General features: G+C 38.3%; 4 protein-coding genes, 2 long non-coding RNA genes and 1 pseudogene across 14 annotated transcripts; 3 read left to right on the plus strand and 4 right to left on the minus strand.

The window, feature by feature from the left end:
• The first annotated feature begins 12,105 nt into the window (after positions 1-12,105).
• On the plus strand, positions 12,106-106,447 carry LOC148845123 (Early-responsive to dehydration stress protein (ERD4)). Of its 6 annotated transcripts, none has more exons than XM_088956062.1 (10): positions 12,112-12,649; positions 14,994-15,140; positions 17,424-17,487; positions 40,680-40,892; positions 44,462-44,591; positions 44,685-44,760; positions 62,574-62,853; positions 70,422-70,700; positions 84,993-85,226; positions 106,094-106,447. In XM_088956062.1, the coding sequence occupies exons 1-10, from the start codon at positions 12,366-12,368 to the stop codon at positions 106,247-106,249; spliced, it is 1,863 nt and encodes a 620-aa protein (XP_088812188.1). In that variant the 5' UTR covers positions 12,112-12,365; the 3' UTR covers positions 106,250-106,447. The 6 variants fall into 6 exon arrangements, 5 of the variants coding, with proteins under 5 accessions (XP_088812186.1, XP_088812188.1, XP_088812191.1 ...); XM_088956061.1 differs by adding an exon at positions 17,227-17,266 and having other exon boundaries at positions 12,303-12,649; positions 44,462-44,760; XR_016102546.1 differs by having other exon boundaries at positions 12,106-12,649; positions 44,462-44,760; positions 70,422-70,725.
• Positions 106,448-113,049: 6,602 nt separating this feature from the next.
• On the minus strand, positions 113,050-166,979 carry LOC148845124 (uncharacterized). Of its 4 annotated transcripts, none has more exons than XM_088954954.1 (20): positions 166,337-166,979; positions 163,243-163,427; positions 163,068-163,147; positions 161,837-162,242; positions 145,463-145,868; positions 145,281-145,352; positions 145,125-145,187; positions 143,635-143,847; positions 139,059-139,664; positions 138,181-138,936; positions 133,258-133,539; positions 129,436-129,591; positions 128,080-128,222; positions 126,835-127,315; positions 125,874-126,206; positions 123,044-123,830; positions 122,399-122,457; positions 115,595-116,083; positions 114,767-114,805; positions 113,050-113,330 (listed from the first exon to the last, which is right to left on the minus strand). In XM_088954954.1, exons 4-20 carry the CDS (start codon positions 162,217-162,219, stop codon positions 113,148-113,150), a joined length of 5,451 nt encoding a protein of 1,816 aa, XP_088811080.1. In that variant the 5' UTR covers positions 162,220-162,242; positions 163,068-163,147; positions 163,243-163,427; positions 166,337-166,979; the 3' UTR covers positions 113,050-113,147. The 4 variants fall into 4 exon arrangements, with proteins under 4 accessions (XP_088811080.1, XP_088811078.1, XP_088811079.1 ...); XM_088954952.1 differs by having other exon boundaries at positions 127,789-128,222; XM_088954953.1 differs by having other exon boundaries at positions 127,789-128,222; positions 161,837-162,363.
• On the plus strand, positions 166,964-168,149 carry LOC148845125 (uncharacterized). Its single transcript, XR_016102217.1, has 2 exons — positions 166,964-167,319; positions 167,697-168,149. It is a non-coding gene; the product is annotated as an uncharacterized LOC148845125 (long non-coding RNA).
• A 14,162-nt stretch (positions 168,150-182,311) lies between these two features.
• Positions 182,312-184,651, plus strand: LYC (lycopene cyclase). Its single transcript, XM_088952734.1, has one exon. It carries the CDS (start codon positions 182,937-182,939, stop codon positions 184,449-184,451), a length of 1,515 nt encoding a protein of 504 aa, XP_088808860.1. The 5' UTR covers positions 182,312-182,936; the 3' UTR covers positions 184,452-184,651.
• Positions 184,652-201,733: 17,082 nt separating this feature from the next.
• LOC148845127 (uncharacterized) lies at positions 201,734-202,748 on the minus strand. The gene is made up of 2 exons (XR_016101824.1): positions 202,140-202,748; positions 201,734-202,036 (listed from the first exon to the last, which is right to left on the minus strand). It is a non-coding gene; the product is annotated as an uncharacterized LOC148845127 (long non-coding RNA).
• A 4,033-nt stretch (positions 202,749-206,781) lies between these two features.
• Positions 206,782-218,132, minus strand: LOC148845128 (pleiotropic drug resistance protein 1-like). Its single transcript, XM_088956295.1, has 20 exons — positions 217,577-218,132; positions 217,391-217,479; positions 217,194-217,281; positions 211,999-212,158; positions 211,836-211,912; positions 211,696-211,749; positions 211,145-211,537; positions 210,775-211,056; positions 210,357-210,673; positions 210,113-210,273; positions 209,906-210,009; positions 209,699-209,831; positions 209,535-209,612; positions 209,312-209,409; positions 208,772-209,104; positions 208,372-208,662; positions 207,817-208,262; positions 207,544-207,715; positions 207,173-207,427; positions 206,782-207,089 (listed from the first exon to the last, which is right to left on the minus strand). The coding sequence occupies exons 1-20, from the start codon at positions 218,081-218,083 to the stop codon at positions 206,820-206,822; spliced, it is 4,308 nt and encodes a 1,435-aa protein (XP_088812421.1). The 5' UTR covers positions 218,084-218,132; the 3' UTR covers positions 206,782-206,819.
• Positions 218,133-233,524: 15,392 nt separating this feature from the next.
• On the minus strand, positions 233,525-235,731 carry LOC148845129 (protein CUP-SHAPED COTYLEDON 2-like; annotated as a pseudogene).
• Positions 235,732-246,451: the final 10,720 nt, after the last annotated feature.

Genomic DNA, 246,451 nt, shown 5'->3' on the forward strand with positions numbered 1-246,451 from the left:
ATCCCTGTGAATTGTTCAAATGATGATGCCTCCAATCCTTGTACGCATCTTCTTAACTGTTGTAACCAGTAGAACGAAGGCCAAAGGCAAAATCGAAGCTCCCCAACCTCTTAATTATCGTAATCAGTGGAACATTCAGAGTGTCGACCTCTGCATTTGCAACAATTCCAAAGAAGAGAACAAGAGGGGCGTTGACCTCCGCAGTTGCAGCAGTTCTAGAGAAGAGAATGAGAGGGGTGTCGTCCTTTGCAATTCAGGAGAAGAGAGGTGGTTCCAGAGAAGACAATATATTGCTAAACTTGATGTCATGATGCAGAACCACTTGGTTCCACCCATGATACAGGTAACTCAAGCCCTCTGCTACACGGATGAGCACCCTTTGCCATCCCTCCCACCCCAAGAGTTGGTTCGGCTTGTCAACGATCCAACTACTAAAGTTGCCATTAGGCATGTAATCGTAGACCAACATTAACTCGTTGCCTTTCCTGCACCACCCTCTCATGTGGACTAAGTTCTTGTGTTGCAGCCTGCCCATGCTTGAGATCTTGGCCCTGAACTCTCTCAATCCCTGCTTGGGTTCACAGTTGACGCATTTGACTACAACCTCTGTGTTGTTGGGTAGAGTTCCTTTGTATACTTTTCCAAAACCACCGAACCCTAGAAGATTTTCTTTTGAAAATTCATTCGTTGCTTTGTTAAGCTCTTGAAGGATAACTAGTGGGGCTAGTACTCAAGCTCCCATTCTTCGATGTTGTCCTCCTCTTCACTTTTCCTCTTCCTTTGCCAAAACCAATAAGATCCAGAAAAGATTAAAGTTATAACAATGAAAGAAGAAACAACGATTCCTAATATAGATCCCATAGAATATGACGGTTGCGAATGTGGAAGATGCGGTGTAAAGCTTGGCAATTCTGTTGTGTTTATGTCAAGCAAAGAGTCAAATCCTTTATTACTAAAGCTACAAGCTCAGATCCCCTGGGCTTCTCTTGAAGCGTCCTTTGATGCAAAGAACCCAACAAACATCTTGTTGCATATGTACTCACCTATTCCATTGGCATAATAATTGAATAGAGTTTTAGATGGTCGAGAAACACTTGCAGTAGCAAAATGTTAGCATCCGACCGCTACAATTTCGGCAATTCCGATGGTTCTATAGAAGAGAATGAGAGGGAAAAGGAAGAGGGGGAAGGTCGTAACTACAACTCCCTATAGCATTTGACTTTTGCAATTCTAGCATTTCTTGAGAAGAGAATTAGAGCAAATGGGAGAGATCATAGATCTACGGTGAAAGAGGGGGAGGTCGGAGGTGGAGGGTAAAATTGGGGTAGAGTTAGTCAATTTTCAGAAACAATAGGGGTAGTGTTAGTCAATTTTCAAACAGTAAGGGTATACTTGGTAAATTAGCTAAACCATAAGGGTAGTTTAAGAAATTTGCCCTAGTATTATATATTTGATTCCATTGGAGTATTTTGGAGTGGGCGTTTCAAGAAACAACGTTTAAAAAGGCACTTGTCTTCATCAAATATAAATGTTTACTCAAATTTTGAGGGTGTTTGGTTCCGTTTTCGTTTATGGGTGGCCATTTATTTGTGCTTTTTCACTTTAAACGTTTATTTATACTTTTTCACTTTAAACATTTTTTACTTTAAACATTTCCTGTTTTTGTTGTTTGGTTGAGCTTTATTTTAAACATTTTTTATTCTTCATCTCAGATTGGGGCATTGGGGAAACAAGAATTTGGCATTTCCCCAAATGCCCCATGTACAAAAATCAAAGTGTTTTAGTTTTTTACCGTTTATTTGATAAACGGCGAAACCAAACAATTGTTTCATTTCACTTCATATTTTATAAATGCCAGCGCCTATGTGACGCTGATGTGATGGTATTTTTTCAATAAACGCCAACAGAACCAAACACATACTTTGTTGTTTGGAAGGGCATTTCAAGAAATAGGCATCTATGTGATTCAGTGTGGCACATTTCCTTGATATTTGTGTGCCATTAAATCGATCCAATGGTCCAAACTACATTTGCTTGCATATTTTGAGATCCAATGGTTGATTTTGGATGAAAATCACATCCAACGGTCAAAATGACAGGTATAGGGGTGTATGGGTGCCATTGAAGTGATCCCATGGTCCAAACTACCCTTAGCGCATCCAACATATCTAGGATATATCCCAATAACAAATAAATGTTTCAAAATCTTTGATTTGTTAATACACATCAATCTAAGCCATTTTTTGGCATTCCTCTTGCACTAATTATTCCAAAGTGGCCCATGGTGCCAAATTCATTATTGATTGAATATTGTGTAAGGGTTGCTTTTGGAGCTATTACTTGTAGATCCTATAGTTATATGATCTGGTGCCGTTACTTGCTTATCCTAAGATCAGGACTGGGTCTACCATGATATGGACTTGACTTGGCCCTTGCTAATTTGCGTCTGAGGTAATATATTTTAGAACTAATTTGAGCAGGCCCTCGATGGTTGTTTTATCTCCTTTGTGACTTTCATTATAATTTTAATGCGGCAGATAAAGAGTCTAATGTCCAAGAAATTGTCCTGTAGGCAAATTAAATTTTCCCTCATTTTCCCTCTGTTTTTTTTTTTTTAATATTGATATCTTTCCTTGCCAAAGAGCTATAAAGACCTGGCCTCCACTTTCTCCTTGTTTTTCTAAGAAATTTTCTTTTCAACTGCACTGTTAGACCCAAGTTCTTCAAGGTCAGAGACACCTCATAGCTCTGACTTAGCTAATGGTTCCATAGACAGGATAAGCTTCTCCCCTGGGAACAATTTAATGATGGTGTATATAATCTGATTGGAAGGCAAGATTCAATTGGTTCCCCAAATAGTGTGCCATATGCAACTTATCTTTCTCGATCCAATTACTCATCATTTAATTCAAGGACCTCAAGTTCAAGCAACCATCACCAGAATCAGCATCCAGTGCCTACAATGTCATTCATGAAGAATGCTGGTTCCTCTAAAGAATTGCTTGATGTTGTAGAAGAAACAATTGAGGAGATCCGAGTGGAACCTAGGATGTGGGGAAGCAAAGCCCGAAAGTTATGTTTGAATTGTCACTATGGCACTATTTATTTATACAAGGTAGCATCTATGATGCTGAAAAGATATGATGCCGAAGAACTTAATTTGACCAATCAACCCCCGGGGTTGAATTTTGATGAATACCTGTTAATTGGTTACTGATGTAACCGTTTTCGGCCACGTACCGATGTTTTGTGATGTAAAATTTTTTGGCTAAGTACCTCGTTATTTGACCAGGTGGTGGCGTGCCTTAGTGATGAGCTACTTGGTGGTGAACTGCCTACTGGCGAACTGCTCGGTGGAGAACTGCTTACTGGTGAACCGTCTGGTGGCGAACTGTCTGGTGGCGAACTGCCTGGTAGCGAGCTCCCTGGTGGCGAATTGCCCGGTGGCGAGCTACTCGGTGGTGAACTGCCTGGTGGTGAATTGCCTGGTGGCAAACTGCCTGGTGGCGAATTGCCTACTAGGCGACCGGTGACTTAGAGAATGCTGGAGCTCTCTGGTGCGGCGCGATCCGACTGCCCTCAGCATGAGGTGGTCTTCTTTCCTTTGTAGGCTGCGGGAGCTGAGGGACCTGCGAGAGCTTCATCTTTTCCTCCTCTTTGTAGATGGCGGGAGCTGAGAGACTTGCGAGAACTCCATCTTTTCCTCCTCTTTGTAGGTGGCGGGAGCTGAGGGACCTGCGAGAACTCCATCTTTTCTTCCTCTTTATAGGTGGCGGGTGTTGAGGGACCTCCGAGAACTCCATCTTTTCCTCCTCTTTGTACACGGCGGGAGCAGAAGGACCTGCGAGAACTGAATCAGAGGTCTTGGGGGTATTTTCCTGGCGGGGGCTCTCCGACGCTTAAGTTAGCACTCTTATTGTAGAGAGCTTTGAAGATAATATGAGAGAGCTAGAGAGCATGGGTTACTTCCCTTTTTTCATCCCCCTCCCCTTTTGGGGGTGAGGTCTTTATATACCGGAGTCCTCGCGGGTTAGGTGGGTGAAAAGCCTCCAAACGGTAAGACTCGTCGCATCCTGTCAGAACCGGGGTACGGTGGTGAACTCCTCGAGGTCGTCAGGCTGGCGCTTGTGTCAGGTGGCCAGGTCGGCGCCTGGGCCGGGTTGTCAGGGGGGCACCTGCATCAGTCGGCGAGTCAGTGTCTAGGCCAGGTCGTCAGGTCGGCGCCTGTGTCAGTCGGTGGGTCAGTGTATAGACCAAGTCGTCAAGCTGGCGCCTGTGTTAGTCGGCGGGTTAGTGTCTAGACCAGGTTTGTCGGTGGGCGCCTTATGGGCGGCTTGGCCAGATCATGCGCTAGGCTGGTCCAGTTCGGCCAGGTCGTGCAGGTCGCGCGTAGTTCGTGCAGGCCGCGAGCTAGGCCGCACGCCAGGCCGCGAGCTAGGCCGCGCGCAGTTCGCGTAGGTCTCGTGTGTCGTGTGCAGTTCGCGCAGGCGTGCATCAGGCCGCACGTAGGTCATGCTAGGCCGGCTAGACTGGTGCCCAGGTGGGTCACCAACTTCGTAAGTTTGTTGTTGGGTGCTTTCCTAGTTGTCACGAGGTGCCACGTGTCACAATTTCTCTGGAGGGCCAAATCTGCCCTCATCAATAGCCCCCCACTCCCGAGTTGATAGTAACTCAGCAAAGGGAGTAGATTTCTTTTGGCCCGTAAGTCGATGAGCTAGTAAGTGCTTATTCAATTACTAGTGTGGCCCGTAGGCTTTGGGAGCGACTCGTAGTCTACTCTTCTTTGACTTTTGCCCGTGCCGGAGAGGCGACCGGGTCTTTAGTAGTAATGTGGCCCGTAGGCTTTGGGAGCGACTAGTGGTCTACTCTTTTCTAACTTTGCTAGTGCCGGAGAGGCGACTGGGTCTTTAAGTAGTAATGTGGCCCGTAGGCTTTCAGAGTGACCAGTGGTCTACTCTTTTCTAACTTTGCCCGTGCTGGAGAGGCGACCGGGTCTTAAGTAGTAATGTGGCCCGTAGGCTTTGGGAGTGACTAGTGGTCTACTCTTTTCTAACTTTGCCCGTGCGGAGAGGCGACCGGGTCTTAAGTAGTAATGGGCCCGAAGGCTTGGCTTGCATCAGCTTCGTAATGCCAGTCACCTACTCCTACAAGAAGCTACTAGGGGCTCGACCTTTGGGGGCAGCACTACTAACTTTAGGTTGCCAGCTCACACAAGAGCCTTGGAAGGCTCGACCGGTAAGGGCGCCTATGTAGTCAGTTGGCCGCCAACTCCCGCGGAAGCCACGAAGAGCTCATCTTTGTAGGGGGGACATTGCGGAGAGGACTGATGTGGCATTATCTGAATTGAAAGTAAAGTTGGTAGAGCTACTTAGTCCGTTAGCTCCCTGCATAGTCTCTGAGTTCATAAAAAAACGTAAACTATAAAGCAATAGCTTCAATTTCTAAAAAGTGAGGATTTAGCTTTGGCAAGATGAGAACTTAGCTTTTGTAGGATAAGAACTTAACTTTTTGCAGTGTGTTCCCACAGACGGTGCCAATTGATGTAACCGTTTTCGGCCACGTACCAATGTTTTGTGATGTAAAATATTTTGGCTAAGTATCTCGTTATTTGACCCGGTGGTGGCGTGCCTTAGTGATGAGCTACTTGGTGGTGAACTGCCTACTGGCGAACTGCTCGGTGGAGAACTGCCTGGGGGCAAACTGCCTGGTGGTGAACTGTCTGGTGGCGAACTGCCTGGTGGCGAGCTCCCTAGTGGCGAACTGCCTGGTGGCGAACTGCTTGGTGGCGAACTGCCTGGTGGTGAACTGCTTGGTGGTGAACTGCCTGGTGGCGAACTGCCCGGTGGCGAGCTGCTCGGTGGTGAACTGCCTGGTGGTGAATTCCCTGGTGGCGAACTGCTTGGTGGCGTACTACCTGGTGGCGAACTGCCTACTAGGCGGCCGGTGACTTAGAGAATGCTGGAGCTCCCTGGTGCGGCGCGATTCGACTGCCCTCAGCATGAGGTGGTCTTCTTTCCTTTGTAGGCTACGGGACCTGCGAGAACTTCATCTTTTCCTCCTCTTTGTAGATGGTGGGAGCTGAGAGATCTGCGAAAACTCCATCTTTTCCTCCTCTTTGTAGGTGGCGGGAGCTGAGGGACCTCAGAGAACTCCATCTTTTCCTCCTCTTTGTAGGCAGCGGAGCTGAAGGACCTGCGAGAACTGAATCAGAGGTCCCAGGGGTATTTTCCCAGTGGGGGCTCTCCGACGCTTAAGTTAGCACTCTTATTGTAGAGAGCTTTGAAGATAATATGAAAGAGCTAGAGAGCAGGGGTTACTTCCCTTTTTTCATCCCCCTCCCCTTTGGGGGGTGAGGTCTTTATATACCGGAGTCCTCATGGGTTAGGTGGGTGAAAAGCCTCCAAACGGTAAGACTCATCGCATCCTGTCAGAACCGGGGTATGGTGGTGAACTCCTCGAGGTCGTCAGAATGGCGCTTGTGTCAGGCGGCCAGGTCGGCACCTGGGCCGAGTTGTCAGGGGGGCGCTTGCGTCAGTCGACGGGTTAGTGTCTAGGCCAGGTCGTCAGGTCGGCGCCTGTGTCAGTCGGCGGGTCAGTGTATAGACCAGGTCGTCAAGCTGGCGCCTGTGTTAGTCGGCGGGTCATTGTCTAGGCCAGGTTTGTCGGTGGGCGCCTTATGGGCGGCTTGGCCGGATCATGCACTAGGCTGGTCCAGTTCGGCCAGGTCGCGCAGGCCGCGAGCTAGGCCGCGCGCAGTTCGCGCAGGTCGCGTAGGCACGCGTCAGGCCGCGCGCAGGTCGCACCAGGCCGGCCAGACTAGTGCCCGGGTGGGTCACCAACTTCGTAAGTTTGTTATTGGGTGCTTTCCTAATTGTCACGAGGTGCCACATGTCACAATTTCACTGGAAGGCCAAATCTGCCCTCATTAGTTTCCATTTACCACTTTTATGATACTGGTTGAGTGGTTATCTGATTTTTAGATATGATGCCTTTCCAATATCATAGTTGGGCTCTTCATACAAGTATACTTGTTCAACAATTTATTTGAAGAAGAAAGACAAAGGTTCTTGCAAGGTCAGGGATAAGCTATTGTAAAAAAATTAAATAAATAAAAGATCATTTCCAATTCTACATGCCACCATTTATAGACTATAAAGAGAGTGCTAACCATGTAACTAGGGATCTAATATATTGGATAAAAGGCTTCACCACATTCTTAATATGTGTACAGTTCAGCTGTGAAGCATTTAGGTTCAAACAGATTTTTTCCCTTTTTCCAATTTCTTTTCTTTCTGTAACGTAAGGAGAAATATATTGACATCTAAATAAAGGATGTATAAATGTGCAATGGCATCTCCCTACCCTAAAAAAGAAACTAAGATAAAGAGCTTTCACCATAAAATCTCCCTCTCTTCCCAGAATCTAGCAAGACCATATATCATATTGTCCATATCTGAGGATCCATCTGATAAAGATTGAAATTAAAGGGGGTGTTGAGAAGCAGAAACATAAGATAAGTCTGCCCAAAATCTTGAGCTAGTAATACCTACACTTTTGTCATGCAAAAATGTAAATCATTTAAAAGGTACAAGCATGAGAGGAAAATTTTCAAAATATTTGATGTAAATCTACTAACTAAACCTTAATTTTGTGTGTATATTTGCAGAGTAATAGATGGGCTAAGAAGTATCCAACGAAGGTTTATCATCACTGGGATGAATTGCATTATATCTTTGAGGGGGCACATGCAACCGACGAACACAGGTACAATAATGCTGAAGACCCGAACATTGTGATTGAGCAATCACAACGTGTGAACTCTTCACCCACCGTTGGCGACGATGATCATGGCACACCGTATATATGTGAATGTCAAGCTAGTCCCGACATTGTAGATGTTGGCAGCAATGCCACAACTCCACAAGGGGGAGACAGACACAAAAGAGTTGGCAAGCCCCCCTCATTCATGAGGAAAGGAAAGAATATTTTTCTGCCTCCGTCAATTGAGAAAGCCCTTGGTACCTGGGCGGAGGCTAGTAAGCTAAAGTATGAGATGTAAAAGGAGCGCATGGAGAGGGAATGCATGGAGGCACGTGTGGACATTGGAACCTTGGAGACATGCATACAGATGCTTAATGACATGTTCCGGGTCCACGTCTTACCCCCTGCTTGCTTTGTTAAGGCAACAAAGTTGTTTCAAGAGGACCACTGGACGCGGACATTCATTCCAATGAATCCAAATTTGAGAGCTAGTTGGCTTAATGCCTTGGCTAATGATGAGAGCTGAGAAACGAGTTGCTTTGATTAGTTTTATTAGTTCACATGTCTTTGTTTGTTGTTTTAAGACGAAAAAACTTCGTAACCTCATATTACTTGGGTTGTGATGCCATCTTTGTTTTTTATGGTGGTTTTGATGAACTTTTATTACATGGAATGCTTGATGCATTATGGATTGCTTTTTTTGGTAGTAATATATTGCTTTGATTCATGATTTGCTTCATGCTTTATATTGATTTATGGATCTTATGGTACAGCAATGCCTACTTGTAGTGGTCGTGAAACAAGGGTTGAAATTAACTCATCATCGGATGATGATGAATTGATAGTCAACACGATTGTTATTCCATTATTATTAGGGACATATGCATCGAGATTAACTAAGCAGCCTTGTCGCACCTCATCCCTGACTAGACACAATTATATGTGGCAAGAAATACTAAGTGACCTTGAAAACCCTAATAGGTGCTATTGTCATTTAGGATGGAATGCCATGTGTTCAAAAACTTTGCTGACCTGCTTAGGGATAGGGGTTTTCCAAAAAACACAAGATAGACCACAGTTGAGGAGTCTCTTGCAATGCTCCTACTCATCATAAGTCAAAACGATAAAAACCATGTAATGGCAAAGCGATTTCAACATTTAACATGGACCATTAGCACCCACATAAAGAAGGTTGTTATAACAATATGCAAGTTAGGGAATGAGCTCATTACTACACCATCCTTTACAGAGACACCATCACACATCAGAAGATAGGATAGATACTTTTCTATGTTTAACATATTGAATTAGCATATATATGCTTATACCAAATCCTTTTATACCGGTGGAGTAAGTGAATGGTGTTATTTGTATCTAGGATTGTGTGGGGGCTATAGAAGGCACCCATGTCTAAGCATGTGTACCATGTGACAAGCAAATCCCATTCAGAGGCGGGAAGAAGGTTTGCACATCAATTGTCTTGGCCTTGTATGACTTTGACATGATGTTCAGATTTGTATACACTGGATGGGAGGGGTCAAAGCTATTTCTAGGCCAAACATCCACTTCCCAATAGCTCCCCCAGGTAAGACTATTCCATCATTATATTTACTACATTTATTAGTAGAATTCATTGTAATGGCTATTTTCTTCATTATATGCATGCAGAGAAATACTACCTTGTTGATTCTAGCTTTGCTAGTGCACCCGACTATCTTACACCGTATTCAGCTCAGCCCTATCACTTGAGTGAATTTCATGGGCAATGGGGTAGATTTAGAACCAATGAAGACATATTCAACTATACACACTCATCTCTACGGAACGTAATAGAGCGATGCTTTGGTGTACTAAAGGGTAAATTCCCAATACTGAAGAATATGCCATGTTATGATCCGTCATTGCAACCGTTCATAGTTATGGCATGCTTCATTACTTATAACTTTATTAGGAGAGAGGCACGTGGGAATGTACATCTAAACATATGGGCCGATGAACAAATGATGGACAATGAAGTTGATGAAGCAAATGGTGGGATGGTGGGCACGACGGTGAACATGCTTCTAGTAGCAACTCTGAAATCAACTTAGTGCGGGATGAAATTACCAATGAACTATGGGAGAAATATCAGATGACACAATAGCATGTTTGCCGTCTAGTGTAGATTGTGTTCAATTTGTTTTTTTTTTTTTTTTTTGTACATGCATTATACATTGGTCTACTTTGATAACATGCCATTAGCTTACACTACAGGACATGTGCACATTGCTGTTGTTAATTCTATTTTTATGTTACCATTAGAATATTCATGATACTTGTTTTTACAATTGCCATATAAAACTATATGTAGATACTATGGACGGAAGGAGTTTCTTTGCCAATGTGCTCATGTGGAGAGGGAAAAATGGCAGTGCATATGGCCATGACCGGTAAAAACTATGGACGATGGCTCTTCCGTTGTCCATTAAGAGGGGATCACATTGGGCATGGGTATGCTTGGTTGTTCTTTTATTCCTCTTATGAAATAAAAATGATAAAAATATGGAACCTGTCTAGTAGTAGACTTTTTTTGAATTTAACTATGTACAGAAAACTGAATAGATTTCACAATGATGTAGGTTTATATACAAAAAATTATCTGACTTATTAATTATCATTGCAAACTTGTTAGTATAGAATATATAAGGGTTTTGTGCTTTTATTTTTATTAATTTTATTGGAAGCAATTGAGAGAGAGGGAGAGAGAGAGAGTAAATTGAGACGTAAAATTTACTTGAATTTGGGCTTTGGTGGGCCCAAGCCAAGCTCAAATTGATCTACCTTGCCAATGGTATCTTTGTTATTCAAAAAAAAAAAAAGTGGTCCGATAAAATGTTGGAAAGAAGATGGATATTGGCAACTTTACATTTCATAAATGTAAAACAATTGCGTGTTGTTTTGCTCAATTTTCTTTTGAATAACATTAATAGTCATTATAATAATAGATAATATATATATATATATATAGAGAGAGAGAGAGTCAAAGTGAAAGTGTCATATATCCACCGTTGGATGTGGATTATAATATATTAACTATTGGATTTGAAAATCGGTATTCAAATTGAAGCACATGTAATTTAGACCGTTGAATTGACTAATGTATCTTGATGGTGCACAATCCGGTCACCCCTACCTGGCACTTGCGTGACCCCCGAAAAGTACATGAGATGGAGAAGAAAAAGAAGAAGAAGAAGAATCCCCGGGGGCTTGCCCAGCGGGAATACTTCGACGCTTAAGGTAGTATTCTATGGAAGAAGCAAGGAGAGAAAGATGGCTAAGAGTGCAGATAGCGTGAGTGGTAGAAGATACCTCGTTTATTGAGAATAGGCTCCTTAAAATAGAATTCTGTTGCATCAGGCCCACTGGCCTCTAACAGGGCAGGTATAACCGCCACTGTCAGCCTGCCGCAGCCGTTACAGGCAGGGCTGAGGTGGCATGCGCGGGGCCGTCATTGCAGAGTACGTGCCTGTCAGGTGTAAGGCACCCTCTAAAGGTGGCAGGCACGACGCTGCCTAATTAGGGACACGGCTGTTGTCCCCAGATTTGTCGGGTATCGTGGTCGAGCAGGAGATCTTCCTGCGATATGCCAAACTACTCTTTCACGAGTTACCCTGTGCCGGGCTATCCTGTAAGCGGCGAGCTGCCTGTGGCAAACTATGTCGAGCTGTCTAGTCCGAGGTGTCTTCATCTCAGGGTATCTATAGGCGAATTGGTGTGTTCCCGTCTGAGAATGGCCCGAGGTCCATTAGGAGGAGCTCGGGTATTAGAAAAGGTCAGGGGACCCCGAGCTCGGGGGCAGCTCGAGGTGCCTTAGCCCCAGGGAGGAGGTACATGCCAGGCGGCTCCCGACGAATAGTCTATCCCACCGAGTTGTTGGGCTGAACTCGATGGGACCTTCCCTCCGAGTTGCGGCTGCGCCTGCTGTACTGTCACGATGAGTCATTGCTTGAGCAAGGTCACGCCCATATGTACCCGTGCTATGAGGTCGGGCCAAATCACCCTCCATCATATGTTATGTTATAGATCACAATGAAAGTGTTATACTGAAACATTTATATGGCTGTTTCTTGAAATGCCTCACCAAATAGCATGAAATGTAAAAACGTTCAATGTTGTTGAAGTATAAAAGGGCATTTCAAACCTAACCAAACATCAGACAAAAACGTTTAAAATGGGCGTTTATTACATGAAGGTTTTTCAGATAAATGCCCACCCAATAAACATAAATGGAACATACTTTGTAGTGACGGCGGGGCCCTCTGATAGATTCGAGGCTATAATGTTTCCCTCGTTGGCTGGTGTGTCGTTCGTTCGAGGAACCAAAATAAATTCTTTGCAAATTTGCAATATGGCATGCAACCAACGAAGGCCGCTGCTGTGACGTTCTTCCGTTTCGCGCGCCACGTACCCATGTAGCTTGATAGGTGGCGACACCAGTCACCACTCCCATGTTTTTTTCCGTATTCGTTTTCATTGCCCTTCTTCTTCTTCTTCTTCTTCTCTCTCTGTATGTTGGGATGTTGCCTGTTGTTCTCAGATGAATCGATGAACAAAAAAGTTCTGAGATGCATCCATACAGCTTACTCGCTTCAGCGGCTATTAATATAAGCCTAGCCTGTATTGTTGTTTCACTCTTCTCCATCTTAAAGAAACAACCTTCAAATGCCTTATTTTACTATGCTCGTCGTCTCTCGGAGCAAGAAAGCGTCCCTTTCGATCGTGGCTTCACTTTTGCTCGATTCGTCCCTTCATTTTCTTGGATTCAACGTGCTCTTCGGGTTTCTGAAGAAGAAATTCTCGAAAACAGCGGCCTCGATGCTCTCGTTCTCATCAGACTCTTCAAACTTGGGTCCGATTCTCTATTTTATCCTTTTCTAGTTTCAGTCTTTCAGACTCTCAGCTATTCCATGTTCATCTCTGTTTGCCTTTACCATTAAACGACGATGCTTATTTGATTTGAAATTTCCGATTTACGTTTTTATTTGATTTTGTAAGGAAGCAGTGATACCAGATACCTATGAGGCTATGATAGAAGATGCCACAAAACATTTTCAAGAAACAAAATGAATTCGGTGAGAGGTATTGCGGGATCTAACACAGTAAAACTCTAGAACTCACCAAGTTGAAACTTATCCTGTGAAGAACATCCGTTTATATATAGAACAGTGTGGTAATGTTTTTTGTAAGGATCACGATACATGTGGTCTCAGTCACCCCTTCCGTACTTTGTGCGTGATAAGCTGCACCAAAGTCATCTGAAGCCTGTGAGGTTCTGATTTTATCAATCATCATCCAAGTCTTGTCCCAACTGTATGTGGTCGGCTACATTAACCTTGTTTCTCCATTCCGTCCTCCGTCCTGTTGGGTATCATATCGATCGTTGAATTATGGGAGCTTAAATAAATTTCATGTGTATACCAGTTGGACAAGGTTTGGCCATTAGTTATCACTTATGAGGATGGTGATTGGTGATCTATGCCCTTGACCAGAATGAATGGTACTATTTAACATCTAAGTTGAAACTGTTCCCCTCGTATAATCATAAGTGCCCAGGAAAAAGACATAACATAGGCCTTAGTAGATTGTCATATGGCCAGTAAAAAACTTTGTGTTGATGAGTTCTGGGAACGTTAGGGTTATCGATTATCAGAGGTGATTCTTGAAGAAGATAAAGATATTCTATATTGCAATGGAAAGAGATTAACAATTGAAACCATTTAAACCATTCCCATAGCCACTAACTAGTGACAAATATGAAGAGACACACGAATGCAGGTGTGGAAAAGAGAAATAATTCTTGGAAGAAAAAAAATCCGGTTTCTTTAAGTTCCTTAATTAGTGGCAATTTCATAGTTTTTGGGTGATCTGGATTTTGGTCAATTTGAGTTTTTTTGGCTTTTAAAATTATATTCTAGTTTGTTGGAGTCAAATTTAAGGAGCCAAAACTTTTTTTTTGGCTTAATTTTGGTATAGATTTTTCATTTACCTATCCCATTAGACCAAGAAATTGTGAATCTAATGCATTTTGGGAAAGTTATATTCATCTTATTAATAGGATGTGAGTCTATGATAGGATCAGAAAGTTTCTATGTTTTGGATGTATCTTGAAGATATGTTTCTTTTGTTTGGTTTTAGTATGATTGGTAATTGGTATTTAGACTTGGTTTAGGATTTAGGACCAATATTTGATTTTCTTTTATGTGTTATATTTTAGTTTGCTTAGTTCTGTAGCAATTGGTAGTTGCTTCTGGTCTTTTTGCTCAATTTCCTAGTCCAAATTGAAGAGTTGATATGATGAACTTGGTTTAGTGAATTATGGTTGTAACCAGGTCCCCCCCCCCCCCCCCCCCCCCCCCCCCCCGTGTTTCCACTTCCAATTCTCCAATCCAAACACAACCTTGCAACCTTGAACAATTTTCAACTTTTGTGTATTTTTTGATAATAAATTAATAACTCAAAATTAAAGAAAAAGGGAGCTAGAAGAATCATACTAACATTGTGTTCCCTTCAAAATAAAAGCCCAAAGAGATGTACAATTATACAAAAAAAACAAAATTTTTGAACCCTAGAGGTATATCAATTAACAATAGGCAGAAGTTTATTGTCAAAGAGGGGAGCTGACCAATCCTATCAAGAGATAAAAATATCAACTCCCATCCTTGTACCATGATACCACATGACAAACCTGCCCATCACCAACAGTCAAACCAACCACCTGCATTTTCTTCCTCTAGAACACATGCTGCTAACTCTAGAATTTCTGGGGTATCATCTCAAAAGCTTCATTGCCATAAGCATCAACTTAACTAACCTAACCACTTTCTTCTCCCTTCTCCTCTGCTTCTCCAGGAACAATTACCTCACAATCCAAATCCCTGGCAAGGGTGTCACCTTCATCAACCAAAGACCTGTAGCTCTGATGAACCCGACAACCTCCAAACATCTCAGTCAGTATTAAATAATACTATTTTTATTTTATTCTTCTAACTATAGTGGAGACAAACTCAGTCTAATCCCTTCCTTTTTTTGCTGTCTAACTACTATGGTTACATTAGTCAATTATTAATTTTTTTTTCTGGTTCTAGGCTTCTAGCATGGTCAGTAGTAGTGCTGAGACCTAGTTCAAGAAAGGACATAATTTGAGTATAGTTTAATTTTCCATTTCACAATTGTAAGTAAGATTTGTTTTGCAGAATCATTTTCTTCTTGGGTTGTTCCATTGTTGGATTGGCTATACTTCTCCCTGTCAATTACACCTGCAAACGAGATTCTTCTACAATCAAATTCTCACACACCATGGATTCTTTTACAATATCTAATATTACTAGAGGCTCTGATAGGTGAGGCTTTTTTATTCTGTAAGTTCATCCATATTTGCATTGGGAAATATTGAAAAACAACAGGTTATGCGTGTTATCGCAAACTATAGTCTATTGTTGTGATTTTCAACTTTTAAGTGCTGAAGTTCTACCTGGCTTAGTTGGTAAGGTATCTGTCTGGTTCTAGTAGAGACCTGGGATTGATTCCCGCCTTAACCAGGGTTGGGGGTGTTATAGATTTTGGGGATTTATGTAACTTCATGGAATAAAAAGAAAACAAAATTTTTAGGGTCCATTTGATTACAGCTGGAGTTGTCAAACTGAACAATTTACTGTTTTGAATATTTTATTATTTAATTATTTTATCCACTAAAAGACAAAGGTTAGTAATCTATCCAGATTCAGATTTGACCATTTAAGGAGCTCACGACCCACTTAAAAACTTATTCTCCAAAACACAAAGTAATGAGCTTTTCAGTTCAGCCACTTCAGCCATTATCAAACAGTCCCTTAGTGGCTTGGTCTTTTTTTTGTCCATTCAGACTGAAAGAAGTAATGCTGAATTATACTTCTATATGTTTGTTTATAGCCAAAATGAAAAGATAAAAGAATTCAATGCCCTTTGATGATTAAAGAGGCACCCATGAATTACCAATGTATGGAATTAATAGTTCCAAACAAAACCTGATTCCATGGTAGAAAAACAAAATTGTAGTTAAAAGACAGTTGCTGAGGATATTTATTTATCAGATTATTCAATCACCTGAAGCAGGTCTTGTAGCCAAATTAATTTACATGTAGTATAGGCTATAGTCCTTTACTTGATGACTTCAGTACTACTTCATGCATACACTATGTTTCCTACTTTTCCAGGTGACTATTTTCTCCTAGAGAACGTATATACCCTGTAGTGGACTTCCTATTGGAATACAACTGGCTTAATCAACATCTATGTGTACTCTTTGATCTCCATGTGATGATTGTCCTTGTATAGCACACCAAATCCAGGAGTATTGATATATTCATCCTTGAGTAGATCAAATACATAATTCCTTTGTTTCTAATTGACGCCTTTAATTGATGTAGCCACTTTGGTTTAAAAATTCTATTGTAGAAAGTGTTTGAGCTTCTCTATGCTATGGACATCACTCCCAATGACAATATCATCAACATTGTAAACAATACCAGTTATTAGAGAGAGAAGTGGAAACTGGAGAGTCGAACAAACATAGGGAGAGAAGAGAGGAAAGAGTCAGTCCCTAGCCTGTTGACCTCTCTCTTTATATTAATAAAAAGGTGATTACAATTATTTTCCTGATTACAGTAATTTTAGGATTAGAGTGTCCTTATAACAAAGACTGAAATTGCCCAGCTGCCCAAATACTTTAAGAATAAATGATAATTCCAACACCCTCCTCAGGCTGGAACATATATTATCACATCGACCCAGCTTGCTGCAAATCTAGTCCATCTGACTTTTACCAAGACCTTTAGTAAACAAATCTGTCAATTGGTCTTTTGATTTCATGTAGGGCATCACAATGTCTCCACTTAGAACCTTCTCTTGTACAAAATGACAATTTACCTCATTATGCTTCATTCTTTCATGGAAGAGAGGATTGGAGGCTATAATTTTAGGACTACGATGCTCTTATAACAGAAAATTAAAAGACACAATTTCCCAGCTGCCCAAATTCTTTAAGAATAAGGGACACCTCTAACAAGCATAAACTACTAGCATAATGTTTTTAGAGTCTGTGACATAACTGAACACAAAATGGTTAACCAGGTTCTGTTTCATCCTAAATTTCTTTATTACTTTACTATATTTTTCAAATCAATCTCTTAGCAACTGCTTCAGCCCATGTATTATTTTGCAAATAGTTTTCACATCATATTTGACTCCCCCTTTAGCAATAAACCTAGGTGGTTGCTCAATATACATCTTTAGTCCTCATGTAAAAACACACTTTTATTGTTAAATTGGAATAAGGAACACCCAAATTAGTTGATGAAGAAATAACAACCCTAGTAAAGCTAACCTTATCTAAAAGAAAAAAAGGTCTGAAATAATTTACTCCATACATTTTGGTGTGTCCTGTTGCAGCTAATCAAGCCTTAAATTATTCAACAGTGCCATTTGGAAGGTATTTCATTTTATGAACCCAATGACACCCACAACATATTTCCTTCTATAATCACTTGTTTCCCACATGCCGCATTATAATTTCTATGAAATAAATAATTTTTTCCTTTGGTGGAGTGGTTCTTGAAAGTACTTACTTAGTCCTTTTTTCTTTACAGGCTCTGGGTGCATTTTTCATGCTTGTGTTTCATATCTGTTTATGGATTATACTTACTGTATAAGGTGATTTTTTTTACAGTACTCCGAGAATTTGCTTTATATAACTGTGTCTATTCTAGAATATTCTTTCCAAGAGATTAGAGTTGTGGTGAAATAATTGGAATGTTCAACTAGTTCCTCTGTCAAGTTTATGAAAAATTTCAGGATACTTTGTCAAGGTGAATTATTTGTATCATACAGAACTCCATTTTTAGTCTCTGGTGATCTTCTTTGCATAAAATGTTCTCTGAATTCTTTTTTAGCCTGTGTATTACACCATTCCTCATAACTTTTAAATGATGTTAGATTGCTTTGTGCTTGCTTCTATGTTACCCAGATATGTCAAGGACATGGATGGATATGGAATTTACACTAAAAATTGAAGTATTTGACACAATATAGCACCCTTGTACAGGTATATGGGCATCATAGGTTTCCTTCTACTATGTGTGTGTACAAGTGTGTCTATAATCAAAAGCAGCAGCACATTGCACCCTTGTGGCATGCTTCTCTACCAGCTGAGGGATTTGACACTAAATTAATTTTTAGCACTCTGTGGTTAGATGATAAATCAGGCTAAGATAAGGTTTTCATAAGAGCATCCTCACAAACTGGGACAGACCCATGGTTCAAAGTATTGATACACCCAATATGCATAAACATGCATATCAGGCATTTTGGGTGAGTCATATGCTATTTTTTTTATATTTTTGGTTTTGTGTTCTCACAGCGGGGTTATAATACTATTATTTAACGTTAAAAAAAATCAAAATTCTCAAAAGCCTTGAAATAGGTGTTTTTGATGACCTACTGGAATGATATGATACACCTGATATGGGACGTATTGTATCGATACTTTGAACCTTGAATAGACATAGTACAGAGAAGCAAAATTGTTTCATTGAAAAGAAAAGCTATTGTAGTATCCATATTAACCTTTGAGGAGAAGTTCCATCTTGCGGTTGAGTAAATGAATATTCACTCAACTGGTCACTTTCCACTAAATATACACATTTCTAGGAATATCTTCTAGCCCTTTTTGTACTTTATCAACAGTAAGACCACAAAAACATAACCAACATATAAACATATAGATGAACTTTAAGGTCCGCTATAAAAATTCAAAATTAAAACGTTGAAAAGTAATTAATATATCGCTGTAAGGTTGGTTAGACTAGGAACCTTCCTGAAACTTTAGTTCATTTGATGTTTGACCCAAAGGCCTTTTTTTTTTGAGAAGGTAACTTTTATATTCAAAAGGAGTAAAAGGGGGGGGGGGGATGTACAAACAACTCAAACAGAACAAAGGGCTTAAAATCTTGTGGAATATTCAGCACCTAGGTTTGCTTGGTCCAAGGACCATTTTGAGCTTTTAACCAAGATCTCACAATACATAAATTAGCTTAGTGACAATCCTACTAACAAGACATTCACATTGTATGCTTATCTTGTTCTCTTGTTTATTGGTTCTTGTTGTGGGTTGCTCCATGGATATGAATCCTATTTCCCTTCTGTAAATTTTCCTCTTCTGATAAATTTTCATTTTTTTTAATGAAAAACTTTTTGTATTTGCTTTACTATAAAACTTCAAAAGTCAGGTATATGATTGTAAGATATTTTAAAGGACGAAGTATAATGACCAGAAGTATTTATTCTTGAATTTACAGTATTACAATTGTTTCCAGGAGATTCTTGCATTTTAGTTACTTCTTGTTTTCTTTTGATCTCAGTGTAGATCCACAGGCTTGCATCAGATAACATGGCCATGCATTATAACCCTATATAGTGAATCATCCTTCAGTTCATGCCTTTAAGAGAGCAATTAACTTGAGATTTATGAATGACATGTTCAAGGTATAGAGTCTGGTGCTGGTTAAATCACAATCGTAAAAGTTGAATCGTTGGTGTTACCCATTGTAGAAGTTGGGGATGTGTTCAAAATTTGAATATTGTCCCATACTATTTTTTGAGAAGCTTTGTGATGCTTGGAGGAGCAATGGTGTAGGACGGAGTAGGGGTCCTACCAATTTCAGATCTGGTGGTGGGCTTTGTAAGGTGGAGGGGTTTGAAGTGATTAGGAATGAAGAATAGTAGAAAAGCAACTAGAAAGCTTGCTGTCCACCAAGGAATGAGAGTAAGAAATTATAAGAGAAAAGAACTTTGGATGTCATTGTTGTTAGAAGTTGTATATATAGGTGGCAGGGGCAGTTTAATCAATATACATCACATTAGAATACTAAATAAAGATGGTCGGTGGTTAGGAGATAAGTTCTGTTTGATCTCCTCTGCTTTTAGCCCTATTTTATTATTCTCCCTTTCTTCTTTGCCTCTTCTCTTCTTGTTCTTTCAACTTGCTTTGATTTGATACTTTTTTCTCTTCTTATTTTCTCTTGTTCTGAGATTTATTCCAGGCTGGTTACTAGATATCAGAGCACCATTACTCACCTGGATCAATTTTAGTTATTCTTCAACCTTGAACATAGGTTACTCTTACTTCTATGAATAGGGGAATCACCAATTGACTTTCTGGACTGATCACATCAAGGGATGGAAGCTCTGAGAACCCTCTATTTGACAGTTCAAAGAGGTACAGATTGAAGTATGTTTCAGGTTAATTACTTTAGCAGTTGAGTATTCTATATGTTGCAGTATTTGGATGATAGAATGAAGTGTGGCATCAGGAGATTTTGTTAAGTTTTTGAGGTTAGCCATTATTCCAGATTTGTTTTGTTGAGTTTTATTGATTGAGAACTGTTTCTTATTGAAGTATATTGCTGTTAATTGGTGTTTCTTGTGGTATAAAGATAAGTCATGCAGGTGACAGTTTGTAAAGGCAACTTGATGTGTTTGTGAGAAAACAGTGGTGGTGTTAGGTGTTTTCAGCATTGATTTTCTTATCATGGCCTCATTTAGTGGTATGAATAAGTCTACCATGGTGGGTAGCCAGATTACATGGTAGTGCAGATGACTTCAGTCAAACTTAATGGTACCAATTATGTACTATGGGCGAAATTTGTTGAAGTGTTTCTCACCAGAAAGGGGAAGTTACAGTATATCAAGGATCCAAAGCCAGAGAGTGGGATTGATGGTTATAATGATCGTGTAGAGAGACTGGGCTGAATGGGCCCTAGTATTTACTTTTTATGTTTAAGAAGTGTTCCTTACGTTTTATGTGTTAATGGGCCTTTTCTTCATGGGCCTGTTAACCTCTTTCTATTTTTTCTTTTAGTTCTTTTTTAGCTGGCCGCCCACTTAAAGGGCAGACTTGTAATTTGTTAGAGTTAGCCGAATAAGGGTAGATTAGTCATCTCACCTTGGTTAAGTTATGAGCTTATGTGGCAGTCTTATTAGAGGTTCTCTGTCCCATACTTAAGTAGGGGCAATTTAGTCCTTGTACATTTAATTAGAAGCCTAATCACTATTAAGAGGTCGACTGATAGGGTTTAGCTATCAAGTTCGACAGTTCTTTCATCTTCTTCTTCTCTTCTCTTTCCTCTTCTCCTTACTGGTTCGGACTACAGTAGCTACAGTGAAAACATGGTATCAGAGCGTGACAACTTCAGTTCGTGACAACTTCAGTTCTCTCCTTTTCTTCTCTGGGCTGTCAATGGAGAAAAGTGATTTGTCCCAGGCCTGAAACATCGCAGTTTTTTTCTGGTGCACAGAACCTTCATTCCTAAGAAAACAACTTCAGCAGTGAATGGTTGGCTGAAGCTCTCAAACGAAGGTTGGATATCTCTCCTCTGTGTGCTGTTGGTATTTCTGGGTTGAAAATCTTCAAGAACTTGAGAGGACTGATCAGAACCTAGAAAACTAAGTTGGTTGTTGCCCTGGTTCTTAGAAAAATTCCAAGAACAGGCTGTGTTTACAGTGACCAAATGGTGTAAGGGCTGCTACTGTAGGTGGTCGAATGGTGCAAGGTGCAATGCAATGGTACTAGTTGAGTTTTTTTTGTTGGTATTGTGGTGCCCTCTTAAAAGCGTTAAAGCAGGTCTGTATTGTGTGTGACAGCTATGGCTGTGTGGTGGTGCTTGTAATGCACGAACTCTTGACAGCAGTAGTGGTGTGACAGCTAGTTGAGTTTTTGTTGAGTAGTTGTGGTGGTGCTTGTAATGCACAAACTCTTGACAGTAGTAGTGGTGTGACAGCTAGTCGAGTTTTTGTTGAGTAGTTGTAAATGAGCTTACATGTGGTTAGTAAGTGCTGAGTTATTGTCGGTGTAGTTTGTGTTTTTTTTGTGAAATCAGTAGTGGTGTGGATAAGAACAAAGGCGTGTGTATCTATCATTGTGTTTAGGGACTGCTGTAGGTTCTGGAACATCAAATTCTTGACAGTAGCACTTAGTTGGTGATTGGGAATTCAGATTAGAGGCAGCATTGAAAGAGTATCATGGCAGCAATGGGAGATGGCTATAGTGATCAGAAACCTAGTGTGGTGGTTTTCTCTGACTATCTAGGTGTACAGATGACCTCAATTAAACTGAATGGTGAGAACTATGTTCCATGGGCCAAGTCGGTGGAAGTTTTTCTCAAGGCAAAGAGAAAAGTGAAGCATGTGAAAGAAGATAAACCACCGGCTGACTCTCCAGGGTTTGATGATTGGGAACAGGAGGATGCTCAAATCATGACATGGCTATGGAACAGTATGGAACCCAAAATAAGTGCCAACTTCATGTTCTTAGATACAGCTAAAGACATATGGGAACATGCCAAGAAGCTGTATTCTGGGCAAGATAATACTACAAGGGTATATCAGCTCTATCAGGAGTACTTTGGTCTGCAACAAGGAAATAAAACCCTAGAAGAGTACTATGCCAGTATGAAGAACCTCAGAAATGAACTTAATGTCTATCATCCTCTCACTCCAGATGTTAAAGTTCAGCAACAACAGCGGGAACAACTAGATGTCACAAGGTTCTTAGTGGGGTTGAAATCAGAGTATGAACTAGTTAGAGCCCAAATATTGGGGGGCTCTACCCTTCCTACACTTGAGGAAGTGTTTGCTCGGCTCCGCAGGATTTCTTTGGGACAGATAGAGAATCCCACACAGTCTGATAGATCAGCTTTTGTAACAGCCAGAGGAGGTGGACGTGGTATGAAAGGGGGAGGACATGCCTCCCGAGGAGGTCGTGGTGGTTCCATATTTGGCCGTGGTGGTGGTCGTGACTCAGGGGGAGGCCGTGGCAAAGAAAAAGGCAGCTCTACAAGGAAGTGTACCCACTGTGGCAGGGAAGGACATTCCGTAAATTTCTGTTATGATCTTCATGGCCGCCCTCCCTCTAAATGGGCCAATCATGCTATTGCTGGTGGGGTTGGTGTCAGTGATAATCAACAGGCAGACCTAACTCCTTCCACATCTACATCTGTTTCTGGAAGGGAGATGGTGAGTGTACCGCGTGATGAGTATGAGCGGTTCCTTCAGTCCACTTCATAGCACACTACTGCTACTCTTGCCCACTCAGGTATAGCTTGCCTGTCATCTAAAACCTCTCCTTGGATTATTGACTCTGGAGCCTCTGATCACATGACCGGGACTCCAGGTGTGTTCTCTTCTCTCTCAGAAACTTCCACATCTCAAACTGTTACCCTTGCCAATGGTTCCTCCTCTCCCATCTGTGGTGTTGGCAATGTTGACATGGCTTCTCTTTCTTTATCATCTGTTCTATATGTTCTTAAGTTTCCATTCAATCTTATGTCTGTTAGTAAATTAACCAAGACTCTTAACTGCTTTGTTACTTTTTTCCCTTCCTCTTGTGTTTTTCAGGATCTCAGGACGGGGAAGAAGATTGGTGGGGGGCATGAAGCTGGTGGATTGCATTACCTTGACGGTGGTGGATTGTTAGTTGCACTTCAGACTTCACTTACTCCTCTACAGTGGCATTGTCGACTGGGACATCCTTCTCTCAAGGCACTCAATATACTAGTTCCGTCTTTGAGTCATTTGTCAGTGTTACAGTGTGAGTTGTGTCAGTTTGGGAAGCATTGTTGTGTTTCCTTCAGTCCTAAAGTTGAAAGTCGTATGTTGAGTCCTTTTGCTTTGGTTCATTTAGATGTTTGGGGCCCGATCAAAATAGTCTTATAATGGTTACAAGTATTTTGTCACTTTTATTGATGATTGTTCAAGAATGACATGGATTTATTTAATGAAAGAAAGGAGTGAATTATTTTCCATTTTTCAAAAATTCCATGCTGAAATACGTACACAATTTGGTGTTCCAATCAAAGTTCTTTGTTCAGATAATGGTCGTGAATATTTTCTAACTTCCTTTCAACAGTATTTAGAACAGCATGGCATCATTCATCAAACTTCTTGTGCATCCACTCCTCAACAAAATGGGGTGGTTGAACGGAAGAACCGTCATCTCCTTGAAATAGCTCGGTCTATTCTTCATCATATGAGTGTTCCTAAACGGTTTTGGAGTGATGTTGTACTTACTGCGTGTTTCCTCATTAATCTGATGCCCTCCTTTATTCTTCATGGTCGGTCTCCCTTCTCTATCTTGTTTCCCACCTTGTCTCCCTTTCCATTAACACCTCGTATCTTTGGCTGTGTGTGCTTTGTTCACAATCTGAGTCCTGGAATAGACAAGTTGGATGCACGCTCCATTAAGTGTGTCTTTCTTGGCTACTCTCAGACTCAAAAAGGGTACAAGTGTTACAATCCCATTACTCGGAAGTGCTATGTCTGTCCTGATGTTACCTTTTTTGAGTCTATTCCCTTATTCTCAGGAACTGAAGCATCTTCATCTCCACCTTTACTTCCTCTTCCTCTTCCGGTTAGTGATCCCGTTTCGGGTGTTCCTGTTGGAGTTGACTCGTCATCTCATCCAATGCAGATCCTTACTGAATGACCACCAATTCGGCAAGTGTATACACGTCGAACGACACCGGCCCCTCCTCCAGCTTCTACCTTGTCCGCGGATCCTGTTGTTGCTCTTGTTGCTGAACCTTCAGGACTTGACCTACCCATTGCCTTATGGAAAGGTAAACGTAGTTCTACTCTCCATCCCATTTCCAATTTTGTTTCAGTATCTCGCCTTTCCGCCTCACATCGCCAGTTTGTTTCACTATTTTCATCTATTTCCATACCTAACAATGTCCAAGAGGCTCTTAGTTCATCTGGGTGGAGGTAGGCAATGGAGGAGGAACTCTCTGCTCTTCAACATACTCACACGTGGGAGCTCACTACTCTTCCCCCTAGTAAGCATGTTGTGGGTTGTAAATGGGTGTATACTGTTAAATACTTGCCAGATGGTAGTGTGGAGTGTTTGAAAGCCAGACTTGTTGCTAAAGGGTATTCACAGTTGTATGAAGTGGACTATATGGAGACCTTCTCTCCAGTGGCTAAGATTAGCTCTGTCCGTGTGTTAATTTCCCTAGCAGTTATGTATGATTGGCCCTTATTTCAACTTGACATAAAAACTGCCTTCCTTCATGGTGACCTTATAGAGGAGGTATATGGAGCAACCACCTGGGTTTGTTGCTCAGGGGGAGGCTGGTAAGGTGTGCAGACTGAAAATGGCAATTTATGGGTTGAAACAATCGCCTCGTGCTTGGTTCGGGAAGTTTAGTGAAGTGGTGAAGAATTTTGGAATGAAACAATGCCAGGTTGATCACTCAATGTTCAGCTATGACTCAGAAGTTGGAAAGATTTTATTAGTGGTCTATGTGGATGATATTGTCATAATTGGCAGTGACAAATTGGGGATCGACAAACTCAAGGTCTTTCTGCAAAATCATTTTCAAACAAAAGACCTTGGGACATTGAAGTATTTCTTGGGTATAGAAGTTGCTAGATCAAGACAAGGTGTAAACCTGTGCCAAAGAAAATATGTTCTCGATCTATTGGACAAAACAAGATTGTTAGGTGAAAAACCGGCTGAGACTCCTATGGAACCAAATGTTAAGTTGAGCGGTGATATAGGGGGAATATTTGATGATCCTGGAAGGTATAGACGACTAGTGGGGAAGCTGAACTATTTGACTATCACGAGACCAGACATCTCCTTTGCAATCAGTGTGGTGAGCCAATTTATGCAGAACCCTCATATATCTCATTGGGATGCAGTTCTTAGAATTGTAAGATATTTGAAGGGAGGTCCAGGTCGTGGGCTATTGTATAAACCAGGAGGAAAACTTGAAGTAGTTGGGTACACGGATGCAGATTGGGCGGGCTCTGTGTCTTATAGAAGATCTATTACAGGTTACTGCACATTTCTTGGAGGAAATCTTGTGACGTGGAAGAGTAAAAAGCAGACGGTTGTGGCTAGAAGCAGTGCTGAAGCCGAGTACAGAGCCATGGCACACACTACATGTGAATTAGTGTGGTTGAGGAATCTCCTACAAGAAATCGGGCTCCACATGGATAAACCTATGAAGTTGTACTGTGACAATCAAGCTGCACTCCATATCTCATCCAACCCTGTTTTTCATGAGAGAACAAAGCACATAGAGATTGATTGCCACTTTGTGAGGGAGAAGGTTCTTACTAGAGAGATAAGCACAGAACATGTAAGCTCAGGTGATCAGTGGGCAGATTTGTTTACAAAAGCCTTGAGCTCAGGGAGAGTGAACTATATATGTAACAAGCTGGGATTATATGATATATATTCTCGAGCTTGAGGGGGAGTGTTAGAGTTAGCCGAATAAGGGTAGATTAGTCATCTCACCTTGGTTAAGTTATGAGCTTATGTGGCAGTCTTATTAGAGGTTCTTTGTCCCATACTTAAGTAGGGGCAGTTTAGTCCTTGTACATTTAATTAGAAACCTAATCACTATTAAGAGGTCGACTGATAGGGTTTAGCTATCAAGTTCGACAGTTCTTTCATCTTCTTCTTCTTCTCTTTTCTTTCCTCTTCTCCTTACTGGTTCGGACTACTGTAGCTACTGTAGCTACAGTAGCTACAGTGAAAACATAATTAATCATTTTAATTAAGATTAACAAAAGATTAGAGGGGGAAGAGAGAAAACTATTAACCTCTCTTCTTCCTCTTCTTCTTCTTCTCCATCTTCTCTTCTATTCTTCTGTAATCCTTTTTCTCTGTCATTCTTTTCCTTTTTCTCAGATTTTATTTCAGATTTGATTGACAGACTTGCACCTTGGTATCAGAGCAGTTCTTCATTTTTCATTTTTCGCTTTTTTTCCCATGCACCCTTCGATTAGAAGAGTGTATGGAGAGATAAGTTCCTGATCAGTTGAAGGACTGTTTTTCCTAGTTGGTAGAGGGTTTGGGGAGTGTGGATCTGGCTGAAAATTGCCAAGAGGTGAAGCTATAATTTTTCTGCCCAAAACCCTAGCTGACTAGAGTTTTTTCAAGTTACAGGTTAAGGAGAAGGATTGGGTGTGGCGCTCAAGGCTTGGGAGGTGTGTTTTGATCCCTAAAAGGGTGCGGTTGAGATTTTAAGGAGTTTGGGAAGCTCTAGTAGGAATGGCTACCTCTTCTCTCTTTCTTTTCGACAACTGGGTGCAGTGAAACTCTAATTTTTGAGTCTCCGGGTACTGTACTGACATTTGCTAGGTCTATAAAGACTGAAAAACTAGTTTTTTTATTTTCGTTTGATTAATGGAGCAATCTGAAAGTGAAATGAAGCATATGCCAATAATTGGGGTTGGTCCGGTATATTCATTTTTGACTGGAGTGACCACAATTAAACTAGATGATGGAACCAACTATCTTGTTTAGGCATAGTCTATACAGATTTATATTTGTAGTAGAGGGAAACTAGGGTACCTCATAGGCAGTAAGGTGAAACCTGCATAGATGGACCCTACATATGAGAAATAGATGCAGGAGAATTACAAAGTGATTGGATGGTTGGTTAACTCTATGCAGCCCCATATAATTTAACATTATCTATGGATGACCTCAGCCAAGATTTGGGATAGTGTTATGGAGACATATTCACAAAAATTGAATATTGCAAGAGCCTATAAGTTGAAGAGTGATGTGAACAATCTAAGACAGGGGGAGAAGAGCATAGTAGTCTACTATTCCATGTTGAAATCACTGTAGCAGGAAATTGATGTTATGGAGACAATTGTGTGGGAGAGTGCTAAGGATGCAAAACAGGGTGTTTGAGTTTCTTACAAGACTCAACCTTGAGTTTGACATTATTAGGCAAACCATCCTAGCCAAAGATGAGGTTACACTTGCTCAAGCATATGCTTTGGAAAGTAGTGAAGAGAGTAGGCGACAAGTACAGTTATAGGGACCACCTACAGAACACTTTTCACATGTCAGAATAAAGCCAAGGGGGCCGAATGAGAAGAAAGAATTGATATGTGAATACTGCAAGAAACCAAGGCATACTAAGGATCTTCTCTTGGATAGGTTTTAGAACAACAATAACAGAAACTTTAATAAGAAGAATAGTCAGACTGGGAAGCTTAAGAATGCTAATGTTGCCATAGTGCCTAAGGGTGGAAATAAGGAAAGTGAAGAAAGACCATCTATGGAGCAGCTGGCAGCAGTGAAAGCAGAATTTGAGAAGTATGGGAGGTTACTTAATCACTTGGAGACCACTGCTTCAGTTTCCGACCCTTTAGGCAACACCTCATCATCCGCATTTGCTCACTCAGGTACTCGTTCTTCTACAAATCATGCTACTGTTTCAAGTAATCATAAATCCCATGGATTATTGATTCTAGTGCATCAGACCATATGACCAGTTTATTTAACCTCTTTTGTATATATCAACTCCTCTCTAGTAGAGAAGATATCCCTTACTGATGGGTCTCTTGCTCTCATCTTTGGCAAAGGAGATATCAAAGCCTCTAAAGCACTTGTCTTATCCTCTGTTCTTCATGTCCCCAAGCATAGTTGTCAAGGCGACTAGGCGACCACAGGGTGCTCAATCACCTAGCCGATAGAATTTGAAAGTTAAAATATATATCCCTACCCCTCTTAAGCTATTTTTTTGGTTTCTTATACTAACCAACATACCTGTATGCTAGCTATTAGCAATAAAATCATTCGAATAAAACATAAAATGCCATAGCTAACATCCAAGCCAACAAAAATGGGGGATTGTAGATAAGAACAGAGTGAAAAATAAGGGGGTGGAGCTCCTGTTTCGTTTCCAACATAAGTTGTCCAAGAGGATGATGTGGACTGTGTTTAAGGGGGTGGAGATTTTTCAGGCTAGAAAATGGAGGAGGATTGTTAAAAGTAAGAAAGGAGTACCAATGTGATTTTAGGAAGGAGGAGGAGGAGGCAGAGCCCCTGTTTCATCCCAAAAATAATTCAAGAAGAAGAAGGAAAAAACGTACCTGGAGGTCTTGGACTACTTGGTCTGAACAATGGAAACTTCCTAGTCATCGTTTTCTCTTCTCAGCTCTCAATCTCAGGCTTGAACCCAAAGAAACTTTCGCAGTTTTAATGTAAAAGAGAATTACTTTAATAAAAAAATGATAATATACAACATGGTGTATTCTAATAAGATAAAACAAACCAATAAAGTGATATAATACATTTATGCACATTCAAAAAATAGTATAGCATATATATGGGTGAGAGCCTAATACAAAAACACCTGGGCGTTGGGCGAGGTGACTTCTAAAAATTGCCTAGCCGCCTAGGTGTCGCCTTGACAACTATGTCCCCAAGCTTAATACCAACCTTTTATCTGTTAGTAGCTTGACTAAATCCATGAACTATAGCACAACCTTTTTTCCTACCCATTGTGTTTTTCAGAACTTGAAATCCTAGAGGACGGTTGGGAGTAGCCATGAGGCGAGTGGAATATACTTGTTGGACACACTTGATAGAAGTCTTGGACCACCTAATGGAGTAGCCTTGGAGTCTGTCTTATCAGAGTCTATCGATAGAGTCATGTTATGTCATTTTCGGTTTGGTTATTTACCTTTTTTTGCTTTAAGTCAATTGTTTCTCAATATGTTCAAGGGAATGTCTTTATCGAGTCTTCATTGTGAGTCTCGTGAACTTGCGAAGCATTGTGGACATTCTTATTCAGTAAACAATAAAAGATTTATTTCTCCTTTTCATATGTGCACTTTGATGTGTGGGGGCCATATCATTTGCCTACTATGGGGGTTTACAAGTACTTTATCCTCTTTATTGATGATTATTCTTGTTATACATGGATTTTCCTCATGAGATCCCAGGAAGAAGTACCAACTATTGTGCAAAAGTTTCATGAACTTGTTCTTACCTAGTTTAACATGGCTCAAAACATTCCAGTTTGATAATGCTAAGGAATATTTTTAGAAGAACCTTTCATCCTACTTTGAGACTTTTGGAGTTATTCATCAGAATTCTTGTTCCTACACTCCTCAACAAAATGGAGTGGCGGAAAGGAAGAACTGCCATGTGATTGAGGTTGCTAGATGCCTCATTTTTGCATTTGATGTTCCTATTAAATTTTGGGGGGATTCCATCCCTACTGCCACATATTTGATTAACTATATGCCCTCCCAGGTTTTGGGTTTCAAAACCCAATTTGGCCTTCTCTTTCTGGATGAAAATATCTTTTCCCTTCCCCTTGGAGTCTTCGGACGCACCTACTATGTTCATGTTTATAATCATCAGAGACATAAATTTGAGCCTAAAGCACATAAGTATGTCTTCTTGGGATATGCCTCCACACAGAAGGGACATTGTTGTTTTGATCCGGTTCGTGGCACCTGCTTTGTTTCGAGGGATGTCACATTTGCTGAGTCCGAACAGTAGTCCGAACAGGGTCTGTCGAAAATCTGATGGTTAACCCATTCAGTCAACCCCCTTAATCTATATTAGATTCTAATAATGTTTACAAAGACAGAAATGCCCTTACTTAAGTGTGGGGCAGAGTAACTTTAATAACACTGCCACATAAGCAAGTTACTTAATAAACAAAAGAAGACTAACTACCCTTATTCGACACATCTTAACACTCCCCCTCAAGCTGGAGAATATATGTCATATAATCCCAGCTTGTTACATAGATAGTTCACTTTCCCTGAGCTTAGAGTTTTGTAAACAAATCTGCCCACTGGTCATTGGAGCTCACATGTTCTGTATTTATCTCTCCAGCAAGAACCTTCTCTCTCACAAAGTGGCAATCAACCTCTATGTGCTTTGTTCTCTCATGAAAGACAGGATTGGATGAGATATGGAGTGTAGCTTGGTTGTCACAGTACAATCTCATAGGTTTATCCATGTGAAACCCAATTTCTTGTAGGAGATTCCTTAGCCACACTAATTCACAGGTAGTGTGAGCCATGGCCCTATATTCGGCTTCAACACTGCTTCTGGCCACAACCGTTTGCTTTTTACTCTTCCATGTCACAAGATTTCCTCACAGAAATGTGCAATAGCCTGTAGTAGATCTTCAGTCATTTACTGAGCCTACCCAGTCTGCATCTGTATGCCCAACTACTTCAAGTTTTCCTCCTGGTTTATACAATAGCCCACAGCCTGGAGCTCCTTTCAGATACCTCACAATTCTAAGGACTGCATCCCAGTGAGGTATACGGGGGTTCTGCATGAATTGGCTCACCACACTGACTGCAAAGGAGATGTCGGGTCTCGTGATAGTCAGATAGTTCAGCTTTTCCACTAGTCGTCTATACCTTCCAGGATCTTCAGATACTTCTCCCGTATCACTGCTCAACTTAACATTTGGTTCCATAGGGGTCTCAGCCGGTTTTGCACCTAACAGTCCTGTTTCTTCCAATAGATCAAGGACATATTTCCTTTGGCACAAATTCACACCTTGTTTTGACCTGGCAACCTCTATTCCCAAGATATACTTTAATGTTCCAAGGTCCTTTGTTTGAAAATGATTTTGTAGAATTACCTTTAGTTTGCCAATCCCCAATTTATCACTACCAGTGATGACAATATCATCCACATAGACCACTAATAAAATCTTCCCAGCTTTTGAGTCATAGATGAACACTGAGTGATCAACCTGGCATTGTTTCATTCCAAAACTCTTCACCACTTCGCTGAACTTCCCAAACCAAGCACGTGAAGATTGCTTCAACCCATAAATTGCTTTCTTCAGCTTGCACACCTTACCACCCTCCCCCTGAGCAACAAACTCAGGTGGCTGCTCCATATATACCTCCTCCACTACATCACCATGGAGGAAGGCATTCTTTATGTCAAGTTGAAGGGGAGGCAATCATACATAACTACCAAGGAAATTAGGACACGAACGGAACTAATTTTAGCCATCGGAGAGAATGTCTCCATGTAGTCCACACCATATAACTGTGAGTAACCTTTAGCAACAAGTCTGGCCTTCAGACGCTCCACACTACCATCTAGCAAGTATTTCATAGCATACACCCATTTACAGCCCACAGCATGTTTGCTAGGTGGGAGAGTAGTAAGTTCCCACGTTTGAGTATGTTGAAGAGCAGAAAGTTCATCCTCCATTGCCCGCCGCCATCCAGGTGAACTAAGAACTTCTTGAACATTGTTAGGTATGGAAATAGAAGACAAAAGTGAAACAAACTGGCGATGTGAGGTAGAAAGACGAGATAATGAAACAAAGTTGGAAATGGGGTGGAGTGTAGAACTACGTTTACCTTTCCGTAAGGCAATGGGTGGGTCAAGGTCTGAAGGTTCAGCAATAGGAGCCATGAGAGGATCCGCAGATGAGGTAGAAGCAGGAGGAGGGGCCGGTGTTGTTCGACGTGTATACACTTGTCGGATCGGTGGTCGTTCAGTGGTGACCTGCACTGGATGAGATGATGAATCTACTCCAACAACATCCTCTGGAACTGAATCACTGACAGGAAGAGGAAGAGGAGGTAAGGGTGAGGACAAGGGTGCTTCATGACTGGAGAAGAGAGGGACAGACTCAAAAAAGGTGACATCAGGGCAGATATATCACTTTCGGGCAATGGGATTATTAAACTTGTACCCTTTTTTAGTCCGAGAGTAGCCAAGGAAGACACATTTAATTGAGCGTGCATCTAGCTTGTCTATTCCAGGACTCAGATTATGAACAAAGCACACACAACCAAAGACACGGGGAGTTAATGGAAACGGAGATAAATTGGGAAACAAGATGGAGAAGGGGGACCGACCATGAAGAATAAAGGAGGGCATCCGATTAATGAGAAAACATGCAGTGAGTACAGCATCACTCCAAAATCGTTTAGGAACATTCATGTGGTGAAGCATAGACCGAGCAATTTCAAGAAGGTGACGATTCTTTTGTTCAGCCAGCCCATTTTGTTGAGGGGTGAAAGCACACGAGGTCTGATGAATAATGCCATGCTGTTCTAAATACTGTTGAAATGAAGTAAGAAAGTATTCACGACCATTATCTGAACGGAGAACTTTGATTGGAACACCAAATTGTGTGCGTATTTCAGTATGGAATTTTTGAAAAATGGAAAATAATTCACTTCTTTCTTTCATTAAGTAAATCCATGTCATTCTTGAACAATCATCAATAAAGGAGACAAAATACTTGTACCCATTATAAGACTATTTTGATTGGACCCCAAACATCTGAATGAATTAAAGAAAAAGGACTCAACATACGACTCTCAACTCTTGGACTGAAGGGCACACGACGATGTTTACCAAACTGACATGACTCACATTGTAAAACTGATAACTGACTCAATGATGGAACCAACATCTTGAGAACCTTGAGAGATGGATGTCCCAGTTGGCAATGCCATTGTAGAGGAGTAAGAGAAGTCTGAAGTGCAATTGAAGATCCACCACCGTCAAGGTAATACAATCCACCAACTTCATGCCCTCCACCAATTTTCTTCCCCATCTTGAGATCCTGAAAAACACAAGTGGAAGGAAAGAAGGTAACAGAACAGTTAAGAGCTTTGGTTATTTTACTAACAGACATAAGATTGAATGGAAACTTAGGTACATATAAAACAGATGATAAGGGGACAGAAGCCATGTCAATTTTATCAACACCACAGATGGGAGATGAGGATCCATTGGCAAGTGTAACAGTTTATGATGTGGAGGTTTCAGAAAGAGAAAAGAACACACCTGAAGTCCCGGTCGTATGATCTGAGGCTCCAGAGTCTATAATCCAGGAAGGAGTTTTAGATGACATGCAAGCAATACCTGATTGGGCATATGTGGCAGTGGTATGCTATGAAGTAGTTTGAAGGAACCGTTCATACTCATCACGTGGAACACTCACCATCTCCCTCCCAGAAGTAGATGTAGATGTGGGAGGTGTTCGGTCTACCAGTTTACTGTCACTAATAGCAACCTCGCCTGCTACAGCATGATTAGCCCATTTAGAGGGAGGGCCATGTAGGTCATAATAGAAATTCACTATGTGTCCATCCCCACCACAATGAATACACTTCCTTGTAGAGTTGTTTTTTCCTCTGCCACGGTCTCCCCCTGAGTCACGGCCACCTCGACCAATCATGGAATTGCCACGGCCCCCTCTGGAATGACCTCCCCCTCTTGTACTATGTCCACCACCTCTAGCTATCACAAGTGCTGATCTATCAGACTGTGTGGGGTTCTCTGTCCCAAAGAAATTCTATGAAGTCTTGAGAATACTTCCTCAAGTGTAGGAAGAGTAGAGCCCCCCAATATTTGAGCTCTAACTGGTTCATATTCCGACTTCAGCCCCACTAAAATTCTTGTAACATCTAGCTGCTCCCTTTGCTGTTGCTGAACTTGAATATCTGGAGTAAGGGGATGATAGACATTGAGTTCATTCCTTATATTCTTTATGCAGGCATAGTACTCTTCTAGTGTTTTGGTTCCTTGTTGTAAATCAAAGTACTCCTGATACAGTTGATATACTCTTGTTGTGTTATCTTGTCCAGACTATAGCTTCTTAGCATGCTCCCATATATCCTTAGCCGTATCAGGGAATATGAAGTTGGCACCGATTTTGGGTTCCATACTATTCCACAGCCAAGTCATGATTTGAGCATCTTCTTGTTCTCAATCATCAAACCCTGGAGAGTCAATCGGTGGCTTCTCATCTCTTACATGCTTTACTTTCTTCTTTACCTTGAGAAAAACTTCTACTGATTTAGCCCATGAAACATAGTTTTCCCCATTTAGCTTAATTTAGGTCATTTGTACCCCTAGGTAGTCGGAGGAAATTTCTACACTAGGTTTCTGATCATTGTACCATCTCCTTTTGCTGCCATTGTACTTTTTCCCAGTTGTCTCTAACTTTACTTCTCAGCTACAAGCTAATTGATGTTGTTCACAGTTTGATATTTCAGCACCTATTGCAGCCTCTAAACACAACAGTGGAAGCACACAGTTGTTTTTATTCACACTACTGCTAACTTCACACACTTACGTCACACATAAGCATCAGTTTACCATTCACTAATCACAAGTAGGCCCTCTTACAAGCATCAAAACAAATTGTGCATCACAAGCACCACAACACAGTCAAATCTCAAAACAAATTGTGCATCACAAGCACCACAACATAGTCAAATCTGCTGCACCCAGTTCAGACTTGTTTAACACACTTAAGAGGGCATTACACAACCACAAGGAGTTCGGCAAGGTCACTGCATTCCACCTTACACCACTCGGCCACTTACAGCAGTCCTAACACCACTTAACAACTTACAGCAGCCCTACACCATTTAACAGCTTACAGCAGCCCTACACCATTCGACCCATCTTAACAATGAACCTAGTTCTCACCATTCGGCTACTGCACACATAGCTTACAGCAGCCCTTCACCATTTGGCTACTACACACACAGCCCTTCCTAGGGCAACAGTTAACCTAGTTCTCTAGGTTCTAATCAATACTAACAACTTCTTGTAGGGTTTCTACCCAGAAATATAAGTAATACTAGAAGAAGAGAGAACCGACCTTCCTTTGAGAATATCAATCAACCATTCACTGCTGAAGTCACTTTCATTGTTGAAGAAGGTTATGCGCAGCAGAGAGACAAGCTGTAATGTTTCTGACCTAGGGTGAACCAGTTCTCTCCATTGACTGACCAGAAACGAAGGTGAAGAGTCACGAACAATGCTGAGGTGCTTTACCAACTGATGTAGGTCAGGAGCATGGCTCTGATACCATATTTCAACTGCTGCTACAGTAATCCGAACAGGAAGAGGAGAAGAAGAAGAAGAAGAAGAGGAGAAGAAGAAGGGTCTATCGAAAATCTAATGGTTAACCCATTCAGTCGACCCCCTTACTCTATATTAGATTCTAATAATGTTTACAAAGACATAAATGCCCTTACTTAAGTGTGTGGCAGAGTAACTCTAATAACACTGCCACATAAGCAAGTTACTTAATAAGCAGAAGAAGACTAAACTACCCCTATTCGGCACATCTTAACACTCCTGAAGGGGAGCATTCCGAGGAACCATTTTCTATGTCTCCAGTTGTTTCTCTTCCAGTTTCTTGTGTGTCTTCTGTTGAGTCCTCTTCTCCTAATGTCTTTCCTTCCACTGTGCCTTCCTCACATGTTCCTCCTCCTCCTCCTCCTCCTCTAGTTCAATCTCCTATTTTTCCCTCACACCCTTTTGTCCAAAGGTGGTACCAAAGACAATGGTTCAGGCATGGGCAAGTTGTTTCCACTCCTTCAACAGAGCCTCTTGCACCTCCCATCACTATTGAGGTAATAGGTCAGCCTTCTTCTGACCCATCTTCTACCTTCCCAGACCTTGACCTTCCTAGTGCCTTTCGCAAAGGCAAGTAGAAGTGTACAACACATTGTGTCTCTAAACACCTGCCCTATAGCCTTCTATCCCCTACCTATTATTCTTTCCTTGCCTTTGTTTATACCCATTTGATAGGGCTGTTCATAAGAAGGCCCAACCCGACCAACCCGGCCGACCCGAACCGACCCAACCCGAGTCGATTGGGTTTTCATCAGCACCAGTCGGTTTCGGGTTGGGCAAAATCATAAACTGATATATCAGGTCGGTTTTAGTTTTCACATAAGAAAACCGAAATTGACCCGAACCAAACCGAACCAATTAGTTTTCTAGTTTGGTAGTTCCTAGTTTCCTACTTAACTAGTCTTCTACTAGAACTAGAACATCCCTATCTTCTAGTTCTTATTTAACTAAATTGTATCTATCCTAATTTCTATAGTCTTTTACACCAAATAGGCAACCCATTAGGCAATTACAACTAGAATTAGGTGTCCTTCTAGTTCTAGGCTTCTCTATCATTTTTGTACAGGAGCAAAACCGAAACCGACCGAAACCGACCCAACCCGACTCAAACTGACTAGGTTGGTTTTGCCTATCAGTGGGTCGGTTTCGGTTTCCACCTCATGTAACCCGACCAGGTCGGGTCAGTTGGGAAAACCCTTGTAAACTGACCCAACCTGACCCATGAACAGCCCTACCATTTGATTTCTAGGTCTGTACTAGAAGCTTTGTCCAAACCTGAATGGAGGGATGCTATGATGACTGAGCTAGATGCTTTGCATAAAAACCATACTTGGGATATTGTGGACCCGCCTAAAGGGAAGGAACCGGTAGTTTGTAAATGGGTTTTCACTATCAAATATCATTCTGATGGCACTATTGAGAGGTTTAAGGCTCGATTGGTTGCTAAAGGCCATACTCAGATGTATGGTATTGATTACCTTGAGACTTTTGCTCCTGTGGTTAAAATGACTTATGTTCGAGTTTTGTTGTTTCTAGCTGCTACTTTTGATTGGCCTCTTCACCAGTTTGATGTTAAAAATGCCTTCTTAATTGGAGACCTACATGAGGAGGTCTATGTGTTTTTACCTCCAGGGGTGTATGGAAAGGAAATGCAAGGGAAGGTGTGTAAATTGAAAAAGTCCCTTTATGGTCTTAAACAGTCTCCTCGAGCCTGGTTTGAGAGATTTAGAGCTGCCCTTGTTTCTTTTGGTTATATATAGACTCAATTTGACCATACTTTGTTTGTAAAGAGAAGTAACTCTTTAGTGACTTTTCTGATTGTTTATGTTGATGAAATTGTGGTTACGGGTAATGACACCTAGGAAATGATTAAGCTCAAAAGGTTTCTTAACACTGAATTTGAGATCAAAGATTTGCGGGATTTCAGATATTTCTTGCAAATTGAAGTTGCTAGATCTAAGGATGTCATCTTCATTTCTCAATGCAAGTATGTTCTTGATCTACTTGTAGAGACTGGTAAACTTGGTGATAAAGTGGCTTCCACTCCTATGGACCAAAACCATAAGCTTTCTGCTACTGATGGTGAATTGTTGTCTGATAGGGGTGTGTTCCAGAGACTGCTTGGGAAGTTGTTATATCTCTACATGACTTGACCAGATATTTCCTATGCATGACTGTTATTAGTCAGTTTATGCATTCCCCTAGAGATACACATTTAGTAGCTGCAAAAAGAGTTTTGTGCTACTTGAAGGGCACTCTAGGGAAAGGTATTCTATTTTTCAAGCATGGGCATATGAAGTTGGAGGCATACACTTATACTGATTGGGTTGTGTGTATTGATGACAGGAGATCCACCTCAAGATACTGTGCTTTGGTGGCAGGGAGCATTGGTTCCACCTATCATAATAGCTTGGGAAGTTGTTATATCTCTACATGACATGACCAGATATTTCCTATGCATGACTGTTATTAGTCAGTTTATGCATTCCCCTAGAGATACACATTTAGTAGCCGCAAAAAGAGTTTTGTGCTACTTAAAGGGCACTCTAGGGAAAGGTATTCTATTTTCCAAGCATGGGCATATGAAGCTGGAGGCATACACTTATACTGATTGGGTTGTGTGTATTGATGACAGGAGATCCACCTCAAGATACTGTGCTTTGGTGGCAGGGAGCATTGGTTCCACCTATCATATTCAGCACTTCCATTCTTCGGTTCCTTCACTTTCCCATTAATATATCCTTCCCCCTAGCAGTGATGTAGAGTTTTATTCTCCTAGACCATTCAAGGTAGTTTAGTCCATCGAAGGGGATTACAGCCATAGGAAAACTCATATCCATTCCCCCACAGTCCATTTTGACTTCTTGAAACCCCCAAAGTAGTAGAATTCTCAGAGGACATGGTCAAAACAGAATTTCAGTCTCAACACTCAACTTAGGATCCCTCCTTACACCAAGAAAAAAAATTGCTCCACGCATGTACTCAGTCCTCTCACACACACTTCGGTTTGGACTCAATCTGAGCACAAAACAGCATCAATTTCCAGACAAAAGAGGCAAGATCAGACTGATTTCAGACCTGTACAGGTTAACAGTCCCAACCTACCAACCTTCTAGAATGTCTAAGAACATTAATCATCAGGAGAGATCCTTAACACTTATAATCAAGCCAAAAACTGGAGATAAAAGGTCATCCGTGACCTACAATCACCTTTTTTTAGGTACAGGATCACACGATCGAAAAAAAAGGAGTTATAAACCTCACAAAGGTCTGACAGCATTCAGCAGCCCAGATTCATTTGATTTTTCTCTTGGTACACGACCAAGGAAGGTAAAGAAAGAAAAAGATTGGTAGGGTCATATCATTGATTGGTAGGCCGGTTGTTATATTTGAGCATGACCGGACCAGATATGTGTGGTGAGTCAATACATGCATGCCCCACATTTCAACATTGGAAATCCATTGATAGGATTCCTTGCCTATCTAAAAGGACATCCAGTTAGAGAAATATTGTTTGCCGACCATGGACATTTGAAGCTGGAAGTTTACATAGATGTTGGTTGGATAGGGTGCCCAGATGACAGGAGATCTACATCAGGAGTGTGTACTATTGTTGGAGGTTATCTGGTTTGGGAAAAGTAAGAAGCAATCAGTTGTAGCTAGGTCGAGCGTAGAAGCTGAATATAGAGCTATGGAACTTGGTGTTTTAGATCTTTTTTGGGTTCGGTCCTTATTGGGAAAGATTGGAGTTGATGCAGAATAACCTATGATGTACTGTGATAATCAAGCAACAATTAACATTGCTCGTAACCCAATTTAGCATGATAGAACAAAGCATATAGAGGTGGACAGACATTTCATAAGAGAAAGGGTGCCTACCATATGTTGCATCTGATTTTACAACTAGCTGATATTCTCACAAAAGGAGTTGCAAGAAATAATTTTGAACATGATCTATACGAGTTGGGAATGTGTGACATCCACTCCCAACTCGAGGGGGGACACTCAGTAGTTTCTAATGTTTTTCTTGTTTATAATCTTTAGTTAGTGTTATTGGGCCCAAGGCCCATTAGTTTATGTTGTTTTTTTTTTGAGCTGTTTTTTATGTTATGAACAGTAGCTTCCCCATTAAGGGCACTATAGTCTTTGTTATTAATATTTTTTATGAGTATATAAGATAATGGGTGGGGTGGCCAGATCATTATTGGCTTCTCCCCATCTCTTCTTCTCTTCTCACTAAGATCTCTCTTTCTCTCTTCTTTTTCACTATTATCAAATCGGATTATTGTTTTTTCCTTTTCTACTATCTTTTCCATTGGAGAGTCCTTGGTTCACACCCGAGGGAAATTTCAAAGCCCCCATGCATAGAAAAGTGAAGTATATTGGCATGGGATAAAGTGGTGCATGTAAGCATCACCATAATATTTAGATCTACATGGGAAAGTGTGTATTGGTATACAGGAAATAAGTGTGATTTGTGACATAACTTCCCTACGAGAAGCTATCATAACCTGTACCAATGGCATAGCTAATGGTCTATTGTAAGTCTTTTTCTGTAGGAGCTGGATGATGAAAAGCTGACAACCAGATGCTTCCCTGTAGTAAGACAACAAAACTATTGATTATAAATGCCTTTAACCTTGTCAGTAGATAATGTCATAAAATCTAAACAGGAATTAGAACATCATAATAACTGCTAATGTTTTTAATTGACCATTTCTATGAGGAATATAATAAGAAATATCATATAATCAATAGAATGTTTTATTATTCTTTTATGTTGTGCATAACAGTTACCGCCCTTGATAATATTAGTGACATTTTCTTGTTAGCAAAAACTATATGTTATTTAATTTACTGGATTATTTTGATGAGAAGAATGAAATTTCTGTGGTTCTTGATAATTTCCAGTTGCGTTGGTCTTTTTGGATGATACTTTTAGCGTACAAAAATGTATCTTTCCCATTCATTTTTATATGTAATCCCAAAATTTATGCCTATCTCCTTACAATTTGCATGACTTTCTCTTGCTCAATTGGACCATCTGTTTTGGTTGAAAAATTTTTGAAGATTTTTATATTTGTTGCTCATTTGGACTTTCTATGGTTTGATATACATGGTGCCTTTTTGTACTGTTTCATCTTAGGAGTACAATGAGATATCGGTGAAAAGGATTAAACGCCTTTGCAATGTTAGGAATCGGCCTGAGCAGTTCACAGTTTTAGTAAGAGAAATTCCATTCTGCACTGAGCATAAGTCTCATGAATGTTGTGTAGAACAGTTCTTCTCCAAGCATCATCCATATTCTTATCAATCTTATCAGATGGTCTACTGTAGAAAAGATGTTGAGGATTCACCAGTAAGTTAGATAATTCTAGAATAAAGCAGTTTCCTACTTTGGATTAGTTTCATTTTATAGTTTTTTGTCTATCAATGTTACATGAGGAGAATTTTCTATCAATTGTGGTTCTTTCCTTATTTTAAAAGTCAGTTTCTAGGTATATTGAAGTTACTTGGTTTGTTTTTCAACTGCTTATGTGCATGTCTTATAAAAGGGCTTGGTGCAATGGTAACATCCTGGACTAACAAGCATGAGAATGTATTTTGAGTCTCTGACCACTTTTTGCAAAACATCTGGTGTGTATACTTTGTGCGGAAAAGCTAGAGTTTGGGTCCATAGTTACAACATAAGAATTTTGAGAAATCAATAGTTGTGCTTTCCTCATTCTAGAAGTTACTTTCTAGGTACATTAGAGTTATTCGATTGATTACTGGTTACTTCGTCTTATTAATTGAGAAGAAAGCCTAATTTACGTGAAGAAGTTTCAGCACCCCAAGCAACTCTGGTTTACATCATATATTATTACCATGAGCATTTGGTTCCCCAATTGTCATTCCTCAATACAAATTTTCCATGTTGATCCTTTATTTGGATAAAAGGTCAGCTGAGCAGTTGGCCTCCCTTTTTATCCACAGAAGTTGAGCTTATAAGTCTCGTGCAACTTTTCATCCGGTGATGCTACAGCTAAAGTCTTGGGTTGTTGTTTTACAAGAAGCTTACAATGACGCTTAGAATCACCTTCCATGATTAAATCATTAAAATTTAGGGTCTTCACCAGCTTCATACCCTGGTATACAACTAAGAGTTCAGCCCACAATGACTATTCTTGGCCTATAAGTCCAGAGTACAAATCTTCACCATCACTGTTTTCTTAACACCCTACTGATGCTTGAAATTCCTGGATTTCAGATTTTTCAATGCTGCTTCCATCAAAATTAAGCTTTACATGATTTCCGTTAGGAGCCTTCTAAAGGGAAGCACTTACTGTCCTTGTAGTGGAGCAATTTGATACATTGGACCATCCTTTTTATGTCATCAATGAAACATACAATGACAGTTTTGGCCAAGGAGGCCATTCCTATCAAAATATTTTGTTACCACTTCCGTTGAGTGGGAAACTTCCCTAAAACTTGACTATTGCTGTCTTCCCATATTGACCATAGGAGAGCCCCTCTAAGACAACCCCTGTGACTATCCCTCTCTGTGTAGAGGGTTTAAAGGAGGAATTATCATAATCTCCCCATGCTATTCAGTGGGGCATGTGATTAGTAAAAGAGTAGTAGTCGCGCTGCTTGCTTTATATAGGAACCACTTGTTTGGAATAAGACAACCATTAGGTTTTTTCCTTTTCAATACCTGAAAAGTATTAATTCTCCAATGTACCACCTCCCAAGAACAAACTTTTATTTTAGGTGGCTTTGGCCATTTCCAAATGGCTTTTACTGGAAAAAAAACATGGGAGGTTGAGATGAAGGGCTTGGAAAAAAGAGGTGCATGAGAAAGAACCATGTTTGTGAGACTAAAGGAACACAAGAACCCAAGAATATCATGTCCCCTGGCAATTTTTGACATATAGCACCATCATCATCTAAGTGTTGCACTAACTATATGTGGTTGGCTACATGAATCCTGTTATGCTAGTCTGTTTTGTTTACTACCATATTTATCGTTAAATTATGAGCCCTTTTATCATTTCTCATTACTTCAACCTATGTCCTTTTTGGTTTGTGTATGTGTGATATGTACGGGTCATTGCTTGGCATGATAGTAAAATCTTTGGCTGATAAGCATGAGAATGCCGGGTTCAAGTATGAGAGTGATCACTTTTTGCAGAAAAAAGCCAGAGGTTAGACCCTTATACTGTCCACCAAATAGCCCAGACCAGCAGTGGGTAGTGGCCTTATTTTTTATGGATGTGTAATGTGGATACGTGCTGAAGTTTTATGTAGGTAATTGTTAATTTTCTCTTTATCATCTTTACATTGTTAATGGGGTCTAACTTTAATTGTTATTAAGGAAAAGCTTTTTCTATGATCTTTTTCTGTAATTGTCTGAAATAAGTGGGAAAACTTATTGGCTCTTGTTTGTGGTTTTAAAACCATATGAATGTAGGCTAAACACTAGCTTCTATTCTTACTATCATGGTAACCTATGTATTGAATAGGATTTAATGGAAACTTGGTAAGATGCTATAGGAGAAGATTATGCCTAATTAGGGATGTTAGAGAGTTGATTTTGTTATGGGTTTGCCTGCCCAAACTTGACCCCAAGGCACCTGCTATTGAATTCAATCCAACTTAATGAATTACAGAACCTGCCTCGACCTTACACTGTCCCAATCAATACCAACTCCACCCACTCGATTAACGGTACTACTGTTGTTAGTTTCCAGATTATTCAATGTCACTGTCACATGCTATAGATGTTTCATGAATATTTCATTTTAATTATATATATATATATATATATATATATATATATTATGATAAAATAAAACCAATCCCTCCCAGGGCTTTTACCAGAAACAACAGAAAAGCTTAACCAAACTGCAAATAAAACCAGTAAATGTCAACAGCTTGACCCTCTATCAAACATTGACTACAAAAAGGTCTCTCTTCTATTCCAACCAGGATAAGATGGACTTGAAACAAGACCTTGAAGGAAGAAAGACTAAACCATGCACCAAACCGAGACTTCTGCCAAAACTCTTAACCTCCCCCCTTCATTTTTAATATATGCCACCTGTTGGTAAACATAGTTTCAAGTTTCATTTAGAGAAATGAAAGCATGGAAGACTTTCTATGGAACCGGCAGGTCAGAGGACTTAGTAAGAGGGGGAAGTAATTTGGTGAATAATTCCATTGACTCTGGTCTGGATGGTATGGTCAAAAAGGAAGTGCAAAGATTTTTGAGAAGATTAATGTGGCAGATTATGTAGCAAAGGTCTTATGGGAAGGCTATATTCTTGGTTGGCAGTGCACAGATGCTTTAAGGGTACCTCTTACAACTCTTTTTTTTGGTAACTAATTTTTTTTTTGAAATATACTTATATGGAAAATGTATACTTTGATACTTTCCCTTAGCACTATACCTTGTGGTGTGGGGATTGAGTTGTACATTTAGAAAATAGCATAATTTTATGGACATCACACATGAGCCCTATGGGGTTAGGAAGTACCCAATGCTAAAGGATGTAAAACAAATAGAACTCAATTAAGCATTCTGTGTAAGTACAATTCACTGTAAGCGTAAGGTTCTTACAGTCCATTTTTGTGCACTCCGTCCTTTGAGTTGACAGTGTTATATTTTCTGCATGATTGTATGTATGCAGGTATATCTTATCTGTTCAGTTCATATTTTCTGCACTGTATTGAAATTATCTGATATGTTCTCTTCGAATGAAAATGAATTGCAAATTTTCTTATATACGGTTTGTGAGCCTGTTCCTCAACAAATATAAGTTTCTGTAGAACATAGTTAATTATTCTCTTTTAATCATATAGTGTCATATTTTCCATTTTCAGTTTCTCTTTATGGTCTTAGATGGATCAATATTTTTCTAACCAATTATCACCTTTCATTTCTAGGAGTTGCCTGTTGCATTTGTGTCCTTCAAGACACGGTGGGGTGCTACACTTGCTGCCCAATCTCAACATCATGCAAATCCACTTTCATGGATAACAGAAATGGCTCCAGAACCAAGGGACGTTCTATGGAGTAATTTGGCTATCCCATATGCTCATCTACCACTCTACAAAATTGGAGCCTTTCTTGCAGCAATGGTTCTGACAATTTTCTTTGCTATCCCAGTCACTGCAGTTCAAGGAATAGCAAAATTTGAAAAGCTAAAGAAGTGGTTCCCTCCGGCTATGGCTGTACAATTGATGTAAGTATCTTGCCATTTGTTGCTCTTTGTAGGTTATGTGAATGAATCTAAGTTACCAGGATAGTAGGGACATGGATGGATATGGTATTGTTAAAGTTTGATCTGCCCTAGAATTCTGTCTTGTTCGCTGACTGTAAAGTAAAGTAAAGTAAAGTAGGAGAAGAAAGAAGAAGAGGGAAAGATGAGAAAAGAGAGAAAGGCTGGTTCGAATTAGAAAAAGATAAATCTCTCTAGATTCGGCCAGACCTGTTATTATATTATTAACTAAATGGAAAAAACTTAAGTGCCCTTCTTTAAGTAAGAAGCACTCGAACTGACATAACAGTACGCATCAACCTTCTCAACAAGTACAAAGACCGAAATACCCCTTCACTAACACCACTAACACTCCCCCTCAAATTGGTGAGTATATATCATATAATCCCAGCTTGTTACATATGTAGTCCACTCTCCCCCGACTCAAATCTTTTGTAAACAGGTCTGCCCATTGGTTTCCCGTACTAACATATGCAGTTTCTATCACCCCATTCAGCACCTTCTCTCTCACAAAATGACAGTCAACTTCGATGTGCTTGGTTTTTTCATGAAACATTGGATTGGAAGAGATATGAACTGCTGCCTGATTGTCACAATAGAGCTTCATTGGAGTACTGATGTCATATTCTATCTCCTGTAGAAGGTTCCTCAGCCACACTAATTCACAAGCAGTATGTGCCATGGCCCTATATTCTACTTCTACACTGCTTCTTGCCACAGCTGTTTGCTTCTTACTTTTCCACGTTACCAGGTTACCCCCTAGAAAGGTGCAATAGCCTGTGGTGGATCGTCTGTCAGACATAGAACCTGCTCAATCAGCATCGGTATATCCTTCTACTACCAGTTTTTCACCACTCCTGTACAACAAACCACAACCAGGAGCTCCTTTCAGATACCTCACAATCCTTAGCACTGCATTCCAATGTGGGACCAAAGGTTTCTGCATGAACTGACTCACCACACTAACTGCAAATGAAATATTTGGCCGAGTAATGGTTAGATAGTTTAGTTTGCCTACAAGCCGTCGATATCTGCCAGGGTCTTCAAATACTTCACCTATATCACTGCTCAACCTCGTATTTGTTTCCATAGGTGTCTCAGCCGGTTTAGTACCCAACAACCTTGTTTCTTCCAATAAATCGAGCACATATTTCCTCTGACACAAATTAATGCCATGCTTAGATCTTGCTACCTCTATGCCCAAAAAGTAATGCAACTTGCCAAGGTCCTTTATCTAAAAGTGTTCCTGTAGGAATGCCTTCAATCTGTCAATGCCCATTTTGTCATTCCCAGTCACAACGATATCATTCACATACACCACCAATATTATTTTGCTTGCTGAAGAGTCAAAACTGAAGACAGAGTGATCGACTTGGCACTGTTTCATACCAAACTTCTTGACCACCTCACTGAACCTACCAATCCATGCTCGAGGGGACTGTTTAAGTCCATAAATAGCCTTCTTAAGTCTGCATACCTTACCATCCTCCCCCTGAGCAACAAACCCTGGTGGTTGCTCCATGTAGACCTCCTCGAGCAAATCACCATGCAAAAAGGCATTTTTGATATCTAGCTGATGGAGAGGCCAATCATACATAGCTGCAAGAGAGAAGACGACACGAACTGATCCTATCTTAGCAACCGGGGAGAATGTCTCTGTGTAGTCAATGCCATAGGTTTGGGAGTACCCTTTGGCAACCAGCCGCGCCTTCAGGCGCTCAACACGACCATTTGGCAAGTACTTAACACTATACACCCACTTACAACCGACAGCCTGCTTCCCAGGAGGAAGAGCGTTGAGATCCCAAGTGTGATTATGATGCAAAGCAGAGAGCTCTTCTTCCATAGCACGACACCACTCTGGAGAGGTAAGGGCTTCCTGGAAATCCTTAGGAACAACCACGGAGGATAACAAAGAGATGAACTGGCGATGGGAGGCAGAGAGGTGGGTAAGTGAAACAAAATTGGAAATAGGGTGAATGGTGCAAGTACGTTTACCTTTCCGGAAGGCAATAGGGAGATCTAGGTCGGAGGCTGGTGTTGGAGCCGGAGCTGGATCTGTTGACGGTGATGAAGCTGGAGGAGCTGCAGCCGGTACACGCGGGCGATGTGTATACACGAGATAGATGGGTGGATGTTCAACCGACGGTGGCACCGGAGGCAAGGACGTAGGCATGACTGGAACCAGAGGAGGTGGATCAACCACAGGAAGAGGAAGAGGAGGTGGTGATGAGGAGGAAGCAGCAGCACCGGACCCGACGAAGAACGGAGTAGACTCGAAGAATGTAACATCAGCACATACCAAGGAACGACGAGAACTGGGATGATAACGCTTGTACCCTTTCTGAGTTCAGGAATAGCCAAGGAAGATACATTTCAGGGAATGTGCATCTAACTTGTCAGTCACGGGACCCAGATTATGAACAAAGCAGACACACCCAAATACCCAAGGAGGAAGCGGAAACGGAGACATGTTGGGGAACAAGATACTAAAAGGAGAACGACCATCAAGGATAGACGTGGGCATCCGATTAATTAAGAAACAAGAGGTGAGCATTGCATCACTCCAAAAGGTTTTGGGAACATTCATGTGGTGCATGAGGGAGCGTGCCGTTTCTACAAGATGACGGTTCCTTCTCTCAGCCACCCCATTTTGTTGCGGAGTGTAAGTACATGAAGTTTGGTGTATAATGCCATGGTGGTCCAAGTATTCTTGAAAAGATGAAGACAAGTATTCACGTCCATTATCAGAACGAAAAATTTTGATGTGAACGCCAAATTGATTGCGGATCTCAGCATAAAATTTCTGGAAGATGGCAAATAATTCACTTCTTTCTTTCATTGAATAGAGCCACGTCATTCTTGAACAGTCATCAACAAAAATAACAAAATATCGGTATCCATTATATGACATCACTTTATAAGGACCCCAAACATCTGAATGAATTAAAGAAAAAAGACTTGACACACTATTATCGACCCTAGAACGAAAGGGAACACGATGGTGTTTCCCAATTGACACGACTCACAATCTAAAACAGAAAGTTGACTCAATGAAGGGACTAAGGACTGCAACACTCTCAAGGAAGGGTGACCAAATCTACAATGCCACTGGAGAGGAGAAATGGATGACTGAAGGGCCGTCGACGTTCGTCCACCACCATCAAGATAATACAGTCCACCGGCTTCATGCCCTCCACCAATCTTCATCCCGGTCTTGAGATCCTGAAAAACACACATAGAAGGGTAAAATGTGATGGAGCACTTAAGGGATTTGGTCAGCTTACTAACAGACATAAGATTAAATGGAAACTTAGGTACATATAAAATAGAGGATAGGGATACAGGGTCTAGGTCAACATTACCAACACCACAGATAGATGATGTGGAGCCATTATCGAGGGTAACAGATTGTGATGTTGAGCAATGAGTGAGAGATGAAAACACACCTGGAGTTCCCGTCATGTGATCGGAGGCTCCAGAATCAATAATCCAGGGGTTGGGTGTGGATGCCAAACGAGCCATACCTGAGTGTGCAAAGGAAGCTGTGTTCTGCTGTGACTTGGATTGAACAAACCTCTCATACTCATCCCGAGGAACATTCACCATCTCCTTGCCTAGGCCATCTGAGGGAGTAGAAGGCAACGGGTCAGCTGACCGGTTCTCCTGTCTAGAGCTGAAACTAGTGTCACTAGTCATGGCATGGTTGGCCCACGTCGAGGGAGGACCATGTTAGTCGTAGTAGTAGTTAATGGTATGTCCATCCAATCCACAATGAGTACACTTCCGTGGACCCGAGCCACGTCCTCTACCACGAGCTCCCCCTAGATCTCTGCCTCCAGTATGACCACCACCACGGGTATGTGTAGATCCACCACTACCACTTCTGCCAGGCTGGGCTCCTCGAGCCCCACTTCTGCCACCACGGGTATGTGTAGATCCATAGATCCAATGGAAGCCCTCCGAAGACGGGCAAACACCTCCTCTAAAGATGGAAGAGCAGATCCCCCTAGTATCTGAGCTCGTACTGGTTCATACTCAGACTTTAGCCCCACCAGAAACCGTGTCACATCAAGCTGCTCTCGCTGTTGCTGTTGAATTTTGACATCAGAAGTGAGGGGATGATAGACATTTAACTCATTACGGATATTCCTCACACTGGCATAGTACTCCTCAAGGCTTTGACTTCCCTGTTGCAGATTGAAGTATTGCTGATACAGTTGATATACCCTAGTGGTATTATCCTGACCTGAATACAGTTTCTTAGCATGATCCCACACCTCTTTGGCTGTGTCAAGAAACATGAAGTTCACACTGATTTTGGGTTCCATACTGTTCCACAACCATGTAATGATCTGTGCATCTTCCTGTTCCCAGTCTTCATACTCTTGAGAATTAGCAGGGGGTTTCTCCTCTCTTATATGCTTCACTTTCTTCTTTGCCTTCAGAAAAACCTCTACAGACTTGGCACAAGGAACATAGTTCTCTCCATTCAGTTTAATGGAGGTCATTTGGACATTCAGGTAATCAGTAGAGATCATGACACTAGGTTTACTATCACTGTTATCTGCCATTGCCGAACTCCTTATCACTGAATTCTGAGCACTGATTTCAACAGTAATAAATGCTGAGAACTGCAACACCACAAACCCTACTCACCGAAATCTGCACACTGATTTCAGCAGTATTAAGTGCTGAAAACTGCAACACCACAACCCCTACTCACCGAAGTCTACACACTGATTTCAGCGATATCAAATGCTGAAAACCACACTTGTAACACCACAAACCCTAATCCACAGTTATAGGGAGTTTCACCATTAAGTAGACACTATTGCCCTTCGATTCACACACAAACCAGAATAAACCCTAGCATAAACCCAACCATAAACCCTACCATACTGCAATCTGAAAACTCATCATGCGAACTGTACTACACCTCTCATGTATTCCATAACAGATAATAAAAAAAACTTTACCTCATTGCCTGAAGGCCAACCACACGAAGGGCTGAGACACCACTGCACCACACTTACCAGCCCTAACTAGGGCTTAGAAACCACAGCAACCAATCACCAACGACACAATTGGAGGCATTGGAACCTCCTAGGGAAGAGGGCGATCACTCCTTTTCAGCCCTTTTCCCAGTCTCCAACTAATAGCTGAGAAACCCAAGAGAAACCCTAATTCGAATGCACAAAAGACAGAATTTTAGCAAGTCTGATTTGTTAAACCTTGCTCTGATACCATGTTAAAGTTTGACCTGCCCTAGAATTCTGTCTTGTTTGTTGACTTTAAAGTAAAGTAAAGTAAAGTAGGAGAAGAAAGAAGAAGAGAGAAAGATGAGAAAAGAGAGAGGCTGGTTCAAATTAGAGAAAGATAATTCTCTCTAGATTCGGCCAGACCTGTTATTATATTATTAACTAAATGGAAAAGACTTAAGTGCCCTTCTTTAAGTAAGAAGCACTCGAACTGACATAACAGTACACATCAACCTTCTCAACAAGTACAAAGACCGAAATACCCCTTCACTAACACCACTAACAGGTATCAAACAGCTCCAATACGGATACAAATATGAATACACTTGGGAAACACATGGGTTTTTTTTTGAGAGAAAGGTAAAGTAATATATTAGACAAAAAGCAAACCAAATCTGCACAAGGAGTTGTGCAGTTCCCAATTAAAAGCTGTACATCTTCTGTATTGTTTACCCTGTGTGCATAGATACAAAAAGATCCCCAGAATTATAAAAAGAGTTATATGGTCTATTCCTGAATCATTTATGTGTTCCTACCCATGAGTACATCCTACCCCAAAAACGTTTACATAAATTTTCCTCCGAAACACATGTTTTCAAACAATCTTTTGTTTCTTTCTGTCCATATTGTCCAAACCAATAAAGCTGGTCCTACCCACCAAATAACTTGCCTTCTTTAGAGAGACCCTTCAGATCAACTTGTCACACATTCAGTTTGTACAAGAGAGTTTAGGGTGAAAACAGAATCAGTCGACCCCACCCTATAGATAGATATTACAGAAATGCCATTGTGGGGCAAAGAAGAGAAAATGAGAAAGAAAGAATACATGATAGTGTACAACAAGGACTATGGAAATATGGATGGGCTCCATCTTATGAAGATTAATATTGAGTCCTGATACAACCTCAAACCACGTGAGAATCATATGGAGGGACTCCATCTTGGGAAATGCATGGATACAACAAAAGATATGGAAACGGTTGGATATGCTAGGGAAATGCATACAAATCACAAATACATTAATAACACTAAATCTAAAGCTAAAATATCTATGAATAAGGTAAAAAGACATGATAAATCATAAATGCACACTTTAATAGGTATATAATAATTGTCATTCTATTTCAATTTTTATAATTATAGTTTTCAATTTTTTTTTATTTTGTGGGAAATTTATTTAGTATTTTATATAATTAATAACTATATTTTTTCAAATAATAAATATGTTTTCATTTTTAACACATAATTTATATGTAAAATAAAACATATGATTCATTTAAGGTAGGCAAAATATGATTCATTTTTTATAATTATAATTTTCAATTTTTATTAAAGTCCAAAAACAATTGAAAAGCGGTCGATGTACAATTTTGTGACTGGTACGCTTCTATATCAATGCGCGTCGGATTGTAATCACAACCGATAGGGCCCGATGCAGAGAAGTATTGTGCCGGTACGCATGAGTCATGGGATACATATCTAATCGCGTTGTATCCTGTATCCCTGGCCATGGACACAGAGATTATATGCCCTGTATTGCGAGTATCATATCAATCATTTCGATACTTCAAATCTTGGTATTGGATACAAAATTTACGCTAAAAATTGAAGTGTCTGATATGACAGTACCCTTCTACAGGTATCTGGGTATCATAGATGTGAATGAGAAGGTTTTCATATTAAATGTATTAGATTTCCATTCACAAACATTCTTTGCTAGAGGAAGTATGCTGCTTTTCTTTTGGGTATTGAAGTCCTATGTTGTTCTTTCTCTAGTCTGGATTAAGTTTCATGATTTTGATATCCTTATAAATACTACCATATGAAGAGGTTATCTCTGGATATTTCACAAATATAGCTTTAAATATTAAGTTTCTAGGAAAATTTGCAAAGTATTTGTAATACGGGGGAAATTTTAGGGTCTTCCCAGGGAAAGTTAAAGAAAATAGGATATTGGTATATTTTCCCAAGGGGAAAAGAATGCCTAATTGTTTACATTTAGTGCTATAGACCATTAATATCATCAAACAATATGAGGATTTATGAACAAACTAATTTATTTTTGTGATAAGATAAGAGTTCCTAATAATTTCAGGCATAACAGATTGGTAGTAAGAGTTTTGGGGAAGATAAGTGTAACAGCTATACTGTAATGGTGTGTGAGCATAGTGTCTGCTGAAATATGACTTTAGGTGGATAAATGATGGTTAAGTAAGGTTAAGATCTGAAATGGAAATGAAAAGACAGTTTATAGAACTTTCAGAGTTGAAATACTTAAAAAAAGAGCTGTTATAATGTATTTGGGTTCCTTTTTACTTGGGGAGTTCTTTTTTTTTTTTTTTCATTTATCTAGGATGGGAAGGCTGTAGTATGACCATATATGGTTTTGTGATCCTTTTTTTTTTGGTATCTCTTTTCTTCTTGCATGATGTATTCCTTTCTTCGTCTCCTTTTTGAGACATAAATTCATTGAGCTTGTTGTCAATTCAAAACCAAGCAGTGCCAGCACTTACCCCTATATGTGAGGGGTGATCATTCTTGGCCCGGCCTGACCCAGACCATAAATTTCCAGGCCCAGGCTCTACCTGAAATACATTTATAATTTGTACATGTTTATTTTCTTATTTTGGTGGAGTTTGAAAGGCCCTAATCTGAAGGCATGGCGGCATGTATAGGCCCTATATCTTCCTCATTCTAACCACTGCAATCTCCCTGGAAACCGGCATACTATCAATCGAAGTCCCTTTTTTCTGGATCTCTCTCTTCGTCCTTTACTTCCCCTTGAAAAATTTCTTTCTCCGTTCTCCTAACTTTTAATACCAGCTCCCCTGGAAAGTTTGAAGTTTTTTGTGCAGAGGTAATGGAGGCAGCATAGCTAGCCATGGAATAAGTGTAGGTGGCAATGATGAGTTGAGTTCTGGTTATAGTGGTAGCAGAGATTCTGAGGATCAATCAGCATCATCACCATCATCTTCATGTTTAAGAATTCTAGGGTTATTTTTGAACAGATGGATATCAAGGGTTGCTGCAGGCCTGCAGTTCCCCTTCAAGGTTTTTATGGAGAAACTAGTTGGAGTTGGTGCATATTTGAATCAGGAGTATGCAGTATCCTCAGTAAATTTGGGACATTTGTGTACAGTGGAACTCTGTTTGCTGCAATTGGACTCATGGGGACTGTGATTTTGAATAGATTGATTAGTATACGGAAGGAGATGGATCCCATTTTTAAGATATGTATGCCTCTGCAATTCTCAGTGCTCTTCCTTGGGAAATTCATGTGATGCGAGAATAATTTAAGATATCAAACTTTGAACAGGAATGAGTTTCTGTGAGCAAGGGGGCTGCTGCTGTTGGGATTTGCAGCAGTCACTTTTGATTTGTTTAATCTTTTTTGCTACTCAGTTTTAGAATAGAAAACCAAGGTATGTGCTTTTTTTACTTTCTTCTTTTGATAACTAAATAGGAAGATAAGACACTTGTTTAGACTTTAGAGTGGGTTTTATTTTATTTTCTCAAGGCTGTAGAGTGGGTTCCAGTGAAGGATGGATTTTACTGTGTGCCTCTTTTTCTATAATTTATAAATGAATATATGAAAAGGAAAATAATCTTTTTGTGGTGGATCAGAAGAAAAAGGAAAATAATATGATGTTTTTTAAAATCATGGCCTGGAACCTGGTCTGGCCTGGACCAGGCCCATGTAACCCCAGGCCCAGGCTTATATTTCAGACTCGGAGTGTGGACCAGGCTGGGTTCAGGCCTGGAATAGAGTCCTTGACATATGTGCTAAGCCCAGCCTGGGTTCATCCTGGCCTGGCCCATGATCATCCCTATCTATATGTTTGCATTGGTAATTGGATAAGTTAACTAAGCATATTTAAGATGAGGTTCCGTGGTGTACATTGTTTGTTGATGGCATGGTTTAGCTTAACAAACTAGAGTAGATTAAATACAAAACCAAATCTATGGAAATATGCTAATCAAGAGGTTTTAAGATGAGTGCTAAAATAAAATATTTGCAGAGATCAAGAGATGCCTCAATGTGACCTCATGCTCCCTTGGTTCTTTGCTTCTTAACAAGGAAGAGATTGAGGATGTGGTAGCACATAACGTTAGAGCAATTTGAATGGAGGGCTGCATTTGGAGTGTTGCATGTGATCAGAGACAGGAAGATGAATAGTGTTTTATGAAATAGCCATAAGGCCAGTAGTGTTGCATGGAGCAAAGCTTTGTGAAGTTAAGAAAAAATGAGTCAAAAAAAAAATGAATGAGGCAGGTAGGAAACTTTTGATATTGATGATGATAAAATGAGATTGTAAGTTAACATCTTCATGGCCTCATGGGTATATAAGAGTTACCCCTGTAGGTGATAAAATGAAAGAAAGTAGACTAAGAAGGTTTGATCATGTGCATATAAAGGATCATTTACTGCACCGATAAGAAGAAATGATCCGTTTCAAGTTGAATGGTCTAGATCTAGGGGGACCAAAACGGACATGCCCATTTTGTTTTTTTGGCAAAAAACACATTCCATTAAACAGGAATGTACATAGCATTGAATAGCATAGAATTGTCGATCAAGATTCATGTGACTCAATATGTTGGGACAAGGCTTTGTTGAGTTCAGTTGAACTGTTGAAATTTATGGGTACTAATTAGAATTATAGAAGAATACAATAGAAAATGACTATTTGTAAATACGAACACTTATGAGAAGCCACCTCGGAGAATATCATTGTAAAAGTGGCACATTGAGTGAAGACCTTGGATGCTTTTTCTTCTTTTACTACTGATGATGTTGTAAGGAATTCATAGACTGTGGTATCTTTATCTGTTAAAAACTCCTCTGTATTCCATGGACCCCCTTACTCTAAGCAAATAAAGCCGAAATTTTGATGGCTGAAGTGTGGGGAATCCAGGACCTAGTGGAATAAAGCGAGTTCTCAGAAGGTTGGAAAGAAACTGTTAACTATTCCAGACTGATTGAGTTTGGTGATTCAATTGGAGCAGAGTCGTTAGGCTATACCTCATGGCTTAAGGATAACAAAATTCCCAAGTTACAAATATATTATGATTGATAGAGATTGTTATGCAATCATAGGATGGTTAAAAAGAGATTACATTGGTTCAAGGGGGGAGGATTGAATCAGGTGTTGACGAAGCTGCACAAGTTACATCCCCCATTGTTGAGGGAGCTAACCCCACTAGGCAGCACTGTTTGGGGGATAGTACGGAGGGACAGGAATCCCATGTGGCTGATCATGGAAGACCGGAAAGGGAGTTATGGGAAAAAGGTCCTATCATAGCAAGATCAGATGGGGATGTCTATCTAACCCAAGACACTCCACTGCATTGTCCGGATAAGGGGAAGTATATGGCTTCAGCTGTAATACCTCCACTTCAAAATCCAAACAGTCCTCCTTTGTCTGGTGGGTGCCCAGGTATGAATGCCCATTTGGTTTTTGGTACTAACTCGTGTGCTGAGGAGCCTTTTTCAGGTACTCTGGCATCTCATCCTGAAGGAAGTAGTGTTGATTCTAAGGATGCTGAAGGCAATGATAAGGAGTTGAAAGAAAAGGTAGGGTATGAAACCAGGAAAGGATTGGGCGAAGTAGAAAGAATATGGAGATTGGTAGTGATGGACTTTGAGGAGTTCAGATTAAAGGAAGGATACATGGAAGAGAACAATGGGGTGGGGTGGGGGGGGGCAGCTAGGAGGGAGGTAGAGGCTGATATAGGAAAAGAGAGCAAAAATAAAGAGTCGACATTGGTAATTGACAAGAGGAATAAGAGGACTGGTCTTGATAAGGAGATGGAAGAATTGAAGAAATACCATGGGAAAAATGAGAAGAAAAAGGGAAACCAAAAAGAAAAAATAATTGAAGTGGAAAGATTAATGACTGACATTGAGGGGGACCTAGAATTTAGTGGAAAGGGAGAGAGGAGAATTACTCTTAGGTAAGGAGAGGAGAAGGAGATAAGAGGGGCTTTAGAAAAGAGTTAATGGTGAAAATTATGAGTTGGAAATATGAGAGGTCTAGGGAGTGCAAGAAATAAAAGAGTAATAAAAGACTTAGGAGGGAAAAACCTGACATTGTAATGGTGCAAGAGACGAAACTGTCTAAAATAGATGGAAGATGGGTTAGAAGCTTTTGAAGATCAAGGGGGATAAGTTAGGCTTCAGCTCTGTCATGGGGAGCATCAGGAAGAACAGTAATGGTCTGGAAGGATGAGATAGTGGAACCTATAGAGGGACTGATAGGAAGATTCTCTGTTTTTATCAAATTCAAAAAATGTGGAGGATGGCTTTACTTGGGTGTTAACTAATGTGTATGGACCCAATTCCTACAAGGAGAGAAATGAAACGTGGGAGGAGTTGTGTGCAATTAATGGCTTATGGGATGGTCCTTGGTGTCTAGGCGGGGACTTCAATGTAATCAGATTCTCTAATGAAACTAGTAATTCCCAATAGGTAATTACAATGAGCATAAGGAAATTTAATGGTTTCATAGATGAATGCTAGTTGAAGGAAATCCCACTCTTGCAAACCAAGTTCACTTGGTCTAACCTCCAAGAAACCCCTTTGTGTTCGAAATTGGATAGGTTCCTTTTCAACGTAGATTGGGAGAGTTATTGGGGTAACCTGATTTCTAGATCCTTTCCTAGGATCACTTCTGATCATTACCCAATTAAGATAGGTTTGGAAACCTTTGTAAGTGGCCCTTGACCCTTTAGATTTGAAAACATGTGGTTAGCACACCCGGAGTTTGAGTCTAAGGTGAAGGAGTGGTGGAATGAAGTGTTAAGTGAGATAAAATGGAAGGGAGTGAGACTCCATAAGAAACTATAGAGGCTAAGATACAGACTGGAGGAATGGAACAAAGATCAGTTTGGTAGAGTGGAAGAACAAAAGGTGAATAACTAAGATAGAGAGTTGAGAAGACATCTTAAAAAGGAACTGGAAAATGTGCTACGAAGAGAGGAAATGTGTTGGAGGTAGAAATCAAGGCATCAATGGATTAAGGAAGATGGTGGAATACCAGATTTTTTTTTTCTTGATTTGGCAAATGGACGTTGAAGAAAAAAATTTGTAGCCAAATTAGAAGTAGAAGGGGAGGTAATTACTAATCAAGAGGAAATAGCCAAAACTTTTGTCAATCGCTTCAAATATTTTTATGGTAGACCTGTGAATGAGAGATTACCTTTGGAAGGGTTGGAGTGGGCAAATTTAGGATGGGAAAAAACAAGCTGGTTGGAAAGAAGCTTTGAGGAAGGGAAGATTAAAAAGGTAGTGTTTTTGATGGGTAGCTAAGGCACCGGGCCCAGATGGATTTACAATGGCCTTCTATCAAGATTGTTGGGATATACTAAAAGATGACTTTTGTAGGGTGTTTAGAGAATTTGCAGATAATAACATAATGAGCCTGGGAGTTAATATTTTATTACTCGAAAAATATTTTGTGTTTTATATTATAAAGTAATTAATTTATTCTTTTGTTTTTATTTTTTGTCAATTCTTTTATATAAATATTTTTATTTGAAATATTAAATTGAAATTATTGATGGAATAATTTATATTGATATAATGTATTATATTAATATAATATACTAATATTTTATATTATTAATGTACATTAGTCGACATCCTGTCGACATAATAGGAAAAACTATCTTTTTTTTTTGGTTATTTTGGCCGATTTGGTCAACATTTCCGAAATATAGGAAATGTCGACCGAAATAATGTAATTTTTATATTACCATCCATTTTCATGTTGGTGAGCCTTGACATTGACATATGTCTGGTGACATTAGCGAACTGTTGCAACATTTGAAACCATGCTTCTAGGGAAACCAAGAAGCTAGAAAACTTAATGAGGGATTTCCTTTGGGAATTGGGAGAGAGTAGGAAGAATCATCTAATCAAATGGGAAGTGGTGTAAAGAGGAGGGAGGTTTGGAAATAGGAATTATTGTGCAGAAAAATACAGCATAATTGGGGAAATAGTTGTAGAGATAGCCAATATAAAGAGAGAGACTGTGGCACAAGGTGGTGGGAAGTATCCATGGTCAATCAGAGATTGGATGGGATGCTGGAATATCTCGGCAGGCAACATTGGCAACACCTTGGAAGTTGGAAGGCAATTCATAGTATTCTTCCTCAATTCCTTAACTTCGTCATGTATGATGTGTGTGGTGGTCATTCAGTCCGCTTTTGGGAAGATCCTTGGGTTGGAGAGGCTCCTTTGAAGGACCTTTTTCCATCCTTGTATACTGTCTCTCAATAAAAAAATGGGCCTGTTTCAAAACTTATTTTTCCCTTTGGAAACTCCTATGTCACCAATTTGGGATTTTGGGTTCCGTGGAGGGTTAAGGGATGAGGAGATTGAGAGTCTAAATCCCTTTGAACCAGACAATAGAATCTAGACTTTTTGGCCCTTTGGTCTTTTCTCTTGTTCTTCTTTTTTTAAATCCCTTTGTTGATCTTCTTCCCATCAGACGATTCCCATTAAGGAGGTTTGGTGCAGGTCTATTCCCCCCAAGGTTTTGGCATTTTGCTGGGAAGTGTTCTATAGGAAAGTAAACACCTCGAATAATCTACAAAAGAGAAAACCTTTTCTCTGTATCTCTCCTAACTGGTGCATTTTTGCAGGTCGCATGGTGAGGATTGTTATCATGCACTAATCTCTTGTTCAGTTACTGCAGAATTGTGGGATTTGCTTTTCTTGATTTTCGGGTGCAGGTGGAATAGGCCAGCAGAAGTAAGAATGCTTTTTGATCTGTCTACCCTTGCTTGGCGACATAGAAGAGGAAGAATGATGTTGAGGTGTGCAAGAGCAGCTCTAATATGGATAGTGTGGGAAGAAAGGAACACAAGGATTTTCCAAGAGAAAGAGCGAAGCCTACAAGAACTGAAGGAGTGTGTCTTGTATAGAGCCATCTTGTGGCTGAAATCTCTGTATCGTTTTCATCAATTTTTCCTTTAATGAAATTTGGAGGAGTTGGGCAGCAGTGGCAAGCTCCTCCTTCCTTAAGAAGAGGTTGTGTTTGAATTGGGCAGTCCTGAAGGCTTTATGAAACTAAATTTTGATAGTAGTAGCCAAGGCAATCCAGTTCCTTCTGGGATGGGAGGGGGTTACAAGGAATGAAAGAGGAAATGTGGTTATATTATACTTGGGCCTCTTAGGAGTCGGGGACTCCACTAGGGCAGAATTATTAGCTGCCCTTCAAGGGGTGAAGTTTGCAGTACAGCTAGGACTGGAACATCTAATAATAGAAAGATACTCCAAGGTGATTGTGGTATGGTTACAGAAACCAGAGTTGGTGGTGTGGTGTTAGGAATGAAATTAAGAAATTCAAGTGGCATCACCCTGATTGTGTTTTCCTCAAATTAAACTTTGATGGAAGTAGCTTTGGCAACCTAGGTATATCTGGAATTGGAGGGGTGATAAGAAATGACAAAGGGACTGTGGTGGGGTTGTTCTGAGGACCTATTGGAAGAGGAGACTCCATTAGAGCTGAACTAAAGGCAGTGATGTTTGGGATACAAAAGGCTATGGAGTTGGGAATGAGGAAGCTGGTTGTGGAAGGCGATTCCAAAGTGGTTATAACCTGGTTAAAGCAAAATGAAAAGACTCCCTGGCTCTTCAGAAATGAAATTAAGAAGTTTAAATGCTTTTCCAAGGACATGCAGTTATTAATTCAGTGGACTCCAAGGGCAGCAAATGGCTTTGCAGATCAGCTATCTAAACAGGGGGTTAACAGGGAATATTGTTTCTGGGTTCAGTTGTAAGGCTGGAAAGTTAAAAGTCGATAGTTGGCAAATTCTAAATTCTAGTGGGGTAGCCGAGGCTACTCATTTCTGTAATCTTTCTGAATTTCTTAATGAAATCTCCTTTACTGATAAAAAAAAAGAAAGAAATTCAAGTAGCTAACAAGAAGTCTGTGTATTAGAATATGTTGGGTGGGGAGATCAGCAAATGCTATGGCTGATAGCTTAGCCAAGAAAGGGGAAAACAGGGAACACTTGTACTGGGCATCTCTGTAGTAAGCTTTTGTTTTTGATGCCTTGGAGAAGTCGCAGCTCATGCCTCTCCACAGGGCACTTGTGCCTGTTCCATACACTTTATAGTAAAGTCTTTCTTCATTTATCAAAAAAAAAAAAAAGAAGCTAGCTTTGGAACTGGAAATAAGTCACAAAATGAACACTGCTCAGTAAATTGAAGACAAAGATGCACATGAGCTGGGTACCTCCACGTGAAGGCTTCTTGAAATTAAATTTTGATGGGAGTAGCCTGGGCAACCCATGCCTTTCTGGGATGGGAGGGGTTATAAGGAATGAAAGTGGTTCTGTGGCTCTTCTATTTTCAGGCCTATTAGGTGAGGGGAACTCCACAAGGGCAGAACTATTAGCTGCACTACAAGGGGTACAACTTGATGTATGGATTGGAGTGAGGCAGCTATTAATAGAAGGTGATTCTAAGGTGGTTGTGGGGTGGTTACATTATCCAAGACTGCAGTTTGGTGCTTCAGAAATGAACTTAAAAGATTCAAATGGTTGACGAGAAACTTGTATGTTAGAATACAATGGGTAAGGAGATCTGCCAGTGCTATGACTGACTGCTTAGCAAGCAAGGGGAACCGAGGGAACATTTGTATTGGGCTCAAGCTGTAATCCTTTTTAGTGTTTGATGGGTTGGAGAGGTTGCCTCTGCAAGTGTCTTCTGTAATAGTTGCTCTTGGTTTTTTCTAATAAATTCTTTATTTATAAAAAAAAAAAAATATATATATATATATATATATATATATATATATATATATATATATATATATCAGATGTATTGGGGTTTAATTCCCCAAGGGGGGATTTGTAAGAGGAATAAAGAAGTGGCAACTAACCTATGCTAGCCTCCTATTTTGGGTGCTTAGCGCACTATTGTATTTCATTTTGTTTATAAATGTTAATAAATATTGAAGTACGACCAATTAAAAATAGGATTGTGTAAAATTTAATTGAATGAGTTGGGCTAACAACTTGTTTCTGGACTAAATGACAACTGAAAAACTACTGAGTATCTAATTAATTCGCGACAAAACCAAGTCAGCCATTGGCGACCTACAAATAAAATGACTGTTACTTTTTCATAACACACTTGATGCATGAGATCTCAATCTTTTGTTGATAAATATCTGAAAAATCTATTTCATGAAACCAAAATTAAAGTCAAACCAACAAATCTTGACCCCCAACAAATTTTAACTTCTCTAAATTCTAAAAACTACAATTGAACACATTCCTTTGACCATGATAGAACAAAAGATAGCCTAAAAAATGCCAAATTTGACTTAATCTAGGAAAATAGTAAAATATGTAATGTAACTAACATTGGGGTAGGAGGAACTGGAAGAAATTTGTTTTCTTTCCCCATTCTTTCTTTCCCTTCAAATACTTGTCAAGCAAGTTCCTTCTTGTCAAAGCATTCTTTCCCTTGCCTTCTTGTAGTCTTGAACTTGATTCCCAACTATGAGAGAAAAAAGTTGGGACCTATCTTTTGATAAATTTCTTAAACATGATTTTTTTTAATCAACCCTAAATGGTGAAAATTAGTTAAATTTTTCTTGATAAAGTTAATGTCTTTTGTGTGGTCAAAACCATGAATTAGAATTTCATCATTGTTGAAGATTGTCTTAAATGAATAGCATGAACTTCCCCACTTCTTATGTTTTATTATTGAAAAAAGCTTCACCTATTGGTCAAAATAATTGACAATTCACCTCTTTATTTTTTATTCGTGAACTACTAGTCTACAACTTAATTTTCTAACTCCTTTGCTGATACTTCAGCAAAACAGGGGGTGAGAAGGGATAATTTGTTTTGGTTCGTTTTGTAATCCTGTAATCATGTTTCCTGGGTGAGGGAGAGTTAAGAAAATTTATCTTTCCCTCTTTCCTCTTTGTACATCTTTAATATTAATGAATCAGTTTCTGTTATTCATAAAGAAAAAAACTTAATTTTCTATGCTGTAACTTTGGGAAATTAATTACCTGAAGTTTCATTCCCTAATACTTCAGAAAAGTGCATGTCTGCAAATTTTGATAATTCTGTCCTTTGACCCATGAAATGGATCTACAAGTAGGTTGTATATACTATATACCAAGAAATCAAGATATTATGTTATTTGAAGCTCTAATATTTATTTGAAAAACATCTATGCTGTCGGAAAGACATGATACCGGAAGGCTTTGACCAATCAAAGCCCCCTTGAATTTGATAAATGACCACCTGATTGGTTACCCCTTTTAAGATGCCGGTTGATTGGTACAAGTTTTTCCGGTATCATGTTCAAACCCTATTGAATTTGTTATTTTTAAGTTTTAAACTATTAATTTTGTTGTAGTTCTCTTGATTTCAATTAGCTGTCTTGTTATTTCTTGTTTTTTTTTTTTTCATTTTAGAAATACCTATTGGTTGTAATTCTCTTGATTTCAGTTTGTAGTTTTTGGCTAACATAGTAACCTACAGACCAGGTTTAAGATCTATTGTGACAGGATATCTTCCAAGTGCCATTCTTAACATCTTCATTTACATTGTTCCCTTTGCCATGCTCTTAATGGCTAAACTAGAAGGCTGCATCTCAAGGAGCAAAAGAGAGATAAAAGCTTGCAGCATGGTTTTCTATTTCCTAGTGGGAAATGCTTTCTTTTTGAGCTTGTTATCAGGGTCTTTACTGGACCAAATTGGACAATCCTTCACTCATCCCAAGGACTTTCCTAGTCATCTTGCAAGTGCTGTCTCTGATCAAGTAATCTTTTATTCTCTTGATCTTGCTGGCAATTAATATGACTTATGAATTTCCATGATATTGGGGAAGGAATGGATATGGACACTATATGCTTTAGAAAACGAATGGTTAGTTGCTTGTATTTATTTTGTATGGTAATATGAAGTTTTGGTTAAGAGATGATAGAACTTGGCCTTCATGCAGAATAACGATTGTTTTTGTACAGTGGAAATTATTAATTAGAACAACAACCGCCTTTGTAGAGATGCAGTAGATTGAGTGGGCTATTATGTTTCTTCCCTTTCAGTTGTTTATATCTTTTCATTATATGTCTATGTTTTATGTTTTAGTTGGAAGGGGTATTTTGGTCATTGTAATTTGTTCATAACATCAGCATATAAATACTAATGTATGGGGTGACAGAACTGAATTTTCTGTTCCCTCCTTTTCTTCTCATCGTGTATCTCCTCCTATTCTCTTCTTCCTTGACTTTTCACCTTTCTCTTCTCCTCTTCTCTTGCTTTCTTTTATTTTTAACAGAACCTATTATTTCCTGCTCAACTTCTTGGTACCAGAGCAAGGTTTCTTCATTGGTTTGGCTCATGGGAGCTTGTTTGGAGTAGTCTGGTGGGAGCAGCTGCTGTTTTCTCTCTTCTCCAAGAGGTGGTCTAGGGTTTTCCAAGGTAATCAGGTTTAAAATCCTTGTTGGTAGTGATTGCACAGGTCAGTTCTTTGTTTTTGGATTATCAGGGAAATCGGATTACTCCTGGAAGAGTATATATATATATATATATATTGGTTGAGGGCTATTCTACCCAATCGAAGTGGTGAATAGGGGCAGCTATTTTCTCTTTTCTTGAATCTGTTTTCCTTAAGTTTGGAATTGTAAATACTACAGAGACTGCTGGAAATGGACCCAAAACTAATGGAGAAGGTTCTTCAAGGGCTGGAAGCATAACAGGTAAGAACAACTTCCAAATTCAATAGTTAAGCTGGATATGGCGAACTATTTGCAATGGGCCCAATCAGCTATGATGGCAATTGGTGTAAGAGGCAAGATTGGTTATCTACATATGCTTCTCACAGTTGAGGGGTTCAAGACAAATTACATGGTTATGACATGGCTATTCTCTACTCTATGAAGTTTCGTATTAGTCGTAACTACTTATGGGTGAATTCTGCAAATGGAATAATGCAAAAGAGACATATTCCCAATCACTTTGGTAGTGTCAATGTCAGTTTTTTTTTCTACTCTAAAATCACTTTGGTATGAGATTGATCATTTGGAAAATATAGACTGGAAAAGTTAGAAGGATGCAGCTACTAACAAGAAATTGAGAGGAATAGGTTTTTTGAATTTCTTGTTGAACTCAACCATGACTGAAATTGTTGAGTCCTTTGCTGTTTGCTCCTACTGTCCCAATGCTAAAGTGTAATAATGATTGAAAGGAGAAAGAAATAAAGAAGGAAGAGATGAAATATTTTTTTGCAATCATCGTAAGAAGCTGCAAGGGATACCTGCTGAAAGCTTCACCCACACCTTGTACTGGCTAGACTCAAGAATAAGAAAGGAAATTCCAATGCTTCCATCGCCTTGGATATTTTTTTTTTTTTGTTGTTTGTAATGGGTAATTATCTGTGAGCCTTTATCTCTTTATGTCTCATACTTATTTCTATAATGGGCCTGGATTAGTTTGTGGCTGAATGTGCCTTCACTAATTAGGGGCATATTAGTCTTCTTATGTACCATTAAACACTTAATATAAATTATATTTGAGGACTGGATGAGAATACACTTGCGCCCATTCATTCTCTTCCCTCTTCTCCGTTCTCTCTTCTTCTTGCCCTAAACTCCATTTCGGGTTTGCAAACATTGTATCAGAGCTGTAATGATCCAACTTCTGCAAGTTCCAACTTCAATAATCCTCTCTTCTTTCCTCTATTCTCCTTTTTATTTTTGTCTATTGATTAAGAAGCCCTAGTTCTGGTCGTTACACACTAGACAGTCTGTAACTAGGGTTTCTCTTTGGAGTAGGGATCAAAGAGGAAGTTTTTCAGCCCAGTTCATGCCCTGCTAGATTGAAGTGACAGCCAGAAGCTATTTGGCTACTAGAAAGATCTGTTTTTTGAACAGATCTAGAATGGCTGAGTAGACAGCCCTAGATTTGTGCTGGAACCAAAGTGCTGGTGTAGCCGATTGAGGTAGAAGAGTTAAGGTGGTCTGAAAAGAGTTTTGTAGCTGTTTATTTTTGTGACTGAGAGTGTTCTTGCAAACCTCAAACCTGAGTTTCATCAGTATATAGGTCGTTTTTTGTGTTGGAGCGGCTATTTGTGAGCGGATAGATGGGAATAATGTCATCAATTTCAGGAAAGTGTCTTTTAAGGACAACCAATCTGCTGGAAGGACTTTCAACCTTGATAATCCAAATTTGCACAGCTTATTGATAACCATGTGTTGATAGATGAGTAAAATTTCAGGGAATGGTCAGTCTCAGCCAAGTTGTTCATCACTTCCCAAGATCTCATGGTGTATATTAATGTAAAGAAAAAGGAACCTAATGATGAAGATGCTGAATGCTCTACCTGGTGTAGATAAAATGCAATTGTTATGCCTTGGTTCCTTGCTTCTATGACTCCAAGAATTGCAAGGATGTCCATCATTTCCCTACTCCCATCAAGATTTGGGAGAAGGTATCTAAGACCTGTGGACAACGAAAGAACAATGCTAGAATCTATAGATTAACACAAGGTATTGCTGCTCTAGAGCAAGGAGACATGTCTGAAGCCACATATTTTGTTACATTGGTTGTGGGAGGAATTGGATCATAACTTGATAATTGACTGTGATGACACAAAGGACTAGGAGAAATATGACAAACAAATTGAAGGTAGGGCATTTAAGTTCTTTATCAGGTTAGATCCTATATATGAAGTTATTGAAGGGATGAGAGATCCATCGTATGGACACCCAAATCTTGCGGAATAAAGGGGTGAATTTCAAAAATTTTTCTCTCCCTTTCAACTGGGAATCACATTCCCTATTTAGAAAATCATATTTTCAATGATCAATCTTGAACCATAAACTGAACCAGATCTGAACCAAAAGGAGTAGGAGAGGATTATACCTGATACGGAGAAAAAGTATCTCCCAACGAAGGTGTTCACGCCCAAGGAATGATCCAAAGACTGCTCCCACTGAAGATGGCGTAGTGCAGGATGGAGCAGAATCAGTAGTATTCTTCTCCAAGAATTCTGTCCTTCGCAAGAGACAGTAGGATGGCACGTGAGCACAACTTCCTATCAATTCTTTCTCAAAGAACTGATGTCAAGATCGAATCTTGACTTCTCCCACAACTGGAGATCGAACTAGATGTCTGATAGCTGCAGGAAGGAGCTGGCAAGAAAGATCTTTGCAGGGATTGCAAAAATCTTTCTTCTGTGATTTTAGCTCTGAAGAGGATCTGATTATGTGATTCTTCTCTAGGCTGCCGCCCCCTCCTTTCTTTTGTAACCCTAAAAGATCAGCTCCTAATTCAATTAGGAACTGCTGATCCAAATCATATTTGGATCAGACCTCTCTTTAGGTGATAAGGATAAACCCTTATCTTATCTGCAGATTAGATCAGCCTTCTCCTAATCTCATTAGGAGGTTTCTAGATCTGAATCATATTCAGATCTAGACTCTCTGAGTGGATAGGGTTAAGACCCTATCCTATCTGCTGATCCATCTCAGAATTCACCCATATTTAACTTATTAAATAAGTCTAGTTCGAAATGGGCTTTAGGCCCATTAAGCTTATGTGCTCACTTAACCTTCCTAACTGTTGCCTAGTTGGGCTTCCTTGTATGGCATGGGACCCAAGCATTGATCTACACATCAGCCACATGGGTTCGGCCCAGCCTTTGTTACAAGGCCTGGCCGAATACACTGTTATGGACAGTGCACCCCTTGAAACCCATCAAATGGGCTCTATGGGCCCAACACTTACCCTAAATGGTCCCTGGGCCAAGCTACCTTGTAACACCCAGGGACTGTGGGCAGATGCAAGATTAGCCCATCAGGTATTATCCTCAATGGTCTTACACTTAACCTCTCAGCCCATAATGATGAAACACTACCCAACAAGAGAGGACCTCTCCCTCAGCTGCAAGGAACAGTGTTGCACTCTCTACTTATATGGATCCTGGGAATTAAAACCTTTTTGCAAACATTTTAGAAACCATAATATATATACTTTTATATAAAATATGCTTTGCAAAACAAATCTCAACGATTGAAATCGGCTACCGGTAGTCTTGGTTTCCATCAGTGAGAGTGCATCCCCGACCATTAACTTTGTCCAACAAAGGGGCTGATCCTGTCACTATGATCACCCACTCAGATGAATTCTCAGACTGTCCCAACATACCCAGGTTTTGACCCCCGCTAAGGATCTCACTGATTGGTACATCAAAAACAGCCCAATCCGACACCTAGTGCAGTATCATAATCGAGTCTAGGGGTCGGGTGTAACTTTCCAGTTTTGCCCATCAATCTCCAAGGTCCAGGGCAATACTAGAAATCTGGTCCAGTTCAAAGATTCAATTAATCCTATACTGTATGTGCCTAGGGTCTCACCCTGGTAGCTGAGACAGGCCACCCCAACCGACTTTGGTGGCACAACAGTGTCAACCTTATCAGGATAAGTCTCCCCAGACCGACCCACTGGCTGTGAACATTCTAAACTAGCACGAGTCTCATTAAGTGTCCAGTTTAAGGGTATTACACAGAAACATACCAAGGGAACATGAATCAGATATGCACTTTTATTCATTTACAATAAACTCATAAAGTACATCATTCTGATTGAAGCTAAGGGCATACAAAATTGTCCAACAGTTATAAGGTCCCAGATATTGGGATGGGATAAACATCCAAATCTATAGCATGTTTATTACCTCATAACGAATGAGGTAAGAAGAAAAGAGATGCAAATTGATACATAGCTGCAGCCACCTATTTAACACTCAACCCTTGTTTCCTCTAGCCCAAAGGGGGGAAGAGTTTTGACAAGAGGAATCTTAAATGTACTCATTGTGAGGGTGAGAGACACATCGAGATTACATGCTAGATTTTATATCCTCATTTGAAACCAACAGCCTTGAGGAAGGATAAAAACCCACAGAAGGGTCAGACACCAAGTGGGAATGTTTCCATGTGTAATAGTGCAAAGGGGTAGAAGAATACATCCATAATTTCTCCATCATTGATGGGATAGACCACTAGTTCCCTTACCTTAGGGTCTTACCTAGATTTCACAACTGATAAGGTAGAAAAGGGGGGAGGTAAACCTCAGCAACAGTGTTTTTGAACTACCATTGACCCGAATGGTCGGACCGTTTGAGCTAGGAACTATCTAGGCAATTGGTTCTATTTTACCCCAAACCTGGTCTTTGGCTTGAATTGGTCAGCCACCTGCTGACCCAAATGGTCGAACCGTTGACACGTTTGACCCATTCAATGGTTTTTGGCCATTTTTTATTTTAGTTATTATTTTTAAAATTTTTTAATTTTTTTAGTTGGAATTGGACATTCGAACTGTCAACCCGGAAACCGGTGGCCAAAATGGTTCCAGTTCTAGATCATTTTTTAAAACCTTGCTCAAAAGGGGTCTCTCCCTTAATGATTGTTCTTTATGTTCCTAGTTTTGCTTCAAATTTGCTATCAGATTTGATTGCTTGCATCAGATTTTAGGTTTCTTTATCGTACCCCTTACATAGGGTTCTCTTTTTCACTTTTCTATCATGTACTTGTATGCTATTGGTCATTGTGGAATATGTGGGTTTAGAAGATGGTCCCCTTCATTGCCTAAAAGCTATCAGAATTTGAATACACCATTTTTTGGTGGGAACTATAGAACCATGGGAATGAATCTACAAAGCTTGTTTCTTGCCCTTTTGTTTCATATATCTGGTGTTGTTTTTTTTTCTCTATTTGGTTCTAGGTGGACCTTCCCTTCTAATGTGCAAAGCTTGTTTAGCTCGACAACAGTGAGGGGATTAAAAAAGAGAAGGAAAATATTGTGGAGTTGTTCTAGAGCTGCTGTTTGTTAGACGGTTTGGGAAGAAAGAAATCAAAGAGTTTTTCATGATAAAGAAAAAAGTAAGGAAGCCATCATAGAACTTATTTATGTTAGGGTGGCTCTTTGGGTCAAGCCTTTGAAGCTCTTTGAAGATTATTCAGTAGGAGACATCATTAGAAAGTGGGATGAAGTGTCTCGGTCAGCTCCCATGTTCACAGCTCTTAGACCTGTTTGGACTCCACCAGATCCGGGTTTCATCAAATTGAACTTCGATGGTAGCAGTGAAGGAAATCCAGGCCATTCTGGTATAGGCGGTATCTTCAGGGATGAGGAAGGTAGAATCATTGCTATGTTCTCAGGGCCTATAGGCTGGGGGGACTCATTGAGAGCTGAAATCTTGGCAGCTCTAGAAGGGTTTAAAAGAGCTAAACAACTGAATATTAGTAAGTTGTTGGTGGAAGGAGATTCTCAGTTGACTATTAAATGGTTGCAGAAGGAAGTGTCCAGCTTGTGGAAGTTCTCTAATGAAAGAAAGAAAATGACTCAGTTAACTCAGAATATGTCTGTAAGGGTTCAATATGCCAAGAGGTGCACTCCATGGCTGATACCTTGGCCAAACAGGGGGTGGGAAGAACAAATCTTTTTTGGGCTATATTGTAATATGTTTTTTCAGTTTGTTAGGGAGGGTTAAGTCTTTTTACCCCTCCCTCCTAGTTGTAATTTCTATATCTCTTTTTATAAAATTTCTGTTATTGATCAAAAAAAAAAAAAATCTACAAACCTATCTATCATCTTCTCTGGCTAGATCTTCCAACCTTGTCAAGATTACAGCTCACTCTGTCTAGGTGTCACTCAATTTAGAATGCTAGCGTATATAGTTGCCACCTGAGAGTTGTTGCAGAAAAAACATAATAGGCTAGCTCAGCTCTCTTTGATCTGTAAGCAGAGCTTACTGCTTGATTTGACTAAGTCACACTTTCTTCTTGTTGATTTATACACTTTCTTATCCACAACAATTTGAATGATGGCTGGTGGATCATTCCATATATACATGTGAGAAGAACTGGGTTTTCTATTCCATCCCTACCTCATACGAGCAGGTATTGTTGTCTTCTATGGGTATGTGTTAGTTGATCCAGTCCTTTGATTTTATGTAGACATAATTTTAGAGTGTAGCTTGCTAATAACCATGGAAAAAATATCTGGTACAATTAATTTGCACTCCAGTTAATTGACATGAGATACCGTTTTTGGTGCTTATGCTGTAACAGATTTAACTTGTTACAATGCTCTGCAAAACCAACAGCAATGTTCTATTATGATATGAGTAAAATTGAATCTTGATCTAAAGAATCTAAGATATTTTGAACTCTTTTTTATAAGCTTCATGTATAGAAACAAGTATTCCTTATAACACTTTTATGAAGGAATGGAAAAATCCCTGTAGCATGTTTCTGCATATGACATCATACAGAAAATGGATTTTGCATTTGTGATTGTTCTTACCTTTTTCTTCTTTTATCTCAGGCGGATTTCTTCATGACATACATTTTGACAGATGGACTATCAGGGTTTTCATTGGAAATTCTTCAGCCTGGCTTAATGGCATGGAATTTTTTGAACGTTCATTTATTTTTTCGAAGAAAAAAGAGGAAACCATATATTTATTCTTTTCCATATTACAGAGTTATTCCTATTGTCTCACTTTCAATATTAATTGGGACGGTATATGCATTAGTTGCGCCATTGCTCCTTCCATTTCTTGTAGGATACTTCATCCTTGGATATATTGTATATATCAATCAGGTCAACCTTGCTTCTCAATTCATTAGTATGTTCTGAATTGATCCATCCTAGTTTTCTCTATTTTTTATTTTCTTAATATTTGTTACTAACACCATGTAAGTAATTGCTCTGTGCAAAGATGTTTCTGTTTTCACTTTGTTGAAATAGTTTATTTCATATTTATTTTCTTATTCTTCTTAGTTAGGGTCTGTTTGGTCTGTTTAAAGTAGTTTTTTTATTACTGTTCTTGTACTTTAATCTTAGCAGGGGCACAACGGTCTTTTCCCTTCTAATTATGGTTGCCCTATAAATATTAATGTAATCTGGTGCCGCCAGACTATGATTGGGTTCGCCAATCTTCTTTCTTCTCTTCTACCTTCTCTCTTCTCTCTCTCTTCCCTTCTTGTTTACTGCTGTTCGTCCATTGTTAAGATGGTATCAGAGCAACTCTACTGGATTTGAGAGCAGATTGAACAAGTCTTCTCCTTCATCTTGCTGTCTTCTCCAGACTGAAAACAAAAAAGAAAAAAACTGACCTACGACTGATACAAGTCTTCTCTTTTTCCTTCTTTTCCTTCTTTTATCTTGGTCGTGTACCAAGGAAAAAACTCGATAAGCTGGCCTGCTGAATGCTGTCAAAAAAATTGTGAGGTTTAGACCTCTTTTCTTGGATCGTGTGGTCCTGTACTTGTGAAAGGGATGCCTGTAGGTCACGGATGACCTGTTATTTCCCAGTTTTGGTGTGACTACAATATTATGAGGATCTCTCCAGTTGTTAATACACTTGGACACTCTTGGAAGCCTGGGTAGACTAGAACTGTTGATTCTGTACAGGTCTGAAATCAATCTAAGCCTAATTTTTTTTTTTTGGAGAATTGGTGCTGGTCTGTGTTCAGTTTGTGTCCAAAACGAATTGTGTGCATGTGGACTGCTTCTAGGAATTTGTTTTTGGTGTTAGGAGGGATCCTAAGTTGTGTGTTGAAACTAAATAGTGTCCTTAACCATGTCCTCTGAGAATTCTGCAACTTCTGGGATTTCAGGAGGTCAAAACGGAATGAATAGGGAGATGGATATGAGTTTTCCTATGGCTGTAATTCCCTTTGCTGGACTGAACTACCTTGAATGGTCTAGGGGAATTAAACTCTACATTATTGCCAGGGGGAAGATAGGATATATTAATGCTTAAGTGAAGGAATCTAAGACTAGAAATACTGAATATGACATGTGGAACCAAGAACATAGTATGGTGATGTCATGGCTCTTGGTTTCTATGCTGCCACAACTAAGGAAAACATTCATGTGGGCTGAAACAACTTGTGAAATATGGGAGCAAGTGAAATATACCTATTCGGAACAAAGGCACTTTGCCAAGATATATCAATTGCAAGCTGAATCCTCCACTTGCAAGCAGGGGGAGAGAAGTCTCTCAGTGTACTACTCAGATCTGACATCAATATGGAAGGAACCAGATCATTACCAAAATGTGAATTGGAAGTGTGATAAAGATGCAAAGGCCTACAAGTCACTTGTTTCCCAGCAACGAGTATTTTATTTTCTTTTGGGGCTGAATCCTACATACGAGTCTATTAGGGTACTCTTGGAAAGTAAATACTCCCCTTCAGTTCAGGAAGTTTATGCCTTAGTTCAATCTGAAGAGAGTAGAAGAAGTGTGATGAATTGTGCAGAGGGAGAGCCAGTTGCTCTAGCTGTCAGAGGAGGAACAAATTCAAATGTTGGAGGCTCTTCTAAGAAGGGTGATTTACAAGAGAGAGTGGATGGCAAAGACAAACTTTGGTGCACTCACTGTCTGAAAGACCAGGCACACTAGAGACACATGTTGGGGACCTCCATGGTAGTGTGCTCACCTACCTCTTCAAGTTTACCAAAAATTTTCTTAGGCATTGTGGACACAAGAGTAGTGTTCTCACGTACAGACACTTGCATCCTAGCATTCCTCCTACTCTCTTCATTCTACATAGGAGAATATGCTATGGAAAGAGACAAAATGTCAGCACTTATGTTATGTTTGCTGGTGAAGTCATAATCGTCATTCAGCCCAGCAGGAAAATCAAAAACTCGGTTTTTTCAATGTACTTCTTGTACCGTTCTGCATCAACAGGACCCTTCCACTCCAAAGCCTCTAAATGATCAAATTCTTCCCAAATTAATTGTAAGGAGGAGAAATACATAGCCACTAATTTCTCCTCCTGTCGCATATTACATGCTTCTCTTCGCAATTGATAAATTCTAGCAGTGTTTTTCGCTTGAGAATAAGTTGTAGTTAGTCCGTCCCAAATATCTTTAGCTATTGGAAGGGACGTATAGTTGCAGGCAATGTGTGGCTACAAAGAGAATACAAGCCAAGACATAACCAACATATTATCTTGCTCCCATTTTGAATGGTTTGGATCTTTAGGCTTTGGCTTGGCTTCCTTACCAGTAATAAATCCAAGCTTACTTACCTCTGCCACCGATTGTAAGCTTATCTGATTGAGATCATTCAAGAAAATTTATTCCATTAAGTTTACAGTAGTAATCTGCCCTCCAGCATTGTCATTACTTCCTGAGAGGACATAGGTAGGTATGCGAACATCTTTGTGTGAGTCCATCGAGCACAAACCCTTCAAAAACTCCTTTCTCACCAAAACCAGAGTATCCAACACCGGCTGAACTCCCAAACACCTTTCCCATAAAGTTAGACAGGAGTTACAACCGTAAAATTTGAAACAAAAAGGTACTAGGGGAAAAATAGGGGAAGAAAAAAATTCCCAAAAATGTTTTAGGGCTCCAAAAAATCCAAGACTACTTGTTGCAGTTCCAGGGATTTAGTACGACTCAATCACGAGGTTTCAACAACAACCTGACCACCATACGAGCATGCAAGCCCTAAGTAAGGGCATTTCTGTCTTTGTAAACATTATTAGAATCTAATATAGATTAAGGGGGTCGACTGGATGGGTTAACCATCAGATTTTCGACTGACCCTTCTTCTCTTCTTCTTCTTCTTCTTCTTCTTCTTCTTCCTCTTCCTGTTCGGACTACTGTAGCAGCAGTCGAAACATGGTATCAGAGCCATGCTCCTGACCTACGTCAGTTGGTAAAGCACCTCAGCATTGTTCATGACTCTTCACCTTCGTTTCTGGTCAGTCGATAGAGAGAACTGGTTCGCCCTAGGTCAGAAACATTACAACTTGTCTCTCTGCTGCAACCTTCTTCAACAAGGAAAGTGACTTCAGCAGTGAATGGTTGATTGATATTCTCAAAGGAAGGTCGGTTCTCTCTTCTTCTAGTGTTACTTATATTTCTGGGTAGAATCCCTACAAGAAGCTGTTAGTATTGAGTAGAACCTAGAGAACTAGGTTTATTGTTGCCCTAGGAAGGGCTGTGTGTGCAGTAGCTGAATGGTGTAGGGCTGCTGTAAGTTGTTGAATGGTGTTAGGGCAGCTGTAAGTGGCTGAGTGGTGTAAGGTAGAATGCAGTGACCTTGCCGAACTCCTTGTGGTTGTGTAATGCCCTCTTAAGTGTGTTAAACAAGTCTGAACTGGGTGCAGCAGATTTGGCTGTGTTGTGGTGCTTGAGTGGTTGTAAGAGGGCCTCTACTTGTGATTAGTGAATGGTAAACTGATGCTTATGTGGGACGTAAGTGTGTGAAGTCAGCAGTAGTGTGAATAAGAACAAGTGTGTGCTTCCACTGTGGTGTTTTGAGGCTGCAATAGGTGCTGAAATATCAAACTGTGAACAACATCAATCAGCTTGTAGCTGAGAAGTAAAGTTAGAGACAACTGTGAAAGAGTACAATGGCAGCAATAGGAGATGGCTACAATGATCAGAAACCTAGTGTAGTAATTTCCTCCAACTTCCTAGGGGTACAAATGACCTCAATTAAGCTAAATGGGGAGAACTATGTTCCATGGGCTAAATCAGTGGAAGTTTTTCTCAAGGCAAAGAAGAAAGTAAAGCATGTAAGAGATGAGAAGCCGCCGGTTGACTCTCCAAGGTTTGATGATTGGGAACAAGAAGATGCTCAAATCATGACTTGGCTGTGGAATAGTATGGAACCCAAAATCAATGCCAATTTCATGTTCCTTGATACAGTTAAGGATATGTGGGAGCATGCTAAGAAGCTATATTCTGGACAAGATAACACAACAAGAGTATATCAACTGTATCAGGAGTACTTTGATTTACAACAAGGAACCAAAACACTAGAAGAGTACTATGCCTGCATGAAGAATATAAGGAATGAACTCAATGTCTATCATCCCCTTACTCCAGATATTCAAGTTCAGCAACAACAAAGGGAGCAGCTAGATGTTACAAGATTTTTAGTGGGGCTGAAGTCGGAATATGAACCAGTTAGAGCTCAAATATTGGGGGGCTCTACTCTTCTTACACTTGAGGAAGTATTCTCAAGACTTCATAGAATTTCCTTGGGCCAGACAGAAAACCCCACACAGTATGATAGATCAGCACTTGTGACAGCTAGAGGTGGTGGACATAGTACAAGAGGGGGAAGTCATTCCAGAGGGGGCCGTGGCAATTCCATGATTGGTCGGGGTGGCCGTGACTCAGGGGGAGGCCGTGGTAGAGGAAAAAACAACTCTACAAGGAAGTGTACTCATTGTGGTAGGGATGGACACAGTGAATTTCTGTTATGACCTACATGGCCCTCCCTCTAAATGGGCTAATCATGCTGTAGCAGGCGAGGTTGCTATTAGTGACAGTAAACTGGCAGACCGAACACCTCCCACATCTACATCTACTTCTAGGAGGGAGATGGTGAGTGTTCCGCGTGATGAGTATGAACGGTTCCTTCAAACTACTTCATAGCATACGACTGCCACATATGCCCAATCAGGTATTGCTTGCATGTCATCTAAAACTCCTTCCTGGATTATCGACTCTAGAGCCTCAAATCATATGACCGGGACTTCAGGTGTGTTCTTTTCTCTTTCTGAAACCTCCACATCACAAACTGTTACACTTGCCAATGGATCCTCATCTCCCATCTATGGTATTGGTAATGTTGACTTGGCTTCTGTCCCCTTATCATCTGTTTTATATGTACCTAAGTTTCCATTCAATCTTATGTCTGTTAGTAAAATAACCAAAGCTCTTAACTATTTTGTTACCTTCTTTCCTTCCACTTGTGTTTTTCAGGATCTCAAGACGGGGAAGAAGATTGGTGGGGGGCATGAAGCTGGTGGATTGTATTACCTTGACAGCGATGGATCTTCAATTGCACTTCAGACTTCCCTTACTCCCCTACAATGGCATTGCCGACTGGGACATCCATCTCTCAAGGTTCTCAAGATGTTGGTTCCATCATTGAGTTAGTTGTCAGTTTTACAATGTGAGTCATGTCAGTTTGGTAAATATCGTCGTGTGTCCTTCAGTCCAGGAGTTGAGAGTCGTATGTTGAGTCCTTTTTCTTTGGTTCATTCAGATGTTTTGGGTCCAATCAAAATAGTCTTATAATGGTACAAGTATTTTGTCTCCTTTATTGATGATTGTTCAAGAATGACATGGATTTACTTAATGAAAGAAAGAAGTGAATTATTTTCCATTTTTCAAAAATTCCATGCTGAAATACGCACACAATTTGGTGTTCCAATCTGTGAATAAACCCTAGTTGTTTCTAGGTCAAAGTAGAGAAGAAGAAAGAAAAAAGGGGAGGAGAAAAGTGTTCGGCCAGACTAGAAGAGAGGATGTACAAAAAGTCGCTCTCCTAGCCGACCCACTTAACTTTTATTCATGAAAACTTGAGTTACAAGAAAGACAATTTTGTCCCTCATAGAAGATGGGACACATAAACTCAGATACAATAGACATTTCACTTTCAGTAAGATACTAGAATGACCAAAATACCCCTGACTCCAGCATTCTAACGCTCCCCCTCAAGCTGGAGAGTATATATCATATAGTCCCAGCTTGTTACAAATGTAATCTATTCTTCCCCGAGACAATCCTTTTGTGAAGATATCTGCCCACTGATTTCCTGTGCTCACATGAGATGTAGTTATTACCCCACTTATCACTTTCTCTCTCACAAAGTGACAATCCACCTCAATATGTTTAGTTCTTTCATGGAAGACAAGATTGGATGAGATGTGAACAACAACTTGGCTATCACAGTATAGTTTCATGGGTTTGTCAATTGAGAAACCCATCTCCTGTAGTAGGTTCATCACCATACTAGTTCACATGTGGTATGGGCCATAGCCCTGTACTCTGCTTCCGCACTAATTCTTGCCACCACTGTTTGCTTCTTGCTCTTCCAAGTTACAAGATTGCCACCCAGGAAGGTACAATACCCTATGGTTGACCTCCTGTCTGATATAGAGCCAGCCCAATCAGCATCTGTGTACCCTACTATCTCAAGAGGTTCTCCTTTTTGGTATAACAAACCATGACCTGGAGCACCCTTTAGGTACCTAACAATTCTCAGAACAGCTTCCTAGTGAGGAACCTAGGGATGTTGCATAAACTGACTCACCACACTCACAGCAAATGATATATCTGGTCGTGGTCAGGTAGTTCAACTTTCCCACCAACCTTCTGTATCTTCCAGGATCATCAAACTCTTCACCTGCATCCACACTTAACTTGGCATTGAGTTCCATAGGAGTCTCTGCTGGTTTAGCACCTAACAACCATGTTTCTTCAAGTAGATTAAGAACATATTTCCTCTAACATAGGTTGATCCCCTGTTTTGACCTCGCAACTTCTATTCCTAGGAAATACTTTAGCTTCCCTAGATCTTTCGTATTGAAGTGGTCCTGTAAAGAATTTTTTCAGCCTGTCAATTCTATTGTTGTCACTTCCAGTTATGACAATATCATCCACATACACGACTAGCAAGATGTTTCCATCTTCCGAGTTATAGCTAAACACAGAATGATCAACCTGACACTGTTTTATCCCAAAGGCCTTCACCACTTCATTGAACCTGCCGAACCATGCACGAGGAGATTGTTTCAGTCCATAGATTGCCTTTTTGAGCCTGCACACCTTACTAGCCTCCCCCTGAGCAACAAACCCCGGTGGTTGCTCCATATACACCTCCTCAACAAGATCACCATGTAGGAAGGCATTTTTTATGTCAAGTTGTAGGAGAGGCCAATCATACATAGTAGCCAATGAGATCAACACCCGAACTGAACAATTTTAGCCACAGGAGAGAATGTCTCCATATAGTCCACACCATATAACTAAGAATAGCCCTTGGCCACTAACCGTGCCTTCAATCGTTCCACACTGCCATCAGGAAGATGCTTCACTGTATAGACCCATTTACACCCAACAGTGTGCTTACCAGGAGGAAGGGTGGTGAGTTCCCACGTATGATTATGTTGTAGAGCAGAGAGTTCTTCCATGGCTTGCTGCCACCCTGGAGAGACAAGGGCTTCTTGTATAGTCTTGGGAATGGGAACCGATGAGAGTAATGATATAAACTTGCAATGGGAAGCAGAAAGGTGAGCAGTGGAAACATAGTCTGAAATGGGATGAGAAGTACAAGTACGTTTACCTTTCCGCAGAGTAATAGGGAGATGAAGATCTGAGGGAGAAGGGGCAGTAGCAGGATCTGTCGACGGGTGCTGAAGTGGAGAAGGAGCCGAAGCACTTCTGCGAGTATACACTTGAGTAATTGGCAGCCTCTCTGTAGTAACCAGCTAATGATGTGCATCTGCAGTAGGAGTGGGAACCACGGGAAGGGGGTCCATGACTGGAACAGGAAGAGGAACCACAGAGGGAGAAGAAGAGACCTCGACATTGGAGAAAAAAGGAACTGATTCAAAGAAGGTGACATTAGGACACACAAACGATTTATAAAACTTAGGGTTATAACACTTGTACCCTTTTTGAGTCCTTGAGTAGCCAAGAAAAATACACTTTGTAGCCCGAGCATCTAGCTTGTCTACTCCAGGCCCCAAGTGCTGAACAAAACAAACACAGCCAAAGACTCTTGGGGTGAGAGGAAAGGGAGACAAAGTGGGGAACAACACGGAGAAAGGGGATTGACTTCCAAGGATTGATATGGGCATCCGATCTATCAAAAAACAGGATGTAAGAACAGCATCACTCCAAAAATGCTTTGGGACATGCATATTGATCATCAAGGACCGAGCAGTTTCAAGAAGATGTCTATTTTTCCGTTCAGCTACACCATTTTGTTGTGGGGTGTAGGTACAAGAAGTTTGATGAATTATTCCATGATGTTTTAGGTATTGCTGAAATGATGAGGAGATGTATTCTTTGGCATTATCGAAGCGAAGTATTTTCATATGAACACCAAACTGAGTGCGTATTTCAGCATGAAATTTCTGAAAAATAGAGAACAGTTCACTACGGTCTTTCATAAGATAGATCCATGTCATCATTGAAAAGTCATCAAGAAAGATTACAAATCACTTAAACCCATTGTATGACACCACTTTAACTGGACCCCATACATCAGAATGAACTAAAACAAAAGGACTTGAGACACGACTATCAGTTCTTGGACTAAATGAGACTCGATGATGTTTTCCCAACTGACATGACTCACAATCTAATGATGAAAGATGACTTAAGGAAGGAACTAGCAGCTTCAAAGCCTTGAGAGAGGGATGACCAAGTCTGCAGTGCCATTGGAGAGGAGTAAGAGACGACTGAAAAGCCACTGGAGGTCTACCACCATCAAGGTAATACAAACCACCGGCTTCATGCCCTCCACCAATCTTCGTCCCCGTCTTGAGATCCTGAAACACACAAGAAGAAGGATAGAAGGTTACAGAACAATTAAGGGACTTGGTTAATCTACTAACAGACATAAGGTTTAAAGGGAACTTAGGAACATATAAAACAGATGCTAAAGACAATGAGGAGAGATCAACATCACCAACACCACTAATAGGAGCTGTAGAACCATTAGCAAGTGTAACTGTCTGAGATGTGGAGGTGCGAGAAAGGGAAGAAAATACAACGGGAGTCCCAGGCATATGGTCCGAGGCGCCAGAATCAATGATCCAGGGTGAAGCTTTGGAAGCTAAACAAGTCATACCTGAATGGGCAAGTGTAGCTGTGTTCTGCTGAGTTGTTTGAAGGAACTGCTCATATATTGCCCGTGGTACACTCACCATTTCTTGCCCGGAAGCACAAGTGGGTGTGGAGGGGGTTGGTGCAGTTTGCTGGCTTTCAGTAATTGTGCTACTTCTCTTAGATGTAACATGGTTAGCTCAAGTGTTGGGTGGACCCTGCAAATCATAGCAAAAATTAACCGTGTGCCCCTCTAAGCCACAATGTGTACATTTTCTCTGAGCATTACCCCTTCCTTTTCCACGGCCTCCCCCTGACTCACGGCCTCCAGTCTAGTCACTGGCCCGGTGAAACATGTGCCCACCACGGTTGCTTGGAGGGCCATTGCTGCCACCACCACTTCTACTTCCACGACTACTCCCTTTAGTCACTACCAAACCAAATCTATTAGAGAAGGAAGAATGTTCCATTGGCTCAATGGATGTCCTCTTAAGACGGGCAAAAACTTCAAGTGAGGGGAGAGTTGATCCCCTCAATATCTGTGTTCTGGCAGGCTCATACTCAGCCTTCAAGCCCACAAGAAACCTAGTCACATCAAGTTGTTCACGTTGCTGTTGTTGGATCTGGACATCTGATGTGAGAGGGTGATACACATTTAGCTCATTGCTTATGTTTCTCAAACTTGCATAGTACTCTTTTAAGCTTTGACTTCCTTGCTTCAAATTGAAGTACTCTTGGTATAACTGATATACCCTAGTTGTATTGTCTTGTCCAGAGTACAACTTTTTAGCATGATCCCAGATCTCTTTGGCTTTATATAGGAACATGAAATTCACACTAATCTTTGGTTCCATGCTGTTCCAAAGCCATGTCATTATCTGTGCATCATCTTGTTCCCAATCACTGAACCCAGGAGAATCAGAGGAAGGTTTCTCCTCCCTCACATGTTTTACTTTCCTCTTGGCCTTCAAGAACACCTCCACAGATTTTGCCCATGGTACATAGTTCTCACCATTCAACTTGATGGATGTCATTTGAACACTTATATAATCTGAGGAGAGCATGATGCCTGTTTTGTTGTCATTCCCAACTACAGTTGAAGCCATCTCAATTATGTCTCCTTTGAATATACACCACAATCTCACACTTATCACAAGACTTATCTCACTTACAATACCACCAACCCACTTTCTTCAACTACACATTACACACTACACTCTAAAGCTGAAATCATTCAGTCAACACATCAAACACTTGGACTGCACACTGCAAGACCATTTACCACCAACACACCACTACTGAAATTACTCAGTCATTTCATCAAACACTTGTTCTCCAAACTGCAGAACTGATTACACACAAGGTCTAGGGGTTCACTTTTAAGCATTTAAAAACATATATATGTCAGCCACCACAACACAATCAACAGCACACCACTACTATCGTGGACATCAGCAGTCTACCACTCTTCTTTCAGCACACATGTGAGCAAGAAAACACACAAAAAACAACATGACTGATATGTGTATCAGTTTCACCCAGCACCACAACAACTAACTTTCGAAGCACACAAAAAAAAAATCAGCATTCACAGTCCATTTCTGAACACACGACAGCAGTGTCCATACCTGTATACGACTAGCCCTCTTCGTACACTGAATAGAGGGTCTAGTATACCACTTCAACGACCACCACAGCACCGGCCAGAGGCATTCTCACCTCCAGGCCCTCAAAACGACAACTCCTTTTCAGCCCTTCAATCAGATCAGTTGTAGGATGATGAAACCTACTATGAAGCTGGAGGCGAACCCAGGAAGAAGACAGCAGCAAGAAAACGAACACCAGACCTTAATGCTCTGATACCATGTGAATAAACCCTAGTTGTTTCTAGGTCAAAGTAGAGAAGAAGAAAGAAGAAAGAAGAAAGAAGGAGAGGAGAAAAGTGTTCGGCCGAACTAGAAGAGAGGATGTACAAAAAGTCACTCTCCTAGCCGACCCACTTAACTTTTATTCATGAAAACTTGAGTTACAAGAAAGACAATTTTGTCCCTCATAGAATATGGGACACATAACTTAAACTCAGATACAATAGACATTTCACTTTCAATAAGATACACCAGAATGACCAAAATACCCCTGACTCGAACATTCTAACACAATCAAAGTTCTCCGTTAGATAATGGTCGTGAATACTTTCTTACTGCATTTCAACAGTATTTAGAACAGCATGGCATTATTCATCAGACCTCGTGTGCTTTCACCCCTCAACAAAATGGGGTGGCTGAACGGAAGAACCGTCATCTTCTTGAAATTGCTCGGTCTATGCTTCACCATATGAATGTTCCTAAACGGTTTTGGAGCGATGCTGTACTCACTGCATGTTTTCTCATTAATCGGATGCCCTCTTTTATTCTTCATGGTCGGTCCCCCTTCTCCATCTTGTTTCCCACTTTATCTCCATTTCCATTAACTCCTCGTGTCTTTGGTTGTGTGTGCTTTGTTCATAATCTGAGCTAGATGCACGCTCAATTAAATGTGTCTTCCTTAGCTACTCTCGGACTCAAAAAGGGTACAAGTGTTATAATCCCATTGCCCGAAAGTGGTATGTCTGCCCTGATGTCACCTTTTTTGAGTCTGTCCCCTTCTTCTCCAGTCATGAAGCACCCTTGTCCTCACCCTTACCTCCTCTTTCTCTTCCTGTCAGTGATTCAGTTCTAGAGGCTGTTGTTGGAGTAGACTCATCTCCTCATCCAGTGCAGGTCACCACTGAACGACCACCGATCCGACAAGTGTATACACGTCGAACGACACCGGCTCCTCCTCCTGCTTCTACCTCATCTGCGGATCCTCTCATGGCTCCTATTGCTGAACCTTCAGATCTTGACCTACCCATTGCCTTACGGAAAGGTAAACGTAGTTCTACACAACATCCCATTTCCAATTTTGTTTCATTATCTCGTCTTTCTACCTCACATTGCTAGTTTATTTCACTTTTGTCTTCTATTTCCATACCTAACAATGTTCAAGAAACTCTTAGTTCACCTGTATGGCGGCGAGCAATGGAGGAGGAACTTTCTGCTCTTCAACATACTCAAACGTGGGACTTACTACTCTCCCACCTGGTAAGCATGTTGTGGGTTGTAAATGGGTGTATACTGTGAAATACTTGCCAGATGGTAGTGTGGAGCGTCTGAAGGCCAGACTTGTTGCTAAAGGTTACTCACAGTTGTATGGTGTGGACTACATGGAGACATTCTCTCCGGTGGCTAAAATTGGTTCCGTTCGTGTCCTAATTTCCTTGGCAGTTATGTATGATTGGCCTCTCCTTCAACTTGACATAAAGAATGCCTTCCTCCATGGTGATCTAGTGGAGGAGGTATATATGGAGCAACCACCTGGGTTTGTTGCTCAGGGGGAGGGTGGTAAGGTGTGCAAGCTAAAGAAAGCAATTTATGGGTTGAAGCAATCTCCACGTGCTTGGTTTGGGAAGTTCAACGAAGTGGTGAAGAGTTTTGGAATGAAGCAATGCCAGGTCGATCACTCAATGTTCAACTATGACTCAGAAGCTGGGAAGATTTTATTAGTGGTCTATGTGGATGATATTGTCATCATTGGAAGTGATAAATTGGGGATTCGCAAACTAAAGGTATTTCTACAAAATCATTTTCAAACAAAGGACCTTGGAACATTAAAGTATTTCTTGGGAATAGAGGTTGCCTGGTCAAAACAAGGTGTGAATCTGTGCCAAAGGAAATATGTCCTTGATCTATTGGACGAAACAGGACTGTTAGGTGCAAAACGGATTGAGACCCCTATGGAACCAAATGTTAAGTTGAGAAGTGATACAGGAGAAGTATTTGAGGATCTTGGAAGGTATAGATGACTAGTGGGAAAGCTGAACTATCTGACTATCACGAGACCCGACATCTCCTTTGCAGTTAGTGTGGTGAGCCAATTCATGCAAAACCCTCATATACCTCACTAGGATGCAGTCCTTAGAATTGTGAGGTATTTGAAAGGAGCTCCAGGCCATGGGCTATTGTATAAACCAGGAGGAAAACTTGAAGTAGTTGGGTATACAGATGCAGACTGGGCAGGCTTAGTGAGTGACAGAAGATCTACTACAGGCTATTGCACATTTCTGGGAGGAAATCTTGTGACATGGAAGAGTAAAAGGGCAGACGGTTGTAGCCAGAAGTAGTGCTGAAGCCGAATATAGGGCCATGGCTCACACTACCTGTGACAACCAAGCTACACTCCATATCTCATCCAATCCTGTCTTTCATGAGAGAACAAAGCACATAGAGGTTGATTGCCACTTTGTAAGAGAGAAGGTTCTTGCCGGAGAGATAAATACAGAACATGTGGGCTCCAATGACCAGTGGGCAGATTTGTTTACAAAAGCTCTAAGCTCAGGGAAATTGAACTATCTATGTAACAAGCTGGGATTATATGACACATATTCTCCAGTTTGAGGGGGAGTGTTAAGATGTGCCGAATAGGGGTAGTTTAGTCTTCTTCTATTTATTAAGTAACTTGCTTATGTGGCAGTGTTATTAGAGTTACTCTGCCCCACACTTAAGTAAGGGCATTTCTGTCTTTGTAAACATTATTAGAATCTAATATAGATTAAGGGGGTCAACTGGATGGGTTAACCATCAGATTTTCGACTGACCCTTCTCTTCTTCTTCTTCTTCTTCTTCTTCTTCTTCTTCTTCCTGTTCGGACTACTGTAGCAGCAGTCGAAACAGACTCTATAACTGTGTGTAGTGCCTTATGCTTACCTTTCTTGGGAGGCTGAGTAGGGCCTTCAATGATAATATGCCCCTATTGCTTTTAGTAGGTACAAAATTCTTTTTCTTACAGTGAGACTAGACTGTGAGAGGCCACATGCCCAAACTCTTTGCATTCATAACACTAATTCTTGGAAAAGTCCTTAAAAGGCCAAGGCCATTTTCTTATACACTTTACAGCACAAGTTCATCATGTAAACTGGATCCATTCTCAATTGTCTATAAAATGATGGAATAAGGCAGCAATTTCTTCTGTTCTTTTTCTTTCAAGTTAGATCATTTACGATTTTTCTTAAGAACCTGCAATTGATTAGTTTCAACTTTCAAATGATAATTGGGAGGGTCCAAATTCAATGGAAAACATGAAATGATTCCATTTTATTGGAATTCGTGGCCCTTGATAGAGTGAAATGGTAAAATGGGATTTTCTAGCTACAACAGATAGTAGAATAAGGATTTGTTGAGTTGAATTGAGTATAATTGGTGCAAATATTGTTTGCAGATTGAAAATGTATATGAATTTGTTTATGAGACATGTGGACAATACTGGCCATACATTCATCATTATATTTTCATGGCCATCATTCTTATGCAAATTACTATGATTGGTCTCTTTGGATTGAAGTCAAAGCCAGCAGCATCAATTTCAACAATACCACTCCTCTTGTGCACTTTCTTGTTCAATGAATATTGCAAGATCCGCTTCCTTCCTACATTTTGCTGTTACTCTATCCAGGTATCTTCGAGTCTATATGTGCATTTATGGTAAAGCCTTACAGTGATAATCAGTAAATGGAAGTTTATTATTTCTTGGTTACATTTTTTTTATCGTACAATGTTATTAATGAGGGAACCTCTACCAATTGAGGCTCCATTGTCATTTTCATTTTGAGCCCCATTGCAGAGATAGAAGTTAGCAACTCAGATTTAGAACATGTCATGTGGTTTTGAGTTGGGCTTCCAACAGATAGGATTGAACAAGATATACCTAGATCCAGATTTGATTCATTAATATTCAGATTTGAATCAAATCTCACCAGCAGATTTAGATCAATCATCAATATCAGATCAGATTGAGATATCGAATACCTCTAATGAAAGGCCATTATCCAATGTTAGTCCTAGCTATCTGGGGTCGTGGGAGGGTTGGACTGGATATGGACTTAGCCTTTTGTCTTTTGTTGTTTTTCTTTTATCTTTTTCTTTTTTTTTTTTTTTTGATAAAGGCAAAGTATGGTAAATTGAATTAATATCTAAACCAGGTCCTTTGTACAATTAGTAACTATACAAGATAACCCATTAGGTACCTCCAAAAAAATCCACCATCAAGAAAGAAGCAGCCTACTGCTGTGTTAATCACCACTGCTTCTGAAACTAGCTTCTGCTAAAAAATTCTTCTATTTCTTTCTAGCCATATGGCCCACAAAATTGCTGCTGTGACAGAGGACCAGCACAGCTTGCCTTTCCTTGACATACCCTGAACCTGCCAGCCTTTTAGTAGGTCCTCCAATGACCTCGGAACACACCACCTTATGTTTAGAGCAGCAAGAAAATAGTTCCAAATTGAAGCACTGAAACTGCAGTTCAGGAACAAGTGACTAGAAGTCTCCATCTCTCTATTAGAGAAAACACACAGCAGATCAGGAACACTGAAGCCCTTCTTCACTAGCATGGTCTTTGTCAATCATTTGTCCAGCACAGATACCCAGAGAAAAAAATTTACTTTAGAGGGGGCCGCTGTTCTGTATATGGATTTACTTGGAAAAGGTATCTCTCACTTCTCCTGCCAGACCCATATAGAAGGATTTGACAGAGCCATTCGGTCCTTGTCTACTTCCAGCATCTTGTGTCTTGGGCTTGCGGGTTCAGCCATTGACTTTGAAAGGACTTCAAAGAGATGGGCTACCATGTCCACCACCCAATCATTGAAATCTCTCCTTAAAGCTGGTGACTAGCCCACTTCAAAGAGATGTGCTACCATTTCCACCACATAAGAGTCAGCTATTAATGCTGATCTATCTGCAGCCACTGTAAATAGAGCTGGGAAGACATCTTTTAGGGCAGCATCCCCACACCAAGGATCCATCCAAAAGTGCAATTTCCTACCATCCCTCACTCTGAGTTTTAAGCCTTCAGAAAACTGATCATAAGCTCTGGAGATACCCTTCCACATTGTGCACCCGCAAGACTGGTTAGAGTTTGAAGTATCCCACCCATTGCTTCTCAACCCGTATTTCTCCTCAATAACCTTTCTCCACAAACTATCTAGTTCGGCAGTGAATCTCCAGAACCATCTTCCCAACAGGGCAGCATTGAACAGTTTAAACTTCCTGATTCCTAAACCTCCTTGACTTTGAAGCTTGCACACCTGCTCCCAATTGACAAGATGGTACTTATTTGAATCCTTCCAGCCAGCCCAGAGGAAATTTCTCATTTTTTCCTCGATTTTGTCAGCCACATTTGAGGGCATTGAGAAAATGGATAAAAATAGGCAGGTAGGTTGGCCAAGATGCTTTTAGTTAAGGTCACCTTACCCCCTTTTGATAGGTACCAGGCCTTCCATGGGGCCAATTTTGAATCTAAACTTGCAAGGAGTGGGTCCCAAATATTTGGAGGGAAGTATTCCCACTTTACACCGTAACACATCAGCCAAATCCTGTATGTTTGGCACCTCTCCTACTGCCATCATTTCACTTTTTAGATAGGTTGACCTTAAACCCTGACACCACCACAAACCAAAACAATAAGTGCTTAAAACAGCTTACCTGATCCACTTTGGCATCACAAAAAAATAGTGTGTCACATGCAAATTGCCATGAAGGTACCTTAGTCCATTGTTGCTGACCTCAAAACCGTCTAAACAGCCTGAAGTCGAGGCTCTTTCCACCATCCGGCTCAAACCTTCCATTACAAAGAGGAAAAGTAATGGAGATAGAGGGTCACCTTGTCTTAACCCTCTTGAGAATTTAAATTGTTCTTTCATTGTCCCATTGATCAAGATTGATACACTTGGAGTTGATATGCACATTATCATCCAATTCCTCCACTATGACCCAAAGTGCATCCTTGCCAACATATAATCTAGAAAGGCCCAATTCACATGATCATAGGACTTTTCCAAGTTGATTTTACAGACCAGCCCCCTTTTCCCACTTATTTTTCTTGAATCAATGATTTCATTTGCAATTAGAACTCCATCACGTTTCGCTCCTTGGAAGTCAGAAACGAGAGAGTCCATCACTCCTCACAATCTAGATGCTAGAATCTTTGCCATTATTTTATAAACACTTCCAATTAGGCTGATAGGGCGAAAGTCTTTTAACCAAGCTGCTCCATTTTTCTTAGGGATTAAAGAGATGGAGGCATTCAGACTTCTCTCCAAAGCTGCTGAGCTATGGAATTCTTCCAGGACTTAGAGCAGATCTGATTTGATTAAATCCCAAAAATTTTTATAAAATAATACTGTGAACCCATCTGGTCCAGGAGCCTTCTCCCCTTCCATTTCACCATTTCATCAATGGCCTTTTGACCTCCTCTTCTGAGAAAGGCTTTTCTAACACGACAGCCTTCTGATCTGTTTTGTTTTTTTGGGCATGAAGTGACCTTTCTTGCATTAATGGTATCTATAATACCATCAACAAATTATTAATCTATCAATTATCAGAATACTATATTATGAATACAATGAACTAAAAGCGACTTGTATATTGTTTGTGATGAATAAAATGACTTGAAAATAACTTCCGAGACTTGAATCTATAACTTTACTAAGCATACAACAATCAAAAGAAATTTAAAACATACATATCAATTTTGTAAAGATATAAGCATATATATTTAAATATCAGAGAGGATCATATTTCATTGTACTGAGGTGGATCCATACTTGATCAAGTAATAAACAGATCAAATTTGGATTGCTTATGTTGGATCTGATCTGAATTTGAATTTGGACAAACAGATACCATTTGCAGACCTAGTCCTGAGATGCTAAATTTGTATCAAATCCATGGTCATGTAAGGAATTTATCAATGACTTGAATATCCCCTGGAATGCATTGGGCAGGCTTGGGTTCAGCATTTGTTAAAATTTGAAAGGGCCTGGCCATACACTGTAGTATAAATTCTTTTAGTCAGGTACCTGACTTGCAACCCTATATATTCATCCTTTAAAAGATACATTGATTACATATTTATTCTGGATAAACTGATTATTTTCTTTGAAAAGAAGAGTGTTATGCATTCTCTCATAATACTCTCAACTTGGTTTCTTTTTCTTTTCCTTTTTTTTTCCTTTTTCTTCCCGGGGAGAAGGGGTGTTATATGGTGATGGACCAGTTGCATAGCTCTCCTCAATGATTCATCATTCATGTCATAAAATTCATACTTTCCTTCTTGGTATTGAGCAATTAGTAGCTGTTGTAAGGTGCTTTTTATTATGTTTTCAGGTGCAGGGGATCTTTTTGTTATTTTTTCTGTTCTCAGGGACTTCTCTGTAGTATTTATGTTTTATTTATATAAAAGAGGTCAGAGGGGTCCTCCCTCTGCACGAACTAAATTGAAAAAAAAAAAAACCTCACATTCTGCTGTCTTCTTCTCTTCTCTTTTCTTCTATTTTGTTTCTTCCTTCTCACATGGGTTATCCTTGACAGATTTTACATGGCATCAGAGCATAATCTGTCCTAGGAAACCCATTTTGCCCTTCTAATTTTCTATAGCAATCTGGTTTCTTAAAGGGTGCAGCACTGTAATCTTGGACTGACCGGATCTCATCTCTTCAGCTTTTTGAGCTTTGGTTTTTCTTTTTTTCATCTCTTATTCAGATGTTGGTGTATTTCCTGGAATTGTATTATGTGTGATTGGTTTTGTGACCTAAAGGTGTGCTGTTAACAGTTTGTTCAGCCATGTCAACTAATAGTTCAGTCACATCTAATCCGCTTGGAGGGCAAAGTAGTGCTAATAGCAGTACGGAGAGTGTTAGTTTCCCAGTCTCCATCATCCTTATTGATGTGGATTAAATTACTTGGAGTGGTCTAAAAGTATAAAACTGTCTGTTGGAGCCAAGGGAAAGTTGGGGTATCTCACTGGGAAGACCAAGAGACCTACTATAGAAGGAGGTGACTGTGATAAGTGGAAACAAGAGAACTATTTAATCATGTTCAATGTTTAAAAACATGAGGCGTTGCACTACCTAGAGGCATGAGGCGTAGTTTAGAACGTAAGAAGCCTAAGCCTCCTTGAGAGGAGGGAGAGGAGGAGGAAGGGGAAGAGGAAGAAAGATCTCATTTTTCTTTATTTTTAATAAAAATATTTTATATTAAAAATAATGAAGATGAATAGCACTAGTTGAAAGAGGGGTCCGGGGTAAAGCCCCTGGTCCACTTTCTTTCCCCTTATCTATTCTTCCCTTCCCTTTCCTTTTCCTTTTTTTTTCTTTTTCTCTTTTTTTTCTGGTCTTTCTTTCTTACTCTTTCCCTTCCTTTCCCTTCCCTTCCCTTCCTTTTTTTTCTTTTTTTTTCCTTTTTTGTTTTTTTTGTGATGTGTGCATGAGGCATATGCCTCTAGCATGCCTCATGAAAAAAGCGTATAAGGTATATGCCTTTGGTCTGCGCCTTAGGGCGTTTTGGGGGCGCCTCGCCTGGAGGTGCGCTTCCAGGTGTATGCCTCCCATGCCTTTTAAAACAATGATCATGTCTTGGCTTGTTTCTTCTATTCAGCCTTCACTTAGAAAAAACTTCATGTGGGCTGAAATGGATAAGGAGATTTGGGACCAAGCAATATCAACTTATTTTGAACAAAGGTATTTTGCTAGAAAGCCTAGAATCTATCAATTACAAGTTGATTCATCAACTTATAAGCAAGGAGACATATCTCGTACAGCCTACTATTCTTCTCTCACATCTATGTGGAAGGAGTTAGACCGCTATAGGATCATTGATTGGAAAAATGATGATGATGCTTCTGTCTATAGAAAATTACTTTCCCAAGAGTATGTTCCTTTTTGGTAGGTCTAGATTCCATTTATTAACCTATTCGAGTTCATATTTTGGGTAGCAAGGAATTCCTAGATCTTGAAGAAGTCTTTGCTTTGGTTCAATCCGAGGAAACTAGGAGGATGGCTATGAATCCTCCTGAGGGAGAGCAAGTTGCATTCATAACTAATGGTGAAAACAAGAGAGGTGATTTTGATAAGGATAAATTATGATGTACCCATTGTAGAAGGTCTGGACACAATAAGGATTTTTGTTGGGATTTACATGAAAACATAAAAAGTTCCAAGAGAAGTAGAGTAAAAAACCTAATGTAGTCAATACTGCCTCAACTATACCAAATCAAGAGACCCATCAATAGTCAAGTAATGGTAGTTCCTCCATTGTTCAATCTACAGGATCTGCATCTAAGGAAGGTCTTCTAAGTACCACGCGTGATCAATTTGAATAGTTTGGGTGTATTCTTAGACACAGGTAATTTTTCTTACTCCCTCCACTTCTCTCTGGATCCTTGATTCAAGGGCCACAAATCATATGACCGGTAAGTCTTCTCTTTTCTTATTGATAAAAAAAAAAAGTCTTCTCTTTTCTCTTCTTATCATGTTTTGTCTGGAAAAGATAAAGTTAAGCTTGTTAATGGCTCATTCTCTTCTATTACTGGACAGGGTGTTATCTCCCTTCCTATTGGTTTAAACTTGTCTAATGTTTACCATGTTCCAAAAATTCCTATTAATCTTCTTTCTATCAATTGTATTGCTAAGTCATTAAACTGTTTCGTAACTTTTCTTCATGATTCTTGTGTGCTTCAAGATTTTACATCGGGGAGGATGATTGGTAGAAAGAAGAATAATAGGCATTTTTGGAACATGGTAAACATTAGACAAGTTTAAACCAATAGGAAGGGAGATAACGCCCTATCCAGAAATAGAAGAGAAAGAGCCATCTATCATTCATTCTCAATAAACTAGAGCAACCCTATATCCATCCTTTAAAAGATACATTGATTACATATTTATTCTGGATAAACTGATTATTTTCTTTGGAAGGGAAAATGTTGTGCATTCTCTCATAATGTTGTGCATTGTTTCTATTGTTTCTGAAGGTGGATATCGATATTTCATTAGTTTCATTGAAGATTATTTGCGCTACACATGAATATATTTGCTTTGTTCTCGTGATGAAGTCCCTGAAGTTATAAAAAAGCATCCATTGTATGATATACTCAATTCCATGTTGATACTCATATCATTAAGACAATGAAAAGGAGTATTTTACTAAAGACGTCAATACTTATCTTTTGAATAATGGTATTCTACATCAAGGTTCTTGCCCTAAAACAACACAACAAAATGGTGTTGCTGAAAGGAAGAACAACCATTTATTAGAAGTGGCTCATGGTTTACTTCTCCAAATGAATGTTCCAAGGCATTTTTGGGTTTATGCTACACATGCCATCACGTTTGTTACAATCCTGGGCCCCACATCAGTTGTTTTTTTACCCTACTACTCACAAGGGGTATAAGTGTTTCGACCCTTTGTCTCATAAGGTCTTTATCTCTACGGATGTGACATTCTTTGGGTCTCATCCTTTTTTCCTTGTCTCACCTGAGGGGAAGAGTAATGGTGAGGTGAGACACATTATTTCCTTCTCCACAGCCCCAACCTTTGCCGCCTCCACCCCTATCCCTGATCCCTGGTGGAGGTGTGTTCCCAAATCTCTGAATTCTTTTTTTATTTTTATTTTTTATTAAAAGTTTTCTTGGGAAAAAATATTTACTTAAAAAAGAAAAAAATCATTAATCTAAATTGGTTTAATTTGAGTTGAAATGAATATAAATCTATTTAAGAACATATATACAAATAATATTTTAGAATATTTAATATACGCATATATATTTTCAAAATTTAAAATATTACAGTCAGGATTAGGTTAGGGTGGGAACTTCACTCCCCATCCTGATCGTGTACCTGAGTTAATCCTCATCCTCATTCCCGTCCCTGCCATAGTAGTTTCCATACCCAACCCGATTGTTGGGGAGGCCGGGCAGGGGAAATTGCCATCCCTTAGTAGCTATGCATGTTTAACCATGCTAGTAAAAATCGAAATATGCTCATAAAAGCCTTGGGGTTGTTGGGTGGAGTTAAACTGCAAAGGATCTAAGCTAGCTTGATTTACAATTGAGATCTTGAGTGATTTAGAGTGTAAAATAAGATAAAGAAGAGAGAAAGAGGAGGATGCAAGAAAAAAATTTCGGGGAGAAAAGTGGTATTGGAGATTGTAACACCGTCTGTTCATTTATATATCTCAATTACTAGAATGTACCAGAAAGATAATTATATCTCTAATTATTATAAAATAGGAAAAGACATAAATACCCTTATTTCATTATTATCTACACTCTCCCTCTAGTGGAGCACAGATATTATTATCTACACTATGCCTTCTATCAGAGAAAAAAAGAACAAAACAAAATTGTAGAGAAGATGGGCCGAATGGCCCATAGGCTGTTACTGCATATTATCTTTATGTTCTTCTCTGTAATGGGCTTTATTCTGGGCCCATACTCTTTTATGTTCCTCTTTTATAATTTCTTGTCCAACTAAGGACCTCTCTTGTAATTACTAAAATATTAACTTAATAAAAGTGTATTAGAGAGTTAGAGGGAGGTTAAGTTCAAATACCTCATCCTCTAACCCTTCTTGCCCTAGCTCTCTCTTCTTCTCTAATCTTCTCTTACTAGTTTTCTTTGTTTCAAACACAGTTCCTACTTTTAGGACTATTTTTCAACTTGGTATCAGAGCAGGCCATTGCTTGGCGTGTCCCTCATGTGGTTCTAGTTCAGCCAACTACATGAGGAGGTTCTAGGGCTGAAAGTTTACAGTCATCCGCCTAGTTCTTGGAGGTCATTGGAGGGTGCCCAAGCTTCTACACACTTGGAGAAGGGTTTGGTGACCAGGAAGAATCAGAGAACAAGTTGTTTGGCCTGATTTGGAATCAGAGAAAAGGGTTTTCGAAGTCATCTTAGAGGACAAGTGTTCGGCCTGGATTATAGTTCAAACCAGAGACTCTCTTACTGTAAGTCTTTGCTCAGTTGTTTCTGGGTTTTTTTTTTTTACTGTTCTGGACTGTTAAAAGTCCGAAGTTTCTTTGGAAACAGTACATCTATTCGGCTATCCTTTGGTCTGGTTTAATCCAGAGATTTCTGGGTTGTTTTTCATTTCTTTTCTGGACTGTCAAGTAGCCGAAATACCTCTGGAATCACTACTGCTGAGACTGCTTCATTCGGCCCACTGTTGTTGGACTGCTTCTACTCAGAAATTTATGGGTTGCTTTGGAGGTCCTATTCGGCTGATTATTGGGTTGGGAAGCTGCCGAGACTGTTTTAAAACTAAGTGATACTAGTCTCATCTTCATTCCAGCCTCTTCTTGGACCTATACTAAACACTTTGAAGTGGGTTCTTCAGTTAACAAGTAGGCTGTTAAGTATTGCACACTGATTGTTCAATAAAAGGTCTCTTAAGGACTGTGGTCTTTTTTCTTCCTCTTTGGGACAACGACTGTTAGAAGCTGAAATACCTTGTGATTGGAGGTTGCTGGGTGTCCTTTGAAGGCTGAAACAGTAAAGAAAGAACTACCACCGAACTTTGCATGATGGATTTCTCAGACCTTGAAAACAAGAATGCTGCTAAATATGGGCAGATTTTGGGAACCCCAACCGATTCTATGCTGGCTGTAACTACAGTCAAGCTTGATGGGACCAACTACTTGGCTTGGTCACAATCAGTGAAAATCCACATTTGTAGCAAAGGAAAATGGGGTTTTATTTCTGGGAGAAAGAAAGCTCCTTCAGAGGATGATCCATCTTATGAGAGATGGATACAAGAAAACTACACTGTGATTGGGTGGCTTGTGAACTCAATGCAGCCACAGATCAGTCAACATTATATGTGGATGAATTTGGCTAAAGAAATCTGGGATAGTGTTGCAGAGACTTACTCCCAGAAGTTGAATGTTGCTAGAGCTTACAAACTGAGAAGTGATGTGAAGAATCTAAGACAGGGGGAGAAGTCACTTGCAGCATACTTCTCAACCTTAAAATCTCTATGGCAAGAGATTGATTTGATAGAGGCTGTGACATGGGATACCCCTAAGGATGTTGAAACATATAGGAAATTGGTTGAACGGAATAGGGTCTTTGAGTTCTTGACAAGGCTGAATTCTGAATATGATATTACAAAGCAAAACATCTTGTCCAAGGAAGATGTTTCATTGTCACAAGCATATACCTTGGTCAGCAGTGTAGAAAGTAGAAGGCAAGTGTAGGTTCAAGGAGTTGGTATCAATGATCATTTTGCAAATATGGGAATTAAACCCAAAGGGGTTACAGAAGCTCACAGTGGCACAGGAAGGAAGGAAGTGGTGTGTGAATATTGTAAGAAGCCGAAACACACAAAGGACAAGTGCTGGAAATTGCATCCCAATCTTGTACCTATCAGATTTCAGAAGAAGAATGATAGTAGAAAGACAGAAAGTGCACATGCAGCCACAGGCACAGATATAGAGGTTGAGTCTACCAGTGCACAGTTGGCAGCCATGAAAGCTGAATATGAGAAGTTTGGAAAGATGATCCTTCAACTTGAAGGTGTATCTTCATCATCCATCCCTTTTGGAAGTCCAGCCACCATTGCATTTGCCCACTCAGGTATAAGGGCTTCCGCTAACCATGCATCCACCTCAGGTAAACACAAAACCCCTTGGATCATAGACTCAAGTGCTTCTGATCACATGACCAACCTTTCCACTTTATTTGTTTCATATGATTTACTTCCTGGCCGTGACAAAATCACCTTAGCCGATGGTTCTCTTGCCCCTATTTCCGGCAAGGGAACTGTCAAGGCTACAAACTCCTTACTCTTATCTTCCACTCTTCATGTGCCTAAATTAAATACCAACTTATTATCTGTAAGTAGCCTGACCAAATCATTGAATTGTTGTATAACATTTTTCCCTTCTCAGTGTGTGTTTCAGGACCTGAAGTCTCAGAAGGTGATTGGGAGTGGCCATGAAGCGAATGGAATATACTTGCTCGACACCCCTGGCCAATGCTTTGATCATCCCAAGAATGTTGCTTTTGGTTCTACTTTTTCGAGTCTGTTAGTCAAATTATGTTGAGTCATTGTCGGTTGGGTCATTTACCTTTTTCTGCTTTAAGCCATTTGTTTCCAAAATTGTTTAAAGGAGTCAGCGTGTCTAGTCTCAATTGTGAGTCCTGTCAGTTGTCAAAGCATTGTAGAAAAAATTACCCTGTAAGCAATAAAAGATCCTCTTTTCTTTTTCATATTGTGCACTTTGATGTGTGGGGGCCATACCATTTATCCTCTATGGGGGGTTACAGATATTTTATCTTGTTTATTGATGACTTCTCTAGATTCACCTGGATATACTTAATGAAATCCCGGGATGAAGTCCCAAGACTTGTGAGGCAATTTCATGAGCTTGTTCTAACTCAATTTGATACCAGAATTAAGGTTTTCAGATCTGATAATGCAAAAGAGTATTTTGAGAAGAGTTTATCCTTGTATCTTTCTAACATGGGGGTTATTCATCAAAGCTCCTGTGTTAGAACTCCTAAACAAAATGGAGTTGTTGAGAGGAAAAATAGACATATTGTTGAAGTTGCAAGGAGCCTTTTGTTTGCCTCACATGTTCCCACATGATTTTGGGGTGATGTTGTACTTACTGCTACCTATCTCATAAATCGTATGCCATCTAGGGTATTAGGGTTTAAATCCCCCTTCAGTCTTCTTCATCCAAACAAGGATCTCTTCCCAATTCCTCTTCGTGTGTTTGGCTGTACCTGCTATGTTCACATTCCAAGTGTGCAAAGACACAAGTTTGAACCGAAAGCCCACAAATGTATCTTCCTTGGTTACTCTCCCACACAAAAGGGTTATTGTTGTTTTGATCCAAAGACTAGCACCCGACATGTCTCTATGGATGTTACCTTTAATGAACTTTCTCCTTTTTATGGTTCCTCTTAGGATGACATTGTCCACAGGGGAAGAGTCTGTCACAAGTTTTTGCTCTTCCACTTCCTGTCCCAGTTGAGTCTCTTGACAAACCTGTATCCTCACCAAATAAGTCAAAGGAGGATCAATCACTTCATATCTCTTGTCCTAGGGACCCTATTTCTTTACCCCCTCGCCCTATCCATAATCCCAAAATGTATCAAAGGCAGAGATCCAGGAATGAGCAAGTGGTTTCCTTTACAACAAATGAAGTTCATGCATTCCCAATCACATATGAGATAGCAGGTACTGCTTCAACTCCTTTGGAATCATCTTTCCCAGACCTTGATGTCCCCATTGTTGTTAGGAAAGGGAAGCGGAAATGTACTGCACACTGCATTTCCAAACACCTTTCTTATGACCTGCTTTCTCCTTCATACTTTGGCTATCTCTCTTCTGTTGCTTCTAACCCAATTCCTAGGTCTGTCTCAGAAGCTCTTACGATTCCAGAATGGAGAGATGCCATGGAAACCGAAATGGATGCTCTACATGCAAATGGTACTTGGGAGGTGGTGGATTTGCCTGAAGGGAAGGATCCGGTTGGGTGCAAGTGGGTTTTTACCATTAAATACATGGCTGATGGAACTATTGAGAGGTACAAGGCTAGACTTGTTGCAAAAGGCTACACACAGACATATGGGATTGACTACCTGGAGACTTTTGCCCCTGTTGCCAAGATGACATCTGTGAGGGTTCTTTTATCTCTGGCAGCTCACTTTGATTGGCCTCTCTATCAGTTGGATGTAAAGAATGCATTTCTGAATGGTGACTTACATGAGGAAGTCTACATGTGTCTTCCCCCAGGGATGTATGGGAAAGATATGCAAGGAAAGGTATGTAAATTGAAGAAATCTCTTTATGGTCTTAAACAATCTCCTAGAGCCTGGTTTGAGAGATTTAGAGCTGCACTTGTTAAATTCAGCTATGTTCAGACACAGTCAGATCATACTCTGTTTGTGAAGAAAAGTAGATCTTTAGCAGTGTATCTCATTGTGTATGTTGATGGCATTATAGTGACTGGTGATGATGCCTCAGGCATTCTGGCTCTTAAGTCTTTCCTCCGTACAGAATTTGAGATTAAGGATCTGGGGGAGTTGAGATACTTCCTTGGCATAGAAGTTGCCAGATCCAAGGATGGGATTCTTATTTCCCAAAGGAAATATGTTCTTGATTTATTGTCTGAAATTGGAAAACGGGGTGCAAGACCAGCTGCAACTCCCAGATATTGCATATGTTGTCAGTTGCATTATCCAGTTCATGCATGCTCCTAGAGATACTCATATGGCAGCAACAGAACGGATTTTGTGCTATCCAAAAGGCTCTCCAGGGAAAGGAATCCTATTTACCAAGTATGACCACTTGAAACTTGAAGCCTATACTGATGCTGATTGGGCTGGAAATATGGATGACAGAAGATCTACTTCAGGATATTGCAGTCTGGTGGCTGGTAATGTTGTCTCTTGGAGGAGTAAGAAACAATCTGTTGTGGCCAGATCCTCTGCAGAAGCAGAGTATAGAGCCATGGCACATGGGGTCTCGGAATTGTTGTGTCTAAGGTTCTTAATGGAAGAACTTGGGATTGATCATGACATACCCATGATGTTGTACTGTGATAATCAGGCTGCCATCAACATCGCTCACAACCCGGTACAACATGATCGAACCAAACATATTGAAGTTGATAGACACTTTATTCGAGAAAGAGTCTCCTCCGGAGAAGTGTGCCTTCCATTCGTTACTTCTGAAGGACAATTGGCAGACTTTCTCACCAAGGGCATTTCCAAGGCAAGACTTCATCATGACACTGGCAAGCTGGGCATGATTGACATCTATGCTCAGCTTGAGGGGGAGTGTAGAGAAGATGGGCCCAATGGCCCATAGGCTGTTACTGTATATTATCTTTATGTTCTTCTCTGTAATGGGCCTTATTCTGGGCCCATACTCTTTTATGTTTCTCTTTTGTAATTTCTTGTCCAACTAAGGACCTCTCTTGTAATTACTAAAAGATTAACTTAATAAAAGTGTATTAGAGAGTTAGAGGGAGGTTAAGTTCGAATACCTCATCCTCTAACCCTTCTTGCCGCAGCTCTCTCTTCTTCTCTAATCTTCTCTTGCTAGTTTTCTTTGTTTCAAACACGGTCCTACTTCTAGGACTGTTTTTCAACTAAAATCAGCAAGCTGATATTATATTTATATCTTTATATAGAACAAGCAAACCTCCTTGGAATCAACTTCTTTTTGATGAGTGTCTACCTACTTCCATGTGCTTGGGGTGATCATGTTGTATGGGATTATGAACCCTGTTGATTGAAGCCTTGTTGTTGTAATACTTTGAAGGACTATCAATCTGATTACCAACTGCTAGTGGTAGTTTCAACCACGGTAAGTCTGCCACACCATGAGTCATGGTCATGACTCTCAACTACTTCCAGATATGGTATCATGTATGTACTGATTGATGACTCCCACAACCTAAGCAATGCCATCCTAATTAAAAATATGCATAATAACTTCCTAATTAGCCCTGGAATGTTGCTTTCTCTTCCACCAGTTTCCCTTGATTCAACTGAGTCTGTGATTTGGATGAATTGGTGCATCTATAACTCTACAAGTTGTCCAATTTATTAAGCAAGTCGACAAAATGTTTGCATTGTGAGATACAAATGTCTTTGTTTGACCTTGCCACCTAAAAGCCCGAAATGTACTTGAGATTGCTTTAGTTCTTTGGTGTTAAAGGCAGTGTTAGAATGCATGTATGTGATTACTGATGAGTTGAGTGACTTCTCTGTAATTTTCAGAATGTTCTAAATATACGATCTGTGTTAATAGGAAGTTCTCTCTCTCTCTCTCCATATATATATATATATATTCTAAATCTTCTTCATCTAGAATCTCAACCATTGTTACGAAGCATCTGTTCTGATCCATCTTGGACCTGGTTTCAGTTTTTCATTCTTACAGTTTAAAGCTAGAAAATCAGGTGGATATTTTACATTTGTTCTGATCTGGTCAGCTTCTAGAAATCTACTTTCTTTTTATTCCAGCGGTGGTGTAATAAAGATTCGAATTGATATTGTACATGTAAACTGTTTGTGACTGAAACTATTTGAGTGGTTGGCTGTGATCTGATATGGTGAATGACCTGTCCCAGCCACAGCTTTATATTATGTTGAATTATGGGCAATTTACAATTGTAACTTGTGAGTAGGGCTGCAACTTGGGCTGGGTTGACAATTGGATTAGGGTTACGGATGACCCCTTGGAGAGCCCGACCCAATCCGAACCCGACTACATGCATTATAGTCCCACTGCATATTATTGATCCATTTGCCTTAATTCTTAAGCCCAATGCAGGTTATTGGTGATTATTCCATAATTTTATGTCTCATTATTGATGATTTCATGATTTTAGATTTTTAATTGGAGATCTATCAACGTTGATAATAGACTAGTAATTTGAAACATTACATTTAGGTCTCTTAATCAAATATTAAGAGTAACCTGAAGTCATCTTTGGGTTGAGTTAGGTTGGTTAGGGTTAGGGTTTACTAGATGGGGTTGAAGGTCAGGTTGGGTTAGGATTAGGGTCAGTCTAGGGTTGACCAAAACCAGACCTAACCCAGCCCGACTTGCACCCCTACTTGAGAGGTGATGTATGTGTAGTGACTTTATAATTGTGGCTGTTGATTTCTTTGTTCCAAGAAAGTGATCAGAAGTGGGTTGTGAACTTCTGAACATATTTCTTGTGACATATGATGGAAACCAAGGAAGCTATGATTTTACCATCTGATTTTCTCCTTATTCAGATGACATCGATTAAACATAATGAGAGTAGTTATGTTGTTTGGGCAGAATCAGTTGAGGTATTTTGATTGCAAAAGGGAAATCAAAATACGCAACTGATAAGTGCATAAAAACCCTATTCAGGGACCGCACCTAACAGCTTATGATTTTAGGTTGAATGGGTTCCATGCTAAGGTATCGGAGCCTATTTGACCAACTAGCATGAGGAAGTTTAACAGGTTTGTCTATGCCTTTGAGCTCAAGGAGATACCTCTAGCCCAGAAGACTTTTACTTGGTCAAATCTCTAATCTAGGCCTATATGCCCTAAGCTGGATAGGTTCCTGTTCTCTTTGGACTGGGAAGAACATTAGGGGAACTTGGCATCTAGAGCTCTACCTAGGATGACCTCGGATCATTGGCCCATAGTGATACGCAAGGAAGAGAGGAGTGGAGGACCTGCCCCTTTTAGATTTGAAAATATGTGGTTACTCCATCCCGGGTATACCAATAAGAGTAAGGGAGTGGTGTAATGAGTGTAACCCAATGGTGGAATGGGAGGGTATGAGATTCCATAAGAAACTACAATTCTTGAAAGCGAAGATCAAGGAGTGGAATCTCTTGGAGTTTGGGAGGTTAAAAGAAAGAAAGAGAGCTCTGGTGGACCAACTTGAAAGCCTTGACTCTAAAGAAGAAAGGGGAGAATTTGGAGAGGAAGGCAGTGAACTTAGAAGAGGTTTGAGAAGATAGTTAGAGGATTGCCTACATAAGGAGGAAATAAGCTGGAGGCAAAAATCTCAGTGTAAATGATTGCAAGAGGGAGATAGAAATACCAGGTACTTTCATTCTTTGGCAATGGAAGGAGAAGGAGAAACTTCAATTCCAAATTGGTTGTGGATGGAGTTGAGTTAACTCAACAAGAGGAGATAGCTGTGGCATGTGTAGAACATTTTAAATCCATTCTAAGAAGGCTTGTAAGTGGAGGGGTGTGGGTAGAAGGATTGGACTGGCCAGATGTAGGGTGGGGGGGGGGGGGATAACAGGAGAAGATTGGAAAGAAAGTTTGGCTTGGAAGAGATTAAGGAGGCTGTGTTTTCTATGGATAGAACAAAAGCTCCAGGGCCGGATGGGTTCACAATGGCTTTTTATCAGGACTGTTGGGATATTTTGAAAGATGACTTTCTGTTGGTTTTTGAGGAGTTTCATAGGAGAGGAATTGTTAATCCGGGTGTGAACACTTTTATAGCTATGATTCCCAAAAAGAAAGAAGCTTCACACCCAAGGGACTTTAGACCAATCCGTTTGGTAAATAGCCTATACAAGATTATTGCAAAGGTGTTATCTTTGAGATTGAAGGAAGTACTGTTGGACATCATTGAACAAAATCAAGATGCCTTTGTGAGTGGAAGATAGATTATTGATCAAATCCTCATTGCTAATGAGAGTGGAGAATTTCAAAAAGGATAAAAAGAAGGGAGTGGTTTGTAAGTTGGATCTAGAGAAGGCTTATGACTTGGTGGATTGGGAATTTTTGAGGAAAGTTATGACCAAATTTGGGTTTGGGGCTAGATAGTGTAAATGGATCATGGGTTGTGTTCGGAATTGTCATTACTCAGTGCTAGTGAATGGGACAGTGGTAGATTTCTTTTCAGCCATTAGGGGTATAAGACAGGGAGACCCCCTATCTCCTTTCTTGTTCTTACTAGTTGCTGATGTTCTGGGGAAACTGATTCACAGAGCAGACTCTAGGGGCCTCATTAGAGGTTGGAGGGTTGGAAGGGAGGACATCCCACTCACTCACAATTTACTGATGATACGATCTTGTTTTGTGAATGAGGTAATGTGAGTTTCATCAGGAACTTGAAACTGGTGATTCAACTCATTGAGCAAATGTCAAATCTGAAGGTGAACTTTGGGAAAAGTTGTGTAGTGGGTGTGAATATGGAGGAGGGAGAGATTAGGGAGAGTGCAGAAGTGCTCCGGTGTGAAGTTTCAAGATGGCCATTAAGTTATCTAGGGTTTCCCTTAGGTGATAATCCTAAGAGAGAGAGCTTCTGGAACCCGGTGGTGGAAAGATTTGAAAAAAGACTTGTCTCTTGGAAAGAGATTTCCTTTGGGAGCCGGGAGAGGAGAAGAGGGACCATATAGTTAGCTGGAAGGTGGTGACAAGGAGTAAGATCTATGGTGGTTTTGGGCTTGGGAACATCAAGAAAAGGAATATGGCCCTTCTGGGGAAGTGGTTATGGAGGTTTCCTTCGGAGCAGAGAAGCTATGGGCTAGAATAGTGGCAAGCATACATGGGATAGAGCAAAATGGATGGGATGCTGGAATCAGAACTAGGACCACAAGCACCTCACCTTGGAAAGCCATTCATGATTTGCTACCAATTTTCTCCCCTCTTGTCAGGTATGATTTGAATTCAGGTAATTCCATAAAATTCTAGGAACAAACTTAGGTGGGGAATGTTCATCTTAAGGACCAATTTCCCTCTTTGTATGCTCTCTTAGATTTTAAAAATGAGCCAGTTTCTTCTTTCATCACTCCTTCCTCTTCCAGTTTTGGGTTTGAGTGGAACCTGGGTTTGAGGAGGGCTGTGAGGGACTCAAACCTCAACAGTATTTTGAACCTCCTTGAACTTCTCGATAATGTTTTCTTAGACCCCTCTAAGGTGGACTCTAGACTTTGGACCCCTACCCCCACGGGCTCTTTTCCTTGTGCTTCCTTCTTCAAAGTCTTATGCCAGTCCACTAGTCCTGCAACCTCCCCTTTCCCGGTTAATGAGGTTTGGTGTAGACCAATTCCTCCTAGGGTTGGTAATTTTTGTTGGGAAGCCTATCTGGAAAGATTCAACACTGGTGATTTGTTCCAAAAGAAGAGACCCAATACTTGCTTGTCACCTCATTGGTGTGTTCTTTGCAAAGCGGATGGAGAGACTGGTTTTCACTTACTGGTGTCTTGCCAATTTGCAAAGTCAATTTAGGAATGGGTTTTTTCTCTCTTTGGGCGTAGGTGGAACCCTCCATCAGACATGTAGAGTCTCTTCTCCCCTTTTTTTTTCAGGTGGTGCATGAAAAGGGGAAGGACTATGTGGAGAGGACTGAGGGGTGTAGTATGTTGGTCATTATGGGAAGAAAGAAATTCCGGGATCTTCTCAGAAGTTGAGGGGTTGAAGAATTGAGGGCTGTGATCCATATAAGGAATGTACAGTGGCTGAAATCTTTAGAGCTATTCACAGACTACACAGTGGATGACATATTGAGGAAGTGAGGTGAGATTGCAAACTGCACACAAACCAAATCAGTAATGAGGTTGTTTTGGACTCCCCCCCTGCTGGTTTCTTAAAATTAAACTTTGATGGGAATAGTAGGGGGAATCCTGGACAATCAGGGATTGGGGGTGTTTTTAGGGATGAGAATGGGGATCATTTCTGCCCTGTTCTCGGGCCCAATTGGAGTGGGTGACTCCCTTAGAGCTGAGATCTTGGCAGTTATGGAAGGAGTCCAAAACCCAAGGATATGAATATCAGAGAACTCATAATTGAAGGGGACTCGGAGGTGGTGATAGGGTGGCTGAATAAAAACAACAGTGATTTATGGAACTATAGCAATGAGAGGAGGAAATTCAAGTGGCTGGTGCGGGAGATGGAAGTCAAGATGAGTTGGGTTAAAAGATCAGCTAATTCTGTAGCTGATGGATTAACTAAACAAGGGGTAGAAAGGGAATCAATGTTTTGGGCCAAGTTGTAATTTAACTGTTCATTCTTTTCCTTTTCTTCTCTTTTCTTGAGGGCTTAAGTTATATTAGGAAGATAAGAGTGTTTGTCTTCCTTGTTGTAACTATTCTTTTGTTGTGTGTATATATATATATATATATATATATATATGGGTGGACCTGTGTTTGTCCATGCTTCGAGATAAATGGCCTTTCACATGAGGGGGCATGTCAGAGAATAGAAACCTATTTAGGGACCTTACCTAACAGCTTAAGCTTTTTGTTGAACAGTTCCCTGCTAAGGTATCAAAGCCTGTTTCTCCAAGTGGTCTAGTGATAAATTCTTGTCACCTCCATTATAATTAATTAAGTTTCAGCACAAGGTATGGTGGCCCTGTGCTTGTCCATGCTTCAATCCCGATGGGATTTCATATGAGGCGGCTTGTTAGAGAATAAAAACTTATTTAGGGACAGCTTAAGCTTTTAGGTTTAATGGTTCCTTGTTGGGCTTTTGTGCAAGGGGATGTGTTAGAGAATAAAAACCTATTCAGGAACGGAACTGCCTATCTGGGGAGACTTCTTCGAGGGAGACTCTACCTCCTTACAGAAGAGAAAAGAACATAAGAAGAAGATACTTGCTAAGGATCTGATATTTATATTATTCTCTCCAGGCTTATTTACATGTAGTCATCGGCTCAAATAACAGCTCAGTTCATTCTGACATTAGTTGTAACTATTTGCTGATGTGATCTTCTAGAATTAGTCTGCTTGTATGGATGTAACGAATGCTTGGAGGTAGGTTTGGCTGGACCACTGGCTGTAGCTGGGGTTGGCATGGGCTGGTTCAAGCCTTGATCTTCAGGTCCATATCCCACCTAACAGCTTTGCTTTTAGGTTGAACCGTTTCTTTGAGAATAAGAAACCATAATCTGGCACCTGTAATTATTCTAAATTGCTCCAAAATGATTCAAAATTAAGACTTAGTTATAGAATTAATTGGAACCTGGGATTAGCAGCAGTCTCATTTTTATCAATACGACTAGAGAATTTTGAAAACAAGTGAAGAAAAGGTAATCTTGGTCCAATAATGTAACTTGAATTTATCAACGTTTGAATTCTTTTTTTAGCATTCAACAGGGTGGGAAATGTCTCCATGATTATTATTCTGAATTTATGGTTTTATGTAGAGAGTTGAGTATACAGAAACCTGTTTCATTTTATGTGGATGCGATGCTGAAGTAAAGAGATGTCCGGAAGGGTGGATTACTGCATCTCTTCTTGGCTGCAATGAGAGTTGTCTATTTTAAACAGTTAGCAATGCCATTTTACTGAATTGTGTTAACCTAGATACTTTGTTGCATTCCTCATCAAGAAACGATTTATAGCATATAGTAATCCTTTATAAGGATGATGGAGAATCTCTACATTGTTCTCACCCTTTCTTCATTTCCAGAAAATGTGGAGGCTTTTCTTAGGGCCTTTTGGGGCTGGATGGAGGAAATATGTTCAATTGAATTGAGATAGAAGTTCTAATCATTTACTACTGAAAAATAATAGCTATTGTCAATGCTTAGTGCCCTTTGTGCATAGTTGAAAGCAATTGGTGCTTATTTCCCCTTGGAATCTTTTAGGCCACTACAAATAATGTACAGTATATAGTTCATTCCTATTATTAATACAACTTCCGCCCGATTTGCTTCTCTGTGAGTGTGGTGGTACTTGATTTCCTGCTAGAAGCTTCTAGTTGGTATCACATTGAGTATTTTACGTCAGTATATTGGCCCCTGTTCTGTATACTTAAAATCAGTATTTTTCTTAATTTTAGCGACAATTGTTACCAAATCATATTAGATTTTATAAAGAACTCATAAATAGTACAAAATCAAATTATTGTAAAAATATGCATTTAACTTTTGGCTACTCTGGGTGATGTGCTAGTTGTCATTGCATGTTGACTTGCTTATCTAATGGTGATTATAGTAATAGTAGAGCTTCTTAGAATTTGTTGAATGAACTTTTCATGTGTTCCAGTAATGTATTTCTTCTGTTCAGAATGCGGTGGAAAATGATGATCGTGATGAAAAAGTTGGTACATTGGAAGTCAACTCTGAGCATGCAATCCTTGCATACCGCCCACCTTGTATGCAGCCTGCGGATATCACTTCTTCAGAATCAAGCACCACACAGCCTTTGGTTTCGTCGACATGATTTTACCACTTTACATTCCTTTCTTGAATTTTACTTTATCCTCACATGATTGTATTAAGAATTCTTTTTAAAGTTGTGTTTCTCTATATTGGAATAATGATGTCAAGTTCTGCTATTGTGCCTTACTGGCTTATAATATGGATTACCATAAAAGAAAAAAAAAAAAAAAAAAGAGAGAAAGAACTAGCTTTACTTCCATTCTTTTGGGAATTTAGTAGCTGGGGTTTTTCCACGTACTCCGTCAATAGGTAATTTTGTCCTCAAAATAGAAGCACAGTTCCTAAGCTGACTGCTGACACCCCCCTCAATTGTAAATTCGCTGACTGAGGCACATGCATACTTCTTTTCGTCTGATGAAGCAGGTTGGTTAAGTCTTTTTTATATGTTGAATTCGCTGAAAACTAGATCGGACCAGCCCAATTTTAGGCATTTGTAGACTTTGCTCAGGGAAGAGATTGAACTGCCAATGAAATTAATTAAGGATAAACCAGCTACGTTCTGTATGTATGGATGTTTACTGGATCTTCTCAACAGTAAGCTTGTCCACTCTGAATCACTCTTCCCATGGTTCAAGCCCTTAAATTGAATATCCACATCATCTTTAGTCTCCCATGAGGGCGAGGTGCCGAACTGTGTACAAAGGGCAACCAAACAGTTTGCACTTTGCACCTTGGCTCTGTGTATGGTGCAACTTGGGCAGGCCCAATCTAAGCCCGGACTAACCCAGCCTCAATTGTAAATGCGCTGGGTTTGGATATTTCGTACTCGGGCTGGGCCTAGGTCTAAAGTTTATTTGGTATTTTTTTTTTACTTTTTGCACTAAGTAGCACTTAAGTAAATCGAATCCAGTGTAAGCCCAACCCTACCTTACCCGAACCTGAGCCTGATCCGGCTATATATATAGTGTTTTTTGTGATAGCAATTACACTAAAGCTATGAATGCCCTAACCCCATGTTTTCAGTCTTGCAGTAGTTTACATTGTTGGAAGTCATGGATGTTGTGAGAAATTGAAGAAACTATCTTGGCTTCAAAGGATCAATTTGAAAGATACAAAGAAAGCAAGACGATCAAGTCTACTCCAAGTCAGTTTAATTATGGTGTCTTAGGCTTATCGTATAATCGGCTTCAGTGAAATAGAACTTGTTTGCGTTTGGATGAGAATGGACCTTAGGTGGTTTAGTGGTTTCACTATTCCTACTTGAACCAAAAATATTAGAATGGTTTGAACTCACTCTTGGTTTAGATTAAATCCACCGTAAGGAACATCTTCAGGCTAGTTATGGGGGACATGCCCAGCATCCCAGTCGTGGAGCTCATAAAAGTTGAAAATTTGACATATACAAGAGATGACACAAAGTGGTATTGAGGCATCCTTCACATCCTGGCTGGAATGGTCAAACCAAGGGTTTAACTTCCAACATTTAAATTAGTAATTAATGCTCTTGGTTTGTGGTTCTTTCTAGTTTTGTGAAAGAGACAGGCAAATCCTTTATGTAAGAAGATTCATCATTTGTGAACGTGTGAAAAGCACAAAAGTAAGATTGTTTGTTTCAAAAAAAAAAGGCAACTCGTGAGTCTAAGAGACATTAGAACCCTCTTCTTTTGAACAAAGGGAGAAAGTGAAGAATTTTAGAAGATAAGAGTAAATTCGAAATTGGCATCTCATGAAGGCATCTTTTCTGAACTAAAATAGATTCCTTGCTAAGGTGATCCCCATAATGTAAGCAATGAAATTCTATCTTCGCATAGAGCTAAATAGTTTGAGCTGTATTGGCATATTCTATCTAAAAGAGATATCCCATGTATTTGTGAATTTGCATCAACAGTCAACGAAGTTTTAAGGGAGAACCAAAACAAGATGTGTTTTTGCTGGTAACATAAAGTCATAGGTTTGAAGGCAAAGGTGTGGTGTCAAGTCTTTTGTGAACTTCATTTGATTTAATGTACATGGTATTGTTGGCATTGTGAAGTCCAATTAAGTAATGGATTGAAACTCTCAAAGGGGTTGTGTTCAAGATAGGATGCAGGTTTGGAAAGGGCCGAACCTATATAAATATTGGTCTTCATCTCTTTTCTCAACTCCAACAAGCAACGTTCAATTCATTTCAGGTTTGATGAACATATCTAAATGTTTCGATAGTTGATAAATCTATACCTTTTTGAATGTTTTAGTTAATTTCTATCATAGGTTGATTATTTATTATTATGTAACTTACCTAACCCTTTTGGTAGTTTATGAATTATGTTACCCTTGAATACCCTTCTTTCAAATCATGTCCCCTTAGAGAACGGCTATATAACTTAAACATGGCCCAACCCACCCCAACCTGCACTCCTAGCCCCATGGTCACTAAATGTTGAATTTTTTCAGCTATTGGAGCTAGGGATTAAACATGGAGATATAATTACCATATGCATGTGTGTGTATTTAATAGAGAGAGAGAGAGAGAGAGAGAGAGCGAGGAGCCTGGATTCACATGTCTGTTATTTATTTTTAAATTAATTTATTATTGAAAAGGAAAAATTCTTTTTATTAACTTTTTAAATATTTACATAGGACACTTTTAGATCTCCTAAAATGATTTATTCCTAACTTTCTTTCACACATTTCCTTACTGATTAGCTTTCTCTCTTTCCACAATCCACGTAGTTAATTACCATTAAAATCTCTCCCCTAAAACATTTCCTAAAATGCTTCTCTCTCTCTCTCTCCAATGAAAAAATGAAAATAATCATTTTATAAAGTCGAAAAAAATATATTCTCTAACTAAATTCTCCTTTACTCTTTCTCATATGTGCACAGTATCACTCTTCTTATTAACGAATGCTGTGTTAACAACTTTTCAATGTTGAATTTGGTGCAAGTTAGATCAATGTTCATTCATTCTTCCTTTTTTTAATTGAAAATTGGAGGAGCCTTAAACCGCCCCCCCTGAACCGGCGGTTTTGAAAAAATATAAAAAAGGACCGATACTGCCCAATATGCCCCTATCGGCGTATCGGGCATATCGATATTCAGAGCCTTGGTTGAAACCTCCCCTGGAGTTTTTCACCATTGCTAAACCATCCCTTAAGTTTGGTAATTATAATCACCTCTTCTAAACTTTCTGACATGGTTGTAAGTAGACTTCCTTTATTAAAATCCTTTAACAAGAAACACGGAAATGTCCAAAATGTCTATGCAATGATTATTGAAACTGGTTTCTACAGTAAAAACAATACAAACTTTATGAACAACAACAACAAAAAAGAAAAAAAGAGTTTAAGATTGTAGTTTACCTTTGAGCAATTGATATTAAAGGCAAATTTGAAAAATAAATCAGTTTGGAAAAAAGGATTGGAAAGGCTTGAGGTAGCAGTTGATATGAAAACAAGATTTGGAAAATAAGCATTTTAGTCAAAGTAACTACATAGGTATTTTAGACATTTTCATGCCTCTTAGATGATTCTGACAGAGGGGGACTAATTGTAACCATGTCAAAAGTTTATGGGAGATGATTGCAGTTATCAAACTTCAAGGGAGACTTTTACAATTTACTAATTTGATAGCTTAGGTTGTGTTTGGTACCATTGCCACTTCTACATACAACGTTTTTTAGTTGGTCAATACAAATTTTATAAGAATATATTTTTTCTAACCATAAATGTTTTGAATTATCATGCAACATTGGATACAATTGCCTGTACTTTTTAAGTGGAAGTGGTTATCTAGTGTGATGTGACAATATAATTTCTTAAAAATTTGTATTGACTAACACAAAATGTTACAAATAGAAGTAGCAATGGTACCAAGCACAACCTTAAACTATTTTCTAATTTTACAAGTCAACCTATAAATTAAACTGAAAGGTTATGAAATTGTACTCTATGTATCTTATTGGCTTTAATTGTATGAATATACATACATGAGCCAAGACGTGTTGGTTTTGGATAATAAGTGTAACAAAAGAGATAAATACAGATACAAAAAATAATAATACAACAGAAATACACTAGATAAGTAGCAGATGGAGTGTTTGAATTAACCACAAACTCTTGTGAGCTTATGACATGATGCGGCTATGCTTGACGGGGAAAGGAATCCCCCCTCCATCCTTGACTCCGACGGGGATGAATTCCCCATCGGAGACCCGAATCCCCGAAACTAAGAGAGAGAGAGAAAGGACCGTTGGGACTTGGGAGAGTTTATGTCGATGGTGATTGATGAGAGAGTCCGAAGGGTGACAGTGACGGGGACGACGGTCGGTGGTCTGCGAATCGGCAATGAAGATGAAATCTCTTCCTCAGTTCTCTGGCCTCTCCTCTGTTTGATGTCCAACGGGCAAGTGGGCAGTGGCAACAATCAGCGATGGCGGTTGGCGGTAGGTGAATCGACGACAAAGATGAAGCTATGATTTATTGGTTTTATGGTTCAGTTGCCTCTCTTAAGTCTTCTCTGTTGAAGAAAAAAGAATGAGGACTGGTAACCGGTTTAGTCGAGGGTTAAGGTTTTTTCAACTTTTCAAGTTTTCTTGATTTCTTCGAATTATGTTTGACTTTTAGTTTTTTTTTTTGTTTTATAAATAAATTAATAATTATTATACTTATATAATATATAATATTAATTAGGGATGGGTCGGAGCCCGTCTTCATCCCCATCTCCGATTGGGGATTCATGGGTAGCCCCATCCCTGACCCCGCCAAGGTACCTCTCATCCCCGACCCCATCAGATCGGGGAGCCCGGGTACCCGTCGGGGACGGGGAAAATTGCCACCCCTAAACCCGATGTCTTGCCTCCTATTAATTCCTATATTCAAAATTAACTTCTCACTAGTTCCTATTATTATGAATCCACTAAACCTCCTATTAACTTCCAGATTTAAGGCGGTTCTCCTTGCTCATTAATTTTATTACCTACCCCAAGTTTCTTAGTTGAACTTGAAAAGGATCAAACCTTGTCAGTAGAGTTGTAGAACGGGACATGCTGGGCCGGCAAGGCATGAAACGACCCAGGCCATGCCTCCCTCCCCTGGGATATTTTGGGGGATCAGCCTGGCATGCCGCACAGCCGGAGCCACAGGCCGGGCTGGTTCATGAGCCAAACCTTAGGCCAGGTCAGGCCATGGACCGGGCCAAAGATATGAATGGTTTATTTAAAAAAATTGAAAAAAAAATCTTAAAATTTTTATTTTATATGAATTCTAATGTATATAATTGTTTATATATACAATAATAAAGTAAAACAGTATAATAAAATTGAATATAATTGTTTATTTTATTAATATATTATATATTATATATAAATATATGAAATATATATTTGGGCATGCTGGGCGAGGCCACAGGCTTGGGCGTACCAGCACACGGGCCATGGGCGGCAAAGCCCACTCGGTTGTACTGTGCCATCCCAGCCCGCAGACCTGAAACCCAAAGCCCGACACGGCCCATGGACCATCATGCTGCTGGGCCAGCTCAAAATCGTGCCAAACTGGGCCGGGTTACACCTCTACTCGTCAGTCATTACCAACGATAACTCATTTTCTTGTCTTATTGTAATTTTTTCTCATTGCTTATTAGTTAAAAAAATTACAGAAATGGTTATTGAAATTTATAATTTTGAGCATGAGATTTAAATTGGATTTTTAAGTTAACTTCACATAAACTCTTGAAATATATTCGTCTATTTATATTTTGTTTTATGATCATTAAAACTAAAGATTTATTGTAATCCATATATTTTTTAAGATTAATTTGGTTTTCCTCATTTCAAAATTCAGTTGATGAATAACGAATGTTCAAGCAAGCATATTTGATTCAAGATGGCTGGAATTTGCAATAATACAACATTAACAATTTATATTTGGACAATATCAGATTCAAGTACAAGCAGCTAAAACTAGAAGGGATTTTTATAGTTCGGTCCACCCCTTTGGTGGAGCTAAGATTTCTAGGGGTGGACTGAATCCTGACCTTAGATTGATGCCAAATCCACAGGCAGGATGCAGTTTATGGGGGGGGCTACCGGGCTACTAGTAACAATGGTTTATCCCAAAATAGAAACCATTGTTTCAGTACAAATCTACATTAAATACGTAAAGTAGTCACCACTTACCAGTACCTTGACAAAGAGGAGCATTTACTGATTAATCATTGAATTAAAACAGAATAGTTTTCTGAACTGATTTACATGCTAATCAAGTAATGGACGTTGTAGGACCATCTTCCAAACCAATTTATTAAAACGGAAAATAGGTTAACATACTCTATAACAAGGTTTAAAGTACGATAATATCAAAAAATCAATTTAAAATATGTTTTGGAATCGACTGAATACAGTGAAAAAGAATTAAGATATGCATAAACATGCTAAGAAAACTTAAATAAATTCCCAAACGATGCAGTAATAACATTACATATGACTTGGATGACTGTAGATGAGGTATCTACAACTCATATCATAATATAAGTCAATGCACAATCAAATTAGAATTTAAATATGAATGCTTTAGACAGAGAAGTTAGATGAGAGAAAATGAGCGTTAATAGGAGTTGATGAGAGATAACAGCAATTAATAATGTGAATTGTTTGATTTTAATAGAATAAAAAGACCACCATATTGATTTGATATGCCCACAGTATCTGGTCTGCATCGCCTGACATGAGATATGGGTGGAATGGAACAAATTACAGCCATTCCACCCATGCAGCATGCCAATAACCCTCATAACCAGTAAGTATCAGCCTGTATTTAAACCTTGCTTATATATATAAAAGTACACTGCAGATAATTAAGATTACGACTAATAAGGAGAAAAGTCTTTTATCCAGCCAAGAGATTTTTCATTAACTAAAAAGCATTATATAATTTACAAAAAGATAAATTAATCATAAACACTTTCCAAGACTTACTCTATACCTAAAGTAATGAAGTACTCATGGGATTGGCAAAGTAATGCTCACGACAAATGGATTCTGTACTTCTGAAATTTCCAAGGAAGTTCCCCAATAAAACAGGAGGGCCATTGGAAATTGTTTGATACATCTTCCTTACAATAAGGTGGCCATCCAGAACCATCAGCTCCAGAAGTCTTTTACAGCTCTGGATAAGTTCAAGTCAATAAATTAGCAAATATTGACATTTATAACTTAAGGAGTAATAGTAGATCGTACAAGAGTAAATCAGAAGTTTGAAACAAAACAACACACAAATAGAGACACACCCATACACAAGAACATTCAAAAAGGGGTCATAAGTCTTAAATAACAGAAAAGTCAGATCCTTTTGGGCCCCTGATATGAACAACATGAATTGATGGATGGCCATAAACTGTCAATGTATCAGACTCAGAGCAGATATACCTAGAAATGAGTTTGGTCAGATAAATATTGGGAATAAAATTATCCTCACCAATTAGATTCAAAGCAGACTCAGGTATTAAATTTCTCTAATAAAATGAACTAATACCTTCTATGAGATTGGATATTAGATATCATTAAGAAAATCAACTTAAAATGTCTTCCTTCCAATTAATGAATGTTCAGTCTAACAATTTTTAGTTAAAAAGCATAAACCATAGTACAAAGTCAAACTTCAGTAGAAACTACAAAATTGCATATCATGTATAAAGTGTTAGATCTTAATTAATCAAACTGTGTTAAATATATATATTTTTGTCATAAACGCCACTTTACATCCATATTCTGGTTAACTGGATTTGAGCCAGATCATGAACTGATCCGTTGACAGTGATAGATGGTCAACTAAGATCACTTATTGCCACACTATTAAATACTTTTCTTCTTTTTGATAAATGATATAGAAATTGTATTAAAATTCAAAAAGGAGGGCAAGTAAATACTTTTCTTAGATGCATATACAAGTAGTACATGAATTTTGAGAAAAGTAAAATGCATATTGACATGTGAGGTTGTAGTATGAAAATTGTAACTTGGGAAGCAGTTTTTGATTCAGGGTGCAACACAAATTACATAATTCTCTTTACCATTTGGTTGGTTTGCAGATGGCATAAGTGTAGCATCACCCAAACAAAGATTGATAGTTTTGAGGAGTTCTTTAAGGCACCACAGGTTTTCAATAGCACTTCTCAATTTTTGGTTTGCATTTATGCATGTGACTCAACTAAGATCGATAGTTTTGTTGGTTTACCTCCTTCTGCCGTTATTTTTTCTTTTTGATAAGGGAAATTTCATTAATTAAACAAAAAAGCTTACAAGGATACTGTTCCAACCATGACTATTCTACGAATAACACACGTCATAAAAAATAAAAAATAAATAAATTGATTTCTGGGCCAAAATATGAGCATCTTTCATATGTGACCTAGACTTATATTATCGAGAATTTTAACTAGAGATAAAATCTTATCAAGCCAACCACCAAAACACAAAAAAATGGTTGACCTCCTTTTGCCTTTTGGTTCTCCATATTTGGCTAATAATATGTTGTTCTAGCCAGTATAAACAGAAGGATACTGGTTTTATTTTTTAACAACTTAATTTAAACTGAAAACATACCTGAGGATTCAATACATCCATGCGGCGTACAAGATCATCCTACAACAACAACAACAACAAAGAAAATGTCAGAGCAGACTATAAATAAATAACAAAGCATTTTTTCCACCCATCAAGAATGCCAAGAAATAGGCATTCAAGCTATGTTAAAGAGATTCTTCAAAATGGGTTACATATTACTGTTAGACATTTCAATGATTAGTTTAGGTGCAATGTCTACAAGTGAACGATGATTGGAAAAAGAATGATAATGGGAATTTTTTGATAAAAAACATCATTTTGTTAATTAACAATAAGCTAACCCAGGTCAAGTAGCAGCCAAATAAGTACAAAGTGAGCAAAACCTTACATCAAGATTTAAACATTTTTCAATATACTGCATTATGGAATGATAATGAGATTTCAAAAATGCCCCAGAAGGTTTCTAGTAAAAATTTAGTCTTCTTTTTCATTCATCAGTTTTTCTTTTGAAAAAACAGAGATTCTTTAAAAGAAGTTACTCGTTGAATTATCTTTCTCAAGAAGTTATATAATTTCCTCAGTGAATGGGTGTGGTAAAAAATGGTTTCCCAATCAAATGATCAATTGCAAGCATAAGTTAAATAAAAAATGCTTTGTGGGGCTGTTTATTGGGTGCACCAAGTAGAGGTCCGAATAAAGGTCAGGATCATCCAACATGCTAATTTCAACTATATCAATCCATTAATCCAATAGGCGGCAAATCAGATGGAATGCCCATAATTATGTCCATGCCAGTTCACTGCAGTAATGGTAATTACCATACCACCTCTTTCTAATGAAAATATGAACAACCGGTCCAATAGATACCTGCAATATGCCAGGATTCTGCATCACGGTACCAAGAACCCGGCGTGTAAGTCCCTTGTACACAATAAGGTTGGTGGTCCCATCGCCATTTATCCATGGCAATATTGGCCAAAATGAATGGCAGTCACGAGATCTTGCACATTTGAAAGTCTCATTCTTGTGAATCCCTTCTGAGGAAGCAACTTTCACCTGCATATGATCTTCAAAACCATTTCCAGATTGGATTTCGTTGGAGGGTTGAGAAACCTCCTCTGGCAGATTGAGAATAGTTACTTTGTGTATGTCATCAATATTAATGCTCATTTCCTTCCCTGAAGTGCCAACATCATGATTTTCTGGCAGGAGGATCAAAGAACCGTTATCATTCATCTCTGAAGAGTTCATCAATGGAGTAGGATTGAGATCTTGATAGTGACCAGCCACTGAACTTAAGAAATACTTGGAACGATATAAGGCATCAACAACATGGACAGAATCATAAGCATTGACCTGCAATAAAAGCACTTGAATATTAGAAAGTGCAGCCTTAATTGGTATACTAGGCACTTGCATAAAGCTGTTTGACATCAAAAAGTTCCTGGTTTCAAGGACTGAAACTTGAAATTCAGGACACAATCATCATTAATATTTACACCAACAGATTTTAAAGAATACACAAGTCCCTAGCTTCACAGCAGATAAATTAAAAGGATCAAGAGCTTTCAGCAGCCAAGTTACCTGCATATGGCAAGGACATGGCTGTTTACGGTATCAGATATAAAACTTGCACTAAAAATTAGTATCAAACACGACATTACAGGTACTAAGATATCATAGTTGAGCAGCCAAGAAGTTTATGGTAAGGTTTAGTCAAAAGATAAAATTTGGATTTTTATAAAAGGACCCCCAAATAAGCTGTTGAACAGGTCTTAGTAAACTATAGCATAGATAAGGGCAGTGAGCTTTGAATTCTTGGGAATAGGCCTTGGTCAAGTAGACACCTCTCAAGTTTCTAAGGTGGAACTACTTGAGTTGATAGGGCTTCCTATGTGGTATGGCACATCAAATAAGGACTTTTTCTAGAATGGCTGGATTTTCTCCAATTTCTGTCAAATATAATTTGAATCTTTGAGAGAATCTTCAAGAGTGTTGGTTTTACACTTAAGAGACTTGTTATTCCATTTATATACAAGTAAAAGACACTTTATTGAATATGAACAGAATACACAACTGGCTTTCTTACAGGGCCGGGACACCCCCAACCCAAACAGTTACAAGGTTTAACCCTCCTACAAATAGTACATCTTCACCTCCATATGATCCGCTTTCACCCTTCCTATTTACCTTGATAGCAAATGTGTTAGTAGATAAATATTGAGAGCTAGTACAATGGATATTTTTAGAGGTTTTAGGATTGGAAATCATGCCTAGTAACACATTTGCAATTTGTTGATGATACAACAATTTTTTGAGGGAAATGATTCCACAACCTCTTGGCTGGAATATTAACTTTGAGCAGTTGTCCATGTTAAATATTAACTTTGAGAATTGAGAAAAGTTGTGTGGCTGGAATGAATTTAGCAAAGGAAGAATTCAACTTGATAGCAGTTCGTTGGATTGTACCATAATCTCTTGGCCTATGAAATATTTAGATTTGCCTTTAGGTGATAACCCTCAGGAGAGTCAATTTTGGAGCCCAATTGTAAAAGGATGTGCAAAAGGGGTTGGCTGGTTGGAAGAGAAATTATCTCTCTAGGGAGTAGGATAACTTTGATAAAATCTACCTTAACAAACTTGGCTATCTATTACCTCTCAGTTTTCAAGGTCCTAGTTAGGGAGGTGGTGAAATTAGAGAACGTTATGAGGTATTTTTTTGTGGGAATTAGGTGGAAGTCATAAAGATCATTTGGTGAAGTGGGGAATAGTGTGTAGGGGTAAATAGAAACCAAGCTTCTTACAAGCTATTCAAGATTGGCTTGTGAAAAGCTCAATTTGGTTCAATCTGAAGTCGAAATTAAGGCCAATGAAGCTCAGTTCATAATGCTTGTAAGCCTAATCAAGCTTATATTATATATAATACATATTATTTTTAACTTTTTATATGTACAATTTTTACATATACATTTTTTTTTTATTTTTTATACAAAGCTTGCTTCACTATCGAGCTTTAGCTGAGCCGAGCTCAAATATATGAGCATTTAAGTGGAGCCAAATTCGAGATCATGTTTCTAGCACAAATCAAGCTCAAGCCCGAACTAAAGCCTCACGTTTTTCCGCCAAGATGAGCTCAAATAACCAATATTCGGCTTGATTCAACTCAAATCCACCCCTAATAGTGTTAAAAAAAGGTGGTTTGGACTTGAGAAAATGGTTGTGGAGATTGGACTCTAGAAAGGAAGAGATTGTGGCACAAGGTAGTGGAAAGTATACATGAGCGGGCTTACAATAAATGGGATGCTGACGTATCTTAACAGGTTACTTTTAATTCACCTTGGAAAGCAATTCATGGGATACTCCCTCGGTTTCTAAGCCATGTCAAGTATGATGCATGTACTAGAGATAAAATACTCTTTTGGGAAGATATTTGGGTTGGTTACTCTGGCTCTTAAGGATCACTTTCCCTCTTTGTATTTCCTTTCACTATTTAAAGAGGAACCTATTCAAAAGTTGGCTTCTTTCTCTTCATCAGTTGTATAAGTTGGGATCTAGGGTTATACATTGGACAAAACCATCAATATTTGGAGAAATCGGGAAGCTATAGCAAAAATTTCATCTAACAAAGGGTTGTCTCATTATGGGCATCTCCTGAAAAAGATTCCATCAAGCTAAATTTTGATGACAGGAATATAGGAAACCGAGGAAGCTAAAGTGACTCTTGTAGCCAAAACAACATCCTTGACATCATGCCATGAATACTTGCCCAAGAGGAGAGTCTTTTGAATGAGGAGTGTGTGTTACTATTCAAACCCTCAAAATGATATTTATATTTTGAGGAGAAATTACAAGAAAACCCTTACTTGAGTGCCCGAATACAAAAAGATAAGAAAAAGACCAAAAACACCCTTGCCCAAGAATTCTCAACACTCCCCCTCAAGCTGAGTATATATGTCAATCATACCCAGCTTTACAAGGTTCTTAACAAACCTTGGATGGTGAGCACCTAAGTGAGGCAATTCGCTAGTTGGTCTTCCAACCTTAAAAAAGGAAGGAAAATTTCTCTGCTAGCAATCCTTTCTCTAATAAAGTGTATGTCCACCTCATTATGTTTTGTACAATCATGCTGAATAGGATTGAAGTATTTGTCCGAATGCCAAAGTAGTTCAGACATCCCATAAGCCATTGCCATGTATTCTGCTGCAACACTAAAATGAGCAACAACTAATTGTTTCTTACATCTCCATGAGACCACTACCTCCAACCAAAGCACATTAACCAAATGTAAATCTTCCATCATCAATGGACACTACCTAGTTAGCATTTGTGTAAGTCTCAATCTTTAAATGACCACGATTGGAGTTCAACATTCCTTTACAAGGGCACCCTTTTATATAAGCTAAAATTCTATTAGCTACTTGCATGTGAGATATTTTGGGTTAGGGTCAATTAGAGTTCATAATGCTTGCACCCCAATTTCCTAATGCCATGGAGCAAGTCAAGAACATACTTCCTTTCTGAAAAAAAGATTCTCCCCTTGGATCTTACAACTTCAATGGCAAGAAAGTATTTTTTTTGATAAATATGGCAAGAAAGTATTTGAGATCGCCGAGATCCTTAATCTCAAATTATTAAGCAAGGAAGGATTTTAACTAAGAGATACTTGTGACATCATCACCCACCACAACAACGTCATCAACATATACTATCAACATTGTTACTCTACCGTCAACTCTCCTAATGAACAAGGTGTGATCTACCTGAGATTGAGAGAATCCAATCTTTAAGATAGCGTTTCTAAATTTGTTGACCAGGTTCTAGCGGATTGCTTGAGCCCTTAGAAAGACTTCTTCAGGTAGCAAACTTTTCCTTCATTGTTAGGAAAGCTTGCCCCAAGTGGTAAATTCATATAAACTTATGCCTGTAAGTCCCTGTTAAGAAACACGTTCTTCACATCCATCTGATATAAAGGCCAAGAGTAGTGGGTAGAAAGAGATATGATCACACAAATAGAGTTCATTTTAGTAGTAGATATAATCACTCAGTTGAACTAGTTGCCTTGTGCTTAATATTTTGCACCCACTTACACCCAACAAGAATCTTATCCTAGGGACAATGAACAATCTCCCAAGTTTAGTTCTTTATTAGGGCCTACATCTCTTAATTCATAGCTTCCTTCTAGCAAGGGGATTGATTGCCTTTGTAACACAATGAGGGATGGAAACAGAGGAAACAACAAATATATAAGCATAATAGGAGGGTGAGAGAGTATCATAAGATACATAGTAATGGGATACTTTTTACATGTCCTCTTTCTCTTTCGGATGACAATAGGAAGATCAAGGTCAATATTAGTAACATAAATATTTGGGGGTTCAAGATTACCTAAGTCTAGCAGATTAGATTGTAATGGGCATTCAACTTTAGCAGGAATAGGAAAAGGGAATCTGATCTTCACTTGCATTCTCCCCTTAAAGAAAAGGATGGAATAACTGGACAAAGAAAGAGGACTCCAAAATGGTAACATACTTTGAAATATATCTCTTTCTAGAGTGAGAATCAAAACATTTGTAGCCTTTCTGGACTAGAGAATAACCAAGGAATATGCACTTGATTGATTTAGGATCAAACTTATGTCGGGAAGGACTCATATCACGAACAAAACAAACACAATCATAGATCCTAAGGGGTAAATTAAAAAGAGGTTAATCAGGGAAGAAAACACCACCCTAGAAATCGATGGGAACATGAGTTTGGAACAATAAACCCCGAGCAACTTCAACCACATGTTTATTCTTCCTCTCAACAATCCCGTTTTGTTATGGAGTATGACTGCATGAACTCTGATAAATAATTCCCCGATCTTCAACAAAGCAACGCAAATGGTTTTCAAAATATTCCTTACATCTTATTATCTTAGCTTTCTCAAATTGTGTCTCAACCATATCCCTTAAATTTTAAACAATCACAGGAATCTCGTCTATGCTTTTCATCAAGTAGATCCATGTATACTGACTATAGTCATCAATGAAAAGAATGAAGTATTTATATCCACCCATACAAGGGATAGCATATGGGCCCTAAACATCAGTATGTACCACATGGGAAGCAATATTACTTCTATTATTAACAAAACATGCGGTTCTACATTGTCTGGATAGATGACAAACTTCACATTCAAGATTCAACTATGACACTCTCAAATGAGAGATATGCCACTATTTACATTCTCAAACTTGATATTTATATTTTTGGGAAAAGTTACAAGAAAGCGATTATTTGGGTGCCCAAATACAAAAAAAAAAACAAAAAAAAATGAAAAGGACCAAAAACACCCTTGCCCAAGCATTCTCACCAACTTACAATGACTTTTTTCCACCTCATTTCCCTATTGCTCCAATATCTGTGATGTTTTTTCTTAATTTAGTCATTTCATTTTTTATTTCTTGATATAGAAAATAATATGTATGGATTAATTAGGATGCTTCTTGACTTTTAACTTTACTTCTGACAATCTTCCCTGTAATTGTAGAATCCATTAAGAGAGGATGTACAACAATACAAGTATAGAAATCCCTCAAGCAAAATATTCGAACAAGTGTATTGAGCACATCATATCATTCCGGCTACACCACTAATACACTAAATACTCAAGGTTTTGGTTTTTTGTTTCAAGAGGTAGTTAGGCCTAAGACCGACCCCTATAAAATTTTGAATAAAGAAAACTTAAAAAAGAACTTGTTTCACCCAATAAGCAAGTTTTGTGTAACTGTGTATCAGGTTAATTGATACTTAGAACTTTGCACCCAAGAAGAACACATACTTGGAGATTAAGGATAAAGGATCCACAACAAAAATGAAATCCAACTCAAGAAGAAACCAATAACCCATAAAGTATAAGTCTCAAGAAGTACAAAAAAACATAAAGCAAAGAAGCATCCAAAGGACAGGACACTGCAGACAAAAAAGTCCCAACCCACTCGGTGACATCGGCAAGGACCACTTCAAAGTTTATCTGTTTGGTACATGAAGAAGAAATAACTAGTGCTCTAACACCAGCTTGGAATAATTAAAACACTAAATAAATAGAAAAGTAGACTAGAATAAGATAGAATAGATAAAAGAGAAACAGTTGGGAGAGTTTTGAGAACTGTTCATAGGCTCACACTAGCAGTCTTTAATATGTACATTTGTGTAGAAGTTGTTCTCTGAATACTTAGCTTTGTAAAAAATACAACAACAAAATTATCCCCCAATGCTAAATAGGTAACGTTATTAGAATACCCTTTTCATCATGCTTTCAAATTAGTACACACCACACTCTAATTCTACAGACAGAGACCCTTTCGACTGTTCTTTAAAAATTGTCAAACAGAAAATCAATCATAATCTTAATACCTGTTTGTTCAAAGTCCCACAACTCAGAGCTGGGTAAAGCACATTTTGGTGCAGCAAGATTAATGAAAAGAACAATACAGCCACTTAGACAAGTAGAAAGCGTGGAAGAAATTGAAAAAGAAACAGTAAAGAGATTCTGGAAATGTGCAGTTGAATGATGGGGTTCCACCGCAACATTAAACATTACCAACACTGCCATCATTAGACAGTTCCAGTGATCTTTATTTCAAATAACAAGGAATTGACACAACTAATGAAATCATTTAATGTTACCTTTAGAGCAAGTCCGAATACTTGAAGCACATCTACAGTAAGTTCAACCATCTTTTCTCCTGAAAAAAAAAACATTTAAATGCATCAACACAGTACATTTTTCTTGATGTAAGAACTTTTTTTAACAATAAATGATATAAGATTGTTATATTAAATATAAATACTAAATAGCTACAAAAAGACCACCCTCTCACCCAAAATGACCATCCCAACTTGATGCTGTCTCCCACTAATTATACCCATGAAAATCCTTAGTATGATTGACAATTCACAAGGGGAATTGGTGACATCCGGAGGAGTCCTAGTCAAAGTACAAGAACTACAAATCCTTTTATTCCTCTCTTAGAGGTCCCAAAAATTGCAACTGGAATCAAATCCCTAAAAGAAGCCAAAGGAAGCAAAATCACACCACCCCCCCCCAAAAAAAAAGACAGGAAGACATGTCTCCTGCCAAAGAGACAAACAAGTACATGTCAATCCAAAAGGAAACCTGAAAAATTCCTTACTGATAAACCACCATCTTCTACTGCAAGAGGAGGTGAGCTAAAAACTCAGGATTTGACATAATACAAGATGCATACATGCCTCAATGTATTACTCTTTTTGCTTGTGTATTAGAGACAGAGAGAGGAAAAAATAAAATACCATGCATGCCCAGGACTTGGGAAACTGCTTCCATGGTTAATCCCTGGTCACCAGCCTTACGAATGGCAGCATAAATAGTCTTGAAAAGTTCAGAATGGAAGGGATCAATTTGTTCCTCTTGATCAAGAAACGTTGACACCAAGTGTTCAGCATAGCTAGCAATGTATTCCCATGTAAACTCATGGGGGGAACGTGATATGGGAATATTACTTCCAAAATTGTGACCTTGAATGAAATGGTTAGAAAGAGATAAATCAGAGGCTGTTGCAAGTACAGATGTGGCCTGGTTTTGCTCACTATGTAATAATGTGGTGACACCCATTTCCTCATTCTTGAACAATTCTAAAGCATCGACTCTAGAAATTTCCACACGACCTACAGACACCATGATACCAGGAAAACCTTTCTCTCGGCGTGAAGTAAACTCTCCATCTTTTGTAATCAAAGAGCGAGGTTTCTTAACCTTGTCACCACCGGATAGGTCCTTTTTATCACTTTTCCGTTTCAGACCTCTCTGCTCCTCAGCTTCTCCAATGCCCTTATCAGGCAAACAAGGTGAAATAAACAATTCTCCAGCATAAACTAGAGCAAGCAAATGAAAAATATCACCACACTGCAAGTCTGGATCAAGATGAATTCCTTCCTCTGTTAGACCTTTCTCTCTTTCGTTGATCCAACTAGAAAATTTTGCAGCTCTCTTTCCAGTGTTTGTGGGAAATGGAGAAGAAGAAACACTATGCAAAAATTGTTGAGAAAGAACAAAAGGTTGACTATCATTACCACCAACCTGCACATAATGGAGAAGATAGTAAACACACAAAATGATAGCGAAATTTATGTCTCAGAGAGAATCTTAGATGTGGCACAATGGTATAGATTGTTCAATCCAGGGCATAGCCATCAGAGACAAGTCTAAATTGACCTAGCCATCTATCTCTGTGGCTTAAAAGGCTATCTTGTCCAAAGAATCCAACAACCACAGAAGACACCCTACAAAGTACAGTGGTCATGAGATGTGAAGCGAACAAACGATTAATATAAGCATACTATCAGGGATAAATTTCTAAGAGAAATACATCAATTGATTGCTAAATTTGATCTAAATGAAATATAAGCTTTGTATTAGCTAGATTTTCTGAATACCAGTTAAAGCTCAAGTAGAACCCAAGAAAAACACCAAGGTCTCAGAATCCTACAGAAGATAAATTTTAGCAATAGTGAAAATTTTCAACATAAAATAGCTAGAATTAGATTTGGTTAAATTTACCAGGAAAAGACAAATAAGAAAAACACAAAAATAACTAAGGAAAGAAAAGAAACAAAAATAAATAAATATACAAAGAAAACGATCAAATTTTTTGTTTTAATTGCATTGCATCCAATTAAGGAGCTCTCACACAAAGGGGACTTTTACAAAAGGATTGGTATCAAATGGGACTTGCATCAATAGAGCATGAATATGGGAGTCGACCAAAACAAGTTTTAATTTAAAAGAGAGAAGTTTCAAATTTAACAATCTAAAATGGAAGGAAATTATAAGGAATAAGAAAGATGGGTAGTAAATTCCCACATCAAATCATTAAGAGAAAGGCTTGAAACAATGCTACTACAATGATATTGCTGTTTTTGCATTGTTTCTTGTTATGCAACAATCTGTAACAGTAAGATGTGATGAAGCAGATACAAGGCAATGACACATGGGACAGCAAAAGTGCTGTGGATTAAAAAATTGCTTACTGAATTGGACTCCCTGTTTCTAATTCAAGCAGAGTACTATGATAACAAGGCAGCAATTATTATATCTCACAACCCTATCTAGCAAGATAAAATAAAAGACAACAAAGTGGACAAATGATTTATTCTTGATAATTTTGAAAAGGATGAAATTTGTCCTCTATTTGTAAGTTGTAAAGAGCGGTTGGCTGATATATTTAATTAAGAGTGAAACTAGCTTATGTCATGCTGAACATTGTGAATACCCCACTGGAGAGGAAATGTTGTCAATCATAGTTTCATGGACACAGGGATATTTTCTACATTATACAATTTAAACACTACAATAAAATGAAGATTGTGGGTGCTGCCTCACGCTATTGATTCTCCTAAAAGTTTCTATTCTCTTGCTGCATTCTCTCATCTCTTATCTTCCTATATAGATTTATGATGAAAAATGATATCTAGTGGACTCAAAGGCAAATAAAGAAGGGCCAAAAGAATATTCCAACAGATAGAACCAACATGGAATTAGTGTGAATAAGCCAAAAAAACATCCATCCTGAAAAAACAAAAATAGAAAATAAAGAAAAATGTAAAAAGTCGCAAATATAATTAATCACTGACAGCACTAAAATCCCTTCACTAAACCTTAAGGATCTCCATAGGATTCCATTAAGGCTCTTCCATTTTCTGCACAAAAATGGTAATTAGAAATTTAAGACAATACTCGGATCATAACCAAAAACAAAAGTAAGCAGTATGGAACTCCAAACATTAAAACAATGTACTTATAGAGGTAACATAACCACACAGTTTAGCTACAGAAATGACAAGATGGGACTGCTATCCACTCTACAAAGTCCAAAATGTCTAGTCTAACTCTTGGATGATATGGCATACAAGAAGTATACCGGGTCTATAAAGAAGTGAACTAAGATTCATAATAAAAAAATGTAGTATTGAAATGTGTGTATATAGTACCAAGTGTAAAAGCATGTCCAAATACCCAAAGGTTTGGGTTAAGAAAGTCCAATCCTGGGCAATATTCATACCCAAGGAAAAAAAATAAATAAAAAAAAACTCCATGAAAGCTGTGGCAGCAACAAATATTTACCATGAATTTCCTCTCTCTTAGGTAGTTAAAAGCTGAAAAAAGGTCATGCTCAGAATAACGCCGTAGAGTCTCTGCCAGCAACTTTGGAACTTCAGGTGCTGTGGAGGAGCTCAAAAATACAAGCTTAAGGAGCTCCACGGCATTAGACACTGCAAGTGATTCATAGGCTCGTCTACTAACATTTATGCCTTCATTTAAAAGTTTAAGAAACTTCCCAGGAAGGCGATGACAGCCCGATCTTCGACCAGAATCTTTTCGACGCCTTCCAACATGGTTCTGAATTTCCTCATCCATTGCTGAGGATGGAATTGATTGGGGATCTTCATGGGCATCCTGGAGATGAAGGAAAATTAATTATTACCAGCAAATCAGCTTCTAACAATTTCCAGAAACGTAAATACTAAATTATATGAATCAAATCATGACAAATATTGAAAACATATATTGTCCAGACTCCAGATACAGAAAGGACATGGCTGGATACAGTATCAGTAATAAAATTAACATTAAAATTGAAGCATCTGACACGACACAGCATCCTTGTACAAGTGTCGAGGTATCATAGCTGATAATACAAAAAAGCATGCATTCATGTATATACATACACATCAATAGTAAACTGTGTATATATGCCCATAGATGTATACACATTCTATATATAAAGAGGGTTTCTATAGTTGATTGCCATTCTCTTAATGTAGCCCTAGAAAAGGGGGAAAATCTAACACAAAAAAATAAATAAATAAAACGAATTTAATGTCAATAACACTTAAAAATATAGCCTATTTGAGCAAGCAATTTGCCCATTTAAACTAGATTGAAAATCCAGAAACCCCCTCCCCCAAATACTCAATATAAATGAATTGTATTGACTTGTTCAGAATTTTGAAGAATCAATTTCTGGGAATTGTGACAACTGGATGGGGTATTTAACCACAAACTTAGTATTATGAGAACTTACACAAGCTTTTGCATCCAAATTTAGATCTGACCACTCCCTCTCAGGTGCTTCCTTAACTCTCCTCAAAGCCTCCATTTTGGGCATCCGGATGCATTGAAGCACCTCATCAAGAGCCATCTTAATAGCTTCATCCTCAAAATCATCCCATGCTTGCACCTCAAAATTGCTTTCCAAGTTATTTACAACATCATTGGAATTACGACAGGCATCTAAAGAAGAATCATGAACCATCTGTCCACAATAATCACGACTGAAGGATTTTTTCTCCTGGGAATTTTTTAGATTCTTGGCATATCGTTCTCCAAGCAAGTTGCAGAGCTTCATTAGCTCTATTCTAAAATTCAGATTGCTATTAAGTAATGCCATCCTCCTCCTGCATGTATCTGGAGGTGCTGGAAGGTCAGGAAGTGAACCCCAATCAGTGCGATTAAATTTGGCTCCAAGGGCTGCACGGTGCCTTACATATTGCATCACCAATTTCCTGTAGGCAAAAAAATATATAATATATATATATATAAATATACATATGAAAACTAAGAGCTAAAAATTAACATCCACCTAGGTAGAAAAGAATTTCAAGGTCCTATCAAAATTATACTTAACATAAGGCGAGTTTGCACAACATTGGGAATCTAGATAGGTATAGCAAAATTTAGTTGATCTCACATAGGAAATCATGTGGATCAATATTAACACAACAGATAGCTGCAGACAACAATGTTACACAGACTCAATCCTTTACTTTCTTTTTTCTACCTGTCAAAAAGATTGAAATAAATGATTGGAAATCAGGTCAGTCTCATAGTGTAGGAAATATCCTACATAGAATATATTCAAATGGTGGGTCCAAATACTATGTACATGACTGATAATGCAGCTATGTTGTTTACCAACAGTTATCATCACTATCATCTATTCTATTTCTATTATATAAGAAAATTTTCTTCTGTTTACCTATCACATGTTTGTGACCAAAAAAACCTGCTTTGACGTGTTGGTTTCTGCCTTAAAAAAGCACACTGGCTAATAAATGCATAATTATTATTGGAATTATTTTCATCTTCTGATGGATCATCAGAAGTTTCATATTGAACATCATCATCACAAGCTTGCAGTTGAATTTCATGGTCAGATGAATTTATTAAGAGAAGTTGCTCTTCTTCCATTTGACCATCACTTGAAATGGGTACAATCTGCTTGTCCAATTCTCCAGATACTAAATATGTTTTCACGTTCTTTGACAACCTTGTTTCTGTATGCTTCTTCCTTTTCCGGGAAGCTGAACCAGATTTACTTGTTACTGGTCGAAACTCCTGCCCTTTGGTTTCTGAATCTCGCTGAAATCTGCTGAGACGTTGTTGCCTCTTATCATAATAAACTCGAAGAACCTGCAAGCAGCATTCTTTTGTTTACTGAAAAGGCTAATAAAATACTATCTCAACAAATAGAATCTCTTGTAATTTTTTATCTCAACATAAATAGTTCTTTTGGAGTGTGAACAGTAACTCACCCCTCACTTGAAATCTTCTTCTTCTTCCTTACACTTTCTTCATTTTACAAGTGCACTGATACCAGCTTGTACAATGAAGAAAAGTATAAGGAAGAAGAAGAAGAATTGCTGTGACATTGCACATAATCCTGTATAAGATGATCAAAATTTAATAGTACTTCCAATGCTTTTATGGAAATTCAAAGAATCTATATTACAAAAATTTAACTGGGTCAAAACTTTCGCATGGACTCCTCCACTTGTATCATAGTGCATAATGTGCATCAGAGTTAGCCAACTTGGTTGCTAAATGCTCATTTGATCTAGCTAATTGGAACCATAAAGAAATAAAATATATTAATTTATATAACATAGGGCCAACAAAATGACATCTGAGATAAAGATCAACCCAAGGACAACAATCTTAGAGAGTTACCAATGCTCATAAATTTTATTTATCCAAAGTCAGGTGCTAAACTGCTATCGTGATCCACCCATCAATTAAAAAAGTTGTATTCATTAAACAGATAATATGGCTTTAAAATAGAATGGATTACCCGAACAGGATTCATGTAGCCGACCCCATATAGTTGGGATAAGCCATGGATGATGATGATGATGATGATTCATTAAACAAGTAGTGCCAACTAGCTCAGTTTGTAAGGTCTCTGGCTGGTTGTAGCAGAGACTTAGGACCGAAGGGTTACCCCCCCACCCCCCGGTTGTGTAACCCCATGAAGCAAAAAACACACACACACACACATTGAAACACTAATATGTAAATCAGTCCTCAAATATTAGGTGTAAATTAGAAGATTAGAAGGAAAAGGAAGAAGAGGAGTAAGAGCAGCAACACAAGAGAAGAAGATGGCGAAAAGAGAAGGAAGAAGAAGAAGAATCGAATTATCTTCCATTTCTCCTCTAATCCTTTTTTTATTAAGAATTAAAGTTAGAGTAATGACAAATTTGCCCTTAAGTGGGCGGCCAGCTAGGAAGTAACATAAAGAGACTAAACAAAAAGAAATAACAGGCCCATTAGCCAACAATAAAAGAAAAGATATTACAAGAGAAGATACTAGGACCCATTCGGCCCAGTCTCTTTACACACTAACCTGTTGTAGTGTAAGATTAAGGTCCTTAGCAATTTTCTCACATTCCCTAAAGGAAAGCTTTTTGTTGGGACCATCCTTTACCACACGCTTGAGAAGTTCAGCACGTTGCTCAGCTGTCATAACCCGAACAGATGCCCATGACCGGTAAAAGAAAACCTATACCAAACAAATTTACTGTTATTCTCTACCATTATAAAACATGTGAGATAGAGAGAGGATATTGAGCATGAATAAAATAGAGTGCAGAGAAGGGTTCGAAACCATAAATGTTCTAGGGACAATGACAAGTCCATTCAGTCAACAGGAAAGTAGGAAATAAAAGAAGATTTATTAAAATGAAAACAAAAGTTCAACAATGGAGCAAAGTGTAGATAACCCCCTTAGAAAAAAATTAAAAGTATCTACCAGAATGAGACTAATGCAGGTAAGGAAGCAACAAAAGAAATGACTTAAGAAATCAAGTTTCTTCATATTCTTGAACTAGTGGCAATTTCATAATCTTTGGGTAATTTAGACTTTGCTCTTTCAGTAGCTTTTCCCAATTTATTTTCTAGTTTATTACTTAGGGGTAGGTTTAATTGCCTTAAAGGGTATTAAAAGTTTAAAGAGTCAAATTAGATGGGTTTAGAATTTTCAAAACTTAAAGATGCAATCATGCCCTTTTTCTTTCATCCTATTTTTCAGGGGGACAAAAAACTTGTTTGTTTTGTGTGAAAGCAAAGATTCTCTTAGACAACATTTTATTCATTAGAGAATTGCACATTGTATTTGAACATCATTGTTATCAGTACCAATGGAAAGAGAAATATATCATAAAAATATTAAGAAACATTTAGACATTTTAAACCATGATTTTAGCATGGTTGTCACTGTACAATATTCTTTCTATACAAGATGACCAGCTTATGTCTACAAAATCACCATTTTATCAAAAGTGGTACTATATAATAATTTCCTAAATCCTTAAATTTATTCTAAGCAAGGTTATGCCCTTTTTCTTTCATCCTATTTTTCAGGGGGACAAAAAACTTGTTTGTTTTGTGTGAAAGCAAAGATTCTCTTAGACAACATTTTATTCATTAGAGAATTGCACATTGTATTTGAACATCATTGTTATCAGTACCAATGGAAAGAGAAATATATCATAAAAATATTAAGAAACATTTAGACATTTTAAACCATGATTTTAGCATGGTTGTCACTGTACAATATTCTTTCTATACAAGATGACCAGCTTATGTCTACAAAATCACCATTTTATCAAAAGTGGTACTATATAATAATTTCCTAAATCCTTAAATTTATTCTAAGCAAGGTTCAAAGTGTCAAGACACCCTGATACACACAAATATCGGATGTTTGCATAATGCACTTCACTTTTTTTTTTTAATTCACAAGGGGGTTGGTCTTAGACTTGCCTACCCCCAGGAAATATCAAAAACCCCAAACACCTGTTAATGATATCTTGAAATGGTGGCTATCTTGAAAATCCTGGAGGAGGTCGCTGTCCTGAAATGATATCTTACACTTTCCTATACCTGGTAATCATATCAAAAACCCCTGGAGGAGGTGGCTTTCTTGAAATGGTGTAATCACATTAAAAGCAACAATTTTATCACTTTATAATGATATAATTACTTAAACAAATAAGTGCTTTTAAAATATGATTAACATTTAAAATGTTATAAAGATTTTAAACAAATCTATGCAATATTTCTGATATTTTCACATATTTCTCATTTTTAAGTGGTTGGTGTGTCCACTGAAACCAACATTTTAAACCTGGCTAATCCACTTGTGGTAACCCAAGTCCCATCAATCCACAACAATGATCCTAAGAACAATCCTTACATGTACATTTCTGATACCTGTCACTAATGCATTATAAAAGGATATGACAGAAAAATGCTTGCATATTCAATCCACAACCATGCATCCTAAGAATAAACTGAAATACATGCAATCCCCAATTCGCTGAAAAAAATACTACACCCATCAATCTCCCTACTCAATTATGCTCTTGCGAATGCTAGACACCACACTATTGGCTTATTTCTGATTTGTGATGTTCCTAGAGTTCAGTCGATAGTATACAACTTAGGAAACAATGTAACCTAATTGTCAACTGGTCAATTAAGGGCAATACCAAGTTACCAACTGCTGCTGCCTCAATAAATAGTCAGTCAACGCCTATGATGCAATTTCCAAGTATGACTAAACATTTAACAACTTACTCCTTGTATGCAGCAGTATTTCATCTGGTGTTCATTTATCTAGAGAAAGCATATGAAAAATTCCTAGAGAGATAATATGAAAAAAGTTCATCTGGACGTCCATAGCAAGTACCTATCTGGGCTTCATACAGCTTATAATCAAGATCTCTATAGTTTGGATTGATCAATGAAAGCATTAAGGACCTAGGCTTTCAAATGGAAAAATAAGTCCCTCGCTCCACAATACCCAAAAGCTGATGCAATACCAGCCATGTCCTTTTGGCTACTAGACATCTCCTATGAAGAACAAATCCACCAAAATCCGTCACCATGGACCTCAACCTATGGGATCTCAAAGGGAATCCCCAACAGAAAGATCCTACAAGTAAAGCTTAACTTCACATCTGAATCAATTTAAGGCAATAAAAGTGTTGGTTGATATTGAAAACCATTACTATTCAAATCATCTTCCTCAACAATAATTCAAGCCACACACTTAATTCCTCTCACCAATATCAAACTCTAAGGAATATTTTCCCACATTCTCACATTGTCAAGTTTCTCCAATTCTAGACATTGACAAGCAACATCTACAAACCCACGACACCCTTGCCGTATGGCTCTAAATGAGGCAAAACACCTTTAGTAAGGAGGAATTCCAATAGATACTGGCCAGCTATCAATGTTTCCTGTTGAAGAACCTGCACAATACTACCATGGGTTTTCACAGATTAAGTGAAAAAGTCTAGCCCACCTAACCTCTAGTAGCGACACTTTAGGAGAATCAGTGCTGCACCTCAGATTGGAATATGAAGAGAGAGCACCACCCCCAAATAACCAACCCACAACCTTCCACCTCTCAGAAAGCCAGTCTTCCACCTCATCTACTTCCAGTTCCTCAGGCTCAAATTGTCCACCAGACAACCATATGAGAAATAGAGGAACACTTCCCCTTCTTCATCAATTTCCAGACAGCTACATCGCACCATCAACATTATGTCATATTTGAAATCACTTGGAACATGCCATACAAATTTAATAAGGAAACACTTTCCATGAACACTCAACAAATGAATAGCCAAAAAACGAGAATGATTTATGTACATGAGATCATTAATGACCCAAATCATGTGAGCCTTGTTTTATAACAGACACATCCTACTTATGGTGTATCTAACAGCTCAATCACTAGGACACCTCTTGGATGGACAACATCCAATGTTTTTTTCAATGTCTTGATAAATTATTTTCTTGTGGATGTTGAATTCTCTAGTCCTTTTTTTGTTGGACCATGGCCATACAAGAGGCATCAACTCAACATCCAACATCATTGATGCTCTGATGGGCCAAGAAATGGTATTCAAGAGACCAAACATCTTTTCAGTCATAGGAGACTAGGGCATTCAGAGGTAGAACCAGAAAACTTTTCTTGTCATACAGAAATTTCTAAACCTCTGACCAGGTTCTTCAAAAGTTCTGGGGGACCATAGCCCCTAACCGAGCCTGAGCCCCTTCGTTACCATCCTTGAGACCATTGTACATTAATGTAAATCAAGTATGAAGCAAAAGGAAATACCAAAGAAAATAACCAGCAACCTAGGAAACACACCTCATGAACAGCAGATCCAGGGAATGCATGTAAAGCAGCAGTTGGATTAGCTGCAGCATAACAAAATTCCAAGGTCTTCCAGTAGGCATCAACAGCATCCTTGTTTGACAGGATAAAATCATGCCGGACTCTTGGTCGTAGATCAATGGAAGTAACACCTGAAGATGGCGGGACTATTGACAAAGGTTCCTCAATGTATGGTTTAAGTTCCATTGCATGTGTAAGAACAGCATGAGGGATTGTGTCTTGTTCTGCACGCCCATCAGTCACTAGCCGAATCAACTGAAGTCAGAGTCAACAATAAGCCAAAGGCAAGGTTAAGATAAAATAATAAAAGTGTGTTATCTGGTTCACTCAAAAAGATTTAATGGCTGATCTTTTACTCTATTTTCCAAGGAGAAAACGTATGCAAGGAAAAGGAGTATTTGTCATTGTTATAATAGATAAAAAACTGAAACATTCATGAGAATAATACTCAATGTTCCATGAATCCCACAAAACGATATCATGGAAATGAGAAACATCAAGATGCAAAAGTGTTTGATGGACAAATAAGTGTTGAAATCAAGAATTATGTCATATGAGACACAGTCCCATTGTTTTACTTTCAGCCTCCATTTTCTGTGCCAAAATATGCCTCAATGCCTTATTTTGGCACCTTTTTTTAATCAATAACAGAATAAAGGATGTGATTGCACACAAATGTATTGAAACTTCCAGAGGCCATAACTTTGCACTTGGTTATCAGATTGGGATAATCCATTTTTCGTTTTGGGCAACTTTTCAAGTTCTAGATATTCCAAAAGGTGCTTTGGCCCACTATTTTTGCCAAAAAATAAACTTTCTTGGCCTCAAATTTCAATTTTTATCTTTTTATTTATAAAAAAATAAAAAATGAAATAAAAATAAAACCTTATATAAACTACATATATACATATATTACATGTATAATATGATTATACATCATTTAACTGATATAATACATGTCTATACATAAATAGCATATTTGGTGAAAAAAAGAGTTCAAGGACATGAAAAAAATTGATTTCAACAGAATTATGATAAGGTTGTAAGGCAAGGGGTTGTAAGGGAACAAGTATTTTGGTTTCAGCTGTTTTAAGGATGTGAATGATTTGATTAACACTAGTTCAGTCCTAGGTCTGAGATAAGAAAGAAAGAAGAAGAAGAGAAAAAAGAGAGGAGAAGAAGAAAGGGTCCAGTCTGAGAAGAGAGAAAGTCAATCCCTCTCAGCCCACCCACCTTATATTTATACTCTTTGTATTAGATTACAAAAGACAAACCTGTCCCTCATTAAGTACGGGACACAGAACTTAAACCTAGACATAATAACTCAACCTTAAATAAATAGACATATGACCAAACTACCCTTGTACTATCGATTCTAACACTCCCCCTCAAGCTGGAGCGTATATATCATATAGTTTCATCTTGTTACAAATGTAATCCACTTTCCCCTGACTCAACCCTTTTGTAAACAAATCTGCCCATTGGTTTCCTAAACACACATGAGCTGTCTTTATCACTCCATTGGTCACCTTTTCTCTTACAAAGTGGCAGTCAACTTCAATATGCTTTGTTCTCTCGTAAAAGACTAGATTAGAAGAAATGTGGACCGCAGCTTGATTATCACAGTACAACCTCATGGGTCTGTCAACTGAGAACCCCATCTCCTGCAAAAGATTTTTCAACCACACTAGTTCACATGTAGTATGAGGCTATGAGCCATGGCCCTAAATTCAGCTTCAACACTGCTTTTTGCTGCCACAATTTATTTCTTGTTCTTCCAAGTTACCATATTGCCACCAAGGAAGGTATAATACCCTAAAGTAGATCTCCTGTTAGACACAAAGTCGGCCCAATCAACATCTGTGCACCACTCTATCTCAAAAGTCCCTCCACTCTTATATAACAGTCCACAACTTGGAGCTCCCTTCAAGTACCTAGCCATTCATAGAACTACCTCCCAATGTGGAACTCAAGAATGTTATTGACTCACCATACTTACTGCAAATGATATATCTAGCCAAGTAAAAGTTACATAGTTCAATTTACCCAACAAACTCTTGTACCTTTCAGGATTATCAAACTCTTCATATGCATAAATACTCAACTTAACATTTAGTTCCATGGGTGTTTCAACTAGTTTGGCATCCAACAATCCTATTTCTTCAAATAAATCAATGACACACTTTCTTTGGCACAAGTTAATACCATGTCTTGACCTTGCAACTTCTATTCCCAAAAAATATTTCACTTTACCCAAATCTTTTGTTTGGAAGTGATCATGTAGAAAGTTCTTCAACCCATGTTAAGTCTGCAAACTTTACCATCCTCCTGAGCAACAAACCTTGGCAATTGCTCCATATATACCTCCTCAACAAGATCACCATGTAAGAAGGCATTTTTTATATCAAGTTGAAAGAGGGGCCAATCATACCTTATTGCTAAAGACATCAACACACGAATTGAACCAAATCGTAGCCACAGGAGAAAATGTCTTTGTATAGTCAACACTATACAACTGAGAATAGCCTTTGGCCACTAACCTGGCTTTCAATCGTTCCATACTACCACCTAAAAAGATACTTTACTGTGTATACCCACTTACATCCAAAACATGCTTACCAGGAGGGAGAGGAGTAAGCTCCCACGTTGATTGTATGCCAGTGCAAACAATTCCTCTTCCATTGCTTGCAACAACCCATGAGAGTTAATGGCTTCTTAAACATTCTTAGGAATGGAAACATATGATAACAAAGATATAAACTGTTGAAATGGGAAGCAAAAGGGTGAGCAACATACATAATGGGAAATAGGATGAGATGAGCAACTACATTTACCTTTCCGCAATGCAATAGGAAGATCAAGATTAGAGGGAGGAGGTACAACTATAGGATCTGATGACGAGGGCTAAACTGGAGGAGGGGTTGGTGCTCTTCTGTGAATATACACTTGTGTAATTGGTGGCCTTTCAATATTAACCTACATTGGAGAAAACGATTGAGACACAACAGGAACTGTAGGAAGGAAGTCATAAACTAGAATTGGAAGAGGAAATATAAGAGCAAGAGGAACACCAAAATTAAAAAAGAATGGAAAAGACTCAAAGAAAGTGAAATCAGAACAAACAAAGGACCGATGAGAGCTAGGGTTGTAACAATTATACCCTTTCTAGATTCTAGAGTAGCCAAGAAATATGCATTTTGTACCACATGCATTTAACTTGTCCAATCCAGGCCCTAAATTCTGAACAAAACAAACACAACCAAAGACTTTGGGAGTAAGAGGGAACAGAGAAAGAGTAAGAAACAAGACTGAGAAAGGGGACTAACTTCCAAGGATAGACATGGGCATCCAATTGATGAGAAAACATGATGTAAGTATAGCATCACTCCAAAAACGCTTTGGAACATTCATATCAAACATAATAGATTGAGCAGTTTCAAGTAAGTGTTGGTTCTTCCGTTCAACCACACCATTCTATTGTGGGGTATAAGAACAAGAAGTTTGGTTTATTACCCCTTGGTGCTCTAAGAATTGCTACAATGGTGTTGAGGTGTATTCTTTTGCATTGTCTGAGCAAAGAATTTTAACATGAACACCAAATTGGGTATAAATTTCAGCATGAAACTTTTGGAAAATAGAAAACAATCTACTTTTGTCTTTCATAAGATAAAGTCATGTTATCCTTGAATAATCATCAACAAAAATTACAAAGTACTTGTAGCCATTATACGACACTACCTTATTTGGACCCCAAACATCTAAATGAACTAAAGAAAACAGACTCAAAACATGACTATCAACTCTAGGACTAAAAGAGACTATATGGTATCCCAAGCTAACACGACTCACAACCCAACGATGAAAAATGACTTAAAGACAGAACCAATAACTTCATGACCTTGTGCAAGGGATGACCAAGTTTGCAATGCCACTGGAGAGGAGTAAGAGAGGCTTGAAGAGTTACTTTTGGACCACCACCATCAAGGTAATACAATCCACCTGCCTCATGCCCTCCGCCAATCTTCATCCTCGTCTTGAGATCTTGAAACACACAAGAAGAGGGATAAAAGGTTGTAGAACAAGTAAGTGAATTGATTTATCTACTAACAAACATGAGGTTAACGTGAAATTTGGGGACACATAAGACAGAGGATAAAGATAAAGGAGTGAGATCAACATCACCAACACCACAAATGATTCGATTAACACTAGTTCAGTCCTAGGTCTGAGATAAGTATGAAGGAAAGAAGAAGAAGAAATGGTTCGGTCTGAGAAGGGGAAAAGTCAATCCCTCTCAACCGACCCACTTCTCTTTGTATTAGATTACAAAAGACAAATTTGTCCCTCATTAAGTATGGGACACACAACTTAAACCCAGACAAAATAGACAACTCAACCTTAATTAAATAGACAAATGAAGAAACTACCCTTGTATTGTTGATTCTAACAAAGGAGAACATGTTAATCTGATCCTGCAGGTAAGAGATGGGCAGGGAATGATTGTATAGGACTTAACTGTTACACATGATCTAAGGGGTACTCATTCCCCGGTTGTATCACTTTCTGTATATTATTATCTATATAATGAAATATTTTCTGTTGCCTATCAAAAAAACAATGATAAGGTTGTGAAACAATGATATAATTTTGTTACAATTCTTGTTGTTACAATTCATGTTACCAATTCAAAGAAAAGAAATTATTATCACTATATAATGTTCAAACTATAGTTGGAGGTTTCATTGCCATCCACTTCTTTTAGATCATTTACATCTAAGTAATGAAATACTTGTTATTCATCAAAAAAAAATCCTAAGATGTTTTAACAGGTTATCTTCAGGATGTGAAATTATATGGATAATGCAGAAAGTGGTGCTGATGATATGGTGATTATACCTTCAACCGGCGTAAAATATCAACTGTGCATGAGAGTCGTCCAGTTGCTAGGGTACTCATCAGACACCTGTACTCCTGCACTGGAAGGTCAGAGAGACGCAAACCACGCTTGCAACTATCCATTAAGTTCTCAAATTTCAGTGTGGACCCTACAACTTGTAGAAACAGCTCAAGAGGCATTGCTTTTATTGCTGCATTCATTGAGAACAATTTGCAAGTGCTGTGAGGGTTCTTCAGGTCATATCCATGTTTCCCAGAAGATAAAGCATCACCCCAGTCAGAAGAACTACTGAGGTAACACCACAAAAAGTTATGCAGCAGCTTTGCACGAACCATTTTTGCCAAAACAAATCCATTAGCACGCATAGCTTCTGATCTAGCAGCTTGGACATCTGAAACTACATGGTTCTGAGTTCTTTGGACACCATTCAGCACAGGAACTGATTCATCTTTTTTTAGTCGAGCTAAACCTTGGCCACGGCTTTGAATGTCAAAAGATCTCATCTTCTCATGAATCTGGCTTAACAGTTCAGGTGGTAAACTTTGAACAGACGGGTGCAAAACAACCTCAGTAGTGCGGCTACGGCCACAATTAGTGACAACAGGAACACTAATGTGAACACATTTACACAGTCCTTCTTGCTGAAGCTTGTTTAATGTGCGGTTTAAAGTCTTTCTAGCCATTGTTGTGGGCTTTTCCTTTTCAAGACTCTCAAGCCACCTATGGAGCTCAGCTGCTAGAACAAATTTCTCCTCCTGTACAGAACCAACAAATGCACACCAAGATCCAATTGACAAAATCAGACAGTATAGCACATAAAAGAAATGACAATTAGAACCAACACAGAACAGAAAACAGTGAAAGAGGGTGGAAAGACCTGTAGCCGCTCAAGTATCCTCCGCTCCCTTTGGGTGTTAATTGCAGCCAAAGTAAGACACGGATACCTTTGACAAGATTGGAGCTTTGTGGGCTTTGACAAAATCAGGGATGATGTTCCTGGTGGAACAATATTTGACTTAGTTACTTTATTCACTAAATCAAGTTCAGCATCAGGAACTGTACAATCAATCTCAAGAGGCAAATCTTTTGGCTGGCTTCCATAAACAACCATCTGATTACTTGTAGCATCACCAGACAGGACAAGACAAGTTTCTGAGTTCATTCCTCCCTCTTTCACTGTTCCAGGAGTTGAAGATTCATTTACAGAAGCTGAAGAATCCAAGTGCACAATGGACGGAGCTGATTTTTCATGGAGAACCAGATCACCCACACTTTGTGAGGAAAGCTCACTTCCATCACGGGTATCTTCATGTCTACTAGGAAAAGCAATCGATGCACCACGATTGAAGTTTTGAGCTGTCCACACCCGATAGGCCATACCCCTGTTATGACTTTCTGCTTGCAATTGCATCCCAAACCTTGAAAACATATTAAGAAGCCGAGTATAATTCCTCTTATTGTTAAGTCCAAGCCGCTTACAAACCTGATTACCATATTTTCCATAACACGTAGAAAATTAATAGTTTGAGCTCATAACAATGCATAAAAACATGGGGAAGAAATTCAGAGACATGGAGGAAAGGGGGAAAAATAAAGTTCAGAATGGCACCTCTCTACTAATAACATAACATCCACTTATCTAATATTCAAATCTACACCTCTACCAATGAAAAAAAAAAAGACTTCAAAAGCTCCCATGTTAATAGTAATTATATATTTACTGCACGGATTTTACAAAGTCCTGAAAATGGTGCTAGCTACTAGAATGAAAAAAGGTTCTTTCACCAAAAATTACAATCTCAAGAAGTATATATGACCCTACCTCCTGGCTTCCATGTCAAGAGTAGTGAGTAAAATGTGTGCCACTTGAAAAATCTTTGTATAGACTGAAGCAATCTCCCAAGGTTAGGTTTAGCATTTATAATAAGATGGTACATCAAGTGCAGTTCAGACAATGGTAGACTTATCATATATTATTTGTTAAGAGGAATCAGGACAAAATTGCGGTTTTGATAGTGTATATGGAAGGTGAAGAGAACAAAGCTGGAAAAGAGTACGTGGAAGAGGGGAAGGGTGAGGTTTGGGAGTAAGGTGAAGGGAGAGAAGATCATGCGGATGAAGAGTAATGGGAGGTTGTTGTAGTGTCTGCAGATGAGGGGAAGAAGGTTAAGAGCTTTAGTAGAAGTTTCAGGATATGGGGGTGTGGGTTCAACTATTTTGCCTTCAAGGATACGTTTCATGTTCATTTTAATCTGGATGGAAAGGAAGAGAGACCTTGAAGTCAAGGATTGGAAGTGGGACAAGCTGATGGTAACTATTGGTTTTTATGTTGCAGTTTGGTTGTGTTTTTTTCCCCGAGTTTTCTCAGGTCGGGTAAGATGACTGGCAAAAGCTTATGTGAGGGGGTGGATTTCAAATCTGTAATTTGGATGTTTGAAAGTACGTAGTTTATGTTTTTGTTGCTGGTGTTTGGTAATATCTTATCACTCACATAGTTTGTATCATGTTTTCCTTTTAATGAATTTTATTTTTACTTACCAAAAAAAGACTAGCAGCACTAGGAGTACAAGAAAAAAGGGCAGGCCAACGCTCAAGGCTCCTATCAATGCAGGATCTGGGGAGGGACAGATGTACGTAGTCTTACCCTCCTGCACATACAGAGAGGCTATTTCCGAGATTTGAACCCTGGTCATCCAAGTTGCAATGGAGAAACCCAACCGTTGCCCCAACTCCCTCCCTCACTATGTGGAGTACAAAAGATAGGATTATAAGATAAGTTGCTGACAATATTGTAGATATGTGAAATAACAATGTTATTGCCTACCTAACATACATGAGTACCACTCTAAGCTAGCTCAAAATTCATCTCAAACATTTAGTTAAATATTAGTTTTTGTTTGTGTATGAGATTATTCGGTTGATATATTACAACCATTTACTTATTTTGAGTTTAAATTTTTCTTTAACTCTCATTGTATCGTGAAGCATTGAATCTCAAGGTTTACAGGGCATCTTCAGAAAGTATTCTTTTGTCTATAATCTTAGTTCCTTAGCTTTGTTCAATGATTTGGAACAAGATGCTAATTTAAAAATTGTACCTATGCTTCTTTTATCATTTCATAAAATATCTATCTATCATTTGCATATTTTACAATGTTTTCACCATGTCTATAATTTTTACAATATTTCCATGACACTTTTGACATTTCTGACATGTTTCTTATATTTGGACGACCACCACCAAAATTTTAAACCTTAGACATGGCCATATATTGCCCATGCAATGGGAGTTCTTATAAAATGCATACTCCCAAAACATCTCACTTTCAAGCAATAGAGAAAATCCTTTGGTACTTGAAGAAGCACTTTGTAAGTGGTGTGTTATTTACTAAATATCTTTTGGTAATAAATAAAAAAGAAAGATTTATTAAAAAAGAGTACATCAGCTAGGGTGATGAGAAATCACCATAGAAAAATTCTAATATAACTCAAAACATCAAATAAGGAAAACAAAGAAACAGAATAACATGCTTTTGTCCAATTCAAGATGAGTACAAAAACCAGCACCAAAATCTTCCTTTGATGCCCCTTCAAATTCTGGAAGTATATGAACCCAGTCCATTATCCTTTTTCCGCATGATAAGAGTGGTTTTTTTTTTTTGAGAAAAAGGTAAAGTGTAACTGTATTAATCAAAAGGTCCTTTGTACAATGAGAAGCTGTACAAAAACAAACCAGAAGGATCTCAAAAAAAAGGCCATTCTCAAAATAGAACCCAGTCCATTATCACTCAAAATAGAGTGATTTGTTCTCTTCTTTAAACCTTTTTTCAAAAGATAACTGCTTAAAGGTGGAGATGTATACTGATGTCAATTAGGTTGGGTCAATTAATGACAGGAGGTCCACTACTAGCCATTATACTTTCGTGGATGGTAACTTAATAACTTCGAGAAGTAAGAAACAAGCTGTAGTTGCTAGATCCAATGCGAAGGCAAAGTACTAAGCTATGGCTCATGGATTAGCTGAGATTTTGTAGATTAAAAACATATTGAGCGTTAGAATTCATTGTGGATCATCCCACTTCACTTCAGTGTAACAATAGGGCTGTTATTAACATACCTCCCAATTGAGTTCTGTATGGCAGAATTGAACACATTGAAGTTGATAAGCATTTTATTAGAAAGAAACTTGAAAAGAGTGAAATTTGTACTTGATTTGTTAACTCTCAGGAGCAACTTGCTGATGTCTTTTAAAAAGAGTGCCAATACCATAATATTTTCTCTCTTTTTTAAGTCGCACTAACATATATATACTGGGCACCACTAGGCCCACTAAGGTTCTCTTAAATCTTAATCTTCCTCATTCGTTCTTCTATATTTTTTCTTTTTGTATTCTTTCTATCTCGTCTCCAAAACACATAAGATTACAATAACATCACGATGGAAATTGTACGCTGGCTTAAAACAGTGAGGTTATTTAACTTCAAAGATGACATTATTAGAGGATGGCATCTTAATGCCATCAAGTATAGGAGGGGCTTTTGGAAATTGTAATGGAGACAACTTCATGTAATTATTTGGACCAGTAGATCATGGTAGTTCAAAAAGTGCAGATGTATTAGCAGTATTAAAAGGGCTAAGGCTGAAAAAAAGAATGAAGTATACAAATGCCCTAATTTTGGGAGATCCCAAAGTGGTGGTATCCAAATGAAAGAAGGAGCTCTTGGCAGTACAGAAATTGTGTGAAGGAAACTAAGAGCTTAAAATATCTTGAACTGGGTCTATAGATCAGAAAATGGGTTGGCAGACAGGTCGGAAAAACAAAGGGTGGATAGAAGGGACCAGTTTTGTGGTATTCTTCTTTTCAGGTCCTCTAGGAGTGGGAGACTCTACAGGAGCAGAACTATTAGCTGCCCTGCAAGGTGTACGGTTTGCAACTCAGCTGGCTGCAAAACCCAGAGTCAGTAGTTTGGTGCTTCAAGAATGAAGTAAAGAAGTTCAAGTTGCTGACAAGGATATATGTGCATAAGAATACAATGGGCAGGGAGGTTAGCAAATGCTTTGGCTGATTGTCTAGCCAAGCATGGAGCAGCTAGGGAACTTCTGTTTTGGGTACAACTGTAGTTTGAATTTGTTTTTTCTTCTATGTTAGGAGAGGTCACAGCTTGCACCTCTTCAAGGGTTGTTTGTACTCGATCATCTTTCTCATCTAATAAAAGAAGTTATTTATCAAAAAAGGTTATCTCAATCTCAGGGATGCCTGTCTTTTGTACATTTTTGTTTCTAGTTAAAAAAAATGATTAGTGTTTCTAATCAAATAAAATTGTTTCTTGTTACTCATCAAAAGAAAATTAAATAGAAGGAAAAATGATTTATGGAGGTCAGATATTAAAAATTAGTAAAAAAAATAACAATAAAAAGCTACAAACTAACAACCAAGAAACATACATACACACCTCAGTAACAGTCAGTCCTTTTGAGCCAGAAGCATCAATCATATCATGTATTTGATGCTCAAGTGGAAGCTCTACAAGTTGGTCAGTAACTTGGCCCCTCTTCCCATGTTTTACCATCTGATCTGTGTCATGATCATCATATCCACATCCAAGAGCTTTTGTTTCAAAGTGCTTTGGATCAAACCTTTTTAGTAAACGCAAACAGGTAACAACCTGCCAAAAGTGCCCAACTATCATACTATGAACTTAACATTTTGTGCTCACAAACAAACACATACATATGACCCCTTACAAGAAACAAATATTATGATCTTATGCTCTTCAAAGTCAAGGGTATAATTTTGATGAATTTGATTCCTTTTGCATTGTCTTGGTGGTTATAAAGTAACAGGATATTTGCAAAACTTGTCCTTACCAAGGGTGCATACAAAGTATGCCACTTGAAATGCTCCTTCCATCTTGAAAGATATATATGGTATCGAAAAAGGTGTGGTACCTAACTGACAACCAATCAATCGGTATTGATTGGTTAGTTTGTTTCAGGTACAGTACCATAGAAATTGCTAAAACTTTGTAGTATGATTTATAAAACAATACTACTTCACAACCTTTTACAAGAGTAAGTTAATGCCATAGAGTATATTTATAAGTGTCCATACAGTATCTATTGTCATATTTTGGGTATACATCGTGTTTGACACCAGTATGCTAGGCAGGTACAGGTATCCAGGCATCATAGCAAGAATTTGTCATTTCCAAACTCCCCACCATTGAAGGAAAAGAAAAGGTACAAAAATAGGTAATACATAACCACTCACAAAGGCTGACATTAGTGCCATGTTTCTCAAACTCCCCACCATCAGCAAGCAATACCCACCATAACCACTCCCAGAAGCAAAATCAAAGACAAAATTGTATATACCAATGATCGTGACTCCATACCGATAATAAGAAATGTTATAACAAAAGTTAGACAACCAAGTTTCTCTCATTCTGCTACTCATATCCACCTACCACCTACCACCACCACAGATGTGCTCAAAACAGACATCAAGCATGTCTAGTACTGTTGTGACTCCTCCTCATTCATCACTGTCTTCTATAGCTCTTTCTACCCCCTCTCCCCTACTCAACTGTTGCAACCAACTAACTCAACCTTACACAAAAATCCTTCTTATTACTCTGTTTTACCATCTCTCATGTCTTCCTTTCTCTTTCCTCAATATACAATTCTTTTGGCTGGCTCTACTCATATATAGAATACACCCATCACCTTCACTATCTCAGATCTCTATCAATTACCTTACTCAACTCCAATTGGACCAACAACTGACCAGACCCTATCAAATTGGACCAGAAACCATTTCAAAATCAATGGTAGTAGTTAACTCATACTAAATATGATTTAAAAAATGAATCGGAAGTGTACAAGCAACATTTCACAGTTGCAAAAGAAAGCTTCTTCCCAAATATAAAAATGAAGAAAGCACCTTCTTGTTGACCTCTGCACGGAATTCTTCCACAAGGTGAGCATCTTTCAATCTGTTACAAATCTATTGACACATGAGACAGAAAAAGATACAATGAGGAGGCAGAAATTGCTCAAACCAAAATTGGGGCAAAGGTAGATGATAATATTAACTTACATGCCTCCAAGCGCGATGCCCCGGAGTCTTCCGATAACCAAGAGCTTGTTTAATATCTGAGACGACAAGGACCTTTGACAAAGAATAGCATTCACAAAGGAAAAAAGAAAGAAAAATAAAAATCAGCATATATCACAGAATACAAAGACTTTGCAAGGAAAAGTGCTTCAGGTGTCATTGACCTTGCCATCAGCTTCTTCAAGTTTGTCACAAACAGCTTTTAATGCAGGTAAATAGTCCTTTATGAGCACATCTTCTCTTACATTTTCTCCAGCAACATCAACACCAGTGATACTTCCATTTGCACTCCCAAGACCCTCCACTGCATCTTCTTTGGTGATTTCCAGTCTTTCGTGAGAACTCAAATGCTTTGCATAACGATATAGATGGATCAAATTCGTATTCACAACAGAGGTATTTTTTAACACACAATCTCCTTCACCATCAGTAGCATGTTCTTTTGTTCTCACAATTGTTGACTGTCTGACAATCAAACCCCGGCATTCAAGGCTCCTTACTATATAAAAGATCTTGTTTCCTTTTAAACCAAATTCCTTGGCAAGTTGACTCTGTGTTATTCCATCCGTTCTGTACATATGTTACATGTATCAATTATAGATAATGAAGATAATAATCGAAGAGAAACTGATCAAGAAAAAAGGTAATCATTCAAGACAATGAAATGTTATGCAATATAGTTTTTATTTTCAGATCCAAATGCAAAATAAATGACTACACATGTTATATCACAAAAGAGGACAACATATGTATGACCATAGAATCATCATGATATAGCTAAAATAGATTATCTTCTATAAATAAAAAATGGTGAAACCAGCAAATAAGCTTGCATTTTATGATACATTGGAAATGTCAGACAGTTTGTCTCCAAATAGCAAGTAAAAGTTCTCAAGGCAACTGACAATATACAACAATTAGAGCTCATTGAAATAACAAAAACAAGGACTGGGTAAGAAATGACAAGGATAGAAATAACTCAATATGATCTTTTCCAGTACCTTGGTTCAATATCAATATGAGGGAGAGATTAGAGGATGTTGCCTATAGAATTAGAGCAGGATGGGCAAAATGGAAGGATGCATCCAAAGTCTTATGTGATAGGTGAATAGCACTTGTTAAAAGGAAATTTCTGTAAAACAGTTGTAAGGCCAACTCAGCTGTAAGGAACAGAGTGTTGGGGCACTCAAATGTCCATAAAATGAGTATGGCAGAAATGTATACTGAGATGGATGAGAGGAAAAACTAGAAAAGGGTCCGAAATGAGGTAATTCAAAGGAACCTAGGAGTAGCTCCACTAGGTGATAAAATGAGAGAAAGTAGACTAACAAGATTAAGTCATGTGCAAGGAAGACCATCCACAACACCTATAAGAAGTAATTTGTTGCAACTTGCAAGTTGAAGGCTAGAAGGGCTAGAGGCAGACCAAAAAAGACATGGGTCAAACTGTCAAAGTAGGAATGGATATGGCAAAACACAGAATGGAATGACAAAACAGGATTCAGGTACTAACCCCATAAAGTTGGGATAAGGCTTAGATGATGAAGAGGAGGAATTATGACAAGCATAGCTTGGTACAACTTCTATCTGCAAAGAAGTGAAGAACAAATATGTGGACTCCATAGATTAGCATAGTTTAAGGCACCAACTTGAAGCCATGTGAAGGGAGTGCCTAGATGACTAGATGTCAAGGTTCCAGCCAGCCTAGACATCTCCTATGTGATGAGTTTTGCAAGTAACAAGAAAAAACAAACTAAATCCTACATTGATTTCTTATTTTGCATGGCAGCCAACAATCGTCTATATCATCAACCAGACCTCAATAACCCCATAATAAAACCCGACAACCACACAACTTACAAACATTAGGATTCACCCAACCAACTTTGAGCGAAGACCAAAGAAAACCCCCAAAAAAAATCCCCATGAAAACATAGACAGCCAGTCCAATATCTGATCAGAAACGCAATCCCTCCTTGTACAAGCTTTGGGAATAGGTTGCAAGCTTTGGGAATCTCACCATTCCTTAGCATTTTTCTTGAATCCTGGGTGGGTAAGCCACATATTCTCAAACCTGAAAGGAATAGGTCCCCCCTCACCAGACCTTTGAAACAAGCAGATTGGCCAATGGTCTGATGTGATTCTGGGTAGAAACTTCCCCCTAAAGCCCACCCAATGTTCTTCCCAATCAGGAGACATTAAGAACCTATCCAGTCTGGAGAAAATAGGATTAGCCTGCAGAATGCACCAAGTAAAACAAGATTGACCTGTGGGAACTCTCAACTCAAAAGTCTCAATAAAATTGTTAAATTTCCTCATACTTTAAGTGACCCTCTGTCTTCCTCCACTTGATTCTCCCATAAATCTGAGAACATTAAAATCACCTCCCAAGCACCATGGGCCATCCCACAAACCTCTAATGTCTGCTAATTCTTCCCACTCAAACCCATCCTGATTGTTTTTCAGCTTTACCAAGACAGAAAATCCTCCCACTAGGCCACGAGCTCTTCACAACAAGTGAACAGGTCTTCCTTCCAGGCTGTTATTATTCCTCCTGATGCACCCCATGCTGGTGCAAAACTCCACTGCACACTTCTTTCTCCCCAAAAGCTCCTAATCCACTTCCTATCAACCTCTTGCACCTTATATTCCCGAATCATAACTATATCTGGCTTTCTTTCTTCAACAACTCCCTAATCAGCCTTCTTTTTGTAGCACTTCCTAGACCCCTAATATTTCAGCTAATGATCTTCATTATGCTTAATTAAAGAATCTCAATGCCCCCTTTTCCTAAAGACCTTTTCTTCTCCCCCCACCCAGCACTGAATTCTTTGTCCCCTTCAACATCATTGATTAGTTTCTCCACATCAATCAATTTTTTCTTCCTTATTCCACCCCCTGTTTTCCAAATCATTTTTTGAGTTGTTACCTCCTTAAATTTCCCTAGGTTAAGCCTCATTCTATTAGTTAGGTTCTTTACTTGATCCTCTTCTGCCTGTTGCTTTCCCCCTAAAGAGTCTCCTTCATGCCTGCAACTCTTTTCTTTTTCTCTCACCAAATCAGGGTTATCCTTCTCCGGTCCCATTTTTTCTTTACCCTTCTCCCCCTCCTCGCTATATTCAACATGCCTCACATTTTCCCCCAAAGATGCTGCTTTCCCCACACAATCAAGTTTTGGATCTTCATTTGGAGATTCCCCCACCACAACTTCAACGTTGTTATTCAAGTCCATGGGCTTAATCACAGCGAGATCAGGGGTTAGGCCATCTGCAACAGAACTAGAAAAGGAGTCCGTAGCAAAAGGAAATCCACAAAGGTTGCAGGGTTACCATTATCCGCAGGAGGGACCACATCAATAGACTGGGGGATTTCGGAACCTTTAACACCCAACTCGGACCAATATTGTTCTCCAAAACAACAGGCTTTTCTGTTTGGTTTTGAGTCATGGCTACTGTGAACTGATCAGAACCTGTACATGTATCCCTTAAAGGTATCACCTTCGAAGCTTTATGGATCCCCTGCACAGACACCATTTGATCACCCTGATTTTGCTACTCACAAGAGAGGGTTTACTCACCTAAAGGGAGCATGAATATCCTTGTTGATCCTGGACCTGGTTTAGTGCCACCTGAGAGCTGGAATTTTCTCTTCCTCCTTCGACCTCAAGAAACTTCTATAAAGGTTCATTAACAGTAGACACTCCTATGTTCTTGGTATCACCGACTTTGTCTACCGCAAATAGCTCTTCAATACTTATGTCCTCTTCATCGTCCAATCGCGCCTGGACTGTCCCATTGATACTTCCAATGCTAGAGTCATCGTCTAAGATGCTCTCCTCTTCAGAAATTTCACAATTGATCCACCGCCTATCATCAATTTCATCCCCCTGTACATCCTTCGATCTTGTGTACCTGGGGTTAGGCTTATCTTGTTTGAAGAAGCACGTTTCTCCCGCTAAAAGTTTGGCATTCTTTTTCTACTGCTGCTGTCAGGGATCGATGGGGATGACGATACACCCAAACTAGCATCCCCCATCGATTCCCCAATAGGCCTACACGTGACTTTTAAGTTGTTACATGACTGCCCCTTAAAACTCAAACCGACCATCTGGTTCGACCCCGGTTCCAAATTTTTTTTCCTTTGAACTCCCACTTTAAAATGTCCACATAAGAAACTACCCCCCTTCTTACTGTGCCACATGACCTTTGCCTTGCTAGGTCATTATCTTCTACTTGCCTCCCACTCTCCCAAATTGACGCAACCCAAACTTGTCTCCACCTTCCGACGGAGAAGAATTCAATCGATTTGGGAATTTTCTCTGGTTTGGAACCACGAATTCGTACTCTTGCAACTTTGAGGTCAGATAGGTCCACTTCCTGTAGGACTCCTCCGCATAGTGCTGCAATCTGGAGGAAGACCTCCTCTACCCACTAATTGAAGGGATGTCCCAGAAGTTTCAGACCAATGTTATCACCTTCAACCTCCAGCTCATTGTAGGAAGGGTTCCAGTTCTCCACCACTTCTAACCCTTCCCATGTATTGAAACGAGTTAAGTTCTCAATATTATTTGGCAAATCCAACACTGTTGCCATATCACCAAAGGGATGAAGAGTTGTCTTTTCTGTGACTGGCAGAACTTCAACCAAGTCCTGTAGCACTCTCTCCCAGTCCACTACTGTTTTGCTCAACCTGAGCACCTTCTTTCTTCTCCACTCATCCAATCTACCATCAGCCACTATCTTTGAGCATATAGTATTTCTGCTCATGCCTCCCAGTTCTGGCAGCTTATCCACAGGACTGATATTTTCATAATATCATTCCATGGCTGGGTATTTCACTGGTTTTTCTCTCCAAACATTCTGACCTTCCTTTGCCCAGAGTTCATAATCGTCCAAAGTTTCCACCACCTTCACCCAGCCCTGTTTTCCTTTTCTAGCAGGAAAGCAAATGACCTACCCTTTACCCAAACCAAAAAAAACTCGATCAGTTGGATAAATTCTCCTTTATCATTTTTCTTCTTTTCTACCAGAAACTTCTTCTGCAGCAAATTTAGTTCAGCTTTCCACCCTATCTCAGTAATGGCAAAAAGGTTACCATCTATGAAACTTTTGAGCCATCCTGCCGCCTCCCTATTTAGAACCACAACAGCCCTTTTGTCTTCTTTGATCTTGAAAGTGGAACCTCCTCCTGTTCTTCAAACAGAAAATTTTTCTCCACACCCAAAGCTTTCTTCCACCTATTCGCCGGGACAAACTTCTCCATGATTCTTCTCAATCTCCAGCTCTCACATTAACAGCATTTTTTTTCATCAACTCCCAAACATCACAAAGAGCATTTGGGAGAGAATTTTGCTAACTTACCTGCAATTTGCAAATGATATTTTTGTCTTCTGTAATGGGGATTGTAGAGATGGAGTGGAAAACTTGAAGTTGATAGTGAATCTTTTTGAGAGGGTCTCCAATTTGAAGATTAATTGGACTAAAAGCTTATTGGCTGGCATCAATTTTGAGGAAGGCGTTTTGAGGGATATGGCAGACTCTTTGTGATGTGAGAAAGGGGATTGGTTGCTTAAATACTTAGGGTTACCTCTAGGTGACAAACCTAGATCACTTAGCTTTTAGACCCCAGTGGTGGAAAGGTTTGGGGCCTCAAAGGCCCTTCTAGCTTTTATTCAACTTCTCTTACCATCTCCTCCTTTTAAACTCCTCAAAGGCCCTTCTAGCAAACTCCTAACCACCCAAGAAAAACAAACCTAGGCTCCAATCAAGACCTCTCTATCCGCTAATTTCTAGAGAGTCACACACACTGAGTCACCAACATTAACATCGTTATTTTGCAACATCCAGCTCGTACTAGAATTAAAGTCAACACCACTCATCTTGTTTTCCTGTTGCTCCTTCCCCAAATGGGAGATCGATGGCTGAACTTGCATCGCCCACCCCCCCTGGTCAGTACCAAATGTCCCATTGCCTCTTGCTCTTTTCCTCCTATAAACCCATTTGTAGTTTTCTGTAGGTCCTGCCCCTACCAGACCAAGTTTTAGCCTAGAGAAGATCTTTGCCACAGGCATGACATTATGGCTTCTCGAACTACGTGATTTCTTACTAACCACCCTGTCAATCTGTTCCTCATACTCTTTAGACTTGCTGCTTCAGCCCAAGTCAACACCCAACCTTCCAACCTTCACCTCCTCGAAATGCAAAAAATCCTTGACGTAGCTCTCATCCTAACCCCCAGCGACTCTGCCATCCCTTGTAGCCCCCTTTCCTCCAATCTCACCTTCATTCTCAAACTCATCACCAACAATGGCACACCCTTCCCCAGCTTCCTCCTCCCCTCCCCCTTCCAACCTCTCTAAACTAGTAGAGAAATCCACTTTCGAGATCAACAGAGCTGGTTTTCCAAAACATCATCGTCAACTCCAAATAACATAGCCTTCAAATCATCAAAGGGCTTAATGTTCACAAAACCCTTATCTTAAATCTCTCATAACTGCCTCCAAAATCCTTCCCTAATCTGTAATTTTTTTTTTGTTGTTGTGAAGATCACGTTCTTCTCCCAAACACCGTTCTCCACATCTAAGAGCATCCTCTGGCTTATGGTAGCACTAGAGACAATAGCTTGTGAAATTCCTTTTTTTTTTTGTTTTTCCTCCTCCATCTCCTCCCTTAGCTCTGCTCGTCGCAGATCTCTGGGCCATTGCATTGTTTTGGAAATTGTCTTTCTTCCAAATTCAACAAAAACTCTTGTAGTAAGTCTGCAAACATCCACCACCCTGCAAGGTTCAAAATATTGATACAGCCGATACGCCAGTATGGGCATATCAGCCTGTATCATGGCTCCCTTTTAATTTTTTTTTTTTTAGGTTTTCTTCTCCAACTGGTTCAGAAGGGTCGGTTTAAGGCCCTTCAACCATGTCAGACCCCAAAACACCGCCTGTAGGGGTGTATCGGGAGGCCACCGATACAATACGTATCAGCAAATACGGCCTGATACATATCAAAATTTTGAACCTTGCCACCCTGTTCTCTTTCTCCCCTCCAGCACACATAGCATCTGTCTTCTGTTATCACCAAATATTCCCATGATCACTACAAACCAATGTTTAACATTTCTCCTCATTTCAACTTTGAACCTTTTTCCAGCTACTCCCACTACACTCCTCCAACCTTATTTTATAATGGAGAGTATCGCCCCATCCATGAAACCCTTCAACCATCCAATCACCTCCTCAACTACAAAAATGGTAGCTTTTTTTTCTTCTCTGATCTTTAACGCCCACCTACCATTGTTTCTTCCTTCTTCAAAACATAATTTCTTAGCTTCGATATCCACTTCTCTCCTCCAGTTCGCTGTTGATGAAAATCCTCTACTTCATATCCACCTGCCATTGAGTTCAACGAATCACTATTCCTCCATAGTCCCTATCCCTCACTATTGATAGATGTTATTATTATTGAAGTTGCCCGCTATGTTCTAGACCAAAGAGGAATTCAGAGACATATCAACAGATGACACTAATAAAGGGCCGGGGGGAGGGGAACCACTCTATACCACCTAAGATTATGGATTTTAGTTGGGAGGTGCATAACCAAAAGAACACTTGTAAAATACCACAAAAAAGGATACCCTTTTGGTGCTTATCTCCTCATGTTTGTTCTGTGTTATGCAAGTGGGGAATCTACACACTATCTATTAGAAGGTGTTGTAAAATTAAAGTTTGAAGGATGTAGCAGGAACAACCGTAGAATATATGGAATAGGGGGTGTTTCTAGAGACCACATGGGAGAACAACTTGACATCCCTCTCAAGACCCATAGGGGAGGATAATTCAATCAAGATTGAGTTGATAGCACAACTGCAAAATCTAAGAATAGCAAGGACTCTAAAATTGAGGAATTTAGTGAAGGGAGGAAACTAAAAGGTGGGGCATTGGCTACAATAAAACAAACAATGTCCTTGGCAACATTAGTGTTGCTTGAAGGAGCTCAGAACCATCCCGATATGGGGCGTATCGTATCGAAATTTTGATCCTTGCTCAGAACATTGGCAATTGAAATGTGTAGGAAACTGTGGACCCCACATTGAGAGTATTCGTGTGACACCCTGAGATGTACTTAAATTTTATTTAGTAGGATCAGCTTTCCTAGTAGGATAAGGATAAGTTTTATTCTATCTTATCTAGGATTAGTTTTATTTTAATCTTATCTTTTATTGCCATGTAAGTATTAAAGTTCTTTTACAATTAGGAAACCATGCATATAAATTAAGGAGTGGGGTGGCTGTTTTAAGCACTCCAACCATTCTCTTCTTTCAAAGCTTCTCCCACGAGTGCTTCTTCTCTATCTCTCTTCTTCTCCTTTTCTCCTTCTCTTTTATTTTTAGTTAAAAACCTAAAGAGTCTGTAGTCTTGTATGACTACTTGGTATCAGAGCCAAATTTAGGGCTTCTCATGTGAGTTGATCCAACCGACCACATGAGAACCGCCTAGAGCTGGAAGAATAGAGAAAACTCCCTTTGGCTGATTCTTGGAGGGTATCTACAGCAACAGTCCAAAGATTTTATCAGATCTTTGATAACTAGGAAGAATCAGAGGAAGAGAAGAGGATCAAGTCAGTTCTTGATCAAGACTAGAGGTGGTGATCAAAGTTTCAGAAGAATTCTGGTTCAAGATCGGTTTCCGCTATTCAAGACTGAAGCTGATTATCAAGATCAGAGTTTCTTAGAATTTTCTGGTAAGCTTTCAATCCTAAACAGAAATCTGCAGCAAGTGTCTCTTGATATAAGAGGTACGGCTAAGAAAAAAACCTTCCTTTCTGCATTTTTTAGGGTTTAAGAGAAAACCCTCAAGTTTCAAGGTTGTTATTGCTTTAGGGAGGTAATCAGATTTGTCTCCTCTCCCTTTATTTTTCTTTGCTCTTTGGAAGATCCAATAGTTCCTTTTAACAGGACTGATACAGTTCAATCTCAATAGGCCGACTGTCACAAAATTAGGGTTTATGAATCAGAACCCTCCTGTTATCTGCTATAGACCCAGTAGGCCGATTGGTATAGTAATTAGGAAGCATTCTAATGGAGTTTAAAAGCCAAGGAGAAGGTGTTTTGGGGGCTGGTTCAGGCAGCATGATTGAAAACACCTTCCAGATTACAACTGTAAAGTTTGATGGGTTCAAACTACTTAGAGTGGGCTCAATCATCCATGATGGCCATTGGGGGAAGAGGAAAACTGAACTATTTGTTGGGCGATGTGAAGGAACCAACCAAGGAGGATCCCACTTACGCTAAGTGGATTCAGGAAAATTATTTGGTGATGACATGGCTGTGCAACTCTATGGAACCACACATCAGCCGAAATTACTTATGGGCAAAAACAACTAAAGAAAATTGGGATGTTGTGAAAGAAACCTACTCTCGGCCCCTTAATGTTGCTAGGGCTTATGAGCTGAAATGTAAGGTCAAAAATCTCAGGCAAGGGGAGAAACAAGTCTCTGCTTATTTCTCAACCCTAAAATCCCTATGGCATGAAATTGACCACCTTGAGACAATTGAATGGGAGAGTCAGAAAGATGCACAGACTTACAGAAAGCAGATTAAAACTAATAGAGTATTTGAGTTATTGGTTGGTCTAAATTCTTAATATGATATTGTAAGATAGCAACTATTGACAAGAGAAAGTGTGACTCTATCACAAGCCTATTCCCTAGTGCACAGTGAAGAGACTAGGAGAAAGGTCATTTTATACCAGCAGCCTTTCAAATTTTCCCTAACAGAAGTTAAACCCAAGCCAGGGGGAGACAAGGAAAGGGATATGAAGAAAAAGGCTAAAAAGGACCTAGTTTGTGAACATTGCAAAAAACCTAAACACACCAAAGACACCTGTTGGAAGTTGCATCCACATCTAGTTCAAGTAAAACTCAGAAACAAAAAGGGTAATGCCAATATGGCTGTCAACACTGATAGTGCAGCCTCAACGACTTCAAGAGGTACCCCTCTTGATACCCTATCTGTTGTCCAAGCTGCTCTGACACAATTAGAAAGTGAAGTCAGTAATTCAATATCATCTTCTCAGCCATCATCAGCTCCTTTAACCTCATCTTTTTCTCAATCAGGTAATCGGGCCTCAGCTTATCATGCTTCAACTCCAGGTAATACAGAACATTCTTCGATAATAGAACCAAGAGCATCTGATCATATGACTAGCTTGCCTTCGCTAGTTTCTACCTATCATTCATCTTCTGGTAAAGACAAAGTGTCCATTGTTGATGGATCTTTTGTTCCTATTTCTGGCAAAGGAGACATCAAGTTGTTTGATGCAATTTCCATATCCTCTGTCTTGCATGTTCCTAAGCTTAATACTAACTTGCTCTCAGTTAGTTGCATTACAAAAAGGCAGAATTGTTCAATAACCTTTTTTCCTGATCGATGTGTTTTTTAGGATTTGGAAACAAGGAAGGTGATTGGGACTAGTAGTGAGACAAATGGAATCTACATACTTGGAGGAAGTGCTCATCAAGAAGATAGTGAAACTAAGAAATCATTTGTTTCTCAGTCTGTTGATCAGGTGATGCCTTGGCATAATAGATTGGGCCATTTATCCTTCTAGGCTTTGAAAAGTTTGTTTCCCAATATATTTGAATCTGCCCAGATGACTAGTTTGAAATGTGAAAGTTGTGAGCTTGCAAAACATTGCAGGACCAGCTATTCATTAAGTAATAACATAAGCAATATTCCTTTTGAAATTGTGTATACTGATGTTTGGGAACCCTATCATACCACTACCATGGGGGGTTACAGATATTTCTTATTATTTGTTGATGATTACACTCGATTTTCTTGGGTTTACCTTATCCCGTTCTCGAGATGAGGTTCCAGCATTAACCCGAATATTTCATCAAATGGTTTTAACCCAGTTTGGGGTCAAAATTAAAATTTTTAGATCAGATAATGCAAAAGAATATTTTGCAAACACATTAGCCTCCTACATGCTTGATCATGGGATTATCCATCAAAGTACCTTCCCAAATACACCACAGCAGAATGGGGTTGCTGAAAAAAAGAATAGACACATATTGGAGGTAGCTAGAGGCATTATGTTTACCTCAAATGTGCCTATACGTTTCTGGGGGGATGTTGTTCTTACAGCTGTTTATCTCATCAATCAGATTCCCTCACGGGTTCTTAACATGAAAACTCCATTTACCCTTTTATACCCTGATAAAGAATTATTTACCATTCCCCTCAAAACCTTTGGGTGCATTTGTTTCATTCAAATCCTAAGCCCTCATCTCCAAATTTGATCCCAAGGCCACCAAATGTATTTTCCTTGGTTATGCCCAAACTCAAAAGGGATATTGTTGTTATGAACCAACTTCTGGAAAAAGATTTGTCTCAATGGATGTCACCTTCTTTAAGGATAAACCCTATTATCCAATGGGTTTCTCCTCAGGGGGAGAATAGTGAAGCCGAGAGTAGCTCATTGGAAGTTCCTTTTCCAATCCCATTAAGTGAAGAACGATGTAATGGGGAAGGATGTCAAAGGTGCAAGGATGTGAGAATCTATCACAGACAATGGAGACAGGTTGATTTTGGACATCAACAGTGCAGACCAGTCCCAGTCCCCACTACAGATCCAGATCCCAATACCACAGTAACACCAGTTCCTTCTGCAAATCCAGATCCAAGTACCACAGATACTACAGATGAGAGACATTCAACCATGGAGCCTTCACCTTCATTCAGTGACCTTGATCTCCCCATAGCAGTCCATAAAGGCAAACGTCGTTGCACTGCAGCTCACTACATTTCTCAGTTCCTATCCTATGATCATTTGTCTCCCTCCTACAAGTCTTTTCTCGCATCCATTGCTGATATTCCCATTCCCAAAACACTATAGAAAGCATTGGAAGTACCAGAATGGAAAGATGCAATAAAAGTAGAAATGGATGCCCTCATCAAAAACAATACCTAGGAGATAGTTGATCAACCAAAAGGAAAGAAACTTGTTGGATGTAGATGGTTATTCACTGTGAAACACAATGTTGATGGTTCTGTTGAAAGGTATAAGGCCCGATTAGTTGAAAAGAATTTACTCAGACATATGGTATTGACTACTTAGAAACTTTTGCACCAGTAGCAAAGATGACCACTATTAGAGTACTATTATCTCTTTCAGCTAGTTACTCTTGGTCGTTGTATCAGATGGATGTTAAAAAGGCCTTTCTCAATGGAGACTTGCAGGAAGAAGTTTACATGCAGTTGCCTCCAGGATTTTATGGTACGGAGACAAGAAAGGTTTGTCGGCTGAACAAAGCTTTATATGGACTAAAAAAGTCCCCTAGAGCATGGTTTGACATATTCAGACGATAGGTTCGGATATGTGCAGGCTCAACCAGACCACACCTTGTTTATTAAGAGAGTGGGTTCCTCCGTAACTTTGCTTGCCATGTATGTGGACAATATTGTAGTAACCGGGAGTGGTACTAGTGAAATTGAGTCTCTTAAGCAACTCCTTCATCAAGAGTTTGAGGTAAAAGATATGGGGGAATTATGATACTTCTTGGGCATTGAGGTAGCTAGATCCAAGCATGGGATTTTTGTCTCTCAACGAAAGTATATTCTTGATCTACTAGAAGAAATAGGAAAGTTGGGAGTTAAGCCTGCGGACACACCTATTGAACAAAACCACAGGATTAGTGCAGAGGGTGGAGAGCCTATTGAAGATAAAGTTATGTTTCAACGGTTAGTTGGAAAGCTTCTCTATCTTTGCCTCACAAGACCTGACATTAGTTATGCAGCCAGTGTAGTTAGTCAGTATATGCACTCTCCTAGAACTACTCACCTCCTTGCGGTTGAAAGGATATTAGCATATTTGAAAAGGTCCCCAGGTAGAGGCATTTTGTTCAAGAAAAATGACCACATGAAGATAGAAGTCTACACAGACGCTGATTGGGCTGGGTGTGTTGATGACTGAAGATCTACCTCTTGTGCCTTTGTTCGAGGTAATCTGGTCTCCTAGAAGAGTAAGAAACAAAGTGTTATTTCTCGTTCAAGTGTTAAAGCTGAATATAGGTTCATGGCAAATGGTGTGGCTGAGATTCTATGGTTGAGGTAATTACTAGAGGAATTGGGTATTGTTTATGAGAAACCCCTAATGTTGTACTGTGATAATCAGGCTGCCATCAATATAGCCCATAATCCAATACAGCATGACATAACTAAGCATATCAAAGTGGACCAGCATTTTATCAGAAAAAGGGTTGCATCTCAAGAAATATGCCTTCCCGACATGCAACTTGTAGACCTTCTCATCAAGGCTGTTTCAAGAAAGAAGTTAGAAGAAAATCTATGCAAGTTGGGAATGACAAATATCTACTACCCAACTTGAGGGGGAGTATAGGAAACTGTGGACCCCACATTGAGAGTATTTGTGTGACACCCTGAGATGTACTTAGATTTAATTGATTAGGATCAGCTTTCCTAGTAGGATAAGGATAAGTTTTATTCTATCTTATCTAGGATTAGTTCTATTTTAATCTTATCTTTTATTGCCATGTAAGCATTAAAGTTCTTTTACAATTAGGAAACCATGTATATAAATTAAGGATTGGGGCAGTTGTTTTAAGCACTCCAACCATTCTCTTCTTTCAAAGCTTCTCCCACGAGTGCTTCTTCTCTATCTCTCTTCTTCTCCTTTTCTCCTTCTCTTTTATTTTCTATTCAAAACCTAAAGAGTCTCTGTAGTCTTGTACGACTATTAAATGAATGCAAGCTTTTGATGCAATTGCTAGGCAAGGGGTGAACACAGAACAAAGGTTTTGAGGCAACTTGTTGTAAGAGAATAATTGCAGGGTGAGAAAAAACCTCAACAATGTTAGGCACTTTATATCTTGCGGATGCTCAATATTCTATACATATTCATTCTTTTACTTAATTAATAAAACTCTCATACTTTCAAATCCTTCATCCATTTGTTGGCCAAGCTGGATTTGGTCCTTTTGGATCCTAACTTGGAAGATAGTAGAATTTGGTCTCCCAACCCTGTGGCTTCTTTTTTTATGCCATTTTTTTGACCTACTCATCCATTTTGTTTCCACAGGGGAGAACTTCCCAGTGAAATAAATTTGGTGTAAGCTCATCCCTCCAAAAGTTCAAGCTTTATGCTGGGAAGTGTTCCTTGGAAAGATTAATACCTGTGACATACTGCAAAAAAGAAGGCCTAATATATGACTCTCTCCTTATATGTGTGTGCTATACAAAGCTTGTGGTGAAACCATCCCCATTTACTAATCTCTTATCCTTTTGTGCATTGTGTTTGGGAGTATTTCTGTTCTCTCTTTGGTTCCAAGTGGGTTCCCCCAAGATAATGGTAAGCTTATTCAATCCCAATTTCTCGAGCCAACCAAAAAAGAGAAGAGTTATGTGGAGAGTAGTAAAGGTAGCAATTGTGTGGACTTTGTGCGAAGAAAGAAACCAAAGAATTCTCAACGATAATAGCAGGTCTAAGGAGGAGCTTATAGAAGGTACAAAAGTAAGAGCTACACAGTGGGTATAAAAGTAAGAGCAAATTTTCGTTGTTTCTCAAATAATGAGATAGTAAGATCTTAAACAAAAGTGGCACAAACAAATAGAAGGAGAGACATTGTAAGTATGGATTGGAAAGCCCCAATTGAAAACAAATTGAAACTAAATTTTGACGATAGTTCTATGAGAAAACTGGGAAGGGCAGACATAGGGGGAGTATTTAGAAATCATTTAGGTGTTGTGGTGGCTATTTATTTGGGACCAATTAGTTTTGATGACTCAAATAGAACTGAAATTTTGGCATTGGTATAAGGACTAAGTGGGAAAGGCATCGGAGGCGGGGCAGGGCAGGTTGGGTTTTGCAAGCATTGTCCCCAACCCCAAACTCAAATACCCCACCCCGTACTCCAACGAGGCTAGAAATCTTAACCCCATCCCAGTCCTTGTGGGGAACAAGGATCCCCGAATTTGTACCAATCTTTCCTACACAAAAATCTTTTTTTAATTTTTTGAAACCTACCCAGAATTATATTATATTATATTATGTAATGTACTATCATAATATATATTAAAAGTTGTGTGTATGGGGTCAGGATTAGGGCAGGGTGGGCAAATACCATCCCCAATCACCAGATTTTGGGTTTCCCTGAAACCTGCCCCAAACCTGATAAGAAACCCACTGAAGTAGGGCAGGTCAGAGCCCTAGCAGGGATGGGTCAAATTGCCATCTCTAGGACTAAGGCTAGCAAAACAACTTGGCTTCAAAGATGTAGAAGTGGAAGGGGACTCAAAACTGGTCATATCATGGACAAGGCAATCAATTTCAGCACCTTGGAGTTACAAGCATACGTTTAAGGAGATAGATTACCTATCAAGAGAACTCAACACCAAACTTAGCTGGATTAGAAGAGCTGCAAATGGGATGGCAGACATTTAGCAAAACATGGAGTTAACAGGCATACTTTGCTTTGGGAAAAAGAGTGAAGCTATATACCTGGGTTGGTTGGAGTGCTCCAATGTTGTACTAAACTTATTTAATATCTTAATCTAATGAATCTCTTTTGCAGATCATACAATAGGACTCATACAATTTTATCATCTCTCCTTTCAACGCATTGGTTAACCATAATACTTTTGGAACTCAACTTGTAGAGTCTAGGACAAATATCACTAAATTTCTCCTCCCCACACCAGACTTGTTCCAAAACCTCACCATATCCTTACTTCCTTTTCCAACTTAAAACATTAAATGAGAAGCAAATTCCTCTTGGAACTTCATTATTCTTCTCCATATTCTAACCCCAGATGATGATGTAACTTCCTCGGACTCCCTACCAAATCTTGACACCCCATATTTAAAAGCAACTACCTTTCTCCACAAAGCATCTCTCCATACCAAATCCCCATGACCACTTACTGCAAAGCTTTATTCATTTCTCAAATTCGCCTTATTCCCAAACCACCCTGTCTACATTTAACTAAATGAAAATTTTCATGGAATCCCCCCCCCATTCCGATGCGGTTCTTTTTGTACTCTTCAACTTCCTTTTCCAGAACCTTGAAAATAGACGAGGAATATAAAGAAACAGCTTGAGAACATACTTTGAATAAGCATGATTCTACCTCCCAAAGGTAAATATCTATATTTCCAAGACTCCAGTCTCTTATCCACTTTATCCAACACTACTTGCCATATAGACACAGCCGACGCATTTGCTCCAATTGGAATACACAATTAGGTGAAACATTAAAGGGAAATTCCCCACCTGGCATCCCAAGGCAATCCTCTGATAACCCATCATCCAAATCACCTACCTCACTCATTCCATTCTTGATAAGATTACAATTGTGAATATTATTAATAAGTATAATGTTCTTGTCCCCCGTTATGATTAAGAAACAACTTAATACAAAAAAAATCACACTGCAGTCATCTAATAAAACTAACAAACATGTAAAGGAAACACAAAAATTTTACAAAAAAAAAGGAAATAACACAAAATTCAACCAGAATAAACCTGGCAATGGCGAGTCGTTCAAGTGTACGCCTTTGGAGTGGGGAAAATCCAGAATCAGCAGCCTTGAGATCATAAAGCCCCGCAAAGCTATCCCTGAGATGCTCTGCAGCTACAATCTTCAACCTCAGCTTTTCAGATTCTTCAAATGATTGATTAGAAAGGTCTTGAGAGCTATAAGAGATGGAGGGTGAATTGTCAGCTTCAAAATGAAGCCCTGGAATGCTGATGATTCTGGTCCAGATGGCACTTTTAACATTGTTGCAAAGATGTAGTCCTGCTGAAGAAAGTGAATTTTGTAGCTTTGGCCATAAATCCAAAAGCGAAATTCCATTAGTTCCCTGGGCACAAATCTCCTCCAAGGCAGCAGAGATGATTGAGTCCATTGTTATGGACTACAATATTTTAACTGTTTAATGGTTTATAAGCAATGAGCATAACATCTGTAAAATCTTATCTATCAAGAAGTATAAAAATATACTGATGCTTCTATGAATGTCAGGATGCAACACAGGTAAAGCATGTTTGACCTGAAAGCCCAAAGAAAATTTAAGCTTAATGTTGATGTTATAACATTCTAGTAAGAATACAATGCAAATATTCACCAGTACCAAAAATGAAAATATTTAATACATTTGTATTGAAGTTTAATGTTGAGGTTCTAACATTCTAGCAAGAACACAATGTGGATATCTAATATATAAGAACTCCATAGTTGGCGTAATTAACATAAGCCCTCCAATCTTTGTCTAGAGATCAATGTTACATAGACTTTCTTAGTTTACTATCCAGTCATCCAGTGGGGTCTAACTGGAAAGGCATTTGCATCATTCTATATTGATTGTTTATATGAGACTGTTACTGAGGAAATTTGAAACATGAGAAAACTGTTTATTATCCAGCCATCCAGTGGGATCTAACTGGAAAGGAATTTTCATCCACCCCTTTGCTTCTGTTCAACAACAACCATGTTGATGTAAATTAAAAACATGAGAAAATTGTAAATCAAAAACATTCAACAACAACCATGTAAATCAAAAACATGAGAAGAAAAATTGTAAATCAAAAACATTCAGCATATGTATAAAATCAAGGACAGTCAACATCAGAGCTGTTGTTGAAACTGTGAAACATAAAAATGACAAGGGGGAAGCTTCAGTCCACTGATGTGTTATTGAAACATTCACAGTAAAAAGGAAGCTTATCAATATTCAGAGGGGGACGGCAGACATACCGTTCAAATGGGCAAAAGAAATAGCAACAAATTTACAGGAGGTTAATGGTGTATGAAGCACCTTGCAGGGGGTTACAGGGCTGCCAAAAGAAGAAGAAAATGGTCGATTCGTCAGTATGAAGCACCTTGCCGGCATCAAGGCAAGGGATTAATGGGGTGTCAACAGTGAACTTACCAGCATCCACAACCTCCAGCCAGCGTCAAGGCGTTAGAATAAGCAACTCTCTGCAAGTCCGACCGTCTGCAACTATCCTCAATTTGCTACCCTAATTCGTGGTTAGGGTTTGGACATGCTTTTTTTTCTTGTGGAATGGTAGATCCGCGATGCATCGGATCAGAAACCATCAGCACCACATCAAACTACACAGCAGCACCACATCAGCCATGGATTTCATGAAACATCTAGCTGTTGGGGGAAACAAGAATTTAATGCTTCCCATAATGGCTCCTTTCACGAAAATCGATGAAGAAACGTTTACCATCGTTTTCTCAATAAACAATTGAACCAAACATTGATTTCAAACCCAATAAATGTTTATCAACCCAAACACCGAGGTGGTGTTGAGGTGGTAGCGTTTATTGAAAAAACGTCAATGGAACCAAACACGCTCCTAATTCCATCCGTGTTCTAGGCGAAAGAATAACAACAAAACGAGAAATGAAAGAGAGAGAGAACCGTCTGTCGTGGTGGAAGTTGATGGTGATTGACGGGGGCTACTGACGGTGATCGACGCGAGAGAGGGCAGAGGGCGGAGGCAGGGAAGAAAGGAGAGGGTTAGAGGGGAAGAAAAAATAAAACAAAATATAACAATTCACACAGGCGAATGGCCCTATTCATGTAAATCTAGCATGTACTCATTTCATTGGCCCCACAGCCCGCTTAACAGCACTGGGGCATTCATCAAATCTGAGCTCGTTAAACAGCCCAAAGTCCAGCCCATCAAATGCAGCAGACCTAGACTTAATTTCCCTGCTTCTCAACGAACAAAAATCTGTCGGTATGAAAACTAGGTGAGTTCGATTCCACCACTAAGCTGATAAACTATGGTTCTTCTCTTAGTTCTTTAGTACACATTTTACTATAAAATCATCTCAGTTTTCTTTATTCGTTTGTTGTTGTCTGCCTTTGTGCTTTTCTCTTTTACAATCAGAACTGAGTTCATTCTTCCCATTCCTTTTCATATTCAGATCATGTCTCTCATAAAACCTAATCCTCTGGCCATGTTACCTCTTTCCTTTGTTTTGTTTTGTTCTTTAAGGAAGCTATCTTGCGACAGAAGATCCCTCATAAAATTAGTTTTTTCTAATAATGTCTCATATATCATACAAGGGACCTGGGATGGCATCCGTCTTCATCCCTGAGCTTGCAATCGACAGTTAGGAAGCTCAGGGAGGTTGAGGCAATGGTCAGTTACTAACTGTCGATTACAAACTCAGGGATGAAAACAGATGTCATCCCAGGTCCCCTGTATGATGCACGAGACATTATTAGAAAGAACTATTTTTATGAGGGATCTTCTGTCGCTTGGATAGCCTCCCTAAATCCAGCTTCCTTAAAGAACTAAACAAACAAAGCAAAGAGGTAACATGGCCAGAGGATTAGGCTTTATGAGAGACATGATGTAAATAAGAAAAGGCAGACAACAACAAACTTTAAAAAAAAAAAAAAAAAAACTAAGATGATTTTATAGTAAAACATGTACTAAAGAACTAAAAGAAGAACCATAGTTTATCAGCATAGTAGTGGAATTGAACTTACCTAGTTTTCATACCGAAGTTTCTGTTCGTTGAGAATCAGGGAAATCAAGTCCAGGTCTGATGCATTTGATGGGCTGAATTCTAGGCTGTTGAACGAGCTCGGATTTGATGAATGCCCCAACGCTGTTAAGCGGGCTGTGGGGCCAATGAAATGAGTACATGCTAGATTTACACGAATAGGGCCATTCACCTATGTGAATTGTTATATTTTGTTTTATTTTTTCTTCCCCTCTAACCCTCTCCTTTCTCCCCTGCCTTCTGCCCTCTGCCCTCTCTCACGTCAATCACCGTCAGTAGCCCCCATCAATCACCATCGACTTCCACCACGACAGGCGGTTCTCTCTCTCATTTCTCGTTTTGTTGTTATTCTTTATCCTAGAACACGAACGAAATTAGGAGCGGGTTTGGTTCCGTTAACATTTTTTTAATAAACACTGCCACAGATGGAAGACAGAGGAAGATAAATGTACTATTGTCATTGATCTCCCTGGTATGCTTTCTCTTCATATATTCCCCTCGTTATTTGTTCACCAATCACATTACGCTTGATTTACAAATTAGAGTGAAAGAATTTCACCCACCCCTTTGCCTCTGTTCAACAACAACTGTGTTGATGTAAATCAAAAATATGAGAAAATTGTAAATCAAAAACATTCAACAACAACCATGTAAATCAAAAACATGAGAAGAAAAATTGTAAATCAAAAACATTCAGCATCATATGTATAAATCAAGGACAGCCAACATCAGAGGAGGTGTCATTGAAACCAAGGTTTTTAAAAACGAACCAGAAACAGAATCTGTTAGGGGACCAGTTTTCGGTTAAGTGGTTCAACCATCCAGGTCGAACGGTTTGACCCATGATGTCATAAATAAATTAAAAATAAAAAATATATTTATAAATAATAAAAATAGCATAAAATTAAATAAAATACATAAAATAAAATTATCTAAATACAAAACTAATACAGTACAAAACACATAGAAAATATAAAAATAAAATACAGAAATTTTCCAAATATTACAGAAATTTTCTAAAAAATACACAAAAAAAACCAAAAAAATCAAAAAATACAGAAAAATAAAACTATCTTAATACAAAAATAACAAAGCATATAACAAACAGAAAATACAAAAAAAAGTACAGAAACATTCTAAAAAAAATACAGAAAACACAAAAAATACAGGAAAAGTACAGAAAAAATAAAGATAAATTAGGATGTGTTTAGTCATACTCATACATGTGCAGAAAATACAAAAAAAAATACAAAAAAGTACATAAAAGCACAGATAATTATAAAAAAAAAACACAGAAAATTGCAAATAAATACAGAAAAAATACTGAAAAATAAAAGAGAAAAGTGCAAATAACTACAGAAAAATAAAACACAAAATTGCAAATAAATACAGAAAAATAAACAGAAAAGTGCAAATAAATACAGAAAAATAAAACAATAAATTGCAAATAAATAATTAAGCAAGATTAATTAAGCGAAAAATTCAAAACTCACCGCTGGCCGCCGCTGCTCCTTGTTGCTCCTTGTTGCTGCTGATTACAAGAGGAAATCCGCTGTAGATGAAGTCCTTCTGTGAGGAAGGAAGGCTGTACTCGCCGGTCGCCGTAGATAAAGCCCTTCTGTGAGGAAGGAAGGCTGTAACCGCCGGTCGCCGTAGGTAAAGCCTTTCAGTGAGAAAGGAAGGCCGTAGTCGCCGGTCGCAGTAGATAAAGCCCTTCTGAGGAAGGAAATCCGCCGTAGCCGCCGGTCGTCGTGATCTACCGTCGGTCGTGGCTACAGCAGGTCGTCGGTCGCGCCGTCGGGGTACGAGGAAGGAAAGCAGAAGGCTGGAAGTTCGTTCTAACCCTAACTCGCAAGGCTGGAATCGGGGACATGAATGCCATTTTTTTTTGTTCTTTTTTATAAATCGAACGAAATTTCGCAACCCGCGAACCGCTGCCCGAATCGAACGGTTTAGCGGTTCGATCGCCCGAATCAGCGGTTTTTAATCTTTTCAACGATTAATTAAAAAATAGCGGTTTATAGTATAATCCGATCCGAGGGTTGAACGGTTTCCGGTTTTCCGATCCGATTTTAAAAATTATGGTTGAAACTTGAAACATAGAATGATAAGGGGGAAGCTTCACTCCACCGTTGTATCGTTGAAACATTCACAATAAAAAGGAAGCTAATCAATGTTCAGAGGAGGGGGGCGGGGGACATACCGTTCAAATGGGCAAAAGAAATAGCAACGAATTTGCAAGGGGTTAACGGTGTATTCAGCACCTTGCGGGTGTTACAGTGCTGCCAAAAACAGAAGAAAATGGCCAATTTGTCAGTATGAAGCACCTTGCCGGCATCAAGGCGGGGATTAACGGGGTGTCGAAGCAAATTTACCGGCGTCCACAACCTACGAGCAGCGTCAAGGCGTGAGAAGAAGCAACTCTCTGCAAATCCGACCGTCTGCGGCTATCCTCAGTTCGATACCCAAATTCGTGGTTAGGGTTTGGCCATGCTTTTTTTTGGGATTATAGGTTTTAAGGCAATATAAATAAAAGTAATAATTTTAATAAATTTGAGAAAAAGATTATTTTTTTAAAAAAATATTAAATAAGGTTAAAATACTGTTCATCTTCATCTATTCACCAGTGCCGCCACCTCTGGCAACGCCTCCGCCTACCTTCGCCTCCGACAACGTTGCCGGAGGTGGGCGGGCGGCGGCGGCGGCGGCACTGGTGATAGACTGATAGTCATTGACCAGCTCTTCACTACCCCTGCTCGCAGTTTTTGCAAATTTTCTTTCTATTTATCAATGATTTTGATTGGAGTTATTGCGTTATTAATTAACCCAGTTCCGCATTTCCCCTGCTCGCAGTTTTTGTATACGACAGGAACCAGATGAATGTGCTAGAAGTGAACAAGACAAACTATGAGACATGCAACGAGAACCATCCGATTCACAATTGGACCACTGACGCAAGGAGGGATGTGGTTCCACTCAATGTCACCAAGACATACTACTTCATCAGTGGCAAAGGATTCTGCTGCAGTGGCATGAAAGTCGCCGTCCACATCAAGAAACTGCCTCCACCGCCAACATCTTTGTCGGAGAAGAGCAAGAATGGGTCTCTGTCCAATTACGGAAGCCATATTGTTTTGTCAGTTGTATTCGCCATTGTTGCACTCTTGTGGGATAATTTCATTGGGTTTTGGTACTAGGAAGACGTAACCAACTGCCCCACGCTCCCCAGTCCCTAGCTTGAGTTTGTGAAGGAGTGTTTGATTTTAAGCGTTTGAATGAAGTTGTTAAAAGGAAGAAACTTTCAAATTTGTACCCTGTAACAGTGATTGCGTTCTTTTGTTAATTGATGTCCCGCAATTTAAAACAGCGATGATTGCGGAGCTGAGCGTCAAGGAGGAAGAAAACGTCAGTGGATTGGATCATTGAAATGTTTGTCTATTTATTTATTTAGTCATGGAAGGTAAGAGTGTAACACAATACAGTCAACCAGTGTCGGAGGCAGGCAGGTGGATGGAAATGGCATTCAAATCCATCAGCGTCGCCGCCGCCACCTCTACCTCCCCCCACCTCCGATAATATTGTCAGGAGCAGAAGCGAAGGTGGGCGGAGGTGGCGGCGTTGGGCAGAGGCGAAGGCAGAGCTGGACGGAGGCGATGGAGGAAGGCAGAGGCATTGTCCAAGGTTGCAGCGACGGCGCCGATGAATGGTTTCCGGAAGAAGACGAAAGTATATTTGCCGTTAATTAATATTATTTTTAAAAGTTAACCTATTTATGAAATTTTATTAAAAATATTAATTTTAGTGATATTAGGGCCCAAAAATTTATCATATATAATCCCTTTTTTTCTATAAAATGGTAAATCCTCGATGCACCAGATCAGAAATCGTCGTAGTGTCCTTGGTGTTTTATTTTTTTATTTTTTATTTTTTTGACCTTAAAAGTCAGAACCAAACCCAATCTAAATATTAATTGTAATTTCTTCCCCTTCTGCAATGGCAAGGTGTGAAATTACCGTTTGGCTGACAGAGAGGTTTCCAGTTGCTTTATAGTTCTCCTGTTGGCTGCTTTGGGTTTGAATTGTCTTATATTTCTAAAATGGTGATCTCCTATAAGGGCAAGGGCAATCGTAATTTTCGTGCATAAAATCTCCATCATATGGCCTTTAAGCAAAGCAATTCTATGCTATGAATGAAGAACACTAAACCAAAGAACATACGTCTTTCCTACTTTCTAGTATTCATGTAATCAAGAAATTTTTAATGGGTAACCTAGTTAAGAAAAGATTCCCATGTGTCTTACGTTTTAGGGCTGGTTCTTGTTGCTTCTTTAATGGACATTTGCATAAGTCCTTATTGACCAAGGCACCTTATAATCATTAAACATGATTCTAAGCTCGTTTGGCAAGTCTTTTTGAGAGGATCTTCTCATAGATCTAATAGTCAATAAATATATTGAGCTTTTGACATAAAATCTAGGCAGTCCGAAGACCATTTGATAGACATGCATCTTTTCATGCATCGTTTCAGGTTTTTCCACATGAGATTAGTCTAAAATGGGCTTTCCACATCTTTTTGACAACAAGATCTCCCACATGCCAAACGGGAATAGACCGATTTTTTGTCTTCCCAGGTTGTAAGCAGTCGAAAGACCACGCGGAAAGATGCGTCAAATAGGGCACCAAGTTGTGTAATGTTGGAGTACAATCTTTTTCTTCTCATCTGGTCTTATGCAATACTCAACCAAGTATCCAATTTACATTAGGAATTGAAGTTCATGGAGGAAGAAACCTTTGTGTAATCTTTCTATCATGGCAAACCATGGGAAATGCTGAACCTGATTTAATTCATTTTTCTTGGGGGAGAGGATTTCCAAGTCTAGTCATTTGGTGAAGAACCTATCTATTTGGCTATTCATCTTGAATTTGAGAGGAATTCTAATTCAACAATACTAGCCACATGTGTTTATGATAAGCCTTCTAATTATGTTTTTCATACTTCTTTTCTTCTTGCAAGCAACCTTTAGTTAAAGTTTCCCTCTTTTGACCATTAGATGTGGTTTGCATCATAAACCCATCGTTGGATCTGAAAATCGGTCATTACATGCAAGCATAGATAATTTGGACCATTGGATTGACTAATGGCTCCTACACATCCAAATGAAAGTGTCACACCAAAACACACATATGGTTGTTTCTTGAAATGTGCAATCAAACAGGAAACAACCAATCCATGAGAAAACGTTTATCCTGTTGAGTTGTAAAGTAGCTTTATGGGTTGTTTCTTGAAATGCCCAAAATAGGCCCAACCAAACAACCAAATGAAGCACGTTCAAAGTGAGTGTTTATCCGATAAATGCCCCTTGAGGAAACACCAACAGTACCAAACACATACTATGAATGGAAACAGGCGGGTTCATGACGGGAATCCCTTTCCCACAAGCATTGGGATATGCTCCTATATGAAAACAGAGTGCGCCTCACACCGACTTTACAGCCACATCCCACCTTGTATTCCTGATGTGCGGGTAGGACATGTTGTGAGGTCGGTATGAGGCACACGCTGTGAAGAGCATATCCAAACTCTTTCTGCAAGCTTTAAAAAAAACAAGGGCATAGGAGAGATGATTAAGTGTCAAATAGCCTCAAAGCGGTGAATATAAATATATTTTTTAGGGAATTTATAACATATATAAACACAATTTATTTCATGTGAATTTATATATTTTTTAGGGAAAATTGCACATTTGGTACTATGTACTTTGGTTTTTGAACTTCAAGACGTGCCAATTACCTATACTTTCAAAACATACCAACTTAGTACTTACTATTAAGTGGCATGTAAAAAGACACAAATACCCTTCAGATGCCACCTGATTTTCTTTATGAACCAGTTCTTTGCACGATTCTAATATGTATAAATGGTACTCGAAAAAGGAAATATCATCAGAAAAAATGTCCAAAAAACTATTCTTTGCAATGGTTATACTCTTGCCACAACACTATCGTAACCAAGAACAGCCTTAATCACATCAGGTATCTTCTTATACGTTCCATTTCCATCTTTGGACACCACAATGTCTACCTGAATCGGTGACACTGACATCTCCAATAACCTCCTCTCTCTCCTAATGAGATGTCAGTGCAGAGAAAAACTCGTTCATTTAAAAGAAATAAATGAGGAATTAGGAGGGTGAATAGAGAACTAATTCTATTCTGTCCTCTTGGCTTGGAAACTAATAGGTGAAAATTTTTCATTGCTTTTGTTTTTTGTAGCTTCTGCGAGCGAAAAGGTCACGTGAATGCTGGACCTTAAGTGGAGGTGGTAGTGAGGGAGGAGATGGTGGCGGTGGTGATGGAAGTGGCAGTGGTGATAGTGAGCAATTTCACCGGCAAGCTTCAACATCACCGATAAGACAAGTGTTGTAGTAGCTCCAATCTCTACATTCCCAAGTCCCTATAAATATACTTCTAAAAGACTTTTAGTTTGTTTGCCAATTTTACAAACCCGATAACCATACAAATCAAACCAGTACCATTGACTCGAGCACTCTCATGGAGTAAGAGCTCGGCAACCTGGATTGCACCCCTTACCGCACTCCAATGAAGCGTCATCTGTCCAGTGTGGTTGGTTGCATTCACATCTCCTTCGTGCTAACAAACAAATAAAAACCATTGACTTAGCACTAACTTTCGTTCACCTATGCTTCAATGCTAAACCCAATCAAATACAGTAAAAGGATAATTTAAAGTTAATTCATTTAATTACAAATAAACCCCATCTCTCTCCCCTTCTATTTTGCCTCTCTTGGTTCAACTTAACGAAGCTCAGAGCTTCTGACGATGATGGATGAAAAATTCGAGGACGTCGACGGAGAATCCATAGTAACTCTAAGCACGGGACATCTACATCATAAAATAAGTTCCTGCACTCTGTTCAGAAACTTCAGTTTCTTGGGAGACCCAAAGCGAAATACAATGCGTCAACACAGTTTCGACGAGGAACAAATTAGTAAGAACTTCAATTGATGTTTAGAGCTAGAGTTGCCCGACGATGAATGCAATGTCTTGAATGTTAGTGGCGGCATTTAGGGATGGAAATTTCACGGGAATTTTTTGGTATCGGCTCCGTCCCGATCCTAATAGGACTCGTTTATTAAAACCTTATAGGGTTTGAGACGGGTTTGGGTTTTGACTTTAAAGTATTCGATACCCGATACCTGGGATGCATAAATATCAACCTATTATATTATATATCATGTACAAATTTATAAATTTTAAGTACTAAGATAATTATTCTATTATTAATATTTTATTTGTATAAATTTTTTAGGATTAAAATCATCATTTGATGTAAATTTGGATTTGATAGATTATTTATTTATTTCATTTAGTTATAAAATTCTAATTTTAAATATTATTTCTTTTAATTTTTAGTTGGAATTGTTAATCATATATATGTATTGATTGTTTTGATGAACACAAAAGTTAATAAAATCTATTTTATTCCATTAAATAATAAAAAAAAGGGAAATGGCTTAGTGGTTTAAAGTAGTGTTAAGAGATTTGGTGCTATTATTATTGACCTAGGTTCAAATCACATAATAAGCATTAAAAAACTTTCTTTTAGTAGAAAACGTTTGGGTAGGACAATTTGCATGGGTAAACTACCCATTGCCATTCCTAACAACATCGGCTGTTTGTGGGTAGGCAAAATTTATTTTTGTCCGATTTAAAAAAAAAATCATTCATATCCCAAATTCTCCCTTACGTGTTAGATTTTTGTTCTAACTTCTAACCCTTCCAAGTTCTAGCCTTCCTTCTCATACTCTGACAGCTAGATCGATGACCTGTGGCAGCCACAACCGACGTCAATCAAAGGTGAATCACGATGACCGGCGATTGTCATCTAGATTTCCTTCCTCAAAAGAGCTTCATCTATGGCAGTGAGCAACAAGGAGCAACGACGGATTTCCTTCTTCTTGTTATCAGTAGCAAGGAGAAATAAGAACAACGGCAACCGGAAATTTTGTAGTGGCGGCCGACGATTTTACGTAGGTTCTCTCAAACTATTGCTTTTGTTTTCGAAGGAGCACATATACTCTGCTTTGCGAGCAGCAAGAACAGTGTCGTTGCTCCTCCTCCCCTTTCCATCTCTCCATTTATTTTCCCTGATTCTTGTTCTCATTCTCATTCTCCCTCATACTCTTGCTTTTATTTTATTAATTTATTCATTTTATTGTTTTTAAAACTTTCTCTTTAGAATAGAGACTATCGGCTCTACTCTTTATCGTAGTGAAGAAGAAGAAGGGAGAACAGAGAGGAAAATTCTATATATATTTTTTTCTATTTATTATATATTTTGTTATTTTTGTATTTAGATTTTTTTTTGTTTTTTTCTGTATTTTCTTGTATTTTTCTATTTTTGTTTAATTTTATACTATTTTTTATTATTTATAAATATATTTTTTATTTTAATTTATTTATGACATCACAAGTCAAACCGTTTGACCCAAACAGTTGAATCACTTAACCGAAAACCGGTCCCCTAACTGATTCTGTTTCCGTTCGTTTTTAAAAACCTTGATTTCCGGAGTTTATAGGTAGCGATGGTGACCTAGTGAGACTGGGATCATTAAGGTGCCAATGAGGGCGGGTGCATCTGGGTCATTTGTCGATCTTGGAATTGAGGTTTCATGATTCTCATCCATTAAGGACTTGAGGGAAGTTGAGGACCATTATGTGTACCAAGACTCAATTGTGGGCAGGACATGAATGTGGCATTAGGTGTTGGAATTTCTCGGGTGCATTGGCGCCCAGGTGTAGATTTGGAAAGGTCCATAGAGGGGATGAGGACACAACACTGTTACATGAATTGGTAGTTTTGCCACCCTAAAATAATTATTTTGAAGGGTAATTTTTTTCATTTTCAAGTTTTAAGTTGCACATGATGTCACACCTACTGATGATTGGTTAACAGTAGGTAAAGTTGGCACGTCTTGGAAGTTTAGGTATTAAATTGGCACGTCTTGGAAGTTTAGGTATTAGATTAGAATGTTTTGAAATTTGGTGATCAAAGTGAAAATAGGCCCAAAGTATAGGGTATTAATCTCCAATTTTCCCATTTTTTATTACATACATATTCTTTTGGGAAATTTTCTTTAAAGTATCCCTATGATTTAGGAAATTGACTAACTCTATCTTTATTCTTTACATATTATCTTAAAAGTACCCTTAAGTTTTCTAACAATTGTCTAAAACCACCCTTATCGTTAACTTTCAGTTACGCTTTGTTTACATGTGACAACACATGACTAATGTATTTTTAAAAATTTCTAACATACCTTTTTTATAGTTTTTGTATCAAACTATAAACGACAAAGGAAACCCACTTCTAAATCAACCCTGCCCACGTCTACCCGCAACACACTACCCCCCCCCCCCCCCCCCGTGAATTGGGAACATCTCCCCTGCATAATACTATGCAAACGATGAGATATTCTCCATGTGTGGAATCCTTCTAAATCCACCCCATTGCTGAATTCGGTGACTGAATGAGAACCTGTTGTTGCTGCGGCAGTGGCGGAGGCAGGGGAGCTACGGTTGTTCTAGCTGCAATGGGCTAATGTTATTCTAGTGAGGGAGCTATGTACCTATTCCACTCGAAGTTTCGTGTTATCTAGTGATTTCGTCATCTTCCTCGCAAAGAGATCAGCATGATACTAAGGGTCTGTTTGATTGCTGAGAAAATTGGACTAAGAAAGGATGGGATGAGAAGAGGAAAGTTTATTTTCTCAGTTAGTTATAATGTGTTTGTTTGCTGAGAAAATTTTTGTGAGAAAATCCACTTTCTAGTGTTTGTTTTACAAGAAATTTTTTTTGAGCTACAACAAATGAACTCTAGGGTTTCTAAGCCCTCCAACGCTAATCAAATTAAGAACTTGCAATGAGGGGAAGCACTCATTCACCTTGTCTAAGTCTTCATCATCCAGTCTTATAAATTCTAGTGTTAAACTTGTGAGCATTGGCATTGGTTTCAAGCCCTCCACCGACAGCAAAGCATTCTTGACCTCCAATTTGAGAAGGGAGTGGCCTACGAAGAAAACAAAAATTAGTCCAGAGCTTGCTGAAATCGTTTCTTACCAATAGACTTCTTCACCTCTCTACTTCTTAACAAATTCCCGATTCTCTATTTTTGTCAATTGTGATCATAATTTGGATCATTTGGAATCCAAATCTTTAAATTGGTTATTCAAATAGTCTAGAATCAGAATGTGGGTTTACAAAGAGAATATAAATTCCATGAGATTGTTGATTGTGCAAAGATATAGTCCATAGGGACAAAAAAGAGTGAGGAAGAAAAGGGGGGGGGATGAAATGAAATTTGGTTAACTCACAATATGAAGAAATCAGAGACAGAACTTTGGATCGTCACCAGCAAGATTGGAAATCGAAATCCGAAATTGCTAGAGATTTGAACTGTCCTGAGATAGCCGGCAACCATTGAGACATGAAATTAACCGTCGTGAGGTAGAGATCGTCGGATTCGTCATCGGGTATCCCCTGAAATGGTTTTTCAATGCCAATGGTAACGAATTCAATATTTCTCAAATTCAAGACAAGATTCTTAACTATCGTTTTGAAGGGAGTAATCGAGCTTTTGGTTGCGGGTACCTTTGATTTTAGATATCAATCAAATGAGCAGAGAATTTTCAAAGATCGAACATCACAAGATAAGTGTTCAAGGTCTTGAAAGCGAGTCTGCAGTGAGCAATATCGACAGAATCATTTAGTCGATTCAGTATTTCGAGAACAATAGCCAGAGGAAATTCATCCATGGAATTGAGGTGACGACTACACCATCTGAACTCTGAAGTATGATTTGTAGGCGAATGAGCGAACAAAGAGGAGGTTATGGTTGGGATGCTGGAGGAGGATGTGGTGATGATCGGCGGCGGTGGCGGATGTGCTGATAACAGGAAGAAGATGGTTAGTGGTGGAGAGAGAGAGATGAGATTATCGACTTCTTGTTCTGACAAAGCCCGAGCAATTTTCTTAGCGTTTTCTTTTCTCACCAGGGTCGCATTGTTTTGGTGCGACCCCGCTCACTTAATTTTGGGATCCTGCATCCCTCTTGTTTCTCATCCCAAAACACTGTTTACCAACAAACAAACATAAGAAAGGGAGAATCATTAGGGAATATTCCCTTTTCTCATCCCTTTCTCAATGAACAAACAAAGCCTAAGGGTTTGCTTAGTGCTGATTGGCTTATATACACAAAGATATGCATGATTGATATCAATAAGAGAGAGAAAATGCCATGCATGTGCTCCAGAAAATATCCTCCACTTCCGGCTCTCGGGTGGGCTTATCCAGCAATATCTACTTCGATGATATCTGATTTTTGCTATTGAAATTCTGGAAACTCGTGTGAGAACCAAGCCTCACATCTGGTCCTTTCGCACAATAGAAGCAGCTTCATCCCATTGGAAAGAGTTGTTTGGCACTATAAATGACTCAAAATGAAATAGAGTATGGTTCATATGGGTAGAAAGACAAAAGGGAGGCCAAGAAAGCATGGTTCAGATGGGAGCATAGTCATAGCACTCTCACCAGGCTGTTCTTCATCTTCTTCTGACTTCTCTCCCAAGCAAAATAGAGGGCGGCCACTGGCTCCACCTTTGGCAAATACTTGCTTCTTTAGATGAGTTGATTGCAAATACAACTGCAGAAAACTTCACACTATGTGGTTACTATAAATACAAGTAAGGATGTTGTAGCAAAGATATTTTCATTTTCTCACAAGGGTCCTCGGGCCATTTGCATTCTTTCGGCCAATGAAGTTGTTTTAAATATTACAAAACTAGGAAGAAAGCCTAACATTGATGTTGGCTTTTTCATTCATGTTTTTACTTGATTGTAAACATTGAACAGTTCCTCATAGATTTGTAGGTTATATGTGGGCAGAAAATTTGTTGCTAAAATGAAAATTAGTACCAGAAAAAAAAAAAAAAAAGATATCAATAAGAGAAATTTGTAAATATTCCCCTAAAATTTGTAAGCTTTCCTACAATTTAAGTTCAATTTCAAGCAAAATTAAACCTTGACCGAGGTTGCCATGTGATCGATAAATCAAATAATATCATAGGAGTAGGTCGATAAGTCATTGGTGGCGCAAGCACTTGAGGAATAGGTGGTCGTGATATCTAGGCTTGTAAACAAATCAAATTCGAATCGATTCAGGATATATTTGAATTTGAAATCAATTATAAAAAATAATATTCGAATTCGATTTAATATCCCATGGATATCGAATGTTTCAATTCGAATTTGAATTCGATTATTAAATCGAATATTCGAATTTGATCAACATGAGGCCTAGAATATGAAATGACTGAATTTGCAAAGAAAAGCAAGGCTGCAATCATGGGTTCCCAGTGGTGGGACAAGTGTGAGTGTGTGATGATGGCAGTTGTGGCAATAAGAACGACAATGGCAATCATGGGTTCCCAACAAGCCTAAGTTGTGCCTGAACAAGTAACACAGTTGGAATTCCTCTACTCGTAGCACGACCAATGGTGTAGTAGTGGCAATAAGAACAACAATGGAGGCTTGGGGCTAGCATGTTCAAGTGGGGGAAGGTGTATATGCTAGAGATGGGAGCTTGGGGGTTTGGGTAGCTTATGGCCCTGATATCTTTTATCTTCTACCAGTTTCTCATTAGTTGAGTTTTGTTTTGAGTAAGGGTAGAGTTAGTCAATTTCCTAAACATTAGGGGTATTTTAGAAAATTTCCCTATTCTTTTTAATGTAATGTGTGTGTGTTACATTAAAAAGAAAGAAGGGATGCCCTAAACTACTACTTAAAAGATTGCAAGTGCCCTATCAATGCACTTCAAAATACAAATTCTTCCCTCAGTTGCATCATGTGGTTCCTTATCGATTAAGACTAGATAGTGTCAATATACATGGAAATTCATCTCCATACTTTTCTCTTAGGGGTGCTCATGGCTCGATTCTATCTAGTTTGGAGAACAGTCTCAAACTAAACCAATAAATTGTAGTATGACAAATTCTAATACCGATTTGGGCCAATTTTTAATACAATTTGGACCATTCTATTTGGTTTGATTTCTATTAGAAGATCAGACCAAAATTGTAAACTTATTTTTTGTTCCAAATCAAACCAGATCATTCTTAAGTTTGGTGCCACTTCAATTTAGTTTGATCCGTTTTGGCCGTCTATACCATAAGGAACACCTCTGCTTTCTCTTGTAAACCTCACTTTTTGGCTTTGGAAAACCTTGAGCATCAACATTTTTACTGAATTCAAGAGTTCCATTTTCGCTATTTTCATTTGATGCAATTATAATCACGACACTTCTCTTTCTTGAGGTTTTCCTTCTCTATCTTCAACCATGTAATCTTAGCCTCCCGGCCGGAAAGTTTAGCCCAAGCAGCCCTCTCTCTCTCTCTCTCTCTCTCTCTCCTATATAACTTTATATTTCCCTCTCTTAATGATGGAAGAAACTAGTGAAGGTCAACTTAAGCCCAATCCTTAGAGGTGCAAACCTCGGGTTTGGGCTTAGCTCACCCCAAGGTTAAGCCTAATTTTATAAACTTAGGCCCACCTTTAGTTTAACCCAACATAACTCAGGTTGGGCTTAGGCCTAACCAAGTTAGTCGGGCTTGGGTGGGTTGGTTAGATTTGAAAGAATTTACGCATATATTATATAGTTATCTTTTACTTGGATTTTATGGCCTAATAATTTAAGAATAGAATTAATTGAAAATATACAGAAATTTCATTTATTAATGTACATATACATATTTTGTGCATATATATATAATTAGAAAAAAGATACTTTATATAAATATAATACACTTATTTATGTATTTGTTCAAGTGGGCTCAAGCTACCCAAAACCTCAACCCACCCAAGCCAACTGGTGCAAAAACTCATGTCAGGCCAGATTGGGCCCACCTAAATTGCACCCCTAATGGTTGTTGATGAGGGTAGATTTGGCCCTCCACTAACATCATGACACATGGCAACTCGGAACAACTGGGTGGCACCCAGAACCACCTAGGCAACAACTTGCCTTAGCCAAAATGATGAAGTCCCAGCTAGCGACGTGGCATTGTCGCCGACCTGGCGACCTACATCTGGCGCCAACCTAGCGATCTGCCTCTGGTGCCGACTTGGCGACCTGCCTCTAGCGCCAACCTGGCGACCTGCCTCTGGTGCCAACCTAGCAACCTACCTCCAGCGCCAACCTGACGATCTACCTCTAGTGCCGACCTGACGACCTGCCTCTAGTGCCGACCTGGCGACCTGCCCCTGTTGACAACTTGACGACATGCCTCTAGCACTGACCTGGCGACCTATGAGACGTGCTTGCCATCGATTTCTACATGCATCCCATCACTCCCGAGTCTCTCGGAAGTCAGCTCTCACACCGAATGTTTTGTGAGAAATCAAGTAAGGAGCAAAGATTGGCCTACGTGCACGACTACCTCCGAGGACTTCGGAGCAGTTAGGCACATCCTCCCAGAGATCCCGAACGTGTTGCGCGATGCTCACACCAAACAATGCCTATATAAAGGCCTTACCTCCAACCCTAGAGGGGAGAGACACAATTTAGTTCTCGTATCTCTCCAACTCTCTCACATTTAGCTATCTTAAAATCTCTGATTCATTAACTTAAGCATCGGATTGCCCACCCCGGGTAAAGCAACCCGGGCACTCTGACACAGTGTCCTTGTAGGTCGCATCAGAGCCACCTCTCCATCTCATCACCATTTAGTTAGGCGTCAGAGCCACCTCTCCAGCTCGTCACCATTCAGCTAGGCGTCCAAACCATCTTCCAGGTAGGAACCATTTAGCCAGGCATCCAAGCCACATTCCAGGTAGGGATTATTTAGCCAGGCATCCGAGTCTTCATCCAACAAAAATCCTCCACTTCTCCCTTTGAGTCGTCGGCCACCTGGAAGTAGACCTGTTCATGGGCCGGGTGGCCCGATGGCCCGGCCCGGCCCCTAGACGGGCTTGAACATGTTTATAGGCCTGCGGGCTTAAACTCGGGCCAAAAAGCCCGACCCCTAATATATTCGAGCCGGACTCGGGTTTTGTCAAAATAGTCCAACCCGACCTAAAATTAGACTTAAAATGAGTTATGTGATATGTCCATTTAAATAAATTTTTTGATTTAAAAATGTAAAACAGTGTTTATCGGGCTCAGGCTCGAGCTTCGGTCTTTTTATTAGGGCTGGACTCGGGCTCAAGCCTAGCGTATTTCCATTAATGATGAGTAAAAGTCTGGCTCGAGCCTGGCCGGACCCGGCCCATGAACAGGTCTATCTAGAAGTAGTCCGAACAACAGGGTAATGCCAAAAAACCCATCATCATTGTCAATGACGAATCGAAAAAGAGGCGGCGTCAATGGAAAAGATAAACGAGAGAGAAGAAAGGAAGCAAGATGGATTTCTTTTTTTCTGTTTTTGACTTTTTGGTTCTAGGGGGTTGTCTTTTTTCTCACGTAAAATATGGGAAACTACTGTATACTTTGGGGTAGCCACACAAGCCTTCAAGTTTCCATTTGCAAGAGAGAGCTACCATCTACTTTTAGGTTCCAACACGTTGTTCTTATCATTAGTATTCCATCAACACGTTGTTTTTTCTATCTTCTTTCATTTTTTTTTTTCTTTTCATTTGTTTAAGAGAGAAAAAAATGAGAGATGAAAGATGTAGAACAATGGTAAAGTGTTTGAATTTGAAAGTACATGGTAGCTATTTGTTGCAAATGAAAGTTAAAGGACCCAAGTGTTAGTGCTCCCAAAGTAAAGGGTAGTTCTCTATATTTTACATACCTTTATTTTTTTTTTGTTGCAATGGTTTTGTTTTTCTTTTCAAGTGTTATTTATCTTGTAAAAAATATGAGAATGTCATGTCATTGACATAAAGCATTTATCTTCTCACATAGTTAAAGTTGTTTAAATAGCCCCAAGTTCACACCGTAAAGTTCAAAAAATCCACATTCAGGCAAATATGGTCCAAAGTATCAAAATATCTAATTGCAAAGGGTGATATCCATGCTTCAAGATTGCTTTAGACTTCAAGGATTGAAGCAGGCTATCTGAAAGGGTGTTAATGATTAAAATATGGCTTTTCCTCCTAAATCCTAATATTTGGATTTTTTTTTGAATTCATCAATATCCGATACATATCATAAGATATACATTGAGATGTTGCAATATTTTGAACTTGCATGAAGGACAAGAAAGATGGAGGCAAATTGCTTAGTTTGTTTATTTTATTTTCTACCACAAATAGCTATCCAAATTTCAAACTAATCAATGATTGAAAGAGACCAAGTAGATCTTTGTTCTGTTTTCTTTCTTTTTTCCTACAAAGATGTGCTATAGTAGCACAAGTTCATTCATCTTGGTTTTGTAAGTTCTTCAGATACAGTGTAAATGAGAAATTCATGTTGGAAATGGGATTTCCGTGTATTCATTTAAAGCCAGATGTACTTGTTACCTTGAGTTTCCTTGATAATAGAATTTATACTTTTATCATAAAACATTCTTTCTATAGTTACTTTTCTTTGTAACTATATAACCCATAGGAAATATTGTAGCGCATCCATTAATTTCATATGCAAAGTCCTTTTAGTCTATGTGTCTGTGAAGGATTCTATAGTTTCGTGAATGTTTAACAAAGAATCTACACCCTTAGACAATGGGAGAGTGTCACTACACCTTGCCTTGGTTGGGGCGGTCTTTTCAACTCTTGATTGGGGTTGGGGCAGGTTTTGGAAAAACCAAAAACTCAAGTGACTAGGGATGGGACCGGGTGGTATTTGTCCACCTTGCTCCAAGCCCAGCCCTAAACCCCCTCCATTGAAAAATTATGTATATTGTGATATAATATATACTATTTTTTGAGACTTGATATATCAAAGTTACTTGATAAACCAAATCATCATATACCCTTTAAGACGTAAAGATATTAGGATTTTATAAGAATTTAGAAAAAAACAACTTAGTCAAGTTTCAATATGTTAACTTATAAAAAAGGTAGGAGAAAGTGAATCCAAAATGAATGAATGAAACCATGGCTAGGAATGGTTAGGGAAATTTGGGGATCCTTGTTACTCACCATTTCTCAAAAAAATAAAAATAAAAAAGCCCCACGAGATGCTACAGCCGCACATGGGAAACATCTCTGCCATCGTGTCGGTGTCTGGTGGTGGGTAGAAGCAGATCCGAGCTCATCTTTTTATTGGTTGACGAGGCGGATTCACAACCACGTATCAATCTGTACAGCGCTTACAAAGTGGAAATGCTAATCGTAGAATCAGGAGGTGGTTGTAGAAATCACTGGCTTATAACATGAGACACGTAGTGGGTCAACTCTAGGCTACTAGCTACCGCTTTAGTCGGTTGAACTTCTGAATCCACACAATTCTTTGTGCCCTTCTTCTTGTGCAGAACCAGACAAACACTGCCAAGTGCAAACCAGTGGACTGATATCAAGGATCACCGCCATTCTGTTGCCGAGCATTTCTATAATTATATTGGAGGGAGGAGGAAAAATGCGTGGGCCGTGATGTGGTATGGTGGGTAGGCCCCACTCACAACACTCAGTCACTCACACTCCACCCAACCCCACTCCACCCCTCTTAAGATGTTAACTCTTGTCGTTCTGTCCATCTCTCGTTTCTGTATTCGTCGTTATGTCTTCTCGATCTATTTTCTTAATTTGCATTGAGGAAAGGCTTCACTTGGATTCAGTTCTTCTTATCCATTATGAGTCACTATGAAAATAGAAAATCTTGATAAATTCTGAAGGCCACTAGAATTGTTGCATATTTGTGTTCCAGTATGCTCTTTCTCCTGTAGTTCTTGCCACAATTCTACGATATTTTTTTTGAAGTTGTGTGGAGGCCAGCTTCGCTTGCATCCCTTTTTAGATTTTGCAGAAGTTCGAAGCATTCAGGTCAGGAAGTCGAGAATCCTTTACACACTGTTCATATTTTGATCTTCCTGAGACGCTTTTGATTCTGAGAAATTTCGAAAATCCACCACATAGTTTCATGGGTACCCTGCTCCGAACGCACTATAAGCTTGAATTGCTGCACCCGCTTCATGGGGTTGCACAAAAGCAAAATCCTTTAAGTTCTTCAAAGCTTCAAAGGCAGGATGTTGAGCTTCATTCCAGAAGAGCTCATAGGAAATGGTGTAGGAATGGTTGCATTAGGGCTAGCAACAGTGCCCTTTTGGAACTCGTCCCCGAAACCAAGAAGGAGAACCTTGAATTTGAGCTCCCGATGTATGACCCATCAAAAGGCGTCGTCGTGGACCTGGCAGTTGTTGGGGGAGGTCCTGCAGGGCTTGCCGTTGCACAGCAGGTCTCTGAGGCTGGCCTCTCAGTATGCTCTATTGATCCATCTCCAAGAGTAATTTGGCCTAACAATTATGGGGTCTGGGTGGATGAGTTTGAAGCCATGGACTTGCTCGATTGCCTTGACACAACCTGGCCAGGGGCAGTTGTCTTCATCGATGACCAATCAAGGAAGTATCTTGATAGGCCTTATGGCAGGGTTAATAGAAAGCAGTTGAAGTCGAAAATGATGCAGAAATGCATATCTAATGGTGTCAAGTTTTATCAGGCAAAGGTCGTTAAAGTTATACACGAGGAGTCTAAGTCTCTTTTAATTTGCAATGACGGAGTCATCATCCAGGCCACCATAGTCCTTGATGCTACTGGTTTTTCCAGGTGTCTTGTTCAGTATGATAAGCCCTATAACCCTGGATACCAAGTGGCATATGGGATCTTGGCAGAGGTAGAAGAACACCCCTTTGATTTGGATAAGATGGTTTTCATGGATTGGAGAGATTCACACCTTAATGACAAGAAGGAACTGAAAGAGAAAAATAGCCAGGTTCCCACATTTTTGTATGCAATGCCCTTCTCATCCAAATGGATTTTTCTGGAAGAGACGTCCTTAGTTGCTAGACCTGGAGTACCCATGGAAGATATACAGGAAAGGATGGTGGCCAGACTGAAACACTTGGGTATAAAGGTGAAAAGCATTGAAGAAGATGAGAGATGTGTTATTCCAATGGGTGGTCCCCTTCCTGTGCTCCCTCAGAGGGTTGTGGGAATTGGTGGTACTGCAGGGATGGTTCACCCCTCAACTGGGTACATGGTGGCAAGGACACTTGCAGCAGCTCCAGTAGTTGCAAAATCAATAGTTCAGTACATTGGTTCTGAGCAAGGGATTTTGGGTAACGATTTATCTGCAGAAGTTTGGAAGGATCTTTGGCCCATAGAGAGGAGGAGACAGAGAGAGTTTTTCTGCTTTGGCATGGATATTCTACTCAAGCTTGATTTACAAAGCACAAGGAGGTTTTTTGATGCATTTTTTGATCTAGAACCTCATTATTGGCATGGATTCTTGTCATCTAGATTGTTTCTTCCTGAACTTATATTCTTTGGACTTTCATTGTTCTCTCATGCCTCTAATACTAGTAGAATAGAGATTATGGCAAAGGGCACTCTTCCTCTGGTAAACATGATAAGCAACTTGGTACAGGATAGAGATTAAGATGATGGATATTCATTTGGTGTATGTTAAATGCAGCATTGTATTTGTATCTAAAATGGTTATTTTGTTGTCACAAATAGATGCCACTACAACTATCTCAAGTTAGTCTGTAATGCAATTTTCTTACTGAACATCAGAAATTGACTTCATTCCCCCATTGAGTTGAATTAGTAATCAATGTATTTTCTGCATGACTCTAAGATTCTTCTCCTCTGTATTCCACTATCCTTGCACCTCCTTTATATTGGTTATATATGATTAAACTATAATACCCAGTTGTGATTTCACTAAAGTTGGTTTTTGATTTCCAAATGCTGATAAGTTTGGCTTTTTAGTCATTTTATCTTGAAATTTATCTTTATTCTGCTGCAGAGAATAATTTCCATGGTACACATATCTACAGGTATAGTTGTAGAATACACTTAATAACTAGTTTGAGTTTCTATCTTTTTTTTTTTTTTTTTTTTTTTTTTTCTTTTGATCAGCAATGGCTAGTTTGAGTTTCTCGTTTCTCATTTCTCACTTTTTTTTATAGGAAATGGTACCTTTCGTTAAACTTTAAGGAAAACTAGTACAACTGTCACCTTCATAAGCAAGGTAACCCCTCAACATAAAATAGATTACAAACATGCCCAGAATAGGTTTTCCCCACTAACTCCTTGCTTTGCTAAGGTATCGGCCTTTGCATTGGCTGACCTCCTAGTCCATTTAAAGTGTACTTCAAGCTCCATTGTTAGGTGCATAATTTCCCTTACTGGTTGTCTAAGGGACCAGATGCCCAAACTGTTAGTTTGCATCCAGCCTGCTACCAATTTCGAATCACCCTCCACTTCCAAATGTTGAAAACCCAGTTGTTTAGCCAAGTTCAGCCCTTGTAGGAGTGTCAACACTTTCTTGTTAGAACTTTGTTCAGTAGTGGAATGTCACTTTTAAATAAGTCAAGCATTGGAATTTTGCTTCCTTTTAAGGTGGAGAAATGCTGTTGTTTTCTGAAATATCTTCTAGACACAGAACAGCTCTTATTAAGCATCTCTGAAAATAACCATCAGAACTTCAAATGTGGAAATTATTTCTTTCTAACTGAAGTTTGGGAAAAGTTAGATTTATCAAAAGTAAAAAAAGGAAAAGTTAGCAGGTTGTTAGTTGTTATAGGGTTCTTGCATTGATTGTAATATACATATATCCATATGTAAGCAATGTTTTGAAAATCGTAATCATATTGTAAATCATAAAGAAAATTGAATCGAATCGAATCATGATTCGTATAGTAAATTGTAAGATTATTTCTATTTTTACAAACTTGTCAAAAAATTAAATATAGATATATTAAAAGGTTAAATATATATATATAGGAAAGTGATTTGACCCTATTCTTAATCTATATCTATCATATATGTACTTAACACAATAGAATTTACCAATTATACAATAGAAGTATAAGATGATATAATCACGTTTTACTTGAAAATCAAACAAATCTACATATAATGGCCCTTTAAAAAATTCTCGCATGGCAAAACTAAAACATACCCCCCCCCAAAAAAAAAAGTAGAGAACTAGTTCTTAATTGAATTTATTTGAATCGTAAAAATCGTAACATTTATGAATCAAATTGTATGATTTTTGCAGAAAAAGATTCAGACATAAGATTCGAATCGAAACCCTTGGGGTTCATGATTCAAATCGTAAATTGTAAGATTTTGACAACATTGTTGCTCAATGTTAGTCAATAGAAGATTGGCAATGTTTCTGATAATTTGTATCGAATATTACTAAAACATACCCCCCCCCCCAAAAAAAAAAAAAAAAAAAAAAGAAAAAAAGTAGAGAACTAGTTCTTAATTGAATTTATTTGAATTGTAAAAATCGTAACATTTATGAATCAAATTGTAAGATTTTTGCAGAAAAAGATTCAGACATAAGATTCGAATTGAAACCCTTGGGGTGAAAAAGACAATTTTTATAATACAGATCTGTCAGATCCTTTGTTTTTGTTGTTGGGGGATTGTAGTGTTTTGTCCACTTTTCTTTTTTTTTTTTCTTCTTCTTTCCTTGTAATGTTCCATGTGTTCCTCTTGTATGAGTTTTGTTTTAGTTCTTTTTGACTGAACTTCTTGTCTGCAAAAGGAAAAAAAGGAACTGTAGAGATATTATGTTATATTGTTTGGAGATAATTTTTCAGTTGTACCTTCTATTTAGCAAGGTATATATATTCTAATAGAAAGCTCAGTCAATTCAACAGATTCACTTCTCATGTACCTATATTCTCTTCTCCTCTTTTATTCTCTTATCATATTTCACTTTTCTTCTTCATCTGCTTCTATTTCACTAAGATTGAGCCCTATTTTCCTGGTAATACCAGAGAAGATCTAAGTTGGTTCTTCTGATCTCCTCACTTAGAGAAAAGCGTGTTGATGTCACAAACTGTCCATATGATTTCTGAAGGGGTCTAGATGGCCTATAATATCTGAGAAAGGGAAGCCTAAATCCTGGTAGATATTAATTTATAGGATTTTATGGCGATGATTTGCATTTTGTTTGATGCCTTCATCTGATTTTCTAGAATTTTCTGTGGGAAAAACAGAAAACTCCAGTTTAGACATCTCTGTTGGTAGATGCAGATATCAGTTATTTTTAATGTGACTGATTACATTCAAACACCCATAATTTAACAATGGATATGGCACTGAACAGAATGGAATGACGAAACAGGATTTCTGGGGCTATAGTTGGGACAAGGCTTAGATGATGATGTTGACTGATTACGTTCAGTTTATATGATATTTGAGAATTGAATTAACATGAGTTGGGAATTTCTGGAGAGGTTTGAATTTTGGTAGATTTTCTTTCACCTATGATATGTTACCCCTTGTTAAAGTTGGTTTTTTCCTCTTATTCTACAACTGGTGACTTGTAGAGTGGCTGTTTGGATCTTGATACCTGCTGGACTCAACTCTGAAGTCTGTTTGGATCTCACTTCCGAATCTGCTTGGAATTGATTTCTTTGGTTGAGTTAGGTTGGTGATGTTTGAGACAAGATGAAAAACATTGACTTAGGATTCATAGTTCTTAAGAGGAGAGCGAACCAGCTGGTGAGACCAAGTGAGAGCAGTAAATAAGTTTCACCTGCTATGCCACTCTAACTGTTTTTTTTTTTTTCCTTGCATGACCTAAATAACAAGCTTAGTTAAAGTGAAAAATTGAAATAAGATTAGAACTATGCGCATCCTCTTTCTAAAAGATGGTACATGCACCAAACATATATGAAACGGAGATTAGATAAGATGCAGTCAGCTGCATCATATACAGGCCAGATGAAAGTCTTTATACATGGCTAATAAACTCCTAACCATTTGGTGGTTTCCTGTTGAGTTACCTTATGGATGGGCCATTATCCAAAATTCTTTACCAATATTGTCACTTCTCACTGTTGAAATGAAGAGCAAGAAAAGGTCAGCACTCCCAGAGGATCACATATTAGATGTAGGGGTGCAATTTGGGTGGGCTGGGATTGGGCCTTTGTCAAAATATGAATGGGTCCAACACAAAGGCCCCAGCCTGAGGCAGTGTAAAATGTTAACTCGGGCCAACCTGTGTTGCATACCTTGTTAGATGGAACATTTGCGGATTATGACCAAACTCGTTTGTACTTGATTGATGAAACAGTTTGGATCAATGATGCAAGGCTCATGCATAATTTTTCTGAGAAAGTGAAAAAAATTGTTTAGTTGCAAAATATAAACCATAATGTTGTAGATGTTGGAGCTTTCTTCTAGATGATAATGACAGACAGGAATGACAACTTTTCTATATCTAACAAAAGGAAAACCACAAAAAAGTCCCATGGAGACTGTAAATCAGATATTGAAATTTTCGTTTTTAATTTACAACCTACCTTAATACATTTACATTGAGGACAAATACTGTGAGAGTTTACCAAAGGCTATGACTGGTACTTGGTGTGGAATTGACACTGCTAAACCTGGGTTTTTATGATCATGGGGAGAAAGTATGATACTGGATTTTATGGATATGAAGAGATGCAAAAGAAAAGGGTGGAAAAGGTTCCAGAGATATCTAGGCCAACATCATGATATTGAAAATTTGAAATAGCTCCTCAATGATATTTGTTTCAATCTAGGAAAACTGAAGATTTATACAAATCTGGAGGTGATAATAAAAGTTGCAGCAGTAAAGCAAATGAATCAAACGCATTTCTCAGAATTAAATATCTGGCTTTTGGAATGTTCTTTCAAGTAAATTTTTCTTAGAATTTTTTAAAGCTTCACGCGTCCTATTCCAGGATCTCTTAGCAATATCAGCCTTGAGATAGAGCATTTATAGAAGATCTCTCAGATAAGATATAAGCGTTCACCATAAATCTAGAAATTTTCATTCATATGCAAAGATTTCAAGATGTGCACTTATAGAAGACCCAATGGACTCAAGTTTAATATTATATAGCCTACTTAGTTGTCTCTTTGGAAACATCTGATATAGCCTACTTCGCTGGTGAAAGGAAATCAAAGATCGTCTGAAGTGCTGTACTTCTATTCTTTTTGTAACCTATTGGAGCATTTGGACAGAGAAATAAACATTATTCTAATTGACTGATACTTATTTCATGCTGTCCCAGTAGCTGATGGTGCATTTTGAGTTGAAAAGTTTGGGTAGAGAGTAGCTTGTATCTCTATTTGATATACTTAAGATATTTTTTTTGGTGATGTTTAGTTTTTCAATTTTATAGGGTCATTACTTTGTCTAATGGTATTTTTTTTTGAGATGAGGTAAGGTAATAAATTTATTGCAAGAAAACAAGAACAACACAACAGGCCCCAAGGGCAGGAAGACACATATACAAACCCCATCCTGGGCAGGGAGCAACACTAAATCCCACAGATTTCTGGAGTTAAGTGGCAGAAAAATATTCTGACTAGTAAACTCCATTATAGAAACCCAGGACCCAATTTGCCCACTAGAAATCTGATAACATCTTCAGAATTCCTCCTATTACATAACAGTCTGTTGTTCATCTCTGCCCAGATAGATTCAATTACTGCACCAGGGATAGTCTTCCACACACACATTCCCCTCTTACTCTATCCTGGCAGATTCCGACATAGATTAGAATTCTGTCATTTCCTCATTTGGTGGAAACCCTGCAAAGATTAGAATTCTCGTCTTCAGTAATAACTGAATTGACCACGTTGATGCATGCTAGAAAAATCTGGGGAAGAGGAGGTGAAAAGCTCTTGGAAGGAGTTCCTGAGGTGACAATGAATATGTTCTTTATTAGCAGTCCATGTGCCATTGATACTGAGCCAGTGATGGAATTCTAACTTCTATTGGAAGCTATTACATGGAATAAGTGAGAATTTCAATTGCTCTCCTTTAGCCATCACAATGAGATATGGCCTTAAGAAGTCTTTCCAACATGATATCATCATCTGAGCTGGTGCTTGATTGGATTAGCTTCAATCTGTTTAGCCAAATTAGTCAGTCACTAGGAATGTTACCAATGGCGTGTTTACTCCAGGCTGAGAAATCCATCAACACTTTCCTCGTCTTCATCTGGAAATCACTAGTTGCTCTAGAATTTCCATAACAAGATAGTAAAATGGGCAATGGTCGCCATGGAGGGCTAGTAGATGCTTCACAGTGTCCATTGGAAAACAGCATGAGCTATTTCGAAGTGGCCAAGCAGCGGTAGTGATCTAGGCATTCTCGAATTAATCCCTAAGAAAACTGTGAGTTAGACCAAGTGAACTAAGGGCCTTTATCTTGAAGGCCCAAGGCAGTCAGACCACAAGAGTTCAACATGTCCAAGAACCCAGATTGTGAGGAATGGAAATAAGACCAGAGCTCGTTCCTATGCGAAGAACATGGGTGGCCATAAACACAGAAGAGGATTCATTCTGTACCATTTACAAAAATGAGCATGGTGCCAATGTTTCGTCAAAAAGCCTGATTTTTCACTTTCCATTTTTACCCTTTATCATTTTTTTTTTATTTTAAAGCTTGATTTAAAATGAGGATGGTGATACTTGTAATTGGATAATCTCTGTATCTCATTTATAAAAATGAGGATGGTGACAATGTTTCATCAAAAAGCCTAATTTTCACTTTTCATTTTTACTCTTTGTTATGTTTTTTATTTTTTCAATTTTATTTAATTAACGGCTACTACTTGTAATTGGATAAAGCAAATAAAATAATAATAAGACTACAATGGAATTTACTCTTCGCCTTATCTAATCTTGTCCCGAAGCACCTACCTGACGAACCTCTTCATTGATTAAAGCCAACAGGTGTCAAGGATGGTTTGCCCAAACCACGTATTTGAATTGAAGAGAGGAATGAATTTTTTCAACATCTCTCTTTTTATCATGGAACAATCAATTAGATGATTAAATGAAGCATTTTTTTTTTGTTTTTTCCCAGATTTTTTTTCAATTGTCTTCGTTAATGTAATAAGTTGTATTAGATCAGGAAATGCTCTTAGATTCATTATATTGATTCATTTTACGGTGTTTTTTCTCGAATATCATCGGGCCAATCTGGTAATCTAACACCCTACCAACGTAATTTCGTAGAGGTCGTACTTGAGTCATAGGGGTTTGGATTTTGGAATGCATTTTGTTGGCAAGAGATCCGAACTCTCCTATATAAATTGAATGGGTGTTTGATTCGAATCTGAATATAAAGAATCAGCATCAACCTATATATTAATGCTAGTCGTTAGATATGCAAATAATGATGCAACCATTTATGAGAAGAATGGTAGGAGGCAAAATGCCAAATGTCATCATTCACACATGAAGCGAAGATATGAATTTCTAAAACCCCAGTTCTCTCCTCTAAACCCTTCTTTGCACAGTGTATATTATCCATTCCCCCTACTTTATAGTAGGAAGGAAGAAGTAGAAATGGCATCTCTCTTATTCTATACACCTTTTTCCTCAAAATGAAGAAAACAATATAAATTACAAAAAAAAAAAACAAAGAAATACACAAAAAATATAGAAAATCATAAAAATTTCTATATATACCATACTAAAGAAATGAGAATGTTGCAGTTGGTTTAGTCAAAACACCCTAATTTTACTTTCCAACTTTATCCTCAACTTTCTATTTTTCCCCTTTGTATATATTGTCATTGCAAAATAATTATGAAAAACAAAAAATGAAGAAAACAATACAAATTACAAAAAAACAAAAAATTACATAGAAAATTTACAAAAAATATAGAAAATCATAAAAATTTCTATATATCATACTAAAAAATGAGAATGTTGCAATTGGTTTGGTCAAAACACCATGATTTTTCTTTCCAACTTTACCCACAACTTTCTATTTTTTTTTTCCCATTCTATACATGTCATTGCAAAATCATTATGAGAAAACACATAAAATGAAGAAAATAATATAAATTACAAAAAGCAAAGAAATAGAGAGAAATTTTACAAAAAATATAGAAAATCATAAAAATTGAAGAAAAAACATAAATTACAAAAAAAAGAAAAACCATAAATTATAGAAAAATGAACAAAATGTATATACTAATTCTATATGAGGGTGCATGATAGTTGTTGGCAAAAAAAAAAAAAAACCATTGTCTTTTATAAAAAGAAATTGGGTGGGTTAGGTACTTAGGTTTGGGTTGAGCTTCAACCCAACCCGCCTAACCCATCAACCTGCAAATGACCCATTTTGGGTTCAACCCAAACCTACCATAACCCAACCCAACCTTCGCAACCCATTAATTTTTCACATAATACATAAATTCTAGAAAAATATAGCTATAAAAATACATAATATATAAATAAAGATATAAAATGTAGAAAATAACATAAATTAAATAAAAAATAAAAGTTACAAAATAATTATAAAAACACAAAAAATGAAGAAAAAATATAAATTACAAAAAGAAACAAAGAAATACGCAAAAAAATTACAAAAAATGTACAAAATAATAAAAATTAATGAAAAATAGCAAAACATACAAAAAACAAAAAAACCATAAATTAAAGAAAAATGAAAATATAGAAATTTCATTCCATGGGCCTTGGACATGTTTGTCAATTAGGCCCTGGTCTATAAGGGCATTTGGCCACTAGGACTATATGTTATCCATGTGTGTGGTTGTTTAGTAAGGCATACAACTTATGTCCTCAGTTGTATGCAATACTATGACACATTATGAATTGTTTGATTGCGGAGGTGCTCAACATGCCTAGAAGGTGTTTGCATACATGTTACTTTAGTGGTTGGTTGATAAGTTTTGCTTCCAACTAATTTCTTTATCCCCTCTTAGTTAAAAAGTAAGAAGAAAATGTTTTTAAGCTTAAATGTAAGTCATTTAATAGTTATCTTAGATAATGGATTCTTCTATTCAATGGTTACTTGTGTAAATTAACATAATAGCTTTGTTTACTTCTAACCATTAATAGTAATTATTTTCATAGGTTTTACATTATTACAAAACAAGAGGTTAGTTAAGAGTGGCATCTCCTATTCTCCAAAAATTTTGTGTTTCAATAGGATGAACTGTATCTGTATATAATGTTGTTGAATGTAATTTCATCATTGATTTGGTGCACTAATGTTTCAATCTAATGCATTTACAACCAACATTATATGCATATTATAAAATTTAGATCTTGGCATTTTGTGAGGATAGTCTTTTTTATGTATTGTATAATTGTCTTAGGACTTTTATGTGAACTTTTATCTATTGCTGAGATACAAAAGTATAGTCGTACATCACCATTAATATCAAATACCTCGTACGGATTATTCCACTTCTCTTTGTAAATAGGAAAATTATGAATGACCAAAAACAACTAAATTAGAGCTTTTAAAAGTCACATAAACTTGAACCTGGTTCACAACTATATCATGATCACATGTAGCAAAATGAGCAAAATTTTCTCAGATTTTAGAGAACATTTTGTTTCGGGTACAAAGAAAATAATAGGCTTATTAATCATGAATCATGAGTTAATGAAGGTGACAAATTGCCTGGGAGCTCTCCCGTCCTTGCACCAGGTGCTAGTATTGAAAGAATATCGTGATATATAATTGGTCAGGAGGGTATAATATAATCCAGTGATTGAGCAAGGGGATTATAAATATAGAAAGGAATCTAGATTCATTATTCAACTTCCTCATCGTCTAGTTGATACGAACCACCACCATTAATGGAGCACAGAGGCCAAGAGAGGCGGTTTCACTGACGTGTCTCCTAAAGGACATAGTTAGTTCTCGACGCATGTTAGCCGTTACAACTACCCTTGAGCGAATATTTTGTAATGATTATCATTGATTGAGTTGCAACAGTCTAACAAGACCTCTATAGATTTCGTTTGAGTAAATAAAAACTTATCACATTTTCCTACCATTCGAATATCTCTCTTGTCACCTTCTCGGGCAACAACCCCTTTGAGCAGTGTTTCATTATAGATCAAGGTCAAAGTGGGCTCTCTTCTCGTCAACGGGAGGAGGTCCATAACATTTTGATATCAGAGCAGGTGTCTACTTCGGCAACCCACATGGCGGACGTTGAAGAAAGGTGGAGTAGGGTAGAGAAGGGGCAACAAGCTCTCCACGCTTGGCGCAACGAGATTATGGACAAGCTCAACCAGATGGCCAGCCTTGTTCTGGAAACCATGGATGGAGATTCAAGTTGCACCTACCCAGATTCAATGGCACTCAGCTTGATGGGTGGCTTCTTTTACTTTGATAGTATTTCACTCTCACTGGGGTATTGGAGGAAGAGTGGGTGACAGTATCAAGCATGGGGTTCGAAGGAAGCACGGATGAATGGTATCAGTGGTTCTGTGAATACCATCCAACCCCGACATGGCAACAATATGTTGTGGCTCTAGATGCAAGGTTTAACAAGCCACAAGGAACTTCCCATTTTGGCCACCTATCCAAACTCGTGCATACCAGTTCAGTCACCAACTATCAAGAGGAGTTTCAATGGCTTTCGAGCTGAGAGAAAGGGCTATCGGAAGAGTATTTGGTGGAATGTTTTGTAGTGGGGATCAAGCTGGAGATACGATTAAGTGTGGAAAAGTTAGAGCCGATGACTATGGCGAGAGCTCTACGACTGGCCTTGTTAGAAGAAGAGAAGGCAGTAGTTAGGCGTAGAGTGGTAAGAGGTGACCCACCCAGATCTAGATTTCCACCATCCTTGACAAATCAAAACACTACTCCTCTCCACAACCAACCTGAGATAAAGAGGCTGACCCCTGCTGAGGCTCTAGAACGTAGGGCCAAGGGCCTCTACTACATTTGTGATGAGCCTTATATGCCTCAACACAAATGTAGGAAACAAAAGCTGCTATGGATTGTTCACAGTCCTGAGCAGGAGGAAGAGGAAGAATCAGTGGAGGCACCTACAACGAAAACAGAGGTGAATAAAGGATCGCCTGAGATCTCTATCCATGCTATATCCGGAGGGGATTCTCCTTTGATAATGAAGTTCAGGGCACTCTCCATGATCAATCACTCTTGATTCTCATTGACAGTAGGTCAACTCACAACATTTTAAACCCGCAGGTGGCCAACAAGTGTAAGCTTACCACAATATCAAGTTCTCAGTTCCAGGTTAAGGTGGCAAATGGAGAATGGTTGAGTGGTGCGGGAAAATGCTTGGAGGTCCCTATTAAGGTGCGAGGTAATTATAGCAGATTTCTATTTAATGGATTTACTTGATTATGATGCAGTTCTAGGAGCCTAGTGACTTCAGACTCTAGGTCCTGGGATTTTTCCAATATGACCCTACAATACCGAAGTGTAGAAGTGGTCAGATGTTTAAGGGGAATTAAGCTATTCAATCCTTAGATGGTTGGTCTTGATAAGGTTGTAGGCAAGCCAGGGCAAATATACATTCTGCAATTAAGAAAATGGATGCCTAGGTGGGATTTCAGACTCTTGACTTAGAAGTTTAAGAAGTGATACTTGAATTTTAGGACATCTTTTAAGAGCCTCGAGAGCTGCCTCCTTCTCAATCACATGATCATATGACTCCACTGATGGAAGGAGCCAAACCAATGTGTCTAAGGCCGTATAGATATCCTTATGCCTAGAAAAATGAGATTGAGAGACTTGTATGAGAGTTGTTGAAAAATGGGTCTAGCAGCAGCCCGTTTGCTTCCCCTATTTTGTTAGTGAAGAAGAAGGATGGCAGCTAGAGACTATGAATCGACTATAGAGCCCTTGACCAAGTAACCATTAAACATAAATATCCGATCCCTCTCATCGATGAACTGTTAGATGAGCTTCATGAATCACAGATATTCTCCAAACTAGACTTGCATTCTGGGTATCATCAAATTCAAATTAAAGAATATGATATATACAAAATTGGCTTCAGAACTCATGAAGGGAAGTATGAGTTTGTGGTCATGTCCTTTGGGCTGATCAACGCTGCTTCCTCATTCCAGGCCTTGATGACTGATGTATTAGGCCTTTCCTCAGAAAATTCTTGCTAGTATTTTTTGATGACATTCTGATCTACAGCAAGTCAATGGAGGAGCATCTTAGACACCTCAAGGAGGTTTTGTCTACTTTAGAACTCACAAACTCTTTGCCAAGAAGACTAAATGCAGATTTTCCACCACTATAGTTGAATATTTGGGCTATATGGTTTGTAGGGAAGGAGTGGTTATGAATCCCTCAAAGGTGGAAGGTGTGAGTAGTTGGCCTCATCCAAAGAATATCAGAGAGCTTCAGGGGTTCTTAGGTCTCACTGGCTACTATAGGAGGTTTGTGAAGGATGAAACCATTGCGAAATCACTCACGTCATTGCTCAGGAAAGATGAATGGGATGGAATACTAAAGCAGAGTAGGCATTCAACTCTCTTAAGGAATCGATGATGAGGACCCTAATTCTGGCTCTACCCAATTTCTAAAAGGACATTGCCATAGAATGTAATACAAGTGGGGGTGGCATTGGGGCAGTTTATCACAAGATAGTTGGCCCGTAGCCTACCTTAGAAAAGCCCTCCAAGGTAGGAATTTGTCTCTCTCTACATACAAGAAGGAACTACTTGCAAATAGTAACGGTGTTTCAAAAATGATGACAATATTTGTTGGGAGCTAAGTTCACCATTTTGACAGATCATCAAAGCTTAAAATATTTACTACATCAAAAGATTTCCATTCCTGTCCAACAACACTTGTTGACCAAGTTGATTGGATTCGATTATGAAATCAAGTATAGGAATGGGAAGCATAAATAGTGTTTTGCCCTTTCTTGCCCCATACCAGTCTGGCTGGATGAGATCAAACAGGAGACAATTATTGACCCAGAATTGTAGCTTATCATTGAAAAGATGGTAAGCACCTAGGAGTATAGCATGTATTAAGGGGGTATTTCTTCGCCTTCAACCATATAGGCAAGGCATAGTGATTGTTCGTCGTTCCTAGAAACTCTCAGCTCGTTACTACGGACCATACGAGTGTTAGATCCTTTTTCTTATCGACTCGCTCTTCCGGAGGGATGCAAATTTCATCCGATGATCCGTGTGTCCCAACTAAAGAAGAATGTAGGATCCAACTGCTTAACCCGATCCACTTTACCACCTGTGCAACTCGATGGGTCACTTGTTCCTCACCTGAAGCCCATACTGCAACGGCACATTGTAGAACATGGGAACAAGTCTAACCCAGAATGTTTAATCTTATGGGAAGGCACTTCGAAAGCAACTGCCATGTAGGAGTACTAGTACGATCTCTGTCGTAAGTTTCTAGATGTTGTCCTTTGAGGACAAGGACGATCCTAATGGAGGGGGAATGATATGAACCACTACCATTAATGGAGTACAAACATGCACAGAGGCCAGGAGGGGCAGTTTCGTTGATGTGTCTCCTGAAGGACAGGGTTAGTTGTTGACGCATGTTAGCCTTATAACTACCCTTGAGCAAATATTTTGTAATGATTTATCAATGATTGAATTGTAACGGTTTGATAAGACCTCTATAAATTCCATTTGAATTTGAGTGAATAAAGACTTGTCACATTTTCCCACCATTCGAATATCTTGCTTGTCACCTTCTCGGGCGACAACCCCTTTGAGTGGTGTCTTACTATAACATGTCAGAGTGTCTTGGGTGCTTCACTCGGTGTGGGCACTCCGATGCTTAAATTAGTGAATTGGAAGTTTTTTAGAGTTAAAATCTATGTTGCTAGAGTATTGAGAGAGATGAGTTGCACACACCTTGTATGACTGGAGGCAAGGCCTTTATATAGGCGAGTTATCGTAGGCCTCACGATGCGTGTCCAAGATCCTTGACCCGTGTGGTCTGGAGTTGGTTTCGCACCTAAAGATCGAATCCACATAAGCTAATAAGGCTTATCTAGGTCCATTTGAATTGGGCGGGGATAAGATGAACTCCGTTGATGTGGTGTCATCATCCCGAGGAGATTGGAGATAGTTGGCTTGCTTCTGGATAGAGGTTACATGGCACCTCGGCAGATCGGTGCACATAGTTGAGCTATTCGAGCCTCGGTTTAGTTGGGCGACCCGGGGTGCACGAGGTGACTAGGATCGCTGAGGTGTCACCATATAGTTTTCTCACTCCACGTGTTGTTACATCATTTGATGGGCCAAATTATCTCTCATCAATTGCCCCCCACTCCCGAGCCCGACTCAACTGGCTCGAGCTTGGGGCAAGGTCGCATCTTAGGTACGCATGGACGTCATGCTAGTCATTAAGGTCCGCGGACGTCGAAAACGTTCTCAACTATTTTTGCCTCGGACTCGGAATTTGAGCAATCGCACCCCTGGAAACCGTTGGATTTGTTCGATCTGGACCATCCACGCTTGGCTTAGATGGTTATAAATAGGGACCTTAGGGGCCCATTTCTTTTGTCCCAGCTGAGTTTCGATGCATATTGAGGTCGCAGAGCATGGTGTTGTAGGAGTCTTTGATCAAGTCAGCGAGATCGGTTATTTCGTTCCTTAGGTGAGTCATTTTTCCTTGCTTTTTCCATTATGTCTAGTAGTGAGTCTGGAGAGGAGAGAGGGCTTCTCGATCAGGCTAAGGAGGGGTCCTCGGTCCAGGACTGATGAGGTTCCCATAATGGGGCTTCGTCTTCCCATCAGCCATCTAGGGCCAAGGTATCGGACCACTTTGATCCCACTAGACTTTCTGCCGATGAGATTTATGAACTCACAGCTTGGTATAGGATCTTCGAACAGTTCAACTACTCCCTTCCTCTTGGGGCATTCCCTTGGGAGCATGACGAGGACAAAGTCGCCATCTTCAAGGAGGCTCTAAAGGCAGGTCTCTGGTTTCCTCTTCACCTATTTATCCCTAAGATCCTAAATTATTACAATATTAGCCTCTATTAGTTGCACCCGAACTCAATCTGTACTCTAATCAGTGCAATTTCCTTTTGTCATCATATCGACCTTCCCCTAGATTTTAGGACCTTTGCCAGCCTCTGCCAAATTAAACAGAACCCTGCCATCACCTTGGGTAAGGTTAGTTACTACTTGTCTTACCGACCCAGAAACAAACTTTTACACAGCTTCCCTTCCAAAGTGCCAGCCAGGAAGAGGAAGTTCTTCTTCCTTGAGCTACCTGGTGGATAGCCGTTCTTGATGTCCTAGAGAGAGGGGGCAAGAGACTTTGGGGATGAGACCTTATGCGAGCATGTGTAGGACAGAGTGAGGAACCTTGTGAACTACCAATTGATGCTGAGTGATTTCTTGTTTGAGGAGAAACTGATCCAGGCCGAGCTGAGTCCTCCGGGTAGGTCATCATCTAAGGCTTGGGAGTTCCCTTTCTTTACTTTAAGTTAGTTTGACTAGCTCTTAGGCTTCTCGTGTAGGAGACATGTCGAGCTTACCAATTTTCGGGTTGCTTCAAAACATGAAGAGGAAGAAGAAGAGAAAGGTAATCATTGAGGAAACACCTTGGGTACTAGATCCCGAGCCTACAACATTGAGTGCTACCAAGGTGGTCCCGTGGTCAACCTGGTTGGAAAAGATCAGCCAAAGAGGACCTCACTAGAGACTGAGGCAGCCCAGACATCCAAGGCACGTCATCTACCACCCAGGGCTGCGGTGATCAAAAGTTCGGGTGCGGAGGACGTTTCCAAGAGGAGGCATACCATCATCTACCACTCAAGGAGGTCACTAAACTTCGTGAAGCGCATCCTAGCATGCTTGGCGACAAAACCATGTGCTACCTGATGATGATAAGTTTCCAATCTCTTTGTCATGTTATTCTTGATTTGTATACCATACTTAGCTTCTGTTTTCTTTTGTAGGCGAACACTTTGACTCACTCCCTATTCAGACAATCTGAAAGGCATCCAGCGAGAGTTGAATTAATCAAGGCGACAACGAATGAGTATCAGTCTTAGGTTGAATGGACCATTCCATTCATTGACGAGATGAAAAACAAGTTGATCGCAAAGCAAAACCAGATTGGTGAGTTGGAGCTTCATGTCGAGAAGCTCAACCAAGAGCTGTAGTAGAAGGAATCTCTCTTCACTGAGCATAGGGCATAGCTCCTTGATGAGGTCTAGGCTTCTAGGGTTCTAGTTGTCAAGGAGTTCAAGACTTAACCAACTTCCTGAAGGAAAGGGAGTTTGACACCGACACTTTTCGCTAAGCCTTCAAGATGTGTTGAATGCTGGTGGGGTCGATGTACCCCAAGGTCAACCTTTTCAAGATAAAGTCCTCAACTTGCATGAATGAGATGATGGATCGAGTCGATCTAGAGCTTGACTCTGAGGATGAGAAAGATGGGGTCGACAAGGGAGTTGCAACTAGTGAGAGCTATTGGGGTTGATGTTGATGCCACCAAGGTTGTTGGTGATGCGGTCGAGGAGCCCTATGATGTTTGAAGTATATTGTCTCTTTTCTTGAACCCCCCTAGTATATATAATGTGTCAAGTCTCCAACCTCGGCCTGAATTTTTTTTTTGATGATGTAACTCTTTTTCATCTTTAATGAAACTTATTTTTGTACACCTTGCATCTACTTTCTTTGAAAGATATACTTCAAAAAGTAGACTATGGGATTATAACCCGAAGTGCCTAGGTGTCAAAGCAACTAAGCATAGTAAGGGATAATGACCGAAAGTGCCTAGGTGCCGAAGTGGCTAAGTATATTGAATTGCCTACATCATCGCAAGATCAACATAGGGGGCATTTAGACTGAGAGCGACTTGGCATCCCCTTTAGATATAGTTTAGTTGACGTATTCCATAATGTAGATTGGTTCGACCAAGTCGTCAAAGCGGGTGGTGTCTTTTCTTTACACAGCGAAATTTTTTAAGTTGTGGATGCTTGAATTCAGACAAAGTATCTTATTAAGTTATCCACGTTCAATGCACGCGGTACCTGCCTCCCCTCCAATGCCTTGAGCTTGTACATTCCTTCACTGATCACCCTAAATAGGTAGGGACCTTCCTAGTTCGGTCCTAGCTTTCCAACACCAGGCTTAGGTACTAGAACTTTCTGGAGTACTAAGTCGCCGACTTGGAATTGGCGTCTCTTGACTCGAGTATTATAGTACTAAACTACTCGCTGCTGGTAGGTCACGATCCGAATATATGCCAAGTCCTAGACTTCTTCCACTAGGTCGAGGTTGGTTCGCAGCTCGTCCTCATTGGTCTCCTTATCGTATGCCTTAGACCGTAAGGTCAACACTTCGATCTCGGTAAGGATGATAACCTTCATTCCATATGCTAGATTGAAAGGAGTCTTTCCAGTTGCCGTTTTAATTGTAGTTCAATAGGCCCAAAGAACATTGGACATCCTTTGCCCTAGACTTATTAGGGTTGAACTTCATGTTACATTTTCTTAAAATTTCAAAAATAGAATTCAAATTGGAAATTAAAGAATTAGAAAACCGAGTTTTCACTATCATATCATCAACATATGCCTCTATTTTATTTTCAATTAATTTTGAGAAAATTTTGTTTCCAAGTCACTAGAAAGTTGCTTCAAACCAAAAGGCATTACTTTGTAGTAGTACAAACCTAATTCAATTATAAATAGAGTCTTTTCCTGGTCAGCTACGTGCATCTGAATTTAGTTATAGCCGGAATATGCGTCCATGAAACCAAATAACTCATTAAACTGTTTGTGAACATTGGAAAAATATCCATCCCGTAGTTTACTTGATGGCCAAATAGATGTAGTTGCCACCCATCGGAAATAATTAACGGAGTGATGGGGCTTCCGGATTTAGCTTTGGTAAAACATCTCCGAATTAATAGTGACTCTATACCCCTCTCGCTGAAATCACCTCTTTGTAATTAATTTTTTTTTATTTGATTTTGCTTGTAAAACAAAGAAATACGGCAAGTTGGTGGATTGGGATTCCATATTTTCTAGCAAATTGGAAGGGTGTTATTGAAATCGCATTCCCCTCCCTCCATCAGACCAACTCCTTTTGGACGTAGGAACCTGGCAAAAATCCCCACCTTCGGACTGAGTTGGTAAGTCTGAGGTGTGGAGAGAGCGAGACATCCTCCTTCAAATGCCAGATAATACATGATTCTCACCCAAAAAAGAAAAGCTGCAGCGAGCTGATTAAGTCAATAGCAAGGAACTGAGATAATGAAACCAAAGTTAGATTAATAGACTTAATTATTCAACCAGTAGAAAAGACTAAAAAAATAAATAATTAAATAAGGATGAGGTAGAAGATTTACCTCTTGTGGTCTGAAACAAAAAAATGCTGCAAGAGACTTTGAGAAGCTCGGCTTTCCTGGCGATCTGTTTTTAGCGGCGGAATGTCAGCTTGGGTTCGAACTGGATGGCTACGAGGATGGAGCCATCGGCGATGAGATGTAACCAGAGTAAAGAAATGAAGAAGATAAGAATCTACTCTTCCACTGAAGCTTTTGGTTAGAGGATTTATTTTCAGGAGTTGACGAAACCCTAGAGAAAGGACTGATGAGTAGAGCTTCCCTAACCCTTGTTCGCTCACTCTTTCTTCCCAAAAAAACTTTTCTCTTCTCTCTCGAAAGGTGCCTCTCTTCTCATCTCAGTCCCGTTCAATCTCCCTCACTCAGTCGAGCTTCGAGACTCCCTCTTCAAACCTCCCTCATCCGACTAGCATTCTCTCGTTTTCTCTCTCAGACGCCTTGCCTTTTCTCTCCCCGATAGCTTGCTTTAGCCCACTCGAACTCTCTCTCTTCCTTCAAAAGCTTAAGGCGGCCAGACCCCATTCTCAAGTTTCACCCCATCCACCCCTTTTCCTCTTAGGATCGGTCCCCTTTTATAATGTGAAGGACGAATTTTTCGAAATTTCTCAAAATGAAGGAGGGGTTCTAGTGGGTGAGTTAAGATTTGAAGTGGGTAAATGAATGAGGGCTTAGAGTGGTGTTTGGGCAATTCAGGTGATTTGGGTAATTTGGGTTTAGAGGACATTTTTGGAAACTTGGGGTAATTTAGGAATTAGATTAGGGGGTATTTTGGTAATTGATCTAAGGGGCATTTTGGTAATTTGGTCAAAGTTATTTTGGGAATTTGGTTTGAGGGTAATTCTGGTAATTTGGTCAAGGGTATTTTGGACATTTGGTTAGGGGTATTTTGGGAATTTGGTGCAAGGATAATTTTGGGCATTTGGTCAAGGGTATTTTGGTCATTTGGTTAAAGGTATTTTTGGGCATTTGGAGAGAAGGGGAAAATGAAGGTATTTTGGTGATTTTGAAAGAAGGGGTATGTTGGTGATTTTGGAGGGAGGAGTATTTTGGTAATCTTGGAGGGAGGGATATTTTGGTAATTTCGGAGGGAGGGGTATTTTGGGAATTAGGTCATGGGTAATTTGGGTAACTTGGTCAAGGGTATTTTGGAGGGAGGGGTATTTTGTGAATTAGGTTTGGGGTAATTTGGGAATTGGTCTGAGGGGTAATTCGGGTATCCTGGTCAAGGGTATTTTGGTCATTTTGGAAGGTGTGGTATTTTGGGAATTTGGGTAAGGGGATTTTGGTAACTTTTGGAAGAAGGGGTACTTTTGGGAATTTAGGGTATCGGGTGGGGTTCAGAATGGTTTAATTAGTGTTTGAAGGTGAGTTGGGGGTTGAGATAGAGGACTAAGCAAAAATTGGGTACTAACGCTGTCCTTTGGGCAAACTCTGTTGAGGTAGGTGTAGTCGATGCATATGTGCCATTTGCCGTTAGTTTTCTTAACGAACACTACGTTGGCAACCCAACTTGGGTACTTGACCTCTCTAACAAAGTTTGTTGTGAGAAGCTTCTTGACCTCCTCGTCTAATGTCTTCCACCTCTCCGGGGCAAGGTTCCTCTTCCTCTAGCAGATTGGTCTGAGTAAAGGGTTGACATTCAGCTTAAGAGTTATGACAAAGGGGTATATGTTGGGCATTTCTACTATTGACCAAGCAAAAATATCTAAATTATTAAGTAAAAAAGTTACCAACTCTAAGCGCAACGGTTTTGTAAGGTGAGCTCCGATCTACACCATCTTATTGGGCTCGGTGTTTGAGACCGATACTGGGAAGTTGTCTTCCATAGGATGAGCTTGCTCGTCAGTGTTCTATGGGAGTGGTTCTAGGTCGACATCATTGGCTAGCTTCCCTTTGCCTTTTAGCGTGGCCACATAGCACTTGTAGGATTCTAGTTGGTTGCCTCACACCACCCCTATGCTGTAATTTGTTGGGAATTTCATCGACAAATAGTAAGTCGACACTAATACCCGGAGTGCATGTAGGATAGGTTGACCCAAGATGGTGTTGTAGGGGGATGGGGTTGCGATCACTAGAAAATCATGCTCAAAGCGGACTGGATTCGACTCCAAGCCTGTTGTCACTAGCACTCTGGTCCGGCCTAGGGGTTGCACCACTTCTCCACCGAACTGACAAGGGGGACATCGGTCGGCTGCAATTCCATCCTCTCCAACTACATTTGCTCGAATGTGTCTAGAAATATGATATTGAACGAGTTTCGAGAGTCGATTAGAATTCGCTTTTCCTCAAAGTCGACTATGAGGGCGTCATCATGCGGATACTAGATTCTGTGAGTGTCGTCCACGATGAAGTATATTACTTCCTCCACACGAGGGCACTTTAGCGGGTTCTCGTCCTCGTGCTCGAGCTCCCAGACTGAGTTTTTCTCTGCTACCATATTGTACCCTACCACAGTCGATCCGCCCGTGATTATGTTGATCACATCGCGAATGGGCCGCTCTAGTGGTAATGGGTCCCGAGGTGGGGCTAGTCCCTGTTTTGACTCTTGCTCGACTTTGGCACTTCACTTGGCTGGTCGGCAGGTCGATTCTAGTCATCTCTCTTGATGAACTATTTCAAATAGCCTCGATGGATCATCTCTTCGATCTTGTCTTTGAGGTTGCGATAGTTCTCCAATGTCAGGGCTAATGTCGAGGTGGAAGTGGTAGTACTTATTGGGATTTTTGTTGGTTGGATCTCCTCTTGTCCTAGGTGGCCACCTGACATACTCGACAATCTTGATCTGCACCAGGATTTCTCCTCTCTTCATGTTGAAGGCGGTGTAGCTTCTGTTTTGGACGGGAGGGGTCCTCAAACGTTGGACAGACGACTTGTTGCTCTTGTATGGAGACCTGCTTCTTCTTCTGGTTGACTTGTTATGTTTGTTACGGGGAGACGTGCTTCTCTTGGGCGACTTACTCTTCCATTTCTGCTCGCTACTCCCCACCTCTTCCTATGCTTTTTTCCTCTTCCCGCTTAGCTCTAATATGGATTCGAGCACCTCTTCAGCCTTAATAAACTTGTTGGCCTAGTGGAGGAACTCCTCCATGGAAGATGGGGTTCAACTTGACTTCTCAACGCAAGTCAGGGTGTCAAATGTCGTTGACTGATGAAGTGAGTTCAACGACTAGGTTGAGTTTCGGGATCTGTAGGCTCTTTAGGTTAAACCGCTTGACGTAATCCTAGAGCATCTCATTAGGTTGTTGGATCACATTTAGGAGGCAAGTTCCCAACTTTGGAAATCTCTTATGATGGTGAAACGTGTTGTGAATAAGTTGGCGAACTTATTTTAGTTCTTGACGGAGCTCGTGGCCAGCCCCGGGTACCACATCCGAGTTGTGCCCGGAAAATGGTCGGGAAGGCCATGCAAAAGCTTGCGTCATTCTTCCCATATAGTTGCATCAGGGCCTGAAAACTATTTAGGTGGTCAACTTGGTCGGTGGCCCCGTAGTAGGACTCAAGGCTTGGGGTTTAAAGTCCTTAGGTTGTGGGGCCATAATGATCTCTGGTACTAGCGAGGAGGTGTGGGTCTGGCGAGACAAAGACCTGGCTGCCCTCCTCTTTCCTTCTTGCCTCCTTGTTATTGTTGGTGGGAGCGAGGTGGCTTCTCCCTATGTTGTGGTGCACACATCGATGACGCCTTCTCCTCCACACCTTGAAGTTTCGAGGGAAACTTCACTCCGTAAGAATCATCACAAAATCCTGCCACCGAGTTTCTATCCGATGTCTTCCAACTTCGAGACAGGGTCTCTTGAAGAGCAACAAGCCTGGTTTCTCGATTGGTAAGAATCTTGATGACAAGGTATCTTTCACATTCAGGCTCATGGCAAAGTGTCACCTTGCCTTGTTGCAGCACGAGGCGGCTGGTCAGAGAGCATGTTTTCAATCTGTGAATCCAGATTATCACGTCCCGTGTTTCTGGTTGTTGAACCTTTTGCATGATTCATGCGTGAAGAAGACCAATACCAACAAAAGATGATGAAGATCAGAAGACTGAAAATAAAGAGGGGATAAGAGGGGAAGAGGGGAAGAAGGGAGAAACGAGGGTTAGAGAAGACTCTGAAACACAGAAGACTAAGAAGGCCCGAGAGGGAGTAGAATGTTTGAATCGTTTTATTTGAACAAATTTGCATTTATGTCAGTGCATTCACTTTTTGAATTCTTACCAAACACAGTCTAATAATCGGGAGAATCTATGATGCTGGAAAGGTTTTGACCAATCAAAACCCCTGTGACCCTGTGAATTTTGATGAAAACCACCTGATTGGTTACCATTTTTTTTTATGCCAGTTCACTAATCTAATACTTTCCTGGAAGAGATCCTTAAAAGAGCTCCCACCAAAACTCTGTATTCCAAATATTGTTTTGTTTTAGAAACCATCATTTTGATAGCTTCATGAACATGAATTGTCTTTTTTTTTTGAAGCAGAATCAATTTGCTTTTGCTTCTCAAAACAAAAACATGGATCAAGAACATGTTTTTATTTATTTATTTATTTATTTTTGCAATAAACTCAATTAATTACCCATTAAGAATTGAAAACAATGCTATGAATTAGTGACAAGGATAATGTTATAAGTTATTGAATCCATTTTCTAATCTAGCTTGGAAGTCAACAGTTCAAACTATGTTTATATAAATCTTCATCTGGTTTGGAAGTTAAGAATGCATACAGAGTGGGCAAATACAAAGGCAAAGAGAAGAGCAAAGCCGACAGTTACACAGGCAACATTTGGCAGCATGTCAAGGTGAAAACCAAAATAAGTGCCTAGAAAATCCTTTAAAGGGATTTGAATTCCTTCATATGTTAATATGGTTGTTGTGATATCTCCAAATTGGGAAACCACTGTACCATATAACGTCCACGCAACAGGGTTTGCCCAGTAATACCATCTCCACCAGACAGGGATGCTCTGCAAATAGCAAGTGAGTGGTTAAATTACTTAAATAATAACACATCAAAAGAAGAGGTAAGAACTACAAATTTACTGCTCACAGCTCTGGGAATCATGAAACCAGCAAACATCATCCAAGATCCATAAATTGCTGTAGACACAATGGCTGCAATTGCGGCGTTGGGAGTCAAGGCGACGGTCATCATACCATAGTATGTGTAGTACAGGAAAGTGAAGAACGTGAAGAAGAAGAACCACAAAAATTTAGCTGCTGTCCACTGGAAGCCTAAAGCGGAGAAGATGATTACACAATATATGATGGCTTGGACGAAGTTATAAGGAAGCTCCACCATTAGCTGTATGATTCACAATTTGTACCAAATTTAAATAATCAGTTTTGATCTATTGTAGTATATATGAGATTACTTGGTCATCAAATGCTAGAGAAATAAGTTATGCAGATTCAGGTTACCTGGGCATAGGCATATGAAAGACCAGAATACATGCCTGCTGCTCTTTCTCTGTAGAAAACACTCCTCTCAATGTCTACCACTGGCTGCACGGATGCTGCATTTATGAATCCTAGGAAAACAACTGCAGTGTACATGCATCCCAAGGCATTGAAAACATCTTGTTGCTTTTCACTGGCACATCCAGTCATAAGAAACCAATATGGGGGAGAAAAATGAGTTAGTAGTTAATTGGGGATTTTCATTTCAAGTTTTTGGTGGAGGCAGATGCTTACGTTTTGCTTCCCATGTTCCAAAACAAGCTTCCAAGGAGTATAGCACCTATGAGAGTGAAGAAAAAGCGGACGGCGTTGTATTGCGGATTCCTCCAGTATGACCAATGTTGCTTCCAGAGACAGGCCTTTGCCTGAACCCACAAAGATTGTGAGAATCTGGTTTTGAAGTGTAGATCATTGGATCCAGGGACTGGTTTTTTAAGTTCTTCTATAATTGATTTGGTTTTTTGATAGAGAGTTGAGTTAAGGTAAATTTCTGCAAAATCTACTCCAAGATGATTTTCAGAAGGTATTGAAGTTACTTCCAACATCCATGTTGCTGGGTTATATCCAGGAGGTATCTCTGGGACTCCGTCAATTTCTTCAAAGTAGTTGATGAGCTCCTGTGACTGTTTTCCAAGTGGACCTGCATATATTACTTGTCCTCCCTGTTTTATAAGTAATAGCTGTTGCAGAAAACAAATTCACCAACAAATAAGGAGGCATAGTAGTTGAAAGTTGGTGTAAAATTTTGAACTTGGGTGTTTTGTTGAATGATTCATTTGCAAATCAAACCTCATCAAATGACTCAAAGATGTGGATACTTGGTTGGTGAATAGTGCAAACTACGGTTCTTCCTGTGTCTACTGTGTTGCGGACAGTTCGCATCACAATTGCTGCAGCTCGAGCATCAAGACCAGTAGTAGGTTCATCCATGAAAATAATGGAGGGGTTGGCTACAAGTTCAACAGCTATGGTAAGACGCTTTCTTTGTTCCATTGAGAGTCCAGTAACACCTGGAATGCCAATCAGGGCATCCTTCAGATTGTTTAATTCAACCAGTTCCATCACCTCCCTCACAAAAATCTGCATAACAAATTTGAAGCTTTTATTTCATTGAATAAATGGTTCATAGAAGTTGTCTAGGTCTGGCTGGTCTACTATAAAAATTTGATAGTGGTTCAATGGAGTTCACCTCTCTTGTTTGCATATCCACTTCAGCAGGTAGTCGAAGCCAAGCCGAGAAAAGAAGAGATTCATAAACAGTAAGGTTGGGAGAGTGAACGTCATTTTGTTCACAGTAACCACTGATTCTGGCAAAAGTTTCTTGCTTCTGTGGGTAGCCAGAGATGGTGATTGTGCCCTCAAAATATCCAGCAGTTTTCCGTCCAGTGAGTACATCCATTAGGGTGGTTTTCCCAGCACCAGTCACTCCCATCAAACATGTCAACACACCTGGTCTAAAGGACCCACTTACTCCACGTAGTAGCTGGAGACGGTTCCCTGGTGTCCCATGATGTTTCATTTCCTGCACCAACAGAATAAATGGGACGAATTGAAAAATATATTGCTAATTAAGAAATCTTTTTCTTGTTACATGAATCAGTATCTCTTTTTGATTTGATCTAATGGTGTTCCATTAGATAGAAAAGAGATTAGTAGGTCCTTATTAAATCTAGAATTAATGAATGATCTATTAGATAATGAACTATTGGTTCAACACATGCAAACTTACTCTGGGCATGTCAACGAAGTAATTCACATTGTCAAATTCCATGGAAAGAGGTTTAAATGGCAAAACCATGCCTTTCTTCTCAGTCTTACTCTGTTTTCCTGAAAAATGCCAATGACACATTATATACTCAAATTTAGAATATAACCTTCTATCACATATTCTAAAACAAATATTCTTTGTATAGTGGTTAGTTATTTTTACTACAATACAGATAATAGCCTACCAGAAGCTTGTATATGGCTGTTTTTCCCATTTATTGTTTCACCGGCATCAGTTATTGTTATTTGAGCCATACCAAGAGCTGAAAAGACAATAAGAGAAAATAAGTTTCAAAGAAAATTAACCAAGTTATGAAATCAGTCCAATTAAGATTGATTTTCTTCTCACGGTTTAGGTATGCCAATGCAAGAGTATAGAGGATATGGAAGAAAATGTTGTATGCCAAAAGGGCCCCATTTCCTATCCAGTACCACTTTTCTTCCGGAAATAGTCCCCTCAGCTTCAGAAGAGTCTCTCCTACCTGCAAAGTAGTGTTGATTTTATTGTCTATTCATCTTAACCTGCTTATTTGTTCCACTGAAAGCCAGGATATACCTCGCCCCATCTACTTGCTAGGAATTCATTTACGGCAACTGCATTCTGAGCATACATTAAAGGAGATACCCAGTACCCCCAGAGCCACCATTTATGTATGTTATCTGTGAATTTCATTCAGGAAAGAAGTTCTCTTGGTACACCATAGTAATTGTAATGTGAAGTTCCTTCTTTTATTTAGAATGCAGAAAGAAATGGTTTATGTACCTCGAGAGACTATAAATCCACCTAGAACAAATATTGTCAGTAGAAAAAAACCTCCAATTATGTTAACCACAATCCGATTCCGTCCCAATGCCGCAATGAAACGGAACATGGAAAGTGACATCTGCTGAAGGTTGAACATTAAAAGCAATTGGCCAAAAAATCTGACAAGTAAACAGTGATAGTATGAGTCAGAAGAGTCTGAAACAAGATGATAATCTTGAATTTTATGTTAATGAGAGAACACCTTCCAGGGTTTGGTGCCAGGTCAACTGTGTAGTAGGTAAGGATTACCCAGATGGAAGATTCAATCAGTGACACTGGAATTCTTGTGATAAATGTCGAAAGCGAGTAAACCCATGATGGAAAGAACTTGGCATCCCTCTGCTTGTAGAATACTGGCAATTTCATGACTGTTAGCTGTGCTTCGGCAACCCCATTAAACATGTTGTTTATCAATCCAAAGAAAAGGAGGCTTATGTACTTTGATCCATCTTCTAGAGATCTGTGGTCCATATTTGTCCGTAGGAAGACTGTCATTGTTACAGTGGCAACTACTGCAATCTGTGGCACAAAGAAGGAAACAAAGCATTGATTAGTTTGACAAATTTCTTCAATTTGAAGTGTAAAGAAAATACTTGGAAGGAAGATATATTTCCTCTTACTTGAATGGCTCTGAAAATGTAGATGAACGCACTCCTCTTCATTAGAAGAATTTCTCGATCCAAGCATGCTTTAAAGAGCTCTTTCCTTGGAAGCCCATAATCTTTTCTTACAAGGGCAGCCGGATGGCCTTTGGACCTGTCATAGGGAACAGAAACTTCCGCAAACAGTTCTTTTCCTATATGAAAAGACCGAAAAGCTTGAGAGAATTCCTCAACTGAAATGTAACAATATGGTTGTTCCTTCTTATACCAATACTGCTCTTGATCCTTCCTTGATATTACCTGGTTTCCATTATATTCCCTAATCAGCAATCAAGAGAACATCAAAACAATCACTCTTGGATTTCTATATATGAAGAGGGAAACAAACCTCTTGGAGAAAATCTGCTATGCCTTTCCTCTCTGGACACCTAAAGCCCATCTTCTCGAAAAATTCAATAATGGAGTGTCGGGGTCCATGGTAGACTATCTTGCCTTCACAGATGAGTATGACATCATCAAAGAGATTATATGTTTCTGGTGTGGGTTGGAGAAGGGAGATGACCATGGTATAATGAAAGGCATGGACTATATTCTGCAGACACTTGACAACCTGATAAGCTGTTGAGCTATCCAGCCCTGTGGAGATATCATCCATGAAGAGAGTAGTGGAGGGACCCACAATAATCTCTCCTGTGGTCAGACGTTTCTTCTGCCCTCCTGAAATCCCTCTCCTCATTTCATCTCCTACGATTATATCAGCACAAATATCCAGTCCAAGCAACTGTATATTCATGGTTGTTTTGCATCAGTTGACTATCTCATAACTGCGGTCTATGTTGTAACAAATTCATGGTGATAGAGTCCTCATAACAATACATGAATAAACAAAATGACTATGTCCACAAATTCATATTTAATTAATCATCTTTCATTCCTCACCTTTATGACATAATCTGTCATAATGCTGGATTTCTGGCCTTCAATAGCTGCTGCCTGAGAGAGACGAAAAAGGCTTTGATTAAGTCATTTGTTGAGAATTAACTCGTTTTTTTCTCTTCTGTTGTTGTCATTTTATTTACCTTCATAAAGAGATCTATATATGGGTCTGGTTTAATTGATTGTGTTTTCTCTCTTCTTTCAAGTTCCATTAGGACATCTGCATTGATTTGTTAAAAGAGTGAAACCCAATAATTCTTATAGCTGTTTGAAGTTGAAACCAGGAGGTTTAGAGAGAGATGGTACCTTTTCTATATCCAGCTCCTTGACATCTGACAGAGAAGTCCAAGGTTTCCCTTACAGTCATTTCTCCATTGTGCATATCATATTGACTAATGTAGGCGGATGTCCTCTGAGGGAGAAACTCTTTCATGGTGTGTCCGTTGTATGTAACACTTCCAGATACCTTACAACCAAATAAGGAAAAAAAACCCATCAAAATATGTCTAACAATGCTTGATTCTATCTACTAGTGTATTTATACACATAAAAAAATGTATGTTGGACAGTGTATGCCCTTAGAGTCCAATGTTGTAGTATACTAGATTTATTATTCAATATAATCAGTTTATGTATGTGTTTTTGTTTTTTACCCTGATTGACATTCTAAGATTATGATAACTTACCTGAGACTCTCATAATTAGTATATGATCTAAATGTTCCCAACCAGTGGGTCAATTTCTTGGGTAGTTTACCCAATTAAAGTTGGCATACTCGTATTATGTTGTGTGCAAGAGCAACTTGGGGTAGTTTGCCCAATTAAAGTTGGCATACTCGTATTATGTTGTGTGTAAGAGCAACTTGTCTCAATTGCTAGGGTAAGACCTAAAGTTTTAGTGTGTGGGCATTTATGAAATTCTGAACCGGACCACTTTTATTATATTCCTAGGCTTTGTGATTAGACAATTGTTTTGGATTGTTGCTTGCAGTCCTTTGACTTGAAAGTAGGGGTGGCAATTTTGTCACCCAACCCACTGAGCCCACCCAACCCACCTAGTATCTAACCCGCCTAAGCGGGTTGTCTGATCAACCCATCACCCAACCCGCCCATTTAAATGGTTTGGGTTGTGGATAACCATTGGGTTAACCATTACAAACATTAGTATTAATTTCTTAGCATTTTTTTTTTTAATTTATTCATTTGAATTAAATAATTTATAATTAATGCATTAAATTTTTATTATTTATTGACTAAGTTTAGTTTTGTCTTGAATCAACACACTTCACCCAACATAAATCCAAATCAATTTGACCCAAAGTCCAGACCAGTTCAACACGGTCTGACCCAATCTAACATACACCAATCCGGGCCAACCTGAATCCGAAATAGACCTTGGATAGGATGGCTCGGTACTGCTTGCTTTGCCCGATTTGGATCGTCCGATCCAACCATTATTCACACAAGCCGGCTTGACCCTATACAAGCTGATCTGGACCGACCTGAATCCGGAATGGGTCAAACCAGGTGGGGTCCAAACCCTAAACCACCCTACTTGCTTTGTCCAATTTGGATCATCCAATTTGGTTCACATCCGTTCAACCCGACCCGAATCTGCCACGGTCGGATTTACTTCTTTTGACTTGCTTTGGGCCAATAGGTTCAGCCCCAAACCCATGCACAAACCTGATATGAGTCGACCCAAATCAATCCACCATTTATTGAACTGGTCCAATATGGTCTGACCGGATTGAACCGGCCCGATCAGGTTCTAGAACTACCAAACTGAACTGTACCGGTCCGATCGGGTTTTGTCCAACCGAACTGAACCGGTTTAGGTGAGGTCTCGTCCAACCGAACTGATCTGGATCTAACGGTTCAACTACTTTTGAACTTGATGTGATTACCTCGAAGACAATCCAATTAGATAGTTCAAGTTGGTCTGACCGGTTTGAACCTATGTGATTCGTCAAATCCGAAACTCAAACACAATTAAATGGCTTTTTTGCTTGTATAAAAATAACATGAATATGATTTGATTTGAACCTTCAACATTTGTGTAAATAGCAACTACTATTACCATAAAACTATGACTAACTTATTTGTTAAAAAAGGAGTTAGTTTTTTGTTTTAAGTACATAAATATAAGATTAATGGGTTTAGGCGGGTTGGATTGGGTTAAAGTGGGGTTTGGGTTGAATCCAACCCATTTAATTTTCTATAACTGGGTCATTAACGGGTTGGCGGGTTAAATGGGTTGGGTTGAAACTCAACCCAAACCAAACCCAACCCAACCCGCCCAATTGCCACCACTACTTGAAAGTGGTAGTATGTCAATTTTTTGATATCTCTACTTTTGATATGCCAACTAGTAAGGTTCTTTTAAAATCAAAGTTACTTATGTTAGAGAAGTTAGTAATGGGTTGTGATAGGTGATTATTGTGAAAAAATCTTCTATTCTATTAATTAAAAGAGAAAACTCTTTGTATATATTCTTTCTTATGGATACCTAAATCTACTGGCCATAAGATATCAAATTGGTTTGGGATTGGTGATTTCTCGGGATTCATCAGGTAGGAAACATAACATTGATATTGTACAAGTGGAAAGAGGTCTTCTCATATTCTTAGTGTTCAGTTTTAATGGAAGAAGGAATGTGAAACAAATGTTTTATTAGGCGCAAAAATTTGATCAGAATAATTCACATAGGACGAATGGGTTTAGGCTTTAAGGGTGGCAAAGTCCAAGCATAAATGTTAGACATTTATGGTCTTAATTATAGGCCCATATAGTAAGGGGCAAAGAATTCAGCCAATGTGGGTCCCACTACTACTTGCACATGTGCTTGGAGTTGGGTGAGATCGGCTTTGGTCAGGGCAAGCCCGTGCTCACACTGTCCGAACAGCCTCTTACAACCTTGTATTGGGAATATCTCTCCATGAAACAAAGCACATAAATAGGGAAATATTTCCAATGCAAAACTACAAAGGCTGCTCAAACAGGGCGTTGCCCTGAAGGAAGCTGAACTCGAGTTGGGTACTGCCATAATTGATCCTAGGTGCACTCCTATGGATCCCACGCCATACAAGTTTACTCTCCCTAAATTATTCTTCGAGCTAGAAAAGGATTCTTAGAGTTGGTTTGTTGGGAATCAAAGTTTTAGTTACACTAGAACTTATCCTAGATAATTAGTAGGAGAGTTTGGTTAGTAAACTTGGCGCATGAGTTATCCCAAATCAATTGGGATTATTCTAGGGATTTTCGGAGACCAAATAAAACAAAATAAGTCTGGGATATTCTATCCAATTGCCCTCGCCATCTTCCCTAACCATTGTTAGAAATTAGCAAACTAGTTGCTGGAAAGTAACCTTATACTAGTAAGTACGTTCAACCATTGATTGATTAAGCATCAAATCAGATGTAAACCAGCCTTCTTCATTGCTCTATAAGATACCTTGGAGGCATCCAAATCAGTTGCATATTCATCTTTCCATCAGAGAATCCATTAGAGGTCATGAACACTGGTGCACCACTTACAACATCTTGCTAGGTTGATGGGGGACTTGATGAAAATTGTGGCACACTCTCCAACAATAGAAAGCTTGGCTGTGAACACCTTAGTGATTAAATGTATAAAGCTAGGCCCAAAGTACAGGGTACTAATTGAGAATTTTTCCTAAAATAAACCACACCTGACAAAATGTGCCAATCCAATACCTGTTGTTAATCACCTGTTAAGATGCATTTGAAAAGACACAAATGCCCTTCATGTGTCATTTAATTTTTCTTTACCAATCATCTAAGTGTTGACAAAAAATGAACAATCCCCAATCCTTGTCTCTTCTATTCAAGAGAGTTGGGGTCATGTCTTAGACTCTTAATGAGCATTCCAGTGACCCCAACTTTCTTGAATAGAAGGGGCAAGGATTTGTGACTGTTCGTTTTTTGTCAACGTTTAGATGGTTGATACAAAAAATTAGATGACACTTAAAGGGTATTTGTGTATTTTTAAATGCCACTTAATGGTTGGTTAAATGAATGTATTAAATTGGCACGTTTTGAAAGTTTAGGTATTGAATTGTCACATTTTAAAGTTCGGGGACCAAAGTCAAACTAGGCCCAAAGCATAGGGTACTAATAGGGGATTTTTCTTTTATTTATTTTAGGGTAAATTACAGTACTTTGTACTTTGGGGGTAGTGATAGATAGGTTTCATTTACTTTTAATTGCAACACTTGAGTATCCTGATCTCTCAAAAATAGACACTTGGGTCCATCCATTAGTTAAACATTATATAATGCCAAAAATTCCCTTCTTGTGTATTTATAAGATCATTCTTAGGTAGTTGAACATCTCCACATGATGATTTTCTCACATGGGCAGCGAATAACATATTCAAAATTTTCGATGATGGCATTCTTTGGTGAAGATTTTGCACTGTAAAACGATCTAAAAAATACACGAGAAGGGTATTTTTGACATTATGTAATGTTTAACTAACGGAATACTAGCGGATGGACCCAAGTGTCTATTTTTAAGAGTTCAGGGTACTAAAGTGTTGCAATTGTAAGTTTAGGTACCTATCTGTCACTACCCCCGAAGTATAGGGTACCTATTTGTAATTTACCCTTTATTTTACGATTGTTTTGGGTATAATATGATGTATTAAATAGTGGTGTCAATGGACTGGTTTTGGATCCAATTCGATCCAAGCCTTATCAAATTGGATTTAGACAGTCCATTATAATTATTTGATTGGGCCAATCCAAAATAAATTGGTTCATATTCTTATAAGTCTGAATTGGACCTAAACCAAATTCCCAATAATTGATCATGAGGTCAAATCCTTGTCCAATTTGAAACCAGTCATGATGTCAAATCATTGTCCAATTTGCAAAAGTAATTATATGAAAAGTACTTTTACGAAACTACTTTCACAAAAGTACTTTTATAAAAGCACTTTAATAAAAACACTTTTACGAAAACAATTTTATAAAAGTACTTTTACGGAAGTACTTTTATGAAAGCATGTTTATAAAAGCACTTTTACGAAAGTACTTTTATGGAAGTACTTTAGTGAGAGCACTTTTAAAAGTGTTTTTTACGAGAGTACTTTTATAAAAATATTTTTACGAAAATACTTTTATAAAAGTACTTTTACGAAAAAACATTTATGAAAGCATTTTTACAAAAGTGCTTTTATTCATTCACTTTGGATTGGATTTGACGCAATCCGGTCCATTTGCATTTTTCTATATTATTTTGGTGTTTGATTCAATTTAGATTGAATTGGTCCCAATTTTGTCTATTTGCATTTTATTTGGACTAAATTAAACTTAATTTGCATGGATTTGGACTGAATTTGATATGATCCATTTGTAAATGAAGCAATATATATTGATTGAACAGGATTGTACCAAATCAGTCCAAATGACAGCCCTAGGGAAAGACCTTTCTCGTAGTGCGAAAAACATGTTTCCAAAAGCATTCGTTCAAATTTACCTTGAGATCCTTATTATCTAGCTTTCCAGCTAGAGCTAACAATAGGGTAGTCTTTCCCGAACCCGGAGGACCCAGAAGCAGTGTCATCCTGTGAAATGAATTAAACCAAATTGGTTTAATTATTCGGAGGCGAAATTACAAAAGAACAGAACAAAACGGAAACAAATGTTGTTTACTTTAGACAGTTCGTTTATTACCTTCCAGGTTTGATGATACCAGTCACATCTTTGAGAATCCTGATGGAACTTTTCTTGCTTTTGTACATGATAAAGGAGCTCAGAATACTCTGCCAAACCGAAATAATACAAATATTCAAACCCAACCCATATATCTGCGTAGTGAAGTCATCATTAATATCAGTCATTATGTATTTCTAAGCTCACCTCGATCATATTCAACGAGGCATTCACCAAAGTTGGCATTGCTCTTCGACCCACATACACCTCTGCTCCGACGTTGAGATGTTCATAGCGTACTTCAACTTCTGGCAATGTAATCCCCACTCTGTCAATCCTTTCACGCAGCTTTTGCACAAACAACTCATTATCATGATCAACGCTGTTCACAAGCCTGTCAACGAGGTTCCGTCGAGCCTCAAGATCAATTCGCCGAACATCAACCTGGTCATAGATATGGTGCCCGCTCTTGCTCTTCTCCTGCTTCAGAAGTGGGACTTTGAGCCTGTCGTAAGTGGGTAACTTCTCCGGTGCAGCCCATTTTGGCTCCTCTTCATCGTCATTGCTTCTCCGACTGCTTTTCGATGCCGTGAAAATTCTTTCTCCACGTTGAAACATCCTTTGGATTTCTCCCTGTTGGCTCACCGTCCGTCGGCTTGCTGCTCCCTGCTCCTCGATGCCTTCGGGTATTCTCATTGATCCGGACATGATCATTTATATAACCTCAATGGCAGTCTTGTGAGAGGGCTGAATGAAAATATTATACTCTGTACTTAAAGATCATTTCTGCTTATTTCGAGCTATACGCACAAAGTAGGTGAGTTCGAGCATCATCAGCAATTCAGCATCATTAGTATTGTCTCAACAACTCATCATCATTGGCCTTCGGGTACATTGATTCGCTGGATGAAAACCAAAGTTTTCAACTGTCGTTGTTTCGGAAGGTCGATCCGTTCGAACCGTCATACTGTCATCTCTTTGATCCCGGTTTTTCTCCAACCCAGAATTTGGTTGATTTACCAAAAAAAAAAATTATCATATCTGGGAAGTTGAACCGATGTCCCGTTCGACATGGTCACGGGTTGTACATAAATGTCTGAGCAAACTTTAGAGGCTTTGCCTTTGTACGTTTGGTAGGGGTGATTTTTTTTAAGGTAAATTCTGGATTAATATCTAATTTTTTGAGATTTATTCACCCAAAGGTATCTTAACCTACTATCTTTTTAAAAAACCCTTTTTTTATATATTTTAATTAATATTTTAAAAATCGGAACTGGAGACCGAACCATTTAAGAACAATGCGTTGATGTGTCATGAACCAGTTAAAAATGAAACGAAACTGGAAGGTTGAACTGTCATGGTTTTCAAAACCGGATTAGACAGGACAGTCAGATTGGAAAAACCGAAAATCGGTCATCTGAGCAGTTCTATTTTTCCCTAAAGCCGTTGATTTTAGTCATCAAACTGCTGAACCGGCCAATTAACTGTTCAAACGATTTTGACTATTTTTTGAATTTTTTATTATTTGTCAGAACAGATTGATCATTCGAATTGAACAGTCAGACCATTTAAACCGGTAACCAGACCCCTGACCGATTTGATTTTAAGATCCATGAAACCGATAACCCACAGCCTGAACACAAAAACGGGTTAGCGATCGACATTAAAAACATTGATGAAAACTGTTTCACCATTCAGATATAGTGAGTGTCATATCCATCCTTAAATTATAATCGCTTAAATGAAGAACGGATTGGCTGAATTTTGATGGCGGTTTAACGGGCTGTGGGTCCAATAATGATACCTCAAGCTAGTCATAAATGTGTGAAGTGAGAGTTTGAATTGTAGTGGGACATATGTAGTTTATGGCTGGCATGAGACGATATTTTTGGTCCATGTGCAACTACACGTGGGTGTGGTCCTATGTGGATGAAGAGTTTAGATCTGCGCCCTACAACGTCCCACAGTGCATCCCCGTCTTGTATTGAGTCCCGATGATCATTGGGTCTGATATTACCATCGAAAAATATTTCCAATACAGATGGGTGTGGCCTCAGGCCCCCAGTCCATATGAGCTGGAGATAAAATCATATGCACCGGGGTTGGCTACCTATGACGAATGAACATTGGGGTCAGGGGGTATTCATTATGGGCCCCATTGTACTGACACTGGTGTATTCACTCATGATAGGCAGCCCAGGCAGCCTGCCAATCTCCAGCCAATCTGGGATCGTGTGGCCCGTATATATGGAACATTATTGGCCATGGCTAGTTCCATGTGCACAGAAGTGTATTCATTTGTGTGGTATCATGTCTATATCACATGGTTTTTCACTTTAAATGCATTTTTTATATTATTAATTAAGTACATGCGTTGTATGAAAAAAAATTTCTTCATATTAACTATTTGAATTTTAGATATATATAGAAATTAAAAATTAATAAATGTAACAATATGATTAAAAATGAACATAAATGCTTGTACCAAATAATAATAATAATAATAACAATAATAATAATTGTGCTTCATTTATATCATAAATAAAAATAACTTTTATTTTAACAATTATTTTTATTTAATATGATGAATATATAACATTAGAAATATTATAAAATGTTTTGACAAAATTCAGTACATTTTCATTTTTGGTGTTCTATCTTTTTTTTGTAATATTTATTATCCAATTATGACATCATGGGTTTCTTAGAAAAGTTGGACCATTGACCCACCATCTAGATAAGAAAGTAGCTTTGCTTTCGGATTAATTTTCAATTAGGGAAAATTATAGTCCGAACCAGCTATACATTTAAAATTAGGTTACTAGTTAGTCTACAAATCGACAAAGCTCTAACGATTAACTCTACATTTCAAATTATAAAAACCACTGCCATGTCATTGGAGGCTTATGTGGCTATTGTCAACATAGGACTCCTAATCCATATTGGACACAACAAAAAGCTTATACTGAAATTGCCAACATGAGACTCTTAATCCATATTGGAAAATAAGAAAATGGTTTTTAGTTCTCTCTCTCTCTCTCTCTCTCTCTCTCTCTCTCTCTCTCTCTTTCTGCTCAACGATTGTATGATTTGAAAATAAATACAAATGGTTTTCGGTTTTTGTATTTATGTTCTATCAATTTCTCTCATTCTCTCTTTACCTATCGTTCTCCCTTAGTTTCTCTCACACTCCACTTGTTCTTTTTTCTTTATTTATTTATTACACACTTATATGATCTTAATCAGACCATATAAAAGAACATGAGACCAACTTGGTATAGTTCAAAATTCATTACACCAATTTGATAAAATTTCACAATAAACTCTTAACTATGAAATTTACACCAACTTGATAGAAATTTATAACTTGATTGTATAAGTAGTTTCTCCCTTTAGTTTTTTTATACGGTCTATTTAATATTATAAAAGTTTGTAAGAAAAATATAAAAAAAAAAGAATGAAATAAGTAGCGGGAGAGCGATAGAGATTGAAGGAGAAGGAGATATTAACTGAGAGGGAGAGTAAGGAAGAAGAAGAAGAAGAAGAAGAAGAAGAAGAAGAAGAAGAGAGAGAGAGAGAGAGAGAGAGAGAGAGAGAGAGAGAGAGAATGGAAGGGAAACCGGGGTTTTGATTTGACTACCTACCAAAGTTGAGAGAGTGGGAGGTCGAGAGATGGTTGCAAAAGTGAGAGAGAAAGGAGGAAGATCGAGAGACAAAGGGAGTGAGAGAGAAACTGAAAACCTATTTTCGGTATAGGCTTTTGTTTTTGTATCCAACATGGATTAAGAATCCCATGTTATCAACAACCACATAAGCCTCTAATGACATGGTGGGTGTTTTTATAATTTAAAATGTAGAGCCAGTTGTCAGATTTTTATTGGTTTATGGACCAACCTACAACCTATTTTTAAATGTATAATCGACTTTGACTATAATTTTTCCTTTAAATTATATATTTCAATTATGTTATATAAATATCTTTTTACTTATCACACTTAATTTTTGTTTGTCTATGATATCATTTGACCTAAACCACTAACCCACCACTTAAAAAGAAAAATAGTTTGATTTCCAGGTGAGCATTAAATTTTGTATTACATTTTCATCATTGAAAAAAAATTCTTATGTATAATAATTATTTTTGTTTAATATAATGGATGCATAATATTAGAGATGCACCCAATATTTTATTTTTATAAATATATAACATTAGATATGTGCCCAAAGTTTTCTCTATCTTTTTTTATTTTTATTTTTATGATTCTTTGTATTTTCTATTTTTAAAAATTTTCTTATTTGACTATGACATCATTTCATTTCTAGGTAGATTTTAAATTTGGAATTCTATTTTCATCATTAATAAAAATACTTCTTACATTTTATACTTATTTATTTTAAAAATTTTATTATTTAATTATGGAATTATTTATTAATCCTTTTGACCCCAAATGATCGAATTGTTTTCCTAGCACCGAGAGGGAAGAAAATGGCTTTGTTTTCAAATTAGTTTTCAAAATATTTATTTTTATACTATTAAAATTAGTATTATGGATTTAATTACAAGAATTTAATGATGAGAAAAATATATCTTAAGTATAGGATTTAATGAGAGAGAATAGGAAAATATTTTTATTTCCAATTGGTTTTAAAATTTACATTCAACTTCCTTCATTAATAAAAATATTTCTTATTTATCATATTTATTATTATTTAATATGTATGTTAAAAATGTTCCCAATTTTTTATTTTATCTATCTTTGAATTTTAGTATTTAATCATGGCGACATGGATTAACCCATTGGATCCAAAATTGTTTAATTTCTTATCATCACCTAGATGACAATTCTGTTTTTACTAGGTAGATTTTAGAAGTATAAGCTTTTATGTTATTGGAAATTATGAATTATTAATTTATTAAGTATGGATTTAATTAATAAAACTCAATGATAAGAAAAAACAAAAATGACTTAAATATAAGATTCATTGAAGATGAATGCAAGTTAATAAATTAAATATTGGATCTATTGAGAGGGAATTGAATGCATTGAATATCATAAAAATTACTTCTTTTCAACTCATTTAATATCAATATCTGGTTACCCTATTTTCCCTTACTTTTTATTAATAAATTTAAAATGTAGAGGGGTAAATTTTGTCCCCAAAAAAATTCCAAAAATATTCTTTAGGCCATTTGTGCTTTTTAAAGTAGTACTAGTATTTGTGTATGTGCAAATCACGTAACTAATTTTGTTATGATGATAATATATAATATATTTCTAGTTTTTTTTACAAATGTTTATATTTCTACATCTATAAAAATTATTCTTATTTATCACATTTATTATGGTTCATTAATATAAAGATATGTCCAAATAAAATTCTTGCAAAGGTAATAAGAATTAATAAAATTCTTATTATTCTTATTTTTTATTTATCATTAATAAAATTTTTATTATTCTTATTTATTATGGTTCATTAACAAAATTAATAATTTTTATCAATTACCTTCATCAGAATTTTATTTGAATTCTCGTTACCTTTGCAAGAATTAGCTTCTATATGATAAATCATAAATCCAACTTCAGCTCCTTCAACCGCTAAAAGTAACATAAATTAGCTTTAAGGTAACAGAAATTATCTTCAGCTCCTTCAACTTTGCAAGAATTCTTGTTACCTTTGCAAGAATTAGCTCTTATATCTTGCTATCAATAATGTGGGCTTTAAGGAAACCGAAATTATAAATGAACCCACCTTATGATCAAGAACTAAACCAATGAAACAAGAAAATAGTTTAAAGAATAAATTACTCATCCATTTGCAAGTAAAAAATCTCTTTGTGGTGGTTAATGTGGCCCAACATTGGCTATTGAGAATAGAAGATGTACTTTCAAGTTTTTTCTTTAATTTAAATAAATTAAAGAGAAAATTGTTAAAACCTCTTGTAAAATTTTTGATCATATTTCTAAACCCCCTTAAAGTTTGGTAAATGCAATTACTTCCCAAGAACTTTTTGACACAGTTGCAAGTAGACCCTCTATTAGAATCTTCTAACAAAAAGCACAAAAATGTCCAAAATACCCATATACTTACTTTTGACTAAAATGTTTATTTTCCTATTTTTTTCTTCATTTCAATAACTACCCCAATCCCTTCTAATCTCTTTTTCGGAATTGATGTAATTTCCAAATTTTCCCTTCATATCAATTGCACAAAGGTAAAATTGCAACTTTAAACTCTATTTTTCATATTTGTTGTTAGAGGGTTTTACAAAGGGGGTCTACTTGCAATTGTGTCAAGAAGTTTATGGGAAGTGTTTGCAATTACCAAACTTTTAGGGGAGGTTTGGGCAGGTTAAAAACTTCAAGGGAGGTTTCAACAATTACCATGGTTTGTTTTCCAACTATTGAACAAAAAGAGGGATTTTTGTATATTTTCCCTAACAAGCACTAAATGAGAATGTTAAAATAACATTTTTGTCATTGACTTGTTTTACAATTATGAACAAAAAGAATGGAGTTTTGTGTCCTTTTTGTAATAAGAATTAGATGAGAAAGAAGAATCGTTTTCTCATAAGAATTAAATGAGAAAACAAAATTACATATTTACCATTGCTAATTCTCTAATTCAAACCTTAGAAATGGGGTATTTTAGTCTAATGAAAATTCCAGAAGCCAACCACACATATTCATACTTTTATAGATAGTATAGATAGATATATTTTTAATACATTTTAGTTGACATTATTATCATGTCATCATTAAAGGTGATAGACACCATTATCAAGATAATCAAATTAATCTAATAATGATTATTAAAAATATTAATAAAAATAATTTTATTTTAAAATCATTTCATTAATTTAAAGTTCACTTAAAAGTAATAGCAATTAGTAAAATTTAGTAAAAATTGAAACAAATTTATCATAAATAGTTAATAAAATTTAAGGAATTGATAAAAATTTATAAATCTTTATGTCTATATAAATCTTCATCTGGAGTCCCAAACAAAAAAGGACATTGGTGCATAAATTTGGCTCCCAAACAAAAACAGGAATAGGACATTTATCCTCACACCATCTCCATAGCCTTTGTAGCCATGCATTCGGAGCATCTTTGTACTTGTATCTTTATATGGAGATATTCCAATGCATGATAAGGTTGTAAGGTCTGTAAGGTCTGTAAGGACAGTGTGAGGATAGATTTTGTGAGGATTAAATCCAAATTTCTTCATAAAGGTTCAAGTGGTAAAAGTGAGTTACTAAGGCTGTGTTTAGTTGTAGTTTAAATAAATTTTCACTGATGCAAATTTAAAATAGTACAAATGATTTGTGTGCAAGTTCTGATTTATTTTTTATTTTTTCAAAACTTACCTAATTTTATTTGATTGCAATACAAATGAAATAAAGTAAGACCTAAAACAGAATCAAGTAAAACCTGAAATAAAATTATACCAAAATTTGCATTCTTTTCATTTGCACTCCGATAAATTTGTACTAATGCAAATAAGATTGTAATGCAATCAAACACAGCCTAAAAGTCAAAGCATGGTTTTCAAATTATTGTTGATCTGGGTGGACTGTTCAACCTGAAAACCATCCAGACAACCAGTTCCATTTCACCCCAAACCCAGTCTTATGTCAAAAAAATACTGGTCAGCAACCTGCGGACTTGAGCAGTTGAACCATCAACCCAGTGAAAGGTTTTTGATTGCTTTTTGTTTCAATTATATATATTTTTAAATTGTGACAGGCCATCTGTCTGTCGGACTGCACAGTCAAACTGCTAACCCAGAAACCTGTGGCCAAAGAGGTTCTAGTTCCAGATTGGTTCTTAAAACATCGAGTCAAAGCATTAAGTCATTCCGTTCAGAAACTTCAGCTGGTACAACGCCGCCCATTAACCTTGTATGTATGGTATGTACTGTTCCTGAACCATGGTGGCAAGAAATAAGGTGTATTGAAGATCCGTTAGTGCTGTGTGTAAAGTTGTCCTGAATTCCTGATTCCTGAGCTGGTAGGTCTAGGCGTCTAGCAATCTTTGCAACACTAGGTCTGAACCAAATGCGAGGAGATGGCCTCATTCCCCAATCAAGCTTATCGTTCATCAATATATATCTCAATAATCCTGAGAAAAATAAGGTTATGTTCGATTTAAAGGAAAAGGTAAGAAAAGGAAGGGAAAGACAGGAAAACCAATACAAGGTTTATAAAGGTTTTCCTATCTTTCCCTTCCTTTCCCTACAATTTCCTTCAAACCAAATATAGCCTAAGAATTGGACATTGTTGGTTATTGAGGGATGTTGACTCTAATCAAGTCAGACCGCTTAAGCTGTTCATCCATCTTACAAAATGAAGATTTCAGATATTATCAAATTAAAAGGAAAATTTTGTGGGAAACTAATAAAGTTGATATTCAGAGTGGGGAATAAAAAGAGAGCACCCAAATTACCAATAGGAAAAATTGTAGATTTGCATGGGAATAACTGGTAGGTTTCCATTAGCTCTATTCTAAAAAGCATTTATTGTAGGGTCAAAGGCAGGTGTTTCAAAAGCGGAAAAAGTAAAGATTATTTTCTGTGGGGTCAATGGCATTTATTGTAGCTCTATCCTAAAAAACCATGTTGTTACATCATATTTTTGTATGTGATCGTTTTCTTGAACTTCATTCAGGGCCATGGCTGATCCAACAGGTTGCCAAACGATTGCAATAAATGTGCAATTTGTGGATTTATAATTAATTTCTAAGTAACTATTATCCACTGTTCCCACCAACTGCAATTGCGTGCTTGTGGTTGTGCCAAGTACGAGTAGAGGGAAAATGCATGATGAGCACACCCATTAAACATATATTTACAAATGTTTGTGCACTTCATGCTTTTTACAAAGACATGTTACAATAAACATAATTAATTACACTTTAAGAATTGAATAATGATACAAGGGTTCGTTTAATTTGCACTTGGAATCGAAATTTTTAAGAATTGGATTTGGAAGGAGGAGGATTGCAATCAGTAGGAATGGGATTTCATTCCCAAGGGAGGGGCAGGGAATGGCCATTACCTCAAATGGGAGAATGTCATTCCAGCAAGAATGAAAATGAGATTCTGATTCTGCTCAATCAAACAGTTGGAATTGGAATAACCCATTCTGATTCCGATTCCAGACCCCTATTCTCACGAACCAAAACAGGGCCTAAGTTAACTCTTGAATCCATTTTCTCATCTAGTTTGGGAGTCAACAGTTTTAACTAAACTATGTCCAAACAAATCTTCATCTGGTTTGAAAGTTAAGAATGAGTACAGAGTGGGCGAATACAAAGGAAAAGATTAGAGCAAAGCCAACAGTTACACAGGCAATAGTTGGCAGCATGTGTAACTGTTGGCAGCATGTGGTAGTTCATATGTTAACATGGTTGTTGTGATATCTCAAAATTGGGAAAACACTAAACCATACAACGTTCATGCAACAGGGCATGCCCAATAATACCATCTCCACCAAACAGGGATGCTCTACAAATAGCAAGTGATTGGTTAAACAACTTATATAAAAACATATTAGAGAAAAGGTAAAAACTATATGGTTTACTACTCATAGCTCTGGGGATCAGGAAACCAGCAAATATTGTCCAAAATACATAAAATGGTGTACACACAATTGCTGCAAATGGGGCATTGGGAGTTAAAGCGACTGTCATCATACCATAGTACGTGTAGTAGAGGGAAGTGAAGATGGTGAAGAAGAAGAACCACAAAAGTTTAGCTGCTGTCCACTGGAAGCCAAAAGTGGCATAGACAATTACTCCATACATGATGGATTGCACGAAGGTAGAGGGGAACTCCATCATTAGCTGTATAATTCACAATTTGTACCAAGTTTAAATAATAACTTTTGATCTATTGTAGTATGAAAATAATGAGATAACTTGGTCGTCTAATGCTAGAGAAATAAGTTATGCAGATTCAGATTACCTGGGCATAGGCATATGAAAGACCAGAGTACATGATTGCTGCTCTTTCTCTATAGAAAGCACTCCTCTCAGTGTCTACCACTGGCTGCATGGATTCTGCATTTATGAAACCAAGGAAAACAACTGAAGAATACATGGATCCCACGGCATTGAGAAAATCTTGTTGCCTTTCACCGGCGCATCCATCGTAAGAAATCAATATGGGTGAGAAAAATGAGTTAGTAGTTAATTGGGGATTTTCATTTCAAGTTTTTGATCAAGTCAGATGCTTACATTTTGCTTCCCATGTTCCGATATATGCTTCCAAGGAGTATAGCACATATGGATCACCTCCCTCACAAAAATCTGCATAATAAATTTGAAACTTTTGTTTCATTGAATAAATAGTTCATAAAAGTTGTCTAGGTCTGCTATAAAAATTTGATAGTGGTTCAATGGAGTTCACCTCTCTTGTTTGCACGTCCACTTTAGCAGGTGGTCCAAGCCAAGCTGAGAAAAGAAGAGATTCATAAACAGTAAGGTTGGGAGACTGAATGCCATTTTGTTCACAGTAACCACTGATTCGGGCAAAAGTTTCTTTCTTCTTTGGGTAGCCAGAGATGGTGATTGTGCCCACAAAATATCCAGCAGTTTTCCGTCCAGTGAGTACATCCATTAGGGTGGTTTTCCCAGCACCAGTCATTCCCATCAAACATGTCAATACACCTGGTCTAAAGGACTCACTTACCCCACGTAGTAGCTGGAGACAGTCCCCTGGTGTCCCAATAGAATAAATGGGACGAATTGAGAAATATATTAATGCCTGTACTTGCGCAACTCTCTAAAGTTGTTCGTACCGGGTCGGCGTTGGAAACTATCGAACACCGCTTCTTTCATTGCCCCATAATGGAACCAATTTGGTTCGGTGCTTCCGACGCCATTCGAATAAGCCAAACCCTCAGTCAGTTAAATAGGTCTATGCATGGCCGATTGGTTTCAATCTTCGCTGGAAGCCAATGTAGAGGTTAGTGGTACTCTCCGGTAATGTGGCATGCATGGAAATGGCGTTGCAGGAAGGTCTTCGATGCGAAAGTATTCACTCCTTGGGATGTAATTGACTCCGCTAAGGCCCAAATCGATCGACGAGTTACTTGCTCAGACTAGGCCTCGTTTGGAACCTCGACAACACTGGAACGCTATCTCAGGTAATGTGCATTGGGTACCACCCGCCTCTGATTTCCTAAAATTCAACGTCGATGAAGCTTTTTCCCACAAATAGAGCAGGAGTTGGTATCATCGTCATTAGGAATTCTCCTGGAGATTGTGTACGGGAGAGCAGGAGTGTTGCTTCCTCTACTCCAAGCGTGAAGCAAACGCAGTGACACATATAGCATTGCGAGGTTCGCGGTTAATATTCAAGGCTGTGTTACTTGTACCAACCAGATTTTTTGTTCACTCTTTAAAGTAGGAGTAATGTTAAATTTATATTTATTAAATTTAAATATAAATATCAATTTATAACGAGAAATCAGTAATATTAAATTTATATTTATTAATATTTTAAATAATTATTAAAATTTTAAGAAATATGTATTTCAAAAAATACTTTTTCAATAATTATTAGAATATGGATTGAAAGTGGTTGTAAATAACTATTCTTGTATTTCTTTAGGAATGGATTGAAAATGGTGGTAGTGGATTGTGGGCTCAACAACTTTTTTAAAAATGTCAGGTGTTTAGTTTTCTATAAAAATGAGAAAGCTAGGCCATGTGTCTGAATGGTGGAGAGCTGCAACCTAGAAGTGGATTGTGGGCTTTAACAGGAATTTCTCAGAAATTGCCACCGCTTGTTTAAATGATGGTAGTGGATTGTGGGTTTTAACAAACTTTTTAGAAAATGCCATGCGTCTAAATTTGAAAAATCCATGTATCCTAATGGTGAGAGTTGTAGCCTAAAATCCTTCCTTTATACATAGCGGGGATCGTTGCGATGCACGTGGTTTGTTAAATTAAAGATAAATAATAGAAACATGTAAGAGTATACAATTGTTTTTTATAATAATTAATACATTTATATTTTATATACTAGTTTTAATAATTTTTTTTATAATATAAAAATGACAACAATTAATTTTAAATAGAGTTGTTTATCAAACTTAAGGATGACCATTTTTCCCATTTCCAAAACCCTGTGGGGATCTACCCCAAATGGGGTAGGGATGGGGATGCTTTTCCCCTCGTGGGGATAAGGATGGGAAAATTTTCATCATCGTTGGTGAGGACGGCACAAGGACGGGGAGAGCACTCCCTGCCCCATGAGGACTTTGATCCCCGTCCCATGGGATCCCCACATACATATGTATATATATATATATGCATACGTCTATATGTTAATATTTTTAAAAATATGGTTGAATATTTTCTAATAGGATTGTAAATTTTAATTATTTTATTTTTATTTTTAAATAAACTAAAAAACAAAAACATAATGGTTGACATTATAAAGAATCACGAGGAGTGGGGATCCCCATGGATACATGGGATTGATTAAGCAAAAGCCAAATAATAGAAAGGGTCACTTACTAAAATACCCCTTATAGTTTCATGGATTTACTAAAATCTACCATATAGTTAGCATTTTACTAAAACACCACTTATAATTTGCAATGGATTTAATAATCTTCCATTAGATGACAGTGTAAAATGGCAATGTTGACCCTAATGTTCATTTAAATAAATTTAATCAAAAGAAGATAAAATTCAAAATACCATTTTTGCCCTTAATAAGACATGGGCAACCGTTCTATTGGCTATATTTGGTCAATTTTGTTTTCAGTACAAAAAAAAGTATTAAGGGTATTTTTGGAATAAAATGTCGTGGTCCTAATGAAAAAACAAACACTCCTTAATGAAAAATTGATTAAGTAAATAAGTTGTAAGATATTTTGGATGTTTTAGTAAAATGAAAACTATAAGCTAAGTTTAAGTAAAAATGCAAAACTATAAGGTGTGTTCTAGTAAATGACCCTAATAGAAACACATAAGAGTATATAATTGTTTTATATTCTCATCATTTTAAATAATTAATAATTATTCATATTTTATATACTACTTTTAATAATTTTTTATAATACAAAAATATCAATAATTAATTTCAGTGAGGTTTATCCATCAAACTAATGAAACCGACCAACCCAATCAACTTGACCCAAGTTGGACGGTTTTCTAGTATTTTAGGATAGCTTTGGTTCAAAATTTTTCCAATTTAACCAAGTATGATCAATTTCACTTTGGCCATTTGTAAATCAACCAAAATCGAACAATGTAACAATGGTCATATATTAATATTTTATATTTTAAATATAATTTTTAATATGGAAAAGTTAATTTAATTTTTAAATTTGAATCTTTTGAACCGACTAACTGAACAAAAAAATTAACCCAAACCGATACAACTTGAGTGGGTCAACTTTCACAAAAGGTCAATTGGTTTCAGCTGACCAACTCCCCAACTTGTCTAGGTCAATTTGGTTAGTCAAATAGCCTATGACCGAACCGAACCAAGTCATGAACACTCATACTTTCAACTAAATTAATAGTCTCATCTCTAATAAACAACAACGGTTTAATCTCCATTAATTATTGAAAATTTATAGCGAAATACATAATTATTGAAAATATATTGATAATGAAAAAAATACAACAATTACAATAATTACAAAAATACAATAAGTACTAAAAATATATAAATAGTATAATCTCTAGTAATAGTTTAATCTTTAATAAATATTAATCAATGAATTATAACAAAGATACAATAAATACAATAAGTATAATAAATTATATTTAAAATTTTCAACAATAATAGTTTAATCTCCAATAATTATTGAATGTTTTCTGTTAAATAACAAAACAAAATAAATTTATACATAATCATTGAAATTACATTTATCACAAAAAATAACAAATAATTACTGAAAATACAATATAATTATATAGTAAATAAAAATTAAGAGTTTAAAATTATTATTAATAAATATTAATTTTTTGGAAAGTTATTTTCTCGAATTATTACTTGATATAAGTGAAATTATTTATTTAGAATATTATGTAAAAATATTAAATTATTATTATTTTCAATATTATATTATAATTATTTTTCTACTTTTCATAATAATTTTAAATTTATTACATAATTTCTTTATTTTAACTATTTAAAATCTAGTTTTGCTAAATATTTTGTTATTTAAATACTTAAATAATATGTAAAATATTTATATTTTAAAATATTAATTATCTATTAAATTTACTTATCCAAAAAATCATAATTTATACTATTATTACATAATTTCATTATTAATTTTGTAATATATTAAATTATTATTATTTTTAATTTTATGTTATGATTATTTTTCTACTTTGAAGATTTTTTTAAATTTATTACATAATTTCATTATTTTAACTATTTAAAATCTACTTATGGTAAGTATTTAAGTAATCTATAAAATATTTAAACTTTTTGTTATTTGAATTTTATTTATTTAAAGCTATTACATATTATAAAATATTTGAACAACATTTAAATTGATAATCCGGAGAACATAATTTAAATTGTCAATACATAATTTTGTGATATATTTCGTAAGAATATATAATTATTTTTTGTATTTTCAAAGTTATTATACAATTTTGTTAGAATATTTAAATAATTCTTAAATTTTTTTATCCAAATTTTCTTTAGTTAGATATAGATAAAAAGTAAGGGAGAGGATAAATAGGAATTAGAAATAATTTAGAAGAAAAACTCTCTGCTAAATTAGAGACAATTTTGGTGAAAGTGGGAGATAGTAGGGGAGATAGTTTAGGAAAAATTTTAGGAGAAGAATTTATTTAGTTTATTTGAAAAGTGTATCTCATTGATGATTTTAAAAAATTTCTTAACTGCTTTATTTTAATATATATATACATATATATATATATATATATATATATATATATTAGATTTACTGCAATAAAGCCTTGCCTTTTCAAAAAAGAAAATAAAAAATCAAAACTATGAACAACACTAGGGTGATTAATGCCGACATTCTTTAAAGCTCATATAGAAATCACGTAGATGTTGCGAGGTTGGCTTTTGAGAGAGCCAACTGCCTCAAGCATTTAATACAATGGTGGTTATATACTTATATGTCCATTAAGAACTTAGATATCTTTGGAGGGGAAAGTACTATGTCTTTCAATACAGAATTCTGAATTACACGTAGCCCTATAAATCACATTTTGTATGTGGATTTGACATCAATCAGGTCAGGATTCATTACGATCGGATTAAACAATTCTGAGCTGGGCTGGGCTGATAAGTCATTCTCCCATCTTTGGAGTTACTCTCTCTCTCCTCGTCGCTTTTATTTAAACGCGTCTTTCCTTTGTACCAAAAAAAAAAAAAACATAAAACATTTGAGAAAATAGGGGTATTTAGAATTAAAGAACCACAAGGTTTGTTTAACATAAAACATTTGTTAATATATATTCATGAATGAAAAACAAACACTCCTTTGTTAGTGTTTGCTTCTAAGAGCGACATCCCAAACTTTTCTATGATCACATTGTAAACTTATTTTTCTGACATCCCAACTTTTAATACATTTGTTGTTTATAAAGTTTCTATTGTTTTTTGGGCAAATCTCTTAAAATTATTCCTACTCTTTAGTTAATTGACTAACTATACCTTTATTGTTTACCTATTATCTTAAATATTTCTACTCTTTCTGATAATTAACATTATCATTAATGAAAAAAATGAAAAATCAAATTCACCCTCTACTATTTCTTAAATTTTCAAAATAAAACCCAAATAAAATGTAAATCGCTACTCCATTTCAGTCTCTGTCTCCGTCTCCATCTCTGTTTTTCTTCTCTTCTCTATGCCTTCATTTCCGTTTTCCGTTTTTTTTCCCGTCTCCGTTTTTCTTCTCCTGTCTCCGTTTCCGTTTCCGTTTCCGTCGCTGGATTAATGACTCATCAATCCCACAACTACATAACCAATTGAAACTTTGTTCTGCCTTTGGCCCTATCTTACCATCAAGAATAATGCCCTTTGTAGTATTGCTGTACTGCCCTTTGTTCGTTAACTGAAACATTTCGACACATGTTTGCAGCTACAGGTAACTGATTAGTTGGCGGCTATCGGCTGGAATCTACAAAATCAATGTCAAAACTGGTTCCTTGGGCTTGTGACAGACATCACTATCATCGATGACATAGATGAGAAGAGGGGCAACTGAAGATTCTCCTACAGCGACAAGCTCGAAAATGCTGACAGTCCTCTGTTCCTACCAAATCGGGCGGCATAGTTTGCAGTTTTCATGATAGATACCGGTGATTCCAACTGATACTGTGCTTTGTGATTGAAGTTTGCAGCAGCGGCAGCGGCAACAACAACTACGGTGGAGAAACAGGATATGTGCTCCCTTGCGCTTTCGCTCTCGTATGAGCAACTCTCGCGGTCAGTGGCCCCAGTGTAGAGAGATGAATCCAGCAACGGAGAAAGCGACGTCAACGACGGGGACCCAACGTCGGGATAGAGGTTAGCTCCACAAGAAATACATCTCTTCTTCCTTCCATTACCGCTGCTCCCATCAACACCACTAGTCTTCTGGAACACCCGTGAGATCACCCATAATCCTATAGGCTCATGGGTGTCGCATGAATAATTGAATTAATTTACTAAATTTAACAAAACACAATATCCGTATGAAACAATAGAAAAGAAACAATCCTATATCTCTAAAAATCTCCCTGTCCTCGATAGAACACCAGAGTCTTCTTCATGCCCATAAATCCACGTCTTTGAACAGTAAATCTCCCTGTCCTTACCGGTGGCCTTTTAGTACCCAACTTCCATAGCTCTATTTGTTCGAAGCCCAGTCGGATACTTTTGCTCCCAGAGGCTGAAGAAGTACCATTCTTTTTCTCCCATCTTCCCTTTCACCCCAACAATTTTTTGTTTTCAGAATCAGTGTAAAGTTTTATTTATACAAGTACTAGAACTTGATGGGTAGTAGAAGATGATGTATTATACCAAGAAGCTCCCATGGCTCGCATTTGTTAAGTTCAGGAATAGCTCGACCCGTAAACCTGCTGTCCTGAACCTTATCTTGATAAGGTAATACGTCAGCAATACCACAAGCAGCCTTGCTTCGAGCAGTTAGGATTGAAGTGAGAGTCTGGATTTTTTTCCTAAATGATCCCTGGGATACGGAGTTCTCCATGTCTTGGTTGTCATGAAGTAACAACAATCAAGATGTGGTCTCTATGAGGATCGAAGAGAAGCAAGACGTGATCTTTCTGCCTTTCTCTCTCTTCCTCCTGTTCTTTTTCTCCAACAACCACTTCTACTCTCTTTGTCTATGCAACTCCTCTTCTTCTTCTTCTCTTCCTCTCTTTTTCTCCTCCTTTTCTTTCTCCTCCCACAAGTTATTTCTCGTGGATGCCCTAATCTCCAGAAGTTTGTTTTAATTTGTGCCACTGAGATTGGGTTGGCGAGTATCGCCGACGAGTGCCCAACATTGTAGGAATTGGAGCTGCATCGCTGCACGGATCTCTTGTTGTGTGGGATCATTAGCTAAGAATCAGTGGAGGCCGTAACATTCTTGTCCCGTTCATCGGTGGTGAATTTTACCTGATTTATAGAAGAGGGATGGATTGTATACATCATGTGATGTCACATGCGTACACGGATTTTCGTAGAACATTAAGGGATGCTAACGACAGTAGTAGAGGTAGTCAGTTGTTAAAAAACTTAAGGATACTCAATAGTAATTCAATGGGTATATTGGACATTTTCATGCATTTTGTTAGAAGATTTTAATAGAGGGAATCTCATTGCAACTTTATTAGAAATTTCAAGGGAGGTTTCCGTCTAAAATTTTATAGAAATTTACCATATATATTTTACCAACGATTTGGGTTTGCATTTGAAATTTCATTAATACTTTAATAGCCTAATAGGAGCCAACCAACCCATTTATTAATATTAAGCAAACAAAAAATGTAGATAATTAATGTTCAACATGTCAAATTTTAAACATTGAAAGAAAACAGAACCACTAGGAAAATTCCACTTTAGTACCCTGAATTTTGGGGGTAGTGTCAAGTTAGTATCCAAACTTTCAAACGTGTTAGTATAGTACCCAAACATTCAAAAAGTGTCTAGTTGGTCCCTGCCATTAATTGTTATTTGATCATGTTGACATGTACAAATTAAAATTTTTAAAAATATCAAACCTATCCTTCAAAAGAAAATATTGTTCATTGTCTTCCACCTTTAGATAGTAGACCCACTTCTAACCAAAGTGAGAAAGAAGAGAGAACCAGACCAGGCCAAACAACACTCTCCTCCTTCCCCACCTCAATCATGTTTCCTGTTACAGTGGTTGTTGGTTTGAGTTCATAACAAGCTCATGGACAACCAACGTAGCGCTCTTCTTGGTAGGGTTGTTCATAAGAATGCCCAACCCGACCAAACCGACCAACCCGAATCGGCTGGGTTTTCATCCGTACCGGTTAGTTTTGGGTTGGGCACATACATAAACCGATATATCGGGTCGGTTTTAGTTTTCTTGTGTGAAAACCGAAACCAACCTAACCCGAACTGAACTAGTCTTCTACTAGTTTGGTAGTTCCTACTTCCTAGTTTTAGTAGTTTCCTAATTCCTACTAGTCTTCTACTTCTAGACTTCTACTAGAACTAGAAGTCTAGAAGGCCCATTAGGAATTTACAATTAGAATTCAATTAGAAGTCATTTTTTAGTTTTTTACCTAGATTAGAATTTAGAAGGTTTCTATTTTTTATTTTATTGATCACTTTTGTCTTCTCTTAAAATCTTCTATTCTCTAACTTGGTTGGTCCGCCCCCCTCAAGCTCAACTGCTCAAGTCTCATTCTCAAAGTCTCAACTTAGTCATTCAAAGGTTAGTATTTATTTATTTAATTTTTTAATTTAATGCATGTTACAACTTGATATATTTTATTTGTGTTTTGTTTAAGTTTAAGCTTTGAAAAAAAATCCAGTTAATGATGATATATTTGCACAAAAAACTTCAGTTTTGTATGAAAACCTAATCTATTTAAAAATTTAAGTATATATTTCGGTTTTAATTAAAATATATTTTATATTTAAAACTATTAAATAAAGATTTTTCAGTTTTACATAAAAACCAAAATATCTGAAAAATTTTATATCTAAAAAATATATATTCTGAAATATATGAGATATATATTTCCAGAAAATATATATTCCAAATTTCCAATATATTTTATTTGTATGCATATTTTTGTTTATATATATATATATATATATATATATATATATTTTAAATAAATATTTTAGTTTTAAATATATTTCCATAAAATATCTTAAAAAATAAAAACTTCAGTTTTCAGTTTTTATGAAAAACCTAATCTATTTAAATATATGTTTTGGTTTTAATTTAAATATATTTTATATTTAAAACTGTTAAATAAAGATATCTCGGTTTTGCATAAAAACCGAATTATCTGAAAAAATCTATATCTAAAAAGTACATATTCTGAAATATATCAGTTATATATTTTCAGAAAATATACTTTTAAATATTATAAATAATATGTGTATTTCCAATATATATATATATATATATATATATATATATATATATATATACTATCTATTTTTATATTATTATATATTTCAGCTTTAATTGTTAAATATATTCCAGAAAATACGTTCTGAAACTAAAATATAGAAATATATTAAAAATTTAAAACTGAAATATAGTAATATATATCTGAAATATAGTATATATATATATTTATTTATTTATATATAGTATTTAAATATAGTATATATATTTATTATATCTGATATATTTCGGAATATATATTTGAAATATAGTAATAGATTTTATAGTAATTTCATAATTTGCATTTTGCACAAAAACTATGTATTTTTATTATATATTTAAATTTTAAATATATTCCAGAAAATATATTCTGAAATTTTATATAATATATATATATATATATATATATTTCTGAAATAAATAATTAAATATTATATATATGTATATAAAGCTGAAATATAGTAATATATATCTGAAATATAATATATATTATATATATTTTCATAAATATATATCTGATATATTTTGGAATATACATTTTTCATATATATATATATATATATTTGAAATATAGTAATAGATATTTATAGTAATTTCATAATTTGCACAAAAACTATATATTTTTACTGAAATATATAAGATATATATATTTTCAAAAATATATTATATATATTCTAAAACATGTTTTTATTGTTTTTTATATTTCTATTTTATTGATCTTAGATAAAAAAAATAACATATATAGTTTTTTATTATAACCAATCAGTTGCTTTTTTCTTAATTTGTTACATTAGGAATGTCACTTGAGAAACTCAATAATAATTATAAATTTATAATGATATTTTATTTTTAGATGGATCCTAAAATAAATGAAAATGTGCATGGGATTGATGGAGTTGATTCAGTAGCAATGGGCTCAAAGCAACAAGATTTAGAGGCTACAAATTCGATAAAAAATCCTCCTGTTCCTCGTAAAATTACTAGGATACAACCCATTAAGCAAAACAAAAGGCAAGGTTCTAGATTAAAATAAGAAATTTGGGACTATTTCATTAAAATGGAGGATAAGGATGAACCTAGGGTTGCATGTAATTATTGTGGTAAATACTATGCATGTGACACAAAAAATCATGGCATTAGTAACATGTAGAGTCATTCGCAATAGCAGTGCATGAAATATCCCTATAGGGTTGATAAAAGGTAAAATATATTATCTTTTGAGCCTAAAAATGAAAGAGGAGAAGATGGTCTCACTATTGGTAAGCTAAAAGCAGTGACTTTTAGTGTTGAGGAAGCTAGAAAGGAGCTTGCCAAAAATGTTATAATTGATGAATTGCCTTTTAGGATTGTGGAGGGGGAAGGATTTAAGAAATATTATCAAGCTTTGCAATCTAAATTTACGATCCCATCCCATATCACATTTTGTAGAGATTGCATGAAAATTTTTCTTGAGGAGAAGATGAAACTGCAAAAAGTTGTAAGATATGTGAGATCATCTCCATCTAGGTTTCAAACTTTCAAAAGGTGTGTTGAGAAGGAAAAAATAGAAAATAAGAATCTTGTATGCCTTGATGTTGAGATTAGGTGGAATTCTACCTATTTGATGTTGAAGGTTGCTGAAAATTTTGAAAGAGCTTTTAACCGTAGGTGAGGATGACCCAAGATATTTCTTATACTTTGAAGGCAATGATGATGATGAAAATGAAGAGAGTGGAGGTGAGAATAAGAGAGGAAAAGGGAGAGGGAATAAGCATGTCGGGCTTCCTAATTATGATGACTGGGACAATGCCAGATGTTTTGTGAAGTTTCTAAAGCTTTTCTATAATGTAACATTGCGGTTTTCAGGATCTCTTTGTGTCACATCGAATGCATTTTTTCATGAACTTGCGGCATTGCAAACTCGGTTGGTTCGTTTATGTAGAAGTGGAGACAGTCTCTTGAGTTCTATGGCAGAGCGCATGAAACAAAAGTTTGATAAATATTAGGAGAACCTTGAAAATCTGAATTTCTTGTTATATGTTGCCATTGTTTTGGATCCTTGTTATAAATTAAAATATGTGAAATTTTGTTTTGGTCAAATATATGATAGTTTGAGGGTTAGAGAAATGATTGAGAGAGTAGAGGAAACTCTTAATCATTTATATTACCATTATCATGATCATAAATGCAATTCAAATTTTAATACTGGACATGAAACATCAAGTTCAAGTAAAGCTTCTAATGAGATGGATTTCGATGATAATGAAGATGATACATTGAAATTCTTAGCATCTCAATTTGCAAAACACTTAGAAAGTGAAAAAAGTGTAGAAAGTAAATATGATGTTGCAAGGTATTTGTTAGAGAGTTGTGAAAAGCCAAGTGATTCATTTGACATTTTGATTTGGTGGAAAATGAATTGTCAAAAGTATCATATACTTTCTCAAATAGCAAGAGATGTCTTAGTCATGCCAATTTCTACAGTTGCTTCTGAATTGGCATTGAACACAAGTGAATGTTTACTTGATCCATTTAGGAGTTCACTATCTCCAAAAATAGTAGAGGCTCTTATATGTAGCCAAGATTGGTTACAGTCTAAACCAATCACAATTGATGTTCGAGAAGCTATAGATGAAGTGGAAAAATATGAAGAAATTGCATTAGGTAATATTTACTATCTTGTGAATAAACTTTATTTCATGATATTGTTTATAATTTGTATAATTTTTTGGGTTATATACTAATATTTGTTTCTTTGTTTTAGAATTGTCAGGAACAACGGAATAAGTGTAATTAAGTGGTGATGATTGGTGTTTTCATTATTTTGGTAAGACTTAATAATCTTTACAAATGTAATTATTTTTTTACAATTTACAATTTTATTTTCCAAGTAATGTGGCAATCTAAAACAAACTTTTCTTGTTTGTTTTTTGATAGTTGAGTCATTAGCATGGCCACATTTCTTCTTCAAACATGAAATTCCAAAGCCCATTAGACCACCTTTTTGAATGGTTGCAAGCAACTTTGGATTAGTGATTAATGAACAACTTTTGTAATTAATTTTTCATTTAAATTTTATCATAAAAGATGGTTGAAATGATGTTCAATTTATTATTGTTTTTATTTCTTACTTGGCACTTGTTTTTACATGAAGAATTTATTGATTTTATTCTTTACCTGAATTAAATTTAGATTTATCTTGGACTCTTGAATATCAAATTATCAACTAATTCAGATTTTGTTCGGCTTTGTACAGAAATAAAACCAAAACCGACCCAACCCAACTCAAACCGACCAGGTCGGTTTGACCTATCAGTGGATTGGTTTCGGTTCCCACTTTAGGTAACCCAACCAGCACAGGTCGGTTGGGAAAACGTGAACACCCCTACTTCTTGGCCTTAGCTAGAGTTATTTCCTACAAGGAAAGGTACAAATCTCATCTGGGTCTACTCTCTTGCATTTTGTTTAGGGGATTAATGGATTTCCTGTGTAGCATAACATAGTTTCTTGACTGGTTCCTTTTATGCGGTCCTGTCCTCTGTTTCTTTTTGGATGTTACATAGCTTAGCTTATTCTTGATGAACTGTGTTATTTTTTTGTTGTAGTTATACGAACCATGGAGGAGATGAAGCATTCTCTCTTATGCACCACTCTTGACTGACTAACAGCTAAGGAGGACATAAGGAAGAGAGAAGATTAAGTGGCCCATCTCAAAGATTTTCTATGCAGAGCCATCAGGGATATGGACGATGCCCGAGACAAATATCAGAGACGAGTTGTAGAGAATCTCTTGCTACTCTGATAGCAGCAACAACAACATTACCAACAACCCCTCTCTCTGGAGTTTCTAGCATTGAAGATGAGGCCAAAATAAGGGTAGACTCCAATACTGGCATATACTAAAGTGGAATCTTTTCAATTTAAAAAATAAGAAGATAAATTCCTTAAACTATCCTTAGTTTAGTTAATTGATTATTTGAAAATTGATTAAGTATATCTTACTATTTCTGACAGTTGATTAATTATACCCTTAACCGTTGAATATGAATGGAAAAGATAAAATGCCCATTATACCCCTATCCAAAATTACATTTTTATCTCCGTTTTTAACTAACTAAATTCCTCTTAGACAGGCTGCCATCGCCATCGTCACTGGTGACGGTCGCTGCAAATACCGAACAGTGGAGGTCCGGCGGAAATCGACTCCGGCAGACGACGAACGGCGCTGGAACCACGAACTTCCGCCGGAGGTCGGTGAATTTTTTTCTCCTCTTAATTCAAAATCGTTTCTTCCTCTAAATCTAATGTCACTCTCTGTAACGTCCCAGGAGAAGTCACATAGAACCACATGGTGGTTCCGATATCTAATCTACAGTATTAGGAGAAGTCGCATAGAACCACATGCGTGTCAGAAAAGGAAGGTCTTCGGTTATCGTGTTGGGAGCTAATAGGGCCACGTTACTGTCAACAAACGAGATCTCACACGTGTTGGGTATTAGGTTGGAGAGAGAAAACTGGTGCTGCGATGGATGGCCGAGATGCGCTCTTGTACGCATTAGAAGAACTGCGTCAGACCAACTGTACCTGTCGGAGGCTACCTGTGACATTGACAGGCAGTTGCCCGTGGTATTATGGCCCATGGAGAAGGCTCAAGGCTCCCCTTTGTTGTAAGGAAGGCCCCCTGTAAAAAGGCAACCTTCGAGATCAGATCCGACGATTTAAGTTTGTTGCTGGAGTTTCCATACCACAGGAAAATTGCCGGAAACAGCCGAGTTGGATGTTTATGGGACTTTGTCGCCGCGGGATTGCAAAAACGCAATAAGAACTGTGGCATTAACGGAGTGCGCGAGAGTTTGGTTGCTTCGGATGAGGAGTCAAATACAGAGGAAGAAATGACTTTGAACGAATAACAGAGGAGAAAAAAACTCACCGCCTCCAGCGGAAGTCAAATAATGAGAGTTTTCATGACATTTTTAATCATGCTGCTAGCAGCTTCAAAACGGCTGCGCGTTAGCGCCGCGCGTCAGTGCTCATGGAATTGCTTGTTGCTTCGGCTTTCTTCGCATGCTCTTGGGCTTTGAGCAACCTGACGCGTTGCGGTTGCTTCTCCGTTTGCAGGATGAGAAACGGTCTCCTGCTGTCCGTAGGCCTTCGATTCCATTAGGGTCTTACGGCTTCTAAGAAAGGGCCTAACTAAAGAATAATAGTGCTCTTTCTAAGTGGAGAGCTTTTTTCGGGGAAACTTGCGATTACAGTTTGGGTCGACGCGGCATCGGTAACGATGGCGATGGCAGCCTCTCGGACAGGGATTGAGTTTTAATTAAAAATAGGGATAAAAATGTAATTTCACATGAGGGTATAATTGGCATTTTACCTTTCTGTCCATATTTAACGGTTAAGGGTACAATTATTCTATTGTCAACATAGTAAGGATAGAATTAATCAATTAATTAAACCATAAGAATAGTTTAAAAAATTTACCTAAAATAAAATTGGAAAGATAGAGAAATCAAATACAATAATACTAGGCTCTTGCATCTCTTGAAAGCTGAAACATTTTATTGATTAAAAAGATGAATAAAGTAGAAATCAAATCTTTCCTCTCCTTCGGGTGTTGTGATCTTTGAAACCCTAGCCATGGTGCCTTCGAGGGATTCCTATCATTCAAGCATTTTGCATTTTTAACTGTAGAGTAGCAGCATCTACTAGTCATTATAATGACTAGAGAGCCCCTGGAAAACGAAATTGCCTCTGCTATCATGTCGTTGGCTAGGGTTTCATCACGTTCTCTGATTTTAGAGCTTTTGGAACCCCACTTTACCGGTGATATGAGAGCGAGAATTGTTTGATTGACTTGAGGAAGCGTAACTTCTGCTCTTGTTGGCGCCTCTTCTCGACGCAATAGGAGACATTTTAGTGTCGTTTGTATTGGTTTCGAGTTTTACACTATAAATTGCTATTGCTTCAGAGAGCATTTGTAGAGATATGGTTTTAGAAGCTCGTTAGCTAGCTTGATATTGGTGATGGTTATTGGTTAGAGATCGGATACCAATCATAAGAAAATTAGATGATAGGTGAAGGGCATTTTTGTCCTTTTACATGATAACGGTTTTGAACCAACTTGACACTTTTTGAAAGTTTGGGTACTGCAGTGACACATTTGAAAGTTTGGGTACTAACTTGACACTACCCCCAAAGTTCAGGGTACCAAAATATAATTTTCCCTAAAAATAAGGGTAAATTTCTGAAATATCCCTTGAAGTTTCATACCATTGATGAAAAACTCCCGTGAAGTTTGGTAATTGCAAATACATCCCCTTTAACTTTCTGACATAGTTGCAAGTAGATCCCTTCTAATAGAATATTCTAAAAATAGACATGAAAATACCTAAAATACCCATGTAATTACTTTTAACAAAAATGCTTATTTTTTAAAATTTCTTTTCATATGAATCACTACCCCAAAGCCTTATAATCTCTTTTTTGAAATTGATTTATTTTTCAAATTTGCCCTTCATATCAATCACTTAAAGGTAAAGCTACAACTTTAAATTCTCTTTGTTTTTGTTGTTCATAAAGTTCATATTGTTTTTTTTTTCTATAGAAACTAGGCCCAATTTTAACTTCATGGATATTTTGGATATTTTCATGCATTTTTTTAGAAGATTCTACTAGAGGGAATCTACTTGCAACTGTATTAGAAAGTTTAGGGGAGATAATTGCAATTTCTAAACTCCAGAGGAGATTTCAGCAATGATAAAAAACTTCAGGGGATGTTTTAGCGATTTACCCCAAAAATAAAAGGTTCGGCTAGCCATGATGCTAGAAAAATCTAAGTTGCTGGAATGAACCCAACTTCCCCTAAATTTGCACTACTTGATTCTTTATCAGTTCTATGATACCGATTGATTGATTACATGCTTATCTGGTATCATAGTCTAATCCTTAAACAAAAGGGGTCTAGATTGAAATATATAAAAATCTATACTATTATAAAAAGCACGAATAGCCTTAAGCATATTTCTAGAATTTTTTGTAGACAAAAATTACCCCTTCATATTTAAATGTATTGATAAAAAATGAGGGCAAATAGGATAAGTAAATTAATAATTCCAAAAACATAAGAACTTATACTTTTAAAATCTAACTACAAAAAAAATAGTGTTTTTATCTAAGTGGTGGTAAAAAATTAAACCATTTTGGGTCAAATGGGTTAATCTATGTTGCCATAATTAAATAATAAAATTCAAAAAATAGATAAAAATGCAAAAAATATAGAAATTATAAAAATTGGGAACACTTTTAACATCATATATTCGACATATTAAACAATAATAAGTATGATAAATAAGAAATATTTTTATTAATGATGGAAATAGATTGTAAAATTTAAAACCGATTGGAAATAAAACTATTTCTTATTCTCTCCCATTAAATCCCATATCTAAAGTATATTCTTTCATTAAATCCTATGTTTAAGATACATTTTTCTCATTATTAAATTTTACTAAGTATATCCACAACATTAATTTTAATAATATAAAAATAAATATTTTGAAAAGTATTTGAAAACAAAACCATTTTTGATGGAGCGCGATCCGGCCGGTCTTAGCTGTCTGCTGCCTTGCTTCCGAACGGGGTAGCAGGGAACCTGAAACGGAGATGGAGAAGCTCCGAGGGGGAACCCGATGTAGAGGCTCCGAAGCTCAAGTTAGAATCCTTCAAAAGCAAGGTAATACCAGATAGCGCAAAGTTTGCATACCTCTGTTGTCGGGGGGCAGGGGCTCTTATAGTCACTTCGTGCACTCGTCCCAGGGCCCTTGTCAGGTCAAGTATGATTACCCTTGTGCTTGTCAATTCGGCTGTCGTCCTTTCTGCTGAGACAGAACCGTCACTGCCTAACCGTCATCTAACTGGAGATGGCGGTGTCAGTGGCGGTGGCAGGTGGCCGTTTAGGGTGCTGCCACCAAACGTCAGATCCCAAGTCAGTCAGGTGCGGCGCCCTTGGGCACGAATTTCCTTAGTGTCAGGCGTGGTACGACTTGTTTGGTTTTGGTGCCAAGTGATGCAAAGTGCTGAGCGAGGCGGTCTTGAGCTCGGAGGTATCTATAGGGTAGGTCAGTTCGGCGAAGTGTATCCCGAGCTGTTACAAGGTGGGTCAGTTCGACGAAGTGTATCTTGAGCTGTTACAAGGTGGGTCAGTTCGGCGAAGTGTATCCCGAGCTGTTACAAGGTTAGTTTGGCGAAGTATAACCCGAGCTGTTACAAGGTGGGTTAGTTCGGCGAAGTGTATCCCGAGCTGTTACAAGGTGGGTCGGTTCAGTGAAGTGTAACCCGAACTGTTACAAGGTGGGTCAGTTCGGCGAAGTGTATCCCGAGTTGTTACAAGGTGGGTCAGTTCGACGAAGTGTATCCTGAGCTGTTACAAGGTTAGTTTGGCGAAGTATAACCCGAGCTGTTACAAGGTCGGTTCGGCGAAGTGTATCCCGAGCTGTTACAAGGTGGGTAAGTTCGGGCCCCCGGTAGGGAGTTCAGTCCGCTCGTGTCCCCTTGTTCCCGCCTAGGCTTGGCCCCTTTTGCCGAGCTGTTGTTTCTGCCACGTGTCACGTAATAGAGAGGTCGAACCAAATCTTCCTTCATCAATTTTCTTACCTCTTGGTGGTGGGTAAGCAATTCAAACATTTGTGGTCAAATGGGTTCATAAATAATGCCATAATTAAATAATAAAAGTTTAAAATAAATAAAATATATAATACAAAAAAAGAATTGGGCATATCTCTAATATTGTATATTCATTGTACTAAACAAAAACAAGTATGAAATGTAAGAATTATTTTAATTAATGATGAAAATGAAATGCCAAATTTAAAATTAACCTATAAATGAAATGATGTCATAGTCAAATAATAATTTTTTAAAAATAGAAAATACAAAGAATCACAAAAAATGGAAAAAATTTTGGGCTCATATCTAATGTTATATATTTATAAAAAATAAAATATTGGGTACATCTCTAATATTATACATTAATTATATTGAACAAAAATAAGTATTATACATAAAAAATAATTAATTTTATAAATGATAGAAATGTAATACAATATTTAATGTTAACATAAAAAATCAAACTATTTTTCTTTTTGGGTGGTGGGTTAGGTCAAATGGATTAATCGATGATATGATAGTTAAATAACAAATCTTTAAAACATAAATAAAGTATAAGTAATCAAAATAATATATAAAAATTATATATTGATTATGGCAAAAAAATTGAGTGTGATAATTAAAAATTATTTATATAATGTAGATGCATATATAATTTAAAACTGATATCATAATTGAATAATAAATATTTAAAAATGATAGAACACAAAAATAAAAAAGTATAAAATTTTGTCAAAAAATTTGGGAACATTTCTAATGTTATATATTCATCATATTAAATAAAAATAATTATTAAAAATTATTTGTATTTATAACAGAAATGAAATTCAAAT

Source organism: Nelumbo lutea, chromosome 7 (assembly GCF_056320005.1).
Source record: "Nelumbo lutea isolate HS-2025 chromosome 7, American lotus-T2T, whole genome shotgun sequence".
In the NCBI taxonomy this organism is placed as follows: domain Eukaryota; kingdom Viridiplantae; phylum Streptophyta; class Magnoliopsida; order Proteales; family Nelumbonaceae; genus Nelumbo; species Nelumbo lutea.

Excerpts from the sequence above, each read along its gene's own strand:
- LOC148845128 (XM_088956295.1), bottom strand. The coding sequence starts at position 218,083 with ATGATCATGTCCGGATCAATGAGAATACCCGAAGGCATCGAGGAGCAG. Across the intron at positions 209,832-209,905 it reads TAGCAAGTAGATGGGGCGAG|GTAGGAGAGACTCTTCTGAA; the intron begins GTATATCCTGGC and ends ACTACTTTGCAG. Across the intron at positions 209,613-209,698 it reads TGCATTGGCATACCTAAACC|CTCTTGGTATGGCTCAAATA; the intron begins GTGAGAAGAAAA and ends TTGTCTTTTCAG.
- LOC148845123 (XM_088956060.1), top strand. The coding sequence starts at position 12,366 with ATGCATCCATACAGCTTACTCGCTTCAGCGGCTATTAATATAAGCCTA. Across the intron at positions 44,761-62,573 it reads GCTATGGCTGTACAATTGAT|ACCAGGTTTAAGATCTATTG; the intron begins GTAAGTATCTTG and ends AGTAACCTACAG. Across the intron at positions 70,701-84,992 it reads ATATTGTATATATCAATCAG|ATTGAAAATGTATATGAATT; the intron begins GTCAACCTTGCT and ends TATTGTTTGCAG.
- LOC148845124 (XM_088954952.1), bottom strand. The coding sequence starts at position 162,219 with ATGGACTCAATCATCTCTGCTGCCTTGGAGGAGATTTGTGCCCAGGGA. Across the intron at positions 127,316-127,788 it reads TGGTCACAAACATGTGATAG|GAAATTGGTGATGCAATATG; the intron begins GTAAACAGAAGA and ends TTTTGCCTACAG. Across the intron at positions 113,331-114,766 it reads TGGATGTATTGAATCCTCAG|AGCTGTAAAAGACTTCTGGA; the intron begins GTATGTTTTCAG and ends GAACTTATCCAG.
- LYC (XM_088952734.1), top strand. The coding sequence starts at position 182,937 with ATGGGTACCCTGCTCCGAACGCACTATAAGCTTGAATTGCTGCACCCG.